Here is a 264335-nt window from a genome sequence, read left to right on the forward strand (position 1 = left end):
ACACAAACGCTATCGGTCACATGGGAGGACGGCCACGCCTCTACCTTTGACGTGGAGATTCTACTCACTGAACTCATGGAGATGGTGCTGAATGTGAGTGAAGTATTATGTTTGATCAAGACTTTGTTTGAATTATTTTAAGTAAATCAAATAAAATTTTATTTGTCACATACACATGGTTAGCAGATGTTAATGCGAGTGTAGCGAAATGCTTGTGCTTCTAGTTCCGACAATGCAGTAATAACCAACAAGTAATCTAACTAACAATTCCAAAACTACTGTCTTATACACAGTGTAAGGGGATAAATAATATGTACATAAAGATATATGAATGAGTGATGGTACAGAGCAGCATAGGCAAGATACAGTAGATGGTATCGAGTACAGTATATACATATGAGATGAGTATGTAAAGAAAGTGGCATAGTTAGTGGCTAGTGATACATGTATTACATAAGGATGCAGTAGATGATATAGAGTACAGTATATACGTATGCATATGAGATGAATAATGTAGGGTATGTAACATTATATAAGGTAGCATTGTTTAAAGTGGCTAGTGATATATTTTACATTTCCCATCAATTCCCATTATTAAAGTGGCTGGAGTTGAGTCAGTGTGTTGGCAGCAGCCACTCAATGTTAGTGGTGGCTGTTTAACAGTCTGATGGCCTATTGTAACAGATCCTTACGCTTTCTTAGCGTCGGTAGACTACATGTTCACTTGTAGTGTCTTGCTCTTCAGTCGTGTCTCTTGACTGGCGCGCGTGCTTTTGTCATGGGTGTGATCTGAACCCTGGTCTTCCGCTCAGGAAAGCCAACGTCTTAACAATTTGACTTATTTGTTTTGGTAGGAAACAGTGGGTGTAACAGAGGACCAGAGCACAGGGAAGCACCAATGGAACTGGACCTCTCCAGTACCCCTGGAGTGTACCTCTCTGTCGGTCAAAGTACGCTCCAGAGACGGCCAAGATGTCAGTGAATGGAGTTCTCAACAGATACTTCCAGGTTGGTCTCTCGCTGCACACGGGGGGGGGGGTGTAAGATTCACGCAATCAGACTGGAATGAGCACATATCCGGAATCCTCCAACCAGAATTTCTGGAAAACCTGGGGATTTTTGGGGAAAGTTCCTGGAATTTTGCATAAAACAGGAATATCACATTTTCACCAATAGCATTGTGTACCCGGGAAAACAATAGGTGTGGTGAGCCGTACATGTCCTTTTTATGGACAGAATTGTTTTGATGCCTTTTTAGATGCCAGTAATGTCTGGTGGTTTAGTAGGATTTGATGACGATGTGAGTGGATGGGTGTGGTATGGTGTCGTGGTTGTTGCAGACCTACTCAAACTAATTGCCCCTCTGGAATAAATAAAGTGTTTTTACAGTGGGGCAGGCCTCTGCTGCCATAATCAGGGTTTCTTCTGCATAGAAAAGTATTGGGCGGGTCGCCTAAGTGTTTTTTTGTGGCCGCCTATGTCCAAACAGTTAAGAAAAAAAAAAAAAACATTCAGTGTAAACTTAAAGTAATAATACCATGTGTGTGTGTGTGTATCCGATGTGGAATGGCTAGCTAGTTAGTGGGGTTCACGCTAATAGCGTTTCAATCGGTGACGTCACTCGCTCTGAGACCTTGAAGTAGTTGTTCCCCCCCGCGGCTTTTGTGGAGCGATGGGTAACGATTCATCGTGGGTGTCGGTTGTTGATCTGTGCAGAGGGTCCCTGGTTTGAGCCCAGGTCGGGGCGAGGAGAGGGGTGGAAGCTATACTGTTACATATGTGTATATATTTATTTATATGTATGTGTGTGTGTGTGTGTATATATTTATTTATATGTATGTGTGTGTGTACAGTTGAAGTCGGAAGTTTAGAATGATTTATTTCAGCTTTTATTTCTTTCATTACATTCCCAGTGGGTCAGAAGTTTACATACATTCAATTAGTATTTGGTAGCATTGCCTTTAAATTGTTTAACTTGGGTCAAACGTTTAAGGTAGCCTTCCACAAGCTTCCCACAATAAGTTGGGTTAATTTTGGCCCAGCTGGTGTAACTGAGTCGGGTTTGGAGGCCTCCTTGCTCGCACAGTTCTTCACACAAATTTTCTATGGGATTGAGGTCAGTGCTTTCTGATGGCCACTCCAATACCGTGACTTTGTTGTCCTTAATCCATTTTGCCACAACTTTGGAAGTTGTGTCATTGGTTGGGGTCATTGTCCATTTGGAAGACCCATTTGTGACCAAGCTTTAACTTGTGTCTTGAGATGTTGCTTCAATATATTCACATAATTTTCCATCCCTCATGATGCCATCTATTTTGTGAAGTGCACCAGTCCCTCCTGCAGCAAAGCACCCCACGACATGATGCTGCCACCCCTGTGCTTCACGGTTGGGATGGTGTTCTTTGGCTTGCAAGCCTCCCCCTTTTCCTTCAAACATAACGATGGTCATTATGGCCAAACAGTTCTATTTTTGTTTCATCAGACCAGAGGACATTTCTCCAAAAAGTACGATCTTTGTCCCCATGTGCAGTTGCAAACTGTAGTCTGGCCTTTTGTATGGCAGTTTTGGAGCAGTGGCTTCTTCCTTGCTGAGCAGCCTTTCAGGTTATGTTGATATAGGACTCGTTTAACTGCGGATATAGATACTTTTGTACCTGTTTCCTCCAGCATCTTCACAACGTCCTTTGCTGCTGTTCTTGGATTGAATTGCACTTTTCACACCAAAGTACGTTCATCTCTAGGAAACAGAACGCGTCTCCTTGCTGAGCGGTATGATGGCTGTGTGGTCCCATGGTGTTTATACTGATGAACGTGGTACCTTCAGGCGTTTGGAAATTGCTCCCAAGGATGAACCAGACTTGTGGAGGTCTACAATTTTTGGGGCTGATTTCTTTTGAAGTCAAGCAAAGAGGCACTGAGTTTGAAGGTAGACCTTGAAATACATCTACAGGTAAACCTCTAAATGACTCAAATGATGTCAATTAGCTTATCAGAAGCTTCTAAAGCCATGATGTCATTTTCTGGAATTTTCCAAGCTGTTTAAAGGCACAGTCAACTTATTGTATGTAAACTTCTGATCCACTGGAATTGTGATACAGTGAATTATAAGTTAAATAATCTGTCTGTAAACAATTGTTGAAATGACTTGTCATGCACCAAGTAGATGTCCTAACCGACTTGCCAAAACTATAGTTTGTTCGTTTTCATGACTCCAACCTAAGTATATAAGTGTGTGTAAAAGATAAAAGCACGACAGGCAGGAGTATTTTATTGATTTTGTTATGTTCAAGTCGTGTATTGCAGGAAATTAGCATTAAAACAGCTCAATAAGAGGGCCTCTTCAGTGTTCAGTCAGTGACCGTACCATTGGTGATGTCCACCATTCCATTTTGACCTCCATTTTGTTTCTTCTCCCAGGGTTGGACCTCCCGGACAACACAGACTCACAAATGTACCCAGAGGGGAAAACGGTTCCCGTGGGCAGCAACATGACGTTCTGCTGCATCGTGGAAGAGGGTCAACAGTTTGGAAGCCTGTGGTACAAAGACACACTCGTGAAAGAGAACATGCTGAGTAGGCGGACCTACGCTACCACGATGACCAATCAGGGCCCGTCCAACCCCTCCGGGACCAATGTGGTCTGCAGCAACGAGAAGAAAATGATTATCGCCGGCGCTGTTGTCTTTGTGGGGTGTAAGTCCAATTTGTAGTGTTGCTTCTACTCTCTCATACTGTCGTGTTCAATGTAGAATTCCATACATGCAAACCCTCAACTTTCACTAGTAGTGAATCAGTCGTGGCTAATTTGCATTGTATGTCTTATCTATTGTATGTGAATGCCTATTGGCTAAACATGTTGAGATTTTCCTTGACCATATCTCCCCCCCCCCCTACCATCTCTAGACCCCCCTCTGCCCAGTGACTTGGTGTGTGAAACCCATGACCTGATCTCTGTGGACTGTCAGTGGTCAAAGGGCCGAAATACCTACCTGTTTGGAATGACCCGTCAGACGTACTACACCCTGAATGGAAGGTACAGTCTTACAAACATTCACCTTTCGTCCTCTGTTTCCCTGAAGGTGCAATAGGCAGAAATCACTCTGCCATTTCCTGGTTGCTAAAATTTGAATAATTAGCCTAATTTCAGTTTATGTGAGAAAATAAGTACTCGCGAGTGTAGAGAATCATTGTACCATCAAAACCGCTGTGAAATATATTTTCAATAAACAAAATATTTTATTTTCCGCTGTTTGAAACTGGTGTACAAAACTGAAAGTAAAAGATGCAAAAATGAAACTTAAGCATGGGAAGCAGAGAAATAGTGCACATAGATCTACCGCTTCTCAGACTTGTTTCCAATGTGAATGACAAATCTATAACTCACATTTCTATGTGAATTTGGTTGAATCGCCCGAACAAGTTACATATTGCAGCTTTAGATATGTCTGTGTTGCAAATGGCCTCTCGTCAAAAGTAGTGCACTGTACAGGAAATAGGATGACATTCAGGACCCGTCCCTATTGCATAACATAAGCTTCCAATAATGTCTACGTTCATCACTTTTCGTTGCCATTGCAATGTTCAGGAACTGCCCCAAAGCCAGGAACAGCAACATGCGTTGTGGTTTGGAGCATTGGGATGGGAACTGGACCCTAGTCGCACGCAACCTGCTGGGCGAGTTCAGACTTACAGACGCAGCCGAGCTGGGTCACAGAGGTCAGTGCTGCTGTTCGTTACAGTCTCATTATTACCAAATATGATTCATATTAGATGACTGCATGTAAACCTCAATACAACAAGTCCACAGCATCGGCAGAGCGAGGTCTTTACACACTCTTTTGATTGTAATGTTGTTGCCAGTCCGCCCAGTGGCCCCTGTGAATTTGACCACTCCAGAGGTCTATAGCTGGAATGCCAGTGTGGGTTGGCTGTGGAAGGATAAGGGTTTCGAGAGCCTGTCCCTTATCTGCCAGGTGCAACGGACCAGCCACTTGAACAGCAGCACGGTGAGTGGACTTTTGAAGGGGATTATTTATCCAATATACATGTTTGGGTTACATTAAAAGGACAAGTTTGTTTGTTTCTTTATTTTTCTGCGATTTCACTTGGTTTTGAGAAACGTAACCTACCAGCTAAGTGAAATCGTAAAACAGGTATCTGTCTGGGCACGTTTATAACCTGTCATTTACATCAAATGGAGATTTAATTGAAAAAAAGCAAACGGGTCCTTTTAATCTTACCTTGAGTTGTCTCTGTAAGCCAGTAGTGACAGCATCCACAATAATATGTTGTTTACCTTTTGCTACAGGCAGTAGCTAGCATGATTTAGCATCCTCTAAAATGGATGTAATCCAATATCCCTGATGTTACCAAACGTCCTCACAAATGTGTGTGATACATTTTTTGGAATGTTATTAAAATTATAAGAGAGTAAGGAAGTAAAGAGTTAGACATTGAAGGGGGAGATTGGAACATCTCAAAATATTCGACCACTACCACCTTTATTCAGCAGGATAGCCTAGGGGTTAGAGCTTTGGACTAGTAACCGAAAGGTTGCAAGTTCGAATCCCCGAGCTGACAAGGTACAAATCTGTCGTTCTGCCCCTGAACAGGCAGTAAACCCACTGTTCCTAGGCCGTCATTGAAAATAAGAATTTGTTCTTAACTGACTTGCCTGGTTAAATAAAGGTAAAATAAAAGTTATTCTATTTCAACGAGGCAGTAACCATGAAAACATGTAGGAAAGGGTCATGTGACTAGGTGTAAGACATTGAAATAATTGATTGTATGCTTATGGCTTTGTGTTGTTTATAAATCTAGCAAACCTACACTGGTTACGGACTCAACACAGTGGTACTGAAGGACCTGCAGCCCGATGAAAAGTACAGCGTTAAGGTTCGCTGTGGATCCCAGAAGAACTTCTGGAAATGGGGAGAGTGGAGTTTGCCGCTGAGTTTCCAAACCAAAATGGACCGTAAGCACACACCCCTGTCATGGGAGATATTTTTGTGAACATTATTTTATTTAAATATAAATAGTGGTATTGAGATGAAATGCTATACAGAGGTATACACCGACAGAGATTTATATATAAATAAATCATACAAAACATCCAAAAGAAATGCAAAAACAATCACAGTAACATTTAACTCTGAAAAGAGACTTGACATTCCTTTGACCTGGTCATGAAGCATTGATATGTTTGGTTACATGGCGTTGCTGTTTCCACACATACTGCTTTCATTAGACAATGAGGAAAACACTGAAATACAGAACTAAACACATTTTATTTTTAAGATGGAATTCTGCAGTAGGTGAAACGGCGCCACTAGCGGCTCCACTACCGTTGTTATTGTTTTAGTTCAGTTGAGGAAGCAGCGCTGGGGAGCATGGTGCATCATGGTAAAACATGCTGCAGTACATATGCTGCTGTTCTGTCACGCGTGTCAGTGGGGGAAAACAGTGTTCATTGTTTGCAGTCTTTGTTGTAATGTCACCAACGGCCGTAGCAGTTTCACCATTTAAGGATTCCCAGCTTTTAAGCTCTGTTTTTTCCCCCCTCCTGTGCCAGGCCCTGTTGCTCCTGACATATGGCTGTGGATGGACAGCGACAACCTAGGCCGTGTTTTGTGGAAAGTGAGTACTACCTAGCTGCTTATCATAATATTCTGGGTTTCTGTGTGTGTGAGTGGTCATGTGAGAAAGTAGCTACAATACTAGTCCTGGATTTAAAAGCACTTTCAATAGAAATACCCCATTAAGCATATTTTTTTTGTCTAGCACGAGCCTTAATCTGTGTCTGCAAAACTGTTCCTAAATGTACTCCTCACCGGCTATCCATTTCTCCTCAAGCCTCTAACAAAGAGCGAGAGCCACGGCCAGATCAGCGGTTATGAGGTGATCCTGTGGAGCCCCGAGGAGAACAGCCAACAGACTCTCACCCTTCCCCAGAGCGTGTATAGTCTCCCCATCAACGTGACTGACCGCGGGAGTAAAGTCACGGTCACGGTCACCGCTCGGAATCCTGCAGGAGTCTCCCTCCCAGCGAACGTTGTCATCCCCAGATACTTGCCAGGTAAGAATGTGGGGAAACGGGTCGTCATCCCCAGACACTTACCCGGTAAGAATGTGGGGAAACGGGTCGTCATCCCCAGACACTTACCCGGTAAGAATGGGGGAAAACGGGTAGTCATCCCCAGACACTTGCCAGGTAAGAATGGGGGAAAACGGGTTGTCATCCCCAGACACTTGCCAGGTAAGAATGGGGGAAAACGGGTTGTCATCCCCAGACAGTTGCCAAGTAAGAATGAGGGAAAACGGGTTGTCATCCCCAGACACTTGCCCGGTAAGAATGGGGGAAAACGGGTTGTCATCCCCAGACACTTGCCCGGTAAGAATGGGGGAAAACGGGTTGTCATCCCCAGACACTTGCCCGGTAAGAATGGGGAAAACGGGTCGTCATCCCCAGACACTTACCCGGTAAGAATGGGGGAAAACGGGTTGTCATCCCCAGACACTTACCCGGTAAGAATGGGGGAAAACGGGTTGTCATCCCCAGACACTTGCCCGGTAAGAATGGGGGAAAATGGGTCGTCATCCCCAGACACTTACCCGGTAAGAATGGGGGAAAATGGGTCGTCATCCCCAGACACTTACCCGGTAAGAATGGGGGAAAATGGGGTCATCCCCAGACAACCCTGTAAGAATGGGGGAAAATGGGTCGTCATCCCCAGACACTTACCCTGTAAGAATAGGGGGGAAAGGGGGCCGAATTCAGCGTCTCAGAATAGGACTCCGGATCTACGATCAGTTTGGCTTTTGAAATCATCAACGATAGGGCACTCCTGCTCTGAGCCGATTTATGAATACTTGTCTTTGCTCTCTCTCCTTTACACATGTAACTTTAAAAGTGATGCATGTTGGGAAAACTAGGTCTCCTGGAATGAGACTGAACTCGGTCTATCTTTTAGACGCAGAGGACACCACCATCTCCAAGGTCGCATTCAATGGCAGTGGGTTTCCCCTGTCCTGGGTGGCCCATGCTAACGCTAGCTGTGGCTACGTGGTGGACTGGTACAACACTAGCTGCACACAGGACTGCAATGTGGAGTGGACCAGGGTGGCAGCGGACAACACCAACACCATGGTTCAATCCGGTGAGTCTGGGAAGATAACTTAAAAAAAAAAAAAAAATTCAAGTTTACATAATGGATTTAGTGTGTGACTGGCCCGTCTGCATTTGCCAGAAAGCCAGTCTATCACAGAGTGTGTCTCAATAAATGCTTTTTTTTCTCTCCTTCGCAGGGAACTTTTTTGCAGGAGTGAGATACACGTTTTCTTTGTATGCCTGTTCATCGGAGTCCACGGTGTTGCTAGAGAGGTGGCATGGGTACATGCAGGAACTGGGTAGGTTGGCTATGCCTGTTCATCAGAGTCCACGGTGTTGCTAGAGAGGTGGCATGAGCACATTGTAGTTGTCTTTTCTGGGATATTTTACTCCAAAAAAACATATTTGAGTATTTTGTTCGTTAATACACTACGCTTGTCTTAAATTATATATTAAATAGCTTAGATCATAGGAATCACTGTGCTGCCATATTTATATACCCATCCAAGGCCTTAGATACTGTCGGCCATCCCCTACTCATTCAATGGTTGTCTGAAATGGGCCTCGACCAGTCGTCTTGCCTTGCAAGTGGTTTGGGAACTATCTGTCAGACAGGAGACCATGTGTGCGTTGATGGTGTCAAGTTACCTCGATATTACTAAAGGTGTCCCGCATGGATCAATTTTGGGACCTGACCTATACTATTTATATAAATAATATTGGACTATTTGCAAAGACCTGTAACATTCCTCAGTATGCAGATGACACTTGTGTACTCTATTGTCCCTACGGCTGACTACGGCTACTGTCGGAGCTGCACTCAGATTTTGTCCTTTGTTGATTTAAAATTGTTACTTAATGCGTGAAAATCTAAATGTTATGTTTTCTCGTAGCAAAATTTTAGATGGCTTACACATTTATGCATTGGATGGTTCTTTCATCGAGCATGTTCCAGCCTATAAATATTTGGGCTTTTGGAATGACAACAATTTGACGTTTAAAAAAAAACATACAGATGAGCTAGTTAAGAAGCTGAGATTTAAAGTGTGCTTCTTTTTATAGAAATAGTTTGTGCCTCTCCCTAAACAGCAGGAAGCAGATTGTACAGTCAACTTTCCTGCCAGTTCTTGACTATATGGTGACACTATTTACTGGAATGCAGAAGCCACTGCTCTTAAACCTCTGGATGCCATCTACCATAGTGCCCTCCGCTTTATCACAGGAGACCGTTTTAATGTGTCAGTGCTTCCTGTATCAAAAGATTGACTGGTCGTCATTAATGTCCATAGAGCATTCCATTAATCCATTTTTGTTTATAAAGCTCTATAAAGCTCTACTACTAGAAGTTTCCAACCTACCTTCACTATAAAAACATGATATTTATTTATTATGAATATTTTTTTCTTTATTTAACTAGGAAAGTCAGTTAAGAACAAATTCTTATTTTCAATGAAAGCCTAGCAACAGTGGGTTAACTGCCTGTTCAGGGGCAGAACGACAGAGTTGTACCTTGTCAGCTTAGGGGTTTGAACTTGCAACCTTCCGGTTACTAGTCCAAAGCTCTAACCACTAGGCTACCCTGCCGCCCCGATATACCAAACACGTTCACAGGGATGGTTAACTCAAGGTTCCACTAATAAGTATTGATCTACAGTGGCAAGAAAAAGTAGGTGAACCCCCCCAGGCTAATGACTTCTCCAAAAGCTAATTGGAGTCAGGTGTCAACTAACCTGGAGTCCAATCAATGAGACAAGATTGGAGATGTTGGTTAGAGCTGCCTTCCCCATAAACACTCACAAAATTAGAGTTTGTTATTCATGAGAAGCATTGCCTGAAGTGAACCATGCCTCAAACAAAAGAGATCTCAGAAGACCTAAGATTAAGAATTGTTAACTCTAAAAGTCAGTCCACGGTATGACAAATTGTCTATAAATGGAGAAATTTCAGCACTGTTGCTACTCTTCCCTAGGAGTGGCCGTCCTGCAAAGACGACTGTAAGAGCACAGCGCAGAATGTTCAATGAGGTTAAGAAGAATCCTAGAGTGTCAGCAAAAGATTTACAGAAGTCTCTGGAACATGCTAACATCTCTGTTGACGAGTCTACGATATTTAAAACACTAAACAAGAATGGTGTTCATGGGAGGACACTACGGAAGAAGCCACTGCTGTCCAAAAATAACATTGCTGCACATCTGAAGTTTGCAAAAGAGCACCTGGATGTTCCAGAGCTCTACTGGCAAAATATTCTGCGGACAGATTAAACTAATGTGGAGTTGTTTGGAAGGAACACACAACACTATATGTGGAGAATTTTTTTTTTACAGCACACCAACATGAAAACCTCATCCCAACTGTAACGTAAGGTGGAGGGAGCATCATTGTTGGGTCTGCCTTAGGGCCTGGACAGCATTCTAAGTTTATCAAGACATTTTGCAGGAACATTTTGCTGGAGAATGTAAGGCTGTCTGCAAATTGAAGCTTTGAATTGAACAGAAGTTGGGTGATGAAATAGGATAATGACCCAAAACACAGAAGTAAATCAACAACAGAATTGCTTAAACAGAAGAAAATACGCCATCTGGAGTGGCCCAGTCAGAGTCCTGACCTCAACCTGAGTGGCCCAGTCAGAGTCCTGACGTCAACCTGAGTGGCCCAGTCAGAGTCCTGACGTCAACCTGAGTGGCCCAGTCAGAGTCCTGACGTCAACCTGAGTGGCCCAGTCAGAGTCCTGACCTCAACCTGAGTGGCCCAGTCAGAGTCCTGACCTCAACCTGAGTGGCCCAGTCAGAGTCCTGACCTCAACCTGAGTGGCCCAGTCAGAGTCCTGACCTCAACCTGAGTGGCCCAGTCAGAGTCCTGACCTCAACCTGAGTGGCCCAGTCAGAGTCCTGACCTCAACCTGAGTGGCCCAGTCAGAGTCCTGACCTCAACCTGAGTGGCCCAGTCAGAGTCCTGACGTCAACCTGAGTGGCCCAGTCAGAGTCCTGACCTCAACCTGAGTGGCCCAGTCAGAGTCCTGACCTCAACCCAATTGAGATGCTGTGGTATGACCTCAAGAGAGCGGTTCACACCAGACATTCCAAGAATATTGTGGCACTGAAACAGTTTTGTAAAGAGGAATGGTCCAAAATTCCTCCTGACCGTTGTGCAGGTCTGATCCGCAACAACAGAAAACATTTGGTTGAAGTTATTGCTGCCAAAGGAGGGTCAACCTGTTATTAAATCCAAGGGTTCACATGCTTTTCCCACCCTGCACTGTGAATGTTGGCACTGTGAATGTTGACACGGTGTGTTCAATAAAGACATGAACAATTATATTTGTTATTAGTTTAAGCAGACTGTTTGTCTATTGTTGTGACTTAGATTAAGATCCTAAAATTTTATGATCAATTTATGCAGAAATCCAGGTAATTATAAAGGGTTCATATACTTTTTCTTCCCTCTGTTGGTAAATCCTCCTTCAGTTTTAGTGCCCCTCATATTTGGAAAACTGGTCTCTGTGGGGGCAGTTTAGGACTTCAGTGTTGAGTGGATTTAAAGAGAATTGCAACTGTTTGGATTGAATATAATTAATTGTATTTGTGGGGTTTTGAAGTTGTAGTATCGATTCTGTATGTAATTTTTATGGATCATTTAGAATTGGTTGTATTGTTGTCCTCAGGGTAGCATTGTAAATGACTCCCTGGTCTCAATGGGTTCCCCTGAAAAAATAAAGTAAAAACAACATATGGTCTCAACAGTTGAAGATAAATCAAAAAGTATGCTGATGAAGCGTTATGCGTCATATGATGCATTTTCTATTACCACACTTTTCCTTCTGAAAAGTGCTCTATCTACAGTAGCAAACATGACAGCTGACATGTACAATTTTATGGGACAGTATCAACAGTGGACTAATGAACAAAATACTAAAATGTGTTTTGAGTGCACTATCCCTTTTTTAAATATCTCCTTGTCACATCTGACCCTCCCTCTCCCCTCCTTTGCAGTCCCATCTCGGACCGTCCCCAGGCTGTCACCCAATCAGGAGGGCTCTGACGTCCAGCTGACCTGGGATCAGATTCCACTGGAGCATCAGAGAGGCTTCATCCTGGGATATACCGTCTACCTGACCAACGCATCCCACCTCGCACTACTGGGTAACCCTTCACCCCTAACCCTGCCGGGCAACCCTTCAGACTTTACCCTACTGGGTCATTCTTAGAAATAGCCCCTGGTCCTGGATTTATAAACGTCTTAGAGTAGGAGTGCTGATCTAGGATCAGACCCCGTCCCCGTCTTGTAACGGTTCTCTTGTGGTGGAGGAGAGTCGGACCAAAATGCAGAGTGTAGATTGCGATCCATGTTTACTGAACAAACGTAAAACACTAATCAATTATAAACACTACAAAACAAAGAACGTAACGACAACCGAAACAGCCTATACTAGTGTAAACTAACACAGAGACAGGAACAAGGACACTAAGGACAATCACCCACGAAACACACAAAGAATATGGCTGCCTAAATATGGGGGGTGCTAGAGCTGGGCGATAAATGTAACTATTTTGCTCGATAACAACAAAACAATAAAAGGTTTTAATGGAGTAAGGCCTACTTTACATTAGCATCAGGGCTCTCAACGAGAAAAAAAAAATCAGTGCCAAGTAAGACAACTGAGATGGTAGCCTATGATGATAAATTAAAAAGCTATTTCATCTAACATATCCAGGAATTGCATGCATACATACATAATCTATGCATACATATACTGTACATACATCAGTGGAGGCTGTTGAGGGGAGGACGGCTAATAATGGCTAGAATGGCATCAAACCATGTGTTTGATTTATTTGATACTATTCCGCTCTAGTCATTAACACGAGCCAATCCTCCCCAATTAAGGTGCCACCAACCTCCTGTGACATACATACATACATCCATCCATCAACAAGGACATATCAGTTGGCTGTGTTTAAGCCTCTCAACCTGAGGAACTCACCAGTGGTAACCATGGACAACATCTATGTTTCCTCTCTCTCTGATTGACAGCCAACATCACAGATCCACAGCTCACCAACCACACAGTCAGGAACCTGGTCCTAGGTTCCTACAAGTTCACTGTCAAGGCCTACACCGCAGCAGGGGAGGACGGAGGCGCCACAGTGTCCATCTCACTGGAGCCCTACAGTATGTTCTGTCGACATTCTCTCACAGTTCTCACAGCTGTTTTTAGGCCTCACAGTTTAACAGTATGTTCTGTCAATGTGCTCACAGCTGTTTCTATGTCTCACTGTTCTACAGTATGTTCTCTCACATTTGTTTGTTGTACTCTTGGATTCGAATTGATCAGTGCTGTAAGTAATGTGTTAGTATTTGACTGCTAGTATGTGTTGCTGTCATTGTGTGAGTTTCATGACAGTGGTTTTAGTCTGCTCCGATTGAACCAGGATGCAAAGACATGTCAAATAATTTTATTTCTCCAGCACAGCACCATGGCATCTCTAATATATCCCTTTCTTTCCTGTAGCCTATTGGCTGATCATGGAGATCCTGGTTGCTCTGGGCACCATGACCTGTCTCCTCATCGTCATCACCATCGCTTGCTACAGGAAGAGGAAATGGTAGGCTCGTGTTTCTCACTGCTTTGGCAGAGTCAAAATGAATGAGTTGAAGTTGCCCATAGAGACACTGATTTTGGGTCACTTTTGCATTTGTTGGCCATTAATGGTTGTAAAGCCATCGGATTGGGGGAGGGGAAGCTGATCCCATATCTGAACCTAGAGGAAACTTCACCCCGGAGCCAGTAAACTAAATCACCAACACCAGATTGTCTGTTATAATTAAGCAATAAGGCCTGAGGAGGTGTGGTATATGGTCAATATACCACGGCTAAGGGCTGTTCTTATGCACGGCGCAAAGCAGAGTGCCTGGATACCTCGCTTAGCTGTGGTATATTGGCCATATCACAAACCCCCGAGCAGTAAAAATAAATGTTTTGTCATACCCATTGTATACGGTCTGATGTATATCACGGCTTTCATCCAAATCAGCATTCAGGGCTCGATCCACCCAGTTTATAAACAGAGTATAATGTTCTGTTTTTTGTTTTTCTTGAAAAGGGTGAAGAAGGCCTTCTACCCTGAGATTCCAGAACCCAAGCTACCAGGAGATTGGGGGATAACACAGGTAAGCTCTCTGTTCTTATCCTATCAGTGTGGCCTAATCCCTTCTAGTCACTGGGTTCTTTTTCTTCATCTTCACCATCTTGTGGAAAACAATGCCAGGCACAGGACTAATATGTGTTTGTATCCAGGGGACGTTGGACGTGAAGCCCTCTCCCCACAGCATGGTGCACATCGTGGAGGACTCTGTGTGGGACTCCAGCAAGGAGGCTCTAGTGACCGTTCCCGAGGAGGACGAGGAGGGTACCGGCGACGAGGCGGCCGACACCGACGAGCCCGCCTCGCTTCGCTACTACAACCAGGTGGTGGAGGAAGGCTCCTCCTCCCAGCGTCGTCCTCATGCTTCCGACTCCTCAGCCTCCTCCACCGGCTCCATGGACTCAGGACAAACCGACGTTACCTACACCGGCATCCAGACCTCGGCCTGCTCCCTGGCCCCCATGGCCCACTTCCAGCCTCAGCCTGATGCATCCCAATGCGTTGGCGGTGGAGGTTACCGGCCCCAAATGCAGTCTGCATCATGCCCCGAGGAGCCCCATACTGGCCCTGAGGAGCACCTTCAGGCCCCTGTGGGTTCTTTTGGAGGGTACCAGCCCCAGTGCTCCTGGAAACAGGACTCTCCCGAGGCTGATGGCGACGGCTTGGACCAAACCTGTCTGGGCAGCCCTACCTCGGTCACCTCCTCCCAGTTCCTGCTCCCTTATGACACCTCAGAGGAGGGCAAGGAGCACCCGTCATCAGCAAGCACCTGGTTCCATAATCTCCTGACAGGCAAACCCTGAGGCAGCCCAAAGTCATGACGACGAGTCATGAGCTTCACGTCCAATTCGCCACTGCCTTCTCTCACCTTCCCAACCGGCATTTGTTGATGTTACAATACACATTTCAATGTTATGTTTCTAAGCTCATGTTGGTGTGAATTTACAAATGGACACTCTTAAGAGAACACTAATTACACTAATCCTAGTTTTGCTGGACTGCATTTGTGGAGATTGAGCAGTTTGTGCTACTGAAAGAGTTGAAGGCATTCTAGTTCAAAGCTTGTTGACAGCATTTTCTTAAATATATGCCCTGAAAATCACCGTGACGTCTGCTACACACACTAGCAGTTAAATTCTAACATTATTAATGAAAAGGTCTGAATGACTTATTGTTGTCCTCTGGAACTTTCTGGAAATAGCAAATATTCACTGAAATAAGCTAGTAGTATATGGAAAAATGTACTATCATGTTATATTTTGTTGTGTATTTTTGTGTTTTCGTTCCAAGCCGGGGGCATCAGAAGGTGCCCTTGCTAAATGTGGAAGATAAGTTAGTCCCCATTGTTTTAAGTATGCATTTGAAAAACACCACTTTTCACTTGCACATTCTAAGATATAACATAACACAATTTTGTTCTGTGTTTTGCATGGTTGTATTGTTAGATATATTCCAGATCTGTTGGGCCTCCACTATTGAACTGTTGATTGTTCTACAGCCCTTTACCAAATCACGTCTTGACAGTTTAAACAAACATAAGTGTTGCCTTGAAAATGTTGTGCTTCCAATCATTTTGGCCTGTTTCGAACAAACCTTTTTTGCCTTGTAGATGGATATGGGGTATCAAAACAACTGAACACATTATGCAGATTTGCATCATGGGATCTGGAGTTTACCCTCTAATGCAGTGGGATATGGATATAGAGGTAATCCTCCATAAATAGTGCAATGCCAGCTTGTGGTCAATTTCAATGTAGTCAATTCAGGAAGTACACTCAAATTGAAATGAAACATTTCCTCAATGCTTTTCAACAAAAAGGAATTGGACTTTTCTGTTTACTTCCAGAATTGAAGCAGAATTGACCCCAAGCCTAGCGCAGTTTAAAAATAGATTATTGGCCAACGGTTTTACTTTGAAATAGTAATTAACACTATTTTTGGCATTATTCAGACATACTACATACATATGCCTATGGAATTGTTACTGTGAAGTGAAGACACATGCACTACGTAAATACAGGCTTGGGAGTTATTGTTGGTGTTTGAGAACAGCTGTTCTAAGTTAGCCTGGATCGCTAGTTGAAGTGGTTGCCGTGGATTTGCTGTGAGTGCCTGTTGATGTGTTTCAGGGAGATCCAGATGAACGTGTGTATAGTGTATTATAAACTGGGTGGTTCGAGCACTGAATGCTGATTGGCTGAAAGCCGTGGCATATCAGGTTATGACAAAATATGACTTTTCACTGCTCTAATTACGTTGGTAACCAGTTTATAATAGCAATAAGGCAGTTCGGAGGTTTGTGGTGTATATGGCCAATATACCACGGCTAAGGGCTGTGTCCAGGCACTCGGTGTTGCGTTGTGCAAGAACAGCCCTTAGCCGGGGTACATGAGCTATATAATACACCCCCTGGGGCCTTATTGCTTATAGCATAGTATTTCCTGGGTTGTTGTCAGAGAATACAGGACAATCTGGGAGCTGGTGTCAAACTTTACAGCGAACATTGATATCTTGTCATAGCCTGGTCCCAGATCTGTTTATGCACTTGCCAGCTCCATTGACAAGGAGCTTGGCATGATGTCACTCTTCCATTTTCTGAGCACCTCCAGCAACAAAGCTTTGAGTACTACTGTGACATAGGTTGAAGGTTAATAGATTAACCATAATAAATGGTTTTAATAGACACGCTCCTCTGAAGTTGTCTTCAGAGTATTAGAGACTATCCTAATGCTATGTGTTAACATTTTGTTGATTTTGTTTAACTCTGCACTTTCCTCTTGCTCGGAAGTTAGTTATTTTTCTTTTTATATATCGTTAATTGTGTATTTCCTATCTTCTGTCTCACCACGACTCTGTTCTGGAGTTCTAGAAGTCTAATTTTTTTTTTTTTTTTGGGGGGTCAACAGACAATGTATCCATCTTGTTAAGTCTGTTATGTTACAAGCCATATCACTCAATCTGATGCAAGATATGTATTTGTCCAAACAGTCCTTGTAATGGCATTAATGACAGCTTCAGCTTGCTTGGGTTGTGTTGTAGGGATTTATAGTGATAGGAATCGTGATGTCTGCTAATGGCTCATTGCTTCTTGTTTTGCCTGTAAGTTTGTGCATGTTGTATAAGCTATTAACCATTTTAGAGTGGAATTTCCTTCAACATCAAAATAATGAAGATATATACTATATACTACTTAATATGTAAACACTAATAATGGCATTGTGCTTGACTCATGTCTTTCAGAAAATGATGCAGCTCTTATTCTTAACACTGAAAGTGCTTGGTTTGGTTATGCCCAAAATGGTACCCAATTCACTATATAGTGCACTGCTCTACATAGTGAATAGAGCCACACAGTGGAGGTTTCATAATACCCATAAAACCTAGCGGTCAAACAGGGAAATGGTTCCAATCGTTTTCCCACCATTCATTTTTCCCTTTGTGGATTTTTAAAAACAATTAAAACAAGGGCCGTGTTTAATGTTGGCTTACCATGGTGTGACGTTTTAATAACCATGCAAATCTCTTTCGGACAAGGTGACCGACCCATCAATATATTCGGCACTATTTACTCTCAGGTTTCGAAAATATTAATTAGCATCGATGTAGAAATCATACAAAACTACAAATCCCTGCAAGCTCATGCATGTCATCTCTATATAAAACTTGCACAAAACAGTTAACAGAATTTACCATTTAAAGAAATGTATCCAATTTATTCATTACTACATTTAGCTAACATTAGATTAATCCAGAGATTCTTACCTTTGCCTCGATTCGGCAGTCCCGTCCAGATCATCATGGCATTTGTAGTTAGCCACATTAGCATCTAATTAGCATTTCATTTTGGGCGGATGAATATATTGATAAAAGTCACCTTGTCATAAAGAGATTTACACAGTTGACCAAAACGTCACACAAGGCTAAGCCGACACGAAACACAGCCCTTATTTGAAGTGTTTCAAAAAAAAAAAATCTACCATGGGGGAAAAAATGGTGTAAAAATGTTTCGCAGTTTTTTGACGGGTAGGTATGATGACTCAACGTGGTACTCTATAAGGGTCGCATTTTGGGAAGCAGCCTTGGCTTATTGGAGAGAAACACTGAACATTTCTTCAGGAAGATTATCAACTGAACAAAATTAGAACACTACTTGTAAACACTGCTAAGTGCTAACACTGCAATGTAACCTGTTTTTAAGGCAATAAAGAATTTAAAACCTCTCTTACTGTCAACTATTTTACAACAAGAAACTCAGACATATATATTGTACTTCATAAAGGTACAATTGGGTGAAATACTGAGGTATGTATCAAAAGTCACCGTTTCTACCTGTGAATTTATCCATTTTATTGGCTTCATTTTGCAAATGTTTTCCTGTATGTTACATGCATGTCTACATATTGCTATTAGTGCAATCAATCACTACAGACAGGGCAGCTTTAAACAGGAAACAAACAAAAAAAAATAATTGTGAACAAAACAATGATTACTCAAGGGGCTGCTGATTTCAGTGCCAGGCACAACCCACCAGAGAGGCAGGCCCTGCTTGCTTTCCCCAAACCACACTTTTAGTTGGTATATAATCACTAAGGCAACGGCACACCTTGTGGTTGTTGTCAATTTCCCCCCCTTTAGCTAGCCAGAACAAGTTAAGAGCTATCATGTAGTTTCATACTTATAATATTTAGCTTTACAACAATAACGAAAATGTCGGATATATTATGCAGGTGGCTTAACGTAGAGCTCCGGCTATCAAAAACTGTTGGTAAGTGTGAACAGCTAACGTTAGCTACTGTAGCTAGGTAATGTATTAACTGTAAACTAACAATTTATCAAGCCAGCCTGTACAGTGTAGACAATTATATTTTGATGCGATGAGGCCAACTTGTGGTTTCCATTGTGCGTTTTGTGTATTGTGTTGTGTAGTATTTATAGTTAGCAAAAAAACAAAAATAAAAAATAATTAAAGCCATAACGTTAGTCTGCAATATTTCCTGCTGTTCAATAGTGATAAATTAAAAGGGCAATCTGGGATAAACGTACTTTTAAATTAATTATATATATATATATAGTCATTGATTCTTGAATAATATAACGTTAACTAAGAAATGCATCGTGAGCATAGTTCAACAGTCTTACCCCATCAAAAGAACAAATATAAGCTTATTTTACTCTTTTGTTTGTAAACAATGTAATACTTAACGCAGGGTATTGACAATGCAATATGTGACTTTAATAAGCTAGTTTGTTTGTTAGCTTTTTTTCCCTTCTCATCTCAAAATCAAGTGTAGCTATAGGAGTTCCAGTTGTTGGTAGCCTATTGCCTCGGGTGGCCCTAAATGTTACACTCTTGTCTTTTTGCAGACCCCAGGTCCATCTCTAAGGATTTTGCAAATGGCTATCTTATTGGAGAGGTCCTGCATAAATATCAACTGCAGGGGGATTTTGACCTGTTCTTAAAGAGCAAGTAAGTTAATCAGTTGATATTTCTTTAATCAACAATGTTCCAATATCTTATTATTTTGCCTAGGTTACAAAACAATTGTCTCTCCTAGCACTGCAAACTCAAAGCTGAATAACTTCACACTCATGGAACCCACATTGCAACTGCTCGGCGTTTCCTTGGACCTGAGCATGGCCCAAGCAGTGATGCGGGAGCAGCACGGTGCAGCCACACGGCTGCTTTATCAGCTCTTCATACTGCTGCAGAAGAAGAGGAAAGCCGGCCTGACAGGCACAGCTATGGAGGCTATGCAGCCAGCTGCCACAGCTTTTCTCCACCGTGTCGAGAATGACATCTACTCTGAGGTAAGTGGAATAAGGCTCCCTCAACCCCTCACGTCTGCTTCATTCGTTTGTTGTCGCCTTGGTGGTCTTGCGTTTTAAGTTTTTTTTTTTATTAAACCTTTATTTTGACAGGTTTATATGGAGTTATACTGAGACTGGGGTCTCTTTTTCAGATTAGTCCTGCATCAATACATGAAACATATATACAAAATTACCAAACATTAAGAAAAACAGACAAATGTATCAACATAGAGGTCTCTAATTATTTTTCTGAACTGTCCAAGGATGAACAGAACATCTAATTTCAGAGATCTCTGTGAGTTGTTCCACATAAAGGGTGCAAAAAAATGTGATTTGATATGAAAACTAAGCAGATTTACCCAACTCTGTGGAGACCGAAGGGGCCTCCAGCGTTAGCCAAGCCTGTGACCAGGTTTGCCTACAGTACACGTTTGCCAGTGTCGACGTGGCTTTGAATCTGACCCACTGCCTTTGTGACAGATACTGTCTATATTTGCCACAATCTCTCCTTTGACCAATAAGAATATGTATTTTATTTTTTTAAATTGTATCTGTCTTTATTATCCCAGCGCCTGAGAACAGTCGTCAAGAGAGAGGCTGATCTGAAACTCCAAAAAATCGCTCTGAAGTACGAAATCAAAGGTCGAGAGATATATGACAAGTCTGTCATGGCCCACTTTGTGGAGGAGCAGAGACGGCAGAAAGTGCAGGAAGAGATGAGACTCCAGGACATTGAAAAGGTATCAGAAAGAATCCATGTTCACACTACATTTAGCCCTGGGGTACCAGCCTCCTAACCCTAATCCTAACAGCCTCCTAACCCTAATCCTAACACCCTCCTAACCCTCGGCTAACAGCCTCCTAACCCTAATCCTAACAGCCTCCTAACCCTGAGCTACCAGCCTCCTAACCCTGGGCTACCAGCCTCCTAACCCTAATCCTAACACCCTCCTAACCCTCGGCTAACAGCCTCCTAACCCTAATCCTAACACCCTCCTAACCCTGGGCTACCAGCCTCCTAACCCTAATCCTAACACCCTCCTATCCCTGGGCTAACAGCCTCCTAACCCTAATCCTAACAGCCTCCTAACCCTAATCCTAACAGCATCCTTAGCCCTGGGCTAACAGCCTCCTAACCTTAATCCTAACTCCCTCCTAACCTTAATCCTAACAGCCTCCTAACCCTAATCCGAACAGCCTCCTAACCAGTGATGTGTATAAACCCAGGATGACGGGGCGCTGTATTATAGCGCAGCCATCTTGGTACTCCTCTGTTTTTTTTTTTATATTTGGGAATCTATAGAAATGCATTTATTAATGTTTACATGTGTTTTTGACACTTGTATTCTATTACAGACCGATGCATACTTTTACATTATATTATGTGAGCTAAACATAAAAATGAAAATATATATATATTTTTTAAATCCTTAAAGTACTTTTTTTTTAGAGCCTGCTAATGTTACTACCCCACTAACAACAAAATACTCAAATATAACACATACAGTGCCTTGCAAAAGTATTCACCCCCCTTGGCATTTTTCCTATTTTGTTGCATTACAACCTGTAATTTAAATAGATTTTTATTTGGATTTCATGTAATGGACATACACAAAATAGTCCAAATTAGTGAAGTGAAATGAAAAAAATTACTTAAAGTAACTTTAAAAAAAATGTTTTATTCAAAATGGAAAAGTGGTGCGTGCATATGTATTCCCCCCTTTGCTATGAAGCCCCTAAATAAGATCTGGTGCAACAAATTACCTTCAGAAGTCACATAATTAGTTAAATTAAGTTCACCTGTGTTCAATCTAAGTGTCACATGTCCTGTCACATGATCTCAGTAAATATACACCTGTTCTGAAAGGCCCCAGAGTCTGCAACACCACTAAGCAAGGGGCACTACACAGACTAATGAGCTCTCCAAACAGGTCAGGGACAAAGTTGTGGAGAAGTACAGATCAGGGTTGGGTTATAAAAAAATAACCGAAACTTTGAACATCCCACGGAGCACCATTAAATCCATTATTAAAAAATAGAAAGAATATGGCACCACAACAAACCTGCCAAGAGATGGCCGCCCAACAAAACTCACGGCCAGGCAAGGAGGGAGTTAATCTGAGAGGCAACAAAGAGACCAAAGATAACCCTGAAGGAGCTGCAAATCTCCACAGCGGAGATTGGAATATCTGTCCATAGGACCATTTTAATCCGTACACTCCACAGAGCTGGGCTTTACGAAAGAGTGGCCAGAAAAAAGCTATTGCTTAAAGAAGAAAACAAGCAAACACGCTTGGTGTTCGCCAAAAGGCATGTGGGAGACTCCCCAAGCATATGGAAGAAGGTACTCTGGTCAGATGAGACTAAAATTGAGCTTTTTGGCCATCAAGGAAAACACTATGTCTGGGGCAAACGCAACACCTCTCATCAACCCGAGAACACCATCCCTACAGTGAAGCATGGTGGTGGCAGCACCATGCTGTGGGGATGTTTCACATCGGCAGGGACTGGGAAACTGGTCAGAATTGAAGGAATGGTGGATGGCGCTAAATACAGGGAAATTCTTGAGGGAAACCTGTTTCAGTCTGCCAGAGATTTAAGGCTGGGACGGAGGTTCACCTTCCAGCAGGCCAATGACCCTAAGCATACTGCTAAAGCAACACTTGAATGGTTTAAGGGGAAACATTTAAATGTATTGGAATGGCCTAGTCAAAGTCCAGACCTCAATCCAATTGAGAATCTGTGGTATGACTTAAAGATTGCTGTACACCAGCGGAACCCATCCAACTTGAAGGAGCTGGAGCAGTTTAGCCTTGAAGAATGGGCAAAAATCCCAGTGGCTAGATGTGCCAAACTTATAGAGACAAACAAGAGACTTGCAGCTGTAATTGCTGCAACAGGTGGCTCTACAAAGTATTGACTTTGGAGGGGTGAATAGTTATGCACGCTCAAGTTTTCTTTTTTTGTGTGTCTTACTTCTTGTTTGTTTCACAATGAAAAATATTTTGCATCTTCAAAGTGGTAGGCATGTTGTTTAAATCAAATGATACAACAACCCACCCAAAAACCTATTTTAATTCCAGGTTGTAAGGCGTTCGCAAGCCACTGTATAATAATACATATAATAATACTGAAACACTGTAGAATTACATTAATTTCTATGGAGGACTGCTCCTACTGGGGATTTCCAATATGGCCGACCGATGGTTTCAAAGCCTCTCAATGGCCAATACATAGCATAAGCAATCTAGGGTTTATATACATTATTGCTCCTAACCCTAACAGCCTCCTTAGCCCTGGACTAAGAGAGATTGTAGCCCAGAGCTAAGCTGATGTTCACATTTGCACAGTGGGACAGCACAAAACTTAGGCCAGTGGTCCTTCTGTAGCTCAGTTGGTAGAGAGCATGGCGCTTGTAACGCCAGGGTAGTAGGTTCAATTCCCGGGACCACCCATACGTAGAATGTATGCACACATGACTGTAAGTCGCTTTGGATAAAAGCGTCTGCTAAATGGCATATATTATTATTATTATTATTACCTGGCCCTGCTCCGGAGCAGTATTAGAGCCAACCTTTTTGGGCTAGCCAATCACAGACTTCCATTGCGGGGTTGTTGTGGACAATGAAAAGACTGAAGGAAAAGCTGCTCCTGTCCAATGTCAAACAGTGCTTACTGCACATACATATAGTGAAGTGAATGAATTATGTGAGACGTTTAGCTACTCAATGTGGATGCCTAGCTAGTATGCATAATTGACGTAATATTGTCGTTGCAGCACCGACACGCACGCAGAAAGCAGCATGAGATGATGACTCGAATTCAGACCGCCGTCATCCAAATTCCCAAACCCCCGCCCAACCGGACGTTGAAGGCCCTGGAAAAACAACAACAGAACCGGAAGAAGCAGGAGGCTCAGGTGAAAGAACAATGTCTATATTGTAGAGTGTCAGGCTATGTAAAAACGGGTTGGAGTGTAAGGCAATGAGAGGATACATGACAGTAGATGGTACAGATAATATAACATATTATACACTCCAGGGTGAGGTTTCCCCTAGCTACAGATCTAGGATCAGCTTCCCCTCCCCAAACCATTAGTGGGGAAAATGCAAAAACTGACCCCAGATTAGCGTCTAGGGGTAACTTCCCCCTACCTCCACTATGTTTGGGCTTCAGTGGGGTAGCTTCAGCCCGTTCATTAGACCACACTAGGGCCAGGGGAAGGGCCAGATCTGCGGAGACGCGGGAACCCCATGTAGTAATACTCTCCAAAGCGTTGTTGTTTCTGTCATTGTTTTAAGCAACAGTTGAGCTAGCTATCAAGAGACAACGGCCAAAAAATAGAGAAAGTCGAGAATAGAAAATTACGGATTTAAAAATCAGCAATGTATCAACACAAAAGTGGAGCCCAAAAGAGGAAGGCCAAAAATGAGAAAGCAGAGGAGGTATCAACATTTGTTAAATTAGATTCCTTTTTCAATGCAGTTCAAGTGCAGCCATTGCTAGCACAAGCAATGTAGCGGGACCAGAAGAGGATGTAGGTTTATCATCGCCAGCAGCAGCTTTTAGCGGGTCAAGTGAGCCACGGCCAGGCTGTTCCATCGTGCCAGAAGAAGCAACAGAGGAGGTGACATGCTGTCAAGTATCGGCGGATACGACCCAGACAAGCCAGGCTGGACAAGCTATCCCCTGGGGAGGAAGAGGAACGGGGCGAGGCTAGAATCGTGGCGTCTTGTGTTATTATCTCAAGCTAGATTGCGCGTATTGTGAGCCTTGCTGCTATTTGTTCGGAGATCGGAGTTCCCCATTCTTATCTGATGCGTGAGTGAATGGGGTGAGAGATTGGCGCCATCTAACATCCAAAACAGCATGTTATGAGACATCCCAGAATCACATGGGTGACTTTGGTATATGAGCAATGGAAGCTCAATGGCACTATTGACGCAGAAATGAAGAGAGGCGTGCGTAACGCAGCACATTTCTGGCGACAGGTGTTGGTGCGCATAGTTAATGTAACTCTCATCATGTAATTTGGCGTTCAGAGTGCACCGTGAAAAGTTGGGGCAGGCCAACAGTGGGATTTTTCTCAATATAATTGAACATTTACGACCCAGTTCTTAAATAACTTTTGGGACTTCCCGCAGGATCCGTTATTAACTATCTCAGTCCTGAAATCTAAAATGAGCTGATTTATATTTTAGCCGAGCGAGTGAAGTGTGACATTCAGGGAGAGATGCAGGAAGCCTCATTTAATATATATGATTATGGACACCACACCGGATGTATCCAAAGTAGACCAGTTAAGCCAAGTTAATTGCTATGTGAGAGTGATAAGCGATGCAAATAATGTCGCCACAGATCTGACCGACAGAGTCGTTTTGGGGATTTCTGGAGACTGCTGACACATCAGCAGCTGAGCTTCAACACAAAATCCTGGGCAGCATAGAGGATAATGGGCTGGATTTTTCAAAATGTCATGGGCAGGGGTATGATGGAGCTGTTAACATGTGCGGGGTCTATTCGGGTGTGCAGGCCAGAATATCCGGAAAAAGAGCCGCTTGCTGTTTATATGCATTGCGCAGCGCACAATCTTAACCGGGCTCTCAACGACTCTGTCAAAAATGTGCCAGAGATTAAACAGTTTTATAATACTGTTGAACTGTTATACACCTTCTTCGGGCGTAGCATAAAGAGATGGTCAATGTTGAGTGGTATATTTAATTTTGCATCAGAAAAATAAAATGTAACTCTAAAACGACTGTGTCCCACCCGCTGGTCATCTAGATAGCTTGTCACCCTGAGATACACATATGTGGACATAATGAAGGCCCTCACCAAGATTGTGCTTTTAAGTGACAAGAAGGACGATATGGATGATGCAGCAGCACGGAAAAACATAATATTATTATATATTTTTTTTAAACGTTCTGCAGACTTAGGTTTTAGAAAATGAGAACGTCGTCTCCAAAATGCTCCGTATTCCAACAGGATTTTGAGAAGGCCAAAGTCACTGCCGACAAAATGGGGAGGCACAGAACGCATTTGGAGACACTCGGAGAAGGAAGGCGAGGCGTCATTTTGACGAGCTTATGCGAGGACGAGCGACTGTCTGATGGGGAGAGTAGTTTTAGAGTTAACGTCTTTAATGCAAACCTTGACATCGTTATTCACCAGCTGTCAAACAGATTTAATAGTCTGCGGGCAACATCGAGTCTGTTTGACTCCATCCATCCCACGCCAACGCAGATGATGATGCGCTCTGTGAGAGCGCTAACCGGCTGACTGAACATTACAGCAAAGATATATCAGCTAGCTTCTCTGGCCAATTACTCTCTTTCAGGGCCTGTTTTAAGAAGGAAATAGCAAAGCACACTACAATGGGAGACCTGGCCAAGATGCTCATTGTGGATTACAATTCAGTCACTGCTACATTTGGGGAAGTAGTTACATACATGCTCATTTTTATGACGGCCTATAACTGTAGCCAGTGCCGAGCGTTGGAAATAATTTGCAAATAAATTCATAAAAAATCCTACAATGTGATTTTCTAGATTTTTTTTCTCATTTTGTCTGTAGTAGTTGAAGTGTACCTATGATGAAAATTACAAGCCTCTCTCATCTTTTTAAGTGGGAGAACTTGCACAATTGGTGGCTGACTAAATACTTTTTTGCCTCACTGTATTTATGTTTTATAATATAGGCTATTGTCTATTATTTGTAGATAAAATATGGTGTTTTTTGACCACTTTTTATGCTTTCCATGGTGCTGATCGACTTATATGGGTTAATTTCTGACCGCCATCCGTAGTGCTGATCGATTTATACGGGTTCATTTCTGACCGCCATCCGTGGTGCTGATCGATTTATACGGGTTCATTTCTGACCGCCATCCGTGGTGCTGATCGATTTATACGGGTTCATTTCTGACCGCCATCCGTGGTGCTGATTGATTTATACGGGTTCATTTCTGACCGCCATCCATGGTGCTGATTGATTTATACGGGTTAATTTCTGACCGCCATCCATGGTGCTGATTGACTTATACGGGTTAATTTCTGACCGCCATCCATGGTGCTGATCGACTTATACAGGTTCATTTCTGACCGCCATCCGTGGTGCTGATCGATTTATACGGGTTAATTTCTGAAGGGCCATCCGTGGTGCTGATACGGGTTCATTTTGACCGCCATCCGTGGTGCTGATCGATTTATACGCAACTGGTTCATTTCTGACCGCCATCCGTAGTGCTGATTGACTTATACGGGTTAATTTCATGACCGCCATCCGTGGTGCTGATCGAGGTATACTGGTTAATTTCTGACCGCCATCCATGGTGCTGATCGACTTATACTGGTTCATTTCTGACCGCCATCCATGGTGCTGATTGATTTATACGGGTTAATTTCTGACCGCCATCCATGGTGCTGATTGACTTATACGGGTTAATTTCTGACCGCCATCCATGGTGCTGATCGACTTATACAGGTTCATTTCTGACCGCCATCCATGGTGCTGAATGCATTGGCTATATTGCTTCTCTGGTAACAGCTTCAAATGTGCCCTTAGATTAGGTTCTGCTCTGCTGTTACAATGCTTAGTCACAGTCTTACCAACAAAATTATTACAATTGTAAGGGAAATATGGGTGGTGATAGGGGCCTGTCATTTATTTGGGCACTCGGGCCCATCATGATTAAGCTACGCAACTGGTTGGCTTCACATCATACCACTCCGCTGTGGATCATTTCCATAGAACGTCACAGGCCCTTTTTGACATGACCAATCTCTCCGTTGTCCTTACAGAAGGTTCACATGGAAATCGCCCAGTTTGAGAAGAACAGGAAGAAGTTGTCACCTGCTGGCAGCTTTGGCACCTCTTCTTTGAGGTACGTGTTGGAAAAATCACAACCACAAATCTTCCCAAATATTTCCCCTAAAAAACGAGTATCAACTGTTTCAGAGTAGGGGTGCTGGTCTAGGATCAGGTTCCTCCTTTCCATTTGCTTGTATTCATTATGATCTAAAAAGGCAAAGCTGATCCTAGATCATCACTCCTACTCTAAGAATCTTGATATATGCGGCCCTTGGACTTCCATCCATCCTCTCCACAGTGCCCAGCACATGTCCGCTTTCCACAGTGAGGCCCCCAGAAGCCATGGATCCCAGTTGCAGAGGCCTGAGGAGCTGGCTCAGGCCAACAGCGAGTACATCCAGAAAATCCGCCAGAGGCTGGAGGAGGATGCAACAGCTCGTCAGCAGAGGGAGAAACGCCGCCGTCACGTCCTAGTGGAACAACTGAAAGCCCACGAGGCCCAAGAGGTGAGCAGCAACCCACAGACAGTGTATGACCTCTCATACTACATGACTATGATGTATCCAGTCACATAGTCATTTGTGAACAGGTGTAAAAACCTACACATGGCAATTCAGCTAAGACTTCGGTAGCTACTTCCACGAATATAAACAAAGAAAATGTCAATTTAGACCTGTTCAATCGTCCCGTCTTGTGTCGTTGTGTCGCTCCGTGGTGATGTTTACCCTAGGTACAGATCTAGGATCAGTTTCCCCTCCCCCCATCCTAACCTTAACCACTAGTGGGGAAATTAAAAACAGACCCAAGATCAGTGTCTAGAGCCAACTTCACCCAACACAAATGGTGTCATTTTGTGGTGCAGGAGGCCCTTCGGGAGGAGCAGCTGGTGGAGCGTCTGACCCGTCAGTCCCAGCTGGAGAGACGCCTGGCCGTCCAGCTCATGCAGCTCCGCCAGCAGAAGGATGTTCTCCGACAGAACCGAGTGTTCCGCGAGAGACAGTACCAAGAGCAACGGCTGAGGGATTTCCAAGAGGCCTTGGAGAGGGAGGCGGTGAGATCCATGTAGTCCATCGCTCCATAGGATGGACCATAGATAGACTATAGACCATAGATAGACTATAGATGGACCATGGATGGACCATAGATAGACTATAGACCAGTTTTTCTCACACTTTGTCCTTTTTGCCCTAACATTACACATGATTAGTTGATTATTTGAATCAGCCGTGTATTGCTAGGACAAAAACTAAACCGTGCACCCCTTGGAGTCCAGAGGATAGACCATAGATAGACCATAGATAGACCATAGATAGACCATAGACCATAGTTCATAGACAAACCATAGAAAGGCCATAGATGGACCATAGACCATAGATAGACCATAGATCATAGACCATAGATAGACCATAGATGGACCGTAGACCATAGATGGACCGTAGACCATAGATGGACCGTAGACCATAGATGGACCGTAGACCATAGATGGATAGACCATAGATGGACCATAGACCATAGATGGACTGTAAATACACCATAGATGGACCGTAGACCATAGATGGACCGTAGACCATAGATGGACCATAGACCATAGATGGACCATAGACCATAGATGGACTGTAAATACACCATAGAAGGATCACAGACCATAGATGGATCATAGACCATAGATGGACCATAGACAGACAAATAGACCGTAGATGGACCATAGACTATAGATCATAGACCATAGATAAACCATAGATAGGCCATAGATAAACCATAGATAGGCCATAGATAGACCATAGATGGACCATAGACCACAGACAGACAAATAGACCGTAGATGGACCATAGACAGACAAATAGACCATAGATGGACCATAGACCACAGACAGACAAATAGACCATAGATGGACCATAGACCATAGATAAACCATAGACCATAGATGGACCATAGACCATAGATGGACCATAGACCATAGATGGACAAATAGACCATAGATGGACTATAGACAGATGGACCATAGACCACAGACAGACAAATAGACCGTAGATGGACCATAGACAGACAAATAGACCATAGATGGACCATAGACCACAGACAGACAAATAGATAGATGGACCATAGACAGACAAATAGACCATAGATGGACCATAGACCATAGATGGACCATAGACCACTGACAGACAAATAGACCATAGATGGACCATAGACCACAGACAGACAAATAGACCATAGATGGACCATAGACCACAGACAGACAAATAGACCGTAGATGGACCACAGACAGACAAATAGACCGTAGATGGACCACAGACAGACAAATAGACCATAGATGGACCATAGACCACAGACAGACAAATAGACCGTAGATGGACCACAGACAGACAAATAGACCGTAGATGGACCATAGACAGACAAATAGACCATAGATGGACCATAGACCACAGACAGACAAATAGACCGTAGATGGACCATAGACAGACAAATAGACCATAGATGGACCATAGACCACAGACAGACAAATAGACCATAGATGGACCATAGACCACAGACAGACAAATAGACCGTAGATGGACCACAGACAGACAAATAGACCGTAGATGGACCACAGACAGACAAATAGACCATAGATGGACCATAGACCACAGACAGACAAATAGACCGTAGATGGACCATAGACCACAGACAGACAAATAGACCATAGATGGACCATAGACAGACAAATAGACCGTAGATGGACCATAGACGGTCTGCTTGAGCAATGCCCTGCTTTAGTCAATCATCAGCAGCCAACATGTCAGAAGAAGTTGTGTGCAGGATTTCCCCTTCAGTGAGACCCTGACCTCGGCAAGTACAGGAAGTATTGCACCTGAACATTGTACATATATACCTAGAATCAGCATGGAAAGTAATGCCTCATCCAGTTTAGCTACTTAGTTGTTCAAAATTGTAATGATGTTATTATTAACATATAAAAGGTTTGCATTAGTTTCATGTACAGCCATGCTTCAAAAGAAATACAGTGTAAAGCCAACTATAGTTTTGGGTGCCTTCAGGAGAATATGACTTTATTTTCGATTTCTTAGTGTTACTAACAATATGTTTTTGGAGTGGCTGGATTCTGGTCACGAGGGGGGGATTGAACTAAGGTCCTTACTATCCGATAAAGGTAAGGGTTAAGTTTAGGGTTTAGGTTAGGACGTCCCAAGGATCCCGGAATAGCACTAACTATTAAACTAAAAGCTGATGTGAGGTTTGACCTTTGACCTGCCACTGGTGTAAACAGGCTCTAGCACGCCAGGCCAGTTTGGATCACGCCGAGGAAACTCGGAAGGAGATTGAGGTACATGACAGGATAGCGACGGAGCGCGCCCAGGCTCGCTACAGGAAGCACTCCGACAGCTGCAGAGAAATACTGGAGCAGATAGTGGACCTGGCCACGAAAGCTGAAGAGTACAGCCTCCTCACTGGAAAGTATGTGCCACCCTTCGAGAGTGTTATTCATTTCCACAAATTCAACGCTTTTTTTTAAAAAGGTTTTTATGTCATTGACATTTCGAGCTATGGAAATGTTTGAATATTGTCCCATGTACATTATGTTATTTACTGATGTCCCAAACTAGCCCCGTACGGATAACCAAAGTCAAACTAAATTGACCATGGTCAGTGTGATGGGCGTTACAATCTGGTCACGTGCAACTGTGCTCCGAATTGATTATGGCTTGAGTGCTGCCAGATGTGGGCATGTGGGCAGGATTGAAATAAACCCAATCCAAGGAAAACTATTACGTACTCTTCAATAGGTGACATACCCTTTTGTCTTAGTAATCTCGCAGATCTCGGTTCTGGACGAGACTGACTTAATGATCCAAAATTATCCTATTTACACTTTGTAGACAATTTTGACTAGAATAAATGTTTCTGACTCCCATCGATGCCACATAGGCTGTTTTCAACCAGATACATTTGTATTTTATTCAGTCACTCTTTTAGAGTTTCATGACGTTCTGTACAAATGTTTGATAGAATCTGAAAGACAAGGGTGTTTGTAATTTGTTTGAATTATAAAATAATGAAAGTGAAAAGGCTGCTATATCCATTTAATATACTAAAAGCACTCACAATATCATAAGCCAACTATAGATGTTGAGGAGCTAAGACAATCTAAGAGTGTTTAACCCCCGTAAGAAATGAACAATGTGTCAGAATGTGAGTATTTCACCACTCACTGGGCACACACTGGTTGAATCAATGTTGTTTCCACGTCATTTCAATGAAATGACGTGGAACCAGCGTGGAATAGACGTATATGCCAAGTGGGAAGTTGTGTTTACTCATACCGTTATAGCTTTGCTTGTGCAAAATCGTTAGGTTCGCTCAAGGCACGACATGACAGAATCATGTATTTTTTGTTTGCTTGTCAAATGACTTGACCATCAAAATCAAATAAAGAAAACAACCTAAAATTCTGTCTCATTCTTCTCGGGAAAGTTTTAGTGTAACTTGTTCACTTGTAGTGGTTTTGAACAACAACAATTAGAATGTACTTGGAGGGAAGAGAATTAGAAATGATATGTAAAGGCAAAGCGGAAGACAAGTAGACAAGGGTGGGAGAGCAACCTTTCTGTTTTGGGACCCTTTTTTTATTTATCTTCAAGACCTTAATCGTTAATTCAGTAGAGTGATACTCCAGCAGGACCGACACAGTATTCTGACGGCATCATTTTAGATGCAACACAGCTCTGAGTGTACTTTGCTACTCTGTCCTGCAGTCTTATCCCTGGGAAGTTGATGCGGGAATGGAAGGAGCTCATGTTTTGCGGGAAGCCCCTGTATGACAGTGGCAGTCTGGAGGAGCTCCCTGCCGACCCCACCCCAGAGCAGTTCATTGAGGTTGAGAAACAGGAGATCCTTAACAACCAGGACTATGATGAGTATATGGTGAGTCCATTAGTGTGAGGTCATGCCCAAGAAATTCTGTTAGGAATTGTCCACGAAATTCTGTTCGGAATTGTCCAAGACATTCTGTTTGGAATTGTCCAAGAAATTCTGTTCGGAATTGTCCACGAAATTCTGTTCGGAATTGTCCACGAAATTCTGTTAGGAATTGTCCAAGACATTCTGTTAGGAATTGTCCAAGACATTCTGTTCAGTGTGTAACTGGAATTCAGTGGTTCTCAAATTGTCTTTGTGTCGCAAGTCAAGAATAGGACTTCACTGATATGTTGAATTTCACAATGGTTCAGGTTTATAGCCTGGTCCCAGATCTGTTTGTGCTTTCATGATAATTCCTTGTATTCCTGGTACCCAGGCTTGCAGGTTCAGCGTTATTGTTGGCAGTAATCCCAGTGTCTTTAGGTGTGTTCTATGTGTTGATTCTATGTGTTAGAGCATGACTGGTGAGTGGACCTGGCCAGAGGAGGGGGAGACAAAGCCCCCCCCATCCAACAACAATATCCTGGGACATGTGGTGCTCCGCCTGCAGACTATTGTGAACCCCCCCAAACCAGACACCCTTCCTCCCTTCTTTCCTCGGTTCACACTGAAAGCCTGTGTGCTAGGGAAGCTTTTCTCCGGGAAGACCACATGCTTAACCAGGATTGCCAAAGGTATCCCTCCAACCATATGATGCAGTATCACACAGTATCACAGTATCGTGCAGTATTGTGCATTACCATGCTACTTCATTTCTTGCAAAAGATTAGGTAACAGATTAGGTGTTGTCGTGTGTCTTGCCTCGTGACAGTCGTCTATGTTCTTTGGTTAAAACAACCATAGAATAACATACAGGTAACTGCCAAAATAAAGGAAACACTAAATGAGGGATACAAACTATATTGAAAGCTGGAGCTTCCACACAGGTTTCTGAGTTAATTAAGCAGATAACTTCCCATCATGCTAAAATACTGACCAGGTGAATCCAGGTGAAATCTATGATTACTTATTGATGTCACTTTTTAAATCCACTTCAATCTGAATAGATGAAGAAGAGGAGACAGGTTCAAGAAGGATTTTTAAGCCTTGAGACAATTGAGACATGGATTGTGTATGTGTGCCATTCAGAGGGTGAATGGGCTAGACAAAATATTGAAGTGCCTTTGAACAGGGTATGGTTGTAGGTGCCAGGCGCACCGGTTTGTGTGAGGAACTGCAACGCTGCTGGGTTTTTCCAGACTCAACAGTTTCACGCTTTCGACACCTTGTAGAGTCCATACCCCGAAAGACTGAGGCTGTTCTGAGGGCAAAAGGGGGGCTGTGCAACTCTATATTAGGAATTTGTTCTTATTAATGTTTTGTACAGTCAGTGTAGGTATACAGTATATATAAATAATAATATATATATATATATATATATATATATATATATAAAAATAGGATCTCTCTGCAAACCACCATCTATTCTCTCGTCTTCTAACCCAGTCCATCACATCCACATCCTGTCAGCTAATGTTCTGATCCAGGAGGCCCTGGCTGCACATCAGCTTGGACGTGAGGTCAGAAAACCGTTTTTTTTTTTTAAATGTAAAAAAAAAAAAAATCTAAATCGTGTCTGAAAGGTTTTGAAGTGAAGAGAATTGGAATAACACATATATAAAACGGTCATAAGAATGGATGAATGACAGCTGTATGCAGTTTTATATTCCATTTATCTGTATTTAATTAAAAACATGAACCTTTTTATACTGTATAAGAGCCCAGAGAGCTGTGAAACATTGGCCACTAAAGACATCGACCAGGTGGAGATGGATACTGAGATGGAGGAGGAGTCGTCACAGGGTTCAGGTGAAGTTGCCCCTAGACGCTGATCTTGTGTCGGTTTTTCATTTTCCCCACTAATGGTTAAGGTGACGATTGGGCGAGGGCAAGCTGATTCTAGATCTGTACGTAGGGGAAACATCACGCCAGAGCGCAGTATTAGGAGAATCAGCAGCACATGATTAAGCCAATGAGAAATGTAACTTGGGATTTCCAGGTGGTGCAGTTGTCTAGGGCACTGCATCGCAGTGCCACCAGAGACTCGGTGTTCGCGCCCAGGCTCTGTCGCAGCCGGCCGCGACTGAGAGGTCCGTGGAGCGACGCACAATTGGCCTAGCGTCGTCCGGGTTAGGGAGGGTTTGGCCAGTAGGAATATCCTTGTCTCATCGCGCACCAGCGACTCCTGTGGCGGGCCGGGCACAGTGCACGCTGACCAGGTCGCTAGGTGTACGGTGTTTCCTCCGACACATTGGTGCGGCTGGCTTCCGGGTTGGATGCCGGGTTAAGAAGCAGTGCGGCTTGGTTGGGTTGTGCGGCTTGGTTGGGTTGTGTTTCGGAGGACGCATGACTTTCGACCTTCGTCTCTCCCGAGCCCGTATGGGAGTTGTAGCGATGAGACAAGATAGCTACTAATAATTGGATACCACGAAATTGGGGAGAAAAAGGGGGTAAAATAAAAAAATTAAGAAATGTAACTTGTGATTTCTTACTTCATCCTGAATTACCCGTCTGTAAACAAGCGTTTTGTCTGATTTGGTCTTATTGTTTGGTAGGCCCACTCACTCAGGAGCCTCAGCAGCAAGGAGCCAAGAAAAAACCCAAGGCAAGTACAGTACGTATTTTAACATGACCATGTATCTCTTACACCTACCTACACACTGACACGCACAGTGTATTCAGAAAGTATTCAGACCCCTTGACTTTTTCCACATTTTGTTATGTTACAGCCTTATTCTAAAACTGATAAACAAAGCATCATCACCATCAAGCTACATGCAATAACCCATAATGACAAAGTAAAAACAGTTTTATTTGAAAATGTTTTAAATAAAAAACTGAAATATAACATTTACATAAATATTCAGACCCTTTACGCAGTACTTTGTTGAAGCACCTTTGGCAGCGATTACAGCCTCAAGTTTTCTTGGGTATGATGCTATAAGCTTGGCACACCTGTATTTGGGGAGTTTCTCCCATTCTTCTCTGCAGATCCTCTCAAACTCTGTCAGGTTGGATGGGGAGAGTTGCTGCACAGCTATTTTCAGGTCTCTCCAGAGATGTTCGATCGGGTTCAAGTCCGGGCTCTGGCTGGGCCACTCAAGGACATTCAGAAACTTATCCCGAAGCCACTCCTGCGTTGTGTTGGCTCTTTGCTTAGGGTCGTTGTCCTGTTGGAAGGTGAACCTTCGCCCCAGTCTGAGGTCCTGAGTGCTCCGGAGCAGGTTTATCATCAAGGATCTGTCTGTACTTTGCTCTGTTCATCTTTCCCTCGATCTTGACTAGTCTCCCAGTCCCAGCCACTGCAAAACATCCCCACAGCATGATGCTGCCACCAAAATGCTTCACTGTAGGGATGGTGCCAGGTTTCCTCCAGTGACACTTGGCATTCAAGCCAAAGAGTTCAATCTTGGTTTCATCAGACCAGAGAATCTTGTTTCTCATGGTCAGAGTCCTTTAGGTGCCTTTTGGTAAATTCTAAGTGGGCTGTCATGTGCCTTTTTACTGAGGAATGTCTTTCATCTTCCTCCTGGAAGGTTCTCCCATCTCCACAGAGGAACTCCAGAGTGACGATCGGCTCCCTGACCAAGGCCCTTCTTCCCCGATTGCTCAGTTTGGCCGGACAGCCAGCCCTAGGAAAGGTCTTGGTGGTTCCATTTAAGAATGATGTTCTTGGGGACCTTCAATGTTGCAGAAATGTTTCGGTACCCTTCCCCAGATCTGTGCCTCGACACAATCCTTTCTCAGAGCTCTACTTTCAATTCCTTTGACCTCATGGCTTGGTTTTTGCTCTGACATGCACTGTCAACTGTGGGATCTTATAAAGACCGGTGTGTGCATGTCCAAATCATGTCCAATCAATTGAATTTACCACAGGTGGACTGCAAGTTGTAGAAACATCTCAAGGATGATCAATGGAAACAGGATGCACCGGAGCTCAATTTCGAGTCCCATAATAAAGGGTCTGAATACTTATGTAAATAACGTATTTCTGTTTTTTATTTGTAATAACTTTGCAAAAATTTCTAAACCTGTTTTTCTTTGTCATTATGGGTTATTGTGTGTATATTGATTATTTGTTTTATAAAAAAAGAATCCATTTTATAATACGGCTGTAAGATAACAAAATGTGAAAAACGTCAAGGGGTCTGAATACTTTTCAAATGCACTGTAGGTGCATAGGTGTTCTATTTTAGCAGTACGGCGCGAGGAGGTTTGGTATATGGCCAATATACCACGGCTAAGGGCTGTTCTTAGGCACGATGCAACATAATCAGAACAGTAAAAATAAATGTTTTGTCAACCAGTTTATATTTATACCTAATACTGTATATACAGTACCAGTCAAAAGTTTGAACATACCTACTCATTACAGGATTTTTTTTTTTTTTACTGTTTTCTACATAATAGAATAATAGTGAAGACATCAAACTCACAGTGCCATCTGTTTTGTCACCAAGCCCCATATACTACCCACCATTGCGACCTGTACGCTCTCGATGGCTGGCCCTCGCTTCATATTCGTTGCCAAACCCACTGGCTCCAGATCATCTTTAAGTCTTTGCTAGGTAAAGCCCCGCCTTATCTCAGCTCATTGGTCACCATAACAACACCCACCCGTAGCTACCACTCCAGCAGGTATATCTCACTGGTCACCCCCAAAGGCAATTCCTCCTTTGACTGCCTTTCCTTACAGCTCTCTGCTGCCAATGACTGGAACGAACTGCAAAAATCACTGAAGCTGGAGACTTATCTCCCTCACTAACTTTAAGCACCAGCTGTCAGAGCAGCTCACAGATCACTGCACCTGTACATAGCCCATCTGTAAATAGCCCATCCAACTATCTCATCCCCATACTGTTATTTTATTTATTTTGCTCCTTTGCACCCCAGTATCTACACCTGCACACTCCTCTTCTATTACTCCATTGTTTAATTGCTATGTTGTAGTTATTTCACCACTGTGGCCTATTTATTGCTTTACCTCTCTTATCCTACCTCATTTGTACACACTGTATATAGGCTTTTTCTATTGTATTATTGACTGCATGTTTGTTTAATCCGTTGGTGTACCTCTGTGTTGTTGTTTGTGTCGCACTGCTTTGCTTTATCTTGGCCAGGTTGCAGTTGTAAATGAGAACTTGTTCTCAACTAGCTTACCTGGTTAAATAAAGGGGATATAAAAATATATAAATAAAAAAACTATGAAATAACACATATGGATTCATGTAGTAATCAAAAAAGTTTTAAACAAATCAAAATATATTTCAGATTCTTCAAAGTAGCTTTGATGAAAGCTTTGCATACTCTTAAATATATTTTGATTTGTTTAACATTTTTTGGGTTACTACATGATTCCATATGTGTTATTTCATTTTGATGTCTTCACTATCATTCTACAATGTAGAAAATAGTTTTTATTTTTTGTGTCCAAACTTTTGACTGGTACTGGGGCAGCAGGGTAGCCTAGTGGTTAGAGCGTTGGACTAGTAACCGGAAGGTTGCAAGTTCAAATCCCCGAGCTGATAATCTGTCGTTCTACCCCTGAACAGGCAGTTAACCCACTGTTTCTAGGCCGTCATTGAAAATAAGAATTTGTTCTTAACTGACTTGCCTAGTTAAATAAAGGCAAAATAAAAACTGTATATATTACTTGAATACTTGTATTCGGAATAACAAAGAACATCCTTCCCAGCTCTCTGTGAGGGCCCAGCATGGAGCAGCAGTGGAAAGGTTTCTCAGAAAAGGGAGATCCGTCCCAGACGAGCTCCTTGTGGACATTGCAGTCGAAGCTATCAGGTTTAAACACAAAACAAAATCCTATTCTGTTCTTTAGAAGTAATAAATCGAATTGAATGCTACATTTAAACTTTTGTTTTGAATGTGTATTGACTGTAATCTCTTTACTCTTTAACCCAGGGCAATCCCAGCAGACTCCGGCTGGATTCTGGACGGCTTCCCGGTCGATCTGACCCAGGCCAAGCTTCTGGAGAAGGCCCTGGGGGGCTCGGACACTGGGAAGGAGAGGAAGAGAAGGAACAAGCGGTCCAACCTGGCTGTGGATAGCAACGCGCCTAAGGAGCCCCCTCCTCCCTCTCCTGTTCTGGACCTAGCTCTGCTGCTTGACGTGTCTGATGACCACGTTTTGGACAGGGCGGCCAAGCAGGCCTGTGAGTTTCATAGCCCCGGTCCCAGATCTGCTTGTGTTGTCTTGCCAACTCCTATGGTCGTTGACACAGGTCCTATGCAGCGTTGAAGCTGTTTAGGAGTCTGTTTTGCTGTTAAGGAGTCTGTTGGTCTGAGCCTTGATGCACCGGTACCGCCTGCTGGACGTGAGCATGGAGAACAGTCCATGTCTTGGGTGGCTGGAGTCCTTGGCCTTTTTTCAGTACTTTCTCAGACACCGCCTGGCATGTAATTCAGACCCCTTTGGCTTTTTACACATTTTGTTGCTTTACAGCTTTGTCCTAAAATTGATTAAAAAGAATCCCTTATAAATCTCCACACAATACCCCATAATGACATCACAATACCCCATAATGACATCACAATACCATATAATGACATCACAATACCCAATCATGACAAAGCGAACAAACAGGTTATTAGAAAAAAATAGCACAAAAAAACAGAAATATCTTTACACAAGTATTCAGACCCTTTGCTATGAGACTCGATATTGAACTCAGGTGAAACCCGTTTCCATTGATCATCCTTGAGCTGTTTCTACAACTTGATTGGAGTCCACCTCTGGTAAACTCAATTGATTGGACATAAATTGGAAAGGCACACACCTGTCTATTTAAGGTCCCACAGTTGACAGTGTATGTCAAAGCAAAAACCAAGCCATGAGGTCAAAGGAATTGCCCGTAGCGCTCCGGGACACAATTGGGTTTGAGGCACAGATCTGGGGAAGGGTACCAAAACGTTTCTGCAGCATTGAAGGTCCCCAAGAACATGGTGGCGTCCATCATTCTTAAATGGAAGAAGTTTGGAACCACCATAACTCTTCCTAGAGCTGGCCGTCCGACCAAACTGAGTAATCAGGGGAGAAGGCCCTTCGTCAGGGAGTTGACCAAGAACCCAATGGTCACTCAGACAGAGCTCCAGAGTTCCTCTGGAGATAGGAGAACCTTAGAAGGACAACCACCTCTGCAGCACTTAGGTCTTTATGGTAGAGTGGCCAAACGGAAGCCACTCCTCAGTAAAAGGCACATGACAGCCCGCTTGTAGTTTTCCAAAAGGCACCTGAAGGACTCTCAGACCATGAGAAACAAGATTATCTGGTCTGATGAAACCAAGAATGAACTCTTTGGCCTGAATGCCAAGCATCATGTCTGGAGGAAACCGGTACCATCCCTACAGTGAAACATGGTGGTGGAAGCATCGGGATGTTTTTCAGAGGCGGGGACTGGGATGCTAGTTAAGATTGAGGGTAAGATGAACGGAGCAAAGTACAGAGAGATCCTTGATGAACACCTGCTCCAGAGCACTCAGGACATCAGACTGGGGCGAAGCTTCACTTTCCAACAGGACAACGACCCTAAGCAGAATGACAAACTCCCCAAATATAGGTGTGTCAATCCTGTAGCGTCACAGCCGAGAAGACTTGTGGCTATAATCGCTGCTAAAGGTGCTTCAACAAAGTACTGAGTAAAGGGTCTTGAATAAATTTGTACCAATGTCTAAACCTGTTTTTACTTCGTCATTATGGGGTATTGTGTGTCGATTGATGAGGGGAATAAACTATTTAATCAAGTTTAGAACAATGCTGTAACGTAACAAAATGTTGAAAAAGTCAAGGATGTTGTGTACCTTCCGAATACACTGTATGTCCTGGATGGCAGGGAGCTCGCCCCAAGTGATGCGCTGGGCCATTCGCACCACACTCTATAGGGCCTTCTGGTCATGGGCATTGCAGTTACCATACCAGACGGCGATACAACAAGTCAGGATGCTCTCGATTGTGCAACTGTAAAAGTTCCTGAGGATACCAAATAGGTTCAGCCTCCTGAGGGAGAATAGGCGTTGCCGTGCCTTCACGACTGTTCTGGTGTGAGAGGACCATGTTAAGTCTTCAAGTGATGTGTGGACACCGAGGAACTTGAAGACCTTGACCAGAGGTGGGCAATTCCAGTCCTCGGGGGCTTGATTGGTGTCACAGTTTTGCCCCAGTCCCAGCTAACACACCTGACTCCAATATTCACCTAATCATGATGTTCAGTTTAGAATGACATTTGATTAATCAGATGTGTTTGCTGGGGATGGAGAAAACGTGTGACACCCCCGAGGACTGGAGTTGCCCACCCCTGCTCTCGACATTCTCCACATGTCATATGAGTTGCATGTGTGTAATGAATGACACAGACGGACTGTGTTTGTAGATGAGGAGGAGAGCTCTGGCCTGGCCGGGGCTGGTGAGGAGAGCTGTGCCCCTGCTAGAGAGCACAATGTTGTCATCGCCAGGGACAAGAGCCTGGAGAAGAGACAGATCCAGCACAGGTACAGTTAGTACGATGACCACAAGACGCAGATCTGGGTTCAAATAGTATTTGTTTTCCTTCCAATAACTTGAGCCTTTGGTCGAGACTGCCTTAGGTGACAAAGTGGGTGGGCATTACACTTTTGGGACTACTCCATTGGTGCCATTGTGCCAGTCAAGATCAATCGAGTAGAACTAAATGGTTTGAAAGAAAAATAAATACTATTTGAACCCAGGTCTGATTATTGAGTACATCATCTCTAACATTGTTGATTTTCAGGGCTCTGAGTGTCTTTGAACTTTTAAACTAGCCCAGTGTATTCACTAGGAACCAAACAGAAGCAAAACAGGCCAAAACGGGGAGGGGACCCACCTTAATTTGTCCAATAACAAACACCATTTTTTCCATTGCACAACATTTAGCTATGGTGTGCGCTAATGAATACAGCCTTTGTTATTATCACTGCAGGATCACAGCCTTCCAGGATACCTGGCCCAAGCTGGAGAAGTGGTTCTCTAGTAAACAGAGCATTCTGATGAGACTGAATGCTGAGATGTCGGAGGACATGCTCTTTAGAAAAGTGGAATCCATCCTGTACCAGGCCATGATGCAGTCGGAAAAAGGTACAGGGCACTAAGGGAATGGTTGATTTTAAGATAAGATATTAATTCCCCAGAATGGGAGATTTGACTTAATGCTACTTTGACTCTAAAATTGCCCAGTGAGATGCCTACTGTTCCTAAAGTTGTTCTATGTGTAATTATTCTGACCCACCAGGTGAGGGAGTTGTTTTGGACAGTGGGAAGGCACCAGCGGTCTCAACTGCTCTCGTCCAGGTAACTCCGGTTGAGGTCCCAGCTCCCACTGAGTCCACCTCCACCCTCACCCAGGAGGGCCTGACTCCACCTGTGAAATGCTCCAGCTCCAAGTCCAACTCTCGCTCCCCCAAAGGTCGGCTAACAACCACGCAGTGTATCAAATGGCACCCTATTCCCTACATACTGCACTACTTTTGACCATAGTTGTTCACTATATAAGGCATAGGGTACCATTTGGGACAGATAGTTTGTTTCAAAGACAAGAGAACCATGTGGTCAAACAGTTCTGTTCCATTCTGTAGGTTCACAGAGCAACATGGAGAAGAACACATCCAAAGGGAAAGATGTCTATCTTAAGCTGTCCAAGTCAGGATCAGGTCCTTTACTGATATCAGCCTAGCTATTAGTAACATTCTACAACAAACAACAGTTGCTCTCACACTGTTTTTAAACCACATTAAAAAAAGAGGTGTGGTGGCCTAGGGTCTTTGGAAGACACTCAATTTCCTTTCTATATCCGATCCAATAAACAATGAATATATGAGAGGTGTGGGACTGCCCCGTTCCTTTAAAAATATATATATCCCTTTTTCCCCATTGCCTCCAGGAGGAGCCGAGGTGCATTCTAGAAAGTTGTCCACAGCCTCCTCCTTTGAGAATTCCCATGGTGTGAACACCAGCCCTACAGAGCCCCTAGCTCCCACCCCTGGTACTGCACACTGGGTGTATGTGGACGAGCCCCTTCCCAAGGTACAGTAGGAGTAGGGTGTTGTTTCCCATAGATACTAATCTTGGATCAGTTTTGCATTTCCCCCACTACTGGTTAAGGTTAGGATGGGGAAAAACAGAAGCTGATCCTAGATCTGTACCTATAGGGGGAACTTTACCCTGTACTGGTGGAAGACAAGAGAACCATTATAGGTTTGTATGGGCTTTTTCTCTTCCCATGAGCTCTCAGTCAGAATGTATAATCTCATGAGCTCTCAGTCAGAATGCATAGTCTCATTGCTTTCAGTTAGAAATCATAGTCTCATTAGCTCTGTCAGAATGCATAGTCTCATTAGCTCTCTGTCAGAATGTATAATCTCATTAGCTCTCAGTCAGAATGCATGGATGTGTTCAGCATAAAGGTTCAGGCAAATTACGAATCATTTAACAAAGAGAACCAGGCATTGGTCCTTCTGCCCTCATTCTTGAAATCAAGGAGGTCGAGAACGATAAGGTTGAGTTGAGTCATTTGCGATAGCCATGGATGGCCACAAGAGGGACCTCACAAACTTCTATTGGCCTGGTCTCTGTCTATGTTTGAGCCAGCATTTCCCCATTCGACTTTCTTTTGTGGAGTAGGGTGAAGTTGCCCCTAGACGCTGATCTTGAGTCAGTTTTGCATTTCTCCTACTAATGGTTAAGGTTAGGATTGGGGAAAAGAAAGCTGATCTTAGATCTGTAACTATGGGAAACTTCACCCCAGAGCATATTTTGTCTCTCTTCCCCAGGAGATACCAGAGTACCTGGTTCCATACTGGGAGAATGTGTGTAACTCCTATGTGACTAACGTCAAGGCTGTGATGCAGAACCTTCGCACAGAACGCATCTTGATCATTCACCATCTGTTTAACATCAGGTGAGGATAAAGGATCGGTGTCCCGCTAGCGGGACAACTTCCGGTGAAACTGGAGAGCGTGCAATTCAAATAATTTATCATAAATATTATGGATTTTAAACATTTAGGTACTTGTCAGCTGAAAGCTTAAATTCTTGTTAATCTAATTGCACTGTCCGATTTACAGTAGCAATTTTTTTTTTTTTACCTTTATTTAACCAGGCAAGTCAGTTAAGAACAAATTCTTATTTTCAATGACGGCCTGGGAACAGTGGGTTAACTGCCTGTTCAGGGGCAAAACGACAGATTTGTACCTTGTCAGCTCGGGGGTTTGAACTCACAACCTTCCGGTTACTAGTCCAACGCTCTAACCACTAGGCTACGCTGCCACCCCGAATTACAGTGAAAACATGCCATGCGATTGTTTGAGGACGGCGCCCCACATCAAAATATTTTTCCACTGGCACAGGTTTCATACATTCACATATAATGATTAAATATTCACTTTTTGAAAATCTTCCTCTGATTTGTCATCCAAATGGTCCCAGCTATAACCTGTAGTGTTGTTATATCCAAAAAGGTCAGTTTAGTTTGGGCCATCGAGGAAGGAGGAATCCGAAAATCTACCCCTAAACTTTGTTTCAACAAGTCAGAAAACGTTTCTATTTACTCACCCTAAAATGTAATCAAACTATAAGATTTATTTCGGAAAGAAGTATGTTCAATAGGAAACTGATTTTAGCAGGTGCATAATATCTTCATGACGCGCGCATACACAAATTTCCAAGCCTGTCCTACTAAAACTGTTATTTCTTATTTGCCATAGGAATTGCATACAGGGAGCTAATTTTCAATATGACCTTTCTCTTGCATTTCTAAGAGGATGGTCTCTCTCAACAACAAAAAAATATGGTTGGTTTTTCTTTTGGATTTTCTCCTACCATATCTATTGTGTTATATTCTCCTACATTATTTTAACATTTCTACAAACTTAAAAGTGTTTTCTTTTCAATGGTACCAATTATATGCATATCCTGGCTTCAGGGCCTGAGCAACAGGCAGTTTACTTTGGGCACGTCATTCAGGCAGGAAGTGGAGAAAAAAATGGGCCTAGCGCTAAGAAGTTTTAACAATGGCGCCGGAGAAGAAGGCCGATTGTGTTTTTTGTTTGTTTATTTGCGTTGTTTGTAACTTTTTTATTTTGTACATTATGTTGCCGCTACAGTCTCTTATGACCGAAAATAACTTCTGGACATCAGGACTGCGATTACTCACCACGGACTGGCAGAATACCATTTTTTCCTTTGAAACCTCTTTGGGCTAGGTGGGGCGCTACTGACCCACCTCGACAACATCCGGTGAAATCTGAGGACAACGCCCCTTATACACCAGCATTAAAAACATTTTCCAAACCAGCAGAGGCGTCACAAAAATCAGAAATAGCGATAAAATAAATCACTTACCTTTGAAGATCTTCCTCTGTTTGCAATCCCAAGGGTCGTAGCTACACAACAAATGGTCATTTTGTTCGATAAAGTCCTTTATACACCAAAAAAGTCAGTTTAGTTGGTGCGTTTGATTCAGTAATCCACCCGTTCTACTCGTTCAACGGGCAGACAAAGGAATCCGAAAGTTACCAATAAACTTTGTCCAAACAAGTCAAACAACATTTACATTTAACATTTAAGTCATTTAGCAGACGCTCTTATCCAGAGCGACTTACAAATTGGTGCATTCACCTTATGACATCCAGTAGAACAGTCACTTTACAATAGTGCATCTAAATCTTAAAGGGGGGGGGGGGTGAGAAGGATTACTTATCCTATCCTAGGTATTCCTTAAAGAGGTGGGGTTTCAGGTGTCTCCGGAAGGTGGTGATTGACTCCGCTGTCCTGGCGTCGTGAGGGAGTTTGTTCCACCATTGGGGGCCAGAGCAGCGAACAGTTTTGACTGGGCTGAGCGGGAACTGTACTTCCTCAGTGGTAGGGAGGCGAGCAGGCCAGAGGTGGATGAACGCAGTGCCCTTGTTTGGGTGTAGGGCCTGATCAGAGCCTGGAGGTACTGAGGTGCCGTTCCCCTCACAGCTCCGTAGGCAAGCACCATGGTCTTGTAGCGGATGCGAGCTTCAACTGGAAGCCAGTGGAGAGAGCGGAGGAGCGGGGTGACGTGAGAGAACTTGGGAAGGTTGAACACCAGACGGGCTGCGGCGTTCTGGATGAGTTGTAGGGGTTTAATGGCACAGGCAGGGAGCCCAGCCAACAGCGAGTTGCAGTAATCCAGACGTTTCTAATCAATCCCCAGGTACCCTAATATGTAAATAAATGATACAATTTAAGACAGAATGTAGTATGTTCAATACCGGAGATAAATAACGAGGTGCGCACCCTCATCCACGCGCGCCACAAGACTACAGTCAAAATGAGAGCCACCTTGAAAACCCTACAACTACTAATTAATTTTTCAGAAAACAAGCCTGAAACCCTTTCTAAAGACTGTCTAGTGGAATCCATAGGAACTGCAATCTGGGAGGAATTCCTTTGAATATCCCATAGACAAGCATTTTAATGGACTGTGACCCATACCATTATTTTAACAGTTTTAGAAACTTCAGAGTGTTTTCTATCCAATGCTACCAATTATATGCATATCCTAGCTTCTGGGCCTGAGTAACAGTCCGTTTACTTTGGGCACGTCAGTCGTCTGAACTTCCAAATACTGCCCCCTAGCCTTAAGAATGAACAAGTCTGAATGAGCCTGATGTGAATGATTTACTGCTTTCTCGGGAACAGGCCTAGATCCCCGTAGTTTGCGTGAAGAGGAGGCAGAGAAAAAGGGGCCAGAGGTCGGGCTGCCTTCTGAGAATTTGTAGGCGATCGAATAAACCCCAACTTCCTTCCATTCTGCTAGCAAAAGTGCAATCTTTGAAGAATAAAAATGATGACCTAACGGAAGATTCAACTACCAACAGGACATTCAAAACTGTAATATCTTATGCTTCATGGAGTCGTGGCAGAACGACGACACTATCAACATACAGCTGGCTGGTTATACGCTGTACCGGCAGGATAGAACAGCGGCGTCTGGAAAGACAAGGGGCGGCGGACTATGTATTTTTGTAAATAACAGCTGGTGCACGATATCTAAGGAAGTCTCGAGCTATTGCTCACCTGATAAGCTGTAGACCACACTATCTACCTAGAGAGTTTTCATCCGTATTTTTTGTAGCTGTTTATATACCTCCACAGACGGAGGCTGGCACTAAATGAGCTGTATTCCTCCATAAGAAAACACTCGCCCAGGGGCGGCTCTCCTAGCAGCTAAGGTAACCTGCCTAAATGACTACCGACCCGTAGCACTCACGTCTGTAGCCATGAGGTGCTTTGAAAGGCTGGTCATGGCTCACATCAACACCATTATCCCATAAACCCTGGACCCACTCCAATTTGCATACCGCTCCAACAGATCCACAGATGATGCAATCTCTATTGCACTCCACAGTGCCCTTTCCCACCTGGACAAAAGGGACACCTATGTGAGAATGCTATTCATTGACTACAGCTCAGCGTTCAACACCAGAGTGCCCTCAAAGCTCATCAATAAGCTAAGGACCCTGGGACTAATAACCTCCCTCTGCAACTGGATCCTGGACTTCCTGACGGGCCGCCCCCAGGTGGTAAGGGTAGGTAACAATACATCTGCCACGTTGATCCTCAACACAGGGGCCCCTCAGGGGTGGGTGCTCAGTCCCCTCCTGTACTCCTTGTTCCCTCATGACTATACAGCCAGGCAAGACTCCAACACCATCATTAAGTTTGCGGATGACACAACAGTGGTAGGCCTGATCACCAACAACGACGAGACAGCCTATAGGGGGGAGGTCAGAGACCTGGCCGTGTGGTGCTAGGACAACAACCTCTCCCACAACGTGATCAAGACAAAGGAGATGGTTGTGGACTACAAGTAAAGGAGGACCGAGTACGCCCCCATTCTCATCGACGGGGCTGCAGTGGAGCAGGTTGAGAGCTTCAAGTTCCTTGGTGTCCACATCACCATCAAACTAACATGGTCCAAGCACACCAAGACAGTCGTGAAGAGGGCACGACAAAACCTATTCCCCCTCAGGAGACTGAAAAGTTTTGACATGGGTCCTCAGATCCTCAAAAGGTTCTACAGCTGCACCATCGAGAGCATTCTGACTGGTTGCATCACTGCCTGGTATGGCAACTGCTCGGCCTCTGACCGCAAGGCACTACAGAGGGTAGTGCGAACAGTCCAGTACATCACTGGGGCCAAGTTTCCTGCCATCCAGGACCTCTATACCAGGCGTTGTCAGAGGAAGGCCCTAAAAATGGTCAGACTCCAGTCACCCTAGTCATAGACTGTTCTCTCTGATACCGCACGACAAGCTGGAGCGCCAATTCTAGGTCCAAGAGCTTCTATCCCCAAGCCATAAGACTCCCGAACCTCTAATCAAATAGCTACCCCCCCCCCCCCCCCTCTTTTACACCGCTGCTACTCTCTTATCTATGCATAGTCACTTTAATAACTCTACCTACATGTACATATTACCTCAACTGGTGCCCCCCACATTGACTCTGTACCGGGACCCCCCTGTATATATATTTATATTTTTTACTGCTCCTCTTAATTACTTGTTACTTTTATTTCTTATTCTTATCTGTATTTTTTTTTAACTGCTTTGTTGGTTAGGGGCTCATAAGTAAGCATTTCACTGTAAGGCCTGTTGTATTCGGTGCAGGTTACTAATTAAATTAAATTTAACATTGTTTAGTGCACAATGGACGTAAGAGAAAAGGGAATACCGAGTCAGTTGTACAACTGAAATGTATCTTCCGAATTTAACCCAACTCTGACAAACCCATATTATTTCTCCTGGTCCCAGATCTGTAAACTCCTATATCACAAACAGATCTGGGACCAGGCTACGGTATTGTTACCTCTTTTCTTAGAACAGTGATGTCTGTTAAATGCACTTAAAATTTATTTCAGTTGACATGCCATCTCACAACATTTAATCTGTGCTGATCTCTAACCAAATTGTATTGGTTACATACACGTGTTTAACAGATGTTATTGGTCACATACAGATGTTATTGGTCACATACAGATGTTATTGGTCACATACAGATGTTATTGGTCACATACAGATGTTATTGGTCACATACACGTGTTTAGCAGATGTTATTGGTCACATACACGTGTTTAACAGATGTTATTGCGGGTGTAGCAAAATAGTTATGTTTCTAGCTCCAACACTGCAGTAATATCTAACAATTTCACAACAATACACACACATCTAAGTAAAGGAATGGAATTAAGAATATAGAAATATATGGACGAGCAATGTCAGAGCGGCATAGACTAAGATACAGTAGAATAGTATAGAATACAGTATATACATATGAGATGAGTAATGCAAAAAATATGTAAACATTATTGAAGTGGCCAGTGATTTCAAGTCATGTCTGTTGTTTTTTGATCTGATCTCGCATCAGTGAGGATGACTTGGATCTATACTCCTGCTGTAAAAAGGTCAAGGGTGTGGGGTTTTCCATGGCACCAAGTTAAATAACAAAACCAGTAGCACAAATAGAACGCAAAGGGGAAGTTTATTAGGGATTTTGGTACACGGGGAATTCACCAATCACCTCACAATCCACAAGCTGTTCTCTTTGTCCATTCCGTTTTCCAAGGGAAATCCTCACACTCGGGTCCTCAGCCAATCCAGCATTCCAGGTCACACCAGGCAATCACACAGATTTTTTTTTTTGCTCTCGTTTCTCTCACCCTTCATACCTGTCTTGTCTCTCACCTCCTCTGCCTCTCTGTGAAGGGTGCTTCCTCCTTTATCCCCAAGCACTCCCTGGCTTAACGATTTACAGTCTTGCCTCGTTGGAGCAGGAAGTCCATATAAGGCTTTGGGGCGGAGCCAGCGACCTGGAAGATATCTCTCCTCGATTACCAGTCCCCTCACCTCTTCCTGCCGTCTGCCACACTGCATTTGGGATATGTCCAGTGTGAACAGAGAGAAGTAACTCTGACTCTTATCTTGTGACGCTTGCAGAGAGGAGTTTAAGCAGTACCTCCGACGGCCCGACCTGAAGCAAGAGTTCGTGTCCCAGTGGCAGCAGAACTATAACAGCATCCCCAAGGACATGAGAGATGACGAGGAGACCAAGGCAGAGCTACACCAGCGTCTGGATGTAGGCTACAGTAACACAAACGCCATCAAAGCTGTGTCTGTAATGACATTTGCCGATGTCTGTTGTTTTTCCCATTTGCCTGTCAAAGCTGAGAGTCTGTCTGTCGCTATGTTGCTCCGTCCGTCCGTCCTTCTTTCTCGTCGGTCTGTCCTTCTGTCTGTGTTTGTCTATCTGTCTCGTCTGGTGTCATGACACTGCAGGACCTGCGCGAGCGTCTGTGGGACATCTGTGATAAGCGTAAGGAAGAAGCAGGGCAGGAGCGGGCGGCGATCATGTGCGACGGCTGGCTGGAAGACCACACGGCGGTGCTCATCAACCATTTCTCCACACTAATGCAGGTGATGCTCCTCCCATCCTGTCCATGGACATGTTATCTCAGCATCACCCAGAACCAAATATCACAAGCGCTTTTGCCAGCTGACAATAAAAAGCGAGTTGAAATGAGAATCTCCATCTTAAATTTGCTCCAGGATGTGCCATACTACTATAGCTGACCCTTTAAAACAACATACCACTGCACTTTAAAACAACATACCACTGCACTTTGAAACAACATACCACTGCACTTTGAAACAACGTGTATCACTGGTGTATGTGACAATAAAACATTTAAAAATATATATATTTATATATATATATATATAAAAATATATATAAATATATACAGTACCAGTCAAAAGTTTGGAGACACCTACTCATTCCAGGATTTTTCTTTATTTTTACTATTTTCTACATTGTAGAATAATAGTGAAGACATCAAAACTATGAAATAAGATATGGAATCATGTAGTAACCAAAACAGTTTTAAACAAATCAAAATATATGTTATATTTGAAGATTCTTCAAAGAAGCCACCCTTTGCCTTGATGACAGCGTTGCACACTCTTGGCATTCTCTCAACCAGCTTCATGAGGTAGTCACCTGAAATGCATTTCAATTAACATGTGTGCCTTGTTAAAAGTTAATTTGAGGAATACATTTTTTTCTTAATGCGTTAGAGACAATCAGTTGTGTTGTGACATGGTAGCGGTGGTATACAGAAGATCGCCCTATTTGGTAAAAGACCAAGTCTATATTATGGCAAGAACAGCTACAATAAGCAAAGAGAAGCGACAGTCCATCATTACTTTAAGACATGAAGGTCAATCAATGCTTTAAAATTTCAGGAACTTTTAAAGTTTCTTCAAGTCTAGTCACAAAACCCATCAAGCCGTCCGTGCAAGCTGTGCAATTGCTTACGTGTATTAGTGAAAACGGGAATGTTTCAGGTTTGGTTTTTATCTCCATTTCGAGGTTGGTTAGCTCCTTGGCTGAAACGCACACTGATGTACTAATGTTGTCCTCCTCCAGGTGGAAGTGGACCGATTCCAGGACTCTCTACGTCTCCTGCGTGATTACTACACAGGCATGTACAAACAGGTGCTGTCTGAGGCGGGGCCAGAATTCACCTGTATTCCACTGCTAGACATCGTGGCGCTGGAGGAGCCAGGAACCCAGACTGACAAATCCAAGAGGCAAGCAGAAGGCTGCTGCTCAGGGGAAGGGATTCGTCCAGATTCATCCGAAATACCTAGGGTGTATTCACTAGAAACCATTCTGAACCAAATGGAAGCAAACAAGGAGGGACCAATCTACATTCATCCAATAGTAGAACTCCTGTTTTGGTTGCAAAAAAGTTTTTTTCCATTGAAAAATGTTTCGCTACGATGTGCCCTAATGAATACACACCTGCTTTTCTGACAGTTATTCTCCATTGATGTATAATAGAAACTGACCTAGCTAGCTGCTCTCCCCTAGCCCAAATCTGGATTTTCTGTCAGTTATTATCCATTTATGCAGAGCATAATGAAGTGGCCTTTTGCGCAGTCAAAAGCACAGACCCATTTGATCTGGTATGCCCAATGCCAGTCAGGGAGTGTCACAGCTATTTCAATAGTTAATACCTTTGCTTATTTAGGGGAATTTACAGTACTAGGTTTTCATCAATTGTTACTGTCGTCTCATCATCAAACACTCCTGTCCCTCCAGTTCTGAAAGAGTCACCAAGAGTGCTGGTAAAAGAGACTGTGAAGGAGACGAGAAGAAGAAAACAAAAGTGTAAGAGAAAGCACTGCCCAATTTACCTCTCACCTTGGTCATATATAGACTCGTCAAAGGGATATTTCCTACAAAAACAATATTCTAGAACTTTGTTCACATAAGTCCACTGTTGATGCAAATCCCATTTTTTGTTTTGCATGTCAGCAGACAGGTTTTCAAGATAAGGCACTTTCAGTACAGAGCAAGAACTTCCATTGATGATGCGTTTTGCATCGTGTGATTTTGTTCGTCTGTTATTGCAGCGTTCCACTGATTCCCCGCAGACCTCCCTCTACCGAAGTGGCCTCTATGAAACAGAAGGGCTTCCAGGACCCCGACGAGAAGCTGCTGCATGACATCTATCAGACTGCTCTGACAGCCATCAACAACATGGTGAAGATGTGTGTGTGCGTGCGTGCGTGCGTGCGTGTGCGTGCGTGCGTGCGTGTGTGTTTCTCATGGGTAGTTGTGTGTGTGTGTCCAGGTGTCAGTGGAGGCGGCTCAACGCGAGGCAGAGGAGAATGAGGAGGCTCAGCAGCAGATGGATAGAGAACGGCTACAGAGAATGTCCCAGGCCTCCGCTTCTGCTGCAGCCGCCGCAGCCAACTCTGGCAAGGACAAGAAGAAAGCTGGCACCAAGAAGAAAGGTTGGACTTATTCTACCCCAGTGGTTTTCAAATCCGAGCCTGGAGGTCCGGAGTACTGCTGGTTTTCTGTTCAACCTGAAAATAATTGTACCCACCTGGTGTCCCAGGTCTAAATCAGTCCTTTATTAGAGGGGAACAATGAAAATCACCAGCTTTAAGGTCCAGCTTTGGATTTTGCCCCGTACTCGCTCTCACTCCACAATCGTCACCGTTCATAAGAAGTGTCCCTCTTTAAATTGAGTATGTGATCTACTGTCACAAGCTACTATGATCAGCATTGTTTGTTTGATGGGACTGGGATCCCTGCACATCAGTATGTGTCAAGCATATTTATTTTTGTGTCAACCGTTTTGAGGATTTTCTCTTGAAAATGACGCCAGGCCTTATTTTGATGTGTAATTTGGGTGACTTCCTTTTTTAGGCCCCCCCTCCCCTGCTCAGGAGCCCAGCCCACCCCCTGCCCCAGAGGAAGATTCAGAGGAGGTCTGCAAGAGGGCCATACGGAACAAAATCAGACAGGAGTATGCTGCAGCCCTCGACCATGAAGGTACCAAACTACAGCATTGGCTGTAGAGCCCAAATACCACCCTATTCCCTATATAGGTAATAGGGTGCCTTTTGGGATGCAGCCTTCCCCAGCGGAGACACCCATGCATACCCCACAAGACATGCCACCAGAGGTCTCTTCACAGTCCCCAAGTCCAGAGCAGACTATGGGAAATGTACAGTACTACATAGAGCCATGACTACATGAATCTCGGCATCAGGTACTGCAAGCAGTAGAATCAAAAAAATTTTAAATAGGTAAAAATACACCTTATGGACCAGCGGGGACTGTGAAGTAACACAAACATAGGCACAGACACATGAATACACACACATGATAACATACGCGCTATACACACACGTACACATGGATTTTGTGTTGTCGATACGTGGTTGTGAAGTATGGGCCTGAGGGCACACACTTAGTGTGTTGTGAATTCTGAAATGAATGTATTGTAATGTTTTTAAAATTGTATAACTGAAGAGTAGCTAGCTGGCAGCAGCTAATGGGGATCCATAACAAATATAAAGGCTTTTACGTGCCCCTCCACCCCACCCTCCCAGACAGTGCAGTGAAGGTGCGTGTGGAGCTGGTCAAGGCCTGTGCTCTGTGCATGGTGAGGGTCCTGCACAGACAGGCAGAGCAGGCCTTCAGGACCATGGAGGAGTGGCTGGGAGCCCGCTTCCTGTCTGAGATGAACAGGTATACTCCGGCGATGAAGTTCCCCCTAGGTACAGGTCTAGGATCAGCTTCCCTTCCCCAATCCTAACCTTAACCATTAGTGGGGATAAAATGCTAAACTGACCCAAGATCAGCATCTAGGGTCAACTTCAGCCTACTTCTCTGTCCCCCCAGCATTGACCAGCTGGCTGAGGTGGTGCGTCACCACATCGAGTCGGCCGCCAAGCTCCAGAGTGAGCTGATGCTGGTATGCACAGACTTCTTCCTGAACGGGGACATGCGGGTTGTTGTCAGCCCCCCTAACCCTCCTCGCCCCGCCCCTTTGGAGCTTCCCACAGACAGCACTCTCACCATCCTTCAGTTGGAGGCCTTCTACCGCCAGCTACGCAAGGTGGCGCCCACAGGTCTGCAACAATAATATATGTACACAGTATTACCCAAGTATATGTACTAATATATGTCATAATCAGTGGTGGATAAAGTACTAAATTGTCATACTTGAGTAAAAGTAAAGTTACCTTAATAGAAAATGACTCAAGTAAAAGTCACCCAGTAAAATACTACTTGAGTAAAAGTCTAAACGTATTTGGTTTTAAAAATACTTCAGCATTAAAAGTAAATGGAATTGCTAAAATGTACTTAAGTATCAAAAGTAAAAGTATAAATCATTTAAAATTCCTTATATTAAGCAAACCAGTAGGGATGAACAGGGATGTTTTCTTGATAAGTGTGTGAATTGGACAATTTTACTGTCAAAATTTAACTTTTGGGTGTCAGGGAAAATGTATGGAGCAAAATAAAAGTAAATGTTGCCAAAAATATAAATAGTAAAGTACAGATACCAACAAAAAATACTTAAGTAGTACTTTAAAGTATTTTCACTAATGTACTTTATGCCACTGGTAATTATATATTTATAGTAACATTAAATAGTACCCGCAAAACACCAGTCTCAATGTCAACAGTGAAGAGGCGAATCCGGGATGCTGGCCTTCTAGGCAGAGTTCCTCTGTCCAGTGTCTGTTCTTTTGTCCATCTTAATATTTTATTTTTATTAGCCAGTCTGAGATGTGGCTTTTTCTTTGAAACTCTGCCTATATGGTGGCATCCCAGAGTCACCTCTTCACTGTTGACGTTGAGACTGGTGTTTTGCAGGTACTATTTAATGAAGCTGCCAGTTGAGGACTTGTGAGGCGTAAATACTCATGTACTTGTACTCTTGCTCAGTTGTGCACCGGGGCCTCCCACTCATCTTTCTAAACTGGTTCTGGTTAGAAGCAGTTTGCGCTGTTCTGTGAAGGGAGTAGTACACAGAATTGTACGAAATCTTCAGTTTCTTGAAATTTTCTCGTATGGAATAAGCCTTCATTTCTCAGAAGAAAGTCTTTGTTTCTGGCCATTTTGAGCCTGTAATCAAACCCACAAATGCTGATGTTCCAGATACTCAACTAGTCTAAAGAAGGCCAGTTTTATTGCTTCTTTAATCAAGACAACAGTTGTCAGCTGTGCTAACATAATTGCAAAAGGGTTTTCTAATGAACAATTAGTCTTTTAAAATTATAAACTTGGATAAGCTAACACAATGTGCCATTGGAACACAGGAGTGCTGATAATGGGCCTCTGTACGCCTATGTAGATATTCCATAAAAAAATCTGCCGTTTCCAGCAACAATAGTCATTTACAACATTAACAATGTCTACACTGTATTTCTGATACATTTTATGTTATTTTAATGGACAAAAAAATGTGCTTTTCTTTCAAAAACAAGGACATTTCTAAGTGACCCCAAACTTTTGAATGGTAATGTACGTGGGTCGTTGGATTCCCCTGATTTATGTGAATCTCAATTGTATTTCTTTGATTCCTCGTGTCCTTTTTTCTCGCTTCCTTCTCAAAAAACGCATTGGAGGAGGAGATCCGAGGATCCTCTCCTCTGACCTCCTCCAATGCATTTTGATAAGGAGGTGAGGAGAAAGGATGCGAGGAATCAAGGATTTATCAACTGATACGCTTGAGATTCACCCATCGACTCTGTGTGTCCCGTCAGGTGTGCAGTGCAGTACTGACTTCTGGGAGATCCTGCAGGAGATCACCTCTCTGAACATGGGGACCAACGCACTGCCAGACCCCTGGATGCACATCTCAGAGTCTCAGGTACACTCACTGACTGGCTGTCTGGTTGGCTGACTGATTGACTCACTGACTGACTGCCTGGCTGACTCACTGACTGACTGGCCGACTCACAGACTGACTGACTGGCCGACTCACTAACTGACTCACTCACTGACCCGCTGACTGACTGACCCACTGACTGACTGACCCGCTGACTGACTGACCCGCTGACTGACTGACCCGCTGACTGACTGACCCGCTGACTGACTGACCCGCTGACTGACTGACCCACTGACTGACTGGCCGACTCACAGACTGACTGACTGGCCGACCCACTAACTGACTCACTCACTGACCCGCTGACTGACTGACCCACTGACTGACTGACTGACCCACTGACTGACCCACTGACTGACTGGCCGACTCACAGACTGACTGACTGGCCGACTCACTAACTGACTCACTCACTGACCCGCTGACTCACTGACCCGCTGACTGACTGACCCGCTGACTCACTGACCCGCTGACTGACTGACCCACTGACTGACTGGCCGACTCACAGACTGACTGACTGGCCGACTCACTGACTCACTCACTGACCCGCTGACTGACTGACCCACTGACTGACTGACTGACCCACTGACTGACCCACTGACTGACTGACCCACTGACTGACTGACCCACTGACTGACTGACCCACTGACTGACTGACCCAGTGGCTGGCTGGCTGACTGACTGACCAACTCACTGACTCACTGACTGACTGGCTGGCTGACTGACTCACTGGTTGACTGACTGACCAACTCACTGACTCACTGACTGACTGACCAACTCACTGACTCACTGACTGACTGGCTGACTGACTGACCCAGTGGCTGGCTGGCTGACAACGCTGACTGGCTCACTCACTGGCTGACTGACTCACTCACTGGCTGACTGACTGACCAACTCACTGACTCACTGACTGACTGGCTGGCTGACTGACTCACTGACCCACTGTCTGTCTGACTGACTGATCTACTGGCTAACTGACTCACTGACTGACTGACTAACTGACTGGCTGACTGACTCACTGACTAACTGACCTGCTGACTGACTGACTCATTGGCTGACTTACTGACTGACCCATGGGCTGTCTGGCTGTCTGACTGACTGACCCATTGGCTGGCTGACTGATGGACTGATTGGCTGGCTGACTCACAACATGGCTACTAGGGTGTCATCACGGCCACAAACAGTCATGTTCTCATGAACAGACATGGAGTGTGTGTGTGTGTGTTTGTTTGTGTTTGTGTGAAATCTGTGTGTGTGTAGCTGGTGGAGCTGGTGTCGATGCTAACCCAGAACACAGAGATGCTGGACTGGCGTCAGTTCCTGCTGAGTGCCGCCCTCCCCTGGCCCACTCCTACTCTGCCTCAGCTGCTGCAAGTGTTGGCCCGCTTCAAGATGGAGGACACTGGGGCCACAGGGTCTTTGACTGAGGAGCAGTACTTAAAGGTACCTTCCTACGCTATGGGGTGAAGTTTCCCCTACGTACAGATCTAGGTTTAGCTTCCCCTTCCCCAATCCTAACCTTAATCATCAGTGGGGGAAATGCTAAACTGACCCATGATCAGCATCAAGGAGAAATTTCACCATATACCACCTACCTACAGTACACTACCAGCTCTTCAACAAACTCTACTCACCATCACATTTCCCATTACACACATATTAGCACTTTTTAAACATATGGCAGTCAAATATTTATGTCTTGGTTAGCATCAAATGATGTCTGCCAAAATTCATGAATTACACATCATTACAGGTGGTAGGTGAAGACGTGACATTGTCGCTCATACTGTGATACCTGGTTGACATGTATGAATGAATCATATTTTCTTGCTTCATTATTAGGTTGAGTTGTGGTTCCCCAGTGAGCGGGCACTGCCCATTCCCGAAGACCTGTCTGAGCCACTTCCTTACGATCGCTTGGCTAATCTACGGAAGGTACACATAGCAACAACACCCAGACCTGGATTCAAATACTATTAGAAATCCTTTTAAATACTTTTAGTGCTGAGTTAAGCCTGCCTGGAGTGTCAGATGGGTGGGGTTTGCAGTTTTGCGACTACTCTATTGGTTCCATTGTGCCAGGCAAGCTCAATCAAGCCCAAATTAGGTATTTGAAATCATTTTAAATAGTATTTGAACCCAGGTCTCACAACAACCAACTGCTTGAATTTATAAATGGAATAATACAAAATCATCACACAACGTTGCATCGATAACTCATCTGCAAATATTTCTTGCAGTTTTTCTTCCTGCTTTTCGCCGACCCCGATTGCTCGCCAGCTCGTGTCGACTACGTGACCATGCTGCTGTACTTCGCCGCCCACCCTGACCCTACGCAGGGCTTTGTCCGAGCTCTCAGTGTCGTCATGGGACAGCCGCTTCGACATCAGTCTAGCAGTAGACTTCTCAAGGTTGGCTTCGTCACTCTGCATCCAAGGCTGCATGTGAAGCAGCATCCTATTCCCTTATATAGTGTCCCGACTCTAGTCAAAACGAGTGTACTATATAGTGTCCCGACTCTAGTCAAAAGGAGTGTACTATATAGTGTCCCGACTCTAGTCAAAAGGAGTGTACTATATAGTGTCCCGACTCTAGTCAAAAGGAGTGTACTATATAGTGTCCTGACTCTAGTCAAAAGGAGTGTACTATATAGTGTCCAGACTCTAGTCAAAAGGAGTGTACTATATAGTGTCCAGACTCTAGTCAAAAGGAGTGTACTATATAGTGTCCCGACTCTAGTCAAAAGGAGTGTACTATATAGTGTCCCGACTCTAGTCAAAAGGAGTGTACTATATAGTGTCCCGACTCTAGTCAAAAGGAGTGTACTATATAGTGTCCCGACTCTAGTCAAAAGGAGTGTACTATATAGTGTCCTGACTCTAGTCAAAAGGAGTGTACTATATAGTGTCCAGACTCTAGTCAAAAGGAGTGTACTATATAGTGTCCCGACTCTAGTCAAAAGGAGTGTACTATATAGTGTCCCGACTCTAGTCAAAACGAGTGTACTATATAGTGTCCCGACTCTAGTCAAAAGGAGTGTACTATATAGTGTCCCGACTCTAGTCAAAAGGAGTGTACTATATAGTGTCCTGACTAGCCAAAAGGAGTGTACTATGTAGGGGAATATGGTACCGTTTTGTCCTTAACTACACCTCATAGTCCCTATTAGATGTATCATGTGCATATGTTTCAAGTCCAGTGTCATCAACATACTGTATGGTATGTTGATAACTAAGTAGCAGTAGTAGTAATAGCAGTAGCACTAATAGTCGTAGTAGCAGTAATAGTATCAGTAGTAGCAATAGCAGTAGTAGTAGCAGCAGTAGTAGTTGTTGTAGTAGTGTCAGTAGTTGCAGTAGTAGTTGTAGCAGTAGTACCAGTAGCTTGGCCTTGGTGGGATAGCTCAGAGCATCTGCTCATTTCTATCCATTGTTTGATGACTAACTGTGAATTTGTAGTCGGTGCCTTACATGGAGGAGGGGCTGAGTGAGTCGACCGAGCTAGAGGAGGAGGTGGAGCCTCAGGGGGGGCCAAGAGGGGAAGAGGGGGTGTCCATCCCTGCCCTCCTCCGAGCTATCTGTCACGGGGGAGCCTGGGAGGCATGCCAGAACCGCTTCCATCCCAACTGGAAGAGTCCTGATGAATATCAAGAGGTACAGGACAGGAGTTTCACTCCCTTCTGTAAGATATATAAATATAACCTGGTCCCAGATCTGTTTGTGTTGTCATGACAACTCCCTGTCATGACAAGGAGTTAGCAGAAACAGATCTGGGACCAGGCTAAGAAACATATGAAACACTACTTCCCACTTAATCATATTGCTTATGTTGTTGTTTTTTGCCAAATGATATTGCCACTCTTACCCACTTCTACCTAACACTTCACAGTGATTGGTAGCATTTTGAAAATGCATGTGCAAAAATAAAAAATAACCTCATTTTGATTTACTGGGATGAACTGAACTACCTGGCTGATTGATGAACGATTTCAACAATCAATCCATCAATCAAATGTATTTATAAAGCCTTTTTTTACATCAGCCGATGTTACAAAGTGTTGTACAGAAACCCACAGCTTAAAACCCCAAACAGCAAGCAATGCAGATGGAGAAGCACGGTGGCTAGGGAACAACTCCCTAGAAAAGGCCAAAACCTAGGAAGAAACCTAGAGAGGAACCAGGCTCTGAGGGGTGGCCAGTCCTCTTCTGGCTATGCCCGGGACATCAATCTGTCTTTTGAACAAAAATGTGTACATGTTTGTTTTGGAGCTGCTTTTTAAGTCTAGGATTGTTCTTTACCCACAGGACTTTGTGAAGGTCTACAGAGAACTGGGGTACAAGGTTGAGGACAAGATTCCATTCTCCATCCTATCCCAGCATCCGGTCATACAAGATCTGATCGAGGGCTCTGCTCAATACCAACTCATTGTTAGTATGGACCAATAGAAAACTTCACACTCAAAAGATAAACACACTGTATAGTATTCACAACACGATACCTAGGTTCAAATAGCATTGTCTTTCTTTCACATACTTTGAATGTTTGTTTGAGTCTGCCGAATGGGTGAGCTCTGTGTGCTTTTGGGACTGTTTCATTGGTCCCCAAGATTGATCAAGCACAGCTCAAATATTTGAAAGAAAAGGACTACTACTTGAATCCAGGTCCAAGCCCATAAAGAAAGACAGTCCCTCTTCACGTTCCTATTGAACAGTGATGAAGCTAACCTCTCCATGCTCTCCCTCTCATTCCCAGGATATTCACCGAGCTCTGCAGGTCCAACAGAGCGAAGGGGAGCCTCTGTCTTTGATGGTGTCTTAAGATAAATATACCTAATATATCACGCAGTTAACTCTCACAAGCCAACCTGAGATTCCCATCCACTTGGAAATGCAGTTGATTTAAAAATACGTCTGCAAATTATACAGTGCATTATAAAGTAAAATAATTCGAATTAATTACTTCAAAATGTTAACCTTCAGTTTATGAATGACATGCCTCTTTCTTGAAGTAAAGTGTTTCATTAAAATCAAGACTTTGTTGCTCTTGTTATGCTGATAATGATTGTGGCTTTAACATATCCTCAACAAACATTGTCCCCAATATCAAATCAAATTGTATTTGTCACATACACATGGTTAGCAGATGTTAATGCGAGTGGAGCGAAATGTTTGTGCTTCTAGTTCCGACCATGCAGTAATATCTAACAAGTAAGCTAACAATTTCACAACAACTACCTAATACACACAAGAGTAAAGGAATGAATAAGCATATCTTGTAGCAGACCAGGGGGTTGGGTCAAGACGTTTACACAGATCAGACACGGACAGAGTATGATTAGCTTTCAAGAGTGTTTATTAAACAATAAATCAAAAGGAAAGGTCTCCCCCATGACACCCTCTCCGGGATACCGTCTTGCTGTATCCTGTCGGGCACACAAACTCCCTCGTCTTAGCTCGGGCACCGTCTCCAACTACACGGAAGTCACCTGTTTGCTGCCCTTCTGGCAGCGTTATGGGGCTTGAACAGCTGGTGAGCAATCAGCCCTTGATTAATCACCAACTCCACAATCAGCCCCAATTAGTCCTGGGCGGCGAGCCCGTCGAGACCTGGCACGTCCAGCAGATGGAGCCATCGCCTTGTGATGTATACTCCTTCTGTCACCAGGCCTCGACGAGTCTCCCCCTGGTGGCTGACCTGCTGTAGACCACAATGTACATATAAATATATGGATGAGCGATGGCCGAACGGCATAGGCAAGATGCAGTAGATGGCATAGAGTACAGTATATACATATGAGATGAGTAATGTCGGGTATGTAAACATTATATAAAGTGGCATTGTTTAAAGTGACTAGTGATTATTATTATTATTATTATTTTATATTATTATTACATCCATTTTTTAATTTTTAAAGTGGCTAGAGATTTGAGTTAGTATGTTGGCAGCAGCCACTCAATGTTAGTGATGGCTGTTTAACAGTCTGATGGCCTTGAGATAGAAGCTGTTTTTCAGTCTCTCGGTCCCAGCTTTGATGCACCTGTACTGACCTCGCCTTCTGGATGATAGCAGTGTGAACAGGCAGTGGATCGGGTGGTTATTGTCCTTGATGATCTTTTTGGCCTTTCTGTGACATCGGGTGGTGTAGGTGTCCTGGAGGGCAGGTAGTTTGCCCCCGGTGATGTGTTAAGCAGACCTCACTACCCTCTGAGCCTTACGGTTGTGGGTGGAGCAGTTGCCGTACCAGGTGGTGATACAGCCCGACAGGATGCTCTCGATTGTGCATCTGTAAAAGTTTGTCAGTGTTTTTGGTGACTTGCGCCTTCTTCACCACGCTGTCTGTGTGGCTGGACCATTTCAGTTTGTCCGTGATGTTTACGCAGAGGAACTTAAAACTTTCCACCTTCTCCACTACTCTCCCATCGATGTGGATGGGGGTGCTACCTCTGCTGTTTCCTGAAATCCACGATCATCTCCTTTGTTTTGTTGACGTTGAGTGTGAGGTTATTTTCCTGACACCACACTCCGAGGGCCCTCACTTCCTCCCTGTAGGCCGTCTCGTCGTTATTGGTAATCAAGCCTGCCACTGTAGTGTCGTCTGCAATCTTGATGATTGAGTTGGAGGCGTGCATGGCCATGCAGTCATGGGTGAACAGGGAGTACAGGAGAGGGCTGAGAACGCACCTTTGTGGGGCCCCTGTGTTGAGGATCAGCGGAGTGGAGATGTTGTTTCTTACCCTCACCACCTGGGGGCGGCCCGTCAGGAAGTCCAGGACCCAGTTGCACAGGGCGGGGTTGAGACCCAGGGCCTGATGCTTAATGATGAGCTTGGAGGGTACTATGGTGTTGAATGCTGAGCTGTAATCGATGAACAGCATTCTTACATAGGTATTCCTCTTGTCCAGATGGGTTAGGGCAGTGTGCAGTGTGATTGCGTCGTCTTTGGACCTATTTTGTCGGTAAGCAAATTGGAGTGGGTCTAGGGTGTCAGGTAGGGTGGAGGTGATATGGTCCTTGACTAGTCTCTCAAAGCACTTAATGATGACGGAAGTGAGTGCTACGGGGCGATAGTCAGTTCAGTTACCTTAGCTTTCTTGGGAACATGAACAATGCTGGCCCTCTTGAAGCATGTGGGAACAACCGACTGGGATAGGGATTGATTGAATATGTCCGTAAACACACCAGCCAGCTGGTCTGCACATGCTCTGATAGATGGTTAATAGATGTTCAATTCATTGTCAACAAACTATTCAACTGTCAACTATTAGATTTAAATATATGGCTCTGCCTAAACCTAACCCTAGCAGCCTAAGTTAACCCTAAACCTAACCCTAGCAGCCTAAGTTAACCCTAGCAGCCTAAGTTAACCCTAAACCTAACTCTAGCAGCCTAAGTTAACCCTAAACCTAGCCCTAAGCAGCCTAAGTTAACCCTAGTATCCTAAGTTAACCCTAAACCTAACTGTAACTTTAGCAAGTTATTGCACATCAACAGAGTTGCAGCAGTTTAAGCATTTTCAAATCATCTATTGGGGACTGTCCAAATCAAGCGTGGCCCGATCGGCCAACCATGGAACTGATTTGAACCTGGATGTGGGATGGAGTGATATAGGGAGGGGAAGAGGGAGGGAGGGAAGGACGCAGTAGGGGAGGAAAAGGTGGCGAGGACCATTAGTCATGTTTCCTGCCTGCCCAACTCTGGTTGTGTCCCAAATGGCACCCTATTCCCTATATAGTGCACTACTTTAGACCCCACTTTCTTCTCATCCCTCCAACCCCCAAGAGACAAAAGCAACACTCCCCATCCTTTAGATCAGCATGGTCACTGCCCCTCCCCATCCTCTAGCCCCTCCCCATCCTTGAGATCAGTGTGGTCCCTGCCACTCCCCATCCTCTAGCACCTCCCCATCCTTTAGATCAGCATGGTCACTGCCCCTCCCCATCCTCTAGCCCTGCCTCAGGGCTACATTTAACCCCTACAGAGAAGAACACTGGAGCCAAAGGACCTCCACTGTCGGGGTAGGTTCCTTGTCAATCATTTGCTTATTGGTGAAATCAGCAATATCTTTAAGTAAATAAATCAAAAACCTTTATTAAATGCAATTGCAGACAAGTTGACAACGGGAACATGGCACGCATGTTTCAGAGTAAGTTCTGCACCCCACCGAAGGGCACAGCTGATTTTATACATGTGTTCACTCCCTGGTGGTGTGATCACCTACATCAACGTATGTGTGTATCACATGACTGTAAGTCGCTTTGGATAAAAGCGTCTGCTAAATGGCATATATTATTATTATTATTATCAATAAGCTGAGGTTACCGTATAAGGCAACCTAGTACAGTAGCTTCTCTGAATTCATTAGCATTGTCCACTGTCACTCAAGATCAACATGTCAAAACCAGACAGTGGTTACTTCTCTTTATCTAGTTTCAGTCTGACTCAGACCCAGCCTGCAAGCACAAGACCTGCAGTCTCTCAGTAGCAGGTATGAGGAGGTCAAATCATTCCTTCATCACCATAAACCATCAATAATAATAATATAGATCAAAGTTAATTTACAAATACATACCTTGAATTGATATTTGACTAAATAGTTTCACAATATTTTTTTTTTTTTGGGGGGGGGGGTGATTTATTGAAACTGGATCTGAGATATAATGGGGGATTTTACATAATCAAACCTTGACTCACACAGTTCTTACTGGTTAACATGGTTCACACCATCCTCACCCTTAAGGTCCAAGCATCAAACACCACTGAGCTCAGTTATTATTCATAAAAAACGACAGTACAGTCAGTACTTGTTGATTAAAAAACGACAGTACAGTCAGTACTTGTTGATTAAAAAACGACAGTACAGTCAGTACTTGTTGATTTAAAAAACGACAGTACAGTCAGTACTTGTTGATTAAAAAACGACAGTACAGTCAGTACTTGTTGATTTAAAAAACAACAGTACAGTCAGTACTTGTTGATTAAAAAACGACAGTGCATCTATAAAAGGACATCGATATTTAAATATACAGCATTTATGGAAATAAAAACATTTAAAATGGAGCAAAATCAAGGCACAGGAAAATCTCCTAGAAAGAAGACATGTATTATCATTGTACCCTAAAAACTCATACATACCCTGGCAAAGAAGAGGCATTGTGAGATGAGTGGCAGTGTAGCCTAGTGGTTGAGCGTTGGACTAGTAACCGAAAGGTTGCAAGATCAGATCCCCAAGCTGACAAGGTAAAAATCTGTCGTTCTGTCCTTGAACAAGGCAGTTAACCCACTGTTGCTAGGCAGTCATTGAAAATAAGAATTTGTTCTTTACTAACTTGCCTAGTTAAATAAAGGTAAAATAAAATGACTGAGTCGTCGTTACAGAATGAATGGGTTCTAAAAACACAAACGGAAATCAAAGGAGGGGGAGAAAAGGTAAGCACTTGGTCAGGGGCCCTAATGCATCCCTTGTTCCTAAGGTTAAAAGTCACAGTTGTTCCTGAGGTCAGACAATGTTTTGTTCTCGGGGCACTACTGGAACCACAGTTGGAGTGCTGATCTCAGATCAGGACCCCCTGGTCCATGTTATCTTATTCATTATGATCCCCCAATGTGCATTAAATAAATATCTATCTCCAGACAAACAGGCTAAAGGACAAAAGAGAAGAAGAAAATATCCATGGAACTCTAGCAGCTGTGTGGGCAATGAGGAAAGGTCAGTTCAGTCCCACAGCCTCTGAGCAGGGGCTCCTCTCAGACATTGTTGAAAATGTGTGTCCGAGAGGACGCCAGGGAGAGGTAACGTCCTCCTGCGTACCTAGAGGGACAGACCAAGGAGAATTAATATCAGATCAATCATTCCCCTTTCTCTTCTACTGCCATTATAATAAAACAATGTTTTCCCACCATGCACTAGCCTGGGCGCCAGTCTGTCATCCACTGTCCACAAGGTACTATGACTAGGGCATAGTACCTCTGGGTTGGAGAATGACTAGGATCTAGTGCCTCTGGGTTGGAGAATGACTAGGATCTAGTGCCTCTGGGTTGGAGAATGACTAGGATCTAGTGCCTCTGGGTTGGAGAATGACTAGGATCTAGTGCCTCTGGGTTGGAGAATGACTAGGATCTAGTGCCTCTGGGTTGGAGAATGACTAGGATCTAGTGCCTCTGGGTTGGAGAATGACTAGGATCTAGTACCTCTGGGTTGGAGAATGACTAGGATCTAGTACCTCTGGGTTGGAGAATGACTAGGGCACAGTACCTCTGGGTTGGAGAATGACTAGGCACAGTACCTCTGGGTTGGAGAATGACTAGGGCACAGTACCTCTGGGTTGGAGAATGACTAGGGCACAGTACCTCTGGGTTGGAGAATGACTAGGCACAGTACCTCTGGGTTGGAGAGAATGACTACCTCTGGGGGCACAGTACCTCTGGGTTGGAGAATGACTAGGGCACAGTACCTCTGGGTTGGAGAATGACTAGGGCACAGTACCTCTGGGTTGGAGAATGACTAGGGCACAGTACCTCTGGGTTGGAGAATGACTAGGGCACAGTACCTCTGGGTTGGAGAATGACTAGGGCACAGTACCTCTGGGTTGGAGAATGACTAGGGCACAGTACCTCTGGGTTGGAGAATGACTAGGGCACAGTACCTCTGGGTTGGAGAATGACTAGGGCACAGTACCTCTGGGTTGGAGAATGACTAGGGCACAGTACCTCTGGGTTGGAGAATGACTAGGGCACAGTACCTCTGGGTTGGAGAATGACTAGGGCACAGTACCTCTGGGTTGGAGAATGACTAGGGCACAGTACCTCTGGGTTGGAGAATGACTAGGGCACAGTACCTCTGGGTTGGAGAATGACTAGGGCACAGTACCTCTGGGTTGGAGAATGACTAGGGCACAGTACCTCTGGGTTGGAGAATGACTAGGATCTAGTACCTCTGGGTTGGAGAATGACTAGGATCTAGTACCTCTGGGTTGGAGAATGACTAGGATCTAGTACCTCTGGGTTGGAGAATGACTAGGATCTAGTACCTCTGGGTTGGAGAATGACTAGGATCTAGTACCTCTGGGTTGGAGAATGACTAGGATCTAGTACCTCTGGGTTGGAGAATGACTAGGATCTAGTACCTCTGGGTTGGAGAATGACTAGGATCTAGTACCTCTGGGTTGGAGAATGACTAGGATCTAGTACCTCTGGGTTGGAGAATGACTAGGATCTAGTACCTCTGGGTTGGAGAATGACTAGGATCTAGTACCTCTGGGTTGGAGAATGACTAGGATCTAGTACCTCTGGGTTGGAGAATCACTAGGATCTAGGCTTGTGGTGTCCACGTCCTGAAGTAGCCCAGTGTGATCCCCGCTCTCTCTCCTAGTCAACTGGGCAGCTGAAGAGAACACACATTTAAGTTTGAGTCCCAAATGACAATGTAGTGTAGTGCACTACTTTTGACCAGGGCCTATAGAGAAAGTAGTGCACTACATAGGGAACAGTGTTCATTTGGGATGCAAAACAACATTTGATTGACGGCTATAATGCATCAGGCATTATGCCATAAGCATTAAATATTTAAAGTCTGTTGAAAATGATCATCATAAACGTCATACTCACTGTCACTGTTGTCTGAGGGAGAGTCGTTGTCCTTTAACTCGGAATAACCATTTCTGCTCCTCCTCACATTTCGCTGTTCTCCATAGCGCTCTCTCCATCCCTGAAAAACAGTTACTTTACATGGTGTAGGGTTAAGTTGACCCTAGACGCCCGTTCTTGAGTCAGTTTTTGCATCCAGGATTAGGGAAGCTGATCCTAGATCTGTACCTAGTACAGATCTAGGATCAGGGGAAACTTAAAGGGAAACTTCATGCCGGAGCATTTTACATAGACAGTGAACCCAATGAGCTGGCGGGTGGTTCATAGTTTGGGAATGCAGTGGTATGAACATTGATACGGGGTCTTCTCCAGTGTCCAGAGAAGACTCCAAATAAGAAAGGACCGTGCTCACTCGTTTCCGACTCTCCGCATCCTCGCTTCTCTGTCGGTTTCTTCTTTCTGCAACAACAACAAGCAGAGATAGTGGCAACATTGTCCCAGACTTGGTCTTATCCACACTGGACTCCAAAAGGAGAGCTTCTCAAACGGCATCCAGGCTGAGTGTACAACTGTTGCTCTAGGGTGAAGTTTCCCTTAGTTACAGATCTAGGATCAGCCGCCCCTCCCACAATATTAACCTCAACCAATGCAAAACTGATCCAAGATTGGAGTCTAGAGGCAACTTCACCCTACAATAGTACCTCTTCTGATAAGCTCTCTGCCTTCTTCCACCAGCTCAGAGGTCAAGTCATCGCTCTGACTAATATACTGTGGGAACCCCAGGAGGTTGAGACAGCGGGTACCCAGGCTGAAAATACACAGGGAGGAGGGGAAGAAAAACACACGGCCATGTGCTAGGTAAAGGAGACAATCTGGGGTTCCATTTCTGGACTTTTAAATTAATATAGCCATTGATTGTTAAAGCATATAACTTCCAAACTGATCCTAGATCACCACTATGAGACAAATGTCAATACAGACCCTGTTGTCTTATGATGGGAATCCCCTGGAGAGGATGTCAAATAGACCTGCAGTCAAGACATACCTGCAGTAGGTGGCGATGCAGAGGAGGACTATGAGCATGGGGTAATAGATGTAGAAACCATCTGCTATGAAGGAGAGGAGACGCATAGAGCCCATGATCTGGTAGACACAAGAAAGAAAAAAAAAGGAGTTGAGAAAATAGTGGCTCCGATACCTAGAAAGTCTAGCTGATTAAATAAATCCCAGTAGGGTGATGTTCATTGTACAGTAGCATGCCAAGTGGGTTCCTCACGACTTGACTAGTTTTCCTTTACAATGAGAGAGCCCATGTGACCGAGGCTACGTCCCAAAATGGCACTGTATTCCCTAAATAGGGAATAGGGCTCTAGGCAAAAAGTAGTGCACGACATAGGAAATAGGGCTCTGGTCTAGAGTAGTGCACTATAGACTACCACAGTATGAGTCATAATACTCATAAAACCTAGCGGTCAAATTCAATCCATTTTCCCACAACCCATATTTTAAGTGTTTCTAAAATGCACTGCGGGAAAAATGAATGGTGGGAAAACGATTGTAACGATTTCCCTGTTTGACCGCTAGGTTTTATGGGTATTATGACACCTCCACTGTGGGGTCTATACTGCCCTACAAAAGGCAAAAACGCAGAAACTACACTTTTGGTCAAAAATGTAGTTAAGACTAAAATAAGGCTTCGCAGTATCTGTTTTAACTTGTGGCAAAGTGTCCTGGTTCAAATATGTTCAGTTTCAGAGAAAATGGAGTGTGACATTTGCACTTCGGCTTTTTCACACCATGTTTTGACTCCCGTTTCCCACTCTGCCAAGCAAAGGCAACGAGCAGTAAGTACGCAAACAATGAACCTGAGAAAAATGTCTTTAAAATGCATTTACTGTCCAGCCAAAGATGTCAAATATGTTGTAGGTAGATAAGTGATACACTGATGACCATCATGGTCACCTAATAATCCCCAGTTTACAATTGGCTCATTCATCCCCCTCCTCTCCCCTGTAACTATTCCCCAGGTCGTTGCTGTAAATGTGAATGTGTTCTCAGTCAACTTACCTGGTAAAATAACAGACAAATAAAAAATATTAAAAAATGTATCATCCGATTATGAAGTTATTTTTATAAACCATGACCATTGATTTGACCTATGACCCTTAAGTCAAATAAATTACCATACAAAGTCAAAACAGAAAAAACAACAAGAAAGTTGAATAAACACATTTCGATTTTGTAGATGCTGCACAAAGACATATTTAGTATAAACATTCTGCGTGATGAAATAGTTCTATGGCGAAAGGATTATTGAGGGTTACTACAATACAACATTCAAAACATGAAAACACAACTACATATCATTAAATACAGTTGGAATGTAGTGAGAACTCTCAAAAAGGTCCCATCAAACAGAAAAACAACAAGAAAGTTGGATCAACACATTTAGATTGTAGATACTGCACTTTGCATTAACCACATACAGTGCCTTCAGAAAGTATTCACACCCCTTGACTTTTTACACATTTTGTTGTGTTTACAGCCTGAATTTAAAATGGATTCAATTGAAATGTTGTGTCACTGGCCTACACATAATACCACATAATGTCAAAGTGGAATGATGTTTACTAACTAATAAAAAATGAAAAGCTGAAATGTCTTGAGTCAATAAGTATTCAAAAGCTTTGTTATGACTTGCCTAAATAAGTTCAGGACAAAGAAATGCTTAACAAATCACATGGGCTTACTCTGAGTGTTTAACATGCATTGTTAATGACTACCTCATCTCTGGACCCCACACATACAGACAATTGTAAGGTCCCTCAGTCGAGCAGTGAATTTCAAACAAAGATTCAACAAAAAAGACCAGGGACGTTTTCCAAAGTATCGCAAAGAAGGGCACCTATTAGTAGATGGGTAAAAAAAAGCAGACATTGAATATCCCTTTGAGCATGGTGTAGTTATTAATTACACCCAGCCACTACACACCCAGCCACTACACACCCAGCCACTACAAATATACAGGCATCATTCTTAACTCAGTTGCCAAAGAGGAAGGAAACCGCTCATGGATTTCACCATGAGGCCAATGGTGAATTTAAAACTCTGGATAAGAGCGTCTGCTAAATGACTTAAATGTAAATGTAAATGTAAAACAGTTACAGAGTTTAATAGCTGTGATAGGAGAACAGAGGATAGATTAATAACATTGTAGTTACTCCACAATACTAACCTAAATGACAGAGTGAAAAGAAGGAAGCCTGTACAGAATTAAACATATGCATCCATGCATCCTGTTTGCAATAAGTCACTAGAGTAAAACTGCAACAACAAAAAACAGCAAAGAAATTAACTTTATGTGCTGAATACAAAGTTTTATGTTTGGGGAAAATCCAACACAACACATTACTGAGTACCACTCTTCTTTTTTCTTTCTTTAAAAAAAAAAATTGTTCTCCCTAATTTCGTGGTATCAAATTGGTAGTTGCAGTCTTGTCTCATCGCTGCAAATCCCGTACGGACTCGGGAGAGGCGAAGGTCGAAAGCCGTGCGTCCTCCGAAACACAACCCAACCAAACCGCACTGCTTCTTGACACAATGCCCACTTAACCCGGAAACCAGCTGCATCAATGTGTCGGAGGAAACACCATACACCTGGCGACCATGTCAGCGTGCACTGCGCCCGGCCCGCCACAGGAGTCACTAGTGCATGATGGGACGAGGACATCCCTGCCGGCCAAGCTCTCCCCTAACCCGGACGACGCTGGCCAATTGTGTGCCGCCCCATGGGTCTCGGTCGAGGCCGGCTGCGACAGAGCCTGGAGTCGAACACAGAATCTCTAGTGGCACAGGTAGCACTGTGATGCAGTGCCTTAGACCACTGCACCACTCGGGAGGTCTGTTCATATGTTCAAGCATGGTGTTGGCTGCATCCTGTTATGGGTATGCTTATCATCTTCAAGGACTAAGGAGAAAACTAGGTTCATTCTGCTTTCCAACAGACACGGAGTGACAAATTCACCTTTCAGAAGGGCAATAACCTAAAAGCGCAAGGCCAAATATATACTGGAGTTGCTGAAGATGTGGATGTAAATTAAGGCAGCCCCCCGCACCTCTCTGATTCAGAGGGGTTGGGTTAAATGTGGAAGACACATTTCAGTTGAAGGCATTCCGTTGTACAACTGACTAGGTATCCCCCTTTCCCTTAGCAAGACGATTTTGAATGTTCTTGAGTGGCCTAGTTAGTTTGACTTAAATCGTCTTGAAAATCTATGGCAAGACTTGAAATGTCTGTCTAGCAATGATCAACAACCAACTTGGCAGAGCTTAAAGAATTTAAAAAAGAATCATGTGCAAATATTGTACAATCCAGGTGTGGAAAGCTCTTAGAGACTTACCCAGAAAGACTCACATCTGTAATCGCTGCCAAAGGTAATTCTAACATGTATTGACTCAGGGGTGTGAATATGTATATAAATTATATATCTATCTGTCTTTCATTTGCAAAAACATTTTTTGTTAATCATTTGAGGGGTCATAGGTCAAATCAGTGGTCATAGTTTATATGCATAAAAAATTACTTCATAATAATATGATACATCAGTTAATCTACCTACAACCTATTTGGATGGTTAGCAAAAAATATATATATATTTTAATTTTGACTGTTGCCGTAGTTACTGCGTTTTGTGTTTGTAGGGCGGTGTATATTGAATAGGGTGCCATTTGGGATGCACACCGGGTGTGACTCACTGTGGTGTATGCTGTCTCTATTCTCTGCTGGTGAGAAATGGAGGCGTCCATGTGGATGAGACCCAGGAAGTTGAGACACAGCGGAGGAGTCAGTCGACAGAACAACCTGCGTTTTAACGGTATACACACGGTACTCAAAGTGATACTCTGACAAACATGTGGACTGAAATGTTGTAGAGTTCTAAAGCTCTAGAACCAAGCTCAAATAGTGACATCTACGGTGGCCATATTAGGACAGCCGCAGTCTCAGCTTCGTTCAGTCTCAGCAAGACTTCTTTTCGAGGCTGTCCTAAAATGGACACCATAGACACACCTTCACAAAACGCGGTATATTTTAGCGGTGGGAGACGTACATTCCGCTGAACAGTAGGCTGTAGGCGTCTGTCTGATGATGAGGTACCAGGTAGTAGTAGTTGAAGACTCGGATGCGGAACACGGTGGAGTAGACACAAACACACAGGAACAAAATAGTGAGGAAGCACGCCATCTGGTGGTGGACAGAACATCACAACGATTATTTGGCTCGTTGGTACTCAACAGAAAAACCTTTCTCCATATTTCCTGTTATACTTCTACATTTTCATGTATGTCATTTATCCACACTGTGTTTGCAACTATGCTATCCTAAACATCTAGTAGTAGTAATAGTATTAGTTACTTTATTGATGCAGGTAAGACATTTTTCAGATCAACATGACAATAAACTAGCCCGGTCCCAAATCAGCTTGTGTTCTGCAGACTGGCACCCAGGCTAACAATACACACAGAATCCTCAAAATAATATCTACCTCTATGTACAAGTAGTTGTAGTCACTCTCTGCTAACTGGATGAATATGGCGAAGAGAGAGAGGACAGGATGTGTGCTGAAGAACGTGCATTCAGACCACACCACAGCCACAGAGAGTAGAGACAGCAGTAGTGCCAGCAGCCGGTAGCACCACTGTCGCAGCACACACTCCCAGTACCACTCTGTAGGAAAACATCACAACAAATGTTGCTAAATAGATCCATTCAATTGTTGGATGCGTTAAGATTACTGGTGTGCGGAGTTTTGCTTCTTTTTAATAAGTGTACTTTTTGCTCCATGCACCGGGTAAATTAAGGTGTGTGAGTTTACTCTTTTGAAAAGTTCCCATTTCAGTCAGATATTGGCATGAGTATTGGGCCAGGGAGGGACACGCATGAGGATAGATAATAATACATTCATACATACACACACACACACAATTGATGAATATCAAGAGCCAGTCTGTTGAAGATACCGAATAAAGTCATTCTCTGTGTACATTTGATAAGTGGATTTTCTAAAGGGGCTGATACAGCTTCCACAACACAGTCCTTTCACGACAGCCAGAGTTCAACGTTCACAGGTAAGCTGACCGTGGCTAGACAGTAGGCATACAGTCAATTGTATCCCAAATAGCATCCCATTCCCTATAGGCCCCCTGGTCAAAAGCAGTGCACTACATAGGGAATAGGCTGCCGTTTGGAACACAGACTATTGAAGGACTATTGAAGAATTCCGTTGTCCCCTACTTGAACTCACCTATGGTAGGCGTGTACAGGTATTTGCTGAGCCAGCCGGGTGGCTGGGAGGAGAGGAAACTATGGACAAACTGATGGGAGGTACTGGTCTCATTCTTACACACGTCCTCTAAATGGAAGGCCTCTTCCAGAAGGATCGCCCACTGGACCTGGGTTTGACTGTGTCTCTGGCCAGCACAGATCACCTGGCCAACACACAATACCAGGATCACCCCACTCCTAGACACTATGTACATCATGGGTTACTTTCACAATAACAACGTGAGTCGAATTCAATCACCGTTTGACCATGTAAAGGGACATGTCAGAATGTTTCATTAGGGGGGGGGCGGTTCAACCCATAATTACTTGCTTATGAAGCTTCACCAGGCTCCTTTTGGAAGGATAGGTCCTCTGTGTGCTTTCATCCTCACTGTCCTCCGTGTTCAGCCTGACCATTTTCTCCTGGATTTCCATGGGACACTAAAATGGATGTGCTTATTTTAGACTTAGTCGTTCATATTAACAGTGAACATGATTAATTATCATCATTGTAGACTGTACCGCTGATTTACACACGGACGAATTCAAATTTGTTCTGACATTCTTACCTTTCTCAAAATAGTGTCAATGCTGATCCTTAGGGGGTGACCGTACCCGATTGATTCGTTGACATTTGCCACCTCCTGTCAAAGAGAAATTCATTCAATGGCCTAAAACAATGCATTGATTTGTCCTACCTCTACGCAGCGATATGACTGTCTCTATAAAGAGTAGTGTAAACACCAGAGAGAGTGCAAAGCGAGAGACTGATCTGTTATGAACTGCCTCACAGATAACGGTGGGCGTCAGTCATTTATGAACATTTGAACATCTTGGCCATGTTCTGTTATAATCTCCACCCGGCACAGCCAGAAGAGGACTGGCCACCCCACATAGCCTGGTTCCGCTCTAGGTTTCTTCCTAGGTTTTGGCCTTTCTAGGGAGTTTTTCCTAGCCACCGTGCTTCTACACCTGCATTGCTTGCTGTTTGGGGTTTTAGGCTGGGTTTCTGTACAGCACTTTGAGATATCAGCTGATGTACGAAGGGCTTTATAAATACATTTGATTTGATGGTCACCCCATTCTATAAATTTAACCAGGGCCCACAGGGAGCCACAATATTTACCATCTGCACGGGAGTGCGCTACTCTCTCATAGAACGCGAGAAAAAAATGCTGCCGAGATTAGCCTCTTGCGTCGTACTGTCTTTGTTTATGTTGGAGGTCTGCCCCGCTATACTTACGGACACGTCGCTGAGTGGACCTTTGAAAACCATCATACTTTACGACTTCCTTTAGTTCTTCTCATCCATCTCACCTCCATGGCGTCATCCATGTTTTCCTCGGCGTCTGACTTTTCCTTCGTCAGCTTGGCCGCCTTGAAGTAGGTCTTGGCCAACAGGTAACCGTGGCGAGAGGAGTTCCAGTACAAGCACGGGATCTCCACCAGGCCATAACCTAGCAACAGCACCAAGAGGAAAAGCCCCCAGGTGTTTGCTGCTGCGATGCTAATGGTTTGCAGACCCTGCCTGGAAGAGAAGACAGAGACGCTTACATGCTGATCTAGGGTCAGATTTGCATTTTCCCTACGAATGGCTAATGTTTAGATTGGGTTGGATTGATTTAGGATGGGGGACGGGACAGGGATGCAGAAGGTGTGATGGGGTCTACTCACCAGGTTAGCTGCCACTGGGGATGGACAGCCAAGTAGATAAGCAAGGAGCAAAAGATGACCAGGTAGATGCCATAGTAGATGGCGTTCTCGATAAGGGCCGTCTTAATCTTACCGGGGATAGAAAAGCCCCCAGAGCTTGCATAGGACTGCATGAAGGGGAGCAACAGCCTGAGTAGACAAATAAAAACAACAAAAACACATTAGCCAAAAATAGAGTGAAAAAAATCCACTGGTAAATGGTTGCTATTGCAGTCAGGGTGGGTGGACAGTAGAGCTCACCAGGTCAGACACTGAGAGGTCCAGTAGACCACGCGCCAGAACACTGGCAGAATTCCATCAGGAATATAGCTCCATGGCTTGTGACATACTTTAGGTGTGCTGTAATTAAAAGAGACAGCAGCACAGGTCATCCTCCTAAGAGACAACACTATGTACACATTGTAAAGGAAACCACATGAATACAGGACAATAAACACAACTCATACAGCTGTCAGCAGACAGTCCAGTGGGGACTCACAGTTGAAGTGGGAAGTTTACATACAACTTAGCCAAATACATTTAAATAAAGTTTTTCACAATTCCTGACATTTAATCCGAGTAACAATTCCCTGTCTTAGGTCAGTTAGGATCACCACTTTATTTTAAGAATGTGAAATGTCAGAATAATAGTAGAGAATAATTTATTTCAGATTTGATTTATTTCATCACATTCCCAGTGGGTCAGAAGTTTACATGGTAGCATTGCCTTTAAATTGTTTAACTTGGGTCAAACATTTTGGGTAGCCTTCCACAAGCTTCCCACAATAAGTTGGGTGAATTTTGGCCCATTCCTCCTTACAGAGCTGGTGTAACTGAGTCAGGATTGTAGGCCTCCTTGCTCACACAAGCCTTTTCAGTTCTACCCATACATTTTCTATAGGATTGAAGTCAGGGCTTTGTGATGGCCACTCCAATACCTTGACTTTATTGTCCTTAAGTCATTTTGTCACAACTTTGGAAGTATGCTTGGAGTCATTGTCCATTTGGAAGACCCATTTGCGACCAAGCTTTAACTTCCTGACTGATGTCTTGAGATGTTGCTTCAAAATATCCACATAATTTTCCTACCTCATGATGCCATCTAGTTTGTGAAGTGCACCAGTCCCTCCTGCAGCAAAGCAACCCCACAACATAATGCTGCCACCCCCGTGCTTCACAGTGGGGATGGTGTTCTTCGGCTTGCAAGCCTCCCCCTTTTTCCCTTCAAACATAACAATGGTCATTATGGCCAAACAGTTCTATTTTTGTTTCATCAGGCCAGAGGACATTTCTCCAAAAAGTACGATCTTTGTCCCCATGACTACAAACCGTAGTCTGGCTTTTTATGGCGGTTTTGGAGCAGTGGCTTCTTCCTTGCTGAGCGGCCTTTCAGGTTATGTCAATATAGGACTTGTTTTACTGTGGATATAGATACTGTTGTACCGGTTTCCTCCAGTATCTTCACAAGGTCCTTTGCTGTTGTTCTTGGATTGATTTGCACTGTCGCACTAAAGTACGTTCATCTCTCAGAGACAGAACGTGTCTCCTTCCCGACCGGTATGACGGCTGCGTGGTCCCATGGTGTTTATACTTGCGTACTATTGTTTGTACAGATGAACGTGGTACCTTCAGGCGTTTGGAAACTGCTCCCAAGGATGAACCAGACTTGTGGAGGTCTATAATTTTTTCTGTGGTCTCTGCTGATTTCTTTTGATTTTCCCATGACGTCAAGCAAAGAGTCACTGAAGGTTGGCCTTGAAATACGTCCACAGGTACACCTCGAATTGACTCAAATTATGTCAATTAGCCATTCAGAAGCTTCTAAAGCCATGACATAATGTTTTGTAATATTCCAAGCTGTTTAAAGGCACATTCAATTTAGTGTATGTAAACTTCTGACCCACTGGAATTGCGATACAGTGAATTATAAGTGAAATAATCTGTCTGTAAACAATTGTTGGAAAAATGACTTGTGTCATGCACAAAGTAGATGTCCTAACCGACTTGCAAAACTATAGTTTGTTAACAAGAAATGTGTGGAGTGGTTGAAAAACAAGTTAATGACTCTAACCTAAGTGAATGTAAACTTCCAAATTCAACTATATCTCTGGTCCAGGTACTTAGTTAGCGAGTTCCTCTACTACAGCCCTCTTACGCTACATTGAAGCCAGTCACTACACAAGTTGGTCATGAATTAAGTCAATGGTGTTCAATACATAACGTAACAGGGTGTTTAGTTGAGGAATGCGGTACCGTCCTGAACCAGATGTGTTGGTACTGTACCTTGTAGGGAAGACAGAGGAGTTGGATGTCTGATCAGAGGGGTCTGAACTGGTCAGAGCCCTGGGTTTCTCGTTGTCAATCTTACACTGGTTATATATGGTCTGAAATAAGAACGTGTGAGTACGCAAACACACGCGCACGCGCACACACACGCACAATTTAATGTCCTACTATTTTACATGACAGAGTAACAGTTATTCATCACTTTAACACCCCTACTGTACAGCCTTCTCTTCTACATGAGCAGATTTCCATACACTCTGGGGTGAAGTTTCCTCTCTGTACAGATGTAGGATCAGCTTCCCTTAACCAATAGTGGGGGAAATGCTAAACTGACTCACGATCGGAGGGTAGGAACAACATACCGTGCTGACATCCAAGGGAAGGATGAAGACGATGAGGAAGCAGAGATACCAGGACAGGAGGGTCCCGAACAGCACCAGTGGGTGTTGCTTGCGGAAGTGTCCATAGCGATGCAGGAGAAATAGTGGCAGGAAGAAGACCAGCACAATCTCGATACCCAGGGCTCCACCGCTCATCCTGTTGCTGCTATACCCACATACCGTGCCATCACCTTCACACACTGTCTGTCTGTCTGTCTGTCTGTCTGTGTGAACTCTGCACAGACTGTGGGGGCGGGTACATAGGTAGCAAAACAAACACATTGACAATGCTACCGAACAAATCCAAAGGGCTGTGTAGGCTAAATGCAAATATGACTCATCCGTTTTACCCGTTTTATAACGTTTTCCAAATAGGTTGAAAATGTAATGTTGTAATCTAGCCTATAAGGACTAGTAGCCAATAAATTAACGTTAGCGATATTTTTTGGTTGATTTAATTAATTACGGTTAACAGTATTGTTAATATCAAGCCACAAATACAAGTATATTAAGTTTACCTCGATCCTTGAACCCCAGCTGAAATTATTCGAGCCGGTCTCTTCTCTCACGTATAATAACCTGACAATAACATTGTGTTCCCGAAAAGTGGAATCCGCGTACACAACCTTTGAAACAGTCAAGCAACAGTACGCGTGTCTGGATCAACTTGGCATGTCGGGAAATGTAGGCTATGTGCGTACACCCTCCAGCTCACAGAGGTGTCAAACTCATTCCACGGAGGGCTGAGTGTCTGCGGGCTTTTTGTTTTTTCCTTTCAATTAAGACCTAGACAACCAGTTGAGGGGTGGTCTTTACTAATTAGTGACCTTAATTCATCGATCCAATACAAGGGAGGAGCAAAAACCCGCAGACACTCGGCCCTCAGTGAAAAGTGTTTGACACGTGTGTGCTAGCATCATATTATGTTTTTTGAACGGGACATTCATTTTTTGAATGGGTATGCCTCATCTGCATTTCAAACAAAAACACAGTGGACACTCCGCCATTGTTTTGGAAAAACAGCTTGAGGGATGGGCTGGAGAAATGTACTGTACCTTCTCTCAAATGAATGGACAGAGCCAAGGATGCATGTCGGCTTACTGACCAATCCTGAGATCAACATTTTATAGTTTTAACCATCTTTTGAGGCTGTATACAATTTGTTCTTTACAAACAATGTAGTAAAACAAGCTTATGTTTTGTGATCTGATGGTCTACTCAGTTGAACTAAACACATGAGGCAGTTATATGTTTTAGCCTATTCCCCAAGAATCGATGGATATACCGTATATTAATAATATCAAAGTCCAATAATGTATTATTATTATTAATAAAACCAATCGGAGATTGCCCCTTAAACTCCAAGGGGTCAAAAAAAACGAGGTGTCAAAACTGTTTTAAACTGTTTTTGTTTTTTAAAATCTTTCTGAAATTGTAGGACTTTGTCGAGCTGCTAGTTTACCGACATAAAAACAAAAGAATTTAAGATGATTTCTGTGTTAATATGGAGGAATGAAAAATAATCTATGTTTTGTACACTAGTGCTGCTAAACTGAAAATGTGGACTCAAAGTTTGTGATAAAATCACAAAATCTGGGACAGCGGTAGATGTATGTACCCTGAAAATATATAGATATGGAGCCACCCCAGATTTGGCCCCTGGGGGTGTGGCAGCCACTATATATTTTAAATTCCAGTCAATGTCTCTATACCAAGTTGATAGTCTCATCTTTCAGATACATTTGGAACTAAGTTGAAAGCTCAAGTCTGATGACACTGGTGGCCAAATCGGCTGTAAGGCATATCAGTGGTTATTTTAGACCGTACTGGTACATAAAATAAACTCAATCGCCAATTTCTGAGCCTCTGAGTATCACAGAAACACAACACTTTAAATGAACAACAGCAACATGCCTATGACAAGTTGCTCTGGATTGATCAAAATAACTGTTAAAAACATACAAAACATATATTTTTAAACATGGAATTTGGCCAAATATATGCTCATTGTCTCACAAAAGGTTATAAAAAGTAAATGTGTTAATGTTCGACAGGAAGTATAATTTTGCCATCATTTCCAATTTGGGGTAAAACAAAAAAAAAGACACCTTTAGTGCTTTTATAGAGAGGACTGTCTTCATGAATTTCAATGGACAATCTGAAACCACAACAAAGCATTGAGACTGACACTTTTTAGGGGATAAACAATTGAGGCTAATATTGTAGGCTAATTAAACTATGTAGGCTATCTAATATTATGTAGGCTAATTAAACTATGTAGGCTATCTAATGTTCTGTAGGCTAATTAAACAATGTAGGCTATCTAATGTTATGTAGGCTAATTAAACTATGTAGGCTATCTAATATTATGTAGGCTAATTAAACTATGTAGGCTATCTAATATTATGTAGGCTAATTAAACTATGTAGGCTATCTAATATTATGTAGGCTAATTAAACTATGTAGCCTATCTAATATTATGTAGGCTAATTAAACTATGTAGGCTATCTAATATTATGTAGGCTAATTAAACTATGTAGGCTATCTAATATTATGTAGGCTAATTAAACTATGTAGGCTATCTAATATTATGTAGATGTAGGCTATCATATATGCTCTAATTAAATTGTCTCTAATATTATGTAGGTGTATATCTAATATTATGTAGGCTAATTAAACTATGTGCTATCTAATGTTCTGTAGGCTAATTAAACTATGTAGGCTATCTAATATTATGTAGGCTAATTAAACTATGTAGGCTAATTAAACTATGTAGGCTATCTAATGTTATGTAGGCTAATTAAACTATGTAGGCAATCTAATATTATGTAGGCTAATTAAACTATGTAGGCAATCTAATATTATGTAGGCTAATTAAACTATGTAGGCAATCTAATATTATGTAGGCTAATTAAACTATGTAGGCAATCTAATATTATGTAGGCTAATTACACTACGTAGGCTATCTAATGTTCTGTAGGCTAATTAAACTATGTAGGCTAATTAAACTATGTAGGCTAATTAAACTATGTAGGCTATCTAATATTATGTAGGCTAATTAAACTATGTAGGCTAATTAAACTATGTAGCCTATCTAATATTATGTAGGCTAATTAAACTATGTAGGCTATCTAATATTATGTAGGCTAATTAAACTATGTAGGCTATCTAATATTATGTAGGCTAATTAAACTATGTAGGCTATCTAATGTTCTGTAGGCTAATTAAACTATGTAGGCTATCTAATATTATGTAGGCTAATTAAACTATGTAGGCTATCTAATATTATGTAGGCTAATTAAACTATGTATGCTATGTAATTTTATGTTGGCTAATTAAACTATGTAGGCTATCTAATATTATGTAGGCTAATTAAACTATGTAGGCTATCTAATATTATGTAGGCTAATTAAACTATGTAGGCTAATTAAACTATGTAGCCTATCTAATATTATGTAGGCTAATTAAACTATGTAGGCTATCTAATATTATGTAGGCTAATTAAACTATGTAGGCTATCTAATGTTCTGTAGGCTAATTAAATTACGTAGGCTATCTAATATTCTGTAGGCTAATTAAACTATGTAGGCAATCTAATATTATGTAGGCTATTTAAATTATGTTGACTAATATTCTCTAGGCTAATTCAATTATGTAGGTTATCTAATATTCTCTAGGCTAATTCAATTATGTAGGATATCTAATATTCTGTGGGCTATTTAAATTATGTAGGCTATCTAATATTCTGTAGGCTATTTAAATTATGTAGACTAATATTATGTAGGCTAATTCAATTATGTAGGCTATATAATATTCTGTAGGCTATTTAAATTAGGTAGGCTAATATTCTGTAGGCTAATTCAATTATGTGGGCCATCTAATATTCTGTGGGCTAATTCAAGTATGTAGGCTATCTAATATTCTGTAGGCTAATTCAATTATGTGGGCCATCTAATATTCTGTAGGCTAATTCAATTATGTAGGCAATCTAATATTATGTAGGCTAATTAAACTATGTAGGCAATCTAATATTCTGTAGGCTAATTAAACTATGTAGGCTATCTAATGTTCTGTAGGCTAATTAAACTATGTAGGCTATCTAATATTATGTAGGCTAATTAAACTATGTAGGCTATCTAATGTTCTGTAGGCTAATTAAACTATGTAGGCTATCTAATATTATGTAGGCTAATTAAACAATGTAGGCTATCTAATATTATGTAGGCTAATTAAACTATGTAGGCTATCTAATGTTCTGTAGGCTAATTAAACTATGTAGGCTATCTAATATTATGTAGGCTAATTAAACTATGTAGGCTATCTAATATTATGTAGGCTAATTAAACTATGTAGGCTATCTAATATTATGTAGGCTAATTAAACTATGTAGGCTAATTAAACTATGTAGCCTATCTAATATTATGTAGGCTAATTAAACTATGTAGGCTATCTAATATTATGTAGGCTAATTAAACTATGTAGGCTATCTAATATTATGTAGGCTAATTAAACTATGTAGGCTATCTAATATTATGTAGGCTAATTAAACTATGTAGGCTATCTAATATTATGTAGGCTAATTAAACTATGTAGGCTATCTAATATTATGTAGGCTAATTAAACTATGTAGGCTATCTAATATTATGTAGGCTAATTAAACTATGTAGGCTAATTAAACTATGTAGCCTATCTAATATTATGTAGGCTAATTAAACTATGTAGGCTATCTAATATTATGTAGGCTAATTAAACTATGTAGGCTATCTAATATTATGTAGGCTAATTAAACTATGTAGGCTATCTAATATTATGTAGGCTAATTAAACTATGTAGGCTATCTAATATTATGTAGGCTAATTAAACTATGTAGGCTATCTAATATTATGTAGGCTAATTAAACTATGTAGGCTATCTAATGTTCTGTAGGCTAATTAAACTATGTAGGCTATCTAATATTATGTAGGCTAATTAAACTATGTAGGCTATCTAATATTATGTAGGCTAATTAAACTATGTAGGCTATCTAATATTATGTAGGCTAATTAAACTATGTAGGCTATCTAATATTATGTAGGCTAATTAAACTATGTAGGCAATCTAATATTATGTAGGCTATTTAAATTATGTTGACTAATATTCTCTAGGCTAATTCAATTATGTAGGTTATCTAATATTCTCTAGGCTAATTCAATTATGTAGGATATCTAATATTCTGTAGGCTATTTAAATTATGTAGGCTATCTAATATTCTGTAGGCTATTTAAATTATGTAGACTAATATTATGTAGGCTAATTCAATTATGTAGGCTATATAATATTCTGTAGGCTATTTAAATTAGGTAGGCTAATATTCTGTAGGCTAATTCAATTATGTGGGCCATCTAATATTCTGTGGGCTAATTCAAGTATGTAGGCTATCTAATATTCTGTAGGCTAATTCAATTATGTGGGCCATCTAATGTTCTGTAGGCTAATTCAATTATGTAGGCTATATAATATTCTGTAGGCTAATTCAATTATGTAGGCTATATCATATTCTGTAGGCTAATTCAATTATGTAGGCTATATAATGTTCTGTAGGCTAATTCAATTATGTAGGCTATATAATATTCTGTAGGCTAATTCAATTATGTAGGCTATATAATATTCCGTAGGCTAATTCAATTATGTAGGCTATATAATATTCTGTAGGCTAATTCAATTATGTAGGCTATATAATATTCTGTAGGCTAATTCAATTATGTAGGCTATATAATATTCCGTAGGCTAATTCAATTATGTAGGCTATATAATATTCCGTAGGCTAGTTTAAATTATGTTTTTTTTCTTCTTTTTCTCACCTTTATTTAACCAGGTAGGCCAGTTGAGAACAAGTTTTCATTTACAACTGCGACCTGGCCAAGATAAAGCAAAGCAGTGCGACAAAAACAACAGCACAGAGTTACACATAAACAAACGCACAGTCAATAACAATAGAACAATCTATGTACAGTAGGTCTGAGGCTGGGATAAATTGATACATAGGCCATAGTAGGGAAGTAATTACAATTTAGCAAATTAACACCGGAGTGATAGATGTGCAGATGATGATGTGCATGTAGAAATACTGGTGTTCAAAAGAACAAAAAAGTAAATAAAAACAATATGGGGATGAGGTAGTTGGATGGGCTATTTATAGATGGGCTATGTACAGCTGCAGCGATCAGTAAGCTGCTCAGATAGCTGTAGGCTATCTAATATTCTGTAGGCTTCAATTATTTCAATTATGTAGCCTACATAATATGCCATCAATGTAAATAATAATTTGTTCTTAACTGAGTTGCCTAGTTAAATAAAGGTTACATTAAATAAATACAATATTATGACCACACAAACTAATGGGGCATGGAGCTGGAAAAATGGAACCACTCTCAAATTCGGATATGGAGCTGTGGATGCAAGGCCTGACCATTCAGATCAAAATGATATGTTTAACAAACAATGGAGAAATATATATATATATATATATATACACTGATTATATTTTGGGTTCTGAGGCATGGGGAAAGACAGCCTTTAAAAGTTACATTCTTCAATGATCAATGGCTATAGACCAAATCTGAAGGCCTAACTGTAAAGTAGGCATCCTAAAACCATGTCAATGGGTTTCTACAGGATGTGTCCATTTATCCCAGCCTCAGACACTGGCATTGGGATACAGACCTACTGAGAGTTATGTAAACTGAGACTACATCTCTACATGAGACACTCTTTGTGACAGTGCAAGGGGTTTACACTGTCTAAGGGGGGTTAGGCACAGGAAATGACTCAAAGGTAAAGACACAGGTGTGCTGTGTAAAGAAATTGGTTTTTATTAAGAAAAACACTAATTTAATCCTGGCTCTTCCAGAGCTCTACAGGGTCACAAAAATACATCTCCAAGAAAATGATCAGGTGGTTGAGGAACTCAGTTCTATGTAGTCACCTACATTGAGATACTATTTGAGTCTCTATTCCACCTGAGACAGCCTCGTTTCTTTGATCCGATTTCAATTTCAATCTGTGCATTCCTTCCTGTTTCTCATCACCTTCCCATTTGATGTTACATTCAGGTGGAATGTCATGTTGTATACATTTAATCAAGGACCTTGGAAGGAAGATTATATGAACTCTTACACGACTGGTTGTTTTAAGGTCTACTGGGACCTTTTCAAGTATACGCCCGTGTATACAGGCGCAGGCCTGCTCTCATGACACATAACATTCAAGTCAGCAATGTGAAAACATCCAAACATAGGCATCCTCAGAGCTCAGAGGCCCTAGAAAGTTAAAACACACCATTCTGTCCTCCAGGAGAAAGTCTAGTTGTCCAATGAGGTCCAAGCTGAGATGTTCCAGCAGACACAGACAGACGCTCCAGTCATCCACGCTCTCTGGACCTCCGAGTAAATTCAACCATAATGATCCAAAAATGTCCAGAGATTGTGGCCAATCTTCAAGTAGGTCATCCATTGCTCGTGTCCTGTTTGTTCCTGTGGTCCATACTGCCAAATGTCTCTCTCTCTCTCTCTCTCTCTCTCTCTCTCTCTCTCTCTCTCTCTCTCTCTCTCTCTCTCTCTCTCTCTCTCTCTCTCTCTCTCTCTCTCTCTCTCTCTCTCTCTCTCTCTCTCTCTCTCAGGAGCTTAGTGAAGCCATCTGTCTACATCCTGATTTTAACCCCCTTCCCCAGTAACACACACACACAGGGCAAAGGAGCCTGTCAGACTACAAGGGATTAGTCCTCTTATAGAAGAACCTCATTGGCCAGACTGGCACTGCCAGTAAGCATCTCTCACTAGTCTCCAAATCAATTTGTGAGGTGTAAACATCCTTTGATGACGGTGGAGAACCATCTTTTTACATGTCACATCTTTTTACATGTCTTCGCTTACAATCATATCACGAATAACATACTTCAGTGAACACACGTAACTCCAAATGGTCCTAAGTATACAAGTGTTTTCCATACTTATCTGTGCTTCACAGGACAGAGGCCTCAACTCAATCTGACCCTGAACTGGCTCAAGCTGCTGAACACTGTCTGTACCCGAAGTAGCAAATGTTTCACTGTTCTCATTGTTCAACTGAAAGCTGTATCAGTTTCGTATCAACCAACATTTATAATGGCACATGTATATAGCATTCAGATTTGCTATAGAATCTCAAGACTAATTTGCTCTCTGCCTTTAAGCTATTTGCCTTTTAGCCCCCAGGGTTCAGATTAGTAATATAACGTGCTATTCTGATTACCATATGTAGTACTATGCCCTTGCATGTAAGATTGAACCTCCTCTCACAATTCGGTATTAGATGTATTATTTCTACCACCTCCATGGCCTTGAGTCTCCTCTCTCTCCAGCCAAGTCAACGTATAGCCCTTCCTATTCAATCACATATTCATGCAGGGAAGTTGATGCAAACATGTTCCATGAGTGGTCGAAGACCTTGGAAAAAGTAGGGAAAATGTTCGCAAATGCATTTTTCTGAATTTCCGAAGGATAACCACCAGGTGGCACTGATGTCAACATGGTGACGCTGATCTCTGTGGAGGATTGTTTACAAACCGATCTGTCACATGAAACCGGCAATGTCTTATTAACTCAAACGTCGTTACACGTAAAGGTTTCACTTACAAAGGAGAATCCCAGTAGCTTCGAGGTAAAGTCAGCCGTGGGACTGGCTACAGACCTTCCTGCAATAGGTGTTTCATTGTCAGTAGAATAAGACACGTGAGTTTCGGCAGCTATATGAACGACATTAAAAACATATGTAATGGGGAGTAGTTCACACTCTTGTCTCTGGGTTCACAACCAGGCTGACGTGGATACTTTAATTACATTATCTTCACCACGATATACTATTAACTACTAACTATTTATTACTTTCTACAGAGAAATGTCAAACTGTTATGATAGGTATATTTCTTTCTTCACAAATTACATTTCACAAATACTACAGTAATGCAGTATACATGACATGTCTAACTGAGTTGCAGTTCACTGACTATAATTAAAACAATATAATCAGATAAGAACAATTCTAAGATGTTATTCTCCAATAAAGGATATCTACTATCATCCTCTTTCTATTGTGTTTCAATCACAGGGCCACGCCCACATCTTTTAGAATGTTCAAGGGATAGTCCACTCAAATGACAAAACTACATTTTGGTTTCTTTGCCCTGTAAGCCATCTATGGACACGGTGTAGATTGGTTTCTTTGCCCTGTAAGCCATCTATGGACACGGTGTAGATTGGTTTCTTTGCCCTGTAAGCCATCTATGGACAAGGTGTAGATTGGTTTCGTTGACCTGTTCACTGTGTCATTTTGTAATTTGGGTGAACTGTCCCTTTAAACAGGCTGGGCTAGGAAAGCAGTAGGAATTCTCACAGAGCAACCTATTCTCTGATTTAGGGTTTGGTTTTTATCCAGAATGTCATGCCTTGATATTTTATGATATTGATGGCTTCTCATGTCAATTGTTTTTTTTTTATCAAACAATACAAGTTTAATATGGGGGATAAAAAGATCAGCAGTATTTTCCTCCTTTCTAAAGAAAGGTAACTTTAAACAGGGAACTAACAAAGGCTGCTACTGGGTTTCTGATAACTCCCCTTGGCACCATAAGAATTACACCATGGGCTTGTGAAAGAGGAACTCTTCAGCCCTTGTTGCCAATGAAACTGAAAATGGACTCCTCCTGAGCAGATTACGAAATACACTGGATATTTCTGGTGATGTACAGGAAGATGTGAGTGTGTTTCTCAGACAGACAAGTAACCATCCGTGGGCAGATGAAGTAGTGTCCATTCAGATATGAGAACAACCCACTTGCCTTGTCCTGGACTCTTCTAAACAACAGACTACGGCCACGTTGAGACCTTTGTTTGAAGTCTGATCCATGGGAAACCTTGGGCACAAAGATGCTGTGGGACAAAGCGGGCACAGTGCTGCTGGTCCCTAGAGTGGCACCGTAGAGCACGGATCCCATAACCTGCCCCCGATTCAGCACCCCCTGGGAGGGGCCACTCCCCAGCCCACCTATGGTAGCTTCAGCCGAGGATATCTCCACAAAGAGGTATACGTTTACACACTGAAATCGAGGGCAGGGTACAAGCTAGTTTGGGACGCTTTGTGACAGTGTCCATTACAGCCTATTTCTTGGGGCATTAGGTGGTCAGTGACATAAAGTGGGTTGGAGTTGTAGTGAACATGCAAACATGGAGGGAAAGCAAACTCCCAGGTAGCCAAGTAAATAAGCACACCTATTTCACACCTATTTCACACCCATTTCACACCTATTTCACACCTATTTCACACCCTCAAACAAGTTCCCTCCCTCAAACAAGCTGGAAGTGTTAGAAAATGAAACGAGGTGTGGTAATGATTTACAGAACTGAAATACTAATGTGAAACAAGAACAAGCTTGAACTTTGACTTCATCTTGAGAGAGCCATGCCTTAAGGAAATGTTAACTATTATTTTGTCTACTTCACTCTGCTTGCTCACCCAGGCCTAGAATGAATCACTTTCCACCCTTGACAACTTAGTAATTGAACGGTGAATTTTTGTAAAAGTGTTTTCACTAAATATCATTTTTCAAAGATGTTGATTTGTCAGTCAATCACAGGGATAACACCCTTCAAATTCACATGACGTGCAATGACAATGGCCATTATAAGCCCCTACTGTCACCCCATGACCAAATGGGACAGAAATACCAGAATTTGTTCTGTTCTGCATTTCAGACAGAATCTATTCCCAGACTCCACAGCATTACAGCATGAAGAGACTTAGCGAGCTCAAACCTTCCTCCAGGCAGAACCTCACTGACGCTAAGATAATGTACTTCGGCATCTCAATAACAAATGTTTGTGTTTACGACTTATTCTTTTACATTTGTAAAAGCCACTGGGATGAGAAACATTTTCAGTAAGGCTGACAAATGAACATCAAATGAAACACCCTACCCTACTGTACATCAAGGAAACATCATACTGAACATTAAGGAAACATCATACTGAACATTAAGGAAACATCTTACTGAATATTAAGGAAACATCATACTGAATATTAAGGAAACATCATACTGAACATTAAGGAAACTTGGACATTTTCAGCTTCCAGGGAATGTGTGCAGATCCTTGCGACATAGGGCTGTGCATTATCATGCTGAAACATGAGGATGGCGGCGAATGAATGGGACAACAATGGACCTCAGGATCTCATCACGGTACCTCTGTGCATTTAAATTGCCATCGATAAAATGCAATCGTGTTCGTTGTCCGTAGCTTATGCCTGCCCATACCATAACCCCCCTGCCACCATGGGGCACTCTGTTCACAACGTTGACATCAGCAAACTGTTCACCCACAAGAGGCCATACGCCTGATCTGCGGTTGTGAGGCCAGTTGCCAAATTCTCTAAAATCATGTTGGAAGTGGCTTATGGTAGAAAAATGAACATTCAATTCTCTGGCAACAGCTCTGGCGGACAATCCTGCAGTCTGCAGGCCAATTGCACGGTCCCTCAAAACTTCAGACATGTGTGGCATTTTGTCGTGTGACAAAATTACACATTTTAGAGTGGTCTTTTATTGTTCTCAGCACAAGGTGCACCTGTGTAATGATCATGGCATGCCTGGGTTCAGTCACAGCCTGGGTTCGAACCCGGGTCTGTAGTGGTAGATCGCTGCGCCACTCGGGAGGCAGGAACAGCAGTGTTCTAATCATTAGAATGCCTATGTCATAACTGCCATATCTGTATGTTAATTGGTTTGATGGTTCCTTCCTTTCACCCACAACTTGATCACTCATCAATAACCTGATCCCAGATCAGTCTGAGTTTGCTATACAGATATGGGATCAGACTACTGAATCGACGCCGTATTGATTACTTACGTATAAATGTGGTGAAAATCTTAAATGTTACATACAACTGATTCATATTCTATTATCCATCAGCAGTCCTGTATTTCTTTTTCTCTCATAAACTTTGCCCTCGTTTTCCTGTAATGCAGAAAGCTTTCCATAGCTGTGCTCTTCCTGAGAGGCCCCTGAGTGTGGTCCCTAGTCCAGCCAGTGTAGTTTAATAAGCCAGGCGCAGGCCAGTCCAGTATATTATAGGTGATGAGAATCATCCAGACGTTCTCAAGCCCCAGGGGGAGACCGCAGCACTGTGGGGATTCTCACCGAAATTTGGCACTCGGGAGCTGTTTGTCCACTGACAAATGATCTTGTGCTCAGATGTACTGTATTGTTCCTGACAGTTAGACTGAGGGCTTCTTTGTACTGGTTCTCCACTGAGACGCCGAGGGTCCGGGGACATCAGGAGAAACGTTAAATAGAACAGATTAGCTGTTCAACGCTGCCAATGTTGTTATGTCACTGCCTTGACTTACTGTGTGTTTGTTCCGTAGGCATGTGTACGTTTGGAGATGCAGTGTGTATTGTACCGTCACAGCCAATTATTTTCCCTCTTACCAATGTTTTTTGTTATTTTTTATTCATTTACAAGGTTGTAAGTCATATGGGGCGGCAAGTAGCCTAGTGGTTTGAGCTTTGGCCCTCAAGTCCCTCGCAACGATTATTTTACTATCTGACTGTATATTTTAGGCCTGTGTTTATTTCAGTGTAAAGTTGCATAAAACCACAGCAACACGGTCAATATTTGCTTGGACTCTACACTTGATTCTGAGTTTTCTAGCATAGGGTCAAACTGGATATCAAATATCAACACAACTGCACATGACTGAGGGAGTCATCTTCTTGGAATTTGGGAGGAAGATGTGTAGCGACAATGTGTAGCGCCACTCGGGAGGCAGGAACAGCAGTATTCTAATCATTAGAATGCCTATGTCATAACTACCATATCTGTATGTTAATTGGTTTGATGGTTCCTTCTGGAATTTGGGAGGAAGCGACAAAGGAAGCTCCGTCCATATTTTAGATGGCTATAACACAGCTGTTGGTCTCTGATTCTGCTTTTTCATGTCCATTCAAGCTGAACTGACGAAGCTTGAAAAGCATGTGAAAGAAGAAAATTAAGAAGGCCTCTTTTTCCCTGCTGTGGCAAAACCTCATTATTCCCTCAAGCCCCTCTGTCTGAAAGGGAGGTGTTCCTTGGAGGAGATTACAATCTCCTCCCTCTTCAGTGAGCCTCCAGCGTGTGAGAGAGTTTTCTGCACCTCCTCCCTCCATTCGCTCACTGGCCCTTTCATTCCCTCTCTCCCTCATTCCCTCTCTCCCTCCTCTCCAGCACTGGTTGTACCATCTCCGACTTAAAGAGCTACTCTTCTCTGTTGTTTATTGACTGAGATTTTCCCCAAATAACCCTGCAAAGGCCAAGAAATTACTCCCTAAAGGAAGGTATCCCAAAGTTTAAAGGTACAGTAGCAACTCTCTTCACACTTTTTAAAATGTGTTTATGTGACTGAACCACTGGCTGTGTGCTACTGTTTACTCATACCTCACTATTGGTTAGTCACTATGTGGCAGTTCACTATTGGTTGCTTTCTATTGGTTACTCACTATCTGGCAGTTCACTATTGGTTGCTTTCTATTGATTACTCACTATCTGGCAGCTCAGACTGAACAAAAACATTCTGTGATTCCACATGTGGCATTACTAAGGCAGTGGAGTTTTGCTTCCTTCAGTTCTATGTTGTTTCATTGTAGCCCAAGCAATGTAGCCAACCTGGACTCAGGGGTAGACGTAACATAGTAAAAGTAAATCAAGAAAACTCCAATTTGCATGATATGTTACGTTTACTATGGTATGTCTTCATTTTTGAATGTCCATCATCCATTGCTAATATCATGTTGTGAATTACAATTTGTACAATATGTTACGAATTTGTAAAACGTATGAAATGCCACGAATTTCAAATCGTTGTGACTAATGTTAGCTGGGTAGCTAACGTTAGCTAGGCTCGGGCTAAGGTTAGGGTTCGAAACATGCAACCTTTGCATTGCTAGACGTTCGTTATATGTAACCGTCTGTCTTATGTAACCATACCAAAGATAACATATTATGCTAATTTCAGCATCTCGGATTTAAATTTACTCTGTTACGTCTAGTCTATGAGACCAGGCTGGCTCTTACACTACAACAGCTACTGCATAAAGAACTTGTCTGTATTCCTTATCCTTCAGATATATTCATCTTTATTTTATATATTTTGTATACGTACATACAGTATATATCACAGATGTTCACCTAAAACTGAAATCTAAAAGTCAATTATTGGCAATCAGATCGATGGCAATAGATAGATGACTTTCTTTAGGCTATATGACTTACTTTCTGTGAAAATATTATCCAATCCATGTCATTTGATGTTGTTTTGGGAAAGTTCCCTTTTCTTTCTGTTCATTCCCACTTGCCCCTTGAGAGTTTAACTTGTGATTATCATTGGAACGTGTAGGTCTACACACTGTACAGTTTGGGGGTTTTAGTTGTGATTATCATTGGAACGTGTAGGTCTACACACTGTACAGTTTGGGGGTTTTAGTTGTGATTATCATTGGAACGTGTAGGTCTACACACTGTACAGTTTGGGGGTTTTAGTTGTCTGATACTTAATAGGGATTTTTCAATGGATCATTATGGTACATTTTTACTGGTGGGCTTTGCACCAGGTTTTGGTCCAGAGATTGTGGTTGGTAAGTGTGATGATTTGGGGTGGCAGTAACTGAAAGTTGCTGGTTTGAATACCTGAGCTGACAAGATGAAAAATCTGTGGATGTGCCTTGAGCAAAGCACTTAACCCTAATTTGCTCCAGGGGTGGCTGACCCAGTAAAACAATGCATTTCACTGCACCTATCTGGTGTATTTGACAATAAAACATGAATTAAACAAATACATATTATAGCCCTCTTATTCTCTTACATTTTCCACCCTCCTTCCCTCCCCAGATTGTCTCATCTCAGCTCTAAGACCAGTGTGGGGAGCCGGACACAGAATCAGGATCTATAGGTCCTCACAGGTGTTGGGAATATAGTGGTACCAGCAACAGCACTACCGGCAACTATGACCAAGAGCAACGGGGAGAACCCGCAGGCCCGAAGCCGAGTCAGACAGATCCGCGATGGCCTCCAGTCCCGTTCCCTGAAGGCTGTGCAGAGGGTGGAGAGTGTCACTAAGGATGACGTCAAGGGTTTCTTCCGCAGAAACGCCTTTGTGATCTTCACTGTCGCTGCGGTCATCATCGGCAAGTGTTGTGTCTTTAAGCCTTTTAGTTTGAGAAATGAGAAAGGGCCAGGAAGAACAGAGTTTGTATTAATTTCTTCATATTCCTCATCCTATCTCTCTCTCTCTCTCTCTCTCTCTCTCTCTCTCTCTCTCTCTCTCTCTCTCTCTCTCTCTCTCTCTCTCTCTCTCTCTCTCTCTCTCTCTCTCTCTCTCTCTCTCTCTCTCTCTCTCTCTCTCTCTCTCTCTCTCTCTCTCTCTCTCTCTCTCACACACACACACACACACACACACACACACACACACACACACAAACAAACAAACACATTATTATATTTCGTTTAACAAAATTTGAAAATGCATTGTGTTGAAGGTTGGTTCTCCACTTAGAATCAGTGTTTTCATATTCTCCTTCTCACATCATACAAAATGGGAGAATTTGGTCACGATTGATCATCTGCTGTGACATCGGTGCATCTGATAGCAGTGTAACTTCCCCCACCATGCCTTCATGCTCCCAGGGAAGAATAATGGTCAGATGAAGTGAGTGGAGGAACCCTTCACTAACCTCTAACCTCTAACTATTAACCCCTTAGCCTATCCCAGCAGGACCATAGCTGGGAAAAGCTCTGTGATAGAATTCCACACACAGCGCCCAGAGAAAGGGTCAATTGAAGTCCCTACTCCTCCTTTCCTGAACCCTAACCCTGCCACCTGGAGTCATGTTGAAATTCAGGATCACACTAATAGAGTGGTCCAAATCACACCCTATACCTTATATTGTGCACTACGACCGTAGGCTCTGGTCAAAAGTAGTGCACTATATAGGTGAAATAGGGTGTCATTTGGGACACATCCTCAACTTGTGTTAGGAGTTTTCGTACAAACGGAAGCCTTTTTTCAATCACATATACACTGAGTGGACAAAACATGTTCTTTCCATGATATAGACTGACCAGGTGAATCCAAGTGAAAGCTATGATCCCTTATTGATGTTAAATCCACTTTAATCAGTGTAAATGAAGAGGAGGAGACAGGTTAAAGAATCATTGTTAAGCCTTGAGACATTTGAGACATGGATTGTGTATGTGTGCCATTCAGAGGGTGAATGGGCAAGACTAAACATATAAGTGCCTTTGAACAGGGTGTGGTAGTAGGTGTTCCTAATGTTTTGTCCACTCAGTGTAGATCTCTTTAACGAGATATACATCTGTGGGATTATTGTGGATGGATAATTGCATGCATCTGTTCCAGTCAGACTATTATATAGATGAGGTTGTTTATTTTATTTGACAGGTATAGGGCTGGGATTTGCACTGCGGCCGTACAAGATGACCTACCGCGAGGTGAAGTATTTCTCATTTCCTGGAGAGCTGCTGATGAGGATGCTGCAGATGCTGGTGCTTCCCTTGCTGGTGTCCAGTCTCATCACAGGTTAGACGAGGAACCGCCTATTGCACCACACCACACTGGAGTTGGGTGAAGTTGCCCCTAGACGCTGATCTTGGGTCAGTTTAGGGGAAGAGGAAGCTGATCCTAGATCTGTACTTCATCCAGGAGCGTGCCCACTGCTCATACCATGGCTTTAACTCTACCAACATCGTCTATACTGTTGCGATACTACTGCTGAGAAAACATGAATGGTTTAGCTGGACAAGCAGCTATAATAAATTAACTGCTACTACTGCCCTAAAAACACAGATGAAAAGTTTCCTCATCAATCTACACATAATACCTCATAATGACATCACAAAACCCCATAATGACATCACAAAACCCCATAACGACAAAGCAAAAACATTGTATAAATTGTGCTCATTTATTCAAAATAAAAAACGTATATCACATTTCAATTTTCAGACCTTTTACTCGGTACTTTGGCAGTTATTATAGCCTCAAGTCTTCTTGGGCATGACGTTACAAGCTTAGCACACGTGTATTTGGGGAGTTTCTCCCATTCTTCTCTGCATATCTCCTCAAGATCTGTCAGGTTGGACAGGGAGCGTCGCTGCACAGCTATTTTCAGGTCTCTCCTGAGATGTTCGTTCTGGTTCAAGTCCGGGATCTGTCTGGGCAACTCAAGGACATTCAGAGACTAGTCCTGAAGCCAGTCCTTTGTTGTCTTGGCTGTGTGCTTAGAGTAGAAGATTAACCTTCGCCCCAGTCTCAGGTCCTGAATGCTCCGGAGCAGGTTTTCATCAAGGATCTCCCTGTACTTTGTTCAGTTCTCCCTGTACTTTGTTCAGTTCTCCCTGTACTTTGTTCAGTTCTCCCTGTACTTTGTTCAGTTCTCCCTGTACTTTGTTCAGTTCTCCCTGTACTTTGTTCAGTTCTCCCTGTACTTTGTTCAGTTCTCCCTGTACTTTGTTCAGTTCTCCCTGTACTTTGTTCAGTTCTCCCTGTACTTTGTTCAGTTCTCCCTGTACTTTGTTCAGTTCTCCCTGTACTTTGTCCTGCTTCACCGTAGGGATGGTGCCATGTTTCCTGCAGATGTGATGCTTGGCATTGAGACCAAGGACTTCAATCTTGGTTTCATCAGACAAGATAATCTTGTTTCCTATGGTCTAAGCATCCTTTAGGTGCCTTTTGGCAAACTCCAAGCGGGCTGTCATGTTCCTTTTACTGAAGAGTGGCTTCCGCCTGACCACTCTACCATAAAGGCCTGATTGGTGGAATGCTGCATAGATGGTTGTCCTTCTAAGGTTCTCCCATCTCCACAGAGGAACTCTGGAGCTCTGTCTGAGTGACCATTGAGTTCTTGGTCACCTCTCTGACCAAGGCCCTTCTCCCCGATTGCTCAGTTTGGCCAGGCGGCCAGCTCTAGTAATAGTCTTGGTAGTTCAAAAATTCTTCCATTTAAGAATGATGGAGGCCACTGTGTTCGTGGGGACCTTTAATGCTGAAGAAATGTTTTGGTACCCTTCCCCAGATCTGTGCCTCGGCACAATCCTGTCTCTGAGCTCTACGGACAATGCCTTCGACCTTATGACTTGGTCTTTGCTCTGACATGCACTGTCAACTGTGGGACCTTATATAGACAGGTGTGTGCATTTCCATATAATGTTCAATCAATTGAATTTACCACAGGTGGAGTTCAGTCAAGTTGTAGAAACACCTCAAGGATGATCAATGGGAACGGGGTGCACCTGAGCTCAATTTCGAGTCTCATAGCAAAGGGTCTGAATGCTTACTGTTTTTTATTTTTAATACATTTGCACAAAGTTCTAAAAACCTGTTTCCGCCATGTCCTTATGGGGTATTGTGATGTCATTATGGGGTTTTGTGATGTCATTATGGGGTATTGTGATGTCATTATGGGGTTTGTGATGTCATTACGGGGTATTGTGTGTAGAATGATGAGGATTTTTTTTTATTCAATCCATTTTAGAATAAGGCTGTAATGTAACAAAACGTGGAAAAGGGGAAGGGGTCTGAATACTTTCTGAATGCACTGTAGCCTTTAGATGAGACCACTTTTCCAACTCTTGACTAATACAATATTACACTGAACAAAAATATATATGCATCATGTAAATTGTTTTCCCATGTTTCAGGAGCTGAAATCCAAAAATCGCAGAAATGTTCCATAGGCACAAAAAGCTTATTTCTCTCATTTTGTGCACAACTTATTTACATCCCTGTTAGTGAACATTTCTCCTTTGTTAAGATAATCGATCCACCTGATAGATGTGGCATATCAAGAAGCTGATTAAACGGCATGATCATTACACAGGTGCACCTTGTGCTGGGGTCAATTAAGGGCCACTCTAAAATGTGCAGTTTTGTCAATGCCACATACTGTATGTGTCAAGATATGAGGGAGTGTGCAATTGGCATGCTGACTGCAGGAATGTCCACCAGAGCTGATGCCAGAGAATTGAATGTTCATTTCTCTACCATAAGCTGCCTACAATGTCGTTATAGAGAATTTGGCAGCATGTCCAACCGGCCTCACGCCAGCCGTGGGCCTCCACATCCGGCTTCTTCACCTGCGGAATCGTCATTGGGTGGGTGCTGAGGAGTATTTCTGTCTGTAGTAAAGCCCTTTTGTCCAGAAAAACATATTCTGATTGGCTAGTTCTGGCTCCCCAGTGGGTAAGCCTATTCCCTCCAAGGACCACTCTTGGCTGCACCCCTGCCCAGTCATGTGAAATCTATAGATTAGGATTTTCCTCATATGAATTTTATCTCTGTAAAATCTTTGAAATTGTTGCGTTTATATTTGTGTTCAGTATATATTGATAGATATTGCTATGTGATTTAGGTGAACACTTTGTTTGTTGATTCTTGACTTTACCATGTACCTCTGAGGTCACGTCCTAATGACACCCTATTCCCTATATCGTGAACTTATTTTCTTCAGGCCAAGTACACTATTTAGGGGAATAAGGTGATATTTAGGACCTAACCTGAGAGCAAACACTATTCCATGTTTACCAGTGCATGTTGTTTTGGGGTCCAGATGTGCTTCTAAATGACCGTAGGTCATGTTCCAAAGACAGATATTTGTATTTATTTGTCCCAATTCTTAGCCAATGTACAAAGTCAAACCAAAACATCAGTGATTCCGGACGGGCTCGTACCTGGTCGTGTCTGCTTGTTTGTATTTGACAGGAAGTGGGCGTTATGCATGTGGCTTCTGAGTGGTTGCTCACAGTGAGTGAGACAGAGGGCTGGCCCAGTTCCCTTGAAGTCTTCTTGGCCTATAATAACACGCTTTGTACCGTGCAGCTCTTCATTAACATATCCTCTGAACTAATGTCACATGATACATGATAGTAAACAAAGCTCTGTGTTTTCAGACCAAAGCTCTTCAAGAAATCCCTGTAGTATGTACAGTGGTGTAAAGTACTTAAAAACCTTTTAAGGATCAGACTGTTTTTTTCAATTATTGCCTAAAATGACATACCCAAGTCTAACTGCCTGTAGCTCAGGCCCTGAAGCAAGGATATGCATATTCTTGGTACCATTTGAAAGGAAACACTTTGAAGGTTGTGGAAATGTGAAAGGAACGTAGGAGAATCATACAATTATACAAAGAAAAAACAACCTTACTTTTGTAATTTTTTGTACCATCATCTTTGAAATGCAAGAGAAAGGCCATCATGTATTACTCCAGCCCAGGTGCAATTTAGATTTTGGCCACTAGACGGCAGCAGTGTATGTGAAGTTTTAGACTGATCCAATGAACCATTGTATTTCTGTTAAACATTTTTTATTAAGTCTGCCCAAATGTGCCTAATTGGTTTATTGATACATTTTCAAGTTCATAACTGTGCACTCTCCTCAAACAATATCATGGTACTATTTCACTGTAATAGCTACTGTAAATTGGACAGTTCAGTTAGATTAACAAGAATGTAAGCTTTCTGCCCATATCAGATATGTCTATGTCCTGGGAAATGTTCTTGTTACTTACAACGTCATGCTAATCACATTAGCCTACGTTAGCTCAACCGTCCTGTGGTAGTGTCACCGATGCCGTAGAGGTTAAGTAAAACATACTATAAAGTACCACTTTTACTTCACTACATTCCTGAAGAAAATAATGTAATTTCTACTCCATACATTTCCCCTGACACCCAAAAGTACTCGTTACATTTTGAAAATTGCCTAATTCACGCACTTATCAAGAGAACATCCCTGGTCATCCCTACTGCCCCTGATCTGGTGGACTAACAAAACACATGCTTCATTTGAAAATGTACTTACTATGAAGATGATATGTGGCTGTCCCACCTAGCTATCTTAAAATGCATTATCTGTCAGTCACTCTGGATAAGAGCATATGCTAAATGAATAAAATGTCAAATAGAATAATACTGTGAAGTGAAAATGATGATAATTCCCTTTTCGTGTAAGAGCTGTTTGAAAAGACTGGTGAGATGGACTTTTGGCCTTCCTGGTGACATCACCAAGCAGTCAATTCGTTTATAGACCAATAAGAAAGAGAGTTTGAAACCACTCAGCCAATAACAACTAGTTTTTAGTTTTCCCCTCCCCAATCAGACCACGCCTAGTCAGTCCTTGCTAAAAGCTATTTTTGTTTATTTTTGAACATTAGAATTGAAAGCAATCACGCTAAGGTACTTAATTGTTACCCAGAAATGATTTGATATTGAGATAAAAACAGCTGCATTGGATCTTTAATCAATGCATTTGTAGGTACATCTGCACAGTATGTTTGTTAGCTAGCCAGCCAGACTGTCATTTAATAGGATCTGTGTTCAGACTGAGCTCTGGGAAGTTGTGGTATCGAGCACAAACCTTCAGATCTGTTTTGGGGGAGTAAAGATAGGTGATTGAGTGTTGAGTTACAGATGAACAGATGGAATGGAGAGAGAGTAATGAAGGGGAAGAGTGAACTGAACAGGGGTTGTTGTGAGACTCGGTGGTGCTGCTCCTGTGTGGTCGCCGGTCTCTTCACCCAACAGGAGCTTCCGACTCGGGTCGAGTAGGGTCAAGGGTCGAGTAGGGTCAAGGGTCACGGTGGCCATGCAGAGACAGCCTGGAGAGACAAAGCAGCCTTTCTCTCACCTCATGAAAAGAGACTCTTCCAGTAAGATATGTTGCGCCTATGTTTCCCCAAAAAAGCATTTCACACTTTAAAAACGTGAGGGGGATGTCTTTTTTCCCCATTTTTACTGGTTGCAATTTAATCTATAATTCAGAATTTGACAATGGAGGAAAAATCCATTGAAAGTGAAAGGAAATGTTTGGGTCTCTTTGATACTGTGAACTTTGTGTAGACTAAAGTAAACCCCCCCAAAACAGTGAAGAAGAGAATAACTTTATTAAGGAGCATATTGGGCAATTATTTTCTGGAAATATATAATCTTATCATTATTACATATTACATCTGTGAAAGTGTTTCCTCATCTAGCATGCTGTGTTAAACAGCTGTGGGAAACATTACGTTGGTCATTGGCTCATAAAACCACCGCAGGGTTTGATTTACACTATGAAATGGGAAACTCTTGTTGCCTGACTACATTGGAGTCTATGGTTAGAGAATGACATCGATGTTAACACTGGGTGGCTGCCACATTGAGACTTGAAATAAACACTTTGATTCAGACTACGACATATATAGAATTTAGGGGAACATTTTGGGATCCCATCAAATGCAAACATGGACGTGATAAAATGGATGGATATTGTTGAGCTTGGCGAATATGACTTCTGATGCTACAAAATATGTTACGTACAACTTCGGAATTGCAAAATTGTAAGAAGAGTGAAACATTTAAATATATTGTGCCATACAACAGTTAATGGGGTTGACACTTTTATACTGAACAAAAACATAATGTAAAGTGTTGATCCCATTTTTCACGAGCTGAAATATTCTCAGAAATGTTCCATATGCACAAAAAGCTTATTTCTCTCATATTTTGTGGACAATTTTTTTTCTTTTTTTTCTTTTTTTACATCCTTGTTAGTGAGCAGTTCTCCTAATATAATCCATCCACCAGACAGGTGTGGTTAATAAAGAAGCTGATTAAAACAGCTTCTCCACCTTGTGCTGGGGGACAATAAGGCCACTCTAAAAATGTGCAGTTTTGTCACACAACACAATGCCAGAAATGTGTCAAGTTTTGAGAGAGTGTGCAATTGGCATGCAGACTGCAGGAATGTCCACCAGAGTTGTTGCCAGAGAATGTAATGTTAATTTTCCTACAATAAGCCGCCTCCAATGTTGTTTTAGAGAATTTGGCAGTATGTCCAACCGGCCTTACAACCGCAGACCACATGTAACCATGCCAGCCGTGGACCTCCACATCCGGCTTCTTCACCTGCGGGATCGTCTGAGACCAGCCACCCGGACAGCTGATGAAACTGTGGGATTGCACAACCAAAACATTTCTGCACAAACTGTCAGAAACCGTCTCAGGGAAGCTCATCTGCGTGCTCGTCGTCCACACCAGGGTCTTGACCTGACTGCAGTTTGGCGTCGTAACCGACTTCAGTGGGCAAATGCTCACCTTCGATTGCCACTGGCACACTGGAGTTGTGTGCTCTTCACGGTTGAATCCTGGTTTCAACTGTACCGGACAGATAGCAGACAGCATGTATGGTGTCAGGTGGAGAGCGGTTTACTGACGTCAATGTTGTGAACAGAGCGCCTCATGGTGGCAGTGGGGTTATGTTATGAGCAGGCATAAGCTATGGAACGAACATAATTGCTTTTTATCAATGGAAATTTGAATGCACAGAGATACCATGACGAGATCCTGAGGCCCATTGTCAGGCCATTTATCCACCGCCATCACCTCATGTTTCAGCATGATAATGAATGGCCCCATGTCGCAAGGACCTGTACACAATTCCTGGAAGCTGAAAATGGCCCAATTCTTCCATGGTCTGTATACTCACCAGACATGTCACCCTTTGAGCATGTTTGGAAAACCTCGATCGACATGTACAACAGCGTTTTCCATTTCCTGCCAATATCCATGTTGTTTAGTGTACACCCCAATATGTGTAGTTTACCCCAATATGTGTAGTTTACCCCAATATGTGTAGTTTACCCCAATATGTGTAGTTTACCCCAATATGTTACTGATAAATTGTACCATAATATCTAGATCATTTCTGACATTGCCTGTCCTTCAAATTATGTTGGCTGTTAGATGGGAGAGGGAGAGAGACGGAGGTAGAGAGAGAGAGAGATGGAGGTAGAGAGAGAGAGAGAGAGAGAGAGAGAGAGAGAGAGACGGAGGTAGAGAGAGAGAGACGGAGGTAGAGAGAGAGAGAGAGGAGAGAGATGGAGGTAGAGAGAGAGAGAGAGAGAGAGAGAGAGAGAGAGAGACGGAGGTAGAGAGAGAGAGAGAGAGAGAGAGAGAGAGAGGTAGAGAGAGAGAGAGACGGAGGAGAGAGAGAGAGAGAGAGAGAGAGAGAGAGAGAGACGGAGGAGAGAAAGAGATGGAGGTAGAGAGAGAGAGAGGTAGAGAGAGAGAGAGAGAGAGAGAGAGAGAGAGAGAGAGAGACAGAGGGAGGTAGAGAGAGAGAGAGATGGAGGTAGAGAGAGAGAGAGAGAGAGAGAGAGAGAGAGAGAGAGAGACGGAGGTAGAGAGAGAGAGACGGAGGTAGGAGAGAGAGAGAGAGAGAGAGAGAGAGAGAGAGAGAGAGAGAGAGAGAGAGAGAGAGAGAGAGAGAGAGAGACGGAGGTAGAGTGAGAGAGAGACGGAGGTAGAGAGAGAAAGAGACAGCGGTAGAAGAATTCACAAACACCAAATTGAGACTGCATGCAGAATTCTGCAAAAAATATCCTCAGTGTACAACGTAAAACACCAAATAATGCATGCAGAGCCGAATTAGACCGATACCCGCTAATTATCAAAATCCAGAACAGAGCCATTAAATTATACAATCACCTAAAAGGAAGCAATTCCAAAACCTTCCATAATAATAAAGCCATCACCTACAGAAAGATGAACCTGGAGAAGAGTCCCCTTAGCAAGCTGGTCCTGGGGCTCTGTTCACAAACTCAAACAGACCCCACAGTGCCCCAGGACAGCAACACAATTAGACACAACCAAATTATGAGAAAACTAAAAGATAATTACTTGACACATGGAAAGAATTAACAAAAAAACTGAGCAAACTAGAATGCTATTTGGCCCCAAACAGTCGCAGAATACCTGACTACTGTGACTGACCCAAACTTAAGGAAAGCTTTGACTATGTACAGACTCAGTGAACATTGCGATTGAGAAAGTAGGCAGACCTGGCACTCAAGAGAAGACAGGCTATGTGCACACTGCCCACAAAACGGGGTGAAAACTGAGCTGCACTTCCTAACCTCCTGCCAAATGTATGACCATATTAGAGACATATTATCCTCAGATTACACAGATCCACGAAGAATTCAAAAACAAATCCAATTTTGACAAACTCCAATATCTATTGGGTGAAATACCACAGTGTGCCATCACAGCTGCAAGATTTGTGACCTTTTGCCACCAGAAAAGAGCAACCAGGGAAGAACAAACACCTTTGTAAATTCAACCCATATTTATGTTTATTTATTTTCCCTTTTGTACTTTAACCATTTGCACATCAACAGATGTGACTCAACAGCCATGATTTCTCAAATGATTGCCTCACCTGGTTCACCAACTACTTCTGTGACAGAGTTCAGTGTGTCAAATCTGAGGGCATGTTGTCCGGGCCTCTGGCAGTCTCTATGGGGGTGCCACAGGGTTCAATTCTTGGGCCGACTCTCTTCTCTGTATATATCAATGATGTCGCTCTTGCTGCTGGTGAGTCTCTGATCCACCTCTACACAGACGACACAATTCTGTATACCTCTGGCCCTTCTTTGGACACTGTGTTAACAACCCTCCAGACAAGCTTCAATGCCATTACAACTCTCCTTCCGTGGCCTCCAACTGCTCTTAAATACAAGTAAAACTAAATGCATGCTCTTCAACCGATCGCTGCCTGCACCTGCCCGCCAGTCCAGCATCACTACTCTGGACAGTTCTGACTTAGAATATGTGGACAACTACAAATACTTAGGTGTCTGGTTAGACTGTAAACTCTCCTTCCAGACTCACATAAAACATCTCCAATCCAAAGTTAAATCTAGAATTAGCTTCCTATTTCGCAACAAAGCATCCTTCACTCATGCTGCCAAACATACCCTCGTAAAACTGACCATCCTACCGATCCTTGACTTCAGCGATGTCATTTACAAAATAGCCTCCAACACCCTACTCAACAAATTGGATGCAGTCTATCACAGTGCCATCCATTTTGTCACCAAAGCCCCATATACTACCCACCACTGCGACCTGTACGCTCTCGTTGGCTGGCCCTTGCTTCATACTCGTCGCCAAACCCACTGGCTCCAGGTCATCCTCAGGTCTCTGCTAGGTAAAGCCCCGCCTTATCTCTGCTTGCTGGTCACCATAGCACCCACTTGTAGCACGCACTCCAGCAGGTATATCTCTCTGGTCACCCCCAAAGCCAATTCCTCCTTTGGCCGCCTCTCCTTCCAGTTTTCTGCTGCCAATGACTGGAACGAACTACAAAAATCTCTGAAACTGGAAACACTTATCTCCCTCACTAGCTTTAAACACCAACTGTCAGAGCAGCTCACAGATCACTGCACCTGTACATAGCCCATCTATAAATAGCCCAAACAACTACCTCTTCCCCTACTGTATTTAGTTATTTATTTTCCTCATTTACATCCCAGTATTTCTACTTTGCACACTCACCTACTGTCAAATCTACCATTCCAGTGTTTTAATTGCTATATTGTATTTACTTCGCCACTATGGCCTATGTATTGCCTTTACCTCCCTTATCTTCTTGAGGATGACGAGAATACAGTTCCCATGCAGGAACATCACTCAGCGGAATTTCAGAGCGCCACCGATAGTTTTTGATAAAACTCAAACTTTCATTAAAACACACATTCAAGGTAGTGAATTAAAGCTACACTCGTTGTGAATCTATCCACCAAGTCAGATTTGTAAAATGCTTTTCGGCGAAAGCATGAGAAGCTATTATCTGATAGCATGTACCCCCAAAATACTGCAACGTCACCTAACACGACAGATTTTGCGGTAGCCGGCGCTACCCAAAACGCAGAAATAAAATATAAAACATTCATTACCTTTGACGAGCTTCTTTCTTGGCACTCCTAGATGTCCCATAAACATCACTATTGGGTCTTTTTTCCGATTAAATCGGTCCATATATAGCCTAGATATCGATCTATGAAGACTGTAATCAAGGAAAAAACTGAGTTTGATAACGCAAAGTCATTTTTTTAAATTAAAAAAGTCGACGATAAACTTTCACAAAACACTTCGAAATACTTTTGTAATGCAACTTTAGGTATTAGTAAACGTTAATAAGTGATCAAATTGATCACGAGGCGATGTATATTCTATAGCTGTACGTCTGGAAATAATGTCAGGGTAAATCTCAACCAAAATATCCGGTTGGAGACCGGAAGAACTGCGCTGACTTGTGTCTGTTTGACCAAGAAACAAATCGTAGGCAAATGACAAGACTGTTGACATCATGTGGAAGCTGTAGGTATTGCAACCTCGGCCCCATTTAATGTGGTTCACGTTTAACAATAAGTTGAAGTGGTGCATGGATATATTATCCCATTTTCAGTGATCAGATTTTCCTGCGCTTTTCGATGAAACGCAGGTTCTGTTATAGTCACAGCCGTGATTTAACCAGTTTTAGAAACGTCAGAGTGTTTTCTATCCACACATACTAATCATATGCATATACTATATTCCTGGCATGAGTAGCAGGGCGCTGAAATGTTGCGCGATTTTTAACAAAAAGCTGCGAAAATTTGCATGAGCCCGAACAGGTTTTATCTCATCTCATTTGCTCACATTGTATATAGACTTATTTTTCTACTGTATTATTGACTATATGTTTGTTTTACTCCATGTTCTCCATTTACTCCAACAACTCTGTGTTGTTATATGTGTCGAACTGCTTTGCTTTATCTTGGCCAGGTCGCAGTTGTAAATGAGAACTTGTTCTCGACTAGCCTACCTGGTTAAATAAAGGTGAAATAAAAATACATTTAAAAAAAAAACATCTTTACGACACTGTATATCGACATAATATGACATTTGAAATGTCTTTCTTCTTTTGGAACTTCTGTGAGTGTAATGTTTACTGTACATGTTTTATTGTTTATTTCACTTTTGTTTATTATCTACCTCACTTGCTTTGGCAATGTTAACATATGTTTCCCATGCCAATAAAACCCTTAAAATTAAATTTAAATTGAATTGAGAGAGAGGGAGAGAGAGAGGCCTCTGTTATGTGTGGTCTGCTTGTGACAAGGGCCCTCATGGCTCTCCCTCCTTGTCCTCTTACTACACATAGAACACTGCATTTCCTTCCGTTGCTTTCTAGAAGAGAAAAACATATTGTGGACAGGCATTTCATGTCCCCACATAAGAGGGAAGTGCAGAGGTTTAAAGGGTGGGTGGGTGGATGAATTGGGAGACAGGGGGTGGGGCCGTGGAGGTTATACAAGGGGTGTGTGGTGGGGCCTCTGCTCACATGAACCCACTCGTTAGTTCTAGCCCATGGCTAAATCAGACTAATAGGTTTTTTTACACTAACTAGGTGCATTCAGAAAGTATTCAGACCCTTTGACTTTTTCCACATTTTGTTACGTTAACAGCCTTATTCTAAAATGTATGAAATAGTTGTATTTCCCCTATCGATCTACATACACTACCACATAATGACAAAGCAAAAGACAGTTTAAAAAAAAATGTTTATAAATGTATTCAAAATAAAAAACTTTGTCATTTATGGGGTATTGATGAGGGGGGAAAACAATTGATCAATGTTATAATAAAGCTGTAATGTAACTATATGTGGAAAAAGTCAAGGGGTCTGAATACTTTCTGAATGCACTGTGCCTCTGTTTTGCTCATCTGGATGTATGTATAATCTCTCATTTTAAAGTAAACACCACACTGTTGATGCACAGTTGGCAATGTAGACCTAAACAGTGTCTTGATTGGCACGATCAGTTGTCTTCAAGATGTTTTTGCCATAAAAAAATTGTCCTAAAAATCACTGTTCATAAAAGGTCTAAGTAAATATAGAACATCAGACAGACTATCTGCATTTGCATCAGTTCAATAAATGAAGGAACCCTGCAGGGAACATCTACTTCTGACAGGCTTCAAATAAATAGTTCACTTTTGTCTGTTGTGCTAATGCCAGAGATCTGGGTTTGCGTCCCAAAAGGCTCTGTATTCCCTATGTAGTGCACTACTTTTAAATGAATAGAGTACCATTTAGGACAGACCCTATACAGAGTTAATGGCCTCATGCTCATTGTCCGGGACCTAAAGGAACTGAATAGGTATTGTGCTGGATGGCTGTGAATTTTTATTGGCATAGCTCTAACATCACAATGTCTCCTCTACTCTCCTCGCCTCTAGAACTCTTTGAATAACCCTTCTGGTTTCATTTATAACCCTTTTGAGTTCCATGTAGAACCCTTTACACAGAGGATTCTACATGGAACCCAAAAGCGTTCTACCTGGAACCACAAAGTATTCTACCTGCAACCAAAAAGGTTCTTCCTGTGGGGACAGTTGAAGAACCCTGTTGGAACCCTTTTCCTAAGGGTGTACAGCACTTTGGTTTAATGAACGTTCTCTGAATGAGAAAGTAATTATTTCACTCTAAAGGATGAAAATGCGGTGGCTGCATTTCTTGTTGCCAAAGAGATGGGGGAGAATCAATGTAGTTGTGCAAGCTGGACTAAGTCAACAAGTTTTCCCAGGGTTGTCCGAAAGGGAAAGGGGGGTAAAGAAAGAGAATTGCAGGCAATAAGATTAGTGTGTAAAGGGGGAGAGCAGAGGAGAGAGACTGGGGGCCATGTAGGGGTCACACAGTGCACCTCTGAAAAGAACACATACATCTTATTCACACAAAAGGCTGAACTGGGGGAAATACCCCATAAGAACAGCTGACACTGAAAATATGTCGCTAACTAACGTCATTGCTATTGAAGCAAGCTTATTGTCCCAGTATGTTATCCTCCACAGAATAACAATTTTAAAAAATGTCTCACTTTAACATCCTTTACATCCCGTCAAAGAGATTCAAACTCAGGTACAGCGACTCAGCTGAAGCAGTCCAGCCTGGAAGTCACAGCTAGTTTCAATTCCTGTGTTAGAAAACGTCAGGGGATAGTGGTGGCATGTGTCCTAAATAGCACCCTAGTCATTATAGAGGGAATGGGGAGCCATTTGGGACACATACTTGGTGAGCATGGCAGGTCTCGGATTGTCATCAAGTGTTTTCTCTATTTTCAGACTGACTCACCAGGTTGTCTTTTTGTCCCACCAGGCATTGCAGCATTGGACAGCCGTGCCTCTGGGAAGATGGGTATGCGGGCAGTGGTGTACTACATGACCACCACAGTCATCGCAGTCTTCATCGGCATCGTCATGGTGCTCATCATCCACCCTGGGAAGGGCTCCAAGGACGAATTCAAAAATCAGCAGAAGATCGAGCAGGTCAGCCCTGCTGACGCTTTCCTGGACCTCATCAGGTAGGACATAATTATTGTTGTGTATTCAGGGTGGTGCCCTGACCGGGACTCAAACCCAGGTCCAGCGATTGTCAACCCAACACCTTAACCGTTACGCCAAGAGATCCGGAACTTGCTGACGAGGTCACTTGGTGTTGAGTTAGAGTCGCAACTGTAATTTATACTGCTTCCTGTTGCTGTTCTGTTCTTGTTTCCTGTTGCTATTCTGTTGTAGTTTCCTGTTGTCGTTCTGTTGTTGCTTCCTGTTGCTGTTCAGTCGTTGCTTCCTGTTGCTGTTCTGTTGTAGTTTCCTGTTGAAGTTCTGTTGTTGCTTCCTGTTGCTCTTCTGTTGTTGCTTCCTGTTGCTCTTCTGTTGTTGCTTCCTGTTGAAGTTCTGTTGTTGCTTCCTGTTGAAGTTCTGTTGTTGCTTCCTGTTCAGTCGTTGCTTCCTGTTGCTGTTCTGTTGTTTTTTCCTGTTGCTATTCTGTTGTTGCTTCCTGTTGAAGTTCTGTTGTTGCTTCCTGTTGAAGTTCTGTTGTTGCTTCCTGTTGCTGTTCAGTCGTTGCTTCCTGTTGCTGTTCTGTTGTTTTTTCCTGTTGCTGTTCTGTTGAAGTTCTGTTGTTTTTTCCTGTTGAAGTTCTGTTTTTGCTTCCTGTTGAAGTTCTGTTGTTGCTTCCTGTTGCTGTTCAGTCGTTGCTTCCTGTTGCTGTTCAGTCGTTGTTTTCTAATTTTCTCTTACATTCACATGAATGATCAGTTTGAATGATCAGTTTGTCACTGTAAAGGAAAATAAAAAGCAAGTAAAATACTTTTTTCAGTAGTGAGATTTGATTGGTTTGTTTCTCTCTTCTAGAAACATGTTCCCTCCAAACATTGTGCAAGCTTGCACACAGCAGGTAAGTCTTTTTCTGTTTCAAAATGTAAACCTGGACCGTACATCGATCTCACTGACATATTTGTACAAAGGGAACAATGTGAAACCCAGATCAGTGCCATTTCCAGATAGTATTAACGAAGCCTAGTAATATAACCCACAGGGAAATATCAAAGTCCACTGCTTATCGTGAATACACCAAACATTAGGAACACCTTCCTCAGAACAGACTCAATTCGTCAGGGCATGGACTCCACAAGATGTCGAAAGCATTCCCCAGGGATGCTGGTCCATGTTGACTCCAATGCTTCCCACTGTTTTGTCAACTTGGCTGGATGTCCTTTGGGTGGTGGGCCATTGTTGATATACTGGTGAGTGTCAAAAACCCAGCAGCGTTGTTGCAGTTCGTGACACAAACCGGTGCACCTGGCACATACTGTCACACCCCTTTCAAAGGCACTTAAATAATTGTGTCTTGCCCATTCACTCCCTGAATGGCATACATACACAATCCATGTCTCAAGGCTTAGAAATCCTTCTTTCACCCATCTCCTCCCCTTCATCTACACTGTTTTGTAACAGGGTTCTTCCTGGGACGGACCAAAATGCAGCGTGGTTGAGGTTAATGTTTTTAATAAGAAAACTAAACATGAACATAATTACAAAACAATAAACGTGGAAAAACCGAAACAGCCCTATCTGGTGCAACAAACACAAAGACAGGAATCAACCACCCACAAAACCCAACACAAAACAGGCTACCTAAATATGATTCCCAATCAGAGACAATGACTAACACCTGCCTCTGATTGAGAACCATATCAGGTCAAACATAGAAATAGACAAACTAGACATATCACATAGAATTCCCACTCAGATCACACCATGACCAAACAAAACATAGAAACATACAAAGCAAACTATGGTCAGGGTGTGACATGTTTGAAGTGGATTTAACAGTGGACATGTGGTCCTTCTGTAGCTCAGTTGGTAGAGCATGGCGCTTGTAACGCCAGGGTAGTGGGTTCGATTCCCGGGACCACCCATACGTAGAATGTATGCACACATGACTGTAAGTCGCTTTGGATAAAAGCGTCTGCTAAATGCCATATATATATATATATATAGAAAGGGATCATAGCCTTCACCTTGTCAGTCTGTCATGGAAATAGCAGGTGTTCTTAATGTTTTCTGCTCTCAGTGTACATGACATATTATACAATAATATATACCATTTAGCAGATGTTTTTATCCTTAGAGACTTACAGTCATGCGTGCATACATTTATTATATCGGTGGTCCCAGGAATCAAACCCACTATCCTGGCATTGCAGGTGCCATGCTCACAACCCACTGAGCTACAGAGGACCAGGTTTTTTATGTAATCAAGTGTGTTGTTTTTTTTCATTGTTAATCTGTTCATAGAAATCAACCTACCCGTATACAGTGCATTCGGAAAGTATTCTGACCCCTTGACTTTCCACATTTTGTTACGTTACAGCCTTATTCTAAAATGAATTAAAACAATAATAATCCTAATCCATCTACATACAATACCCCATATTAACAAAGCAAAAACGTGTTTAGACATTTTTGCTAATTTATTACAAAATAAAAACTGAATTACCTTATTTACAGAAGTACTCAGACCCTTTGCTATTAGACTCGAAATTAAGCTCAGGTGCATCCTGTTTCCATTTATCATCCTTGATTGGAGTCCACCTGTGGTAAATTCAATGGATTTTACATGATTTGGAAAGGCCCACACCTGTCTATATAAGGTCCCACTGTTGGCAGTGCATGTCAGAGCAAAAACCAAGTTGTGAGGTCGAAGGAATTGTCCGTAGAGCTCAGAGACAGGATTGTGACGAGGCACAGATCTGGGGAAGGTAACCAACATTTTTTTAGCAGCATTGAAGGTCCCCAAGAACACAGTGGCCTTCATTATTCTTAAATGGAAGAAGTTTGGAACCACCAAGATTCTTCCTAGACCTGGCCACCCGGCCAAACAGAGCAATCAAGTAGATGGGTCTTGGTCAGGGAGGTGACCAAGAATCCGATGGTCACTCTGACAGAGCTCTGGAGTTCCTCTGTGGAGATGGGAGAACCTTCTCTGCAGTACTCCAGCAATCAGTCCTTTATGGTAGAGTGTCTAGATGGAAGCCACTCCTCAGTAAAAGGAACATGACAGCCCGCTTGGAGTTTGCCAAAAGGCACCTAAAGGACTCTCAAACCTTGAGAAATAAGATTCTCTGGTCTGATGAAACTAAGGCTGAACTCTTTGGTTTCAATGCCAAGCATCAAGTCTGGAGGAAACGAGTCACCATCCCTACGGTGAAGCATGGTGGTGGCAGCATCATGCTGTGGGGATGTTTTTCAGTGGCAGGGACTGGGAGACTAGTCAGGATCGAGGGAAAGATGAACTGAGCAAAGTACAGAGAGATCCTTGATGAAAACCTGCCCCAGAGCGCTCAGGACCTCAGACTGAGGCAAAGGTTAATCTTCCAACAGGACAATGACTATAAGCACACAACCACAAGACAATGCAGGAGTGGCTTCGGGACATGTCTCTGAATGTCCTTGAGTGGCCCAGTCAGAGCCCAGACTTGAACCCGATCGAACATCTCTAGAGAGACCTGAAATTATATGTGCAACGACGCTCCCCATCTAGCTTCACAGAGCTTGAGGAGATCTGAAGAGAAGAATGGTAGAAACTCTCCAAATACAGTTGTGCCAAGTGTCATGACATGCTCTTTGGGGAAGATCTCTCTCTCTCTCTCCACAGTTTTATGATGGTCATAAATACCTGCAGGAAAACTCTCTCCAACTCTCAGCAATGGAAGTTAAATCCCTTTGTTACCACAGGGAGAGACGTTGCAGTTCAGTAAACAGTATTTCTGTATTCCAAACATTTGGAATGGTCCATGGGTATTTAAAGAACAATCCTGTCGAATTTGGTAATAATTTGTGATGTAACTAAAGACGGTAGAACAACCTACACTGTATCTCTGACTGTATATATTTACCCGTTATCAGACTCACATCCAAATGTGGAGGAACGTATATGATTAAATGTGAAACCAATTTGTGAGAAGATGTAATGTGATGTTAGCCTTCTAAATGGGGCGGCAGGGTAGCCATGTGGTTAGAGCGTTGGACTAGTAACCGGAATCCCCGAGCTGACAAGGTACAAATCTGTCGTTCTGCTCCTGAACAGGCAGTTAACCCACTGTTCCTAGGCCGTCAATGAAAATAAGAATTTGTTCTTGCCTAGTTAAAGGTTAAAAAAATGAGAGAATTATTTTTCATTTGAAGTCTTAATGAAGTCAGTGGCCACGCCCACAAATTACATCGGTGTCATAGAACGCCCCCTTTTCCCAGAGTGTATAAAACCCACTTCCAACAAAATGTACATTAGGCCATTGAGGCCAACGAGACCAACAGCTTGAGCTGAGAGGCACGTAATGGCTAGAACTCTGAAACTTTCAACAGAGAAGAAGAAAATCTCTACAAAACTAAAGACTACACATTCACAGTCTGCAGCTGTATATGTAATATAGTCTAAGAAACTTGACCGAAGACGAGAGGAGAACATTTCCCTATCAAACGACCATTGGTACGGCTCACATATCCATTGCAACAGACAGAAGCTACAACTACAAAGGATCTTGGGGACAAACCAGAGGCTTTCTGTCAACTGACTCTCCAGCAGACGGACTGGCGATTTCAACAGAGGCATACAATCGTAAATGTGTAAATTGCAATTATTTTCGAATGAGCGGCCATTCATGTGCAAGGTATTAGCATTTCCATGAGCATAGTTATCAGCTGTGTATACGATAGTAGAGTCGTTTTGTTTTTTCTCCCGCTCTTTCTCACCTGCCCCTCCCTTTTAATTTGGTGTAACAAGCCGTCATATTGGTTTAGTCCACTAGGGACTTTTCATTGTATCATGTATAAAGTATAACCTATCCTGTGTGTATTTATGTACTTCTGTGTGATATATTTAGTTAGTTAGTAAATAAATAATTAAGCAATTGGTATATCACTGATTCATAATCTATACTAGGGCTCGTGCTGATATCCAAGAGTTTGCGACCTTCAGAATATGACTGATGATGTGATAATACATTAATAAGTGACTGTAATTCTGGAAATAGTAACTCTTTAAACAACATTTTCCCGTGGTGTTAGTTTAATCATGTAATAATTACACATAGACAATTGATTTGATCATTTAAGTCTTCACATTAATGATAGTCCAAGACACACGTGTAGCATCATACCCCAAAAGACTCAAGGCTGTAATCGCTGCCAAAGGTGCTTCAACAAAGTACTGAGAAACAAGACTGAATGTGATATTTCAGGTTTTTTTGCAAAGTTTTTGCTTTGTCATTATGTGGTATTGTGTGTAATTTGATAAGGGGAAAAAAACGAGTTAATCCATTTTAGAATAAGTCTGTAACGTAACAAAATGTGGAAAAGTCAAGGGGTGTGAATACTTTCCGAATGCACTGTATAAACACTGAACAAAAATCAATAAAGCTTTGCACCTTTGCCCTACAGTTTAAAACGCAGTACGGAAAGAGAGTGGTCCATGTGAAGATAACGGTGAATGATACCCTCTTCGTCTTGAACGGGACCCAGGGGCAGCATATCATGCGGGAGGAGGTGATCCCCATCCCGGGGCAGGTGAACGGGGTCAATGCCCTGGGTCTGGTCGTGTTCTCCATATGCTTCGGTCTCATCATTGGCAGCATGAAGGAGCAGGGAAAGCCCCTCAAGGACTTCTTTGTCTGTCTCAACGAGGCTATCATGAGACTGGTGGCCATTATCATGTGGTGCGTGGTGCAGTGTTAGGCATGGTTTGAATTCGGTTTAGGGCGAAGTTGCCCCTAGACATTGATATTGGTTCAGTTTTAGGATTGTGGGACTGGAAGCTGATCCTAAATCTGTACCTAGAGGAAACCTCACCCCGGAGAGTTCAAATTACAAGGTGGCTGGGAATTACAGGCTGGTTGGGAATTACAGGCTGGTTAGGAATTACAGGGTGGCTGGGAATTACAGGCTGGCTGGGAATTACAGGCTGGTTGGGAATTACAGGCTGGTTGGGAATTACAGGCTGGTTGGAAATTACAGGCTGGTTAGGAATTACAGGCTAGTTGGGAATTACAGGCTAGTTGGGAATTACAGGCTGGTTAGGAATTACAGGCTAGTTGGGAATTACAGGCTGGTTGGGAATTACAAGGTGGCTGGGAATTACAGGCTGGTTGGGAATTACAGGCTAGTTGGGAATTACAGGGTGGCTGGGAATTACAGGCTGGTTAGGAATTACAGGCTGGTTGGGAATTACAGGCTGGTTGGGAATTACAGGCTGGTTGGGAATTACAGGGTGGCTGGGAATTACAGGCTGGTTGGGAATTACAGGCTGGTTGGGAATTATAAGGTGGCTGGAAATTACAGGCTGGTTGGGAATTACAAGGTGGTTGGGAATTACAAGGTGGTTGGGAATTACAAGGTGGCTGGGAATTACAGGCTGGTTGGGAATTACAGACTGGTTGGGAATTACAGGCTGGTTGGGAATTAAAGGCTGGTTGGGAATTACAGACTGGTTGGGAATTACAGGCTGGTTGGGAATTACAGGCTGGCTGGGAATTACAGGGTGGCTGGGAATTACAGGGTGGCTGGGAATTAAAGCGTGGCTGGGAATTTAAATCTCAATGTACCGGTCTCTCACCCATTTAATTAACCTCTATATCTATCCAATAAAGAGAAAATACTTCAAAAAATAAGAAAAGTAGAACTTGGTATTGTGTACTATGTGATAGTGGAAATGTGTTTATCTTGACGGTACCACAATAACGTGATGTAGCACTCGCTTGGTATTGTGAGCCTAAATTTGACATGGGATTTGTTTTGCTTTTTTTTTGCATCAGGTATGCACCCGTTGGTATCCTGTTTCTCATCGCTGGGAAGATAGTGGAGATGGATGACATCACAGAAACGGGCGGTCAGTTGGGCATGTACACAATAACAGTCATCATTGGCCTGTCTATCCATGCCTTCCTGGTACTGCCCACACTCTACTTTGTGATCACACGGAAGAGTCCCTTTGTCTTCATCTGTGGACTCCTACAGGCTCTCATCACCGCGTTGGGGACCTCATCTAGGTGAGTTGTCATGGTGATAGACAGTAGATCTGACTTTTACTGACTCCTAATGTCTCGTCTGTCTCTCTCTCTCGCCTTTCCTCCTGTTCACCCTCAGCTCAGCCACGTTGCCCATCACCTTTAAGTGTCTGGAGGAGAACAATGGGATAGATAAGAGAGTGACACGCTTCGTGCTGCCAGTGGGCGCCACCATCAACATGGACGGCACCGCCTTGTACGAAGCTATCGCGGCTCTCTTTATAGCCCAGGTCAACAACATGGACATGAACTTTGGACAGATCCTCACTATAAGGTATGTCCATCCAGTCCATTAACCAAGCTATTTGGGATGAATCATGACTTACGCTTAGTCTCCCACTAACATCAATGCAAATTCATGGAAGTAAAAATATATTTTTCTGGGATTTAGTCAGCTTCTGGGAAAAGGAGGAGCTGCAGAGGTTGGTTTCTTTGAAACTGAATGAGTCAAGGGTTTGTTAAGGATTGGTGTCCCTTCCACGGGACGGTTGAGCTAACGTAGGCTAATGGGATTAGCATGAGGTTGTAAATAACAAGAACATTTCCCAGGACATAGACATATCTGATATTGGCAGAAAGATTAAATTATTGTTAATCTAACTGCACTGTCCAATTTACAGTAGCTATTACAATGAAAGAATGCCATGCTATTGTTTGAGGAGAGTGCACAATTTTGAACATGAAAAGTTATTAATAAACCAATTAGGCACATTTGGGCAATCTTGACACAAAATTTTGAACAGAAATGCAATGGTTCCTTTGATCAGTCTAAAACGTTGCACATACACTACTGCCATCTAGTGGCCAAAATATAAATTTCACCTGGGCTGGAAATAATACATTATGGCCTTTCTCTTGCATTTCAAAGATTATGCTACAAAAAAATACAAAATAACGTTGTTTTTTTCTGCTATGTATTATCTTTTACCAGATCTATTGTGTTATATTCCTTTCACATTTCCATAAACAACAAAGTGTTTCCTTTCAAATGGTACCAAGAATATGCATATCCTTGCTTCAGGGCCTGAGCTCCATGCAGGTAGATTTGTGTATGCCATTTAAGGTGAAAATTTAAGGAAAAAAAAGGGCTAATCCTATTAAGCGAAAAGTCTCTGACAGAAGTGATGTGTCCACAGAACTAGAATGGCATAACAGGTGGGACTGGCAGCTAGTGTGTTCATCTAATCCAATGTTTCCCAAACTCTGTCCTCAGGACCCCAAACAGTACATGTTAAATTCGTTTTTTTAATTAGGTGAGTCAGTTAATAACAAATTCTTATTTTCAATGACTGCCGGTTCAGTGGCAGAACGACAGATTTTTTTTAACCTTGTCAGCTCAGGGATTTGATCTTGCAACCTTTCGGTTACTAGTCCAACACTCTAACCACTAGGCTACCTGCCACGCCACTAGGCTACCTGCCACGCCACTAGGCTACCTGCCACGCCACTAGGCTACCTGCCACGCCACTAGGCTACCTGCCACCCCACTAGGCTACCTGCCACCCCACTAGGCTACCTGCCACCCCACTAGATTAGTTTATCATTTGAATCTGCTATGTAGTGCTAGGGCAAAACCAACATGCACCCTTTGAGGACTGAGTTTGGCAAACCCTAATCTATTTCTTTGGTTGTGTCTCTCTGTCCTGTGGAATAGCATCACGGCCACCGCAGCAAGTATCGGTGCAGCTGGGATACCACAGGCTGGACTGGTCACCATGGTGATTGTGCTGACCTCTGTTGGACTGCCCACTGATGACATCACCCTCATCATTGCAGTGGATTGGTTCCTGTGAGTACAGTCTATTTTCTGTAACAATTATTTATAGTTTGACTGATATGATCATCTTCTAAAGAAGTTTGGATAGTTACTGTGTGGACAGAGTCAGACACAGGGATGACATTTTAGGATTTTGGGTCCTGACTAGCTGGACTAGTAGACTGCAGTTTCTAACCAGCCCATGTGTTTTTCCATTAGCCAAGGGTCCAAAATCTATGCCATGCCATATTTAAGAAGACAGATTTCGGGCTATATTTTAATATATGTTCTACTAGCCTGGTCTGAAAACTAGCCAGTGACTAACGGGTTAGCTTAATTTCCATCTCTGGACAGAAACCAAAGCCTTAGGGAAGACTCAGTCGGTATAGGTAGTGAGATACTCCCTTCACATTCCATTCTCCCCAATCCATCTGTTTCTGATTCTATCGACATGTGATTCCTCTAAAGATCTCATGCATGGGAGTGGCTGAGCGTTTCCACTTTTCTTTTCTGAGTTTATTTAAACATACCCATTGTGTTCAACGATAATCATAATATTGTTGTATTATATATTTTGTATTGTAGATATGTAGTGGTGTAATAATTTTACATTATGTAGTGTTTTATATTTTGTTTTATATGTAATGTACGTGCTTTAATATATTTCGACCCCAGGAAGTGTAGCTGCTGCCTTGACAGGAACTAATGGACATCCCTAATAAACCCCAGGTAGAATAGCTGCTGCCTTGACAGGAACTAATGGACATCCCTAATAAACCCCAGGTAGAATAGCTGCTGCCTTGACAGGAACTAATGGACATCCCTAATAAACCCCAGGTAGAATAGCTGCTGCCTTGGCAGGAACTAATGGACATCCCTAATAAACCCCAGGTAGAATAGCTGCTGCCTTGGCAGGAACTAATGGACATCCCTAATAAACCCCAGGTAGAATAGCTGCTGCCTTGGCAGGAACTAATGGACATCCCTAATAAACCCCAGGTAGAATAGCTGCTGCCTTGACAGGAACTAATGGACATCCCTAATAAACCCCAGGTAGAATAGCTGCTGCCTTGACTAATGGAACTAATGGAGCTGCTGCCCCTAATAATAAACCCCAGGTAGAATAGCTGCTGCCTTGACAGGAACTAATGGACATCCCTAATAAACCCCAGGAAGTGTAGCTGCTGCCTTGACAGGAACTAATGGACATCCCTAATAAACCCCAGGTAGAATATGGAACTAATGGACATCCCTAATAAACCCCAGGTAGAATAGCTGCTGCCTTGGCAGGAACTAATGGACATCCCTAATAAACCCCAGGTAGAATAGCTGCTGCCTTGACAGGAACTAATGGACATCCCTAATAAACCCCAGGTAGAATAGCTGACAGGAACTAATGACATCCCTAATGACAAACTAATGGACATCCCTAATAAAACCCCAGGTAGAATAGCTGCTGCCTTGACAGGAACTAATGGACATCCCTAATAAACCCCAGGTAGAATAGCTGCTGCCTTGACAGGAACTAATGGACATCCCTAATAAACCCCAGGTAGAATAGCTGCTGCCTTGACAGGAACTAATGGACATCCCTAATAAACCCCAGGTAGAATAGCTGCTGCCTTGACAGGAACTAATGGACATCCCTAATAAACCCCAGGTAGAATAGCTGCTGCCTTGACAGGAACTAATGGACATCCCTAATAAACCCCAGGTAGAATAGCTGCTGCCTTGACAGGAACTAATGGACATCCCTGATAAACCCCAGGTAGAATAGCTGCTGCTTTGACAGGAACTAATGGATATCCCTGATAAACCCCAGGTAGAATAGCTGCTGCCTTGGCAGGAACTAATGGACATCCCTAATAAACCCCAGGTAGAATAGCTGCTGCCTTGACAGGAACTAATGGACATCCCTAATAAATCCCAGGTAGAATAGCTGCTGCCTTGACAGGAACTAATGGACATCCCTGATAAACCCCAGGTAGAATAGCTGCTGCCTTGACAGGAACTAATGGACATCCCTAATAAACCCCAGGTAGAATAGCTGCTGCCTTGGCAGGAACTAATGGACATCCCTAATAAACCCCAGGTAGAATAGCTGATGCCATGGCAGGACGTAATGGGCATACCTAATAAATCCTATTAAATACAAATTATGTCCACAAGTATGTGAAATTATACACCTGGTTTTAGTTTTCCAAACCTCCAATGGAAAATGAACTGTTTTTTTTCTCTCTCTAAGACATAGGCTGGGTAGTGCATGCATGCCTTTGCCAAATGTCACACCAAAGTGTTGCCTCTGTGCAAACCTTGCCTTTTCTTTGGGGATAATTTTTTTTAAAGAAAATGAGTCCCTCGTAGGAAAGCTGAAAGAGTAATATTCTGAGTGTTACATTCCCCTTCTGTACGGTATATTATCTCTAACAACTGGACTCCCTCCATTTTATACAGAGACAGGTTGCGTACCACCACTAACGTGCTGGGAGACTCGATTGGCACAGGTATTGTTGAGTATCTGTCTCGTCATGAGTTACAATCCAAGGATGCGGAGATGGGGAACTCTGTGGTGGAGGAGAAAGACAAGAAATCATACCAGCTCATCGCCCACGAGAACGAGCATGAAAACGAGAAGCCTCCAGTCAGTGAGACCAAGATGTAGCACCAAACAGTTTGACCACTGTGGTGTTTTTAATCCCATGGTAAAGGGAAGCAACCCATATCAATCCTCAAAACACAACAAACAAAAAATGATAGTGTTTGTTTAGACCAAGAAGCTGAACCAAGAGTATGTACAGGATGTATTTGATTTTATCAAGAGTTCTGCAGCCGTTCGTGCTGATTAGATTTCATTGAATAACTTATTGATATGGATCGAATCAAGAAGATACAGTGGGGTCTGAAATCATTAACACCGTTGATAAAAATCAACAAAAATGACCGTATCAAATAAGTAATTCAATTACTGAGTTATATTGTATGCACAAAAAAATGAAAGTAAAATTATTTTATACTTATAGAATTGTGCGGGGAAAAAAATAGATTTTGTTTAACAAGTCGTGTATTCTTTTTTCAAAAAAGTAAGGGTCAAAATAATTGACACCCCTGTTTTCAATACCTTGTGAGGATAACTACACTGAGCCTTTTGATAAAATATTTTATGAGTTGGAGAACACATTGGGAGGGATCTTGCGCTTATGGACTGACATGAAAACACCTGTGGTTTGAATTGAAGAGGGTAGGCCATAAGTGCAGACAAAGGATATCAAGGATCTGGAAATATTCTGTATGGAGGAATGGTCGAAGATCCCAATGTGTTCTCCAATCTTATAACACATTTTTAGAAAAAGGCTCAGTGTCATTATTTTCGCAAGGGGATGTAAAAAAAAAAGAAGATATATATATATCACTCGTTAAACAATATCCGATTTCTCTGAGCAATTGTATAAGTACAAAATAATATAATTTTTAAAAGAAATGGAGCATACAACATAGCTCAGTATTTTAATGATTTTAAACAGTATTTTTTCTCATCTTTAACAGTGGTGGAATAGGTACTCAATTGTCATACTTGAGTAAAAGTAAAGATACCTTCGAAGAAAATGACTCAAGTAAAAGTGAGAGTCACCCAGTAAAATAATACTTGAGTAAAAGTCTACAAGTATTTGGTTTATAATATACTTAAGTATCGAAAGTAAAAGGAATTGCTTAAATATAGTTAAGTATCAAAAGTAAAAGTATGGCTCAAATCCCCGAGCTGACAAGGTACAAATCTGTCGTTCTGCCCCTGAACAAGGCAGTTAAACCCACTGTTCCTAGGCCGTCATTGAAAATAAGAATTTGTTCTTAACTGACTTGCCTAGTTAAATAAAGGTAAAATAAAAAATAAAAATAAACCAGTTCACAGTCCTTACATTAAGAAATCCAAACAGCACAATTGATTTTTTATTTTTTTATTGACGGATCGCCAGGGGCACACTCAGACGTAATTTACAAACGAAGCGCTTGTGTTTAGTGAGTCCGCCAGATCAGAGGCAGTACGGATCACCAGGGATGTTCTCTTGATAAGTGTGTGAATTGGACCATTTTCCTGTCAAAATGTAACGAGTACTTTTGGGTGTCAGGGAAAATGTATGGAGTAAAAAGTACATTATTTTCTTTAGCAATGTAGTGAAGTAAAAGGAGGCAAAAATATAAATAGTAATGTACAGATTCCCCCCAAAAACGACTTAAATAGTACTTTAAAGTATTTTTACTTAAGTACTTTACACCACTGATCTTTATGGGTGTCAACCATTTCGGACCCTACTGTAAATCAATGGTTTTAAGTGCATAGTATGAATTAAATACATAAAATGTTGAACTTCTGAAATAGATACCCAGCAAACAATAATGAGTCATTAGGACATCCCCAGGATGTCACAAAATGGTCGCCTAAAGTTGTCAGGACGTTGTGTCATGGTCCCTCCTGGAGGTTTTTGTCTAGTTTCCTGTTCGTCCCCTAAAGGTCGCAAAGAAATGTTCTCCCCTGTAGTTTCCTTACACATCATCCCCTGATCAGCATATCCTAAATCCAGAGTTTGTGAGTTAGAAAGGAAGTTGGGGTCATATAGTCAGTAAGAAGTGATCATGTCAAATGTAATCATTGATTATAGATTTTTACACTATTTTAGATGAACAGCCTACCACTTACCTGAAAACCGCCATATCGTTATATTACTTATAACGGTTTATGACACATGGGACCATCACGTGACAAAAACTTCCAGGGGACCATGACACAACATCCCAAGAATGTTCAGGGGACCTTCAGGCTACCATGACACAACGTCCTAAAAACGTCCTCAGGACAAACTAGGAACTATAAAAAGGTCCCCCAGAGAATGTTCCCTTGGGACCATCCCAAACCCTTAAGGAACCTAACTGGGAACAGAGCTGATTGTCCTCAGTACATCCCCTGTTTTCTGGGTAGGGAATAACTAAGAGTCCCTGAAACTTTTCTATAAGATGCCTTTACCATACCCTTTTATGGTGTTTAAAGTTCAACAGTTTGACAGAGATGATTTATTTTTGATAAGTCAGATGTGAAATTATGTGGTCTTTCATTCTTGCTTTTGTCATTATTTTTTTTTACGGCTGACAAACCAGAATAGGTTGCCAAACCCTTTGCATCAGAGCTTTTTAGATTGAGGTTTTTCTTTGTAAAACTGCCAAAATATTAGTTTCAACTTGAGGTGGGAGTTGAACAGTATGACATTTTCACATAATCATAATCGTACCAAAAATATAAACAATTTGTGTATGTTACAATTTTGGTCATGCCTTTTTGTGTAAAGACATTACAGGGATCCCTATTACAGTTGAACAAGTTTCATGATTTGATACTGAAACCCTTGATGTCTAAGGGCTCTATTTTAACAAACGTAAATGCAATGAGCCCAATAGCTGGCGGTGACATGAAAGGGCTGGGTTTTGATGAATGATCCAGTTGTAGTGTGTCGAGACTTGGCCCCTCACTGGCCAATCAGAACATGCTCCATGGTTGCTTCAAGTTGTTGCATTTACCGTTTTTTATGTATTGTGTTGTCGTCAACTCGAATTCGAATGTTAGTCCCATTATAACCTAGTTCCTTAAATAGCCTGCCCCCATATTAGCTAAATATGTTGAACATGTTTGCAGTCCACATTGATCTAGTTGCATTTCTTCAATATGGAAATACATTGTTAACATAGGCTGTAGCGTTCTCACTAAAATAAGGGCGAGGCGTACTGTTTATTTCATGCTGGACATGGACATGCAAAACGTAGTCAATAAGTGATATTACATTCCCTAGGATATTGATATAGCCAAAGAAGACAGTATATCATTCTAATCAAATTCTAATACAAATGGAACCATAACTTGTTTTAAATAGGCTATGTTTAAATACAGTTACAGGCACCGCAATTGCTGCGTTGGGCGTATAATACAGACAAGGCAATTTAGACTATGGAGGGTTTTACGCGCATCCAAACGGGATAAAGATCCATTATGAAGAGAAAAGTGTCATGTCCGCTCACCGTTATACTGCTCGCAAATGTAATGTTCTGTAAACATTATGGAACCATATCACAGATCATATTTGCACTTCTCCAGAAATAGCAGATTAAATTGCATTGCATTTGAGCCTTAAACCAACCTCACCATAAACACATGGAGGGTGAATCTCAATAATACGTTAATCAAGTTAATCAAACGTTAAACAACGTTAAACAACACGTTAAACATGTTTTTCAATCAATATTTCTAAATATGATCGGGTCAGAAGCATGATATCATAAATCGCTTCTTTCGTTCCATGGTACTGTGTGCACACGCAGGCCTAAATGTCTTCACGCATAACATTTGCACATCTACAGTAAACGAAATACTAGATTCCTGTCAATTGTATCGTTCCCTGTGTGCGAGGTAGATTCTCCAAAAATCGCCCATTGACATAACATTATAGAAGGACTGAATCATTTGGAGGAGCGCATCTTCGGCAATAGGAGAAGGGATGGATAGCCCATTTGAACAAGCGAAATTCAGGTATCCTATTTCAAGCACCTTTAATCATAAGCTACTTGGATAATGTCCAGGATAAAAAGCAGCACCAATGTGATCCTGCTAAACCAGCCTTGATTAAAGGGAGGATAGGTTGTGCTTGGTTTTCTAGCAAATGAAACGAAATGGGGGGGGGGACCAATCGTTTTTTTATGTTTATAAATATGAGATTCACCAGCACAAAAGGCACAGCTTTCCTTCTATGGGCACTGTGCGTCATGGCAGGATAGGCTGCACTTCCTCTCTCAACATCCATTCCATTATCAACTCTGTTACATGTTAACACCTGCTTTTTGTGGGTCTTAAAACGTCCCTTTAGAACTGTTAAAATTGTCACTTGCGCTCGTTTTTAAGGACACACATCAAATATTGGCACCCCCCCCACCACCACCACCACCTCAGCGCCATCGAGCTGATTTTAAACAGCTAAATTGCCAAACCTGGCATGAGGCCTGGAAAATGCCAGTGCACCAGTTTTTACACGAGGAAATTGCAAACTAACGTGCCTTTGACACTCGCGCCTCCTTAGAGCCAGCTGTAAATAGAGCACTAAAGGTAATTGGTACTTTTCTGCTTTTAAACTTTTCAGTCTATTATTCTAATCGAGATCCTATTAAATTGTACTTCCCAGTTCTATCTAGAATCTAGAATGTAGAATTGAGTGTGGTTGTTATGTGACATACCCAAAAGGTGCGACAAATACAACTTGAATTAACATAAAAATTGAATGAACTAATAGAACATGTAATCACGCTCTAAAACTCATATAGTGAGAATTTTATATTTCTTCTCAATGTCTTTGATAGAAATTGTTTTGTATAGAAAAAAAGGTTTTGATATATGTATATATAGAATTTGAAGAGTAAAAGATGACTTTAGGAGGATGATGGCTGTGAAGTTTCTGTAAAGACATTCCTTTGAGAACTAGAAGAACCCCCTAGCTATGAAGAACCCCCTAGCTATTAAGAACCAACCCCCTAGCTATTAAGAACCTCCTTAGCTATTAAGAACCCCCCTAGCTATTAAATACCCCCTAGCTATGAAGAATCTCCCTAGCTATTAAGAGCCTCCCTAACTATTAAGAACCTCTCTAGCTATTAAATAACTCCCTGTGTGTCCCAAATGGCACCCCAGTCCATATATACGTAGTAACCTATTTATATTACACTATTTTTGGCCAGAGCCCAATGGGCCCTGGTCAAAAGTAGTGCACTACATAGGGAATAGTGTGTCATTTAGGAACCATTCCCAAATGCCATATCTATCTACACCGGCTAATAAGTGGAAGCTATGTGAAACAAACTTTTGAAAAGATTGAACGAGTTTCATACAATTGATTTTGGTGTCATGTTTGATAGGTTTGTTTGTTAGCGCCTCGAATAATTAACGACAAACATAAAAATCCCCCCCAAAAAACTGAAAGGAAATGTAGATTTTTATTTGTATAGTTTTTAATAAAACATGGACCTTAAAAGACCTGTGTCATTTTGTGTGTCCTCGTGTTATCACCTGTCCTTTTCTCTACTTTTACCTTCTTTCTTTTTTTAAACAACCATGTGATCTGATATTCTTGAAATTGATGATACGCATGTTGGCATAGAAAGACAGGTTTTAAATGTAGCGAGAGGAGTGTATATACAGTACTGTGCAAAAGATTTAGGCAGGTGTGAACAAATGCTGTAAAGTAAGAATGCTTTCAAAAATAGACATGTTAATAGATTATATTTATCAATTAACTAAATGCAAAGTGAGTGAATAGAAGAAAAATCTCAATCAAATCCATATTTGGTGTGACCAGCCTTTGCCTTCAAAACATGTCTATTTTTTAAAGCATTCTTTACTTTACAGCATTTTTTCACAACTTCCTAAAACATTTGCACAGTACTGTATATATATTTATATATATATATAAAAGTGTATATTTTTAGTTTTTGTTCAATCTGAGCCTGGCAGGGCCTGGCTCGCCAGTGGGTGGGCCTGTGTCCACCCAGGCCCACCCATGCCTACGCCCCTGGATGCTACCATGTTTATGGATAGTCCTGAATGAATCGTGAATAATGATGAGTGAGACAGTTAGACCCACAAATATCATCATATCCCCCCAAATACTAACCTCCCCTGTTATTGTAATGGTGAGAGGTTAGCCTGTCTTCGGGTATGATATTTGTGTGTCTGTAACTTTTTCACTCATCATTATTCACGATTGGTACAACAAGTGCTGTAATGTCTAAATGGTTCACCCGATATGGATGAAAATACCCTCAACTTAGAGCTGACAGTCTGCACTTTAACCTCATAGTCATTGTATCATTTCAAATCCAAAGCGTGGAGTAGAGAGCCAAAACAACAACAAAATGTGTCACACTCCCAATACTCTTGGAGCTCCCTGTATATGTTTGTGTAGTGTGAGGCAGCTTGATGTACAAGTACTCCCCCTGGACAGCACTATGTAACATGCAGCAGGTTCAAATTCACAATTTTGAAGAAAAAAAATGGACATTCACCCTCTATGGGCAGAGGGTAAAATACTCATCACCAATCAACAAGTGTAATTCATGCAGCTACAGAATGACATTGATATGAACATAAGCCTGTAACAGAGTGTGGTTTCTAATATCAGAGTGTAGATTCCCACTCAACACGTATCCCAAATGGACAATATATGACATATGGTCATGTGAAGGGGAGAAACTGGAGGTGCCACATCACAATGTGGTTCTGTTGGAGTGTGTAAGTAAGGCCCAAATTAATCAGGAACTGATTAGACCATTGCTTTTGTGAATAAATTGGGTTTTTGCTGACATCTTGAGGACATGTTTAAAACTGCTTCTTCACTTGTCAGACAGAACTCTACAGCCGCTGCCCACTGGGCCTGTCAGACAGAACTCTACAGCCGCTGCCCACTGGGCCTGTCAGACAGAACTCTACAGCCGCTGCCCACTGGGCCTGTCAGACAGAACTCTACAGCCGCTGCCCACTGGGCCTGTCAGACAGAACTCTACTGCCGCTGCCTACTGGGCCTGTCAGACAGAACTCTACTGCCGCTGCCTACTGGGCCTGTCAGACAGAACTCTACTGCCGCTGCCCACTGGGCCTGTCAGACAGAACTCTACTGCCGCTGCCTACTGGGCCTGTCAGACAGAACTCTACTGCCGCTGCCCACTGGGCCTGTCAGACAGAACTCTACTGCCGCTGCCCACTGGGCCTGTCAGACAGAACTCTACAGCCGCTGCCCACTGGGCCTGTCAGACAGAACTCTACTGCCGCTGCCCACTGAGCCTGTCAGACAGAACTCTACTGCCGCTGCCCACTGGGCCTGTCAGACAGAACTCTACTGCCGCTGCCCACTGGGCCTGTCAGACAGAACTCTACAGCCGCTGCCCACTGGGCCTGTCAGACAGAACTCTACAGCCGCTGCCCACTGGGCCTGTCAGACAGAACTCTACAGCCGCTGTCCACTGGGCCTGTCAGACAGAACTCTACAGCCGCTGCCCACTGGGCCTGTCAGACAGAACTCTACAGCCGCTGCCCACTGGGTCTGTCAGGCAGAACTCTACAGCCGCTGCCCACTGGGCCTGTCAGACAGAACTCTACAGCCGCTGTCCACTGGGCCTGTCAGACAGAACTCTACAGCCGCTGTCCACTGGGCCTGTCAGACAGAACTCTACAGCCGCTGCCCACTGGGTCTGTCAGGCAGAACTCTACAGCCGCTGCCCACTGGGCCTGTCAGACAGAACTCTACAGCCGCTGTCCACTGGGCCTGTCAGACAGAACTCTACAGCCGCTGCCCACTGGGTCTGTCAGGCAGAACTCTACAGCCGCTGTCCACTGGGTCTGTCAGACAGAACTCTACAGCCGCTGCCCACTGGGTCTGTCAGGCAGAACTCTACAGCCGCTGTCCACTGGGTCTGTCAGGCAGAACTCTACAGCCGCTGCCCACTGGGCCTGTCAGACAGAACTCTACAGCCGCTGTCCACTGGGCCTGTCAGACAGAACTCTACTGCCGCTGCCTACTGGGCCTGTCAGGCAGAACTCTACTGCCGCTGCCTACTGGGTCTGTCAGGCAGAACTCTACAGCCGCTGCCCACTGGGCCTGTCAGACAGAACTCTACAGCCGCTGTCCACTGGGTCTGTCAGGCAGAACTCTACAGCCGCTGTCCACTGGGTCTGTCAGGCAGAACTCTACAGCCGCTGTCCACTGGGCCTGTCAGACAGAACTCTACAGCCGCTGTCCACTGGGCCTGTCAGACAGAACTCTACAGCCGCTGTCCACTGGGCCTGTCAGGCAGAACTCTACAGCCGCTACCCACTGGGCCTGTCAGGCAGAACTCTACAGCCGCTGCCCACTGGGCCTGTCAGGCAGAACTCTACAGCCGCTGTCCACTGGGCCTGTCAGACAGAACTCTACAGCCGCTGTCCACTGGGCCTGTCAGGCAGAAATTCTGATATTCCACTGGGTTTTTCATTTTCCACATCTGTCAATTCTAGTAACTAGCCTACCTGGTTAAATAAAGGGGAAATAAAAATAATAACAATTAAACACTAAAAGGGCATTATCATAATTATCACAATTTCACAGTATTATACCAACCTCATAGTGTGGAAGTATATATTTTCACATCACATTTTTGACATATATATTTCATATATACATGTCCCTCCTTCCAGGATGCTACTCCTTCCTCCTTGAATATGCATCTTCCTCCTCCTCCCAGTGGGAGTCTAGATAGAGGTAAACCAATTTTGGGGACCGAGTGGCGCAGCGGTCTAAGGCACTGCATCGCAAGCCAAGAGGCATCACTACAGACCCGGGTTCGATCCAGGGCTGTATCACAATCAGCTGTGATCGGGAGTCCCATAGGGCGGCGCATAATTGGCCCAGCGTTGTCCGGGTGAGGGTTTGGCCGTCATTGTGAATAAGAATTTGTTCTTAACTGACTTGCCTAGTTAAATAAAGGTTAAATAAAATAAACAAATAGAAAATGTACCTGTTAAAAAAATATGTGAAATGAGTTTCCATCATATTTTCAGCTGATGGTGTTGTCAGACAAAAAAGGAAGTGTTTTAAGCTGAAACGAATGTTCCCACTTTGGTATGACACGTGCCTTAGCTATCAGCTAACAGATACAGTGCAGGTATAGCCTACAGCACATGTCAAACTCATTCCACGGAGGGCCGGTTGTCTGTTCTCTCCTCCCTTGTACTTGATTGATGAATTAAGGTCACTAATTAGTAAGGAATTCCCCTCACCTGGTTGTTTAGGTCTTAATTGAAAGGAAAAACCTAAATCCAGTAGGATTGTAGGCAGATTGATGTATTATCTGGGACATAGGGTTCTATTAAGTCCACATCAGAGTAGATTCAGAAAATGAAGAACCAGCCTTGATGCATTCGTTAAAGTTAGTACTGAGAGGACCAAAGCTTTGCCAATGAAGGAAGTGATGTCAATAGAATAGGATGCAAGCGAGTGCATTCAGGATGTGCGGTGGTGCATTTAAAACTACACCGGTTGAGGCTTCACAAGTAGATACTGGGTAAATGCCACTATCCCTTAGAAGAGTTAAGCCAGCCCTGGCATACTGGATTGAAGGGTAGTATGGTAGACCATCATATACTGACAGTACTGGAAGAGTGCTGGGAATATGAACAATATCAAAAGAGAGGTTTTGGCCCAGAGATTGGAAAAAGGGTTGATGAATATGGACTCAGATATGTTGTTATAAGGCCATCTGTGGCAATAGGAAATGTGCCACTGTGGTTTTATTCAAGACCACATGTTGATCTGAGCCTGACAGAAGAAAAGAAACAGTGGTGTGAAGAAGATAATGTGGGAACAATAGTGGGTCAATATAGTAGTAATACATTTTATTCTTGTCTTGCAGTATATACAGATGGTTCAAAGGATCTCATGAATGGGAAGACAGGAGCAGGTGTATTCATTCCTGATGTCTATATTAATCAATGCAAGAGACTAACAAATGATTTATCTGTATATTCAACAGAAATGGTTGCTATAATTGTTGGAGTCCAATGGATAGAAGAGGCACAATCAAGAAGACTAGTAATATGTTGGGACTCTGCATCAGTTTAGTGTAGTTTAAGATCAGGAACGTCAGAACGTGAGGATTTATGGGTAGACATAATGATGCTGTTGTTTGGGTTACAAAGACATGGTATTGGAATTCAGTTCTGTTGGATTCCGGCTCATACAGGAGTTCATGGAAATGCTACGGTTGATATAATAGCAGAAAGAGCAGCGAGAAAGAATATTGTGGATATAATGGTGCAGTTGGGTAGAGAGGAAATGAAAACATTGACTCTGGAAAATGGGTTAGATTGCTGGCAGAGACAATGGGATGAAAGTAGTAAGGGCAGACATTTTATTGTACAATGAAATCTGCACGGGAGATAGTGTCATGTAATGGGAACAGAAGGGAGGAGGTTATGTTGTATAGGATGATATCAGGAATATGAGATTGAATTCATCTATGAAATTGATAGGGAAACATGGTCCTGGAATGTGTAATGGCTGTATGGTCGAGGAAATGGTTGATCATGTATTTTTATATTGTGAAATGTATGATGTAGAAAGGGAGAGGTTGTTTGATAGGGTCAGAGAGGTTGGACGGGAAAGGGGAGAGGGTGGTATTTTGGGTAGGAGTGATGGTCGTAGTGAGATTTGTAGGGAATTATTTTATTTTATTAGAAATTCTGGGTTAGTTAAGAGAATATGTGGGTATAGATAGGTCGTGACCAGCCTCACACTCCAGTACAGTAGGTGGCGGTGTACACACCTGCCAGTTGGTTGCGATTTGCCAAATGAAGAAGAAGAAGAAGGAGGAGAAGGAGGAGAAGAAGGAGAAGATGAACCAGCAGCCCTCCATGGAATGACTTGGCCTACGTGATGAGGTTATTATGGACAAAATAGTAAGATTATTTATATTTGCTGAACGGCAGCCAAGGATTGATGATCATGTCACCAGAATAAACTCTCCAGATTTATTGGAAAGGAGCATCGAGCTCATCCTCTTTCACATTCACCACCCCTGGGAGGTTCATCATAACTTTCATCTGTAGCCCAATAAACTGCATGATTTCCTCGTTCGGTTCGAGTCGTAGTGGGAGGACCACACAACATGTCATCCTGTGACTCCAAGCCTACTTCCTTATTATGGTTATTATGTCAATATTTGCTCATAAAAGCGTTTCCACTGACATTTCTCGCATAATTAGTTATACCAACACAAAAACATCCCACCTTGTCTAGCATATTTTGTTTTGGAAAGTTTACCGACAAATTAGCTTTTTCCATTAGGCAGGAAGTTATTTAATCGGACGTACTTTATTTGCATAAAAAGGTTGGATGGAAACCTGGTTAGTGGAGGGAAAGTGGATGGAAACCTGGTTAGTGGAGGGGAAGTGGATGGAAACCTGGTTAGTGGAGGGAAAGTGGATGGAAACCTGGTTAGTGGAGGGGAAGTGGATGGAAACCTGGTTAGTGGAGGGAAAGTGGATGGAAACCTGGTTAGTGGAGGGGAAGTGGATGGAAACCTGGTTAGTGGAGGGGAAGTGGATGGAAACCTGGTTAGTGGAGGGAAAGTGGATGGAAACCTGGTTAGTGGAGGGAAGTGGATGGAAACCTGGTTAGTGGAGGGAAAGTGGATGGAAACCTGGTTAGTGGAGGGGAAGTGGATGGAAACCTGGTTAGTGGAGGGAAAGTGGATGGAAACCTGGTTAGTGGAGGGGAAGTGGATGGAAACCTGGTTAGTGGAGGGGAAGTGGATGGAAACCTGGTTAGTGGAGGGAAAGTGGATGGAAACCTGGTTAGTGGAGGGAAAGTGGATGGAAACCTGGTTAGTGGAGGGAAAGTGGATGGAAACCTGGTTAGTGGAGGGAAAGTGGATGGAAACCTGGTTAGTGGAGGGAAAGTGGATGGAAACCTGGTTAGTGGAGGGAAAGTGGATGGAAACCTGGTTAGTGGAGGGAAAGTGGATGGAAATGCGCTTGTATGAAATGACTCTCCTCCAATCGCACTTCATCAGGAAAATGGAGTCAAGAGTGGAATCTCAATATGAATGTATAAAGTGATGAAACTAATTTAGCTAGGTGTGCAAGACATTTTATAGATAAAGGGATAAGTAGCATATAATTTCATATCATAAGTAGCATATAATTTCATAAGTAGCATATTTCATATCATATAAGTAGCATATAATTTCATATCATACGTAGCATATAATTTCATATCATATAAGTAGCATATCATTTCATATCATACGTAGCATATAATTTCATATCATATAAGTAGCATATCATTTCATATCATATAAAAAGCATATCATTTCATATCATATAAAAAGCATATAATTTCATATCATATAAGAAGCATATCATTTCATATCATACGTAGCATATAATTTCATATCATATAAGTAGCATATCATTTCATTAGTAGAATATGGTTTCATATATCATAAGTAGCATATAATTTCATATCATAAGTAGAATATGGTTTCATATATCATAAGTAGCATGTGGTTTTTAAATGTTTGCATGCTTTTCTCCTTTGAGAAACCAATAGCTGATTCAAAGGGGGTATGGCAGATTTCAAAACTCTTCCATGAACGACTCAGTTAGGATACATTTGTGCTTCCTCGCCAAAAGGAGGCTATTGAGGAGGGATGGACCGTCTTCCGTTTCCCTACTAAATTAATTAACACGCTCATCGACTAACTATTAGCCTTCGTAAAAAAACACCACCCCATTCCACTATTTAGCCCTATCTAATCCTCATTAAAACACCACCCCATTCCACTATTTATCCCTATCTAATCCTCATTAAAACACCACTCCTTTCAACTATTTATCCCTATCTAATCCTCATTAAAACACCACTCCATTCCACTATTTATCCCTATCTAATCATCATTAAAACACCACCCCATTCCACTATTTATCCCTATCTAATCCTCATTAAAACACCACTCCATTCCACTATTTATCCCTATCGAATCCTCATTAAAACACCACCCCATTCCACTATTTAGCCCTATCTAATCCTCATTAAAACACCACTCCATTCCACTATTTAACCCTATCTAATCCTCATTAAAACACCACTCCATTCCACTATTTAACCCTATCTAATCCTCATTAAAACACCACCTCATTCCACTATTTAGCCCTATCTAATCCTCATTAAAACACCACCCCATTCCACTATTTAGCCCTATCTAATCCTCATTAAAACACCACTCCATTCCACTATTTAGCCCTATCTAATCCTCATTAAAACACCACTCCATTCCACTATTTAACCCTATCTAATCCTCATTAAAACACCACTCCATTCCACCCTATCTAATCCTCATTAAAACACCACCCCATTCCACTATTTAGCCCTATCTAATCCTCATTAAAACACCACTCCATTCCACTATTTAACCCTATCTAATCCTCATTAAAACACCACTCCATTCCACTATTTAACCCTATCTAATCCTCATTAAAACACCACCCCATTCCACTATTTAGCCCTATCTAATCCTCATTAAAACACCACTCCATTCCACTATTTATCCCTATCTAATCCTCATAAAAACACCACTCCATTCCACTATTTATCCCTATCTAATGCTTGTAAAAACACCACCCCATTCCACTATTTAGCCCTATCTAATCCTCATTAAAACACCACTCCATTCCACTATATAACCCTATCTAATCCTCATTAAAACACCACTCCTTTCAACTATTTATCCCTATCTAATCCCCATAAAATACACCACTCCATTCCACTTTTTAATCAGATCTAATCCTCATTAAAAACACCACTCCATTCCACTATTTAACCCTGTCTAATCCTACATCAAGCCAACAGCCTGGGAGGACAGAACACTACCACTACCCCCTGTAAGTCTTCTGCAGTAAAATCTGGTAATCTCAAGTATTTCTCTGCAGCAGCCACCACAACATCTATATTCTATTACATTTCTGTGGTACAGTTAATAACCATGGCTATGACGTTAAGAAGCCAAACTTACTGAAGAACATGTTATTCCTATCACTCGCTATTGGCCTCGGCCAACTCACAGGGATCCTCTCAGAATCCCTCACCCTGGAACCATCTTCCTCTACTACTCTCTTCACTGCCTCAGCATACGACACCTTCTGTACTTCTCTGATCTTGGCAACCTCAACCTGCCCTTCTCTCACCGCACACCTCTGATCTCCAGCACCATGGGTACCCCTACAGTTTACACACACAACTTTTTCACCAATACTACACATTCCTTTGTCTCATGCCCTCCTGCACACTTCTCACATCTAGGAATCTCCCTCCTACACACTGCTGCTACATGATCATAAGCTTGGCACCTAAAACACCGTAACGGGTTCGGGACAACAGCTCTCACAGGATAATTGACACATCCTTGACTTGGTTGGGTAAAGACTCTGGATCATCAGCCGAACAGACAGTGTCTTCTCTGTTACAGCACGCTCTCCACCTGGTCTGCGTCACACCAAACGGTGGAAGTCACATACACCGGGAATCTTCCATTTCGGTTGATTCTCCTCAACACTTAACGCCACTCCAGTTAACATTCCTTTAAATGGCGCCCTGCTCCGGAGAGCAAAGCAAGTCACAGTTCTTGTCCCTAGGTGTGTGGTTTGGAGCGCCCGCTCCCTCTGCACGGAAGACACAAGAAATCATCATGAGTCCACTTCGAGTTACTTTCCCTGACTCAACAGTCCACAACCTCTTCTCAACCCAACCTTACATCACATATGGATCCGCCAGAAGGCAAGGATCCATTCTCTCAAAAAAACGTCACTCCCACTGGGCCAGAATCCTCTTCATCATCATTGGGAAGAGGCTCAACCTAGGCCATCTTCACCACACCTCCCACCGCAGGCAATTCATCCTCACTCTCGTCAAATTAAGTTTTGTCCGCCACCAAAGTGAAGGTAATTTATCCAACATCTTCTCTTTGACTGAGAGGTTCCCTCTCCAAGTGGTACACAAAAACCTGTGCCATAAAATAACTTGTCTTGTTGGCAACTAACTCCCTCCGCCCACACTTTTTTTTACGATGTTCTACTCAGTATGCCCTTTAAACTCAATTCCTGTATCCCCATCTCCCTCAAACAGGATCTCAGTCTCTCTCTTTCCCTCTCATACTGGGCCCCACACTGTATCAGCACATGTTCCACTGTCTCTGTTTCCTTGCAGTAATCACACCTTCCGATCCGATACTTTCCTATCACCGTAAGGGTCCTCCTTCCTCCTTGCATGACTTAAGTGAAGTCAATGCAGCTGACCAGCCACTAAGGGCACAAGTATTTACAACACATCTACACAGGGAAGGAAGTCTCCAAAATGCTTCCCCCTCCTGAAACCAATGTAGCCCAGCCGGTCAGGGTATAAGTTGCTCACAAGTAGCTTCTCCTCATAAAGAATGATAGAGGCCTCTAGTGGCCAAAAGGCCATGTTAGCATGGGCAGCGCCAATAAGAGTTTCCACCATTTTAATGTAGTCAACAGGGTGGGACTTCCAACTTCATTGGCAGAAAAGGAGGGATCAGCCAATCTTGAAGAAGATAATTGACTACTTCAAAATGGAGATAGCCTCAATGGCGCTGCCAATGCGGTCACCGACGCTATAATGGCATGGATGCAAAGATGTGTCCTCTATCTATCTCTATGCTTCTCCTTCATCTCTGCGCACCTCCTCCTTCTACTTCCTCTGAGTGTGAGCTGAGTGAAACCAATGCAGGCGCTATGTGAGCCAGAAACTCACTACACATCAACACAGGGAAGGAAGGCTCCAAGATGCTGCTATTCCCTCCCTGCGCCAGCATTTCCTCTTATGACATTCTAATTCAATATTTGATTGCTCAATTAATTCAATTGAGAGACTGTCAAATACACAGAAATACAAAAATCCTTTACATAGAGATTGACAGATTCATAGTTTAAAAAAATAAAGGACAGAATCCTGACAAAAATGTAAAGGGAGATAGACTAACATAACCAAGTTGACCAATGCAATCAGTGACAGCACAACAATCAGCACCACCTTTAGTGGACAGCGGCCACATTAAATAATTTATTTTGATCATATTAGGATGGGGAATTAAGCACATACTGGCTACATTTAGTAAAATAAAAATACATTATATTACTGCTATTAATAAATAAAAGCTGCCCTCTGCTGAAATTCCGTTAGTTAATACAAGAATGCACTCTACTGGCCAAAAAGCGAACAGCACCTGGTATTCACAGGTGGTCTCCAATCAAAGCAGGCCCGACTAACCAGGCTCGACCCTGCTTCTTAGCCTCCAATATCGGGCATATTCAGCCTGGTATGGCCGTAAACAAAGGGGAAACTCTTGGCACACTGTATAAAGTCAACGTGTTATCCACCACTTTGTAACACAGTTAGACACTGCTTACATTTCCAGGGCATATGCCTTTAAATTTGAATCTTTAGAAAATAGAAAGAGCATATGGAGGGTCGGCCAATGATGGATGTGTAGGCCTAGTAACAGAAGCCTATAAGTGCATCCTGAGACCTAGAAGTAGGCCTGCTGTTGCCCCGGATCCAGAAATGCCTTGTTTTTTCTGGGTCACTGGTAGACCTATTGATGATGCCTCTTGTGTGGGCCTATGCTGAGGGTTATGAGTTTGCGCCTCAGCCGTTGAAGAACTTCCACTTTATCAGAGATGGAATAATGTTTGTGCACACTGCACTGTCAGGCCTCATGCGATGACATTGTTTTCATAGGCCTATTATAACAAATATAAACAATTATGCAAACATTCTTCATGTAGGCCTAGCTAGTGTTCTTCAAGCCTTCCCTGAGAAATTGGCATGCAGACTTTTGTCACAGCCTAAAGTTAACACACCAGATTCAACAAAACAATACAACTGATTCCCAACAAGAACAAAAGGTCCTTCATTCCACTATCACCCATAACCAGGGGTGGAAATGGAAACAGGGATATGGGAGTGAAAACCCCCTGGGAAATCATTCAAAGAATGAAATTGAGTGAAATCATTTTAACATGAAAAAAAATGCGCTGAATTCAAAGATTTTACATTGGAGGATTCCCAGATAGTTTTAAATCCCTGCACAGAACGTTATCTTTTCTTGTCTCATGTATCTTGCGACCTATGATCTGAAATGACACATTCCAGGGTGTTTAGTAGATGACTGCCAGGGGCATGCTGTCAAACAGTGCTATAGTCATCTATAAACACTTACGTTCAATTATTTAAAATAGATTGTGGGTTTGTTTCAGGTTTGTTTGTCTTGCGCCACACACTGGTGATTCCTTCAAACTTGGCATCTCGTTTTGGCGCCGATGGAGGTCACTCCGACGGCGGCACTTCCGGTCGGCATTTTGTTCTAAGAGAGAAGTCTCACCGCAACAATCGTCATATTTAAAAAAAAAAAAATGTTTTACCCCCCTCCCCACACACATATACAAGCGAAATTGGCCACAGATTTATCCATGTCGGTTTAGACCGAGAGAAACTCAAACCGAACGAATGTGTCCCCAATATACTTCCGTTCAAACATTCAACCGACGGAAGAAGAAAGAATCTGCCCAACCCAGATTATTGTTGACTGCTAGTTTAGCTGGACGGCTAACGTTAGCTGGCAAGTCAAGAACGGAGGTCTGTTGGAGGAGCAGCAAGAGAGAAGAAAGGGGGAGCTAGAGAGACACACAGACCAGGACAACCTAGCGTAGCAACAACAAAAAAAAAACAAAAAAAAATCACAAGGTAAATGGTGATGTAAACTATCAATAAATGTTTGATGTTCATATACCAATTCTCAAAACTAAAGTCGCGTTGTTTATTTAGCTAACCGACGTAGCCAGTTAACGTTAGCTAGTTTCTCTCCCTCGTCATGTTTATCATCGTTGCCACTTGCTAACGTTACTACTGTACGTTTTGCTCGCTTAGTAGGTAGGCCCCGAGCCCGAGTATTAGGTAGTTAACTAGCTTGCTAACGTTTATATACCCGAATTATCAAATCGCTTGTCTGGTAAAAATAGTGAACTATGTCGAGATATTAGGCCAGCGCCTGTTAGCTAACTAACTAGTTAGCTAGCAAAGGCTATACTGATTTTATGTTTAACTAGATACGTTAGCTAAAGTTAGCGTAGTTGATCAACGTAGCTAGTAACTAACTGCTAATCAAAATAGCAACGACTATTGTTTGCTAACTCGCTAGCTGACGAATGTTAAATCCGACCTGCCACAAGTAAAGATAAATAGCTAACTAGTTAGCTAGGCTAACGTAATCTAACCCGATTATTTAATTGATTACAGTAACTAGCTAGACAGTTAGCTAACGATATATCAACAACATTGAGTTGGATAATATTGTGTAGGTTGGTTCGCGTGAGAACAACGTTAATTTAGCAAGCTAACGTAAAATATGTTAATAAATACTGAGGATTTTATTTAGCCACCTCATATGTTTTCAATACGTAACGTTACTCCTTTATAAAGTTCAACTCTGAAATGTGGGGCAATTAGCTAGCTACTATTAAATTAGTTTGGTGAAAATCAGCGTTAGCTACTGTTAGCTAGTTATCTATCGTTCATAAACATGACAAATCGAGAAAAACATTTAGTTGTTGTTTTTAAATGCATAACCAACAAAAACAATCCCCTTAAGTTTTCAAGCACTATTGCGTTGATCTCGTAATATTATTGATGATGACCCCCAAGTCATCACTGCATCTGTTCCTTTGTGCTCTGGCCTGTCAGTCTCCCAGCTGTCAGTAGTATGGCAGGCTACTGACGACTGTCACTGTATGTGTGTGTATAGGGAAGCTAGGGTCAAATTGTTTATTTGTGTGTGTATGTGTGTGTATAGGGAAGCTAGGGTCAAATTGTTTGTGTGTGTGTGTGTGTGTGTGTGTGTGTGTGTGTGTGTGTGATTTCAATATTACACTAACAAATTATATTTGTTTCTGTCAAATCATAGGTCAGTATCTTCTGAGGCTACACCAAACCATTATTTTCTTAGAATAAATACTTAAAGTTTAGAGTTTGAAGACAATCTTTCTAAGTCCAAAATCCCTGTAGAAAGTGTTGGACCAAATAAATCATATTTTGAATTAAACCGAGGAGCCCGGAGAGATTCCTACTGTTATAGTTGACAAATCATGACATTTATTGTTAGTGTGGTAGTTCAGCACAATCCTGGACTCAAGTAGATCAAATGTTATTTGTCACATGTGCCGGATACAAACTGACCGTGAAATGCTTACTTACAAGCTCTTAACCAACAATGCAGTTTAAGAAATATAGTTAAGAAAATATTTACTGAATAAACTACAGTATTTTTTTTTCAAAATAAAGTAACAATAAAATTACATAACATCGAGGCTATATACAGGGGGTACCTTCGAGTCAGTGTGCGGCGGGCGATACAGTGTAGTCGAGGTAATTTGTTCATGTAGCAATGGATATGTGACTATGCATAAATAATAAACGGCCAGTAGCAGCAGTGTACAATGCTTTTACTTCAGTTATAGATCTACTTTTCTAAGTATGAAAAAGCTTAATAGATTTAGCATGGTCTGTTTGTAAGAGACAAATCAGTGACATATGTTGTGTTGCATTTGTTTTGGGCCATTATTTTGGTCTGATGGTTTTTTTTCAGCTCTGGGCTGTGAATGCTTTGATGAGTGGGTGGCAGTATGACTCAACACCTGGGCTAACATTGGGCCATTCATTGAGCTGTTCTGTTGATAATGAGAAGGCAATGTGTTGTGATTAGAGTGTAGCCTCTGACTGCCGTTTATTAGAGAACATAGCCAAATGTCCCACCAACACCACACTTATGTTTTTCCACTATTGGTTTTAACGTGAACTGCAACATAATGCCAAGTAGGAGTTTTGGAGCTAGTTGACACTTTTACATTTAAATCACTATCATTTTTTTTAGGTGAATTTTTCAATACATTTTTTCAATGAAATGTTATGCCATTTTTTTTCTCTTCAGACTTGTGGACTTCTTCCTGAAATGTCCTTGGTTTCAATCCATACAGAACAGTGCCCTACAGAAAGGTATTTCAAATGGACTGCAATGATACGGTTTAGGAGTCACACGTATGGTCTATTTCTCGTATTGAGTTTAGCATTATGTTTTTCAGCCCCTCCTGTGTTTTGAAGCAGCCTACAGTGAATCCCTCGTCTTTTTCCTCTTCCAGAACAAAGGAGATGTGAGTACTGGTCTGGCGGCTGTGACGCTGAGCAACCTGTGTATCGCCACACTGCCCCGCCCCCCCACCTTCAGCATGAATGGGGATATGCCTCATGTTCCCATCACCACTCTTGCTGGGATTGCTAGCCTTACAGACTGTAAGTCCTTCTGTTCTATTTCACTTCCACACACAATTAACCACGAGATTAGTCATTTCCAGCTGTAACATCATGTGATGAACTGTCGCAATAAAACACATATGTGTGTCTGTTGTACCGGTGTCCCTCTTCTTTCTCTGTTGCAGTGTTGAATCAGCTACCCCTGCCCTCTCCTCTCCCAGCCACCACCACCAAAAGCCTGCTCTACAATGGGAGGATTGCAGAGGAGGTCAACTGCCTGCTGGCCTGCCGGGACGAGAACCTGGTCTCCCAGCTGGCCCACGGTCTTAACCAGGTTTCCACAGAGCACATGTGAGTATTCAACCCCGAGTCATTAATTGACCAACGATGCAGATATTTTGCGTCAATGGCCGTGTCTTTCTGAGAGCACATGTTTGACATGACCTGCTGCCTTTCCCCCACAGAGAGCTGAAGGACAACCTGGGCAGTGATGAGCCAGAGGGCGACGTGCCGGCGCTGCTCCAGACGGTGCTGTCCAGGAACCCCGGCATCTTCAGGGAGAAAAGTACACACACTTTTAAGGCCACTTTGTTTTGTAAACAATTGTTACTCGAAACAAACTGAAGACCGATATGGATTTGATTTTTACATTTTTTTAAATATCTTTTATTTCACCTTTATTTAACCAGGTAGGCCAGTTGAGAACAAGTTCTCATTTACAACTGCGACCTGGAGTGAGCAATGAATGAAGACAAATCCTTGCCCTCAACCTTAAAGTGAAAGGCTAATTTAGTGCTTTTTACTGTTCGGGGGAAGCTGTCATTTTAAGATCTTTATTTTCTTAAACAAATCAATTTCCTTTTTCTAAGCTGTCGATTGGCTAATGGATTAAAGCTGCAATATGTCACTTTCTTTGGGCGATCTGACCAAATTCACAGAAATGTGAATTATAGATCTGTCATTCTCGTTGAAAGCAAGTCTAAGAAGTAGTAAATCTGTTCTGTGTGCTCTCTTTCTGTTCTTTGCTTTTTTAGTTTTACCTCTTACTTTGTTTTGTACACCAGCTTCAAATAGCTGAAAATACAATATTTTTGTTTATGGAAAATATATTTTAGTGGTTTAGATGATACAGTGATTCTCTACACTATACTTGATAGTTTGGTCACATTAACTGAAATTAGGTGAACTATTTTGAATTTTAGGCAGAGTGAGTGATTTCTGCTTCGTGCACCTTTTTTGATTTACAATACAAACTCACCCTAAGTAGCTGCTGGTTGTCGACGCTGCATTTACCAATTTGTAATAGGAGCTGAGTGTAGAAATGTTCCTTTTAGTATATCTAATCAAGACCCTATCTTCACCACCAATTTGTGTTTTATACCCAAAACTGGACCATTGAACTAGTAGTTCAAGTTACTTGGGTACTTAGAATTCAATCGTATTGTCTCAAATTAACTAGTATCTTAACAATTTATTTGGGTTTATTTGTTGTCCTTTTTGTTTGCAGATGTCATGCAGCAGCCGATGGTGCAACAGTACAAACCAATACAGAATTCCATGCATGGCAGCCCAGCCCAGTCAGCAAACTTTCAGCAGGCTTCAATGTCTCCTAATCCATCTAGGTGAGTGATGTCTCTATACATTGGCGATTGTAATCTTGGACCCTATTCCATGGTTTCCCCCCACCATGTCACAGACCTCTGATATATCCTAGCAAATTACATTCAATAGAATCTGATGTTTGACATGTTTTAGGTTGTCTTCACATAGGTAGTGAATTTCACATAGCTAGTGAAAAAACACTGGCACACCATCTGATCCCGGTCTCCTGATCTTCTGTCTCCCATGGCAGCCGGGGATTTGTCTCCCCACAGTCGAGCTCAGGGAGTCGGTTCATCCCCCAGCAGAACAGCCCTGTGCCCAGCCCATACACTCCCCAGAGCCCAGCTGGGTTCATGCAGTACCCTCACCCCCCCAGCTACAATCAGCACCAACAGATACAGCAAGGTAAGCCTTGTGTGTGTGTGTGTGTGTTGGTGGGGTGATAATACACCATTGTTCAGACATTTGATTGTGTACTGTTCGTAAATGTGACTGTAAGCCACAATAAATGCACTGATAATTGATACACAAGCAAAGAAGACTCAAAAAGCGTTAATTTGAACTTAATTCCATCATAGCGACACGATTGAGTGATATGAACTGTCACTTGTGTACTGTCTGTAGCCAGCCCCATGGTCCCTGGAGGCATGAGGAACATCCATGAGAGCAAGGGACCGATGACCAACGCTGCCCACCACCACCCAGACAGACAGGAGGACTACATGAGTATAGTTCACAGACTGGGGAACGAGGTACCTCCCGCACTCCCAAACCATGACTTAGATCCTGAATCAATAGTAATGGGGTCATTATGTTAACCTGTATTTCTGACTAAATGTTAGAGGGAACTTTTATAGCCCACAGAACAAAAACCGTTCATACAGAGCTTCTCACTAAGCCATGCCTTGTCACTCACTCTGCCGTCTCCATCTGCAGGAGAGTGACCCCTCCATGAGAAACGCCTCGTTCCCTCTGAGGTCGCCTCAGCCTGGGTGCTCACCCGTGGGAAACGAAGGAACACCCAAAGGTACACAGGGACAGACTCCAGCTCCTTCCTTGGCAGCCCAACTCCCTTTTCATGCTATTTTTACCACACCTCCAGATTCTCGGTTGCAATGACTGATGCCTTTTTCTGTTTCTTATCATTGTGGGTCGACCTTCATTTCAAACTTAATTACATAAATGTGAGCATCACTTTTGACTGTCTTTTCAGCTGGTTCAAGGCCTCCGCTCATCCTTCAGTCTCCTCCGTATATGTCTCCCCGGGAAGGCCCCCCGGACCTGCTACTGGAGTCTCCCGACCAGAGGAAGAAACAGCAGAAGAAGAAGCTGGTGGGCAAAGAGGACAAGGATGCGTACGACATCGTCACCTCGCCCTCCAAGGACACCACCAAGCTGACGCTGTCGCTGTCACGGGTGAAGTCGGAGGAGGAGGTGGAGGACCCCTCTGGTGAGCTGCTGCCAGTCATGATGGATCAGAACTCTGACCTAGAGGGCGAGCTTGGGTGCCAGCAGGTCCCTGTGCTGCAGAACGTGGGGGTTATTAAAGGGCAGGAGGGCCCTCTCTCGTCGCCTTTTGATGAGGCGGAGCTGGACGCCCTGGCGGAGATTGAGAGGATAGAGCGTGAGTCGGCCAGTGAGAGGGAGCGCTGCTCCAAAGAGGTGCAAGATAAAGGTGTGTATACTACCAGTAACCCCCCCCTGTGTTTAGGCCCTGTTTGGCTGGTGCTCAGTCTCTTAAAGTAATGAACATCTGCATTTTCTTTACTTCTATAGAGTAATTGTACATCTTATAGCTTTCAGAGAACTCTAAAAGGAGCTCTCGCACCTTAAAATGCATGGGAGTGTATTTGTCCGTTTGAGTGTTTTTCAAATGCATTCCAACATCTTTTCAAAGAAAAGGATTTGTTCTTGTTGATTTCGTCGTGTAGATTTGCTTCAGTGCAATTCATCTGATTTCATGCTCATTTCTCCATTTATTTCTGACTGTTGTACTTCTGGGACTTGTAGTTTAATGGAGTTGTGTGCCTGTGATTGTTCCTTTCCAGACAAGCCCCTGAAGAAGCGAAAGCAAGACTCGTTTCCACTGGAGCCTGGAGCAGGGGGCACAGCAGGCACCACCGGTGCGCCAGGCAGCGGAGGAGGGGGCAATGCAGGCAAACTGATCCCCCAGGAGGCTACAGCGGCAGGAAACGGAGCTAGCAGACCAGCCCTCATGGTCAGCATCGACCTGCAACAGGCGGGCCGGGCCGACGGCCAGCTTGACCCTTGCATGGCTGCGCCCATCCCGGCCCTGGAGGCACAACGCTGGCCCGAGGAGCCTGCCGAGGGCCCTGCAGCCGAAGGATCCGACACGGCCGGGGTGCTCCGGCTCAAAGCCGACAATCGACCCGAGGTCATCAAGAACAGCATGGACAAACACGACAACCACCGTGAGCCATCCAGGCACCGGCATGACGGAAAGCAAGACCGGCGCCCTGACACACCTAAGTCATCGAGCAGAGAGCACGGGCGGGACCGGGAGAGGCGGCACAGGAATGAAGACAGGCGCTCGCCAGAGGAGCGCTACCGGCCGGACAGCCCCAGGGTCAAACAGGAGGGCCGTGGAGGTGGCTTTGACCCCAGTGGGCGGCCTCGGAGCGACAGACCCGGCTTCAGGTCCCCCAGCGGAGGAGAGGCGGCCAGAAACCGCCCAGATGGAGTCAAACAACTACAGCCTGAGAGAAAGTCAGGAGAGTTCCCTGCTTACCTGCTGGGGGGGCAAGGGTCTGGGGGTCTGAAGAACTTTGTGATCCCCAAGATGAAGCGGGACGGCGGAGCTGTGGACGTGGCAGAAGGCTGGGGTCAGCCCCGGGTCAAGCTGGAGCGGCTGGGGGTTCGGGGTCTAGTGGACCACATAAGTAAGAGACCCAAGCCTGTCGTGGTGCTGCAGAAGCTCTCTTTTGATGAGGTGCAGAGGATCATCAGGGTTAAGGACCGTCACGGCTCCAAGTCTGGCAAGAACAGGTTCCTCTCAGGAAAGTCAGGCAGAGGTAAGAAGGCTGCAGTTGTGCTCTCATTCTCTCAATGTAATCACCCTATGAGAATATTTGTTGAACAATAATCTGTAGTCGTCCCATCTACTGTATAAAGGAATTCAGACTTTGTTTTGAGGTTATTCAATGAATTACTCACATGTCGACGGGCTATAGCTTGTCCCCTGCCAGCCTCTTCTTCAATAAGACCCTGTGACACCGTCTTCCTGTAGGTGGACTAGACCAGTCTGTGCTGGAAGAGCTTCCTCCTGAACTGTTGGCGGAGATGGAGTCCACCATGCCACTGTGCGAGAGGGTGAAGATGAACAAGCGTAAGCGGAGTACGGTCAAAGAGAAGCCCAAGTACACAGAGGTCGACTCGGACGACGATTCCAACGGGGAATGTGAGTAAACTATAGACAATATGCAGTCCAGTCTGTTAGGGTTCTCAGTCAACAACACCATGTATAGAATAGTCTGTAGTTTTTTAATTGTACCTTTATTTAACTAGGCTAGTCAGTTAAGAACAAATTCTTATTTTCAATGGTGGCCTAGGAACAGTGGGTTAACTGCCTGTTCAGGGGCAGAACGACAGATTTGTACCTTGTCAGCTCGGGGGTTTGAACTTGCAACCTTCCGGTTACTCGTCCAACGCTCTAACCACTAGGCTACCCTGCCGCCTCAGGTAGTGACTCCGTGCTGACTGTGTGTGTGTGTGTGTGTGTCTTTCCACAGCTGCCAGGAAGCGCCAGAGGAAGAACCGGGGGGACAAGGCCTGGGAGTATGAGCCGGAGCGGGAGAGGAGGGGCTCTGGAGACCATAGGCGGAGTAAGGGCTTCCAAGAGGGATGCAGAGGCTCTAACAGCTGCTACCGGGACTCTTCTGATGAGGAGTCGCCCCCACCCAGCATGAGTGACAGTGAGTTTCCCCCCCTCTAACCTGCATTGACCGACTTATGACTGCCAGTTTAGCTATTTGTAATTCTTAAATACACTGTCCCATACGCTTGTGGAATACAGTAGGAGCTGTATTCTCCCATGCACTGCGAAGTTGCTTATGATGACACGCTGCGAAAAGAGTGAGCTGGGGCAGAGAGACAAAGCTTCACCTATTCCGATCTAGCTAGATGGATTCACTGTAGCTAGGTAGCTAATACAATCTCCAGCAACCTGCTTCGGATGGCAAACTAGCTAGCGACGATGCAATCACCAGCCAAGCACTTTTAGCAAGTTGGACTGCATTACACACAGCCAGTAGATTGCATAATATCTTTGTTAGAAGTAGCTATCATCAGGGGTGGAAAAATTACCCAATTGTCATAATTGAGTAAAATGAAAGATAGGTGAGTAGAAAATAACTTCCGTGAAAGTTACCCAGTAAAATACTAAAGTAAATGTCTAAAAGTATTTGGTTTTAAATATACTTAAGTATCAAAAGTAAAAGTATAAATCATTTCACATTCCTTATATTAAGCAAACGGCACGATTAGCTTTAAAAAATACATTAAAATAAAAATGTATTTACAGATAGCCAGTGCCACACTCCAAAACTCAGACACCATCTACAAACGAAGCACTTGTGTTTTAGTGAGTCCGTCAGATCAGAGGCATTAGGGATGACCCGGGACTTTCTCTGTGTATGAATTGGGCCATTTTCCTGTTCTGTTAAGCATTTGAAATGTAAGAAGTACTTTTGGGTGTCAGGGAAAATGTATGGAGTAAAAAGTACATGATTTTCTTTAGGAATGTAGTGGTGTCAAAAATATAAATGGCCAAGTATAAATATCCTAAACTACTTAGCTTTCTTTTTTAGAATGTATTTTTTTTCTCCCTTTTTCTCCCCAATTTCATGGTATCCAATTGGTAGTTAGTCCTGTCCCGTCAACTCCCCTACGGAGATGCAGTGCCTGAGACCACTGCGTCACTCGGGAGGCTTAAGTAGTACTTTTAAAGTATTTTTACTTACGTACTCTACACCACATAGAGTTAGGGGTATGTCTGTTAGGGGTATGTCGATCTCGGCATTCTCGTCTTGTCGAAATTGTATCTGTTTTATCTCACTTGATACTCGGAATCGGATTTACTAGTGATCGGAAAACCCAGAAGTGTGCTTTAAATGTCGTTAAAGCCAGTAACTCAAGTAACGCACACTACTGCTCTATCACTCAGAGTGCATCGTTATGTTCCTTCATTACTGCTCTATCACAGAGCGCATCGTTATGTTCCTTCATTACTGCTCTATCACTCAGTGCATCGTTATGTTCCTTCATTACTGCTCTATCACTCAGAGCGCATCGTTATGTTCCTTCATTACTGCTCTATCACTCAGAGCGCATCGTTATGTTCCTTCATTACTGCTCTATCACTCAGTGCATCGTTATGTTCCTTCATTACTGCTCTATCACAGAGCGCATCGTTATGTTCCTTCATTACTGCTCTATGACTCAGAGCGCATCGTTATGTTCCTTCATTACTGCTCTATCACTGAGTGCATCGTTATGTTCCTTCATTACTGCTCTATCACAGAGTGCATCGTTATGTTCCTTCACTACTGCTCTATCACTCAGTGCATCGTTATGTTCCTTCATTACTGCTCTATCACTCAGTGCATCGTTATGTTCCTTCATTACTGCTCTATCACTCAGAGCGCATCGTTATGTTCCTTCATTACTGCTCTATCACAGAGCGCATCGTTATGTTCCTTCATTACTGCTCTATCACTGAGTGCATCGTTATGTTCCTTCATTACTGCTCTATCACTGAGTGCATCGTTATGTTCCTTCATTACTGCTCTATCACTCAGTGCATCGTTATGTTCCTTCATTACTGCTCTATCACTCAGAGCATCGTTATGTTCCTTCATTACTGCTCTATCACTCAGTGCATCGTTATGTTCCTTCATTACTGCTCTATCACTGAGTGCATCGTTATGTTCCTTCATTACTGCTCTATCACTCAGTGCATCGTTATGTTCCTTCATTACTGCTCTATCACTCAGAGCGCATCGTTATGTTCCTTCATTACTGTTCCTTCATTACTGCTCTATCACTGAGTGCATCGTTATGTTCCTTCATTACTGCTCTATCACTCAGTGCATCGTTATGTTCCTTCATTACATAAGGTGAATCCACCTATTTGTAAGTGCATTTTTCATTTACATTTATCACTTATGTTCCTTCATTACTGCTCTATCACTGAGTGCATCGTTATGTTCCTTCATTACTGCTCTATCACTGAGTGCATCGTTATGTTCCTTCATTACTGCTCTATCACTCAGTACATCGTTATGTTCCTTCATTACTGCTCTATCACTCAGAGCGCATCGTTATGTTCCTTCATTACTGCTCTATCACTGAGTGCATCGTTATGTTCCTTCATTACTGCTCTATCACTCAGAGCGCATCGTTATGTTCCTTCATTACTGCTCTATCACTGAGCGCATCGTTATGTTCCTTCATTACTGCTCTATCACTGAGTGCATCGTTATGTTCCTTCATTACTGCTCTATCACTGAGCGCATCGTTATGTTCCTTCATTACTGCTCTATCACTGAGTGCATCGTTATGTTCCTTCATTACTGCTCTATCACTGAGTGCATCGTTATGTTCCTTCATTACATAAGGTGAATCCACCAATTTGTAAGTCGCTCTGGATAAGAGTGTCTGCTAAATGACTTAAATGTAAATGTAAAAATTACTGCTCTATCACTGAGTGCATCGTTATGTTCCTTCATTACTGCTCTATCACTGAGTGCATCGTTATGTTCCTTCATTACTGCTCTATCACTGAGTGCATCGTTATGTTCCTTCATTACTGCTCTATCACTCAGTACATCGTTATGTTCCTTCATTACTGCTCTATCACTCAGAGCGCATCGTTATGTTCCTTCATTACTGCTCTATCACTGAGTGCATCGTTATGTTCCTTCATTACTGCTCTATCACTCAGAGCGCATCGTTATGTTCCTTCATTACTGCTCTATCACAGAGCGCATCGTTATGTTCCTTCATTACTGCTCTATCACTGAGTGCATCGTTATGTTCCTTCATTACTGCATCACTCAGAGCATCGTTATGTTCCTTCATTAATGCTCTATCACTCAGAGCATCGTTATGTTCCTTCATTACTGCTCTATCACTGAGTGCATCGTTATGTTCCTTCATTACTGCTCTATCACTGAGTGCATATGTTCCTTCATTACTGCTCTATCACTGAGTGCATTGTTATGTTCCTTCATTACTGCTCTATCACTGAGTGCATCGTTATGTTCCTTCATTACTGCTCTATCACTGAGTGCATCGTTATGTTCCTTCATTAATGCTCTATCTCAGAGCATCGTTATGTTCCTTCATTAATGCTCTATCACTGAGTGCATCGTTATGTTCCTTCATTACTGCTCTATCACTCAGTGCATCGTTATGTTCCTTCATTACTGCTCTATCACTGAGTGCATCGTTATGTTCCTTCATTACTGCTCTATCACTGAGTGCATCGTTATGTTCCTTCATTACTGCTCTATCACTGAGTGCATCGTTATGTTCCTTCATTACTGCTCTATCACTGAGCGCATCGTTATGTTCCTTCATTACTGCTCTATCACTGAGTGCATCGTTATGTTCCTTCATTACTGCTCTATCACTGAGCGCATCGTTATGTTCCTTCATTACTGCTCTATCACTGAGTGCATCGTTATGTTCCTTCATTACTGCTCTATCACTCAGTGCATCGGTATGTTCCTTCATTACTGCTCTATTCAGATTATCGTTATGTTCCTTCATTACTGCTCTATCACTCAGAGTATCGGTGTTCCTTCATTACTGCTCTATCACTGAGTGCATCGTTATGTTCCTTCATTACTGCTCTATCACTCAGTGCATCGTTATGTTCCTTCATTACTGCTCTATCACTGAGCGCATCGTTATGTTCCTTCATTACTGCTCTATCACTCAGTGCATCGTTATGTTCCTTCATTACTGCTCTATCACTGAGTGCATCGTTATGTTCCTTCATTACTGCTCTATCACTGAATGCATCGTTATGTTCCTTCATTACTGCTCTATCACTCAGAGTGCATCGTTATGTTCCTTCACTCATTCACACATTGTTCAAAGGTAAACAACCCTGAAAGATGACAATGCGTACGATTCATTGACTTAGTCCTATTCCATTATCAGTGATTTAATAAAGACTAAAGGCTAATAAATAGCCTAATGCTGGCTATTACAGCCTGCATTTATTCTAGACACATTTAGATAGGTAGGCTAATTCTCTTGCCCCATATATATATATATTTTTTTTTTTTTACTTTCGAGAGGAGCCTAACTTTTCTCTCCTGACATTTATGCCACAACATTTGTACAATTCAAATAATCAATCTACATTAGTCATTTTATTTTCTAATGATCCGTCGCTCTGTAAACGTGCCTGACTGAGAATAAATAATAAAGGCAAACGAGCATGGGCTTGGATCACAACATAACAGACGTCGCCAGCAATGGAATCATTTTATGGACAAAGTAGCCCAGGGGCCCACTAAACAGCACCAAGTAGACCAAAACAACCATATGGCCTCAGCAAAGTTGACAGGAAATAACTTGTTGATCAACGATAACAAGCCACGGATTCTGATTCGTACACCATGTTTGGAGAAAGGGGGTGACTGTGTGATCAGAGGGAGAGAACGGCTTGTTCTAATCTAATTCAATCGTCGCAGCAGGCTCAACCGATGACCCCCGCCTGTTTCATTACAGACGGAAGAACTAGCCAATAGCTGTTTGGCCCACACAGCGTTTCACATTGAGGGAAAGAGATAGTCGCTGGCAAGCCACATAGTCCAACCGTAGGTAGCTATCTACTACCGAAAGCCCGCCTGCAACTTAATTGAAACGTGAGCAAGCTGTCCTTCTAGCGCCGAACTGATTATACATTCACTACATTTTTAATAGCTTCTAGGCATTTCATGCTTACATTAGGTTGATCAAGGGACATAACTTGCTAGCTACTGTAGCTAGCTAGATCTATTTTCTAAGGTTAAAACGTGTAGGTGTGTGCTTCAGTGAACATCATTCAACAAACAAACATTGAAAGACATGACTCGGGAAAAAAGAGTTGAACATTGGGACGCTGACAATAACGTTACCGAGCTATCAGCAAGCTGCAGTCTAGGCACTCGTGGCCCTGTCCAGAGAGAGAGCATTGCATTGTGGGTTTGTGATTTTTCTTGAGGTCCACAGTGAATTTCACACATTGCTTCCTGTCTTATTATAATGACGAAATGCAACCGTTGTTCACAACTATTGTTTTGCACATATTAGCATTATTTAACATTTGTTAATCATAGGAATTGGTTGTTTCTGCATGATTCTGTTGACGTGGTCTGAGCATTAACATGGTTAAGGGACTTTTGATTAATGTAATATTGTTTTGAAATGAAATGATGCTCTTTCTATCTCTTTCAGTTGCCAGGCAGATGAAGAAAAAAGAGAACCAGAAAAAGAGGAAAGCCTATGAGCCCAAGCTCACTCACCAGGGTAGCTGTTTCATTGGTTTACCATTTTGATTGCAAATTATCATGTTGCTATACAACGATGAATTATGATGACTGATGACATTGACTTTCTGCCTCTTAAGAACTGATGGACTCGTCCACATTCAAAAGATTCTCCTCCAGTGTTGACAACATCCTAGAGAATCTGGAGGATGTGGACTTTACGCAGATGGGTAAGTTAGATCTCTCTACGGTTTCTCTGTTGTTAGTCTAACTTAATGTCCTTTAGCCACTTTACTGAGTGTCGAGCCCAGTATATTTGAAACCCTCCTCTCTCTGATCCTTAATTAATAGACGACGATGAGATCCCACAGGAGCTGCTGCTGGGTAAACAGCAGTTGAACGAGCTGGGCAGCGAGTCGGCCAAGATCAAGGCCATGGGCATCACCTGCAGGGTAGGCCTTTTCCACTTGTTCTTGATGTCATGGCCCTGTTCGAATACCTTTTCAAATGTATCTCACTTCCTTGGACGTCTTCCTTGAAATCGATTGGTTCACAGATACCGTCGGATAAGCTGGTGAAGGTACTGAACATCCTGGAGAAAAACATCCAGGATGGGGCCAGGCTCTCGACGCTCATGAGCCATGTGAGTGTCTTCTTCCCACACTATTACACTACAACTTCGGGGATAATTTGTTCTCCACTACCGATAAGCCTATACTCCGTAAGCATTTTTGTTTGATTGGCTGAACTCTGCTCCTGTCTCCCACCCCTTCTTTGCTGACACACACACACACACTCGCAGGACAACGACGAAGATGAGGAGAAGCTGTGGCGAGACCTCATTATGGAGCGCGTGACCAAGTCGGCCGACGCCTGTCTGACGGCCCTCAACATCATGACGTCCGCCCACATGCCCAAGGCAGTATACATGGAGGACGTGATCGAGAGGGTTCTCCAGTACACCAAGTTCCACCTGCAGAACACCCTCTACCCCCAGTACGACCCTGTCTATAGGGTGGACCCTCACGGAGGTCAGCTAGCTTTATAAACCACACACACACACACACACACACACACACACACACACACACACACACACACACACACACACACACACACACACACACACGGGTCACATTGAATGGAATTGTTTTCCATTTGATTTTCGAACACCAGAAGATGAACACATGAAAAAACGTATTTCCAGAGTGGTCTATTATTGAGATGCAATTTGTTCAAGACGGCAGCGCATCACTCTCTCGTCCCCTGCAACAGGTGGCCTGCTGAGCTCCAAGGCGAAGCGGGCCAAGTGCTCCACCCACAAGCAGCGGGTCATTGTCATGCTGTACAACAAGGTGTGCGACATGGTCAGCAACATCTCTGAGCTGCTGGAGATTCAGCTGCTCACCGACACCACCATCCTCCAGGTAGCCAGCTCTCCCTCTTTCCTCAAACCAGCCTCTGATGTTTGGATCATTGCATTAATCAGTAATCCACATTAATACAGGACCTCAGCAATAATGGTATTTTCTTTTTATTTCTCTCTCTCTCGCTCTCTCTCTCTCTCTCTCTCTCTCTCTCTCTCTCTCTCTCGCTCTCTCTCTCGCTCTCTCGCTCGCGCTCTCTCTCTCGCTCTCTCTCTCGCTCTCTCTCTCTCGCTCTCTCTCTCGCTCTCTCGCTCTCTCTCTCGCTCTCTCTCTCGCTCTCTCTCTCGCTCGCTCTCTCGCTCTCTCTCTCGCTCGCTCTCGCTCGCTCTCTCTCTCTCTCGCTCGCTCTCTCGCTCGCTCTCGCTCTCTCTCTCGCTCTCTCGCTCTCTCTCTCTCGCTCTCTCTCTCTCTCTCTCTCTCGCTCTCTCTCTCGCTCTCTCGCTCGCGCTCTCTCTCTCTCTCTCTCTCTCTGGTAGATCTCCTCAATGGGCATCACCCCTTTCTTTGTGGAGAGTGTCAGTGAGCTGCAGCTGTGTGCCATCAAGCTGGTGACGGCGGTAAGTGTTCCCTTCCAAGGCTCCAGAGCGAGAATTTTACATTTGTTTTATTGGTCGCATGGGTGTGAGCTGTAAATTCTAGCCGGTCATTTCACTCAAAATGTCATTTTGTAGGCGGCTAAAAGCATGATTTATTCTAACCAAGTGTTAGATCAGGGTTTCCTAAACTCTGTCCTCAGGACTCCAAGGGGGGCACATTGAGTTTTTTGGCCCAAGCACTACACAGCTGATTCAAATCAACTAATCATCAAGCTTTGATCATTTGAATCAGCTGTGTAGTGTTAGGGCAAAAACCAAAATGTGCACTCCTTGGAATCCAGAGTACCGAGTTTGGGTTACGCTGTGTCAGATTGACCTTAACCTTGTGTCTGTGGCTAGGTGTTCTCCCGCTATGAGAAGCACAGGCAGCTGATTCTGGAAGAGATCTTCACATCTCTGGCCAGACTGCCCACCAGCAAACGCAGTCTCCGCAACTTCAGGTAAATATAACCATAACCAAGCCCATATAACATAGGAAGGAAAGGTGCTACAAAATCATGTCATTTATACATTTCCCTACTGTGTCAAAACTCACTGTTGCAGTTAAAGGGAATTTCTCTTGAAGGACTTGGGGTGTATTCACTAGGAAACAAATGGGACAAAACGGGGTGGGACATACCTGAACTTATAAGAAACACTAAAAAAATGTTTTCGTTGCTAAGTGTTTTGCTACAGTGTGCACTAACGAATACACCCCCTGGTTAAATAAAGGGAGGTGTGCACTAATGAATACACCCTCTGGTTAAATAAAGGGAGGTGTGCACTAATGAATACACCCTCTGGTTAAATAAAGGGAGGTGTGCACTAATGAATACACCCTCTGGTTAAATAAAGGGAGGTGTGCACTAATGAATACACCCTCTGGTTAAATAAAGGGAGGTGTGCACTAATGAATACACCCTCTGGTTAAATAAAGGGAGGTGTGCACTAATGAATACACCCTCTGGTTAAGTAAAGGGAGGTGTGCACTAATGAATACACCCTCTGGTTAAATAAAGGGAGGTGTGCGCTAATGAATACACCCTCTGGTTAAATAAAGGGAGGTGTGCACTAATGAATACACCCTCTGGTTAAATAAAGGGAGGTGTGCACTAATGAATACACCCTCTGGTTAAATAAAGGGAGGTGTGCACTAATGAATACACCCTCTGGTTAAATAAAGGGAGGTGTGCACTAATGAATACACCCTCTGGTTAAATAAAGGGAGGTGTGCACTAATGAATACACCCTCTGGTTAAATAAAGGGAGGTGTGCACTAATGAATACACCCTCTGGTTAAATAAAGGGAGGTGTGCACTAATGAATACACCCCCTGGGAAAATAAAGGGAGGTGTGCACTAATGAATACACCCCCTGGGAAAATAAAGGGAGTTGTGCACTAATGAATACACCCTCTGGTTAAATAAAGGGAGTTGTGCACTAATGAATACACCCTCTGGTTAAATAAAGGGAGGTGTGCACTAATGAATACACCCTCTGGGTAAATAAAGGGAGGTGTGCACTAATGAATACACCCCCTGGGAAAATAAAGGGAGTTGTGCACTAATGAATACACCCTCTGGTTAAATAAAGGGAGTTGTGCACTAATGAATACACCCTCTGGTTAAATAAAGGGAGGTGTGCACTAATGAATACACCCCCTGGGAAAATAAAGGGAGGTGTGCACTAATGAATACACCCCCTGGGAAAATAAAGGGAGTTGTGCACTAATGAATACACCCTCTGGTTAAATAAAGGGAGTTGTGCACTAATGAATACACCCTCTGGGAAATAAAGGGAATATAAATCAACTAATAACTCTGAAACGCTGTTGGTTGTTTGGGCAGGCTGAACAGCAGCGACAGGGACGGCGAGCCCATGTACATCCAAATGGTTACAGCCCTGGTGCTACAGCTCATTCAGTGCGTGGTACACCTCCCAAACGACCGCGACGGCATGGAGGACGAGTACGACAGCAAGGTACGCAGAGAAATGGTGTGATCGTGACCACTGTAAACTCGGGATAAAACAAGCTCACATAGTGATCTTTATTTAGGTCAGAGAAGTTGAAGCTCTAGGATGATGCCAGAGTTTGCCGACTTGGGATTTCCGAGTTTTATGACGGTTTATTTTTTGGTTGTTGTTATTCCGGGGTTGTCTTGAATGCATCAAAACACACAGCCGCCACCATATGTAAACGCCATAGAGTTAGAACGAGGGCCCAATTCAATGGCAGCACCAATGTCCAACTACGCGTTGTGGAAGGTGTACAGTTAGTGGCCAAAAGTTTTGAGAAAGACAGATATTAATTTTCACAAAGTCTGCTGCCTCAGTTTGTATGGTGGCAATTTGCATATACTCCAGAATGTTACGAAGAGTGATCAGATTAATTGCAAAGTCCCTCTTTGCCATGCAAATAAACTGAATCCCCCCAAAAAATATTTCCACTGCATTTCAGCCCTGCCACAAAAGGACCAACTGATATCATGTCAGTGATTCTCTCGTTAACACAGGTATGAGTGTTGACGAGGACAAGGCTGGAGATCACTCTGTCATGATAATTGAGTTTGAATAAAAGACTGGAAGCTTCAAAAGTAGGGTGGTACTTGGAATCATTGTTCTTCCTCTGTCAATCATGGTTACCTGCAAGGAAAAGTGCTTCACAGGCAAGGATATTGCTGCCAGTAATATTGCACCTAAATCAACCATTTATCGGATCATCAAGAACTTCAAGAAGAGTGGTTCAATTGTTGTGAAGAAGGCTTCAGGGCGCCCAAGAAAGTCCAGCAAGCGCCAGGACCGTCTCCTAAAGTTGATTTGGCTGTGGGATTGGGACACCACCAGTACAGAGCTTGCTCAGGAATGGCAGCAGGCAGGTGTGAGTGCATCTGCACGCACAGTGAGGCGAGGACTTTTGGAGGATGGCCTGGTGTCAAGAAGGGCAGCACTTCTCTCCAGGAAAAACATCAGGGACAGACTGATATTCTGCAAAAGGTACAGGGATTGGACTGCTGAGGACTTGGGGTAAAGTCATTTTCTCTGATGAATCCCCTTTCCGATTGTTTGGGGCATCGGAAAAAAGCTTGTTCGGAGAAGACAAGGTGAGCGCTACCATCAGTCCTGTGTCATTCCAACAATAAAGCATCCTGAGACCATTCATGTGTGGGGTTGCTTCTCAGCCAAGGGACGGGAAGTTTGGGGAAGTTTGGGGATGAACAATGCCTTTTCCAGCATGATGGAGCATCTTGCCATAAGGCAAAAGTGATAACTAAGTGGCTCAGATAACAGAACATCAATATTTTGGGTCCATGGCCAGGAAACTCCCTAGACCTTAATCCCATTGAGAACTTGTGGTCAATCTTGTGGTCAATCCTCAAGAGGCGGGTGGAAAAACAAAAACCCATTCTGACAAACTCCAAGCATAAAATCCTTTGACACTTATGAAATGCTTGTAATTATACTTCAGCATTCCATAGTAACATCTGACAAAAATATCTAAAGACACTGAAGCAGCAAACTTTGTGGAAATTAGTATTTGTGTCATTCTCAAAACTTTTGGCCACAACTGTACCCTCTCCAACACTATATATCACAGATATATTTTTGAAACTTGAGATTCTCAAAACTGAGTTTCCTAGTGAAGAGCATCCTTATTTTAACAATATTCTGTAAATGTTTGATTTGTTCTAGGTAGATCAGGACTTGCTGATCACCAACAACTATGAGACTGCCATGAGGACAGCTCAGAACTTCCTCTCGGTGTTCCTCAAAAAGTAAGATTGTCTTTCATCTCCAGATAGTTTGTTCTCTCTTTGTTTGTATATCTCCTCATGACCCCATCGGCTGTGTTTAGTGTAATGTCCACCTAACATCCTCTCTCCCTCTTCTTTCTCTTTCTGTGTATTGTCGTGGCCAGGTGTGGCAGTAAGCAGGGGAGCGAGGAGGACTACAGGCCTCTGTTTGAGAACTTTGTCCAGGACCTGCTCTCCACGGTCAACAAGCCAGAGTGGCCCGCTGCCGAGCTGCTGTTGAGCCTGTTAGGCAGACTGCTGGTAAGTCCTGACTGGCTGCCTGTCTACTGTTAACTCAAAATGATACCACGACAAGGTTCCAGTTGAACAACGTTAACCTCTCTAGGGTAGGGGGCAGCATTCGGAATTTTGGATGAAAAGCATGCCCAAATTAAACAGCCTGCTACTCGGGCCCAGAAGATATGATATATGCATATAACTGGTAGATTTGGAATAGAAAACACTCTATAAAGTTTCCAAAACTGTTAGAATAGTGTCTGTGAGTATAACAGAACTGATTAACCTCTTGGTCCTACCTGGCACGCAGGCGTCCCATCTAGACATCTGGAAATGCAAATGCGCTACGCTAAATGCTAATAGTACTAGTTAAAACTGAAACGTTCATTAAAATACACATGCAGGGTATTGAATTAAAGCTACACTCGTTGTGAATCCAGGCAACAAGTCAGATTTTTAAAATGCTTTTCCGCGAAAGCATGAGAAGCTATTATCTGATAGCATGTAACACCCCAAAAGACGTAAACAAAATAATTAGCATAGTCGTCGCTACACAAACCGCACAAATAAAATATAAAACATTCATTACATTTGACCATCTTCTTTGTTGGCACTCCTAGATGTCCCATAATCACTATTGGGTCTTTTTTTCCGATTAAATCGGTCCATATTATAGCCTAGATATCGATCTATGAAGACTGTGTGATAAACGGAAAAGAATAGCGTCTTGTAACGTCATTTTTTTAAATTCAAAAAGTCGACGATAAACTTTCACAAAACACTTCGAAATACTTTTGTAATGCAATTTTAGGTATTATTAAACGTTAATAAGAGATCAAATTGATCACGAGGCGAAGTATATTCTTTAGCTGTCCGTCTGGAAAAAATGTCTGGGTATTTCTCAACCAAAATATCCGGTCGGAGACCGGAGGAAATGCGTTGCCTTGCGTCTGTTTGACCAAGAAACAAAGCCTAGGCAAATGACAAGACTCTAGACAACGTGTGGAAGCTGTAGGTATTGCAACCTCAGCCCCATTAAATGTGGTTCACCTTTATCAATGGGTTCAAGTCGCGCATGGATATATATTTCCATTTTCAGTGATCAGATTTTCCTGAGCTTTTCGATGAAACGCACGTTCTGTTATAGTCACAGCCGTGATTTAACCAGTTTTATAAACGTCTGAGTGTTTTCTATCCACACATACTAATCATATGCATATACTATATTCCTGGCATGAGTAGCAGGGCGCTGAAATGTTGCGCGATTTTTAACAGAATGTTCGAAAAAGTAGGGGGTAGGATTAACCGGTTAAGCAGGCGAACACCTGAGAAAAATCCATTCAGGAAGTTTTTTGTAGTTTTCTATTCAATGCCATTACAGTATCCATTGACTTAGGAATCCATTTGCAGTTTCTATGTTGACATCTATTGGAAGGCAGTCTTTAGAAATCGTTTCAGGCTTGTATTCTTATAAATGAGGGAGTAAGACCAGTCTGAACGAGTGGACCCTAATGTGACAGTTTTTTTCAGGCTCATGTGCATTTCCTGTTTATCTTTTATATTGACAACGTTATTGTCTGGTTGAAATATTATAGATCATTTAGGCTAAAAAACAACATGAGGATTGAATATAAACATAATTTGACATGTTTCTATGAACTTTACGGATACAATTTGGATTTTTTTGTCTGATTGTTTTGACTGAGTTTGAGCCTGTGGATTACTGAAGAAAACACGCTAACAAAACTGAGGTTTTTGGATATAAAGAGACTTCATCGAACAAAAGGAACATTTATTGAGTAAATGAAGGTCTTCTGATTGCCACCATATGAAGATCATCAAAGGTAAGGGATTAATTTTATCTCTATTTCTGAGTTTTGTAACGCTTCTGCTTGGCTGGTAACTGTTTGTAATAATTTGTCAACTTGTCTATGTTCTGGGCTAGGTATGTTCTGGGCTAGGTATGTTCTGGGCTAGGTATGTTCTGGGCTAGGTATGTTCTGGGCTAGGTATGCTTTCGCCGAAAAGCATTTTATAAATATGACACTGGTTGGTTTAACAAGAAGTTAATCTTTAAACCTATGTAAAATATGTTTTGTTTTCTGAATTTTTATAATGAGCATTTCTGTAATTGAATTTGGCGCTCTACAACCTCACTGGATGTTGGCCAGATGGGACGCTAGCATCCCACATACCCTAGAGAGGTTAACTCCACCGTATTAGCGCAATACATGGTTGCCATTGCACTCAGGCCAGGTTCACCGACAACGAGAGATTTGCACAGGCGCACTAATAAGCGTGATAGCACCGCAATAACAAATATAGTGATACTTAAAACATGAACTTAACAATCTCCCACTTTAAAGACAAATGAAACATCAGCAAAGTATTTAAAGGTTTCGAGTATTATTTACGTTACCCATTACAGATGGGTTGTGTGAGTTTTTATTTGTATTTCTCAAGCTACCTATGCACACTGGAAACCACATATCCTGAGGATGCATTTATTCTAGCTAGGGATTTTAACAAAGCAAATTTGAGGAAGACTTATTTATTGTTGTACCCGCCCTGCTAAAACGCTCGACCATTACTATACTACCTTCCAGAATGCATATCAGACCCTTCCCCGCCCTCCATTCGTCAAATCGGACCACGATTCCATCTTGCTCCTCCCATCCTATTGGCAGAAACTCAAACAGGAAGCACCCGTGGTAAGGACGAATTAACCCTGGTCTGAACAATTGGAATCCACAATTCAAGATTATTTTGGTCACACTGACTGGGATAAGTTCAGAGTAACTTCAGGAAATATCGACACCAACTCATTCACCGTATTGGTATATCAGGAAGTGCATTGGAGATGTTGTACCCGCTGTGACTATTAAAACCTACCCCAACCAGAAACCGTGGATAGATGGGAGCATTCACACAACTGAAAGCGCGAACCACCACATTTAACCAGGGCTAGAAGACTGGGAGTATAGAAGAATACAAACAGTGTAGTTATTCCCTCTGCAAAGCAATCAAGCAGGCTAAACGTCAGTATAGGGACAAAGATGAGTCCCAGTTCAACGGCTCAGACACCAGACGTATGTGGCAGGGTCAACAGACAATCACAGATTAGAAAATTAAATCCAGCCACGTCGCGAACTGTAAGGTGCATGTATTCAGTGCATGTGACTAATAAAATGATTTTGATTTTAATGGTATTAATATTAATTTGCATATATTTCTGTAAATTCACATATATTCCCGTTAATTCCCACGGAAAGTTTCCACCTCCTGAATATTCCCCAAAATGTGCAACCCTACTTAATAGTAAGGGGATATCTGTAGGGACCACATCTGTTTCAGTAAGGGGATATCTGTAGGGACCACATCTGTTTCAGTAAGGGGATAGCTGTAGGGACCACATCTGTTTCAGTAAGGGGATAGCTGTAGGGACCGCATCTGTTTCAGTAAGGGGATATCTGTAGGGACCGCATCTGTTTCAGTAAGGGGATATCTGTAGGGACCGCATCTGTTTCAGTAAGGGGATAGCTGTAGGGACCACATCTGTTTCAGTAAGGGGATAGCTGTAGGGACCGCATCTGTTTCAGTAAGGGGATAGCTGTAGGGACCGCATCTGTTTCAGTAAGGGGATAGCTGTAGGGACCGCATCTGTTTCAGTAAGGGGATAGCTGTAGGGACCGCATCTGTTTCAGTAAGGGGATAGCTGTAGGGACCACATCTGTTTCAGTAAGGGGATAGCTGTAGGGACCACATCTGTTTCAGTAAGGGGATAGCTGTAGGGACCACATCTGTTTCAATGTGACTCTTAGTCTGACACATTGTTGCTGGTATCTTGACTCTCTTGGTAGAATGGACGATTCTCTCATCTCCAAATTTGAAAGCTCTTTTGCTTGGCGTGTCAATCATATTTTGTACGTCATTCATATTTAGTTTACGGACATGGCTGTCAAGCCATTTCGCACCACAAACTGCAGTACATGCAGTATCAATCACAGCTGATCCTAACGATTCAACTATAAAGATCTCAGTATCAGAAGCAGATTGGTTTGAAAACAGTGTAATGTTACACTGCTCTGTGTTTACATTTTCCTCTGTTAGTTTAACTTGTTCATTTTTACGAGGACAGTCTTCAACACAAACGGTAAGTGCTTTGACAAATAGCACATTTTGATCTCCGTCCATATCTGTCCAGTGGATTTGTGCCGGGCAATGGCGCCCACGTCTGGTTGTCTTGAGAACATGACTTGTTGGAGCCTTTTCTCTGCTGCTCAGTGTCATGCTGCGTCACTCACTTACATTCCATCTGTTATCGGTGCGACAGACGTCTTATTCAACAGAAATATTTTTTTTTAGTGCCTGACTAAATTGACGCAAAAGTCAGCATAGTACAAGCAGTCAAAGCCAACTGTTTCACCCTACCATCCAGACATGCAGTATCTAGCAACTTGAAAGCTAACACTGCATCCAGGAGAGCCATCTCGTAACTTACATGAGCATCCTATTGTACCTCTGTTCGAGATCAATTATGTAGCCCGTCAAAGCAACCGAAATGTCTTTAGTAAACACTGTCAAAAGTTTGAATATGTCTCGTAGGCACCGTCTTTCTCTTTTAAGACGCACAGAATCCAGTGTCCTCATCAAAGTTCCCATACCGTCGTCCTTGTTCCAATCCTCAACGGATTTTCCCAGTGCTGTATCTCGCTCTTCCTTCGAGCGATAACACCACCACAATACCACTTGTCTTTTCTTGTCCAGATTCCAAGTTCATTTCCCCCAACTTTTTTTAGAACCTCTTCTCGTCGAAGCGAAGTGCCACATTGGTAGCAGAGGACGGTTAATAACTGCAAAGTTAATTCAAAATGGCACAACGACGAGGTTCCAGTTTAACAACGTTAACTCCACCTCATTAACACTATCCATGGTTGCCGTTGCACTCAGGCCAGGTTCATCTACAACAAGACTTTTTTTGCGCAGGCGCACTAATAAAACTGATAGCTCCGTAATAACAGAAGTACAGTGATACTTAAAACATTTAACTTTACATCTACCGTAGATCATTCCATATGTACAATGTTGCTGGATTCGTTAGGCGGAATCCTATTGGTTGGTCTTGGAGTATTCGCTCTACTTTCCCTGTCAAAAGAGTAACCACAAACGCAGTAATACTACTATACTAGTCCAACTGTCTACTACTGTTCTGCTTGGTGCATCTACCTCATCAGAGTGGAGGCCCTGACCCACCACCACTCTCTCCCACCATCCCTTCTGCTCCTGACCCCCTTCTCTCTCTCCCTCCCTGCCCCCCTCTCTGTACCCTACTCACTCACTCACTCACTCACTCACTCACTCACTCACTCACTCACTCACTCACTCACTCACTCACAGGTGCACCAGTTCAGTAACAAGCAGACGGAGATGACCCTGAGGGTTGCCTCCCTGGACTATCTAGGCACGGTGGCCGCTCGCCTGCGCAAAGATGCCGTCACCAGCAAGATGGACCAGCGATCCATTGACCGCATCCTGAAAGAGGTAGGGAACAACATGACTGCTGTTTCTCCGATCCTGCATTCAGAGGTGGACACGACTTGAAGGCGGCCAACCAATTAGGTTGGCAGGGGGGCGGGGACGGGACAGAGGCGCGGGGGGAACAAACGCGCAGAAGGGTTGGAACATTTGACATTTTTTCCTTTACCCACACAGACCCAAGGTGACGACGAGACCCAGCAACTGCAGAAAGCCCTTCTGGACTACATGGAGGAGAACACAGAGACAGACCCTTCACTATTGGTCAGTTTGTGTTACACCACTACGCTCAATATTTTTTATTTTTATTTACTTTGAGATTATTTTTTTGGAAGGAATAGATGCTTAACAAATAATATATTAATTAGATATTTCCTTCTACTAACTGTGTACTTTCCTTTTGCCAGTTTGCCAGGAAGTTCTACATAGCGCAGTGGTTCCGCGACACCACCATAGAGACCGAGAAGACCATGAAGAGCCAGAAACGGGATCGGGAAGAGGACTCGTCGGACGGCCCTGGCCACCACGCCAAGGACATTGAGACCATTGGGGAGGTCATGCAGCGTGCCGAGGCACGCAAGAAGTTCCTCCGCAAGATCATAAAGACGGTCCCCTCCCATTTCACCACCCTGAGGTACTGCACGTCTGTGTGTCTGTCTGTCACGAGGTATTTGGAAATAGTTTTTTAAAATAACGTCAGTACCGTTGAAACGGTTTCTAGCTCAATACATTGGACTATTTGTAGCTGCTTTTTAGGTTAATCTGCAGTCAACTAGTGAAATATGTTAGGAGATAAATCAGATCCCGTTCTTCGGTTCTCCTGTCACAGTATCTTACATTCAGAGTATTTGAGCAGAGTTGTGTGGTTGGAAATCCCAGTCATCGCGTGCCACATCCTTTCCAACCCCTCCGCTAACAACGCTCACAAGAAAATAAACTGCTGCTCCATATTCACTCCATTCATTAAAAGCCCAGGTTAACCAACATCCCATCTATTGTTGTGACTACCTGGATCTACCATTTTGGTTTAGAAGTATTGAAACCAAACCATATGATTTGAATGAAAATTATTTGAATAAACAACATGAAAAGATGAATGTAAGAAATGCACATCATTTCAAATAGGCTACATGTCATATTAAACAGCATATAAACAGTGTAAATAGGTCAGGAGCCAGACAGGGAGCCTGAATGATTTAGGCTGTATTATTTCAAGGCTATAACATACAAAGAAATACATTGTGAAGTGTTTGCCAGTGACACGATATTCTGGTGGGGACATAAAGCATGCTGCATTAAAACATGTTGTTGTAGTCAATCATTATAGTAAATTATGCATATAGGCCCTGAATTCATCTTTAGAAGCAGGAGTCTGGCCAGTCTGTGTCTTCGGGCTCGTGATGGTGCCTGGAGAGCCGGTCAGCAGTGGAGAACATCCTCTCCACACTTGCAGAGCCACTGGGGATGATTAACACCCTTTGGACCACTCTTGCCAGGCTGGGCAGGAATGCAGAGTTGATTTTTAATTTAAAAAAAAAAAAGGTTTTTAGGCAAAATACCCCAATCAAACCGGAAAGCTCCTTGAACGTGGGAAAAATGCCAGTTATGGCCAATAGTATTGATAATGGCACCAAAATGAAGAAAACATTTTAGTTTAGAAATTCTTTGCTACAATGACAATGCATGCTTTGTCAGGCATGTCCTGAGTTTGTGAAGCGAGCGCTGCGGACGAGAATGCCGACGCTCCGGCCTTTGGGAATCTCTCTCCAGCTCTGCTCCGCTCACATACTCTGTTTACATTGTAAATCTCACCGTAGTTCAATCACAACCGTTGAGACAGTCACGTGTTTGTTTGTAAACAGGAGGAAGTAGAAGCAGGTGAGACCAGCTGTTTTATGTTGTTTACTTGGCTAGTCATCTCAGCGTAGCGCCTGTTCTGCTGTTCCATCAGAAAAAAGCATGCATCATACGTTTTGTGTTCATTTTGCACAATGTCTCTCGTTCACAAACTTGTAAATATCCAAACATGGGAGAAGGATGGTAATTACGATATGAACATCTGTATTCCTGCACAACCCGAGGTCAGACCACCCAGTGGAATAGTGTTAGTCATTGTAATTATATATGTATTATATTTGTAGAATATCTATTCATTTATGGATATAATTATATTCCGATGCTGAACCATCTCCGTAACAAGGCTGTTGTATAGCCTGATGTCTGTAAATACTATTACTTACCCTCTTGCTCTTTTACACACCAGTATCTCTACTTGCACATCATCATCTGCACATCTATTACTCCAGTATTAATAATTGTCATGATTTTAGCCTCTATGGCCTATTTATTGCCTTTTACCTCTCTACTCTTCTACATTTGCACACGCTGTACATAAATAGAAAAATATTTTATTTTTGTGTTATTGCCTGTACGTTTGTTTATGTGTAACTCTGTTTTTGTCGCACTTTGCTTTATCTTGGCCAGGTCGCAGTTGTAAATGAGAACTTGTTCTCAACTGGCCTACCTGGTTAAATAAAGATGTTCTCAACTGGCCTACCTGGTTAAATAAAGATGTTCTCAACTGGCCTACCTGGTTAAATAAAGATGTTCTCAACTGGCCTAGCTGGTTAAATAAAGGTGTAATAAAAAAGGAGATGGCCCCCAGTGGTTGATGTAAATCCTAAAACTGTTTTCCCCAACCGGTTCTGTGTTGGCAGAATGAACTCTGACACGGTGGACTACGACGACTCCTGTCTCATCGTCCGCTACTTAGCCTCCATGAGGCCGTTCGCCCAGAGCTTTGATATTTACTTAACCCAGGCAAGAAACCCACAAGCATGTTCTTTTTATTCATCTGCTTTGTTGCTTTCTGTTCATTTATTTACTTTATTTTGTGTTTTTTTACTTGTGTAGTGTTGTGGTTTTAAATAATGTTTGATTTGAGCCTGTTAAATGAACTCAGGGCCCATAATCAAAATGCTTCTCAGAGTTGGAGTATAGATCTAGTTTCCATCAGTTTCACCTTCTAGATCATAATGAATACCATTGTATGGACAGAGGGTCGTACCTGATACCAGATCAGTTCTCCTTACTTGATGTTGCTCTGTCCTGCCAGGCAGTGAGTAACAATGAGCAACACCATGGCTTTTCTCTGACTCTCTTTCTCCATCTCCCTTTTTCTTTCTCTTCGCTCTCTATCTCTCTTTCCATTACCCCTGCTCTCTCCATTACCTCCTCTCTCTCCATTACCTCCTCTCTCTCTCTCGCTCTCTTTCCATTACCTCCTCTCTATCCATTACCTCCTCTCTCTCCATTACCTCCTCTCTCTCTCTCGCTCTCTTTCCATTACCTCCTCTCTATCCATTACCTCCTCTCTTTCCATTACCTCCTCTCTCTCTCGCTCTCTTTCCATTACCTCCTCTCTATCCATTACCTCCTCTCTCTCCATTACCTCCTCTCCCTCTCGCTCTCTTTCCATTACCTCCTCTCTATCCATTACCTCCTCTCTCTCCATTACCTCCTCTCTCTCTCGCTCTCTTTCCATTACCTCCTCTCTCTCCATTACCTCCTCTCCCTCTCGCTCTCTTTCCATTACCTCCTCTCTATCCATTACCTCCTCTCTCTCCATTACCTCCTCTCCCTCTCGCTCTCTTTCCATTACCTCCTCTCTATCCATTACCTCCTCTCTCTCCATTACCTCCTCTCTCTCTCGCTCTCTTTCCATTACCTCCTCTCTATCCATTACCTCCTCTCTCTCCATTACCTCCTCTCCCTCTCGCTCTCTTTCCATTACCTCCTCTCTATCCATTACCTCCTCTCTCTCCATTACCTCCTCTCTCTCTCGCTCTCTTTCCATTACCTCCTCTCTATCCATTACCTCCTCTCTCTCCATTACCTCCTCTCCCTCTCGCTCTCTATCCATTACCTCCTCTCTTTCCATTACCTCCTCTCTCTCCATTACCTCCTCTCTCTCTCGCTCTCTTTCCATTACCTCCTCTCTATCCATTACCTCCTCTCTCTCTCGCTCTCTTTCCATTACCTCCTCTCTCTCCATTACCTCCTCTCTCTCTCGCTCTCTTTCCATTACCCTCTTTCTCTCTCTCTCTCTCTTTCCATTACCCCCGCTCTCTCCATTACCTCCTCGCTCTCTTTCCATTACCCTCTCTCTCTCTCTCTTTCCATTACCCTCTTTCTCTCTCTCTAGATCTTGCGAGTCCTGGGGGAGAGTGCAATCGCTGTCCGGACAAAAGCCATGAAATGTCTGTCTGAGGTGGTTTCTGTGGATCCTAGCATTCTTTCCAGGGTAAGAGTGTATAATGTGTGACCAGTCTTGTCCTGTGGCAGTGTGAAAAAGCAACATCATGTTTTTTTTGCTTTGTATGTGTTCTATTTTTAAAACTTGACGGATGACATGGTGCGTTAACAGTGGACGGAATGAACAAAATACCAAAACATGTTGTTGTTTTTTTTTGTGGTGTGTTCCCTTTAACCTTGTTCTCCCCTGGCTGTGTGTGCAGTTGGACATGCAGCGCGGAGTGCATGGCCGTCTGATGGACAACTCCACCAGCGTGCGGGAGGCGGCCGTGGAGCTTCTGGGCCGCTTCGTTCTGAGCCGACCCCAGCTCACTGAGCAGTACTACGACATGCTTATCGAGAGGATTCTGGTGAGCCCCGAGCAACACACCGCAACGCACACACCCCAAGTGTTTGAAAAAGCAATCTCAGCTGAAGAGTGTTGCACTGGATTCCATCAATCCATTTGAGACTTTATGGATAGTTCACCTCATGTTCATGCACATTTGTTGTCTTCCACTGCCACCTATTGGCTAAATAAAAGCATTGCACCCACCACTGGCGCTCAGTTAAAATGTACAGCCTTTTACTTTTTGAAGTTGTATACTTGAGATACGAGACGGTCAAGTAAGTTTCTGCATGCTCTATCTCTTCCTCAGGACACGGGTATCAGCGTGAGGAAGAGGGTGATTAAGATCCTGAGAGACATCTGTCTGGAGCAGCCCACCTTCAACAAGATTACAGAGATGTGTGTGAGGATGATCCGTCGGGTCAACGACGAGGAGGGCATTAAGGTACTGTTCTTATCATTAGGGCCCAGAGTTGATCCTGACCAGGATATCAAAAACGACTACAGACCCTATTGTTTCTAGGCTTAAAGGTGCAAATGTGTAGAAATATATAAAACATTTTCACATTTGTCTAATTTCAGTTTGTGACACAACAAGCGGTGTGTTGTGTAGAGAATCATTATACAATCTAAACTGCTGTGAAATATTATTTTTTTTACACAGGATATGTATATTTTCTATAAACCAAAAAATATAATTTTTTTCCGTTTTTTGAAGTAAAAAGTAAAAAGAATAAAAAAAATTGACTTACGGAGGGGAAGCATAGAAATATGGAGCATAGAATGGATCTACCGCTTATCGGACTTACATTCAATGAGAATGACAGTTCCTATAACTAACATTCCTATCTGGAATCAGTCATACACAAAACGCTATACTGGACCTTTTTTAAACTGCTGTATTGTCCGCTAGTTGAGTAGTTGTGTATTCTGAGAAGAAGCTGTCTACACAGTAGATTAGATTAGTTTATTAATCACATGCACAGCATAAGAATGTCACTGTACCCTACGATTTATATCAGCATCGGGGGAACAGTGAAGTTCTTATGCTCCCAACAGTGCAGGTAAAAAAATAAAAAGTCAATGAGACCATAATATACACACTTACCTCCTGTAAGAACATGAAGCTTCATTGTCTCCATGTGTGACGTATTGACTCAACTGTGATACTTCTTGTCCCTATGACAGAAACTAGTCAACGAAACATTCCAGAAGCTGTGGTTCACCCCGACCCCGGCCCACGACAAAGACACTATGACCAGGAAGATCCTCAACATAACTGACGTGGTGAGTGCAACCTCAACGCTGTTGTCATCTGGTTCAACTCTAATCATTTCATGTGTTATTTACATGCGAGTCATTTTGCAGATGTTCTGATTTTAGTGTCCTACATCCGACTGCATCTTGGATTGTGAGATCGTTAACATGCTCAATGTGTTTTGCAGGTCACGGCTTGCAAAGACACGGGCTACGATTGGTTCGAGCAACTCCTTCAAAATGTAAGTTTTTTTTTTTTTTTTTTTTTTTTTTGTCTGAGTGGCTACAAACCTCCTTGTCTTTCTGCTCACTTCTCTCCTCTGTCAGCTGTTGAAAGTGGAGGAAGACGCTGCCTACAAACCGGCCCAGAAGGCTTGTGTGCAGCTCGTGGACAATCTTGTGGAGCACATCCTCAAATACGAGGAGTCTCTTACAGGTAACTTGCCTCGGTTTTGTTCTGACTTGTTTTTCCCCGCCAATTCCAGAGGACACTTTTTATAAGGATAGATCACTGAAACTATCTAATCACTCATAAACAAATCTGTCAAAAAACCCATCACACTTTTTGCTTTGTCCTCAAAGTGCTCTCCATCTTGAGAACTTGATTGCTGATGTGCACACTTTTTGGGGTGATTGACCTCTGACATGCACCCTTTGGGGGATATACCTCTGACATGCACCCTTTGGGGGATATACCTCTGACATGCACCCTTTGGGGGATATACCTCTGACATGCACCCTTTGGGGGATATACCTCTGACATGCACCCTTTGGGGGATATACCTCTGACATGCACCCTTTGGGGGATATACCTCTGACATGCACACTTTGGGGGATATACCTCTGACATGCACACTTTGGGGGATATACCTCTGACATGCACCCTTTGGGGGATATACCTCTGACATGCACCCTTTGGGGGATATACCTCTGACATGCACCCTTTGGGGGATTGACCTCTGACATGCACCCTTTGGGGGATATACCTCTGACATGCACCCTTTTTGAGGGGTTGTATTAACAGTGGACTTAAGAACAAAATACTAATATCTAGTTTTTGGATGAACTATCCCTTTAACCCAGGGCTCTCAAACTGGCGGCCCCGTGAGTGGATTTCTTTAATGTAACGTGATTCTTGTCCCCTTTCAGAAAGTAAAGGGGTGAACTCCACCCGCCTGGTGTCCTGCATCACCACTCTCTTCCTGTTCAGCAAGATCCGGGCTCAGCTCATCGTCAAACACGCCATGACCATGCAACCCTACCTGACCACCAAGTGCAATGTGAGATTATCCCAAAGAGCCCCCCCCCCCAAAAAAAAAAAGTCATGATGCAAAACCTATCAAATCAGAATCGCCTTTATTTATACATTTGCATGTACCAATAATTTGACCTGGTCAAATGGTGCTGACCTCAACATTTTATTTTATTTAACTTGGCAAGTCAGTTAAGAACAAATTCTTATTTACAATGATGGCCTACCCCGGCGACACTGGGCCAATTGTGCGCTGCCCTATGGGACTCCCAATCACCGCCGGTTGTGATACAGCCTGGAATCAGATCGGGGTCTGTAGTGACGCCTCTAGCACTGAGATGCAGTGCCTTAGACCGCTGCACCACTTGGGAGGTAAAATCGGTCTATACATGATATATATATATACAAAATAATTAACAAGTAATTTACATACAGTATATACACTATAGAACAATTCCACATAATGGTACTGGTTGAAATGTTTGGATGGCTCTGTGGTGTTTATTGTAAAATGCACATTTCAGACCACAGTGTGAAGAAAGTCTCCTCTAGTGTTGTGATTGCATCACAAGCTAGGTTTCCATCCAGTTGGCCACACATTTCCATGAATATATTCAAAAATATGCATAAAAATAATATTCTAATTTCCCCACCAGAGATGTTTTGCGATGATGTAGAGCACATAAAAATAACCTGCGGTTAAATTCCCACGTACCGATTTTAAATAAAAAAATACACAAGTTAAATGGGTTTCGATTAACATTTTCAACTCTACTGATGGTTTTGTCACTAAACATTTTGCGTTAAATAGTGAATGTGCCCACTGTGGTATTGGCACCTTCTCTCTAGCAAAGCGCGTGCAGATACAGTGCAGGTATAGCCTACATGATGAGCAAGATTATTTTAACCAGAACAAGACCCTCGATATTTATTGAACGGAGCATCAAGCTCATGTTTCACCACCCTGTGAAGTTCATCAGAACTTATTTCATCAGTAGTAGTTTATTAAACTGCATGTTTTCCTGAGTCGTAGTGGGAGGATCACACAACATATAATCGCGTGACTCCCAAGTTTCACTTTGATATGATGGTGGTTAATATATCAATATTCGCACATAAAGGCGTTTCCACTGACATTTCTCGCATAATTAATTTGACTGACACGAAGATCCCGCCTTGTCTAGTGTGTTTTTGTTTTTTTGTCGACATTTGGAAAGTTTTACCGTTCAAATGTTCTGTTTCCATCAGGCCTGTCGTGTACTTTATGTTCATATAAAGATTGTATGGAAAGCTGAGTATTAATGCTGTGTTGTGGTGCAGAACGCCAGCGACTTCATGGTGATCTGTAATGTGGCCAAGATCCTGGAGCTGGTGATCCCTCTGTTGGAGCACCCCTCTGAGACCTTCCTCACCACCATAGAGGAAGACCTGATGAAACTCATCATCAAATACGGCATGACGGTGTGTAGAGTCCTAGTGTTCTGGATATATAGGGTTGCAAAACTCCAGGAACTTTCCCAGAATTCCTAGCTTTTCCAGAAATATTGGTCGAAAGATTTCTTGATTTGCCTGCTTCATCCCCAACTGGGATTTCTGGGAATTTTGAGGAAATTACTTGAATGTTGGATCGCATGCCCTGCACATTTAAAATGAGCTCATGCTTTTTACTAGGCTAGATGGTAGTGTTGTTGTTGCTAAATATCCCCCCTTCCGGCCAGGTTGTCCAACATTGTGTCAGCTGCCTCGGAGCCGTGGTCAACAAGGTGACCCACAACTATAAGTTTGTGTGGTCTTGCTTTAACAGATACTACGGTGAGTTCACACACACACACACACACACACACACACACACACACACACACACACACACACACACACACACATCTCCTCAGCTTACTCCTGGTGTGTTCAAGCTCTGTCTGTTATGACTGACACACAACAACACGCAGGTGTTTTTGAATTTGTTTGATTTGACAATTCAGCCACACACGTTGTGGATACAATGCATTTCAAATCCATCTAGAGAATATCTAGTATAACCCAGCCGTGTTGTGGTTTTCGAAGGTGCTCTGACCAAGCTGAAGACGCAGCACCAGGAAGATCCCAACAGTACAGCTCTGGCTGCCAACAAGCCGGCCCTCCTGCGCTCCCTCTTCACCGTGGGAGCCTTGTGTCGACACTTTGAGTTCGACATGGAGGAGTTCAAGGGCATCACCAAGGTAAAGGACTCTTTTTATAATTCAAACCGAACTCCAGTCATATGGATGCATGTAAAATAACTGGGAATAAGAAGTCACTTTTTTAAGCTCCCAACCTTGGTTCCAACCTTCCAACCTGGGCTTCCAACCTGGGCTGACCTGGGCTTCCAACCTGGGCTGACCTGGGCTTCCAACCTGGGCTGACCTGGGCTTCCAACCTGGTACATCAATCATAATATCTTCTTCTCCCTCGGGCTGTTCTGACCAGGTGGTAATCAAAGAGAAGGTGCTGGAGCTGCTGCTCTACTTTACCAAACATGAGGACGAGGAGGTGAAGACCAAGGCTATCATCGGCTTAGGTAAAATATCACGCACACCTGCCTACCCCCCCACCCGCCCCATGGCCTGCTGGGTTCACCTTCTGATTCCTCCTCACCTCTTCTAAAATTGGACTGGGGCCAACATTCAGTAGGCCAACTTTGTAGAATGTTATGAGTAGAGCTGAGTTGATTCCTTATTCTACACGTTTGAATATTATGTTATATTATGCCAAACCAACTATGTAGAATGTTCAAATAGACAACGTTGTGCCTTTCTGAACGCAGTCCTGCATTTTTGTTCTGGGTCGCTATGAATTCCAGGGGTATATTCATTAGAAAGCAAACGGCATGAAATGGAGATGGACCTACCTGAAGTTGTTCAATAAGAACTGCTTGTTTTTCTTTTTTGTTGCAAAATGTTTTGAACTAATGAATTCACCTGTGGTCTTTCATCCTGGGCTCTATCACAGGCTTCCTGGTGATCATGCACCCAAGCCAGATGTTTTCCCCCGAGGTGAAGACCCTGTACAACGGAATCCTGGCCGACAGGAGCACCTCGGTCAACTTGAAGATCCAGGTGTTGAAGAACCTGCAGACCTATCTGCAGGAGGAGGACTCGCGCATGCAGGAGGCTGACCAGCAGTGTGAGTAACCCCCGCCTGCTCCGAAGCCAAACCAACCCAATCGCACACCCTCTTACAGCCTCACAGCTTTTGCATAGCTTGATCTGTTCAAACAACAACAGACACCTCGCCACTGTTTTGGAGAACAGTTTAGGGATGGGGCTGGATCAATATAACCACTCAAATTCATAGGCGGAGTTATGGAAGCAAGGACTCAACCATACATGAGATCAAAATGTTTTTTCAGATTGCCCCGTTTAACATGACAAACAAATATTCCCAAACTGAGCCTTAACGGTTTGGTAGCAGTCTTCTCTTCACGATGTGTGCTGCTCTGTCTTCAGCCGTTGGTGACTCTGTCTGTCTCTCGTCATGCAGGGAAGAAGCTGTCCAAGCAGGAGGACCTGAAGGAGATGGGGGATATCTCATCGGGCATGAGCAGTTCCATCATGCAGCTGTACCTCAAGCAGGTGCTGGAAGCCTTCTTCCACACCCAGTCCAGCGTGCGCCACTTTGCCCTCAACGTCATCGCACTCACCCTCAACCAGGGCCTCATCCACCCCGTGCAGGTAAACCAATGCTTGTTTGGGGAAAAAAATGAAGCTTTTTGGCTGTCTATAACCCTGTCTGTGACACTCTTTCTTTACTGGGAGAATATTGGAATGAAGTGCCCATTCCATAGGATGTTTTCCTCGTACCAGTGTGTGTTAGCACAGGGGGTCTGAAACCTTTTCTTGCCCGGGGACCCCCTCCCAGGCAAACCGGCGTCCCAGGGACCCCCTCCTTGGCAAACCGGCGTCCCAGGGACTCCATCATACACTAGCTAAACTTTTTGATGATGGCAAGGAGAAGCAATCAACATATTTAAAATGAAAACATTTGGTAGATAATTGGAAGAGGAAGTGTATTATTAGCCAGTAAGTTAACTCCAAAAGCAACTGCTAAGAGCAGCTGTTTAGCTTGTTAAACAAAGGTTAGCCATACTGTATGTCCATGTCAGGAAAGCTTAACCAATAGCCAGCGGCTCGGGTAGCCTATTCACGGGTAGCCTATTCACGGGTAGCCTATTCACGGGTAGCCTATTCACGGGTAGCCTATTCACGGGTGCTTTTTCAGTGTAATCTGCTCAATATTAGTTGAAGTTGACATTTAGAAAGAGTATATCCTATTTTCGGCTGTAGATATGTAATTCAATCTTTGTTTATTCTGTTGCAAGCGATATTCCTAAAAAAAACTTTTTTTTTTTAAAGTAAGTTTTTGTGTATATTTTTCTCTGACCTCTTGCAGTACCTAGGGATCCGCAGACACATGGTTGAATACCCCTGTGCTAGGATGTTTTTGAAAAATGTTATATACAATTCGCAATTATTTATACCGATCTAAAACTACGCATAAGTCAGCAATGACAGAGGAAGACTCGACTCTGATACACATGGGAATAATATTTGGTTTCTCTCTGACATTCAGAAGCAGAGCTATGACCTAAAGTCGAGGAGTAAAAGAAATTGGACTTTGCTTGGGAAGTAATTTCATGCAATGTGTGACTCGCTATCAATTGATTGAATCACTTTCTGTATAATTAAATTGAGGGTTCATATAAATTATCATATAACATTTGTTAGCTAAATAATATTTGGGGAAATCGGGTCTTTATTTCCCGTATCTATTATCGTCAAATAGCCCACCTAAAAAATGTCATAATTCTGGTTAAACTACGTAGAATTTCAGGAAATTAGGTTCAAATCAACATCCTCCAAGGTCCCTCAAATTAAACAAAATCAAGCTGGTGTTTTATTTACTATAGGCTATCACAATAAATAAAGTTTTACATTTTTTTTTAAAGAGGGGAGTTTTTTTCCCCGAATATAAAAAGAGGACCCTCTGTGTTAGGATGTTTTTCCCTCAGACCCCTGTTAGGATGTTTTCCCCTCAGACCAGTGTCTTTTCTCCAGTGTGTACCGTATCTCATCGCCATGGGAACGGACCCCGAGCCCAGTATGAGAAACAAAGCGGACCAGCAGTTGGTGGAGATCGACAAGAAGTACACCGGATTCATTCACGTGAGTCCATACTCTAAATGGTAGCACACCTCCAAACGTTTAACCATTTATCCTCAAACTCCTCCCATACAGTTCAAAGGTGGTCAACGCCGCGTCTTGAACCCTTTACCGGGTGACCAAAGGATGCGTCATAAATGGCTCCCTATATAGTGCACAACTTTTGACCAAGAGCCCTATTGTCCTTGGTTTAAAGTTGTGCACTATATAGGGGATAAGGTGCCATTTGGGCCTGGTTGTTATCAGCTTTAGCTGACGACGCGTCTCCCCTCTACAGATGAAGGCAGTGGCTGGGATGAAGATGTCCTACCAGGTGCAGCAGGCCATCATGGCGTCCCGCAAGAGCATCATCCGAGGCTTTCGGCATGACGAGACCACCTCGGCCCTCTGCGCCCACCTCTTCTCCATGGTCCGAGGGAACCGGCAGCACCGGCGAGCCTTCCTCATCTCCCTGCTCAACCTGTTTGACGACAGCTCCGTGAGTCTCCTCATCCAAACCCCACCTCTTTTATCAATCCACTATTTGCTTACTAGTTAGATTTATGTTGTTTTCTTACGGCGTTGGCCTCTTGGCCAGGTCTCCTTTCCTGATAGGCTTCCTGTGTAAATAAAGGTCAAGAAAACTTACTATTGTTTTAAGTCGAGTGTTATTTGTCACGTGCAGAATACAACGGGTGTAGACATGACAGAGAAATTCTTGCTTTACAAGCCCTTAACCAACGATGCCGAGTTAGATTTGAATTCAAATAGGAACACGAAGAATAAAATACACAAGAATGGAGCTTCATAAAGGGACTACCAGATCAATGTGGAGCTAAATACAGGGACTACCAGATCAATGTGGAGCTATATATACAGGGACTACCAGATCAATGTGGAGCTATATATACAGGGACTACCAGATCAATGTGGAGCTATATATACAGGGACTTCCAGATCAATGTGGAGCTATATACAGGGACTACCAGATCAATGTGGAGCTTCATACAGGGACTACCAGATCAATGTGGAGCTATATACAGGGACTTCCAGATCAATGTGGAGCTATATACAGGGACTACCAGATCAATGTGGAGCTATATACAGGGACTACCAGATCAATGTGGAGCTTTATACAGGGACTACCAGATCAATGTGGAGCTATATACAGGGACTACCAGATCAATGTGGAGCTATATATACAGGGACTACCAGATCAATGTGGAGCTATATATACAGGGACTACCAGATCAATGTGGAGCTATATACAGGGACTACCAGATCAATGTGGAGCTATATATACAGGGACTACCAGATCAATGTGGAGCTATATACAGGGACTACCAGATCAATGTGGAGCTATATATACAGGGACTTCCAGATCAATGTGGAGCTATATACAGGGACTACCAGATCAATGTGGAGCTATATACAGGGACTACCAGATCAATGTGGAGCTATATATACAGGGACTACCAGATCAATGTGGAGCTATATACAGGGACTACCAGATCAATGTGGAGCTATATATACAGGGACTACCAGATCAATGTGGAGCTATATATACAGGGACTACCAGATCAATGTGGAGCTTCATACAGGGACTACCAGATCAATGTGGAGCTTCATACAGGGACTACCAGATCAATGTGGAGCTATATATACAGGGACTACCAGATCAATGTGGAGCTATATATACAGGGACTACCAGATCAATGTGGAGCTATATACAGGGACTACCAGATCAATGTGGAGCTATATATACAGGGACTACCAGATCAATGTGGAGCTATATACAGGGACTACCAGATCAATGTGGAGCTATATATACAGGGACTTCCAGATCAATGTGGAGCTATATACAGGGACTACCAGATCAATGTGGAGCTATATACAGGGACTACCAGATCAATGTGGAGCTATATATACAGGGACTACCAGATCAATGTGGAGCTATATACAGGGACTACCAGATCAATGTGGAGCTATATATACAGGGACTACCAGATCAATGTGGAGCTATATATACAGGGACTACCAGATCAATGTGGAGCTATATACAGGGACTACCAGATCAATGTGGAGCTATATATACAGGGACTACCAGATCAATGTGGAGCTATATATACAGGTAGTACTAGATCAATGTGGAGCTATATACAGGGACTACCAGATCAATGTGGAGCTATATACAGGGACTACCAGATCAATGTGGAGCTATATACAGGGACTACCAGATCAATGTGGAGCTATATATACAGGGACTACCAGATCAATGTGGAGCTATATATACAGGGACTACCAGATCAATGTGGAGCTATATATACAGGGACTACCAGATCAATGTGGAGCTATATATACAGGGACTACCAGATCAATGTGGAGCTATATATACAGGGACTACCGGATCAATGTGGAGCTATATATACAGGGACTACCGGATCAATGTGGAGCTATATATACAGGGACTACCGGATCAATGTGGAGCTATATATACAGGGACTACCTGATCAATGTTGAGCTATATACAGGGTATTTGCGGTAGATATATACATGAAGGCAGGGTAAAGTGACTAGGCATCAGGATAGATAATAATAAGGTATTTGAGGTAGATATGTACATGAAGGCAGGGTAAAGTGACTATGCATCAGGATAGATAATAATAATGTACATGAAGGCAGGGTAAAGTGACTAGACATCAGGATAGATAATAATAATAATGTATTTGAGGTAGATATGTACATGAAGGCAGGGTAAAGTGACTAGGCATCAGGATAGATAATAATAAGGTATTTGAGGTAGATATGTACATGAAGGCAGGGTAAAGTGACTAGGCATCAGGATAGATAATAATAATGTATATGAAGGCAGGGTAAAGTGACTAGACATCAGGATAGATAATAATAATAATGTATTTGAGGTAGATATGTACATGAAGGCAGGGTAAAGTGACTAGGCATCAGGATAGATAATAATAAGGTATTTGAGGTAGATATGTACATGAAGGCAGGGTAAAGTGACTAGGCATCAGGATAGATAATAATAATGTATATGAAGGCAGGGTAAAGTGACTAGACATCAGGATAGATAATAATAATAATAATAATAATAATAATGTATTTGAGGTAGATATGTACATGAAGGCAGGGTAAAGTGACTAGGCATCAGGATAGATAATAATAATAATAATAATAATAATAATGTATTTGAGGTAGATATGTACATGAAGGCAGGGTAAAGTGACTAGGCATCAGGATAGATAATAATAATGTATATGAAGGCAGGGTAAAGTGACTAGGCATCAGGATAGATAATAATAATGTATATGAAGGCAGGGTAAAGTGACTATGCATCAGGATAGATAATAATAAGGTATTTGAGGTAGATATGTACATGAAGGCAGGGTAAAGTGACTATGCATCAGGATAGATAATAATAAGGTATTTGAGGTAGATATGTACATGAAGGCAGGGTAAAGTGACTTGGCATCAGGAATGCGTGTATGAATGTGCGCGTTTGACTGATGGCTTGTGTTTCTTGTGCCTCTACAGAAGACTGAAGTGAACATGCTGCTGTTCATAGCTGACAACCTGGCCTGTTTCCCCTACCAGAGCCAGGAGGAGCCCCTCTTCATTATGCACCATATCGACATCACACTGTCTGTGTCCGGCAGCAACCTGCTGCAGACCTTCAAAGAGGTCAGGAGCACGCGCACACACACACACACACACACACACACCTTGTACTCTTAACTAGGCTGGACAGTAGAATGAGTCAAAATTCACCCAAGGCTGAAAATGTCAAAAGAACGTTGGCTAAGCTGGAACACTAGCGTGAGCCCATAGCAAATGAATGGAACAGAACGTTGGCTAAGCTGGAACACTAGCGTGAGCCCATAGCAAATGAATGGAACAGAACGTTGGCTAAGCTGGAACACTAGCGCGAGCCCATAGCAAATGAATGGAACAGAACGTTGGCTAAGCTGGAACACTAGCGTGAGCCCATAGCAAATGAATGGAACAGAACGTTGGCTAAGCTGGAACACTAGCGCGAGCCCATAGCAAATGAATGGAACAGAACGTTGGCTAAGCTGGAACACTAGCGTGAGCCCATAGCAAATGAATGGAACAGAACGTTGGCTAAGCTGGAACACTAGCGTGAGCCCATAGCAAATGAATGGAATGGAACGTTGGCAGAGCCTGTTTTGACGGGAGTGATGCTTAAAATTCAATTTCACCTAAATGGCACCAAAAAATGTATCCCTTTTTATTTGACCACTAAAATCTGTTCTTAGGACAAAACTGAAAAATAACTTGTGTAGAAAGTTAACTTCCGCACCTCGATGGTGTCAAGTGTGCTTATGTCTGCATAACGAGGAAGTAGGGAAAAAATGGCAACTTCTGATTGTTTCTGGTCTAGCGTTTGATGACAACGGAATACACTGCCCAGCCTTGCATAATTAGAAAGAGGAGATTATCATTATTAAAAATGGTTTCTGACTTGAAAAAAAATCTAAATATACACATTGTGAGATATTTGGCGAAATATACCAGCATGCCTCTCCATAGGAAAACAATGGGAGGAGCTCAGTGTTCCAAGGGCAAAATGTTTTTCGGGGCTAGCGTTTGATGACAACGGAATACACTTCCCAGCCTTACATAATTAGAAAGAGGAGATTCTCATGATTTAAAATGATATCAATTTTTTTTATATTTTATTTTTATTTTTTATAAATCTATACACATTGTGAGATATTTGGCAAAATACAAACATGCCTATTTCTCTATAGGAAACAATGGGACAACCTCAGAGTTCCATGAGTAGTTTTTTTTAATCGTTTACATTTTAACCACAAAAAACGTGAGCAGGTCTCATTTCCAACAATAGCAAAGCAGGCATTGTGATGTAGAACAATAAGCTGGAAATAGAATGTTTGGAAGGCAAGTTGGTGCCACGCTGCTCAATAGAACTAATGGGAGCTGGCAGGGTGAAAAATGCCCGAAAAAATAAGACCTGTTTTTTCGTGATTACTTAAACTATGGCATGCAGCTGGGACATATGGTAATATTATGAAACTGGGCTCCACGGCAGATGCAATTCACTAGTTATCAGAAAAAAACATTTAAAAATGTAATGTGTCCAGCCTATCTTAACATGATCAAATATACTTGTGAAGACATACACACAGTACCCATTTTAGAATTCACACAAATAGACCATTTGCTGACAGATTCCCCACTCTCATTCTCTCCCCAGTCTCTGTTGAAGGAGCCGCGGCGCCGCGAGCTCAAAGTTAGAAAGGAGCGCCAGTCAAAGAACGGCTCTGGCGGGGAGGAGGACGAGGACAAGGAGATCTGTGACTCACCCAGGAGCGATGAAAACTCAAACCCTGATGATGACGATGAGGTGGTGCGGCGGCCTAAGAAGTCCAAGAGGCCGGTGGCTGTGGAGGAACCCAGCTCGGAGTCGGATTTAGACCTGGAAGACCTGGACGTGGAAGATGTGGACCGGGTGATGCGGCGACTGCCTGAGAACGCCACGTCGCTCCTGGACTTTGCCAACGCCTCGCAGGGCATCCTGCTGCTCCTCGTGCTCAAACAGCACCTCAAGAACCTTTACAGCTTCTCAGACAGGTGTATATAACGTGACATATAATACCAATTACAGGTGCCTCACACATGACATCCCTACTAAGGTTTACAGGCAGACGTGGGTTCAAATACTATTCTAAATCCTTTCAAATACTCCTGTTAGGCTAAAGCAAACAATTTTGAGTAGTATTTGAATCCAGGTTCAAATACTCAATCTCTGAGGGCAAAATCTCTTAAAATAAAAATAATTGATTGTCTGGCTATGACAAACCCCTTTTGAACTCCCCTTGATCACTCATTTGATTGGTTTGATGTGGCTATGGACTTCAGATAATTAATGCACAATGAACAACTCACTCACTTTCTCCTTGTCTGCAGCAAAATCCAGAAGTACTCGCCGACTGAGTCAGCCAAAGTGTACGACAAGGCGGTGAACAGAAAGACAAACATCCACTTCAAACCCCGACAGACCATCGACTTCCTGTCCAACAACTGGGCCAACGTGGTGTTCACTCACGATATCAAGACGAGGATAGTCAAGCAGTACCTGGATGTGAGTGTTAGGCTTTGGCACCACCTGCATGTCCCAAACACGGACAGAGTTATACTGCCTCTACTTTCTAGCTCGTCATTTTCAGGTCCCTTTTCAACATTTTCAAGTCTTCACTACTTTTGTAGCATGAATTTATGATTCGGAAGAAAATGTGGATGGGTGTTACAAAAAAAACGTGCACATGGAATGACCCGATACATCCTCTGCCTCTCTTGTCCCACTAGTTCAAAACCCTGATGGAACACTTGGACCCAGACGAGGAGGACGAGGAGGGCGAGGCGGCACAGGCCAGCGCCAACATCCGGAACAAAGCCATAAACGCACTGCTTGGAGGGGCCGGCCACGGGCATCTTGCACCAGTAGAGTATGATGAGGATGACGAGAGTGAAGAAGATGAGAGAAACCCTGGGGTGAGACACACAGCCATGCTTTTCCTTTACCAGCCTTTACCACTAAATACACACAGCACCTGCAGAAAGGATTCACACCACTTGACTTATTCCACATTTGGTTGTTACTGCTTGAATTCAAAATGGAGTAAATTGAGTTTTATTTATTTTTGTCACTGGCCTTCACACAACACCCCATAATGTCAAAGTGATATGTTTTTAGAAATGTTTACAAATTACAAGCGAAAAGCTGAAATGTCTTTTTAGTCTAAGTATTCAACCCCTTTGTTAAGGCAAGTCTAAATAATACACCTTTTGAGCATAGTGAAGTTATTAATTACACTACAAAGGTACAGGCGTCCTTCCAAACTCGGTTGCCGGGGAGGAAAGAAACCGCTCAAATGTTTCACCATGAGTTTAGAACAGTTAGTGTAAATGGTTGCAATAGGACTGAGAGTGGATAAAAAAACTGAGTGGATCAAAAACATTGTAATTACTCCACAATACAAACCTAATTGAGAGTGAAAAGATAGAAGCCTGTACACAATGACACATTTTTCATCCTGTTTGCACCAAGGAACTAAAGTAATACTGCAAAAGATGTGTCAAAGAAATTAACTTCATATGCTGAATACAAAGTGTTATGTTTGGGGCAAATCCAATACAACACATTACTGAGGACCACTCGCCATATTTTCAAGGATGGTGGTGGCTGCATCATGTTATGGTTATGCTTGTAATTGTTAAGGCCATGGGGAGTTTTTCAGGATCAATGAACTGAATGGAGCTACTAGCACAGGCAAAACCCTAGAGGAAAACCTGGTTGTCTACTTTCCAACAGACACTGGGAGATTAATTCACCTTTCAGCAGGGAAATAACCTAAAACACAAGGCGAAATATACACTATACAATTTTCCTGAGTGGCCGAGTTACAATTTTTACTTAAATATGCTTGAAAATCTATGGCAAGACCTGAAAATGGTTGTCTAACAATGATCGACAACCAATTTGACAGAGGTTGAAGAATTCTGAAAAGAATAATGGGCAAATGTTGCACAATCCAGGTGTGGAAAGCTCTTAGAGACTTACCCCAAAAGACTCACAGCTGTAATCGCTGCCAGAGGTGATTTTAACATGTATTGACTCTGGGTTGAATACTTATCTAATCAAAATATATTAGTGTTATTTTCATGAATGTTTTACAAAAGTTACAATTTTAATTCTATAACAGGTATTTGGTTTATATCGTTGACAAAATACGGTTAAATTCATTTTAATCTCACTTTGTAACAACAATGTGTAAAAAGTCAAGGGGTGTGAATGCTTTCTGAAGGCACTGTAAAGCATCCAAGATGCACTAAAGCATACTGTTTAGTAGCCTAATCTTGGAATTTGGTATCTTTAATCCCTATATGAATATTTATAGCTTTGCAACCCAGCCCAAATAAACTCCTGAATGTACCCAGGATAGAGCTCGAATGTAACCGCCTATTCTCTTCTCTCCTCAGTCCTCTCGGCGGGCGAGACGTTCAGGGGACCCTGGGAACCTCAACGAGAGCTTGGACTCTATGGACGTCATCGCCATCCATTGCCCCAAGCACAAGGACCGTCCGCAGCTCGCCCGGGTCATCCAGAAGATCGGCACAGGCTACAGCGTGCACTGGATGTCCGGCTCCTACTCTGGCCCCTGGGCCGACGCAAAGAAACGGGACGGACGCAAAACGGTGCCTTGGGTGGACACTATTAAGGAGTCTGACATCATTTACAAAAAAATCGCCTTGACCAGTAACCACAAACTGAGTAACAAAATGGCGCAGACTTTACGGTCACTGTACGCTGCCAAGGAGGGGACTTCCAGTTAATGAACCCTGCATTGAACCAACACCCCCTATTTGTACGATCACATCCACCCACCGCCAAACCAGAGGGAAATGTTACTCAAACATTGGAGGCTCCTTCGCTGTTGTGCAGCAGAACCTAGTTGTTTCATTTCTACTCCCACTGTATTATAGGTTTAACACAGAAAACTACAAATGTTTATATCTCAGAAAAAAAAAACATCTGTAAAGAAAAAAAAATAGAATAAAATCTTACGTGAATGTTGGAAATTAGTCCTTTTGATGGTCTTATTAAAGTGTTTTTTGAATTTAAACTAGTACCCGGTGGCTTTCTTTAGCTTAGATATTCTCTGAGATCTGATTTTGTTTACTTTTAATTGTCCATGCTGTTAAATGGCAGAGTCTTCTGGGTATAATTTATTCTATTTCAAGCCACGCATGCAGTATCTGTGGGCTACTTGCAGGATGATATTTTGTAAAGGTAGATTTTGTTGTATAAGGTCACCCTAGTTGTAAGAGAACAATGGGATCCTAGTCCTTATGGTGGAACAAATACTGCAATAAATTTTCTACTTCTCTTTGTCACTTGTCTTGTTAGTGTTAAATACTTATTTAATTGTTTGAAAAAGAAACGTATGCTCATTATTGTGTGCCGCTTGGAAACCCTTAAAAGTAAGCCAATTGCTTTGAACTTGAACGCACGTTCTATCTGACCCATTGCGCTTTCCGTCGAAACTCATGTCGTCACTGGCGTCCGTTGTGTTTAAAGTTTTTGGCGGATTTTTTGACTCGTTAGCTACCTACGTAAAAGAAACATTTTCTGAACGGATTATTTTACATTTATAGAAAATGGAAAGGTACGTATTTATTTGAAAGACGTCTCAATAGGTTGTTGCATCTAATTTATAGCTAGCAATAATGATTTGTAATGCCTCAGGCGAATTCTAACATTACCTAGCTAACGTTAGCTAGTTTGGTAAATTAGTTTATGCTTTACAAGTCTAGTAAGTACGTTAATTGTATATTTCCCCAGTGGAATGTCATTCGTTGAACAATATAGCTAGCTAACGTTATATCACAGGAAATAAATTAAGTATTTGCGTGTGAAAGTGTCATGATGGTGTACATTTGCCCCACGAATGTCGACTGATGTTGTTTTTGTGGTCGTTACCCCTAACGTTCTCATTAAAAAATACCCAAATGCGAGACAACAGGACCGTGTAGTTTTAATGTCACATGCACAAGTACAGTGAAATGCTTTTATTGTAAGCTCTAACCCCCAACAATGCAGTAATACATAACTATGTAATACATCAAGTTGTCTTAAACACGGATATTGTTAGGCATAAGTTATCTAATAAACAAACAGAAAATAGGCCACGGCATCACTGTTAAGCGTGAATGATGATGATTCACGTTTTAGCAACGGAATGTCCAAACTGCCGTCTGCGTGCTCATTTGATCTCCGTTTAATGAGAATTTGTATTTACTTGAATTACTGTTTCTTGAGCAGATATGTGTTCAACTATACGAAACAAAAATATAAACGCAACTTGCAAAGATTTAACTGAGCTACAGTTAATATCTAACCTTTATTTAACTAGGCAAAAAGGAAATCAGTCAATTGAAATTATTGAGTTGTGAGGCCGGTTGGATGTACTGCCAAATTCTCTATAACGTTGACATTCCTGCAGACAGTATTCCATTTGCATTCTCCCTCAACTTGATATCTGTGGCATTGTGTTGTGTGACAAAACTGCACATTTTTTAGAGTGCCCTTTTATTGTCCCCAGCACAAGGTGCACCTGTGTAATGATCATGCTGTTTTAATCAGCTTTTTGATATGCCACACCTGTCAGGTGGATGGATTATCTTGGCAAAGGAGAAAGCTTTATGTCCGTATGGAACATTTCTGCTATATTTTATTTCAGCTCATTAAAATAATGGGACCAACACTACATGTTGCGTTTTTATATTTTTGTTCACTAAATATAACCTTCCTGTATTTTGTTTTAATCAAAGCACATTCTTCCCAGTGGCGCACGCTGTTGAGCATTTGGCCGCATGATATGTATATATTTTTTACTCTTCAGCTAACGTCCTATGAGGTGGTGTTTTTGGTGTAACAGTAATGCTATGCTATTATACTTGGTTATGTTATTTAGAATACAAATGAATCATTGTGATCTTCCAAGGCATTGATTCAGCTTAGATCTAAACTAGGGATTGTCAACTTCGATGGGTGTGGGGTCCTTTAGTGAGAGGTCTAATGCTTTTATATTTAATTCTGCCCTCCGAATTCATATTCATTATATAAAATAGGCCCATTTAACTTGGTCTGGGTTGCCATTACAATGAAATGTTTTTTTGCTCATATAACAATATAAAAAAAACACGTTGCTAGGTATAGGCAAGGACATAAGCAAAAATGTACACTGGGATATGACTAAAGAGTTAATCAGGGTGATTTCTGCACAAATAGACATTTAATTTTGGATTGGAGATGCTTAATTTCCCTTCCATGGTAATAAGATCTTATCAAAAAATAACTTTCTATTAGCATTTATTGTGGTGAGATCATTTTCTTTAAGGATATATTTTTTTATTTAATCAGGTTGGCTTGTTGAGAACAAGTTCTCATTTACAGCTGCAACCTGGCTAAGGTAAGGCAAAGCCGTGTGACACAAACAACACAAAGTTACACATGGAATAAACAAACATAGTCAACAATACTATAGAAAAAGTCTATAGACAGTGTGTGCAAATAAGGGAGGTAAGGCAATAAATAGGCCATAGTGGCAAAATAGTTACAATTTAGCAGTTAAACACGGAGTGATAGATGTGCAGAAGATGAATGTGCAAGTAGAGATACTGGGGTGCAAAGGAGCAAAATAAATAACAGTATGGGGCTGAGATAGTTGGATGGGCTATTTACAGATGGGCTATGTACAGGTGCAGTGATCTGTGAGCTGCTCTGATAGCTGGTGCTTAAAGTTAGTGAGGGAGAGTCTCCAGATTCAGTGATTTTTGCAGTTCGTTCCTGTCTTTAGCTGCAGAGAACTGTAAGGAAAGGCGGCCAAAGGAGGAATTGGCTTTGGTGGTAACCAGTGAAATATACCTGCTGGAGCGCGTGCTATGGGTGGGTGCTGCTATGGTGACCAGTGAGCTGAGATAAGGTGGGGCTTTACCTTATAGATGACCTGGAGCCAGTGGGTTTGGTGACGAATATGAAGCGAGAGCCAGCCAACGAGAGTATACGGGTCGCAGTGGTGGGTAGTGTATGGGGCTTTGGGACAAAATGGATGGCATTGTGATAGACTGCATCCAATTTGCTGAGTAGTGTTGGAGGCTATTTTGTCAATGACATCGCCGAAGTCGAGGATCGGTAGTATGGTCAGTTTTACGAGGGTATGTTTGGCAGCATGAGTGAAGGATGCTTTGTTGTGAAATAGGAAGCCGATTCTAGATTTAATTTTGGATTGGAGATGCTTAATGTGATTCTGGAAGGAGAGTTTACAGTCTAACCAGACACCTAGGTAGTTGTCCACATATTCTAAGTTAGAACCGTCCATGCTGGACGGGCGGGCAGGTGTGGGCAACGATCGGAAGGGCATGCATTTAGTTTTACTTGTATTTAAGAGCAGTTGGAGGCCACGGAAGGAGAGTTGTATGGCATTAAAGCTCGTCTGGAGGTTAGTTAACACAATTTTCAAAGAAGGGCCAGGAGTATACAGAATAGAGGTCGACCGACTGATTTTTCAACGCCGGTACCGATTATTGGAGGGCCCAAAAAAGCCGATACCGATTAATCGGCCAATTTTTATACATATATGTTGGCACACATTTTTGTAATGATGACAATTGCAAAAATACTGAATGAAAAATGAACACTTATTTTAACTTAATATAATACATTAAAAAAATCAATTTAGTCTCAAATAACATGAGAATGAATGTTAAAACGAACCACCAGCTTTCATGTGTCTTCAACATTCCCAGTTAAGAAGTTTTAGGTTGTAGTGCAGAAAACAGAGCTTGTCTGCATGGTCCCCTGTCAGTCTGCTCCTCCGCTTATCATAAATGATTCCCACCTCACTAAACACTCTCGCTTGGGAACGAAGAAGGTGGGGGACAGAGAAGCTTCTTTGCCAGTGGAGCGAGTGATTGAAGTCTGTCCTCATTCTGCTTCCACCACTCCAAAGGCAAGCCGCTCTTTCTGTCAATGACAGGCTCTCTGAGGTAACGCTCCAACTCAAAACTGCCCTAGACTTCAAGCCCTGCCCTCTTGGCTTCCAAGGATTCTAGTGTAGAGGCTGTCCACCAGACTGGGTGGCTGATCTACCTGGACTCTTTGCTTTTTTGCACCTGGATCTGGGTCCTCTTCACTCGTCCCATCTGCTGTGGCTCTGGGATTTTGTTTCCGTAGTCGGTCAAGCTCCTCCTTCAGCCACTCTTTTGCTTTCTCTAGTGCTGTCCCTGAGGTGAAGGCATGGCTCTTGTAATGTGGATCCAGGACAGTTGCCAGCACCAGGCACTTTGTCTCCTCGGCCTTGGAGAACCTCCTTGTCAGACTGTCCAACATGGTCTTCTGTAAGGTTTTGATGCGTTGAGTAGAAGAACCTCCTGCTGTAGCATCAGCTTCAGCACCGACACTGGGGATGATGCATGCTGCTGTAGAGTTGGGAGTGGCTCATCTCCAGTGTCACCTCCTCCATAGGTGACAGAGTCTCAATTAGGTTAGAGACAATGTCCCACTGTGCAGCAGACAAACTGCTGATGTCAAATAAAATACAATTTTATTTGTCACATACACATGGTTAGCAGATGTTAGTGCGAGTGTAGCGAAATGCTTGTGCTTCTAGTTCCGACAATGCAGTAATAACCAACAAGTAATCTAGCTAACAATTCCAAAACTACTACCTTAGACACAAGTGTAAGGGGATAAAGAATATGTACATAAAGATATATGAATGAGTGATGGTACAGAGCGGCATAGGCAAGATACAGTAGATGGTATTGAGTGCAGTATATACATATGAGATGGGTATGTAAACAAAGTGGCATAGTTAAAGTGGCTAGTGATACATGTATTACATAAGGATGGAGTAGATGATATAGAGTACAGTATATACATATGAGATGAATAATGTAGGGTATGTAAAGATTATATTAGGTAGCATTGTTGATAGTGGCTAGTGATATATTTTACATAATTTCCCATCAATTCCCATTATTAAAGTAGCTAGAGATGAGTCAGTGTGTTGGCAGCAGCCACTCAATGTTAGTGGTGGCTGTTTAACAGTCTGATGGCCTTGAGATAGAAGCTGTTTTTCAGTCTCTCGGTCCCAGCTTTGATGCACCTGTACTGACCTCGCCTTCTGGATGATAGCGGGGTGAACAGGCAGTGGCTCGGGTGGTTGTTGTCCATGATGATCTTTATGGCCTTCCTGTGACATCGGGTGGTGTAGGTGTCCTGGAGGGCAGGAAGTTTGCCCCCAGTGATGCGTTGTGCAGACCTCACTACCCTCTGGAGAGCCTTACGGTTGTGGGCGGAGCAGTTGCCGTACCAGGTGTTGATAAGCCTGACAGGATGCCCTCGATTGTGCATCTGTAAAAGTTTGTGAGTGCTTTTGGTGACAAGCCAAATTTCTTCAGCCTCCTGAGGTTGAAGAGGCGCTGCTGCGCCTTCTTCACAATGCTGTCTGTGTGGGTGGACCAATTCAGTTTGTCTGTGATGTGTACGCCGAGGAACTTAAAACTTACTACCCTCTCCACTACTGTTCCATCAATGTGGATAGGGGGTGTTCCCTCTGCTGTTTCCTGAAGTCCACAATCATCTCCTTAGTTTTGTTGACGTTGAGTGTGAGGTTATTTTCCTGACACCACACTCCGAGGGCCCTCACCTCCTCCCTGTCAGCCGTCTCGTCGTTGTTGGTAATCAAGCCTACCACTGTTGTGTCGTCCGCAAACTTGAGGATTGAGTTGGAGGCGTGCGTGGCCACGCAGTCGTGGGTGAACAGGGAGTACAGGAGAGGGCTCAGAACGCACCCTTGTGGGGCCCCAGTGTTGAGGATCAGCGGGGTGGAGATGTTGTTGCCTACTGTAAAGAATTGCTATTTCTTATGCAAGTGACCAGCCTACTGCTAAATACATGGCTACAACTCACAGTAAAGCCTGTGGGGTCCCCTACATGATAGCTCCCACATTACACACATAATCTCCCTTTTAGTCGAACACTGTGTGCCCGAAGAGGATTCTACGATGACGGACAGACAACTGAGCCAATGGCGGAAGACTACAGACTACACCCCAGCTGGTCCAATCCAAAGATCCGATCTTCCAGAATCAACCTACGTTCTGTGCCTTATATAAGGGCTGTACTGATTCTTAACGCTCTCTTTTCCTGCTGTTCTGTGCGAGCGAACGGGAGAGCCGTATTTACGTGTACCAGATAGTTTCACTCTGAATAAACTGTCGCTTGTCGTACAAATTTTACCACCTTGTCTGAATCGATCCTTGACCGGCTCGCCCTTCTACATATCCTATCATCAACACTACCCTCCCCACCTGGGGGCAGCCCGTCAGGAAGTCCAGTACCCAGTTGCACAGGGCGGGGTCAAGACCCAGGGTCTCGAGCATGATGACGAGCTTGGAGGGCACTATGGTGTTAAATGCCGAGCTGTAGTCGATGAACAGCATTCTCACATAGGTATTCCTCTTGTCCAGATGGGTTAGGGCAGTGTGCAGTGTGGTTGAGATTGCATCGTCTGTGGACCTATTTGGGCGGTAAGCAAATTGGAGTGGGTCTAGGGTGTCAGGTAGGGTGGAGGTGATATGGTCCTTGACTCGTCTCTCAAAGCACTTCATGATGACGGAAGTGAGTGCTCCGGGGCGGTAGTTGTTTTGCTCAATTACCTTCGCTTTCTTGGGAACAGGAACAATGGTGGCCCTCTTGAAGCATGTGGGAACAACAGACTGGGATAGGGATTGATTGAATATGTCCAGCCAGCTGGTCTGCGCATGCTCTGAGGGCGCGGCTGGGGATGCCGTCTCGGCCTGCAGCCTTGCGAGGGTTGACACGTTTAAATGTTTTCCTCACGTCGGCTGCAGTGAAGGAGAGTCCGCATGTTTTAGTTGCGGGCAGTGTCAGTGGCACTGTATTGTCCTCAAAGTGGGCAAAAAAGTTATTTAGTCTGTCTGGGAGCAAAACATCCTGGTCTGCGACGGGGCTGGTTTTCTTTTTGTAATCCGTGATTGACTGTAGACCCTGCCACATACGTCTTGTGTCTGAGCTGTTGAATTGAGATTCTACTTTGTCTCTATACTGATGCTTAGCTTGTTTGATTGCCTTGCGGAGGGAATAGTTACACTGTTTGTATTCGGTCATGTTTCCAGTCACCTTGCCCTGATTTAAAAGCAGTGGTTTGCGCTTTCAGTTTCACGCGAATGCTGCCATCAATCCACGGTTTCTGGTTTGGGAATGTTTTAATCGTTGCTATGGGAATGACATCTTCAACGTACGTTCTAATGAACTCGCTCACCGAATCAGCGTATTCGTCAATGTTGTTGTCTGACGCAATACGGAACATATCCCAGTCCACGTGATGAAAGCAGTCTTGGAGTGTGGAATCAGATTGGTCGGACCAGCATTGAACAGACCTCAGCGCCGGAGCTTCTTGTTTTAGTTTCTGTCTTGTAGGCAGGGATCAACAAAATGGAGTCGTGGTCAGCTTTTCCGAAAGGAGGGCGGAGCAGGGCCTTATATGCGCCGCGGAAGTTGAAATAGCAATGATCCAAGGTTTTTCCAGCCCTGGTTGCGCAATCGATATGCTGATAAAATTTAGGGAGTCTTGTTTTCAGATTAGCCTTGTTGAAATCCTCAGCTACAATGAATGCAGCCTCCGGATATATGGATTCCAGTTTGCAAAGAGTCAAATAAAGCTTGTTCAGAGCCATCGATGTGTCTGCTTGGGGGGGAATATATACGGCTGTGATTATAATCGAAGAGAATTCCCTTGGCAGATAATGCGGTCGTCATTTGACTGTGAGGAATTCTAAATCAGGTGAACAGAACTTGAGTTCCTGTATGTTGTTGTGGCCACACCACGTCACGTTAACCATAAAACATACGCCCCCGCCTCTCTTCTTACCAGAAATATGTTTGTTTCTGTCAGCGCGATGCGTGGAGAAACCAGCTGGCTGCACCGTCTCCGATAGCGTCTCTCCAGTGAGCCATGTTTCCGTGAAGAAAAGAACGTTACAGTCTCTGATGTGCACGCCTCTGTTCAAACATCCTCTGCAACATGTGTAGTGTTGAGTTCCAGTGAGTTTGAACTGTTTGGATGATGCTGTGTTTGGGAAAGCCCAAGCTCTTCCTGAATGGTCCTCCGCCTCTGTTTGGCCAGTACAGAATGGTCAAAGTGAGTTGCACAGCTCTTCAACATGACAATAATGTCTAGCACAGCTCTCTGACTGGATAGGCCATCCTTGATTACAAGCTGTAGGGTGTGTGCACTGCAGCTGAAGTCTGGAAGCTCTGCCAGTCTCATACCTTTCACCATGTTTGGCCAACTGTCCCTGAGGACCAGCACTACATGTCCCTGTGTGGATTTCCTAGTATTCCAACATGGTCAAAAACATCTCTCTGATGAAGTTTCCTATGTGTGATCCATTCATAGTCTTGACATTCAGCACAACCTGCTTTCTTGTCCAAGCATTGTCAATGAAATGTCCAGTAAGGCTCATCAGGGATTCTGTAGTGCCTGACCAGCAGTCAGTTGTGAATGCCATGTGTGGAGCGTTCCCTGGTGCCACCAGATTCTTCACTTTCATCACAACTCTTTCATGTGTTTTATCTAGCATTTCTGTGTGAATAAATTTTTCATCTTTGATCCTGTACCGGGGTTCAGCGAGAGTTATCAGCCGCTGAAAACCAACGTCAGACACCACTGTGAATGGCTGGTTGTCAATGGCAATCATCTCAATAATTGCTACATCCATCTTCTTGGCCCTTGGGTCTTTTGTCCTACCATTTTGCTTGTTTATTAAAATGTTGTAAGATTGTAGCCTGTGATGTGTCTGTATCACTTTTTCCTTGTGAAGAATTTGCATTTGCTTTTATCATCATTGCTTCCTTATGGGCTTTTGGGTGGGTGTTCTTAAGGTGATTCCACAGGTTGGTGGTATTTTTGGATTTAGCCGTTGCTGACCCCATGCTTACATCTTTTATCACAAGTAAGACACCTTCTTTTCCCTGGTGCCAATTCCATGTAATAGTCCCACACTGGTGCTCTGCTTTTCTCTGCCATCTGTAAAACACACACACAGCTCTGAAGTGACAACGATACTGAAGAGTCTGCTTAGGAGACAAATATTCTCAACTGTTTGAATAAAACTAGAGTTTAAGTTACCTGTGATGAATGTTGAAAACAAAAACTGTAATTTCTATATGCAGGAAATCCTATTTTAATAATGGGCATGGTAAGAATTGACTACCGAAGTGCGAGTCATAATTCCCATGACACCTCCTAGAAAAATCTGAAAAGCGGTTCCTTCATTCATTTATTCCATTGGATATTTTTAGATTCACTTAAAATAAGGTCTGTGTTTCGTGTAGGCTTTCACCACCTTGCCAATTTTATAACTGTGTCGATATCCATAGTAGAGTTCGACCGATTATGATTTTTCAAAGCAGATACCGATTATTGGATGATTATTTTTTTTGTTTGTAATAATGACAATTACAACAATACTGAATGAACACTTATTTTAACTTAATATAATACATCAATAAAATACATTTAGCCTCAAGTACATAATGAAACATGTTCAATTTGGTTTAAATAATGCAAAAACAGTGTTGGAGAAGAAAGTAAAAGTGCAATACGTGCCATGTAAGAAAGCTAACGTTTCAGTTCCTTGCTCAGAACATGAGAACATATGAAAGCTGGTGGTTCCTTCAATATTCCCAGGTAAGAAGTTTTAGGTTGTAGTTATTATAGGAATTATATGACTATTTCCCTCTATACCAATTGTATTTCATTAACCTTTGACTATTGGATGTTCTTATAGGCACTTTAGTATTGCCAGTGTAACAGTATAGCTTCCGTCTCGCTCCTCGCTGGGCTCGAACCAGCAACACAATGACAATTAGTGCGCGCTAACTAGCTAGCCATTTCACTTCGGTCACACAAGCCTCATCTCGGGAGTTGATAAGCTTGAAGTCATCAACAGAGCAATGCTTGACTCACAACGAAGAGCTGCTGTCAAAACGCACGAAAGTGCTGTTTGAATGATTGTTTACGCGCCTGCTTCTGCCTACCGCCGCTCAGTCAGATACTTAGATACTTGTATGCTCAGTCAGATTATATGCAACGCAGGGCAGGACACGCTAGATAATATCTAGTAATATCATCAACCATGTGTAGTTAACTAGTGATTATGATTGATTGATTGTTTTTTATAAGATAAGTTTAATGCTCGCTAGCAACTTACATTGGCTTACTGCATTCGCGTAACAGGCAGTCTCCTTGTGGAGTGCAACGAGAGAGAGGCAGGTTGTTATTGCGTTGGACTCATTAACTGTATGGTTGCAAGGTTGGATCCCCTGAGCTGACACAGTCAAAATCTGTCATTCTGCCCCTGAACAAGGCAGTTAATCCTAGGCCATCATTGAAAATAAGAATGCGTTCTTAACTGACTTGCCTAGTTAAATAAAGGTATAAAAAAATATATCTATATATCGGCACCCAAAAATACCGATTTCCGATTTGTTATGAAAACTTGAAATCGGCCCTAATTAATCGGCCATTCCGATTAATCGGTCGACCTCTAATCCATAGGACAAGGTAACTCTGATCAATATTGGCTAAATACAAGCGAAGATTTTAAAAAATTGTAGAGCGGATTTATGAAAATATGTTGACAAATGTTACCTTATCCTAGTGAGATTTACACAGGTATCAAAACGCAGAGGCGGTTTAAGCACGAAACAGACCTTATTGGAAGTAGATCAAGACATTCTCTATGGAAGACATGAACGGTAAAATAACGAAGGAACCCCTTTTAAGTTCAGCTGCAAGTTATTACAGGAATTATAACGCGTTGACTATTTCTCTCTAAACCATATACCTTTGACTATTACGAGCCCGCTGCTGCCTACCACCCCTCAGTCAGACTGCTCTATCAAATATCAAATCATAGACTTAACTATAATATAATATGAGCCTAGGTCAAATCCGGAAACTATAACCTCGAAAACAAAACGCTCATTCCGTTCCGTATTTTATCTAACGGGTGGCATCCATAAGTCTAAATATTCCTGTTACATTGCACAACCTTCAATGTTATGTCATAATTACGTAAAATTCTGGCAAATTAGTTCGCAACGAGCCAGGCGGCCCAAACTGTTGCATATACCCTGACTCTGCGTGCAATGAACGCAAGAGAAGTGACACAATTTCACCTGGTTAATAATGCCTGCTAACCTGGATTTCTTTTAGCTAAATATGCAGGTTTAAAAAATATATACTTCTGTGTATTGATTTTAAGAAAGGCATTGATGTTTATGGTTTGGTACAGTCGTGCAACGATTGTGCTTTTTTCGCAAATGCGTTTTTGTTCAATCATCCCGTTTGGCGTAGTTGGCTGTCTTTGTTAGGAAGAAATAATCTTCACACAGTTCGCAACGAGCCAGGCGGCCCAAACGGCTGCATATACCCTGACTCTGTTGCAAGAGAAGTGACACCATTTATCCTAGTTAAAAGACATTTGTGTTAGCAGGCAATATCAACTAAATATGCAGGTTTAAAAATATATACTTGTGTATTGATTTTAAGAAAGGCTTTGATGTTTATGGTTAGTTACACATTGGAGCAACGACGGTTCTTTTTCGCGAATGCCACCGCATCGATAATATGCAACGCAGGACACGCTAGATACCCTAGTAATATCATCAACCATGTGTAGTTAAATAGTGATTATGATTGATTGATTGTTTTTTATAAGATACGTTTAATGCTAGCTAGCAACTTACCATGGCTTCTTACTGCATTCGCGTAACAGGCAGGCTCCTCGCGGAGTGCAATGTAATCAGGTGGTTAGAGCGTTGGACTAGTTTACCGTAAGGTTGCAAGATTGAATCCCCGAGCTGACAAGGTAAAATTCTGTCGTTCTGCCCCTGAACAAGGCCCGGCTGATTTGTAGGGGTCAAGATTTTGCAGCTCTTTCAGAACATCAGCTGACTGGATTTGGGAGAAGGAGAAATGGGGAAGGCTTGGGCGAGTTGCTGTGGGGTTTACAGTGTTGTTGACCGGGGTAGGGGTAGCCAGGGGGAAAGCATGGCCAGCCGTATAAAAATGCTTATTGAAATTCTCAGTAGTAAATGTCAGTTGGCTTTTCATAGCCGATCATTGAGAGTATCTCTACCACTCCTGCTGTCTCTAGAGAGTTGAAAACAGCAGGTTTGGGACAGGTGGCACATCCGGTGAACAGGTCAGGGTTCCATAGCAGAACAGTTGAAACTGGAGCAGCAGCACGGTCAGGTGGAATGGGGACAGCAAGGAGTCATCAGGCCAGGCAGTCTTGAGACCTGGTCATCGGGCTCAGGTCCTCTGAGAGAGAGAGAAAGAAAGCATACTTAAATTCACACAGGACACCGGATAAGACAGGAGAAATACTCCAGTTATAACGGACTGACCCTAGCCCCCGACACAAACTACTGCAGCATAAATAATGGAGGCTGAGACAGGAGGGGTCAGGAGACACTGGCCCCATCCGATGATACCCCCAGACAGGGTCAAACAGGCCCTCTCTTACCGATGGCGGATATGATAACGGTTAGGCCTTGTGCAGGGGGGGTGCAGGGATGTGGACCGGGGTAGGGTTATCCAGGTGGAAAGCAGGCCAGCTGTAGAAAAATCCTTATTGAAATTCTCAATTATTGTGGATTTGATATGAACAGGACATGAATGTTTGGTTGTGGGACAAAGTGCCAAAATGCCTGACTGTCCCGCACAATCCGGGACAATGTCACCCTAGTAAGTGGGTGACCCCTCCCACTTCCTGCTAGTGTGCCCATCTTTCATTGTTCATATGGAGGCATTTGCAGTTAGTTGACTGGTTTGGGAAACATTTGCTATCCTATTTAAACATGAACTGTTCTGGCTATCCATGTATAGCCTAGATGTATTTTTCTGCCTATGTCTTTTCTTCATTCTTTCACCAGATCCAGGATGAACCGAGCATCCAGCAGTAGGCTCTCTGAGCTCCCTCAAAGAGTTGAAAGCAACAGAATGAGCATGGTTTATGCAACACCGCAGAGGTTAGTGTTCAAACGAACGTCAATGGAAGTTGCTTTATGGGATATGTATTTGCTAATACAGTGAGCATATCAATATTTGTTCACAGCAAACAATCCTTCGGAAAGTTGAACATTCCTAAACCCCAGTCTGTCACATCCGAGAGAAGAACCAGCTTTTTTGGTAGTCGGTAAGTCCCTACACTGAAGAAAATACCATTATACACCAAGTTCTCTATCACTGTCACCATGCGAGACAAAGACTATTCCTGTTAGTGAATCCATATGATTGGGAGCCATTTTACACTGCCAAGTTCAGTGGTTCCCAACTCCAATCCTCGAGTCCCTCAGACAGTACAGGTTTTTATTGTAGCTCTGGACATGTTCACACTGCAGGCCTTACTGCTAAACATCTGAACTCTTTTCAGGACCAGTGGGGCTGGCATGGCTCGCAACAGCGCCTTTGGAGCCTTTGGAGGTGCAGAGAAGATGAAGGATCCCCGGCCCTTACACGATAAGGCCTATGTTCAGCAGTGCATCAGACAGTTGTGTGAGGTATGGATTCCTAATATACGCACATTATAAAGTATCTCAGAGTAGGAGTGCTGCTCTAGGATCAGTTGTCACTTTTACATCCTCATGAATAAGATTCTATGAACTGGGGGGGCCTGGTCCTAGATCAGCACTCCTTCACAAAGACACAATTTCCCTCGTTCTCCTCTAGTTTCTGTCAGAGAAGGGCTTTCCGGGTTCAATGTCAGTCAAGTCTCTCCAGTCGCCCTCCACCAAGGAGTTCCTAAAGATCTTTGAGTTCATCTACTGCCTCCTGGACCCCACCTTCCAAATGCCCACCTCCAAAGTGGAGGAAGAGGTCCCCAGGATTCTCAAAGACTTGGGGTAAATAGTGGTTAGAGTGTTGGGCCAGTAATCGAAAGGTTGCTGCATCGATTCCCTGAGCCAACAAGGTAAAAAATATATATATCTGTCGTTCTGCCCCTGAACAAGGCAGTTAACCCACTGTTCCCAGGTAGGCTGTCGTTGTAAATAATAATTTGTTCTTAACTGACTTGCCTAGATAAAGGTTACATTAAAACATTTTTTAAATGAGCTCATTCTGCCGTACATGTTAAAAAGGGTCTGTGTCCCAAATGGCATCCTATGGGCCCTGGCCAAAGGTAGTGCCTTATATAGAGAATATGGTGCTATTTGGGACTCAGGTGTGATCATTTGCTGTTTGCATCTGGTTTTTGTACGCTAGCCCATTCCTCATTCTATGATACTGACTGTATATTTCTGATGGCAGGTATCCATTTGTTCTCTCCAAAAGTTCCATGTACTCTGTGGGGGCGCCACATACATGGCCACAGGTCTTGGGGGCTGTTGTCTGGCTCATCGATACTGTGAAGGTGGGTATTAGTACAGCAGAATACTACCTAATCTCTAAGCTCATTAATAACATTAACTGTCTAAATGAAGGTTTGAATAATGCATGTTTATAACAACATTTTTTATCAAGATCCCCATTAGCCGACGCCAATGGCGACCACTCGTCTTACTGGGCTTCGACATAACGAAATCCTTTACAATTTACATATTTAAAAACATGTATTGTGTGTGCATCTATTAGTTACACTTGTCAATACGTGAACAACAACGTTAGGTCACATGGGGCAGAGGCCTTGTGCTGTGAACGGTACTTTATTTTTGAAACCAGGTTTTGTTGTTCACTTGCGCCATGTAAGATGGGAGTTCCATGCAGTCGGGGCTCTGTATAATACTGTATGTTTCCTTGAATTTGTTCTGGTTGTTTTGCAGGTCTTTTGCTGTATGAGTGATCAGGACCTGCTCTTTGCTGATTTCTCTGACGGAAGCACTGAGATTGAGGACGGGGTTGAGTTCAACAAGGTACAGAAACAACTTACTCACAACAAAACCATTTAGGATGTTAGGTTTCTATTTGACCCTGGACGCTCCCTTCCGTTTCTAGCTCTTTCTGGACTACACCGCTGAAACTTACAACAAGTTCATGCAAGGAGCGGATACGTTTGATGAAGAGGATGCAGATTATCTTGCTAAACTAAGTAAGCAGTGATGACAAAGTCATTGTTTTTAATTGTGAGTTGTGCCTTTTCCTTCCAAATGAACACATAAAAAAATAACCAGCAACAAGCGCATAAAACGCCAACTTTATATTTACAGAGAGACTTTACAACGTTGACGAAGGGCTTCTCGCATCCATGGAGGAGAAGTACAGGATTCTGAGTGATGAGGTTGAACGACTGGAGAAAGAAAGTCAAACGGTTTGTCCTTTTAATCTAAGGTCTGTATATACAGTGCATTCGGAAAATATTCCACATTTTGTTCTGTTACAGCCTAATTATCAAATGTATAAAATATTTTCCCTCATCAACTTACACACAAATACCCCATAGTGACAAAGATGAACATTTTTATGTGTTAACTTGGACTCCCAAGTTGTGGTAAATTCAATTGATTGGACATGATTTGGAAAGGCACACACCTGTCTATATAAGGTCCCACAGTTGACAGATCAAAAATCAAGCCATGAGGTCGACGGAATTGTCCGTAGAGCTCCGAGACAGGATTGTGTCGAGGCACAGATCTGGAGAAGCATACCAAAAAATGTCTGCAGCATTGAAGGTCCCCAAGTTCACAGTGGCCTCCATAATTCTTAAATTGAAGACACAAAGACTCTTCCTAGAGCTGGCTGCACGGCCAAAATGAGCAATCAGGGGAGAAGGGGCCTTGGTCCAGAGTTCCTCTTTGGAGATGGGTGAACCTTCCAGAAGAACACTCATCTCTGCAGCACTCCACCAATCAGGCCTTTATGGTAGAGTGGCCAGATGGAAGCCACTCGTCAGTTAAAGGCACATGACAGCCCGCTTGGAGTTTGCCAAAAGGTACCTAAAGGACTCTGACCATGAGAAACAAGGTCTGGTCTGATGAAACCAAGATCTGAAATCTTTGACATGAATGCCAAGCGTCACGTCTGGAGGAAACCTGGCACTGGCACTATCACTACGGCGAAGCATGGTTATGGCAGCATCATGCTGTGGCGGTGTGTTTCAGCGGCAGGGACTGGGAGACTAGTCAGGATCGAGGGAAAGATGAACGGAGGAAAGTACAGAGAGATCCTTGCTGAAAACCTGCTCAGGACCTCAGACGAAGACTCACCTTCCAACAGGACAACAAGCACAATGCCAAGGCAACGCAGGAGTGGCTTTGGGCAACAGACAGAGCCCGGACTTGAACCCGATAGAACATCTCTGGAGAGACCTGAAAATAGCTGTGCAGTGATTTTTTTTAATTATTTTTTATTTATTTTACCTTTATTTAACCAGGCAAGTCAGTTGAGAACAAATTCTTATTTTCAATGACGGCCTAGGAACAGTGGGTTAACTGCCTGTTCTGGGGCAGAACGACAGATTTGTACCTTGTCAGCTCTGATGTTTTGAACTCGCAACCTTCCAGTTACTAGTCCAACGCTCTAACCACTAGGCTACCCTGCCGCCCCGGGTGGTGGTGATGATGATGATGTTGATGATGATGATGATCTGCAGAGAAGAATGGGACAAACTAACCAAATAGAGGTGTGCCAAGCTTGTCGTGTCTCAAGGCTGTAATCGCTGCCAAAGGTGCTTCAACAAAGTACTGAGTAAAGGGTCTGAATCCTTTTGTAAATGTGATATTTCAGTTTTTGATTTTGCAAAAATTTGCTACAATTGGTAAAAAATGGTTTTTGCCTTCTCTTTACGGGGTGTTGTGTGTAGATTAATGAGGGTGAAAAAAATAATTACATTTATTTTAGAATGTATCAAATATGTCAAAAGTCAAGTGGTCTGAATACTTTCCGAATGCACTGTATTCATAGATTTTTCCAAGTTCTGCGACTGAATATTGTACACATCTCACCTAGTTTAAGCAGTCGATGAGCAAACGTGCCAGTTACTTTTGAACAGAGCAAATTTGATTCACTAGATTTGTAACCATTTTATTCACTTTGGTGCAGGACCGATTGATGGTCAAAAGAACGGAGAAAGTCAAACTTCAGACAGACCTGCAGAAGCTGCAGAGTTATCGCAGTAACCTGGAGTCTTTCAAAGCCAACCTGGAGAACAAAGCCTCTGGATTGGCCGAGGAGATGGAAGCATCGGGTAAAAAACCATTACCAAACATTGCTACTCTCGTGGTTTAGCTGGTCTTGCGGTATTGATGCAGCCTCCAGGACACTGTTCTCTTTCTAAAGTGTCTGTATATGTGGTCTACTACCCTTAGACACATCTCTCTCTGTCCCCACTTCCTCTCGTTTCCTGTTTAAACTAAATTTGAAAATGTATTATACATTTTTAAAAATTGCTACTCTCCTGGAAATCCTGAAACGTTGTCCTGTGTAGGACTGCAAGTGGAGACCCTAAAACAGGAGGAGTCCCGGCTCCAACACATCTTGTCCACCCAGAAGTTCACTCCCGCAGACATTGAGAGGATCAACTGGGAGAAGAGGGAACTGCAGCAGACCATCAACAGCCTGAGCAAGAGCCTGGAGCAGGCCGAGCAGCACATGTGGAACGAGGAGATCGCTCTGGCCAAGGCCAAGGAGACGGTAAGGAACAGGATGCTGGCCTGATACGACTGCATTCTATACTCATCTGTCTGGTAAATAAAGGCTCAATAAATATATTTTTTTAAATGACTAGCTAGCTATGAGCCAGTGCTGAACAGTCTTCTCAGTCTTAACCACTGCTAATGATTTAGGCCGAAGTGAAGCTGGCCGAGTACCACAAGCTTGCCCGCAAACTGAAGCTCATCCCTGTGTCTGCCGAGAACGCATGCGGCTACGACTTTGAGATCAGGACCTCCACAGAATACGGACCGTCCACCATGGCTCAATGCAGAACACAGATTCAAGTATGGCGATTTAGTTCTCATCCAACAATCGCTTTATTACAACAGGTGTGTGTTGTATCTGGACCTAATTCTGTAGCTTATTCTCTACAGCAACTACTGAGGAAACTGATCACTGATGTGGACGAGGAGTGTAGTCGACTGACAGACATGAAACTAAGCCTGGAGGAGTCCATAGAACAGGTACCGAGACATTTCACTGTGTTTCTTAGAAGTCCGAAGGTTTTGTCCCGTTTCTGGGGTGTTTTTTTTCTTAACATGGGTCTTTTTCTCTTTCAGGTGAATTCCAATATTTCAGATAAAGCGAATGACTTGAAACAACTGAGAGAGCAAATCCGTAGGCTCGACGAGCAGCTCGAACAAGACATGCAGGTGGGTTATATTTTCAATATTACAAATGTTTGAATATTGTATACAGGAACCCATCTGAAAAATTGCTTCACAGGTTAGTCATTTATTGATCAGGAAGTGAATCATTGGTCCATCCAAGGTTTTCCTATACAGCTCATTGTCTGATAAGGACCATAATGGAAACAGCTTTTCTTGTTCTCCTCATATCAAATTGTATTAGTCAGATGCGCCGAATACAACCGGTGTAGTCCTTACAGTGAAATGCTTACCGACGAGCCCCTAACCGACAGTGCAGTTTTAAAAAAATCCAGATAAGAATAAGAGATAAAATTAACACGTAATTAAGAGGAGCAGTAAAAAATATAAATATATATACAGGGGGGTCCCGGTACAGAGTCAATGTGGGGGGCACCGGTTAGTTGAGGTAGTATGTACATGTAGGTAGAGTTATTTAAAGTGACTATGCATAAATGACAACAGGGAGTGGGTGGGGGGTGAATAGTCTGTGTAGCCATTTGACTAGAAGCTCTCAACCTGCTCCACTGCAGCCCCGTCGATAAGAGTATGGGTGTGCTCGGTCCTCATTTTCCTGTAGTCCACAATCGTCTCCTTTGTCTTGATCACGTTGAGGGAGAGGTTGTTGTCCTGGCACCACACGGCCAGGTCTCTGACCTCCTCCCTATAGACTGTCTCGTTGTTGTCGGTGATCAGGCCTCCCACTGTTGTGTTATCGGCAAATGTAATGATGGTGTTGGACTCGTGCCTGGCCGTGCAGTCATGAGTGAACAGGAAGTACAGGAGGGGGCTGAGAACGCACCCGAGGGACCCCTGTGTTGAGGATCAGCGTGGCGGATGTGTTGTTACCTACCCTTACCACCTGGGGGCGGCCCATCAAGAAGTCCAGGATCCAGTTGCAGAGGGAGGTTATTCGTCCCAGAGTCCTTAGCTTATTGATGAGCTTTTGAGGGCACTATGGTATTGAATGCTGAGCTGTCCTCAATGAATAGCATTCTCACATAGGTGTTCCTTTTGTCCAGGTGGGAAAGGGCATTGTGGAGTGCAATAGGGACTGCATTCTGTGGCTCTGTTGGGGCAGTATGCAATTTGGAGTGGGTCTAGGGTTTCTGGGATGTTGATTTTGACTTCAGCCATGACCAAAGCACTTCGTGGCTACAGACGAGAGTGCTACGGGTCGGTAGTCATTTAGACAGGTTTACCATAGTGTTCTTGTGCACAGGGACTATGGTGGTCTGCTTAAAACATGTTGGTATTACAGACTCGGACAGGGAGAGGTTGAACATGTCAGCGAAGACACTTGGTCGTTGGTCAGCGCATGCTTGCAGTACACGTCCTGGTAATCCGTCTGACCCTGCGGCCTTGTGAATGCTGACCTAAGGGTCTTACTCACATCGGCTGCGGAGTGTGATCACACAGTCTTCTGGTACAGCTGGTGCTCTGATGCATGTTTCAGTGTTATTTGCCTCGACGCGAGCATAGAAGTAGTTTAGCTCTCCTGGTAGGTTCATGTCACTGGGCAGCTCTCGGCTGTACTTCCCTTTGTAGTCTGTAATGGTTTGCAAGTCCTGCCACATCCGACGAGCGTCAGAGCCGGTGTAGTAAGACTCAATCTTATATTGGATTTCTTATAAGTTTCCAGGTTAGAGTCCCGCTACTTGAAAGTTGCAGCTCTAGCTGTTTGCTCAGTGCGGATGCTGCCTGTAATCCATGGTTTCTAGTTGGGGTATGTACGTACGGTCACTGTGGGGATGCCGTCATCGATGCACTTATTGATGAAGCCATTTATTTTAAATGTATTGTTTCCACATCTGTGGTTAAATTGTGTTTTTTATCATTTATAAAAATGACATCCCTCTCTCTGTGGTCTGTAGGACATGGCCCATGAGGAGCAGAAGTGGTCTGCTGAGATGGAGTCTGTGGAGACTCACCGCAAGCTGCTGGAGAAGAAGGTGACCCTGGGCTATGATGAGTCTGTGGAGCAGCTGAAAGCTGCACAGCAACAGTGAGTAGTGCTCCTTCTACCAATTATTTTGGACCAAATCACAATGTTGAGGGCTACAGGGCTTAGTTTCAAGTTTTATTGTCACGGGCACAACTACAGTGAAATGCCTTTCTTTCCTGACTGACATTGCAGTAATAAATATCAGTAGTAAAAATATGATACTAATGTAAAGTAGGAAAAAAACACACGAGAAATAGAACCATGAATAACATGAGACAGTAAATAAGCTACTGTTTATATACAGGGTCAGTTCCAATACCATATTTACAATGTGCAGAGATACAAGGGTTAAACTAGCGTCCTGTCCAGGGGGTGTGCTTGTACATCAAGCTGCCTCACACAACAAAAACAGGAGATATGCTCTTGTCCTAAGAGCCGTTCTGGCCCGGACATTGATACTTTATTTACGTACGGTATGTTTAAGGCTTTACAATTATTTCACAACCACATGAAGTTTGTTGTCATTGTTCATATCTAAAAATAGACCCCCACCACCACCACAGTATTTGTCTTTCTACTCCACAGGTACCATCTTGTCCTGCAAGAAACCAATGAAGAGCGGCGGACTGTGGTTAACAACCTTGCCAGTGTGTTAACCACGGCTGCCAACCACCTGTCCATTGTAGAGGTCAGTCTCCATCTTGCCCCTAACCTGTCGTTAACAAAGCCACTGACCCCGTGCACATCTCGTCTTTATTTAAATATGTATTTTATTCCTTGCCTTCATATTCCTTTTTACAATAACAACTTGATTTGACAATGACTGAGCCTGAAATTCACATTGTGATCGTTTCCAGAAATTCTTAGAGGATCAACACAAGCGAGTAGACAGGGTGTACGCGGAAGCTTTCCGGGAGGACGAGGTGGACATTCAGAAGATGAAGGACATTATGGAGAGCTTCATCGCTAAAGTAAATAGCATGTAGTTCCATGCTTTACTATAAAAGCTGACATGAGCTCTAACTCTTTACTTGGTTATTCCATTCATTCCATTAGAACCATCCCAGCGGGCAAAACTTGGTTTAGTGACGTTGTGACAACAGAAACTATCATTGACAACCAGTTTTGCCTGTTGGGATGAGTGCAGCTTTTCTTCTCTTCTAAGTGACGTCTTTACTGACCACGGTGAGCAGAACATCAGTTCCAAAGGGCCGCACCATCTTCTGCAGTTTCCCTGGTCACTGCTCTAAAGCATTGGGAACTTGTGAGACCAGATGGGAAGACTGTATTGGTTGCTGGTAGAAAACATGTTTCAATAGGAGTTTTACTTTGTTCAAGTACCTCTGGGTTAGATCATGGGTGTACAGTTAAACCTATCTTTGTAAAGTATTTTATTGTTGTCTTGTGTTTCATCTGTCTAGCCACTAGAGGGCAGTGTAAGGCTACATTTACATTACAGCAGTTTCTGGTCGGCTGTAATATTTTTTTAATTTAACCTTAATTTAACTTGGAAAGTCAGTTAATAAGAACACATTTTTATTTTCCAATGACAGCCTACCGGAGAACAGTGGCTGAACTTACTTTTTCAGGGCAGAACAACAGATTTGTACCTTGTCAGCTCGTGGATTCGTTCCAGCAACCTTTTGTTTACTGGCCCAACTCTCTAACCACTAAGCTACCTGCCGCCAAATATACACTACCGTTCAAAAGTTTGGGGTCACAAAGAAATGTATTTGTTTTTGAAAGAAAAGCAACAAAAAAATGTTAATTTAAAATAATCTAAAATGTATCAGAAATCCAGTGAAGACCTTGTTAATGTTGTAAATTACTTTTGTCGCTGGAAACAGTTGGTATTTTATGGAATATCTACATAGGTGTACAAGAGGCCCATTATCAGCAACCATCACTTCCAGTCTCAGTGAAGAGGTGACTCTGGGATGCTGTCCTTCTCGGCAGAGTTCCTCTGTCCAGTGTCTGGGTTCTTTTGCCCGTCTTAATCTTTTATTTTTATTGGCCAGTCTGGCTTTTCCTTTGCTACTCTGCCTAGAAGGCCAGCATCCCGGAGTCGCCTCTTCACAGTTGACGTTGAGACTGGTGTTTTGTGGGTACGATTTAATGAAGCTGCCAGTTGAGGACTTGTAAGGCGTCTGTTTCTCAAACTAGACACTAATGTACTTGTCCTCTTGCTCAGTTGTGCACCAGGGCCTCCCACTCTTTCTATTCTGGTTACAGACAGTTTGCGCTGTTCTGTTAAGCGTTGTACCAGATTTTCAGTTTCTTGGCAATTTCTCGCACGCCTATGTAGATATTCCATAAAAAATCTGCTGTTTCCAGCTACAAGTCATTAACCATGTCTACACTGTATTTCTGATCAATTTATGTTATTTTAATGGACTGAAAATTTGCTTTTCTTTAAAAAACAAGGACATTTCTAAGTGACCCCAAACTTTTGAATGGTAGTGAATATTATGGTTTGTTTTTCGCTGCAGTTTGTGATGCTTTAAATAAAGATATGTATCCCCATGTCGTGTCTTTACTATCATTAAATTGAAGACTTAGTTTATCAAAGCATTTATCTCTGTAATTAGTATTAAGCGATCAAACTCATTAATCATGTAACTGTAATTAACTAGGAAGTCGGGGCACCAAGAAATGTTCAAAAAACTAAAATAACTTTCCAGATATTTTCATATCTGAGTCAATGAATTATTTACTCACGTTAGTCTCATTCCAAACGTCGGAAATTGTTGGTTATTTGCACAAACCCAGTCTTCACTATGAGTCATCCATACATCAATTGTCTTAAATAATTAATTTATTACTAAGTAATTCACAGAAATGCATAAACAAACCGTACATATGGTTACAAGAAATGATAGGAGAATGTGCCCTGGTGGGCAAAACCGGTATCGCGGCTTGTTGGACAAAAGGGAAGTAAGTGGTGGTCGACCAAGAAGTCACTACAAAGTGATCATTATAACAATAGAAATGCTAATCCTTTGCACATAAACACTCACTCATTTGGGAACGATTGCAATCAATATATATATATTTACTCTGTGTCGTCTTGATCGCTGGTGAAAAGTTTGTTTCTTTAAGGTGAATGCACCAATTTGTAAGTCGCTCTGGATAAGAGCGTCTGCTAAATGACTTAAATGTAAATGTAGAATCTCTCCCTCTCTGTTGTTAGAGTGTATTGTTCATAGTGACACTCATTTGCAATAGGATGGATGTTTCGGCGGTTGTCGTTCTTCGTGTTCAATGATACCGAATTCTTAGCTGCAGACTAGTAATTAATATCAAAGACTTGTTCTTATTCTGTCGGTATCGATAGTCTTAAGAGTTTAACCACGTGGTATGGTTAAAAGATTCAGCAATGGTCTGCAACCTTTGTACTCCCGTGAATGAGAGAAACATGGTCTGACAGAATTTCTCAAAGTTGGGTTTTATTCGGAATTGCAGAAAAGGGGCTGTCCCAGGATGCCTGACCCAAACTGGGCTCAGGTGTGGTCCTCTGATTTAGTTAAACTCAAAAGGGAATTGGAGTTTCCTTCATTAAACAGTCCAAAATCACATTACACAATTTTACAAACAGTATCATACTCACTCAATCATCTTATACAACAATTAGATGTAAACCTCATATCTGAGGCTATTATATAAACAGCGTTATGGTAATGTGGCTACACCGTCTCCCATGAGCTTCCCCAAGTTGTAACAAACGGACCAGATCGTAGCTGGATTCTTCATCGATCTTTTATACCTTCTCCGGAACATGACATTTGTTCTGTGAGGTGGAAGAAATTCCTTTGTTCCTTTGTTCTCTATGAAAAATCACTCTGTCTCTTATACTGTGTGGCCATGAGGCAGGGTCTTCTCAGGAATATACGACCAACTCTGACTACAGCAGTCTGGTTGTAGAGGCAGAGAGCGGGGGATGGTGCTCACTGTATCCAAAGAGGGCAACATCATGACACCCGATATTTCCATGTTTGTTTTTTGCCAGTCATACTTATTCAGATATAGACACGTTACCCACTCATAACAACAACAGTGTCTAGTCCATGCAATACGATGTAAACTACGGCCTAAATAGTTTGTTGGTTTGTACCTACATTTACTTCTTCCTCTTAGACCCACATACTCAGTCAGACATACTCTAGGCTGCACCACATAATGAAATGGAACAGGACTATTATTTTGGGTCGATGTGGTGTATTCCCTAGAAATCAACATTTGTATTTTTTCCAAAATGTTTTGCTACTTTGTGCACTAACGTAAACAACCCTGCTCTCTGATACCTTTGCATGTGGTAAGTTCATCATTGTCTGCAGACATCTCAAGAAGACCACGCCACTGATGAGTCAATTGTTAAACCCCCATTATGACGGTTAGCTATGCCTCTGAGCAGAGCACTCTAAAAAACACACACACATACATATACACACACATATATACATACAGTATATATTCCTCTGTGTTAACAATGCCAAAGCCAATTTCTGGTCCCAGTCCATCCCTGGCTGTAGTCTTCATTAAACTACTACAACAACCGAAACAGTTATGTCTGGTGCAGACACACAAACAGGAAATAACTACCCACAAAACACAGGTGGGAAAAGGCTACCTAAGTATGGTTCTCAATCAGAGACAACGATCGACAGCTGCCTCTGATTGACAACCACACAGAAATAGAAAACAAAGAATGCCCACCCCAACTCACGCCCCTGACCAAACCAAAATAGAGACATAAAAAGGATCTCTAAGGTCAGGGTGTGACAAAATAACTGCTTATGTTGTTTTTTGGGGGTATGTGTACTTTACTATTTATATTTTTGACAACTTTTACTTTGCTTCATTCCTTAATGTACTTTTTACTCCATACATTTTCCCTGACTAAGTTCTCGTTACAGTTTGAATGGTTAGCAGGAAAGGAAAATGGTCCAATTCACACACTTATCAAGAGAACATCCCTACAGCCTCTGATCTGGCGGACTCACTAAACACACACATGCTTGGTTTGTAAATGATGTCAGTGTTGGAGTATGACCCAAGCTAAAAACAACAACAAGAAAATGGTGCAGTCTGGTATGCTTTATGTATTCATACTTAAGTATATTTTAGCAATTCATTTACTTTTGATACTTACTTTTGATAGTATATTTCAAACCAATTACTTTAACTCAAGTAGTATTTCACTGGGTGACACACTTTACTTGAGTCATATTCTATTAAGTTATCTTCACTTTTACTCAATGTTGACAATTGGGCAGTTTTTCCACCACTGCCACTCTGGTTAATGACGTGAAGCTCATCAAAACACCAGGGATCTCAGTGAGTCATCCCACACGGCAGGCTGTTTCATATCTGGTGCCCATTAATGGGCATGACTCACTCCTGCATTCACACTTCAGCCAACATTAACATACAGCCCAGGTCGGTGTCGTCTCTGAACAACATGTTAGGTTTCTAATCTGTTACCTATTACCTGCCTGGGATGTGGTTCAGCGGGATAGCCCGTTAATACTGAGGCTGTACAGAAATGGGACCTGCTATATAGCAAGATCCTGTCCATCTTAGACTTCTTCAGGCATTTGTAAAATGATAATTGTTTGGCTAATAATTTCAAGGCCCATTTCTGGTCCCAGTCCGTCTCTGACTGTATAGCTATCTCTGAATGTTAATATTACAGCCTAGGTTGTCGTCAGTATAGGCCCGTTGTACTGAGCGTTATACTAAATATGTAGTATTACCCAAGATATTATATTTATTCTTTATATATGTATAGATATTTATTCTAATACATTTCATAGTATTGGAGGTTGAATAGATGCTTTGCATAAGGTGCTGTTGGTTGGTAAACAATGCCATGTGCTGTTACAACTTTAGCCAACATACCTCTTCCTGTAGGAAGGAGAGATGCTCTGGGATAGACCCCTTGTTGTGTTCTTCCTGTAGGAAGGAGAGATGCTCTGGGATAGACCCCTTGTTGTGTTCTTCCTGTAGGAAGGAAGGATGCTCGGTTATACACTCCTTTTTGTGTTCTTCCTCGTGTCAAAAGACACAGGTGTCTGTAATCATGGCCAAGAGTGGCCTAATATCATTGGTTAATTATCAAATATTAAAATGTCATACAAAGAACAGCATACAAACAACAAATGGATAGCATACGATCATAAATTCATTTGACTACACAAGCCTACAAACAATTACAATGGCAAAGTCACAAGAATGGCTTCAGATCAAAGTCTATGTTGAGACCGAAGGGCGCAAGGGTCTTTAAGTTAAAGATCCAGGCAGCCTCTCGTTTTAACAATAAATGAAAATAGCTGTGCAGCGATATTCCCCATCCAACGGGATCCGGCACCTCTCAGGTTTGACTTTGTTTGTTCCGGCACCTACAACAACCACCCGAGCCACTTCCTGTTCACTCCGCTACCATCCAGAAGACGAGGTCAGTACAGGTGCATCAAAGCTGGGACCGAGAGACTGAAAAACAGCTTCTATCTCAAGGCAATCAGACTGTTAAACAGCCATCACTAACACAAAAAGGCTGCTGCCTACTTACAGACTAGAAATCATTGGCTACTTTAATAAATGGATCACCAGCCACTTTAATAATGTTTACATATATTGCATTACTCATCTCATATGTATATACAGTATTTTATACCATCTATTGCATCTTGCCTATGCCGCTCTGTTGTTGCTCATCCATATATGTATATATTCTTATTCCTTTACTTAAATTTGTGTGTATTAAGTAGTTGTTGTGGAATTGTTAGATATTGCTGCACTGTCAGAACTAGAAGCACAAGCATTTTGCTACACTCACAATAACATCTGCTAACCATTACCTCTCGTGACATGATTTCTGAATTATTTCACTGTTTGCACTGTAGACATTCTAATAAACACGATCAGAATTACATCAAGTTGCCTCCTAGAAAGACCATCATGTAAAAGCTTAGTGATCTTTCTATGTTGTCATCCTATCCTGCCACACTGATTCCAGACCTGCTCTCTTATTTGTACATAGAGGTTATGGGGAGGGTCAGTGGGGTGTCTAACTGATCTTGACACAGGTCTTGGTAGTGGTGGTCAGTTAGTGAAGAGGTCCCTACATAATCACATAATTTGAATGAATTAGCACCTTGGAGAGTGCTGTCCGTTTTACCACCATAGATTGTAGGCTATTTGGCTGCTACTTTGTGTTTGACACTATTTTTCTCAATCTGTTTTGGTATCCCAGAGCCCCCTGGACAACCCCCTCAACCTGTCTCTGGCCCACACTCCAGTACAGTAGGTGGCGGTAATGCACCATAACTTTGGATGCCAACCGCCGATAAACCCTTCCGAAGAAGACCGTCCGTTTTGTTTAAATTAGCAGCCGGATTTTTTTTTAATACTCTTCAATTATTTATGTAGAAACAAAACTTTCTAAACGGATTTTTTTCTCCAAATTATCGAAAGTGGAAAGGTACGTATTTGTTTGAAAGACGTTTCAATGGGTTGTTGCATTTAATTTATAGCTAGAAATATTTCATTGTAATACCCCAGGCAAATTCTAAGATACTAATTAAATTAACTTTAGTTAGTTGGCTAAATTAGCTGTAATTTAGCTTATGTTTTTCAAGTCTAACAGTAGTTTTTAATTGTATGTTGCAGTGGAATGTTATTCGTTAAACAATATAACTTGCCAACGTTATCACAAGAAATAAAGTAGGAAGTATTTGCATGTGCCATGGTGTACATTTGCCCCACTGATGTTGCGTTTTTGAGAAGGTTCGTGGTAGGATGACCACGTTTAAAATACCCAAATGCGAGACAACTGGAGGATTTTACAGGACCGTGTAGTTTCAAGTTTTAATGTCACAAGTTCAGGGAAATGCTTTTCTTGTAAATCTCAACAATGCTGTCATTGATAACAATGTAATACAAAAAAAATAACAACTATATCTACGCTGTTTAAAAGTTTAGGGATGGATACTGGCTCGTTAGAGGTAGATATGTTAACGTGATTTATGCATCAGGATATATAGTACCAGTCAGGTTTGGACACACCTACTCATTCAAGGGTTTTTCTTTATTTTTGACATTATAGAATAATCGTGAAGACATCAACTATGAAATAACACATTGAGTCTTCTTCGAAGTAGCCAACCTTTGCCTTGACATCTTTGCACACACTTGGTGTACTCTCAATCAGCTTTATGAGGTACTCACCTGGGATGCATTTCAATTAACAGGTGTCTTTTTAAGTTAATTTGTGGAATTTCTTTACTCCGTAATGCGTTTTAGCCAATCAGTTGTGTTGTGACAAGATAGGGGTGATTTACCAAGTAAGGTCATCTTCTGTATAAGACCAAGTCCATATTATGGCAAGAACCGCTCACATAAGCAAGAGAAACAACAGTCCATTACTTTAAGACATGAAGGTCAGTAAATCAGGAACATTTCAAGAACTTTTAAAGTTTCTTCAAGTGCAGTTGCAAAAACCATCAAGCGCTATCATGAGGACCGGCACAGGAATAGAAGACCCAGAGTTACTTCTGCTGCAGAGGATAAGTTCATTAGTTTCCAGCCTCAGAAATTGCAGCTCAAATAAATGCTTCATAGAGTTCCAGTAAGTTACTTATCAACATCAACTGCTCAGAGGAGACTGTAAATCAGGCCTTCATGGTCAAATTGCTGCAGAGAAACCACTACTAAGGGACACCAATAATAAGACACTTGCTTGGGCCAAGAAACACAAGCAATGGACATTCGACAGGTGGAAATTTGTCCTTTGGTCTGATTTGTCAAACTGGGAGATTTTTGGATACAACTGTCTTTGTGAGACGCAGAGTAGGTGAACGGATTATCTTTGCATGTGTGGTTCCCACCGTGAAGCATGGAGGAGGTGTGATGGCATGGGGTTTCTTTGCTGGTGACTGTAATTTTATTTTTGAATTGAAGTCACACTTAACCAGCATGGCTACCACAGCATTCTGCAGCGATGCGCCATCCCATCTGGTTTGTGCTATCATTTATTTTTCAACAGGACAATGACCCAACACACCTCCAGGCTGTGTAAGGGCTATTTGACCAAGAAGGAGAGTGATGGAGTGCTGCATCAGATGACCTGGCCTCCAGTCACCTCACCTCAACCCAATTGAGATGGTTTGGTATTAGTTGGATCTCAGAGTGCCGGAAAATAATCAGCCAACAAGTGTTCAGCATATGTAGTCTAGTCTATAAGTGTAGCTATGTGCGTGTGAGTACATGATTTCAGTGACATGTTGGAGTATCAGTGTGTGTGTGTGTGTGTGTGTGTGTGTGTAGGGCCCTGTGACAGCATAGGTGGTGCAAAAGGAATAATAAAATAGAGGTCAACTCCAATAGTAAGTGCATCTATTTAGCAGTCGTGGCCTGTAACCTACAGTGTAACCCTCCCCGCTCACGCACAAATACCTCTTATGGTGTAGTAGCAATGTTTTAGGTGCCGGAGAGCAATACAAATGTAAATGACGTCATCGCTTCACGGCTGCCTATATGCCCACACAAAGTCGCAAGACACCAAGTTGCCTCAAACACCTATATTAGGCATATCTAATTTAAAAATAGGGCCATGGCATCATCACTGAATCGTAAATGATAATTCTTCACGTTTTTACCATCCAAATGGATCATTTGATCTCATTCAGTTTCATGGGAAATTTAAATCTTCTTGAATGACTTAACACCTTCTGCTCACAAAAACAAACTACACTGAACTTAAATATATAAATGCAACAATTTAAATGATTATACTACGTTACAGTTCATAGAAGGAAATCAGGAAATGTAAATAAATTCATTAGGCCCTTGTGTCCTAAACGTCCAAAACACAAATTCTTATGAGATATGTTATTTGGAATACTAATTAAACATTGATCTTCCAAGACATTGATTCAGCTTTGATCTAAACCAGGGATGGGCAACTTCGATGGGGGTGGGGGCCACAAAAAAAAAGAAACTCATGAGTGGCATTATTGGCTTGTGGGTCTATGTACCCACATTGCGAGCAAAACATTTTTAGCAGCCCCCATTGTGACAGTGAAGAGTTCTAATGTGTTACCAAGTAATTAGGCGTCACTCTAAAGCGGGAAGGTGGAATAAACGAGTCAGGAGTAGGTTTTCTGATTGAACACGGTTCTCTATTGAGGGTATTTTGTCAACAAAAACATTCTAACATGAAAAATCCTTCAAGGAAAAACACACATCTTCTTCTCCAGATGAAACAAGAACACAATAGGATAATCTTTAAACTACAACAAACATAAATCACGGGTTTGTCACCATCTTCGTGGTTCATTCAGCACAGCTTCTCTCTCTGGTGGCCATCTTCCAGAGATAGTTTTCCCCCTCTCTGCTGGTTCCATTCTCTCTTTTATAGGGGAAGGAGAGTATCTCATTATACCGTCAGCTGCTTAATTGACTCTGGTTACCTTGTCTCCCATAATTGAGCCCAGCCTGAGTGGTCCTTCCACATATGGACCCCGGACCAGGCACCGTCTTGGTCGCGTCGGGACAGCGCGTCTGCATTCCCGTTCCTCGATCCGGCCCTGTGGATGACATGGAAAGAGAACGGTTGTAAAGACAAAAACCATCTGGCTATTCTGTTGTTATTGTTTCTCTTACCAGCCATCCACGTGAGGGGCGCATGGTCAGTAACTAATGCAAACCTCCGACCCAGTAGGTAGTACCGGAGATAATCGAGGGCCCACTTGATGGCTAGGCGGTGCATACCTCTGCTGCTGAGTTTCCTATTGAAGAGAATCGGCTTCTCTGCTTCACCTTCACCCTCATACGGCCCCGAGCCCTGTATAAGACAATGAACTCTTGTTGCCTGTGACATGGAAAGGCCTCTTCCGTTGTCTTTCCACTCTACCTGGTTTGCAGGTTTTTCCTGATGAGGTTTGTGAGGGGTTTGGTGCATATCCCGGGATAAAACGGCGATAATATCCTGTTATCCCTAAGAAGGCCCGACCGTCTGCTTGGTCCGGGGTAGGCCAGTCACGAATTGCCCTGGTCTTCTCTGCCTGCGGGCGTATTTTCCCATTCCCCACGGTATACCCCAGGTATTCTATCGGACAGGCCCAGGCAGCATTTATTTGGATTGGCTTCACAAACTCACGAGCACCTATCGCAGGAGGTGACTATCCCATTCGTCTATGTACGCTACTCTGATGGGGCCGTAGAATGGCATCCATGAGGCCAGGTTGCAGCAAATCCTCACATACTGGAAAAGCCCCTCTGGGGTGGCGAAGGCCGTCTTTGGGCGATCCTCCGGAGCCACCGGCACTTGCCAATAACGTCAAATCCAGGGTAGTGATGAACTTGGCCTTTCCTAAGCGCTCCAAGAGTTCATCCACACGGGGCATGGGGTACGCATCGAATGTAGAGATGGCATTCACGCCCCTAAAGTCGTTGCAGAGTCTCATACTACCATCGGCTTTGGGGACCAGGACTATGGGACTGGACCACTCGCTCGTCGAGGGCTCGATCACGCCCATCCTCAACATCTCCCTCACCTCTTTCTTAGCGATGACTCGGCGAGCCTCAGGAATCCTGTAAGGGCGGATATGTGCCGGGTTCAGTGTGGATATGGTGGAACAGGACATCTGTTTGTCCTGGGAATGGAGAGAATATTCGACCAAAGTTCATAATCAGCTTGTCTAGCTGTCTTTTTGGCCACGGCGCACCTGTGGTAGAGCCTCTTTTTCTTTGCCCTCCAGGGCCATTTCCATGGTACGTCTTCAGCAGGTTTATGTGATAGAGTTGGACCTTCTTCCTCCTGTCAGGTTGCTTTGAGGTAATTGACCGGTGAGACCCTTTTCATTACCTCGTAGGGCCCCCTCCACTGCGCCAGCAAGCGATGTTCGGCCGTGGGCACAAGCACCATCACTTTCTCTCCACGGTGAACTCACGGGGGTCGCAGATTTATCATAGGCCCGGCCTTGGGTCCTTTGGGCCTTCTCCATATGCTCCTTGACTATGGGCCACACTGCTGACAGGCGGTCTCTCATCTGTTCTATTGTAGATCGAAAGGGGCATGGTTGGGTCTCCCAGGTCTCCTTGGCTAAGTCGAGGATTCCTCGACAGGGTCTGCCATAGAGCAATTCAAACGGAGAGAATCCAGTGGATGCCTGGGGTACTCTCGCAGGGCAAACATTGTGTGGGAGAAGCATGTCCCAGTTTTCCCGTCTCGGGACACCACTCTTCTCAACATGCTTTTAATTGTTTTGTTCAAGCGTTCACACAACCCATCTGTTTGAGGGTGGAATATGCTTGTACGTATCTGTTGAACCTGATATAACCGACACAAGTCCTTCATCAACCGGGACATGAACGGGGTTCCTTGCGGTTAAGATAGTCTTGGGAAGGCCCACACGAGAGAACATCAGGAATAACTCCTTGGCAATTCCCTTTGACGACATGTTACGTAGGGGTATGGCCTCCGGGAACTTGGTAGCATAATCTATAACCACTAGGATGTACTCGTGTCCTCTGGCGGATTTTGGGAGGGGTCCTACGAGGTCCATAGCTAGCGTTCAAAGGGAGTCTCTATGATGGGGAGAGGAAGGAGGTGTGGCCGTGGGGCTGTACGTTGACATTGATCACACGTCTTACAATACCTGGCCACATCTCGGGTGACACGGGGAGAATCTCTGCATGATTCTGTCAATCGTCTTGTCTCGTGCCAGGTGTCCTCCTAGGACGTGGGAATGGGCTAACTGTAGAACTGTATCCCTGTATGGTCTGGACCCAGTATAAGAGACCCCGCCTGATTGCATAGTAAGGAAGAGGGGGCTCACCTGATCCGTCGACGTTCCTTCCGTCGATCACCTTCACCTTCCTCATGGCCTCCCTTAGGTCTGGGTCTCTATGCTGCGAGGTGAACTGTCCCTTTAATTCCTGGGGCAGGTCACAGTAGAGGGATGTGGAGGTTGTTCCACATCCCCATCAGGGGAGACCGAGGAGAATCCCTTCAGGTTCCCTCCTCGGATGGAGCTTCAAATATATCCCTTAGTGCCTGGTTGCTCCTTCCTTCCTGCGTTGTGTATAACCCTTCACAGGTGTCTTCATCGGTGGTTTCCTGGAATATCTGTCGTAAACGTTGGTTCGCATTTCTTCCTCTGCTGTAGAGGACGAGGACGCCTACGTCTCCTTGTAGTACTACTACCTCGGGCTTGGAGATTCTCTTCTTTCCTGTCCCCCTTCTTCCCGTGCATAACGTCATCTCGAAGCTCCTTATATAGGGGACAGTCTCTCCCGATCAATAATGGCACCTTCAGCTGGGGCACTTTCCCTGCCCTGACTGTACACCTTCCTTTTGGAGTGAGAATAGGCAGATTCACCGTGGGGTAATAGTGGGTGTCTCCATGGATACAGGATACGGCTACTTTGTCTGGTAGCAGTGTGGCGGTGGTCACCATCCGCTCCTCTACTAACGTAACCATACTTCCCGAGTCGAGAATAGCTACCACATCTTGTCCTTCAACTCGCACCGGAATCTCTGAGGCTGGGGCTATCTCTGCTAACCAACAATGTTGATCCTGCCCCTCAAAACGGGATGTGTGGGGGTAGGCAGTGATCCGTGACCATGGGCTCATCCTTGCTAGGACATTGTGGGGCATAATGGTTGGGAGACTGACACTTATAACACCACCCGGCTGTGTGGTGGCTGACTTCTCCCACCTCCTGGAGGGGCTTGGACGTTTCGGTGGCGGGTGCCGGGGTGAGTCACGGGATTGGAAGACTCCTTCCGTTCCTCCTTGTCACTTTTTAACAACTCCCCTGTAGACCGATATGTTTCCACCGCCTGGGCTATGTCGTCGGCTGACAACGGGTTGGCTTGCCCCACAACCCTTTTAAGTCACTGGGTAATTCTCTCAATATCTTGTCCACTACGAGAGTCTCTATCACATGTCCTACTCCCTTTCCAGGTTCTAGCCACTGTTTCGTCAGTCGTATTAAGGCGAAGATCTGGGCACGGACGGGTTGATCAGCTGTATAGGTCCATTGATGGAACTTTACAGCCCTATCTCTGGCAGTCAGTTGGTACCGGGACAGGATCTCGGTTTTTAGTCGCCCATAGTGGCTTCGCGGGAATCCAGGTCAAAATAGGCTTCCTGAGCCACCCCGGTCAAAAGAGGAGCTAATGCGCTAGCCCATTCTGTGGGCGGCCACTCTTCCAAGAAGGTCATGAGAAAGGCCTCAATATCATCCTCCTTGGAGAGACGAGGTAAGATGGCGTGAGCAGCCGCTCTTGGCCTAACTGTAGGTTCTTCTCGTCGACTCAGCTGTTGTTGCAGGAGTTCTATGGTTGTCTGCTGTGCCGTGATCAATTGTTGTAGTAGGGCGTTATCCATCGTTCTTGAATGGTTCCTCCGGGTCTTCTGGAAGAATATTAATTTACTCACTTATCCTTGTGTCACTCGTCCACCTAATGCCCGCATCCTCCACCAATGTGAGCGTACCAAGTAATTAGGCGTCACTCTAAAGCGGGAAGGTGGAATAAACGAGTCAGGAGTAGGTTTTTCTGATTGAACACGGTTCTCTATTGAGGGTATTTTGTCAACAAAAACATTCTAACATAATCAATGAAAAATCCTTCAAGGAAAAACACACATCTTCTTCTCCAGATGAAACAAGAACACAATAGGATAATCTTTAAACTACAACAAACATAAATCACGGGTTTGTCACCATCTTCGTGGTTCATTCAGCACAGCTTCTCTCTCTCGGTGGCCATCTTCCAGAGATAGTTTCCCCCTCTCTGCTGGTTCCATTCTCTCTTTATAGGGAAGGAGAGTATCTCATTAGTACCGTCAGCTGTGCTTAATTGACTCTGGTTACCTTGTCTCCCATGCTTTGTTGGGCTACTATCCATGAGCCCAGCCTGCCCTCTAGTGGTCCTTCCACAAATGTTAATTTCCTTCAATTCTACACATGTTGCCATGGGGCGGAGGCAAATGTCTGCAGTTTCTGATAATTGATGATCAATGGACCCCACCAGGGTTGGTAATTGGACCACGCTTACTACCAGTTTGGTAAATTAGCTGGCTGCTAGATTAGATCATCTAAGACATTTTGCTGACATGGACTTGTTGAATGACTGTTTTGGTGCCGGAGAGCTCGTGCGCTATGTCTAATATTTAAAAAAGTATTGTGGTATTGCTCGCCTGAGGTATTCTATCTACCAAGAGAGTTCACATCTATATTATTCGTAGCTGTCTATTTCCCACCATAAACCAATGCTGGTACTAATACTGCACTCAACCAGCTGTATAAGGTCATAAGCAAACAAGAAAAAGCTCATCCTGAAGTGGCGCTCCTAGTGGCCGGGGACGTTAATGCAGGCAGACTGAAATCCGTTTTACCTCATTTCTACCAGCAACTGGATCCTTGACTTCCTGACGGGCCGCCTTCGGGTGGTAAGGGTAGGCAACAGTCCTCTCCAACAGTCCTCTCCTGTTCACCCACGACTGCGTGGCCAAACACGACTCCAACACCCTCATTCATTTTGCTGATGACACAAGTGTATCTGATCACCAACAACGATGAGACAGCCTATAGGGAAGAGGTCAGGGACCTGGCAGTGTGGCACAAGGACAACAATCTCTCCCTCAATGTGAGCAAGACGAAGGAGCTGATCGTGAACTACAGGAGACGGTGGACCGATCAGGCGCCTGTTAACGTCGACTGGGCTGTAGTGGAGCAGGTTGAGAACTTCAAGCTCCTTGGTGTCCACATCACGTTGGTTGACAAGAGGGCACGACAACCTAGTTTTGAATGGCCTGTCAGCAATAAACTTGAGACATTGTATCAACTATTAACTTGGGTCCAGCCTGAAGCTGGTGTTTAAACTGTTCCAGAGTCAGTGCTCTCCAGACAGACACACAGCTTTAGGCTATTTGCTCAAGGGGTAAGTGATCCTGCAGGCCTTTTTTGACATTTCTACCAGATCAGAGCATGACCCCCCCCCCCTTTTCATGCTGAGTGGTTATCGAAAGGGAGAGTGACCCCCCCCGCCCCCTTTTCACGCTGAGTGGTTATCGAAAGGGTGAGTGACCCCCCTCCCCTTTCACGCTGAGTGGTTATCGAAAGGGCGAGTGACCCCCCCCTCCCCTTTCACGCTGGGTGGTTATCGAAAGGGAGAGTGACCCCCCTCCCCTTTCACGCTGAGTGGTTATCGAAAAGTGACCCCCCTCCCCTTTCACGCTGAGTGGTTATCGAAAGGGAGAGTGACCCTCCCCCTTTTCACGCTGAGCGGTTATCGAAAGGGAGAGTGACACCTCCCCTGAAAGGGAGAGCGCTGGAAAGATTTTTCTAATAGTCCACGTTGAGGACCTATTGTCATTCTCAGTGGATGTAAAAACATACTTATTTTACTTTTTGAGGTGAAGAAAAAATGACTTTGAGAAGCTCCACAGAGATGGTGAGTTACGACAATCATAAATACTATCAAATCCCCAAATGGGCACATTTTATAGACCTACAGTTGCACGCAAGCCAGGTAGTGCATATATTTGCCACTGCTCGATTTAAAAATAAAACATCTTGGTCCACCAACAACCGATCGGAATGGGTCAGCCCTGAAACATGCTATATACATTTCAGACACGGTGTGTTTTACATTGAGTTATTTTTAGTCTTCAGCTTCCCTCAACCCTTCCCATCGTTCTCTGAATACCATCCAATGTATTTGTGCCTTATATTTTTAAACTGCTGTGATGTTGCACAGAAGTTCTGAACCTTCCTATTCTCAGTGTTTTACAGATTGTAAATTAAATAAACATTTTTGCTAACAGTATTATATTATTGATTTTTGACTGACATTTCAAATCACCCAGCAGAGTTGGCTCCACTTAAATGTTGCAATACATCAGCCATGCTTGAATCTGTGACTAAAAACAAGCTACATATGGACAGTACCAAAACAAATGATTTCTCTGTGACTAAAAACAAGCTACATATGGACAGTACCAAAACAAATGATTTCTCTGTGACCAAAAACAAGCTACATATGGACAGTACCAAAACAAATGATTTCTCTGTGACTAAAAACAAGCTACATATGGACAGTACCAAAACAAATGATTTCTCTGTGACTAAAAACAAGCTACATATGGACAGTACCAAAACAAATGATTTGAATGTTCTGTCTTTTCGCAGCTAAATCTGCTGGGATGGTTGTATTCCAAATATCGAACATTCTATTGGTTGCAGGACTTTTGTATAATTTTAAATTGAAAACCTAAAGTTTTGAATCTGGTGTTTTTGTATCAGTTCATAAACCATGTGGCATGGAATTGGTACATCTTTGTCTTCCCAACTATTTTGCAATTATGGCACAGCTGTACCTTTTTGGGGGTCTTTGAAATGAAATTTGCTATACTAGTTTTATTCATTTTCTTTTAACCAGTTTTTGTCTTTAGTGGAGGACTAACAAACAAGTTCCTTTCCCCCTTCATTTTTACATTAATGCTGGTTGTAATTTGGGGTATAGGAGACATTTCCATATTTATGTTAGCTGCATGTGTGACAACTCCACCAGTCCTATTTATGATATAATTTTAAAAGATTATGCTGTTTAATCCCCCCCACCCAAAATGTTAAATTTATCAATGAGTATATTTGAGTTTAACAATTTGTTGCAACCAACTTTTATATGGCTTGTTTTAAAAATAGTTGCTATTTTGGGGATTATTTAATTTTCAAATAACAAAGTGAGAAGTTGTAATCTGAATAAAGGGGGAGAACCAGTTTGGATTTAAGTGTGACTTTTGTATGACTGAAACCTTTAGTGAGAGGTCTCATGCTTTAATATTCAATTTCTGTCTTCTGAATTCATATTCATTATAATAAATAGGCCCAGTTAATTTTGTTTGGCTTGCCATTCCAAATAAAATATAATTAAATAAAAAACACATTGCTAGGTGTAGGCAAGGCCATAAGTAGAAAGGTAAACTGGGATATGACTAAAGAGCTTATCAGGGTGATTTCTCCACAAATACACAGGTATTTTCTTTTCCATGGTAACAAGATCTTATAAAAAATATTTTTATTAGGATTTATTGTAGAGATCATTTTCTTTCAGGATTTGAATAGGACATTAATGTTTGGTTGCGGGACAAAGGGACAAAATGCCTGACTGTCCCGCACAATCCGGGACAATGTCACCCTGGTAAGTGGGTGACCCCTCCCACTTCCTGCTAGTGTGCCCATCTTTCATTGTTCATATGGAGGCATTTGCAGTTAGTTGACTGGTTTGGGAAACATTTGCTATCCTATTTAAACATGAACTGTTCTGGCTATCCATGTATAGCAGAAAAATTTTGTAGGCTATGTCTTTTCTTCATTCTTTCACCAGATCCAGGATGAACCGAGCATCCAGCAGTAGGCTCTCTGAGCTCCCTCAAAGAGTTGAAAGCAACAGAATGAGCGTGGTTTATGCAACACCGCAGAGGTTAGTGTTCAAACGAACGTCAATGGAAGTTGCTTTATGGGATATGTATTTGCTAATACAGTGAGCATATCAATATTTGTTCACAGCAAACAATCCTTCGGAAAGTTGAACATTCCTAAACCCCAGTCTGTCACATCCGAGAGAAGAACCAGCTTTTTTGGTAGTCGGTAAGTCCCTACACTGAAGAAAATACCATGATACATCTAGTTCTCTATCACTGTCACCATGCGAGACAAAGACTATTCCTGTTAGTGAATCCATATGATTGGGAGACATTTCCCACTGCCAAGTTCAGTGGTTCCCAACTCCAGTCCTCGAGTCCCTCAGACAGAACAGGTTTTTATTGTAGCTCTGGACATGTTCACATTGCAGGCCTTACTGCTCCAATCAGTTTTGTTTTTCAATTCTTTTTTCTAATAGTGACCTTCCAAACAGCAAGTTAAAAGTGAACAAATTGGATTTGTGTGTTCTGACAGCCTTCATTTACTGACATGGCTATGCTAGTTGTCATAGTAACAGTGGTTGTGCACAGTGGTGTAAGCTGATTGGTGGTGGCGCTTGTGCTTCCTATCACTTAGAAGTTATGTATGGAATCAATATCATGCCAAATGTAAATCACTATCCACAAACACCTTTTTGATTTGTATTTGTAAATCGATATATTGCATTAGAATTATTTTATGACTAGATATGCAGGTCATTTCCAAGGGCCTTAATAAAAATTACTGCCATAAAGATTTTCACATAGGAGAGATATGCGCAAACATGACAGATATGGCATAAGAAGAAATGTTCTCACACATAGAAAGCGATTTCTAGACGTCGTTGGCAGCCTCTCGTTTGGCATTGTTGATGTCTGCTTTTCAAGGATGCAGAAATTATAGTATGTTACCCATAGTATGTTACCCATAGTATGTTACCCATAGTATGTTACCCATAGTATGTTACCCATAGTATGTTAACTCAAATCAAATGTATTTATATAGCCCTTCGTACATCAGCTGATATCTCAAAGTGCTGTACAGAAACCCAGCCTAAAACCCCAAACAGCAAGCAATTCAGGTGTAGATGCACAGTGGCTAAAAACTCCCTAGAAAGGCCAAAACCTAGGAAGAAACCTAGAGAGGAACCAGGCTATGAGGGGTGGCCAGTCCTCTTCTGGCTGTGCCTGGTGGAGATTATAACAGAACATGGCCAAGATGTTCAAATGTTCATAAATGACCAGCATGGTCCAATAATAATAATAAGGCAGAACAGTTGAAACTGGAGCAGCAGCATGGTCAGGTGGACTGGGGACAGCAAGGAGTCATCATGTCAGGTAGTCCTGAGGCATGGTCCTAGGGCTCAGGTCCTCCTCTGAGAGAGAGAAAGAAAGAGAATTAGAGAGAGCACAGTTAAATTCACACAGGACACCGAATAGGACAGGATAACTACTCCAGATATAACAAACTGACCCTAGCCCCCCGACACAAACTACTGCAGCATAAATACTGGAGGCTGAGACATGTTAACCATAGTATGTTACCCATAGTATGTCCAACGTAAATAATCGAAGCCCTAGATTACTCTATTTGCAAAACTATTGCTGTGGACACCCGTTTGTCACCCATATAGGTGAATTAGCAGGCCAGTGTGATGGCACCACTAAATGTGAAGGATATGCCATCTATTGTAAATGATTATAATCGATCCGCTGTCTCATGTTGCACAGACGATGAGCATCAAGGAGACATAAGTGTTCCTGAGGCCTCCAACCATTTCTCCAGTAGAGGCATGCGAAAGGTAGAGGGGAGGTGTAGGATATGGGATCAGACTTTATAACGATAGTGCTTCCTTCCTCGCCTCAATCTGGGTTTGAACAAGGGACGCCCTGCACACATCGACAACAGTCACCCTCTTAGCATCGTTACCTCTCGCTCCAATAAAACCGCCGTTTTTGCAGATTAAGTGAAACAACTACTTCAAGGTCTCAGAGCGAGTGACGTCACGGATTAACACGCTATTAGCGCGCACCTCTAACTAGCTGGCCATTTCACACCGGTTACACTCACCCCCTTCGCAGGCTCCTTTTCCGCATCAACCAGTGATCTATGTCAACAGCATCCATGGGATCGACTTTTTTTCAACGACAACATCGCTTTTTACGCGTGAGAACTTTTTGTCGTTATGGCGTTTTACTGAAGGCCCTTGGAAATGACCTGCATATCTTCAGTTATATAAAAAAAAATCTAATGTAATGATTTACAAATCAAAAGGTGTTTGTTTGTGGAATGGTGATTTATATTTGCATGATATTGATCCCACAGTTATGTAGCAAAATCTACGGTGAAAAGAAAGCGTGCCTGTGTTGTTTCACAGTTGCTTTGAATGTTCAAAATCATAGTGTCAGAACACCATTTTTAAATCCTCAAAGGACAAGGTGATCCCTCTTTCAGAACAAGTCCTTTTTGGCTAGCCACATAATTCAACTAACTAGTTAGGTAGATGATTAGTGCTATAGCACATTCACTCATTTGTTATTAAACAATTAAAAAGCTAGTTATCTACCACATGTTCTTGTCAAAACTCTCAGACGAAATAGCAAATAACAAGATATGCCAAACAACAGTTGTAAAACCACGAGGGCAAATCATTCAGACACATCATGGCCAGGAATCAGATTTGTGACTTGAAATGTCTGCTACCATGTGCTGTTTGACTGTTCAGGCTGCAGGAAAGTAACATATATTTGAATCAGATATGCAAAAAAAATGGATTTGAGTCACTTCAATGTGAACCAGGCTTATGTGGTACCATGAATGCTAAAAATCTGATGAACTCTTTTCAGGACCAGTGGGACTGGCATGGCTCGCAACAGCACCTTTGGTGGTACAGAGAAGATGAAGGATCCCCGGCCCTTACACGATAAGGCCTATGTTCAGCAGTGCATCAGACAGTTGTGTGAGGTAAGGATTCCTAATATACGCACATTATAAAGTATCTCAGAGTAGGAGTGCTGCTCTAGGATCAGTTGTCACTTTTACATCCTCATGAATAAGATTCTATGACCTTTGGGGGGTCTGGTCCTAGATCAGCACTCCTTCACAAAGACGCATAATTTCCCTCGTTCTCCTCTAGTTTCTGTCAGAGAAGGGCTTTCCGGGTTCAATGTCAGTCAAGTCTCTCCAGTCGCCCTCCACCAAGGAGTTCCTAAAGATCTTTGAGTTCATCTACTGCCTCCTGGACCCCACCTTCCAAATGCCCACCTCCAAAGTGGAGGAAGAGGTCCCCAGGATTCTCAAAGACTTGGGGTAAATAGTGGTTAGAGTGTTGGGCCAGTAATCGAAAGGTTGCTGCATCGATTCCCTGAGCCAACAAGGTAAAAAATATATATATCTGTCGTTCTGCCCCTGAACAAGGCAGTTAACCCACTGTTCCCAGGTAGGCTGTCGTTGTAAATAATAATTTGTTCTTAACTGACTTGCCTAGATAATGGTTACATTATTTTTTTTTTAAATGAGCTCATTCTGCCGTACATGTTAAAAAGGGTCTGTGTCCCAAATGGCATCCTATGGGCCCTGGCCAAAGGTATTGCCCTATATAGAGAATATGGTGCTATTTGGGACTCAGGTGTGATCATTTGCTGTTTGCATCTGGTTTTTGTACGCTAGCCCATTCCTCATTCTATGATACTGACTGTATATTTCTGATGGCAGGTATCCATTTGTTCTCTCCAAAAGTTCCATGTACTCTGTGGGGGCGCCACATACATGGCCACAGGTCTTGGGGGCTGTTGTCTGGCTCATCGATACTGTGAAGGTGGGTATTAGTACAGCAGAATACTACCTAATCTCTAAGCTCATTAATAACATTAACTGTCTAAATGAAGGTTTGAATAATGAATGTTTATAACAACATTTTTTTATCAGGATCCCCATTAGCCGACGCCAATGGCGACCACTCGTCTTACTGGGCTTCTACATAACGAAATCCTTGACAATTTACATATTTAAAAACATGTATTGTGTGTGCATCTATTAGTTACACTTGTCAATACGTGAACAACAACGTTAGGTCACATGGGGCAGAGGCCTTGTGCTGTGAACGGTGACTTTATTTTTGAAACCAGGTTTTGTTGTTCACTTGCGCCATGTAAGATGGGAGTTCCATGCAGTCGGGGCTCTGTATAATACTGTATGTTTCCTTGAATTTGTTCTGGTTGTTTTGCAGGTCTTTTGCTGTATGAGTGATCAGGACCTGCTCTTTGCTGATTTCTCTGACGGAAGCACTGAGATTGAGGACGGGGTTGAGTTCAACAAGGTACAGAAACAACTTACTCACAACAAAACCATTTAGGATGTTAGGTTTCTATTTGACCCTGGACGCTCCCTTCCGTTTCTAGCTCTTTCTGGACTACACCGCTGAAACTTACAACAAGTTCATGCAAGGAGCGGATACGTTTGATGAAGAGGATGCAGATTATCTTGCTAAACTAAGTAAGCAGTGATGACAAAGTCATTGTTTTTAATTGTGAGTTGTGCCTTTTCCTTCCAAATGAACACATAAAAAAATAACCAGCAACAAGCGCATAAAACGCCAACTTTATATTTACAGAGAGACTTTACAACGTTGACGAAGGGCTTCTCGCATCCATGGAGGAGAAGTACAGGATTCTGAGTGATGAGGTTGAACGACTGGAGAAAGAAAGTCAAACGGTTTGTCCTTTTAATCTAAGGTCTGTATATACAGTGCATTCGGAAAATATTCCACATTTTGTTCTGTTACAGCCTAATTATCAAATGTATAAAATATTTTCCCTCATCAACTTACACACAAATACCCCATAGTGACAAAGATGAACATTTTTATGTGTTAACTTGGACTCCCAAGTTGTGGTAATTTCAATTGATTGGACATGATTTGGAAAGGCACACACCTGTCTATATAAGGTCCCACAGTTGACAGATCAAAAATCAAGCCATGAGGTTGAAGGAATCGTCTGTCATGCACCGAGACAGGATTGTGTCGAGGCACAGATCTGGAGAAGCGTACCAAAAAATTCATAATTCTTAAATGGAAGACACAAAGACTCTTCCTGGAGCTTGCTTCCCGGCCAACATGAGCAATCGGGGGAGAAAGGGGCCTTGGTCCAGAGTTCCTCTTTGGAGATGGGTGAACCTTCCAGAAGAACACTCATCTCTGCAGCACTCCACCAATCAGGACTTTATGGTAGAGTGGCCAGATGGAAGCCACTCGTCAGTAAAAGGCACATGACAGCCCGCTTGGAGTTTGCCAAAAGGCACCTGAAGTCTGTCAGACTATGAGAAACAAGATTCTCTGGTCTGATGAAACCAAGATCTGAAATATTTGACCTGAATGCCAAGCGTCACGTCTGGAGGAAACCTGGCACTATCACTACGGTGAAGCATGGTGATGGCAGCATCATGCTGTGGGGATGTTTTTCAGCGGCAGGGACTGGGAGACTAGTCAGGATCGAGGGAAAGATGATCAGAGAAAAGTACAGAGAGGTCCTTGCTGAAAACCTGTTCAGGACCTCGGACGAAGATTCACCTTCCAACAGGACAACAAGCACACAGCCAAGGCAACGCAGGAGTGGCTTTGGGCAACACGTCTCTGAATATTCTTCAGTTGCCCGGACTTGAACCGGATAGAACATCTCTGGAGAGACCTGAAAATAGCTGTGCAGTGATGCTCCCCATCCAACCTGACAGAGCTTGAGATGATCTGCAGAGAAGAATGGGACAAACTAACCAAATAGAGGTGTGCCAAGCTTGTCGTGTCTCGCTGCCAAAGGTGCTTCAACAAAGTACTGAGTAAAGGGTCTGAATACTTATGTGAATGTGATATTTCAGTTTTTTATTTAGCAAAAATTTGCTGCAATTGATAGAAATTGTGTTTGCTTTGTCATTACAGGGTGTTGTGTGTATTTTGATGAGGGGAATAAACAATTTAATCTATTTTAGAATGGAACAAATGTGGCAAAAGTCAAGTGGTCTGAATACTTTCCGAATGCACTGTATTTATAGATTTTTACAAGTGTACCTCGACGAAATATTGTACACATCTCACCTAGTTTAAGCAGTCGATGAGCTGTAAACGTGCCAGTTACGTTTGAACAGAGCAAATTTGATTCACTATATTTGTAACCATTGTATTCACTTTGGTGCAGGACCGATTGATGGTCAAAAGAACGGAGAAAGTCAAACTTCAGACAGACCTGCAGAAGCTGCAGAGTTATCGCAGTAACCTGGAGTCTTTCAAAGCCAACCTGGAGAACAAAGCCTCTGGATTGGCCGAGGAGCTGGAAGCATCGGGTAAAAAACCATGACCAAACATTGCTACTCTCGTGGTTTAGCTGGTCTTGCGGTATTGATGCAGCCTCCAGGACACTTTTCTCTTTCTAAAGTGTCTGTATATGTGGTCTACCACCCTTAGACACATCTCTCTCTGTCCCCACTTCCTCTCGTTCCCTGTTTAAACAAAATGTGAAAATCCATTATACCTTTTTAAAAATTGCTACTCTCCTGGAAATCCTGAAACGTTGTCCTGTGTAGGACTGCAAGTGGAGACCTTAAAACAGGAGGAGTCCCGGCTCCAACACATCTTGTCCACCCAGAAGTTCACTCCCGCGGACATTGAGAGGATCAACTGGGAGAAGAGGGAACTGCAGCAGACCATCAACAGCCTGAGCAAGAGCCTGGAGCAGGCCGAGCAGCACATGTGGAACGAGGAGATCGCTCTGGCCAAGGCCAAGGAGACGGTAAGGAACAGGATGCTGGCCTGATACGACTGCATTCTATACTCATCTGTCTGGTAAATAAAGGCTCAATAAATATATTTTTTTAAATGACTAGCTAGCTATGAGCCAGTGCTGAACAGTCTTCTCAGTCTTAACCACTGCTAATGATTTAGGCCGAAGTAAAGCTGGCCGAGTACCACAAGCTTGCCCGCAAACTGAAGCTCATCCCTGTGTCTGCCGAGAACGCATGCGGCCACGACTTTGAGATCAGGACCTCCACAGAATACGGACCGTCCACCATGGCTCAATGCAGAACACAGATTCAAGTATGGCGATTTAGTTCTCATCCAACAATCGCTTTATTACAACAGGTGTGTGTTGTATCTGGACCTAATTCTGTAGCTTATTCTCTACAGCAACTACTGAGGAAACTGATCACTGATGTGGACGAGGAGTGTAGTCGACTGACAGACATGAAACTAAGCCTGGAGGAGTCCATAGAACAGGTACCGAGACATTTCACTGTGTTTCTTAGAAGTCCGAAGGTTTTGTCCCATTTCTAGGGTGTTTTTTTTCTTAACATGGGTCTTTTTCTCTTTCAGGTGAATTCCAATATTTCCGATAAAGCGAATGACTTGAAACAACTGAGAGAGCAAATCCGTAGGCTCGACGAGCAGCTCGAACAAGACATGCAGGTGGGTTATATTTTCAATATTACAAATGTTTGAATATTGTATACAGGAACCCATCTGAAAAATTGCTTCACAGGCTAGTCATTTATTGATCAGGAAGTGAATCATTGGTCCATCCAAGGTTTTCCTATACAGCTCATTGTCTGATAAGGACCATAATGGAAACAGCTTTTCTTGTTCTCCTCATATCAAATTGTATTAGTCAGATGCGCCGAATACAACCGGTGTAGTCCTTACAGTGAAATGCTTACCGACGAGCCCCTAACCGACAGTGCAGTTTTAAAAAATCCAGATAAGAATAAGAGATAAAAGTAACAAGTAATTAAGAGGAGCAGTAAAAAATATCAATATATATACAGGGGGGTCCCGGTACAGAGTCAATGTGGGGGGCACCGGTTAGTTGAGGTAATATGTACATGTAGGTAGAGTTATTTAAAGTGACTATGCATAAATGACAACAGGGAGTGGGAGGGGGGCGATGTGAATAGTGTGTGTAGCCATTTGACTAGATGTTCAGGAGTCCTATGACTTGGGGGTAGAAGCTGTTTAGAATCCTCTTGGACCTAGACTTGGTGCTCCGGTACTGCTTGCCGTGTGGTAGCAGAGAGAACAGTCTATGACTAGGGTGGCTGGAGTCTTTGATAATTCAGGGCCTTCCTCTGACACTGCCTGTTATAGAGGTCCTGGATGGCAGGAAGCTTGGCCCCAGTGATATACTGGGCCGTTCGCACTACCCTCTGTAGTGCCTTGTGGTCAGATGCCGAGCAGTTGCCATACCAGGCAGTGATGCAACCAGTCAGGATGCTCTCGATGGTGCAGCTGTAGAACCTTTTGAGGATCTGAGTACCCATGCCAAATCTTTTCAGTCTCCTGAAGGGGAATAGGTTTTGTCGTGCCTGCTTCACTACTGTCATGGTGTGGTTGGACCATGTTAGTTTGTTGGTGATGTGGACACTAAGGTGTGTGTGTGTTACCTACTCTTACTTGAAGCTCTCAACCTGCTCCACTGCAGCCCTGTCTATGAGAATATGGGTGTGCTCTGTCCTCTTTTTGCTGTAGTCCACAATCATCTCCTTTGTCTTGAACACGTTGAGGGAGAGGTTGTTGTCCTGGCGCCACACGGCCAGGTCTCTGACCTCCTCCCTATAGACTGTCTCGTTGTTGTCGGTGATCAGGCCTCCCACTGTTGTGTTATCGGCAAATGTAATGATGGTGTTGGACTCGTGCCTGGTCGTGCAGTCATGAGTGAACAGGAAGTACAGGAGGGGGCTGAGCACGCACCCCTGAAGAACCCCTGTGTTGAGGGTCAGCGTGGCGGATGTGTTGTTACCTACCCTTACCACCTGGGGGTGGCCCGTCAGGAAGTCCAGGATCCAGTTGCAGAGGGAGGTTATTAGTCCCAGAGTCCTTAGCTTATTGATGAGCTTTTGAGGGCACTATGATATTGAATGCTGAGCTGTCCTCAATGAATAGCATTCTCACATAGGTGTTCCTTTTGTCCAGGTGGGAAAGGGCAGTGTGGAGTGCTGCCATGACCAACCTTTCAAAGCACTTCATGGCTACAGACGAGAGTGCTATGGGTTGGTAGTCATTTAGCCAGGTTTACCATAGTGTTCTTGGGCACAGGCACTATGGTGGTCTGCTTAAAACATGTTGGTATTACAGACTCGGACAGGGAGAGAATGAACATGTCAGTGAAGACACTTGCTAGTTGGTCAGCACATGCTCGCAGTACACGTCCTGGTAATCCGTCTGGCCCTGCGGCCTTGTGAATGCTGACCTAAGGGTCTTACTCACATCGGCTGCAGAGTGTGATCACACAGTCTTCTGGTACAGCTGGTGCTCTGATGCATGTTTCAGTGTTATTTGCCTCGACGCGAGCATAGAAGTAGTTTAGCTCTCCTGGTAGGTTCATGTCACTGGGCAGCTCTCGGCTGTGCTTCCCTTTGTAGTCTGTAATGGTTTACAAGTCCTGCCACATCCGACGAGCGTCAGAGCCGGTGTAGTAAGACTCAATCTTATATTGGATTTCTTATAAGTTTCCAAGTTAGAGTCCCGCTCCTTGAAAGTAGCAGCTCTAGCCGTTTGCTCAGTGCGGATGCTGCCTGTAATCCATGGTTTCTAGTTGGGGTATGTACGTACGGTCACTGTGGGGACGCCGTCATCGATGCACTTATTGATGAAGCCATTTATTTTAAATGTATTGTTTACACATCTGTGGTTAAATTATGTTTTTATCATTTAGAAGAATGACATCCCTCTCTCTGTGGTGTGTGTGTGTGTGTGTGTGTGTGTGTGTGTGTGTGTGTGTGTAGGACATGGCCCATGAGGAGCAGAAGTGGTCTGCTGAGATGGAGTCTGTGGAGACTCACCGCAAGCTGCTGGAGAAGAAGGTGACCCTGGGCTATGATGAGTCGGTGGAGCAGCTGAAAGCTGCACAGCAACAGTGAGTAGTGCTCCTTCTACCAATTATTTTGGACCAAATCACAATGGATGAGGGCTACAGGGCTTAGTTTCAAGTTTTATTGTCACGGGCACAACTACAGTGAAATGCCTTTCTTTCCTGACTGACATTGCAGTAATCAATATCAGTAGTAAAAATATTATACTAATGTAAAGTAGGAAAAAAACACACAAGAAATAGAACCATGAATAACATGAGACAGTAAATAAGCTACTTTTTATATACAGGGTCAGTTCCAATACCATATTTACAATGTGCAGAGATACAAGGGTTAAACTAGTGTCCTGTCCAGGGGGTGTGCTTGTACATCAAGCTGCCTCACACAACAAAAACAGGAGATATGCTCTTGTCCTAAGAGCCGTTCTGGCCCGGACATTGATACTTTATTTACGTACGGTATGTTTAGGGCTTTACAATTATTTCACAACCACATGAAGTTTGTTTTCATTGTTCATATCTAAAAATAGACCCCCCACCACCACCACCACCACAGTATTTGTCTTTCTACTCCACAGGTACCATCTTGTCCTGCAAGAAACCAATGAAGAGCGGCGGACTGTGGTTAACAACCTTGCCAGTGTGTTAACCACGGCTGCCAACCACCTGTCCATTGTAGAGGTCAGTCTCCATCTTGCCTCTAACCTGTCGTTAACAAAGCCACTGACCCCGTGCACATCTCGTCTTTATTTAAATATGTATTTTATTCCTTGCCTTGATATTCCTTTTTACAATAACAACTTGATTTGACAATGACTGAGCCTGAAATTCACATTGTGATCGTTTCCAGAAATTCTTAGAGGATCAACACAAGCGAGTAGACAGGGTGTACGCGGAAGCTTTCCGGGAGGACGAGGTGGACATTCAGAAGATGAAGGACATTATGGAGAGCTTCATCGCTAAAGTAAATAGCATGTAGTTCCATGCTTTACTATAAAAGCTGACATGAGCTCTAACTCTTTACTTGGTTATTCCATTCATTCCATTAGAACCATCCCAGCGGGCAAAACTTGGTTTAGTGACGTTGTGACAACAGAAACTATCATTGACAACCAGTTTTGCCTGTTGGGATGAGTGCAGCTTTTCTTCTCTTCTAAGTGACGTCTTTACTGACCACGGTGAGCAGAACATCAGTTCCAAAGGGCCGCACCATCTTCTGCAGTTTCCCTGGTCACTGCTCTAAAGCATTGGGAACTTGTGAGACCAGATGGGAAGACTGTATTGGGTGCTGGTAGAAAACATGTTTCAATAGGAGTTTTACTTTGTTCAAGTACCCCTGGGTTAGATAATGGGTGTTAAACCTCTTTGTAAGGTATTTTAATGTTGTCTTGTGGTGGTTCTCATAGCAGCCACTAGAGGGCAGTGTAAAACTAGATTTAAAATACAACCGTTTCTGGTTGCGTGAAATTTATATTATGGTTATTTGTTTTTCGCTGCAGTTTGTGATGCTTTAAATAAAGATACGTATCCCCAATATTTCCATGTTTGTTTTTTGCCAGTCATACTTATTCAGATATAGACACATTACGCACTCATAACAACAGTGTCTAGTCCATGCAATACGAGGTCCTTTTGTAGCTCAGTTGGTAGAGCATGGCGCTTGTAACGCCAGGGTAGTGGGTTCGATTCCCGGGACCACCCATACGTAGAATGTATGCACACATGACTGTAAGTCGCTTTGGATAAAAGCGTCTGCTAAATGGCATATATTATTATTATTATTATAAACTACGGCCTAAATAGTTTGTTGGTTTGTACCTACATTTACTTCTTCCTCTTAGACCCACTTACTCAGTCAGACATACTCTAGGCTGCACCACATAATGAAATGGAACAGGACTATTATTTTGGGTCTCTATGGTGTATTCAGGGAATCGGGTAATCTCTGGTAGTGAAGTGAGCTGTATTATAGTCCTGTCACTGCTTCACTCCCTGGCTACGTGTATTCACATGATACCAAACGGTTATTGCTATGGTTTGCACTAATGAATACAACCCTGCTCTCTGATACCACCATTTTTTTAAAGGTATCCAATTGCTAGTTAGTCTTGCAACTCCCTTATGTACTTGAGAGGCAAAGGTCGAGAGCCGTGCATCCCTTGAAACGCAACCCGAACCAAGCCACACTGTTTCTTGACACAATGCCCGCTTAACCCGCAAGCCAGCCGCACCAATGTGTCAGAGGAAACACCGTACACCTGGCGACCGTGTCAGCGTGCACTGTGCCCGGCCGCCCCAGGAGTCGCTAGCGCGTGATGGGACAAGAACATCCATGCCGGCCAAACCCTCCCCTGACAGCTGACTCTAAGCATCAGCTGTCGGAGCAGCTTACCGATCATTGCACCTGGACACAGCCCATCTGTAAATTGCCCACCCAATTAACTCATCCCCATATTATTACTTTTTTTTTTTTGCTCCTTTGCACCCCAGTATCTCTAAGTGCATAAGATGAACGTGAAAATCTATCACTCCAGTGTTTAATTTCTAAATTGTAAATATTTTGCCACTGCGCCACTCGGGAGGCACTATCTGATACCTTTGCATGGGGTAAGTTCATTGTCTGCAGACATCTCAAGAAGACCACGCCACTGATAAGTCAATTCTGTTAAGCCCCCATTACAACAGTTAGCTATGCCTGTGAGCAAAGCACTCCTTAGCAAATAGTTAAATGCCAAAGGCTATTTTTATTTTTTTTAAATGTGGGGCGGGGGTTATTAGACTTGAAATGTGGGGCGGGGGTTATTCTAGTGGGTTGTAGTTAGAATTGAAATGTGGGGCGGGGGTTATTAGAATTGAAATGTGGGGCGGGGGTTATTCTAGTGGGTCGTAGTTAGAATTGAAATGTGGGGCGGGGTTATTCTAGTGGGTTGTAGTTAGAATTTAAATGTGGGGCGGGGTTATTCTAGTGGGTCGTAGTTAGAATTGAAATGTGGGGCGGGGGTTATTCTAGTGGGTTGTAGTTAGAATTGAAATGTGGGGCGGGGGTTATTCTAGTGGGTTGTAGTTAGAATTGAAATTGGGGCGGGGGTTATTAGAATTGAAATGTGTGGGGGGAATTGAAATGTGGGGCAGGGGTTATTCTAGTGGGTTGTAGTTAGTGGGCGGGGTTATTCTAGTGGTTTGTAGTTAGAATTGAAATGTGGGGATTATTCTAGTGGGTTGTAGTTATTCGGGGGTTAGTGGGTTGTAGTTAGAATTGAAATGTGGGGGGGGTTATTCTAGTGGGTCGTAGTTAGAATTGAAATGTGGGGCGGGGGTTATTCTAGTGGGTCGTAGTTAGAATTGAAATGTGGGGCGGGGGTTATTCTAGTGGGTTGTAGTTAGAATTGAAATGTGGGGCGGGGGTTATTCTAGTGGGTCGTAGTTAGAATTGAAATGTGGGGCGGGGGTTATTCTAGTGGGTCGTAGTTAGAATTGAAATGTGGGGCGGGGGTTATTCTAGTGGGTTGTAGTTAGAATTGAAATGTGGGACGGGGGTTATTCTAGTGGGTCGTAGAAGTTAGTTATTCTAAGTTAGAATTGAAATGTGGGGCAGGGGTTATTCTAGTGGGGGTTAGTTAAATTGGGGCGGGGGTTATTCTAGTGGTTTGTAGTTAGAATTGAAATGTGGGGCGGGGATTATTCTAGTGGGTTGTAGTTAGAATTGAAATGTGGGGCGGGGGTTATTCTCGTGGGTTGTAGTTAGAATTGAAATGTGGGGCGGGGGTTATTCTAGTGGGTCGTAGTTAGAATTGAAATGTGGGGCGGGGGTTATTCTAGTGGGTTGTAGTTAGAATTGAAATGTGGGGCGGGGGTTATTCTCGTGGGTTGTAGTTAGAATTGAAATGTGGGGCGGGGGTTATTCTAGTGGGTTGTAGTTAGAATTGCAGTAAATTCAGAATCCATTGTTGGTGACACTTTAACTCCATAGCCATCTTTCTGCTTGAGTTTCTGATGTTACATATTTGATTAAGGACTGTCCTGTGCACCTTCCTTTACATCTCTGCAGTGGTATAAAGTACTTAAAGAAAAATACTTTAAAGTATTACTGAAGTAGTTTTGTGGTATGTGTACTTTACTCTTTATATTTGTGACAACTTTTACTACTTCATGCCTAAAGAAAAGAATGTACTTTTTACTCCATACATTTTCCCTGACAAAGTTCTCATTAAATTTTGAATGGTTAGCAAGAAAGGAAAATGGTCAAATTCATGCACTTATCAAGAGAACATCCCTGGTCATCTCTATTGCTCCTGATCTGGCAGATTCACCACACACACGCTTTGTAAACAGTGAGGATTTTATTACGTAAATCTTGGTGGGGCAAAACAAACAAACATGGGATGCGTGCCAGCAAGCCACTACACAACACTAAACAAGGCAATAGTTGTACTATAACGGGGACAAACGGTACACACAAATGGCCTACATAACGCTTTCCCAACGTCTTACCACTGCTTCACCTGGCTATCAGCAGAGCCTTGTCTGGCAGCGAAGTTCATTCAGACTCATTTACTGTCTTTTTAAAAACATAGCTGATTTGACTGACTTGCTTAACAAATGTGGTTTCTGATGACAATTGAGATGTACAAACTATGGCATAAGGGGATGACGAGAGGATAAGAATCAGAACATGGGCCGTTCTCAGTGTTATCCCTGTACACCAAGTCAGAGTCGTAGGATAATTTAAGGGGGCATATAAGCAGACAATGACCGCTCTTACAATATTCAATGATTATGTTTCTCTAGAACATGTTATAGGCTACATGTGCACCACCAAGCCAGAACAGCAGGTGAAATTAAGAGGGGTAAATATACCAAATTATTAGGGTGAGGCACATGGGCTACTAACATCTTACTACACAACATACACACAGTATTACTTTCTTAGCTACAGTCTACACATCTCCCTCGCATATTACATTTATGCAGCAGCATACAATACATTTATGGATCTTGTGCTGTGCTCACTTGAACAGGAAGGTGGCGCGGTGGTTCCTTCGTGGGAAGATTTTGTCATCAAAGTCTGACATTCTCAAAATGTTATGGTGCTTTCAAAACAACTGGGAACTCGGAGGGGACAAGGTCGAGTCATGATGATGTCAGTGATCTTCAGTTCGTAGCTCTAGAAAGAAGACGGATTTACAATTCCAAATTGGATGACTGTTCAAAATATTCTTTCACAGTCGGAGCTCGTTTATTCCAGACTCAAGTTTTCGCAGTTCCGAGTTAAGTTGTTTTCAGCGCGGCACAAATCATGCTTAATTGACAGCATGGCCAATGTTGAATTTTGATCATTTTAAACTTGGAAAATAGTTCCTTTATCCCAGACTTGGGACCACACAGCCACTTCACTAAAAAGCAGGCTAGTGATTGCTTTGCAATGCTTGAAGTTAACGTTAGCCACTGTCACTGATTCCTTCTAAACCACTCATTGTTGAATTTGCGATTTCCAACTTGTGTAATGTTTGTCCAATAGCCGATGAGCACTGATACATTTTAGTTATAATTTTTCTTCATTATTTCTCTTCATATGACAAGGATTGAAAAGGATTTGCCAGTAGATTGTCAAATTGATTCATGATGATGACTGCTAGCTAAGATTTTGAAAGTTTGTTGACATGATCACTCCAATCAAAACTACTCTACATATAACATGATTTGACATCATTTTATCTGTGGCCCATGACCTTGAGCCTTCCTGGATGGGCACTTCTAATGTAACTCTATGGCAGCACCCAAGGGGCTACAATTTTGTAGCTCTCCCCTTAGATTTTGCGGTGACATAGTGTTCCCACGAGTGACAGAACCCTGAGCCAATCACGGCGCAACACTCTGTATCTTCTGCTGTCTTGCCCCACCACCACAGAAAGCACGGAGCTAGGCTGAAACACCTGCATTTTGGAGATGACTTACTCAAAAAAAAGAAAAAAAGAGATCATTTTTGTATGCAGCTTTATTACATTTTGTTTTACATTGTTTACACACTGATATGTGACACGTATTAATGCCAAAATAACATGCAAAACAGGAAACCCATATAAAGTGTTACTGTCCCTAATCACAAGCCTTTTCTAGCTATATAGGACTGGAGCTGTCCAGACTAATGCTGTCCTCACCTTATTAGTGGATGTAAGACCGTTTATGTCCGTTGTCAGTGGAAAAACGAATCACTTAAAGAATACCTCTGAAGTATTCGCACTATGCTGCCTGTTTGTCTGTGGTCGTAGAAGGTGTGAGGGCAGATGTACGGTGAGGACAATGTAGGTGTCACCCGCTAACAAAGTTTTTTTAAGGCATGCAAAAGGTCAGGGGTCAGATTGGATTCAGCGGCACCGTTGCCCCGTTCAGTGAAATATTGGTAAAGGCTTCATTGGTAAAGGCTTCACTCACACTGCAGTAAATGAGTGTATTTAAAAGATTTAAACAGTGCCACGATGCCTAGTTAGCCTCTATTTGACACGGGTACATTAGCTCTTCATCCTTGTTTTACCCCCTAAAAAAGACACAGATCCACCTGGAAGACCGCCGCTATGGTTGAGTTAGAGAGGAATGAGGAAACACCTTCCTACTGAACCCTCGTGGGGCTGTGGCCAACAGCACAGCACTCACTGCATGATGCATTAGCCCCTCTTCCCTGGGTCATTGGAGCCAAAGACATGGAACATGAATTAATAATATGCTCTGTTGCTGACCTCGACCAGGGAAGTCAATAGCACAGCGACGGTGAATGCTCTTTCATGTAGCATTTTTCTCTAGAGACACAGAGAGCAGCCAGGGATCTGTCCCTTCCTCTTAAGCTACATGAACACAGAGACACTCACAGGAAGCATGATGACGTCATCCATTTGCTATTTTGGCATGAGGTATCTGTGGTTTTCAACAGGTACTATGTCATGTTCATTAGAGGCATCCCAGTACGTGTTAATGTTGAATGTTATTAGGGTTAATCGTCTCTCTCCCATCTGTCCCCTGACAGACAGAAGTGATGTTCTACAGATGGAGAGAGGAAAACACTCTGAATTCTTCTTAACCTGCCTCTGTGCGGCCACAACCCTGAGCGATTGTTACTCTCCTTTTTTGCCCCCTTGTCAAAAGCCCTCAAGTAACATTTTGTCTTGCTGAAATTGGTCTTTGATTATGAACCGCTCTGACATTTCTATATCTATTTCAGTATTTATCTATACTTGTCTGAGGAGATACTCCGTTGTTTCACTATGTAGTTAAATTCGATGGTTTGGTATCCTGTTCTTCTGAACTCTATGTCCAGATTTCTTGGAAACACTCTCTCAAATGTCTGTGTGAATAGAAGTGTTAATTTTATGCCTGTCTTCAACATGTTTCCTTTGTGTTGTATAAAAGCGTTTCCTTTTATGTCTCGGTGAATGTGTGTGATTAGGTTCTGAGCCTGACCCTGTCTGGAACAAAACAAGTGATGAATGACACCTCTGTGGAGTTTTCCATTCATTTTAATTACAAGTTGGTGTAAGGTTAGAGGAAGATAACATTACAGTAGTTGTCGCTTGCTGACTAGATGTACAAACTGGAGCGCCAAGTCTAGGTCCTAAAGACTCCTTAACAGCTTCTACCCCCAAGCCAAATGCCCACTCGGACTATTTACATTGACACCTCTCTTCCCTTTGTTTTTACACTGCTGCTACTCGCTGTTGATTGTCTATGCATAGTCACTTTACCCCTACCTACATGTACAAATTACCTTGACTAACCTGTACCCCCACACATTGACTTGATGCCAATACCCCTGTATATAGCCTTGTTATTGTTATATAAAATAACAATAATACTTTCTATTCAATTTTTTAAAACTTTAGTTGATTTAGTTAGTCAGCCTCAGGAGGCTGAAGAAATTTGGCTTGTCACCTAAAACCCTCACATATTTTTACTAATGCACAATTGAGAGCATCCTGTCGGGCTGTATCACCACCTAGTACGGAAACTGTACCACCTTCAACCACAATGTTCACCAGAGGGTAGTGAGGTCTGCACAACGCATCACCGGGGGCAAACTACCTGCCCTCCAGGACACCTACAGCACCCGATGTCACAGGAAGGCCAAAAAGATCATCAAGGACAACAGCCACCTGAGCCACTGCCTGTTCACCCTGCTACCATCCAGAAGGCAAGGTCAGTACAGGTGCATCAAAGCTGGGACCGAGAGATTGAAAAACAGCTTCTATCTCAAGACCATTAGACTATTAAACTGACATCACTAACACAGAGAGGCAGCTGCCTACATACAAACTCAAATCATTGGCCACTTTAATAAATGGATCACTAGTCACTTTAAATAATGACACTTTAATGTTTACATATCTTACATTACTCCTCTCATATGTATATACAGTATTTTATACCATTGCATCTTGCCTATGACGCTCGGTCATCGCTCATCCATATATTTATATGTATATATTCTTATTCTATCCCTTTAGATGTGTGTGTATTAGGTAGTAGTTGTGTAATTGTTAGATTACTTGTTAGGTATTACTGCACTGTTGGAACTAGAAGCACAAGCATTTCGCTACACTCGCATTAACATGTGTATGCGACCAATAGCATTTGATTTGATACATTTTTTCTTCACTGTATTTCTTGAACTGCATTGTTGATTAAGGGCTTGTAAAGTAAGCATTTCACTGTATTTGTTGCATGTGACAAATACAATTTGATTTGATTTGAATCAGACAAAATTAAACTTGACCCCGTTTTAAATGTCAAGTAGTGATATTTGATGTGTATTCTGTATTCTGAACAACTCGGCGTCAGGGTGTATGCTGTACTGTGCTGCTGTAGATGAGACTATGAAAATGGTATTTATTGATGAATCGATTTTGTGTCATTCCATGTCAAAAGAACACAGAGATTTTGACACTATACCATCACCATGAGATGAAAATATACACTTGATCACAACATGCCATAGTGGGATGCTATTGCTTGTTGATTTGACGTGGAATGACTCCATCTGTTAGTCAGAAGCCACTGGTCATGTTAGTGTTTGTTGGTTAAAGACCCATAATAGTGTATGTTGTTTGTTGGTTAAAGACCCATATTAGTGTATGTTGTTTGTTGGTTAAAGACCCATATTAGTGTATGTTGTTTGTTGGTTAAAGACCCATATTAGTGTATGTTGTTTGTTGGTTAAAGACCCATATTAGTGTATGTTGTCTGTTGCTTAAAGACCCATATTAGAGTATGTTGTCTGTGTCTTTGTGTTAAATACTTGATTTTTCTTACCACTGCAGCCTTGGCATGATAGCATAGAATGGCACTCTAATAGTCTCCCTTCTCACAGGCTAAAGGACAAAAATCAGTTATTAATGCATTTTAACACCAGTTTATTTCAGCGGGCTCTGGAATAACTTCTACGCTTATTCACAATGATACTGGGCTGGATGCTGACAGGGGGAAACTTTCTGAATGATCAGAGAAATGATAGTCAAAGCTTTTCTTTTAGGTTATTTACAGAAAAATAAGTCCTGGATGCTTTGCTAGCATTACACAACAAGAAATCCACAGAGGGCCGACCAATTGGATCCTGGTCTTCTTAAGTGTGCAGAGCCCATCATTGTTGGCTGAATAACCCACATTAGTTATTTATCGTTGTTATCAGGAAATATTCCTAAAGTATGTAAATCAGCTCTTGTGCTGCCACTTCATAAGGACGGGGATAGTAGAGATCTTAATCATTATCGCCCCATTTCAAGGCTTCTTTGTCTAGCTAAGATTCTAGAATCCTTGGTAAATGTACAACTTTTCTCTTTTTTTTATCTGAGAAATGTATTTAGAATGTAAACCAATCAGGGTTTAGTCCTGGACATAGCACTATTACAGCTACCACTTTAGTACTTAATGATCTTGTCAAAGCTTTACACACTAAAATGAAATGTGCTGTTTTGTTTGTGGACCAGTCAACACTCTTGAAACTCACGCTATTTTATTGACTACGTTGTCCTCGATAGGCTTGAGCTCTGACGCCTGTTGATGGTTTCATGATTATTTTAGTGACAGAACTCAGATTATTTTAGTGACAGAACTCAGATTATTTTAGTGACAGAACTCAGATTATTTTAGTGACAGAACTCAGATTATTTTAGTGACAGAACTCAAATTAATTTAGTGACAGAACTCAGACCAGCGTGATTGATGAGGTTAAGTCTGAATTTCTTGACGTGCAGAAAGATGTACCACAGGGGCCGATTTTGGAATCTGTTCTCTTCACTATTTATATAAACACCATTGGTCACTCTGTTAGAAACTGTAAACTTCACCTATATGCAGAATATACTGTTGTGTACAGTGGGGGAAAAAAACAAACATAATTTGCAAATAAATTCATAAAAAATCCTACAATGTGATTTTCTGGATTTTTTTTCTCATTTTGTCTGTCGTAGTTGAAGTGTACCTATGATGAAAATTACAGGCCTCTCTCATCTTTTTAAGGGGGAGAACTTGCACAATTGGTGGCTGACTAAATACTTTTTTTGCCCCACTGTATGCTATTGCCCCGGCTGGTGATTTAAAACTTGTGCTTAATACGGGTCAAATTAAAGACATGTTGTATTTGAACACTTGTAAGAATGTTTTAGATGAACTACATGTTAACTCATCTAGATGGTTCTCCAATCGAACGTGTTCCCGCATATAAATACCAAGGCATTTGGATTGATATGGATTTGACATTTAAAAACATATAGATGAGCTGGTTAAGAAGCTGTCACGACTTCCGCCCAAGTCTGTCCCTCTCCTTGTTCGGGCGGCGTTCGGCGGTAAACGTCACCGGCCTTCTAGCCATCGCCGATCCACTCTTCATTTTCCATTTGTTTTGTCCTTGTCTTAGACACCTGGTTTCTATCCCCCAATTACTTGTTCATTATTTAACCCTGTGTTCTCCCATGGTTCTTTGTGAGTGATTGTTTGTAATACGGTCCGTTATTGTGGGCTCCATTTATTGTGTTGTATTTGTGAATATTTTAGTAAATTACGTTTATTACTCATATCTGCTGTCCTGCGCCTGACTCCTCTACACCAGCTACACACAGGCACTATTACAGAAGCTAAGATTTAAAGTAGTTTTTTTCACCAGAAACAGATAATGTCTGGAAGTAGATTATTCAGTCAATCTTTTTATCTGTTCTTGATTAGGGTGATATTATTTATCAAATTTCAGCTGCTACTAATCTTTAACCTTTGGATGCTATCTACCATAATGCCCCTAGTTTTGTTACAGGTGACAGTTTTGATACTCATCACTGTATCCTGTATCAAAAGGTTGGCTGGACTTCGCTAAAGACCATAGATCTCTACATTACTCCCTTTTTGTTGACAAGAACCTAATTCATAAACTTCCCTCTTATCTAACTTTGCTGTTGAAGTATAGACACTCAGTGGCCTAACCCGTCCGTTCACAGGATTGGTTGACTGTTCCCCACCGAGCTAGGTAAATCTGTTTTTACTTTTAATGCTGGAACAAAATTCATTTCAACTTTATGTTCTGGTGCCGTTTGGGCAATTTAAAGTATTTTTTTATTCCTTTCTTTATCTTTAAGGGGTGGATCAGCTTAATATTGAGGAAAGAATGTTGTTTCCAATGTAATTGTCTGCATCATTTCCAATCCCCCATATTTTTGGGGTAAATATATATCCATACACGCATGCATACATATACACATATATACATACACATACCTATATAGACATACATATACACATATATACACATACCTATATAGACATACATATACACATATATACATACACATACCTATATAGACATACATATACACATATATACATACACATACCTATATAGACATACATATACACATATATACATACACATACCTATATAGACATACATATACACATATATACATACACATACCTATATAGACATACATATACACATATATACATACACATACCTATATAGACATACATATACACATATATACATACACATACCTATATAGACATACATATACACATATATACATACACATACCTATATAGACATACATATACATATATACATACACATACCTATATAGACATACATATACACATATATACATACACATACCTATATAGACATACATATATACATACACATACCTATATAGACATACATATATACATACACATACCTATATAGACATATATACATACACGTACCTATATAGACATACATATATACATACACATACCTATATAGACATACATATACACATATATACATACACGTACCTATATAGACATACATATACACATATATACATACACATACCTATATAGACATACATATACACATATATACATACACATACCTATATAGACATACATATACACATACACATACCTATATAGACATACATATACACATATATACATACACATACCTATATAGACATACATATATACATATATACATACACATACCTATATAGACATACATATACACATACACATACCTATATAGACATACATATACACATATATACATACACATACCTATATAGACATACATATACACATATATACATACACATACCTATATAGACATACATATACACATATATACATACACATACCTATATAGACATACATATACACATATATACATACACATACCTATATAGACATACATATACATACACATACCTATATAGACATATATATACACATATATACATACACATACCTATATAGACATACATATACACATATATACATACACATACCTATATAGACATAAATATACACATATATACATACACATACCTATATAGACATACATATATACATATATACATACACATACCTATATAGACATACATATACACATATATACATACACATACCTATATAGACATACATATATACATATATACCATACCAATATAGACATACATATATACATATACACATACCTATATAGACATACATATATACTAACATATATAGACATACATATATACATACACATACCTTTACATACATATACACATATATTATACATACCTATATAGACATACATATATACATATATACATACACATACCTATATAGACATACATATACACATATATACATACACATACCTATTTGTACATACACATACCTATATAGACATAGTCATATATATATACATACCATACCAATATAGACATACATATTACATATATACATACACATACCACATATATACATATATACATATTACATACACATACCTATATAGACTTACATATACACATATATACATACACATACCTATATAGACATACATATATACATATATACATGCACATACCTATATAGACATACATATACACATATATACATACACATACCTATATAGACATACATATATACATATATACATGTATAGACATACATATATACATATATACATACACATACCTATATAGACTTACATATACACATATATACATACACATACCTATATAGACATACATATATACATATATCATGCACATACCTATATAGACATACATATACACATATATACATACACATACCTATATAGACATACATATATACATATATACATACACATACCTATATAGACATACATATACACATATATACATACACATACCTTTAGACATACATATATACATATATACATGCACATACCTATATAGACATACATATACACATATATACATACACATACCTATATAGACATACATATATACATACACATACCTATATAGACATACATATACACATATACACATACCTATTCCCCAGACATACATATATACATATATACATACACATACCTATATAGACATACATATACACATATACATACACATACCTATATAGACATACATATACACATATATACATACACATACCTATATAGACATACATATATACATATATACATGCACATACCTATATAGACATACATATACACATATATACATACACATACCTATATAGACATACATATACACATATATACATATACACATACCTATATAGACTAACATATACATATATACATACACATACCTATGTAGACATACATATATACATATATACATACACATACCTATATAGACTTACATATACACATATATACATACACATACCTATATAGACTTACATATATACCTACACATACCTATATAGACATACATACTTTTTTAAAGAATATACCTTTATTATTATTATTCCCCGCAAACCCTACCACCGATCCCCCAATTGGAGTAAACTAATATAAACACTTCGGCTTTTACCTTCAATTTATACATCTCATACACATTCTACAGACAGTCTACTTTCCAATAGTTCTCACTTGTTTGTTCTTAGTCCTTCCTCTATTTCTGATGTCCATCCAGTTTTATTTCTATTTGTTACTGTGCTATTTCACAGAAGTTCCGAACCTATATACATTTTATAGATCCCGTATGCTTTACATTTGGTTATCTTTTTATTCGTCCCACCCTTCAGCTCCATTCAACCTCTCCCATCTGTCTCTCAACATCAGCCATTTCGGATTTCTATTTGCCATATATGTTTCAACTGTGCTGTTTATTTAAAGTATTGATTGGGGAATTATTTGTGGATGAATGTGTCTGTTTTTCTGGGTGATTTGTGATGCTTTATTTGTGCTTCCCATCACTGTATTTTAGTATTTTAATGTGTGTATAGACAGACAGACAGACAGACAGACAGAATACTTTGCATCTTCAAAGTGGTAGGCTTGTTGTGTAAATCAAAGGATACAACCCCCCCCCAAAGCCATTTGAATTCCAGGTTGTAAAGGCAACAAAATAGGAAAAATGTCAAGGGGGTGAATACTTTCACAAGCCACTGTAAATATGGATGTAGATATTTTGAGGATATGACACAGTCCACTGCACACGTACTGCACCGTTGTTTCGTTGTTGAGGTGTTACTTTGTAAATTCACAACAGAACAAAAAATATACCTTTTTTTTTATTTTACAAATACTGGTGGGAGACTAGACAAAGACATTGCGTATATAGTATACTGTGTATATAGTCCATCCTCTCAGTTCATCACAGGGTATTGATGGCAGGCGAGGATTGTGCAGTCCTCTTCTGCAATAACCTAACCTTTATTAGGCTCTCCGCCTGTCCAGTATGCTGTAGTTAGTGGTCTGAAGTCCGTACCTGTCCAGTATGCTGTAGTTAGTGGTCTGCTGTCTGTACCTGTCCAGTATGCTGTAGTTAGTGGTCTGAAGTCCGTACCTGTCCAGTATGCTGTAGTTAGTGGTCTGCTGTCTGTACCTGTCCAGTATGCTGTAGTTAGTGGTCTGCTGTCTGTACCTGTCCAGTATGCTGTAGTTAGTGGTCTGCTGTCTGTACCTGTCCAGTATGCTGTAGTTAGTGGTCTGCTGTCTGTACCTGTCCAGTATGCTGTAGTTAGTGGTCTGCTGTCCGTGCCTGTCCAGTATGCTGTAGTTAGTGGTCTGCTGTCTGTACCTGTCCAGTATGCTGTAGTTAGTGGTCTGCTGTCTGTACCTGTCCAGTATGCTGTAGTTAGTGGTCTGCTGTCCGTACCTGTCCAGTATGCTGTAGTCCAGTATGCTGGTCTGGTCTGCTGTCCGTACCTGTCCAGTATGCTGTAGTTAGTGGTCTGCTGTCTGTACCTGTCCAGTATGCTGTAGTTAGTGGTCTGAAGTCCGTACCTGTCCAGTATGCTGTAGTTAGTGGTCTGCTGTCTGTACCTGTCCAGTATGCTGTAGTTAGTGGTCTGCTGTCTGTACCTGTCCAGTATGCTGTAGTTAGTGGTCTGCTGTCTGTACCTGTCCAGTATGCTGTAGTTAGTGGTCTGCTGTCTGTACCTGTCCAGTATGCTGTAGTTAGTGGTCTGCTGTCTGTACCTGTCCAGTATGCTGTAGTTAGTGGTCTGCTGTCTGTACCTGTCCAGTATGCTGTAGTTAGTGGTCTGCTGTCTGTACCTGTCCAGTATGCTGTAGTTAGTGGTCTGCTGTCCGTACCTGTCCAGTATGCTGTAGTTAGTGGTCTGCTGTCTGTACCTGTCCAGTATGCTGTAGTTAGTGGTCTGCTGTCTGTACCTGTCCAGTATGCTGTAGTTAGTGGTCTGCTGTCTGTACCTGTCCAGTATGCTGTAGTTAGTGGTCTGCTGTCTGTACCTGTCCAGTATGCTGTAGTTAGTGGTCTGCTGTCCGTACCTGTCCAGTATGCTGTAGTTAGTGGTCTGCTGTCTGTACCTGTCCAGTATGCTGTAGTTAGTGGTCTGCTGTCCGTACCTGTCCAGTATGCTGTAGTTAGTGGTCTGCTGTCTGTACCTGTCCAGTATGCTGTAGTTAGTGGTCTGCTGTCCGTACCTGTCCAGTATGCTGTAGTTAGTGGTCTGCTGTCTGTACCTGTCCAGTATGCTGTAGTTAGTGGTCTGCTGTCCGTACCTGTCCAGTATGCTGTAGTTAGTGGTCTGCTGTCCGTACCTGTCCAGTATGCTGTAGTTAGTGGTCTGCTGTCTGTACCTGTCCAGTATGCTGTAGTTAGTGGTCTGCTGTCCGTACCTGTCCAGTATGCTGTAGTTAGTGGTCTGCTGTCTGTACCTGTCCAGTATGCTGTAGTTAGTGGTCTGCTGTCCGTACCTGTCCAGTATGCTGTAGTTAGTGGTCTGCTGTCTGTACCTGTCCAGTATGCTGTAGTTAGTGGTCTGCTGTCTGTACCTGTCCAGTATGCTGTAGTTAGTGGTCTGCTGTCTGTACCTGTCCAGTATGCTGTAGTTAGTGGTCTGCTGTCCGTACCTGTCCAGTATGCTGTAGTTAGTGGTCTGCTGTCCGAAAATAAATGTATAACATTATTGACATGCGTTTTTCTGGATTTTCTTGTTGTTATTCTGTCTCTCACCGTTCAAATAAACCTACCATTAAAATTATAGACTGATAATTTCTTTGTCAGTGGGCAAACATACAAAATCAGCAGGGGATCAAATACTTGTTTCCCTCACTGTAACTGTGATTTCGAGGAGCACATTCTCTGCAACACTTTGTCTGTGGTCTGGTTCAACCTGTGAGATATAGCCCTCCCCCACTCCCACTTAGAGCGAGAGCTGAAAGAGTTAGAATGAAAAGGTCATCTAAAATGAGGCAGAAGCAGCATTTTGATGACACTGGAGTCGGAGGAGCTCTAGGTGAGCAGCAATGTTATCTTCCCTCTCCAGATTAGAGACTTCCCCACTATTCCTATGATAATGCTAATGAATGCTGCAGTAGTTATTTTATAGCCAATATAGCTATGATGCATGCTGCCTCCCCTAACCCCCTCTCTTACCCTCCCCTAACCCCCTCTCTTACCCTCCCCGAACCCACTCTCTTACCCTTCGTGGGAGCCCAGGTTTAGGTGGGCTATCTTTGAAGGATCTGCTGATAAATGGTTGTGCTTCCTGTTTGGGGAGCAGTATTTAGGTTACGGAGTAGAGTGAAGTTTCCCCTAGACGCTGACCTTGGGTCAGTTTTTCATGGCTGAATGGCTCCTCCCCCTCAGAGCGGTGATGGGGCTGAACGGCTCCTCCCCCTCAGAGCGGTGATGGGGCTGAAAGGCTCCTCCCCCTCAGAGCGGTGATGGGGCTGAACGGCTCCTGCCCCTCGGAGCGGTGATGGGGCTGAACGGCTCCTCCCCCTCAGAGCGGTGATGGGGCTGAACGGCTCCTCCCCCTCAGAGCGGTGATGGGGCTGAACGGCTCCTCCCCCTCAGAGCGGTGATGGGGCTGAACGGCTCCTCCCCCTCAGAGCGGTGATGGGGCTGAACGGCTCCTCCCCCTCAGAGCGGTGATGGGGCTGAACGGCTCCTCCCCCTCAGAGCGGTGATGGGGCTGAACGGCTCCTCCCCCTCAGAGCGGTGATGGGGCTGAAGCTCCTCCCCTCAACGGCTCCTCCCCTCAGAGCGGTGATGGGGCTGAAAGGCTCCTCCCCTCAGAGCGGTGATGGGGCTGAACGGCTCCTCCCCTCAGAGCGGTGATGGGGCTGAACGGCTCCTCCCCTCAGATCGGTGATGGGGCTGAAGGCTCCTCCCCTCAGAGCGGTGATGGGGCTGAACGGCTCCTCCCCTCAGAGCGGTGATGGGGCTGAACGGCTCCTCCCCCTCAGAGCGGTGATGGGGCTGAACGGCTCCTCCCCCTCAGAGCGGTGATGGGGCTGAACGGCTCCTCCCCCTCAGAGCGGTGATGGGGCTGAACGGCTCCTCCCCCTCAGAGCGGTGATGGGGCTGAACGGCTCCTCCCCCTCAGAGCGGTGATGGGGCTGAACGGCTTCTCCCCCTCAGAACGGTGATGGGGCTGAACGGCTCCTCCCCCTCAGAGCGGTGATGGGGCTGAACGGCTCCTCCCCCTCGGAGCAGACCTCTCCCGCTCCTAGACCTGACTGTAACTCAGTCTAACGTAAACTAACCAGCCCACTACCATCATACACTCAGACAAGAATGCTTTGGATAAACACAAAACTTTCTATAGTGTAGCGCTTACCTCTTACCTTTTATCTAAAGATTATACTATACACACCCACACCCTCCAAATCCCCGAAAAAGCCTTTTGAGGAACTTTTTCCGTTCACACGCCATTCAGGTCAACTATTTGTGTGTACCATTCTTAAACACATCACAGTAGGAATTATTCATCTTAATTAATTATTAGTTTCCCCACATTGCAATTATTTCGGTGTTAAAAAAAATTGAAGAAACAGGCACGTTTTATTCTCATTTTACAGTAACAAAAGCAAACAGTTACTGCTAATTACAACAGCCAGCTAGGCCCGGTGCTGTGTGATAGGAGACCTGGCAACAACCCAGCCAGCTAGGCCCGGTGCTGTGTGATAGGAGACCTGGCAACAACCCAGCCAGCTAGGCCCGGTGCTGTGTGATAGGAGACCTGGCAACAACCCAGCCAGCTAGGCCCGGTGCTGTGTGATAGGAGACCTGGCAACAACCCAGCCAGCTAGGCCCGGTGCTGTGTGATAGGAGACCTGGCAACAACCCAGCCAGCTAGGCCCGGTGCTGTGTGATAGGAGACCTGGCAACAACCCAGCCAGCTAGGCCCGGTGCTGTGTGATAGGAGACCTGGCAACAACCCAGTCAGCTAGGCCCGGTGCTGTGTGATAGGAGACCTGGCAACAACCCAGCCAGCTAGGCCCGGTGCTGTGTGATAGGAGACATGGCAACAACCCAGCCAGCTAGGCCCGGTGCTGTGTGATAGGAGACCTGGCAACAACCCAGCCAGCTAGGCCCCGTGCTGTGTGATAGGAGACCTGGCAACAACCCAGCCAGCTAGGCCCGGTGCTGTGTGATAGGAGACCTGGCAACAACCCAGCCAGCTAGGCCCGGTGCTGTGTGATAGGAGACCTGGCAACAACCCAGCCAGCTAGGCCCGGTGCTGTGTGATAGGAGACCTGGCAACAACCCAGCCAGCTAGGCCCGGTGCTGTGTGATAGGAGACCTGGCAACAACCCAGCCAGCTAGGCCCGGTGCTGTGTGATAGGAGACCTGGCAACAACCCAGTCAGCTAGGCCCGGTGCTGTGTGATAGGAGACCTGGCAACAACCCAGCCAGCTAGGCTCTGTGCTGTGTGATAGGAGACCTGGCAACAACCCAGCCAGCTAGGCCCGGTGCTGTGTGATAGGAGACCTGGCAACAACCCAGCCAGCTAGGCCCGGTGCTGTGTGATAGGAGACCTGGCAACAGCCCAGCCAGCTAGGCCCGGTGCTGTGTGATAGGAGACCTGGCAACAACCCAGCCAGCTAGGCCCGGTGCTGTGTGATAGGAGACCTGGCAACAACCCAGCCAGCTAGGCCCGGTGCTGTGTGATAGGAGACCTGGCAACAACCCAGCCAGCTAGGCCCGGTGCTGTGTGATAGGAGACCTGGCAACAACCCAGCCAGCTAGGCCCTGTGCTGTGTGATAGGAGACCTGGCAACAACCCAGCCAGCTAGGCCCGGTGCTGTGTGATAGGAGACCTGGCAACAACCCAGCCAGCTAGGCCCGGTGCTGTGTGATAGGAGACCTGGCAACAACCCAGCCAGCTAGGCCCGGTGCTGTGTGATAGGAGACCTGGCAACAACCCAGCCAGCTAGGCCCGGTGCTGTGTGATAGGAGACCTGGCAACAACCCAGCCAGCTAGGCCCGGTGCTGTGTGATAGGAGACCTGGCAACAACCCAGCCAGCTAGGCCCGGTGCTGTGTGATAGGAGACCTGGCAACAACCCAGCCAGCTAGGCCCGTTGCTGAAAACACAGGAGGTGGAGAGCTAAAAGAAACAGACCTGCGGAGAGATGATGTTTCCTCTCCTGGGGAGTTGAGTTAGGGGTCTGGCTGTTTATGGAGGGAGATTAGAGGCTTTCCTCACTGTGCCTCCCTCCCTCTACAGGGCTCGTCTCTCCTCTCCTCTGTGACCCAGGTGAGAGCAGAGCTAAAAACACAGCCAACCCAGCCCCCGTCAATCCAGCCCAATCATACCTGACATGGCTGAACTGTGCACGATCGTCCCGGCCTCAACTCCCTGCACACCCCAGGGGGTGAAAAGTCTCAATGTCACAAGCCGTAACTAGGGCAGCCGCTGTGGGTAAAATAAAATAAATGCTGTTGTTTTAGCGAGCTGTGTTTTTGCAGAAGCGCACACATTATACATACTGTTGTGTTTGGAAGGTAATGTCCTACTGTAGCATAGTTTGGTTGACTTGGATTGGATTGGCTGGATCCAGACAGGAACTAACATATGTTGGGTGTGGTCAGGGTGTGTCCATTTTGGCTGCAACAACATTGCTTAGAAGACCATGATGTGGAACCCAGAACTAGAAGTAGGTTTGCTTTGCTCACTACAAATTGAGATAAATGACCACCTGAATTCTCTAATGAACAGTTGGCCCAAATTGAAAGCAATCCTGTTATTCACTTCAATACTAGAATGGATGAAAAGACCTGAGCAGAACGATGTCAGACTGAGCCCTGATAACAATCTGAATTAACCCCAAATGGTAATTAATTATATTACACTGTATAAATCTTGTTTGGTCAAGAAAAAAGGTTTGGATTACACATAAACCAGGCTCAATGAAGTCTTAGTGCCGAGCTGTTCTCTTACTTGATTAGATGGGTCAGGGGCCAGGGCATGTTGGTGTTTCTGTCCCTGACTGATGACGTCACAGACTGACAGACACACACACAGAGGTTGCACAGCTGGATACTATTAAGCTGCTTTCATCAAGGTAATATGTTCTCCTTTGACCAGCTTCCTTTCCCTTAGCTAGCGCAGACCTCACCTTTCCTACTTTCCTTCCTGCTGCATCCAGACCTCATCCTTTCCCACTTTCCTTCCCACTACATCCAGACCTCATCCTTTCCTACTTTCCTTCCCACTACATCCAGACCGCATCCTTTCCTTCCCGCTTCATCTAGACCTCATCCTTTCCTTCCCGCTACATCTAGACCTCATCCAATCCTTCCTGCTACATCCAGACCTCATCCTTTTGTTCCCACTACACCAGACCTCATCCTTTCCTACTTTCCTTCCTGAAACATCCAGACCTCATCCTATCCTTCCCGCTACATCCAGACCTCATCCTTTCCTACTTTCCTTCCCACTACATCCAGACCTCATCCTTTCCTTCCCGCTACATCTAGACCTCATCCAATCCTTCCTGCTACATCCAGACCTCATCCTATCCTTCTCGCTACATCTAGACCTCATCCTATCCTTCTCGCTACATCTAGACCTCATCCTATCCTTCTCGCTACATCTAGACCTCATCCTATCCTTCTCGCTACATCTAGACCTCATCCTATCCTTCTCGCTACATCTAGACCTCATCCTATCCTTCTCGCTACATCTAGACCTCATCCTATCCTTCTCGCTACATCTAGACCTCATCCTATCCTTCCCGCTACATCCAGACCTCATCCTTTCCTACTTTCCTTCCCACTACATCCAGACCTCATCCTTTCCTTCCCGCTACATCTAGACCTCATCCAATCCTTCCTGCTACATCCAGACCTCATCCTATCCTTCTCGCTACATCTAGACCTCATCCTATCCTTCTCGCTACATCTAGACCTCATCCTATCCTTCTCGCTACATCTAGACCTCATCCTATCCTTCTCGCTACATCTAGACCTCATCCAATCCTTCTCGCTACATCTAGACCTCATCCTATCCTTCTCGCTACATCTAGACCTCATCCTATCCTTCTCGCTACATCTAGACCTCATCCTATCCTTCTCGCTACATCTAGACCTCATCCTATCCTTCTCGCTACATCTAGACCTCATCCAATCCTTCTTGCTACATCTAGACCTCATCCTATCCTTCTCGCTACATCTAGACCTCATCCTATCCTTCTCGCTACATCTAGACCTCATCCTATCCTTCTCGCTACATCTAGACCTCATCCTATCCTTCTCGCTACATCTAGACCTCATCCTATCCTTCTCGCTACATCTAGACCTCATCCAATCCTTCTCGCTACATCTAGACCTCATCCTATCCTTCTCGCTACATCTAGACCTCATCCTATCCTTCTCGCTACATCTAGACCTCATCCTATCCTTCTCGCTACATCCAGACCTCATCCTATCCTTCCTGCTACATCCAGACCTCATCCTTTCCTACTTTCCTTCCTGCTACATCTAGACCTCATCCAATCATTCTCACCACATCTAGACCTCATCCTATCCTTCTCGCTACATCTAGACCTCATCCTATCATTCTCGCTGCATCTAGACCTCATCCTATCCTTCTCGCTACATCTAGACCTCATCCTATCCTTCTCGCTACATCTAGATCTCATCCTATCCTTCTCGCTACATCGAGACCTCATCCAATTCTTCTCGCTACATCTAGACCTCATCCTATCCTTCTCGCTACATCTCGACCTCATCCTATCCTTCTCGCTACATCCAGACCTCATCCTATCCTTCTCGCTACATCTAGACCTCATCCTATCCTTCTCGCTACATCTAGACCTCTTCCTATCCTTCTCGCTACATCTAGACCTCATCCTATCCTTCTCGCTACATCTAGATCTCATCCTATCCTTATCGCTACATCTAGACCTCATCCAATCCTTCCTGCTACATCCAGACCTCATCCTTTCCTACTTTCCTTCCTGCTACATCTAGACCTCATCCAATCATTCTCGCTACATCTAGACCTCATCCTATCCTTCTCGCTACATCCAGACCTCATCCAATCCTTCCTGCTACATCCAGACCTCATCCTTTCCTACTTTCCTTCCCGCTACATCTAGACCTCATCCTATCCTTCTCGCTACATCTAGACCTCATCCTATCCTTCTCACTACATCAAGATGTCATCCTATCCTTCCAACTACATCCAAATCTCATCCTTTCCTACTTTCCTTCCTGCTACCTCTAGACCTCATCCTTTCCTTCCCGCTACATCCAGACCTCATCCTATCCTTCCCACTACATCCAGATCTCATCCTTTCCTACTTTCCTTCTCACTACATCTAGACCTCATCCTATCCTTCTCGCTACAGCTATACCTCATCCTTTCCTTCCCACTACATCTAGACCTCATCCTTTCCTTCCCGCTACATCTAGACCTCATCCAATCCTTCCTGCTGCATCTAGACCTCATCCTATCCTTCTCGCTACATCTAGACCTCATCCTATCCTTCTCGCTACATCTAGACCTCATCCTATCCTTCTCGCTACATCTAGACCTCATCCTATCCTTCTCGCTACATCTAGATCTCATCCTATCCTTCTCGCTACATCGAGACCTCATCCAATCCTTCTCGCTACATCTAGACCTCATCCTATCCTTCTCACTACATCTAGACCTCATCCAATCCTTCCTGCTACATCCAGACCTCATCCTTTCCTACTTTCCTTCCTGCTACATCTAGACCTCATCCAATCATTCTCGCTACATCTAGACCTCATCCTATCCTTCCCGCTACATCCAGACCTCATCCAATCCTTCCTGCTACATCCAGACCTCATCCTTTCCTACTTTCCTTCCCGCTACATCTAGACCTCATCCTATCCTTCTCGCTACATCTAGACCTCATCCTATCCTTCTCACTACATCAAGATGTCATCCTATCCTTCCAACTACATCCAAATCTCATCCTTTCCTACTTTCCTTCCTGCTACCTCTAGACCTCATCCTTTCCTTCCCGCTACATCCAGACCTCATCCTTTCCTACTTTCCTTCTCACTACATCTAGACCTCATCCTATCCTTCTCGCTACATCTAGACCTCATCCTTTCCTTCCCGCTACATCTAGACCTCATCCTATCCTTCCCACTACATCCAGATCTCATCCTTTCCTACTTTCCTTCTCACTACATCTAGACCTCATCCTATCCTTCTCGCTACATCTAGACCTCATCCTTTCCTTCCCGCTACATCTAGACCTCATCCTATCCTTCTCGCTACATCTAGATCTCATCCTATCTTTCTCGCTACATCGAGACCTCATCCAATCCTTCTCGCTACATCCAGACCTCATCCTATCCTTCTCGCTACATCTAGACCTCATCCAATCCTTCTCGCTACATCTAGACCTCATCCTATCCTTCTCGCTACATCCAGACCTCATCCTATCCTTCTCGCTACATCTAGACCTCATCCTATCCTTCTTGCTACATCTAGATCTCATCCTATCCTTCTCGCTACATCGAGACCTCATCCAATCCTTCTCGCTACATCTAGACCTCATCCTATCCTTCTCGCTACATCTAGACCTCATCCTTTCCTTCCCCTACATCTAGACCTCATCCTATCCTTCTTCGCTACATCTAGATCTCATCCTATCTTTCTCGCTACATCGAGACCTCATCCTATCCTTCTCGCTACATCTAGACCTCATCCTATCCTTCTCGCTACATCTAGACCTCATCCTATCCTTCTCGCTACATCTAGACCTCATCCTATCCTTCTCGCTACATCTAGATCTCATCCTATCCTTCTCGCTACATCGAGACCTCATCCAATCCTTCTCGCTACATCTAGACCTCATCCTATCCTTCTCGCTACATCTAGACCTCATCCAATCCTTCCTGCTACATCCAGACCTCATCCTTTCCTACTTTCCTTCCTGCTACATCTAGACCTCATCCAATCATTCTCGCTACATCTAGACCTCATCCTATCCTTCTCGCTACATCCAGACCTCATCCAATCCTTCCTGCTACATCCAGACCTCATCCTTTCCTACTTTCCTTCCCGCTACATCTAGACCTCATCCTATCCTTCTCGCTACATCTAGACCTCATCCTATCCTTCTCACTACATCTAGATCTCATCCTATCCTTCCAAATACATCCAAATCTCATCCTTTCCTACTTTCCTTCCTGCTACCTCTAGACCTCATCCTTTCCTTCCTTCCGCTACATCCAGACCTCATCCTTTCCTACTTTCCTTCTCACTACATCTAGACCTCATCCTATCCTTCTCGCTACATCTAGACCTCATCCTTTCCTTCCCGCTACATCTAGACCTCATCCTATCCTTCCCACTACATCCAGATCTCATCCTTTCCTACTTTCCTTCTCACTACATCTAGACCTCATCCTATCCTTCTCGCTACATCTAGACCTCATCCTTTCCTTCCCGCTACATCTAGACCTCATCCTATCCTTCTCGCTACATCTAGATCTCATCCTATCCTTCTCGCTACATCGAGACCTCATCCAATCCTTCTTGCTACATCTAGACCTCATCCTATCCTTCTCGCTACATCTAGACCTCATCCAATCCTTCCCGCTACATCTAGACCTCATCCTATCCTTCTCGCTACATCTAGACCTCATCCTATCCTTCTCGCTACATCTAGACCTCATCCTATCCTTCTCGCTACATCTAGATCTCATCCTATCCTTCTCGCTACATCGAGACCTCATCCAATCCTTCTCGCTACATCTAGACCTCATCCTATCCTTCTCGCTACATCTAGACCTCATCCAATCCTTCCTGCTACATCCAGACCTCATCCTTTCCTACTTTCCTTCCTGCTACATCTAGACCTCATCCAATCATTCTCGCTACATCTAGACCTCATCCTATCCTTCTCGCTACATCCAGACCTCATCCAATCCTTCCTGCTACATCCAGACCTCATCCTTTCCTACTTTCCTTCCCGCTACATCTAGACCTCATCCTATCTTCTCGCTACATCTAGACCTCATCCTATCCTTCTCACTACATCAAGATGTCATCCTATCCTTCCAACTACATCCAAATCTCATCCTTTCCTACTTTCCTTCCTGCTACCTCTAGACCTCATCCTTTCCTTCCCGCTACATCCAGACCTCATCCTTTCCTACTTTCCTTCTCACTACATCTAGACCTCATCCTATCCTTCTCGCTACATCTAGACCTCATCCTTTCCTTCCCGCTACATCTAGACCTCATCCTATCCTTCCCACTACATCCAGATCTCATCCTTTCCTACTTTCCTTCTCACTACATCTAGACCTCATCCTATCCTTCTCGCTACATCTAGACCTCATCCTTTCCTTCCCGCTACATCTAGACCTCATCCTATCCTTCTCGCTACATCTAGATCTTATCCTATCTTTCTCGCTACATCGAGACCTCATCCTATCCTTCTCACTACATCAAGATGTCATCCTATCCTTCCAACTACATCCAAATCTCATCCTTTCCTACTTTCCTTCCTGCTACCTCTAGACCTCATCCTTTCCTTCCCGCTACATCTAGACCTCATCCTATCCTTCTCGCTACATCTAGACCTCATCCTATCCTTCTCGCTACATCTAGATCTCATCCTATCCTTCTCGCTACATCGAGACCTCATCCTATCCTTCTCGCTACATCCAGACCTCATCCAATCCTTCCTGCTACATCTCCAGACCTCATCCTTTCCTACTTTCCTTCCCGCTACATCTAGACCTCATCCTATCCTTCTCGCTACATCTAGACCTCATCCTATCCTTCTCACTACATCAAGATGTCATCCTATCCTTCCAACTACATCCAAATCTCATCCTTTCCTACTTTCCTTCCTGCTACCTCTAGACCTCATCCTTTCCTCCCGCTACATCCAGACCTCATCCTTTCCTACTTTCCTTCTCACTACATCTAGACCTCATCCAATCCTTCTCGCTACATCTAGACCTCATCCTATCCTTCTCGCTACATCTAGACCTCATCCTATCCTTCTCACTACATCCAGACCTCATCCTATCCTTCTCGCTACATCTAGACCTCATCCTATCCTTCTCGCTACATCTAGACCTCATCCTATCCTTCTCGCTACATCTAGACCTCATCCTATCCTTCTCGCTACATCTAGACCTCATCCTATCCTTCTCGCTACATCTAGACCTCATCCAATCCTTCTCGCACCATCTAGACCTCATCCTATCCTTCTCGCTACATCTAGACCTCATCCAATCCTTCCTGCTACATTCAGACCTCATTCTTTCCTACTTTCCTTCCTGCTACATCTAGACCTCATCCAATCATTCTCGCTACATCTAGACCTCATCCTATCCTTCTCGCTACATCCAGACCTCATCCAATCCTTCCTGCTACATCCAGACCTCATCCTTTCCTACTTTCCTTCCCGCTACATCTAGACCTCATCCTATCCTTCTCGCTACATCTAGACCTCATCCTATCCTTCTCACTACATCAAGATGTCATCCTATCCTTCCAACTACATCCAAATCTCATCCTTTCCTACTTTCCTTCCTGCTACCTCTAGACCTCATCCTTTCCTTCCCGCTACATCCAGACCTCATCCTTTCCTACTTTCCTTCTCACTACATCTAGACCTCATCCTATCCTTCTCGCTACATCTAGACCTCATCCTTTCCTTCCCGCTACATCTAGACCTCATCCTATATCCTTACCACTACATCCAGATCTCATCCTTTCCTACTTTCCTTCTCACTACATCTAGACCTCATCCTATCCTTCTCGCTACATCTAGACCTCATCCTTTCCTTCCCGCTACATCTAGACCTCATCCTATCCTTCTCGCTACATCTAGATCTTATCCTATCTTTCTCGCTACATCGAGACCTCATCCATTCCTTCTCGCTACAGCCAGACCTCATCCTATCCTTCTCGCTACATCTAGACCTCATCCTATCCTTCTCGCTACATCCAGACCTCATCCAATCCTTCCTGCTACATCCAGACCTCATCCTTTCCTACTTTCCTTCCTGCTACATCTAGACCTCATCCAATCATTCTCGCTACATCTAGACCTCATCCTATCCTTCTCGCTACATCTAGATCTCATCCTATCCTTCTCGCTACATCGAGACCTCATCCAATCCTTCTCGCTACATCTAGACCTCATCCTATCCTTCTCGCTACATCTAGACCTCATCCAATCCTTCCTGCTACATCCAGACCTCATCCTTTCCTACTTTCCTTCCTGCTACATCTAGACCTCATCCAATCATTCTCGCTACATCTAGACCTCATCCTATCCTTCTCGCTACATCCAGACCTCATCCAATCCTTCCTGCTACATCCAGACCTCATCCTTTCCTACTTTCCTTCCCGCTACATCTAGACCTCATCCTATCCTTCTCGCTACATCTAGACCTCATCCTTTCCTTCCCGCTACATCCAGACCTCATCCTATCCTTCCCACTACATCCAGATCTCATCCTTTCCTACTTTCCTTCTCACTACATCTAGACCTCATCCTATCCTTCTCGCTACATCTAGACCTCATCCTTTCCTTCCCGCTACATCTAGACCTCATCCTATCCTTCTCGCTACATCTAGACCTCATCCTATCCTTCTCGCTACATCTAGACCTCATCCAATCCTCCTCACTACATCTAGACCTCATCCTATCCTTCTCGCTATATCCAGACCTCATCCTATCCTTCCTGCTACATCTAGACCTCATCCTATCCTTCTCGCTACATCTAGACCTCATCCAATCCTTCTCGCTACATCTAGACCTCATCCTATCCTTCTCGCTACATCCAGACCTCATCCTATCCTTCTCGCTACATCTCGACCTCATCCTATCCTTCTCGCTACATCTAGACCTCATCCTATCCTTCTCGCTACATCTAGATCTCATCCTATCCTTCTCGCTACATCTAGACCTCATCCAATCCTTCTCGCTACATCTAGACCTCATCCTATCCTTCTCGCTACATCTAGACCTCATCCAATCCTTCCTGCTACATCCAGACCTCATCCTTTCCTACTTTCCTTCCTGCTACATCCAGACCTCATCCAATCATTCCTACATCTAGACCTCATCCTATCCTGCTACATCAGACCTCATCCAATCCTTCCTGCTACATCCAGACCTCATCCTTTCCTACTTTCCTTCCGCTACATCTAGACCTCATCCTATCCTTCCTGCTACATCCAGACCTCATCCTATTTCCTACATCAAGATGTCATCCTATCCTTCCAACTACATCCAAATCTCATCCTTTCCTACTTTCCTTCCTGCTATCTCTAGACCTCATCCTTTCCTTCCCGCTACATCCAGACCTCATCCTATCCTTCCTGCTACATCCAGACCTCATCCTTTCCTACTTTCCTTCCCGCTACATCTAGACCTCATCCTATCCTTCTCGCTACATCTAGACCTCGTCCTATCCTTCTCACTACATCAAGATGTCATCCTATCCTTCCAACTACATCCAAATCTCATCCTTTCCTACCCGCTACTTCCAGAAATGCAGAATTTATCTGCTTTGTTCAGGAAATGCATGCTCCGTTCAAAAAATGTAGAACTAAGAACAGATATAGCCCTTGGTTCACTCCAGACCTGACTGCCCTCGACCAGCACAAAAACATCCTGTGGCGGACTGCAATAGCATCGAATAGTCCCCGCGATATGCAACTGTAGGGAAGTCAGGAAGTCAGGAACCAATACACGCAGTCAGTCAGGAAAGCTAAGGCCAGCTCCTTCAGGCAGAAATTTGCATCCTGTAGCTCCAACTCCAAAAAGTTCTGGGACACAGTGAAGTCCATGGAGAACAAGAGCACCTCCTCCCAGCTCCCCACTGCACTGAGGCTAGGTAACACGGTCACCACCGATAAATCCATGATTATCGAAAACTTCAACAAGCATTTCTCAACGGCTGGCCATGCCTTCCGCCTGGCTACTCCAATCTTGGCCAACAGCCCCCCCCCCCCGCAGCTCCTCGCCCAAGCCTCTCCAGGTTCTCCTTTACCCAAATCCTGATAGCAGATGTTCTGAAAGAGCTGCAAACCTGGACCCGTACAAATCAGCTGGGCTTGACAATCTGGACCCTCTATTTCTGAAACTATCCGCCGCCATTGTCGCAACACCTATTACCAGCCTGTTCAACCTCTCTTTCATATAGTCTGAGATCCACAAGGATTGGAAGGCTGCCGCAGTCATCCCCCTCTTCAAAGGGGGAGACACCCTGGACCCAAACTGTTACAGACCTATATCCATCCTGCCCTGCCTATCTAAGGTCTTCGAAAGCCAAGTCAACAAACAGGTCACTGACCATCTTGAATCCCACTGTACCTTCTCCGCTGTGCAATCTGGTTTCCGAGCCGGTAACGGGTGCACCTCAGCCACGCTCAAGGTACTAAACAATATCATAACCGCCATTGATAAAAGACAGTACTGTGCAGCCGTCTTCATCAACCTTGCCAAGGCTTTCGACTCTGTCAATCTCCATATTCTTATCGGCAGACTCAGTAGCCTCGGTTTTTCTGATGACTGCCTTGCCTGGTTCACCAACTACTTTGCAGACAGAGTTCAGTGTGTCAAATCGGAGGGCATGCTGTCCGGTCCTCTGGCAGTCTCTATGGGGGTGCCACATTCTCGGGCAGACTCTTTTCTCTGTATATATCAATGATGTTGCTCTTGCTGCGGGCGATTCCCTGATCCACCTCTACACAGACGACACCATTCTATATACTTCCGGCCCGTCCTTGGACACTGTGCTGTCTAACCTCCAAACGAGCTTCAATGCCATACAACACTCCTTCCGTGGCCTCCAACTGCTCTTAAACGCTAGTAAAACCAAATGCATGCTTTTCAACCGTTCGCTGCCTGCACCCGCACACCTGACTAGCATCACCACCCTGGATGGTTCCGACCTTGAATATGTGGACATCTATAAGTACCTAGGTGTCTGGCGAGACTGTAAACTCTCCTTCCAGACTCATATCAAACATCTCCAATCGAAAATCAAATCTAGAGTCGGCTTTCTATTCCACAACAAAGCCTCCTTCACTCACGCCGCCAAACTTACCCTAGTAAAACTGACTATCCTACCGATCCTCGACTTCGGCGATGTCATCTACAAAATTGATTCCAACACTCTACTCAGCAAACTGGATGCAGTTTATCACAGTGCCATCCATTTTGTCACTAAAGCACCTTATACCACCCACCACTGCGACCTGTATGCTCTAGTCGGCTGGCCCTCGCTACATATTCGTCGCCAGACCCACTGGCTCCAGGTCATCTACAAGTCCATGCTAGGTAAAGCTCCGCCTTATCTCAGTTCACTGGTCACGATGGCAACACCCACCCGTAGCACACACTCCAGCAGGTGTATCTCACTGATCATCCCTAAAGCCAACACCTCATTTGGCCGCCTTCCGTTCCAGTTCTCTGCTGCCTGTGACTGGAACGAATTGCCAAAATCGCTGAAGTTGGAGACTTTTATCTCCCTCACCAACTTCAAACATCTGCTAT

The 264335-nt window shown here is 43.0% G+C and overlaps 8 protein-coding genes and 2 long non-coding RNA genes across 75 annotated transcripts in view; 7 read left to right on the forward strand and 3 right to left on the reverse strand.

Moving 5' to 3' along the window:
• The window catches only part of lifra (LIF receptor subunit alpha a), a 42401-nt gene extending 23931 nt beyond the window's left edge, over positions 1-18470 (forward strand). For both annotated transcript variants that reach the window (XM_035784812.2, XM_035784813.2), the window contains exons 3-18: positions 1-93; positions 855-1008; positions 3418-3693; positions 3904-4033; positions 4586-4716; positions 4861-5006; positions 5821-5974; positions 6572-6636; positions 6853-7075; positions 7971-8156; positions 8305-8406; positions 12097-12246; positions 13139-13276; positions 13617-13710; positions 14209-14275; positions 14403-18470. The exon at positions 1-93 is cut by the window's left edge and continues 44 nt beyond it. In XM_035784812.2, coding sequence (XP_035640705.2) covers positions 1-93; positions 855-1008; positions 3418-3693; positions 3904-4033; positions 4586-4716; positions 4861-5006; positions 5821-5974; positions 6572-6636; positions 6853-7075; positions 7971-8156; positions 8305-8406; positions 12097-12246; positions 13139-13276; positions 13617-13710; positions 14209-14275; positions 14403-15053 — 2760 coding nt within the window. In that variant the 3' untranslated portion in view covers positions 15054-18470. The remainder of the gene's footprint in view (positions 94-854; positions 1009-3417; positions 3694-3903; positions 4034-4585; positions 4717-4860; positions 5007-5820; positions 5975-6571; positions 6637-6852; positions 7076-7970; positions 8157-8304; positions 8407-12096; positions 12247-13138; positions 13277-13616; positions 13711-14208; positions 14276-14402) is intronic.
• Positions 18471-18763: 293 nt separating this feature from the next.
• On the forward strand, positions 18764-61105 carry spef2 (sperm flagellar 2). Of its 4 annotated transcripts, none has more exons than XM_035784816.2 (38): positions 18764-19015; positions 19615-19717; positions 19806-20058; positions 20628-20798; positions 23837-23977; positions 27861-27943; positions 28169-28376; positions 28733-28921; positions 31139-31326; positions 32625-32793; positions 33242-33461; positions 34273-34346; positions 34545-34635; positions 35382-35440; positions 38522-38625; positions 38746-38996; positions 41211-41328; positions 41778-41932; positions 42087-42260; positions 42430-42504; positions 42735-42877; positions 43624-43751; positions 49816-49954; positions 50155-50292; positions 51305-51468; positions 51983-52051; positions 52297-52426; positions 52518-52680; positions 53102-53227; positions 53791-53929; positions 54083-54312; positions 55957-56063; positions 57336-57518; positions 57918-58010; positions 58316-58486; positions 59534-59728; positions 60380-60502; positions 60828-61105. In XM_035784816.2, the coding sequence occupies exons 1-38, from the start codon at positions 18958-18960 to the stop codon at positions 60891-60893; spliced, it is 5391 nt and encodes a 1796-aa protein (XP_035640709.1). In that variant the 5' UTR covers positions 18764-18957; the 3' UTR covers positions 60894-61105. The 4 variants fall into 4 exon arrangements, with proteins under 4 accessions (XP_035640709.1, XP_035640710.1, XP_035640712.1 ...); XM_035784817.2 differs by having other exon boundaries at positions 35382-35431; XM_035784819.2 differs by having other exon boundaries at positions 28196-28376.
• Positions 61106-64143: 3038 nt separating this feature from the next.
• LOC118392849 (G-protein coupled receptor-associated protein LMBRD2B-like) lies at positions 64144-79082 on the reverse strand. 38 transcript variants are annotated; one of them, XM_052461040.1, is made up of 20 exons: positions 78857-79082; positions 78321-78582; positions 77956-78056; positions 75934-76032; positions 75655-75822; positions 75298-75508; positions 74550-74624; positions 74308-74421; positions 73961-74144; positions 73202-73383; positions 72767-72900; positions 72414-72519; positions 68704-68801; positions 68360-68466; positions 68071-68117; positions 67680-67779; positions 66975-67455; positions 66264-66295; positions 66040-66167; positions 64144-65883 (listed from the first exon to the last, which is right to left on the reverse strand). In XM_052461040.1, exons 2-17 carry the CDS (start codon positions 78492-78494, stop codon positions 67352-67354), a joined length of 2004 nt encoding a protein of 667 aa, XP_052317000.1. In that variant the 5' UTR covers positions 78495-78582; positions 78857-79082; the 3' UTR covers positions 64144-65883; positions 66040-66167; positions 66264-66295; positions 66975-67351. The 38 variants fall into 38 exon arrangements, with proteins under 38 accessions (XP_052317000.1, XP_052316995.1, XP_052316987.1 ...); XM_052461035.1 differs by having other exon boundaries at positions 66040-66199; XM_052461027.1 differs by having other exon boundaries at positions 66040-66231.
• Positions 79083-91557: 12475 nt separating this feature from the next.
• Positions 91558-125479, forward strand: LOC118392850 (excitatory amino acid transporter 1-like). 2 transcript variants are annotated; one of them, XR_008063687.1, is made up of 12 exons: positions 91558-91741; positions 93273-93568; positions 94843-94980; positions 108421-108625; positions 109458-109500; positions 114045-114319; positions 115415-115648; positions 115746-115940; positions 117321-118421; positions 118541-118648; positions 118689-118796; positions 118867-125479. XR_008063687.1 is itself a non-coding variant. In XM_052461067.1 (10 exons), exons 2-10 carry the CDS (start codon positions 93388-93390, stop codon positions 120082-120084), a joined length of 1614 nt encoding a protein of 537 aa, XP_052317027.1. In that variant the 5' UTR covers positions 91558-91741; positions 93273-93387; the 3' UTR covers positions 120085-125479. The 2 variants fall into 2 exon arrangements, 1 of the variants encoding a protein (XP_052317027.1); XM_052461067.1 differs by lacking the exons at positions 118541-118648; positions 118689-118796 and having other exon boundaries at positions 117321-117455; positions 119877-125479.
• A 5994-nt stretch (positions 125480-131473) lies between these two features.
• Positions 131474-132106, reverse strand: LOC127907408 (uncharacterized). Of its 2 annotated transcripts, none has more exons than XR_008064364.1 (3): positions 131796-132106; positions 131676-131735; positions 131474-131586 (listed from the first exon to the last, which is right to left on the reverse strand). It is a non-coding gene; the product is annotated as an uncharacterized LOC127907408 (long non-coding RNA). The 2 variants fall into 2 exon arrangements; XR_008064363.1 differs by having other exon boundaries at positions 131676-131705; positions 131736-132106.
• A 5301-nt stretch (positions 132107-137407) lies between these two features.
• Positions 137408-184312, forward strand: nipbla (NIPBL cohesin loading factor a). Of its 2 annotated transcripts, none has more exons than XM_052461069.1 (48): positions 137408-137797; positions 140037-140101; positions 140188-140395; positions 140542-140707; positions 140821-140921; positions 141864-141978; positions 142209-142363; positions 142583-142710; positions 142895-142985; positions 143172-143633; positions 144007-144990; positions 145206-145376; positions 145708-145890; positions 151430-151501; positions 151602-151691; positions 151813-151913; positions 152018-152104; positions 152264-152492; positions 152737-152888; positions 153365-153445; positions 153824-153924; positions 155311-155443; positions 157154-157236; positions 157380-157515; positions 162889-163032; positions 163204-163290; positions 163434-163660; positions 165744-165846; positions 167231-167329; positions 167544-167690; positions 167979-168113; positions 168857-168955; positions 169114-169167; positions 169253-169361; positions 170075-170205; positions 171498-171638; positions 171896-171989; positions 172242-172396; positions 172644-172734; positions 173166-173339; positions 173697-173887; positions 175271-175378; positions 175653-175853; positions 178907-179053; positions 180612-180988; positions 181325-181499; positions 181724-181909; positions 183398-184312. In XM_052461069.1, exons 3-48 carry the CDS (start codon positions 140332-140334, stop codon positions 183749-183751), a joined length of 7614 nt encoding a protein of 2537 aa, XP_052317029.1. In that variant the 5' UTR covers positions 137408-137797; positions 140037-140101; positions 140188-140331; the 3' UTR covers positions 183752-184312. The 2 variants fall into 2 exon arrangements, with proteins under 2 accessions (XP_052317029.1, XP_035640720.2); XM_035784827.2 differs by having other exon boundaries at positions 140245-140395.
• LOC127907198 (uncharacterized) lies at positions 166119-167242 on the reverse strand. Of its 16 annotated transcripts, none has more exons than XR_008063688.1 (6): positions 167066-167242; positions 166970-167035; positions 166754-166885; positions 166622-166687; positions 166412-166573; positions 166281-166343 (listed from the first exon to the last, which is right to left on the reverse strand). It is a non-coding gene; the product is annotated as an uncharacterized LOC127907198 (long non-coding RNA). The 16 variants fall into 16 exon arrangements; XR_008063692.1 differs by having other exon boundaries at positions 166412-166525; positions 166574-166687; XR_008063698.1 differs by lacking the exon at positions 166754-166885 and having other exon boundaries at positions 166622-166753; positions 166970-166987.
• LOC127907197 (uncharacterized) lies at positions 175953-178899 on the forward strand. Of its 5 annotated transcripts, none has more exons than XM_052461079.1 (3): positions 175953-177485; positions 177518-177954; positions 178728-178899. In XM_052461079.1, the coding sequence occupies exons 1-2, from the start codon at positions 176282-176284 to the stop codon at positions 177862-177864; spliced, it is 1551 nt and encodes a 516-aa protein (XP_052317039.1). In that variant the 5' UTR covers positions 175953-176281; the 3' UTR covers positions 177865-177954; positions 178728-178899. The 5 variants fall into 5 exon arrangements, with proteins under 5 accessions (XP_052317039.1, XP_052317038.1, XP_052317035.1 ...); XM_052461078.1 differs by having other exon boundaries at positions 177550-177954; XM_052461075.1 differs by having other exon boundaries at positions 175953-177954.
• A 121-nt stretch (positions 184313-184433) lies between the features above and the next one.
• Positions 184434-234122, forward strand: LOC118392854 (kinetochore protein NDC80 homolog). Of its 3 annotated transcripts, none has more exons than XM_052461072.1 (18): positions 184434-184584; positions 196953-197048; positions 197135-197215; positions 197453-197579; positions 197749-197921; positions 198328-198430; positions 198840-198929; positions 199012-199105; positions 199224-199324; positions 201055-201199; positions 201440-201645; positions 201798-201950; positions 202041-202130; positions 202227-202319; positions 204188-204318; positions 204844-204946; positions 205116-205229; positions 233745-234122. In XM_052461072.1, the coding sequence occupies exons 1-18, from the start codon at positions 184577-184579 to the stop codon at positions 233745-233747; spliced, it is 1911 nt and encodes a 636-aa protein (XP_052317032.1). In that variant the 5' UTR covers positions 184434-184576; the 3' UTR covers positions 233748-234122. The 3 variants fall into 3 exon arrangements, with proteins under 3 accessions (XP_052317032.1, XP_052317031.1, XP_052317030.1); XM_052461071.1 differs by lacking the exon at positions 233745-234122 and adding an exon at positions 205424-206781; XM_052461070.1 differs by lacking the exon at positions 233745-234122 and having other exon boundaries at positions 184435-184584; positions 205116-206781.
• Positions 211655-234122, forward strand: LOC118383102 (kinetochore protein NDC80 homolog). Its single transcript, XM_052461073.1, has 17 exons — positions 211655-211738; positions 222659-222754; positions 222841-222921; positions 225582-225699; positions 225872-226044; positions 226450-226552; positions 226964-227053; positions 227136-227229; positions 227348-227448; positions 228924-229068; positions 229309-229514; positions 229667-229819; positions 229910-229999; positions 230096-230188; positions 232501-232631; positions 233165-233267; positions 233437-234122. The coding sequence occupies exons 2-17, from the start codon at positions 222666-222668 to the stop codon at positions 233563-233565; spliced, it is 1899 nt and encodes a 632-aa protein (XP_052317033.1). The 5' UTR covers positions 211655-211738; positions 222659-222665; the 3' UTR covers positions 233566-234122.
• Positions 234123-264335: the final 30213 nt, after the last annotated feature.

Source organism: Oncorhynchus keta, chromosome 14 (genome assembly GCF_023373465.1).
Source record: "Oncorhynchus keta strain PuntledgeMale-10-30-2019 chromosome 14, Oket_V2, whole genome shotgun sequence".
In the NCBI taxonomy this organism is placed as follows: domain Eukaryota; kingdom Metazoa; phylum Chordata; class Actinopteri; order Salmoniformes; family Salmonidae; genus Oncorhynchus; species Oncorhynchus keta.

Bases quoted from the DNA above. Each gene is read 5' to 3' on its own strand.
- LOC118392854 (XM_052461070.1), top strand. The intron at 202,131-202,226 runs GTACCGAGACAT...TTTCTCTTTCAG, and splicing joins TGGAGGAGTCCATAGAACAG to GTGAATTCCAATATTTCAGA. The intron at 204,947-205,115 runs GTCAGTCTCCAT...GATCGTTTCCAG, and splicing joins ACCACCTGTCCATTGTAGAG to AAATTCTTAGAGGATCAACA.
- LOC118392850 (XM_052461067.1), top strand. From the start codon at position 93,388: ATGACCAAGAGCAACGGGGAGAACCCGCAGGCCCGAAGCCGAGTCAGA. The intron at 114,320-115,414 runs GTGCGTGGTGCA...TTTTTGCATCAG, and splicing joins CTGGTGGCCATTATCATGTG to GTATGCACCCGTTGGTATCC. The intron at 117,456-119,876 runs GTGAGTACAGTC...CATTTTATACAG, and splicing joins ATTGCAGTGGATTGGTTCCT to AGACAGGTTGCGTACCACCA.
- LOC118383102 (XM_052461073.1), top strand. From the start codon at position 222,666: ATGAACCGAGCATCCAGCAGTAGGCTCTCTGAGCTCCCTCAAAGAGTT. The intron at 225,700-225,871 runs GTAAGGATTCCT...GTTCTCCTCTAG, and splicing joins GCATCAGACAGTTGTGTGAG to TTTCTGTCAGAGAAGGGCTT. The intron at 233,268-233,436 runs GTCAGTCTCCAT...GATCGTTTCCAG, and splicing joins ACCACCTGTCCATTGTAGAG to AAATTCTTAGAGGATCAACA.
- spef2 (XM_035784816.2), top strand. From the start codon at position 18,958: ATGTCGGATATATTATGCAGGTGGCTTAACGTAGAGCTCCGGCTATCA. The intron at 32,794-33,241 runs GTGAGTCCATTA...TCTATGTGTTAG, and splicing joins AGGACTATGATGAGTATATG to AGCATGACTGGTGAGTGGAC. The intron at 54,313-55,956 runs GTCTGCAACAAT...GTGTCCCGTCAG, and splicing joins ACGCAAGGTGGCGCCCACAG to GTGTGCAGTGCAGTACTGAC.
- LOC118392849 (XM_052461066.1), bottom strand. From the start codon at position 78,494: ATGAGCGGTGGAGCCCTGGGTATCGAGATTGTGCTGGTCTTCTTCCTG. The intron at 75,509-75,654 runs GTGAGTAGACCC...CTTCTCTTCCAG, and splicing joins CCCCAGTGGCAGCTAACCTG to GCAGGGTCTGCAAACCATTA. The intron at 74,145-74,307 runs GTAATTATGGGT...TGTGTTGGCCAG, and splicing joins TGGTGAAGCTTCATAAGCAA to GTGATCTGTGCTGGCCAGAG.
- LOC127907197 (XM_052461074.1), top strand. From the start codon at position 176,214: ATGTGGAGCTATATATACAGGGACTACCAGATCAATGTGGAGCTATAT. The intron at 177,486-177,517 runs GTAGTACTAGAT...AGCTATATACAG, and splicing joins ATGTGGAGCTATATATACAG to GGACTACCAGATCAATGTGG.
- nipbla (XM_052461069.1), top strand. From the start codon at position 140,332: ATGAATGGGGATATGCCTCATGTTCCCATCACCACTCTTGCTGGGATT. The intron at 153,446-153,823 runs GTAAGTGTTCCC...GTCTGTGGCTAG, and splicing joins CCATCAAGCTGGTGACGGCG to GTGTTCTCCCGCTATGAGAA. The intron at 163,661-165,743 runs GTACTGCACGTC...CTGTGTTGGCAG, and splicing joins TCCCATTTCACCACCCTGAG to AATGAACTCTGACACGGTGG.